Consider the following 263879-nt stretch of genomic DNA (forward strand, 5'->3'; position numbering starts at 1 on the left):
CAGATTGGATGTTCTTTATTCTGAAAAGATACAAAACCGCTGAAAACCATGTTTTTCTGGATCAATTCCTCAGAGCTACTGAGAGGTTGACTAAGGTCCCCTGCTGCTGCTAAGTCACTTCAGTCGTGTCCGACTCTGTGCCACCCCACAGATGTCAGCCCACCAGGCTCCGCCGTCCCTGGGATTCTCCAGGCAAGAACACTGGAGTGGGGTGCCATTGCCTTCTCTGACTAAAGTCCTCAGTTCTGCTCAAATAAAACTCTCTTCTAGTCTTACTACAGCTTGGTTATTGATTATTTCCTTTGACACTATTATAATCATGTCATAGTTTCTTGCAGTTTTCTAAGCTCCTATAGAGCAGAACTATGCAGGGCATTTTCGGTTTCTTCTCTGTGTCTGCCAAAGCACAGTGGCAAAGGCTGAGCTGTGAAGGAGCATCCTGCTAAGGGCCCTGGGGATGCGGTTCCGTAAACCTTTGACAGATGATGGTTATGAACGCGTGGAAAGCAAGACATGGAGAGATTGGACTGATGGTCCAATCTCCCAAATTATCTTTCACTATTCAAGTTAAAACCAAACTCTCCAGCATCGGATGCAGGCATCCAAGGACCTTTTGGGACCTTTTGGTTCAGACTGTAAAAAAAAAAAAAAAAAAAAAAAATCCGCCTGTAATGCGGGAGCCCTGAGTTCGATCCCTGGGTTGGGAAGATCCCCTGGAGGAGGCATGGCAACCCACTCTAGTATTCTTGCCTGGAGAATCCCCATGGACAGAGGAGCCCGGAGTCCATCCGGTCGCAAAGAATCGGATACGACTGAGCGACTAGGCACAGCACAGGTACACAAAACCTGGGGAGGCGGGCTCAGGCGGAACCTTCGTCCTCAGCTTCAAGTTTCCCAGGACTCCACTTCAACCGATACACTCCCAAATAAACGGCCTCCTTCCCCACCCCAGAAGGCCTAACCCGAGAATGGGTTCCGGTATTTTCAACGAAACGACTAACGGACACCGCAACGATTGAGGACAGTTTCTCCAAGCAGCGTTAGCCCAGCGCGGGCCCATAAGTCCCCCCACATTTTTACGGCCCAGAGCGGAACTAGCTGGAGTCCGGAACCCAGAGCGCGTGCTCGGAGTGGAGGGAGCCCAACGCTCGCCACGCCCCCGCTCCGCCCTACCCCTCCCTTGACACGCCCCCAGGCGCCTGTCGCCCGCCGCCCGCCCCCCGCCGCCCTTGTTCCGGGACCCCTGGCTGTGCTTCTCCCAGACCCCCATGCGGCGGAAGCGATCTGGGATAGCCCGAACTCACTGTTAGCCTGAGGAAGCCGGAAGAGACCGGGAAACGGGGGAGAGCAGCAGAGGGTGGCGGAGCCCTCCATGCACGCCCAGGGAGACCAGGAAGATAGAGGGAGCGAGGCTGAGTTAGCGAGGGAGCGCGGGTTAGGTGAGCTTGGGTGCGACTTGAGCTCGGGACTGGTGGGCCAGGCCCCCACGCCGGCGTCACACCCGGTCCGAAGAAGACAGGCGGACGCATGGCCTCGTCATTCCTGCCCTCGGGGGCCACCACGGGCGACAGTGGCGGAGAGCTGAGCTCGGGGGACGACTCCGGGGATGTGGAATCCCTCCAGAGCCCCGAGATCGAGGCATCCAGGAGCCTGGCAGAGCTGTTTGAGAAGGCTGCCGCGCACCTCCAAGGCCTGGTGCAAGTGGCCAGCAGGGAGCAGCTCTTGTACCTGTATGCCAGGTACAAGCAGGTAAAGTAGCAGGGAGGGGCTGGGTGAGGGAGCGTGACCGTAAGCCTTCTCTTTCCTCCAGAAACAGATGGTGAAAGTGCTTGTTTAATGGTCTGGTGTAATGAAGTTTGTGTGTGTGTGTGTGTGTGTTTTAATCATCTAAGGATTAGCTTCATTCTGGACAGGGAAAGGACCTGTCTGCTATCCTAGGAGCGATATTTAGCTGACACTGAGCGACAGTTTTTCTGGGTCTTTCCCGGCTTGTTTAGTGACCTTGCCCTTATGCCCTTCATCAGCTTCAGAACATTTACAAAATGGGTAAACAGTCAGAACTAGCTTGTAGCTCCTGAGTCTAAGGCTCTGAAATTACCTGGAGGTATGGAAATACAATAATGTCGTATGAGACACATTTTATTTATCCTCACAGAGTAATTGGTTTGGAAAAATTATTGCTTTATCATAATCAACAATACTTGTTTAGCATATTTTATAGCAAAACACTTGGGTGTTATGCCTGTGGGGGATTCAGAGAAGCAAAAACATCATGATACTTGCCATCAAGAGATTTACAAAAGTTACCTGAGGAGTTTAGATTTAAACATATGAAAAATTGCCAACAAGAGTTAAAAGTTGGGGAAGACGCCAGCTTTTGGAACACTGAAAGCAATGGAGTTCTGAATAATAGCCCATTTTATGCTTCTTGTTATCTATTTCTCCTTATATTCTTTAAAAAGAAAGCTGTGGGGGTCCCTCTGTATCATTAACTGAATATACTGACTTGAGATGCAGATTCTTTTGAAGATCGATGAATATCAGTTAAAGTGACCTGAGAGATGTAGTTGTCAGGACAAATGGTATAAATTATAGTGTTCAATGAAAACTGCCCCTGAATTGGCCTCAGAATTTTTTCTCTTGCAGAAGTTCTGGATATCTATTTTCTCACTACTCCTGTCCTAATAACATGAAAATGAGACTTTCAGTTATTTAACAAGAATTTATTGAGCATTGTGTTTGGACTAGTAACATGGCTGACTGATGATTCTGATAAGACTAATTTTCTCCATATTTCCAAGAAACATTGTTTTCCTCGCTATGACGTATCTTTATTGATATTAGCATCAGCATCGTTAAATATCTGATACCAAGTCATCAGTGAACTGTCATCAGCTGGTCACCATTCTGTCTCAGGTGTACTTCATCCAGATAGTCTGGAAGAGGTGTGCATTCCTCACCCTCTTGACATTAGAGTGTTTAGAGATATTCTGTATCTGGAAATAAAATTCCTCTTTATGAGAGAACAATTGCTAGAGAATTGGAGAATGAGAGTATGCTTACTTAGGCATGTTAGGACATACAGTGTTCATCAGTCTCTTCTAAATGTTTCTATCAATTTATTTTGTTTCTATCAGAATTCTGTGGTGGTATTAAAAATAGCAGTCTGTGATAGAATAACAGAGTTGAAAATTCACTATAATTCCTGCATGGTGGATCAAAATTTCTCATAAAATAATTACGTTTCTCATAAAATTGGCTTTTCTCATAATTTCACTTTGTATTCCAAATAACACTCTTATTTTGTCAGCAGGTGAAGGCTAAAAATAAACTGAGCTGTGAACCTTGTTTTCTCAGGCAGAGACCTAAACTTTCCTAACATAATAGTTCTCTTAGGCTCAGATAAGCCAATGGCTCCACTAGCATCTTTTAGTGGTTTCAAAAAGATCACAGCAGTTAACATTCATCAGCCTGCACTGTGCCAACCAAAGGTAACTGACTGACACCTGTGAAAACCCAAGGACAATGAAAATTTCAAACTCCTATTGAGATTTCAGCACCAGCACAAGTGGGGATACTCAACACATCTTCCTACTTTAACCTGGGTACACTTGACTCACTGGCATTTACCATTGGCTACCTTGATTGAAACAGTCTGTTTTAGGGGCCCTGAAAATATCATGTATATATCAGAGAGAGCAGAGTTTAGGTGATGCTCTGTTAAAGTGCTACATTTTATAACTCTGTTTCATAGCTTAGGACTCATTATCTAATGATTTGAAAAGTGTTACTAATGATGTCCTAGAATCCTGTAGTTTTATTTATCCAGTATTTTCTGGATCCAGAACTGTTCTTTGAATTTGGGAATACAAAAGCTTCTGTGTCAGGATACAGGATCAGCTGCTGAACTTTTAGTTTCCTCTCACATGATGGGCTGGAGGTGGGTGATCTCGGGCTGATAGGGTGCTCTGCTTCATGCTCTCATCCAGGGGCTCAGTCTTTTCCTGTCTTGTAGTTTAGCCCCTCTCTAGGGCAGCAGTTCTACAGACCCCCCTGAGAATCCCTCAGACTTCAGAGAATATAAAGTCAAAGCTATTTTCATAATAATACTAAGACACTACAGGCATACCTCAGAGATATGAGGCTTTGGTTCTAGACCACTGCAATGAAGCAAATATCACAATAAAGTGAGTCACATGAATTTTTTGGTTTCCCAATGCATATAAAAGTTGCAGTGTTCATCGCTCAGTCATGTCCAACTCTGCGACCCCATGGACTGTAGCCCACAAATCTCCTCTGTGGAATTCTCCAGGCAAGAATACTGGAGTGGGTTGCCATTTCCTTCTCCAATATAAAAGTTATGTCTACACTATACTGTAGTGTATTAAGTGTGCAGTAGCGTTATATCTAAAAAAATGTGCATACCTCAGTTAAAAAATAGTTTATTGCTTAAAGTGCTAACCATTGTCTGAGCCTTCAATGACTTGTCATATTCTTGCTAGTGGAGGGTTTGATATATTGGGAGAATTAGCAAAATGTGACCTAGAGACATGAGGTGAGCTAATGCTATTGGGAAAATGGTGCCAATAAACTTGCTTGATACAGGGTATCCACAAACCTTCAATTTGTGAAAAATGCAGTGTCTGCAAAGCACAATAAAGCAAAGTGCAATAAAACGAGGTATGTTTGTATTTGCCTTTTTTCTGTGCTGTCATGGTGGATAAAACTGCTGATGTGTTAGCATGAATCAAGGCAGTGGCAGCAGTAGTATTTTTTAACTTTTTTTTTTTTTTTTTTTACCACTGTGTGCTCTGAATTTAAGTTGGACCATAAAGAAAGCTGAGTGCTGAAGAATTGATGCTTTTGAACTGTGGTGTTGGAGAAGACTCTTGAGAGTCCCTTGGACTGCAAGGAGATCCAACCAGTCCATCCTAAAGGAGATCAGTCCTGGGTGTTCATTGGAAGGACTGATGTTGAAGCTGAAACTCCAATCCTTTGGCCACCTGATGCAAAGAGCTGAGTCATTTGAAAAGACCCTGATGTTGGGAAAGATTGAAGGCAGGAGGAGAAGGGGACAACAGAGGATGAGCTGCTTAGATGGTATTACCAACTCAATGGACATGAATTTGGGTGGACTCCGGGAGTTGGTGATGGACAGGGAGGCCTGGTGTGCTGCGGTTCATGGGGTTGCAAAGAATCAGACACAACTGAGCGACTGAACTGAACTGACTGACTCTGAATTTAAAAAGAAAAAGGCCAGTTTCACTTTAAAATGCCTTTGATAAAGCAGTAAAACTTACTGATTTTATTTAATTTTAACTCTTGAATACAAGTCTTTTTAATGTATGTGATGAAATAGGGGTACACACAAAATATGTCTCCTGCATACTGAGTTATTGTTGGCTGTTTTGAAGAAAAAAGCCTGTGTAAATTTTGAGTTGCAAGTTGAGCTACCCACTTTTCCCAACATACATGATTTTTACTTAATACAGCAACTTACAGATAAACTATGCTTATTCAAGCTTGAGTATTTGGCATACAGTTTCTTGAAAATGAGAGAAGTCAGACTGTCATTTAAAGGAAAACAACTGCTGGTATTTGTTGCCAGTGACAACATTTGAGTGAAAATTAGGTTTGGAAAATCTGTACCTGCCACCTGAACTTGACAGGTTCCTAATACTAAAAATTGTTTTTGATAGATTAGTGCTGGCTTTAGTGATTGTGAACTTTTAAATGTTGTGTGTATAATGAAATAGGTCAACATTTGGAAGATCTGCATAACTCAGTGAACTATTTTCAGATGTTGCAGGGAATGAAGTTACAGATTATGTGTGGATAGAAGATGCATTCAAAGTATGCGAGTCCGACCAATGGATTTTAATGTAACAGTATAAAAAATTTGTTGATATGGTTTCAGATTCCACATTGTGAAAAAAAGAAAAGGAAATGAAGTCACTCAGTTGTGTCTGAAACTTTGTGACCCCAAAGACTGTTGCCTGCCAGGCCCCTCCGTCCATGGGATTTCCCAGGCAAGAATACTGGAGTGGGTTGCCATTTCCTTCTCCAGGGGATCTTCCAGACCCAGGGATCGAACCCAGGTCTCCCACATTGCGGGCAGATGCTTTACCATCTGAGCCACCAGGGAAGAATCTTTAAGAAGCTATTCTTGAAGAAACTGCCACTTGTTGAGATTTGATGTGATATCAAAGAAGAATATCTACAGTTATCTCAAAATGCTACTAAAATTCTTCTGTCTTTTCTAATAATGTACCTGTGTGAAGTTGTTTTCTTCATCCAAAACAATGTATCACAATAGACTGAATGCAGAAGTAGAATACACCTGCCTTCTATTAAGGCAGATAGTAAAGAGATTTGCAAAATGTAAAACAGTGTCACTTTCCTCACTAAATATTTTTTGCCTTAAAATACATAGTCACTTTTCATAAAATTTTGTTATTTATGTTAACATGTAACAAGTTTATTATTTTTAAAATTAATGCAGATTTAAAAATATCTTTTCATTTCTAATCTGATAAATATTGATTGATATAATCCACATAAACAAAAACTCTTTGGGGGCTTAGTCTCTAAGAGTGTAAAGGGATTACAAGACTGAAAAGTTTTAGAACTGCTGCAGTAAGATCTTCTTTCCATGATCAGTTCTAGCCTGGGCAGAGGGAAAGGGAACAAGTCCCTCTTTTTAAGGAAGATATTTATATCACTTTTACATACATCCAGTTCCCTGGGCCTCGGCTGAAGTTGCATGGCCACAAAATGTTCAGCTCAATGATCTTGTGTCTGGCTGAGACTTCTATCACTGTAGGAGAAATGAAGGATAGGCATTGGCATTTGTTTCTGCCACTGGCTGTTGTCTGGATGAAAAAACACAAAGTAATAACTACTGTTTTTATGATGCCTAATAGTTATCTCATTTCCTATTTCTAACAATCCAGTAGTTCAAGTGATTTTATTTTATTTATTTATTTATTTTTTTTCAAGTGATTTTAGAGATGCCGGAATAGAAGCCTGGATTCTATGTAGCATATGAAAAAGACTGATGTATAGTAGAGGAGTACTGGACTTTGGTGTCAGTCCTGGAGTCAAGTTTTGACTCCTGATTCAAGATTTATAAATGTGTGAGCAGTGACAATCCTCAGCTTCTCTGTACTCATTTATAGAATAAGTATGTAACGACAAGCCTAACAGGATTGTTGTGTGGCTCCTTTGACTTATGTGAAGCCTTTGGTTTATGGTGATTGTCTAAGAAATGCAGCTCCTGCTCTTTCATCCTTTTTTCTCCCTGTCCCTTCCTTGCTGGACTGCCCCTGTGTCACTGTACATTTTAATAATGACCAGAGAGCCGTGCGTTAATTACTAAGCAGAAAATAGAGACAATAGTTGTTAGGAAATCAGAGCTGAATGAGATCATTGTAGACTGAAAGGGTTGCTTAGAATCTGAACCTTGAATGGTACTGAAAGGAGGTGTAGCACTTTAAAAAGTGGAGGGAAGAAGGTGAGGGCTTTTCATTTGAGAGAAATAGCATGAGAAAAATAGAATAAAAATGAAAATTCTTAAGGCAGTTGAGTAGACCAGTCTGGTTAATGAGCAGACCATCAGTTTGATTTTAGCAAAATGCATGTGTTAGGAGTATCAGGAGGTAGTGGGAAGGTCCCAGAGAAGTAGGTAGGGTTCAGATTGTGGTATTTAGCTTTAGGGAGATAGTGGGTAGGTATTTTGTTGAACACATGCCTAATGTATACATTCCACATGCAACAAACATTTCTTTTTTTTACTGCCTTCAGTTAGACACTGTGTTATGTGCAATGAGTGGCTTAAGAATAGTTTCTTAGAGTTTATTCTTATAGAAAGATGAGACTATACAAACCTCGCTAACACAAGGGAAATGTGAAAAGTGTCATCACAGAGAGGGAGAAAGTGTTGTGAGAGTTCATCAGAAAGGGAGATTACTTGTGGCAGGGGTACTCGAGGTGTGCAGTAAATTCTAACTTGTGTGAATTTCATTTATGCTTATTCATAATGCAAATAATCACTGTGTAGTTTAAGAAAAGATTATTGTGGAATAGATAGAATTTATAGAATTTGTTGTTGAGAACTTTGAAGTTTTTTCATGGCTTTTAGCATCTAAATTTATACTGACTAGTTTCATAAACTTGAAAATAGTGTGTTTTATTCTGGAGTTTGAGAGAGAGAAAATGCTGATAGTGTTGAGAATCAGCATAAACAGACTATGATGAATTCTGATAAACTGTACTTTAAAGCTTGTTTATTGCATATTTAAAAATTCTTCTACATTATAAATGGTAGCATGATTACAAAATCTGTCATTTGTCATATACATATATATACACACATATATATACAGTTTGTCTAATTTAGGAATGTAACTGTTTATCATTCATTTTTTAAATGTGTTATACTGTTAGTTAACAGTTGTTTAATGCAATAAGCCAAAGTAGCCTCTATTTAAAGTTCATTTTTTTAGTTTGCTTTTGCAAAGAATGTTACATTTTATTATTTTATATAGTTGTAGATATTTTCTAACCTATAGTTACAACATATATGTAATAGATTTAAAAATTAAAATTTTCTCAGGCAGTTCTTTGAAAAATAAGTTCTTGATTTTATCTCTGCCCACCCCCTTCATTTAGGTCAAAGTTGGAAATTGCAATACACCTAAACCAAGCTTCTTTGACTTTGAAGGAAAGCAAAAATGGTAAGAAATTCTTGGGATCTAATGTGGTTGTTGTAAAGGGTTTAGGTGTTTAGGAATTAGAAAGTAGTGAGCAGATTATAGAATTATTTTTATATTAATCTCTTTCTGCTGTAGGCAGTGCTAATGATAGGCCATTGGGAGAGAGATTAAAAGAAGCCGATTTTAGATAAGTCTTCTAAAGGATTCTTAATGCTTTGATGTTGGTATATAAGTAGTTCACAACCGATATACATTACTCACATATGAATCACTTCTTAGAGAGTGACCATAAAGGCTGTTGCTTGAAATTTTCCTTCCTTATCATACAGCCCCTAATGGGTCACTACTTCTGTCTGGAGGGATCTTGGAAGAAGGTCAGGAGGATGGGAAGGGAGAAGAGCAGAAAAAATCCCTATATTTTACTTTTTTTTCCCCTTCCCAATTTTTTCTCCTCATCTCAATGCTCTTCTGTTCCTTGCCTACCATGGTAAAGAAGTACTTCTAATAACCTCTTGAGCAGAGGGAGAAAGAAAGATAGATACTGAGCCTACTTCTTTCCTGAATACTTAGAAAGATTATGCCCTCTTAGAGTTTTTTTTTAAATTATAATTCAGAGATTACATCCAGTCATATGAGGCCTTATGTCCTCCTACCTTTAAGTGAAAAGAGAGAAGTCATATACAGTAGGGAAACTTACAGAAGAAAGGACTTTGGAGCATCCGCCTGAAATTAAAGTAGAGAGGGAAGGGTTTAAAAAGAAAAGGTTAAATATGGTTGTAGAGAGAAGAAACACTAAAACTGGATTCTCACCTTCTTTCTAGAGCAGTGCTCCTCAAAATGTGGTTCCCTGAACAAGTTGCCTGTCTGGGAACTCTTTGTCACCCAGCTGTGAGGAGATGTAGATCTTGAACCTGAAATGCAAATCAGTAATGACATTAAGCACAATTATTTGGTTCAGCTGACTTCTTTTGTGTAGAACATTCTCAGTGAAGGAAGATGTGCTTTGATTTTCTTTCTGGCTCAAGCTTCCTATGCTGATGATAACAAATAGTTCTCTGACTGGCATTTTATTACTGTTACAAGACTACCTGATATATATTTTGTGAGTTTTTAAATTTATGAATTATAACTTCACCATTACTTTCTCCCCTGCGTTTTCCTATTTTTTCATTGTTTTTAGTAGTTTTTAAAAGTTTAGACTTTACAATTATAATAATTCAGGCAAGAATTATCAATAGATGCTGAAACCATTAGATGAAAAACAACTTGGGGACAATATTCACACAATCTGATCCCGAGTTTACTTATTAATTACAAAGAGAAAACCTGGAGATACTGCTTGTACTAAATCCTGACTCTCATCACTAATGATGGGACAGACTGCTGTCATGTGCCCCCTGATGTGATGAATTGTAAATGACATTTCACCTATATGTTGCGCTTGCCAAATATTTCACCTGATTGTAATCATGATTAATCATTTTTGGCAAGAAAACTCTAGGTGAGGAAGCAATCAGACAAATGCAAATTGAAAGATATTTTATAAAACACCTGGTTCGAACTGTTAAAATGTCGGTATCATGGAAGACAAAAAGACTAAACACACTTGAAACTCAGTGTTAGGTGTGAATTTTGATTGGCCCCTCATCTGAAAAAAGAAAACTTTAATAAAGAACATTTTGGGGAAATCTAAATACAGTTCATATACATTTATTTAATAGTATTAAATAATGAAATTTCTTTACTTTGAAGAATGTATATTTGGGGTAAAGTGTTACCATGTATACAAGTAAATTTCAAGAGATTAAAAATAAATTTAGGAAACCTCAGAAAGATGTTATGTCCATGGTAAGAGCAGGAAGGTAATGGGAAAACTCTGAGACTGAGTTATCTCTTACAGTGGATCAGTGACTGTGCCTCCCAGTTGGAGGTAGAAAGAATTGGCCGGGAAAAGCCAAGGAGGAGGCCTGGTCTAGCAGCTGGCAGAAAAGAAGAAAAGGAACTTGCAGAAGGGGGCTCAGGACTAAAATATTGCTCTTGGTTATTGAACTGCAGGAAGCCCCTACCTTCTCATTCATTAGTACTCTTCTCTGTCTTCGCTGCCCCCTCAGTTTTGAAGTCCCTGCCCAAGGCCTCAGGATCTACTACTGGCAGCTTAGAGATGAGATAACAGCAGGAGGGAAAGGTGTACTTCTCAAACCTTAAAATAAGACGTTGGAAGCATTTCCCACAGAATATTGTTTCATGTGATGAATAGTGAACATATTATTGAAATGCCATAAACAGTTAATTCATTAGATGGGAACTACTCCCATTGTCTGTAGACCATATATTCTCAGCAGGGGTGAAATTTGGGTTTGAGGGAGTTTTAAAATCTTAGATATTACAGTAGTTTATGTCTTCTTAAATTCAACAAATATGCCATATATATTTTAAAATTTCATGGGAAGGGTGATTGGGGGGAAAAGTATCTGCAAGGGCTCCTTAGGTGGGCTGATAAGGTCTGTATTGCTATGGACCAATGTAAAGGCAAAAAGAGAAGGCTCTGTGTCTATGGCTTATTACATCTTGTGACCATTAAAAACATGTGCTTTTTTCTCAATAATAACAAGAAATATACTGTTTGTGTTTCTTACATCTTTAATGATAGGCCATTTTGTATATTGCTGCAGGGAAGCGTGGAAAGCGCTTGGTGATTCAAGCCCCAGCCAAGCAATGGAGGAATATATTGCTGTCGTTAAAAAATTGGATCCAAGTTGGAATCCTCAGGTAAGACTTAATGATTATAAATAACACTATCCAAAAAAACACCATCTTTCTCTCAAATAAATGTTAAAACTATGCTGTAGGCTTAAGTAACATCCTTTGAGTTTTATTTTCTCAAATAGAAAGATTATAAAGTTATTATAATATTTATCTATATAAAAATGCTATTGCTTACATGGTAATATAGCCAGCTACTGATATTGAGAACTCTGAATTATGGAGAATTTTTAAAAGCATAATTGTAAATCATGTAAAAGTTCCGTTCATTTTAGAATTTGAAAGAGTGTAACTTGCGCTCATATTATTATCTTCAGAAATGGTAGGATTCTCTTCTTTTTTTTTTTCTTTTTTGTGAGCACCTTCTATTCAAGTATAAAATGCTTATTGCTAGGGGTAAAATATGAATGACATACTTTCTGTTACTATGTAGTTTAAGGTACATTATAAGGCTTCCCTGATAGCTCAGCTGGTAAAGAATCTGCCTGCAATACGGGAGACCTGGGTTTGATCCCTTGGTTGGGAAGATCCCCTGGAGAAGGGAACAGCTACCCATCCAGTATTCTGGCCTGGAGAGTTCCATGGACTCTATAGGCCATGGAGTCTCAAAGAGTTGGACACAACGGAGCGACTTTCACTTTGACAAGGTATATTATAGAAGATAAAGCATATGAAAAATAGAGTAATAGTATAAAACAATAATAAGGTGAGTGCTAAATTATCCAGTGGAAGAAGAGATTACTTTGGACTTTGGGGGAACTTGTTTCATTGTTACATATTTATTACCAGTATGAAGGATGGAATCAGTGATGGAATCTTAAAATGTCAGAGTTATAAGGAACCTTAAAGATGTAAATGTTATGACATATAAAATATATATCTTAATTGTGAGTACAAAGTGGGAAAGATAACCAACTTAGGATATCTCTAATGATATGACTGCTATAAAACATCATTTGTATACAGATGTATACCATGAAGGTTGTGAAAGGAGTTAAAAATCTGAAATTCAGTGGTGAGAACAAGTGCCTCTCTGAACTGAACTCGGCCTGAATACAGATGGCACAATATTTAAAAGAAACAAAAACAAGACTTGAATTTGCGTGCCTCTAAGTGAGTCCTTACTCTTCAGGTCCAGCCGCTGTGGTCTCAGTTCTTCCCTATCGACTTATACGTGACTCTTTCTGATTGCCTGGCTTTATGTAGGCATTTGAGTTTATAACTTTTGATAAATGACAGAATTTTTGGCTTCTATTCTCAGTGCCTTAATTCTAAGTAAAATTCCATTAACTATGACTATTACAAATGCTTGCACAGTCCATGTAGTTAAGGTAGTTTTTCCTTATGGAAACCCAAATGGACATGAAGGATGTTTTAAAAAAATCTATATCTTACCTATTTAATTTGTGAAACTTGAGTAAACAGAGCCAAAGATACATACTTTTCAAGTAAAAATGACTCTTTAATGATTCTAAAAATATGTTAACATCATAATCTAGTTGTAAAGAGAACTTTTTTGTTTCATTTACATTGTAATTTTTAGTTTAAACACTCTGAGCTGGTACCTTTGACTCATAGCTCTTTTCCCCACATGTTTTTGATTGGTGTGGGCCGGTCCCTAATCTCGATCTCAAGAGATTTGATATTTAGTTCATTATGTTTTAGGTTAAAAGAATCATTTTCTTTTGATATTTGCTTCTAAAGATGATGAAATAATAACAGCTCTCATGCTGAATGTGTCCTTTGCATATATTGCCCTTTGAAACCTTCTTAAGAATTTTAAGACTTAGAAACTATTATTGTCTGCCTTTTAAAAAAGGAAATTCAGGCACAGAGGGGCTTAGTAACTTGCCCAGATTAGCCAGCTAATAAATGATATAGCTGGGATTTGGACCTATGCCTTTATAAGTCCACATCCCCACTCTCAACCACTCTGCTCTCTGTTCCATAGCTGACATAATGTGTATTAGAAAAGAGCATGTGGGGAGGGAGTGATGGGGAGTGGATGAATTGGGAGGTTGGGCTTGACATACAACACTACCTTTGTATGAAATAGATAATTTAGGGGAACCTACTTTATAGCACAGGGAACTCTGCTTGGCGCTCTGTGGTAAGCTAAATGGGAAGAAAATCCCCCCAAAATGGGATATACGTACGGCTGATTCACTTTGCTGTATGGCAGAAGCTGACATAGTGGTATAAAGCAACTATACCCCAGTAAAAGAAAACAACAACCCTAAACCTTATGAGAGATCCTGGGCTAGAACCATCTTGCTAAAAACTTCTTGCATTTGAGTTTATAACTTTTGATAAGTGACAGAATTTATGATTTCTTACCTTCAATATCTTATTCATCACCTCCCATATTGGTCATGTTTTTTTGTGTGTGTCTATAGTGAGAACACTTGAAATCTACTCTCTAAGCAAATTTCATGTACAGAATACATTGTTATTAATTAGTGTGTTTATTGGTAACTAATAATAGTACATTATACTGTCTTGATATAACTTTTTTAAAGTTTTAAGAGTAGCACAAGGAACTCTTGGATGGCGTTTGTCTAGTTATGCCAGTAGTTTACACTTGTTTTATCATTTTCTATCTACCTGTACATACATTTGAATAAGTTTTCTCTGAATTATTTTATTATTTTTGAGCCATTTTAGAGGAGTTATAGACATCATGTCCCTTTACTGCTTAATGCTTCAGTACATTACTATACTGCAGTTATCAAAATTGGTCATTGGTGGTTTTTTTGGTGTCAAGAGTACCTATAAGGCATGCATATGTGTGTGTGTACGTATGTGTAGATATGTGTTAAAATAAAAATTATAAATGTATATTTAAGGTATACAACATGATTTATGTGTACATACATGGTGAAATGATTACTATAGCTGAACTAACTAATATATCGTCTCTCACAGTCACCTTTTCTCTCTGTGTGTATGAGAAGAGCACCTGATATTTACTCTCTTAGCATATTTCCAATATTCAATACAGTATTATTAACTGTAGTCATTATGCCTGTAGTAGACTTACTCATCCTATAGAACTGCAACTTTGTATCCTTTGACCAGTATCTCCCCATTTTCCCTAGCCACTGGTAAACACCATTCTATTTTCTGTGTCTATGAATTTGACATTTTCATTTTTTTAGATTCTACATATAAGTGAGATCATATGATATTTGTCTTTCTCTGTCTGGCTTATTTTACTTAGCATGGTGTCCTCCCAGTTCATCTGTATTGTCATAAATGGCAGGATTTTCTTTTTTCTCATGGCTAAATATTGTTCCATTGTTTGTGTGTATACACACACACAACACATCTTGTTTATACATTCATCCATACATGGACACTCAGGTCTTTCCGTATATTGGCTATTGTGAATAATGCTCAATAAACAATGAGAGAGCAGATGTCTGAGGTTCTGATTTCATTTCCTTTAGATGTATACCCAGAGGTGAGATTGCTGGGAGTTCTATTTTTAATTTTTTGAAGAACCCATAATGTTTCCATCATGGCTATACCAATTTACATTCCTACTGACAAATAACAATGATTCTCTTTTCTCAAAATCAGGAATTTTAACATTCATTCAATATTATTTTCAAATTCATAGTCTGTATTCCAGTTTATCATTTATCTAAAATGTCTTTCACAGTTATGTTTTAAAATTCTGATCAATCTTCCAGTCCAGGTTCATGCATTGCATCTAGCTGCCATGTCTCTTTAGTCTCCTTTAATCTGAAGTGGTTTCTCAGCCTTTCCCTCTTGACTGTCATGTTTTTGAAGAACATAGGCCAGTTAGTTTGTAGAGTGGCTCTCAATTTGGATTTGTCTGATGCTTCCTCGTAATTAGATCTGGATCATTCCATTTTTGGCAGGAATACCACAGAATTGTGTTCTTCTCTATGCATTATACTGGAAGATACATGATGTCTGTTTGTCCTCAAATTGGTTATGTTAACTTTAATCACCTGCTAAGGTGGTGTCTGTCAGATTTCTCTACTGTAACATTTCTCCCTGCCCCCTTTGAAATTAATGAGTAATTTGTGGGGTGATACTCTGAGACTGTGTAAATATCCTTTTCCTAATCAGATTTCACTCACTAGTTTTAATATCCGTTAATGGTATTCTGACTCCATCATTCCTTCCGCATTTATCATTTGGCATTCCACTGTGAGGATGGGATTTCCCTTCTCCTCTATTTATTTATTTACTCATTTCCAAAAACTGTGAAAGGATTCTACCCTACTTGCAATTTAATAAGATAGCCCATTACTATTTCTTAGATACTGGCAGAGGTACAAGACTCCTGGGTCTGAGCCAAAGGACTTTATTATTCATGGCATGGCAAACAACATGAGCTTCGTTGGATTTGTGTCACATTCTTGTGTCCCCTAAGTCCCACAGGGATGACACAGGTGGGCCTAGATGGATTCCTGCATACACAGTGTGTTGTGCCATAGGGAAGGAGCACTGAGCTTTGGGGATTCATCACTTTCATAGCAGGTAGAAGCAAGCCTGCTATTTTTCAGGGGTGTGGAAGAAATTACCTCATCCCTGATGGTGGCTTACTGTACACACAACCCTGAGAAAAGGCCAAGATAGAAGTAATCAGAGCCTGGCATACTAAACATGAATGTGCAGGGGTGCTCAGGGCCCCTGATTGCCTCACCCATTATAGTCAAGAATATACTCATAGATTTGTGTTTTATTCAATAGTAATATCATTTACCATCATTGTTTGGCCACTGAAAGCCATTCACGATGGCTCCCATGTCCTTTTGATATGTCCCCATCATTCTTTGAACACTTTTCTTTCTGGCATGTTTCAGGCTGTTATCAGTCTCCTAGGGTTGCCATAGCAAAGTACCACAAACTAGTAGTTTAAAACAGCAGAAATTCTTTCACAGTATAGGAGGCCTGAAATTACGCTGGTAGCAGAGCCATGCTCTCTTCGAAAGCTTCAGGGAAGAGTCCTTCCTTGCCTCTCAGTATTTCTGGTGGTCTCAGAGAGTCCCTAGTTTGTGGCAGGATAGCTCCAGTTTCTATCTCTGCTCACATGGCCTTTCCCCACCCTGTGTCTCTATCCAGACTGCCCTTACTTTCTCTTATATAAACAACCTGTCATTGGATTTAGGGCTCGCCTTAAGCCTCATCTTAACTTTTCCCCCTAGCTTTATTGAGATGTAATTGACGTATAACATTTTATAAATTTAAGGTACACACACACATGTTGATTTGACACATATGTGTTGCAAAATGAGTACCACCACAGCTAACACATCTACCATGTCACATAATTGATGTTTATATTTTGTGGTGAGAGCATTGAAGATCTACTCCTTGAGTAACTTTCAAGTATGTAATACAGTGTTATTAACTATAATCACCATGCTGTACATTAGATCCCCAAAACTTATTCATCTTATAACTTGAAGTTTGTACCTTTGACCAACATTTTCCCCGTTCTCAACCCCACCTTCCAGGCCCTTGGTAAAAACCATTCTATTCTTTGTTTCTGTGAGTTTGGCTTTTTTAGGTTTCACATGTAAGTGATGTTATGTAGTATTTGTCTTTCTTTGACTTTTTTCACTTAGAATAGTACCTTCAAGGTCCATTCATTTTGTTGTAAATGGCAGGATTTCCTTCTTTCTTGTGGCTGAATAATATATATATGTGTCATGTTTTCTTTATTAATTCATCTGTTGATAAATTAATCTGTTTCTGTATCTTCTTTCTGTTTCTGTATGTTGGCTATTGTAAATAATGCAGTGGATATGGGAGGAAAGATATTTCTTCAGGATCCAGTTTTCCTTTCTTTTGAACATAAACACAGACATGAGATTGCTGGATCATATGGTAGCTCTGTTTTTAGTTTTTGAGAAACCTCCATACTGTTTTCCATAGTGGTTGTACCAATTTACATTTCTACCAGCAGTGCACATGGGCTTTTTTTTCCCTTCCACCCCATTGCCAGAACTTATCTCTTGTCTTTTTGATGATAGCCATTCTAACAGGTGTGATTTGCATTTCTCTGATGATTAGTGGTGCCAAGCACCTTTTCATGTACTTGTTGGCTATTTGAACATCTTTATGTTTATTCATTTTTTTCCATTTTTAAATTGGATTTTTTTTTTTTTTTGCTATTGAATTGTATGAGTTCTTTATATGTTTTGGATATTAACCCTTTATTAGAAATGTGATTTACAAATATTTTCTCCTGTTCAGTAAGTTAACTTTTCATTTTGTTGATGGTTTCCATTGCTGTTTGGAAGTTTTTAGTTTGATGTAGTTCCACTTATTAATTTTTACTATTGTTGCTTTTGCTTTTCATGTCAAATCCAAAAGATCATTGCTAAAACCATTGTCAAGGAGCTTTCCCACTATTTCTCTTCCAGGACCTTAGTGAATTTTTTTATGCTTAAGTTCTTAGTCCATTCCAGATTAATATTTCTAGGTAGTATGAGATAGGTGTCCAGTTTCATTCTCCTGCCTGTGCTTGTCCAGTTTTCCCAACACCATTTACTGAAGAGACTTTCCTTTCCATTGAGTATTCTGGGCTCCCTTGTCAAATATTAGGTGACTGTATGCCTCATCTTAACCTGATAACATCTGCAAAGACCTTGTTTCTAAATAAGGTCTCATTCTCAGATACCTGGGGTTAGACTTGGATGTGTCTTTGTGGGGGAGGGCACACAATTCAACTCACTACACAGGTTCATCTTTTGCCTTCTCTGTCCTCACCCTAGAATTGGCTTTTTCCCTATGGTTATTTTAGTAGAGGATGGTATTTAGAAAGCAAAGTCTTGGTGTTGGGTATATTCATTTCTGCTGGGGTGTCATTGCTTCTGTGACCTTTCAGCAGACATACCCAAATAATACATGTGTTTAAATGCACATATATATTAATAGACATTCATACTTACATCTGTGTGTACACACATACATATGTATGTGTTCAGTTATGAATGTGCACACAGATTCATTGTAGACACAGACGTGTGTGTGTATATATATACACACACCTACTTAACCCTCTCTAACATATGTGTCCTATATGTTTTTTTATATTTATTTACTTATGTATTTAAAAACCACAAGTTCATATTGGTACCTCTGATTCCAACCTTGCAGTATATCATACATTATAGTCTTCCCTCTTTCCATATTTTTAACTCCTTTCTACGTCAGAACCCTGGCTCCTAATATTCTCATTATATTTACTCATTTGCTCGAGCTAGAATACACAGGAAGCCATTTCAGAATTGCTGACCTACACTCCTTTGAAAAGCAAGTTTACTAACTGAAGTTCACTACTTGTTTACAGGTTGTTTATGTTTTTTACTTTTTAAAGTAAAATTTATATAAAGTGAGATGCTCAAACTTTTAAGTGTATAATTTGATGTTTTAACAAATATTCAAGGTAGTTTTGTAAAAACTTTGATAAAATTGGAAAATATTTGCATCTCAGTCACTTTGTTTTTTTCTGACTGCTTCCTAATTGACTGGTCATTTGGAAGATTAAGATTCTTTTTAATGTGAATGCCCTGTCTTCCTTGGTGGCTCAGTGGTAAAGATGCCTGGGTTGAGAAGATCCCCTAGAAAAGGAAATGGCAACCCACTCCAGTATTCTTGCCTATGAAAGCCCTTGGACAGAGGAACCTGGCGGGCTGCAGTCCATGGGATCACAAAAGACTCCCAACATAATTTAGCAACTAAACAACAACAACCCTGACCCATGAAGTAACTCTGTTCTGAAGTGGCTGCCTTGCTTTTAAAGAGATAACATGGACACAAAGATGTGGTTTTATAACCTGATAAATATATTAACAGTTCTCAAAGAGGGTATTTTCCAAATTAAATAATTATATGTTTTTCTGTAACTTCTAGCTAATAATTGATATTTTTCCATAGCTCTTTTGAGAAGATTCTTATTCTAAGGTGCACAGTGTGATGAGTAGCATTTCTTTTGAGTCCTGTATAAAGGCTTTTTGAGTACAAATAGCAAGATGATTTGAGTTTATTTGGTCTCTGTTGATTCTACAAGTTAAGGCCAAAAAGAAAAAAGTACATTAATGATCTCTCTGTAGTCTTAACTTATTAAAAGACCAATCACCTATATTTTGCATATGTAACTAAAATTTTACTCTAATCTATTGCAGATTACAGTTTCATATTGAACCATTTATAAAAGGACTTTTGTCCTTTTTTGTATGTCTGTTAAGGTATTATTGATAGTATTCATTCATTCAGCTCATTTAATGTACACTTATGGCGTGCATGTTATAGCTCTCAGTGCTGGAGATGACAGTGAACATGCCATCCCTGCTCTTAGAGAGCTTACAGTTTGGCTGGCATAAGTGATAGAATAAATATAGTGTATGAGAAGGTGATTAACACTATGGAGAGAAAGCAGGGGAAGAAAAAGAGGGTGTACAGGAGGTGGGGTTACAATTTTATTTATTTATTTATTTTGTTACTTTATTTTTGGGGGGGGGTTACAATTTTAAATGAGCTGATCAAGAAAGGCTCACTGAAGAGATGACTGTGAGCAGAGACGTGGAAGAGTGAACCACGCAGGTGTCTGGGGAAGAGCGTTCTATGTGGAGGGACAGCCAGCGCAGATCCCCAGGGCGGCATCGTGCCTGGTGTGCTCTGGAAATTGTTAGGAGGACTGAACGGGTAAATGGGAATGGGGTGCAGGGCAGAGAAATAGAGAATGAGGTGGCGTGGGGCACATGGGACAGTCTACTATAAGGATTATGGCTTTTACTCTAATGATCAGGGAAATACACTTAGAATATAAACTTGTAAAAAGATAAAGGTATTCTTTTATATTGTCCAGTAAATAATATTTTAATGAAGGTAATACAGGCATATGGAAATAAAAATTTAAACAGTATGGAAGGGTATTAAAATGAAACTTTATATGAAGTTCCTTGTCCCACACATGATATACTCCTTCTGTCATTTCCTAGTAGACTTAACCACTTGTGGCTGTTTCTGTAATTCTGCATTGTCCTCCAAAGCACTAAATTCCAAGTTTCTTCTTTTAAAAAAGTGTTCTTTGTAACTTGAATGTTTATTTGTCTGACAGACAGATAAAAGTTTATCTGGATAGTTCCTGCAGTTTCATTCCTCTTTGCCCATGTACCTGTCTCTCTTCACACCTAGTAAAGCTTCTTGTGACCGCCAGAGGGAGCAAAAGTTCCTGATAAGGCAATTTTGTTCTCAGCAATTTCTAGGGCTGTGTGTTTCAGTAGTATTGTTAGAATTTTGGCCATCTAGTCTTGCTTTTTTTAGAGAAACTCCTTAGAAATTTTCATGTTTACTCAGGATATTACTAGTTACTTTATTTTTGTTCACCATAACTTGTCTGATGACTCTTAAGTTAGCATTCATTGCATTATATTTGTGTATTGCTTATGAAGATAAGTAATACAGATAAGAGAACTGAGACTCTTTTGTTCTAAGCTGTCTAGTAGCCATCTAGGCTTTTGCAAAATGGCTACTATTCATCTATGGTTTTTACGGCATCATTGACTTATCTTTTACCTATAAAAATTCATTGAATATCAGAATAGATAATGGAACTTGAAGAAACAACAGAGGAGCCAGAACAGGGTCCTGTCCTGATAGTCCTCTTCCTGTGCCTGGAAGGGGGCATGACACCCGACTCCACTATTCTTGCCTGGAGAATTCCCATGGACAGAGGAGCCTGGTGGGCTATAGTCCGTGGGGTTGCGAAGAGTCAGACACATCTGAGCGACTAAGCACAGCACAGTAGTGCCAAAGAGATTGAAATACGCGTACTTGAGGAAAATTTTTAGCTAAGATTTGAATGTGAGGGACTTCCGGGAGTCTAGTAGATAAGCCACTGTGCTCTACTGCGGGGGCACAGGTTTAGTCCCTGGTTGGGGAACTAAGATCCCATGTGCTTCAAACTAGCCTAAATAAATAAATAAAGAGAATGTGGTAAAAGCCACTTTTAAGTTGATAGGAATATCATAAAGCATAAAGTCTGCATGATTAAATGTTGTTTTGCCCAAGACTATATTGCTGTTTCTCCCTACTATTCTTACAGTTTTAACTGTAGGCTGTATTGATTCTAAATCCATTTTTTAGCCCTGGTCTTTTCTGTGATCCTGATAAGGGGTCAGGGTTTTTAGAGCAGGATTATAAAAACTATTTTTTAAAAAGTGAATCGCCTGCAGAGTCCAGGCCATTAACATAAATGAATGAAGTGGGTTGGAATTTATACATAGTCATGAGAATTGCAGTTTACAGGGGGTGAAAGTGAAGTTGCTCAGTTGTGTCCGACTCTTTGCAACCCCATGAAGCCTACCAGGCTTCTCCATCCATGGGATTTTCTAGGCAAGAGTACCAGAGTGGGTTGCCATTTCCTTCTCCAGGGGATCTTCCTGACCCAGGGATCGAACCCCGGGTTTCCCACATTGCGGGCAGACATTTTACCCTCTGAGCACCTCGGAAGCCCTTACGGGGGAGTGCATGCCTGTATATACTAGGGAAATGGACCTTTGCTCCAGCCGGTTATTGCTATGAGGGCCAGTAGCGCCAGACCATATATAAAATCTTTGCATGAGTGTGATATCTCTTGATTTTTGAATGAAGCTTTAAAAGAGAAATTAAAGTTGGCTAGGCAGTTGCACTACAATGTGAGCTAAATTAAAAATAAATCTGCAGGTGCAGTCAGTCTTAAGGGTTCTACCTTCTGATTTTGTTTTAGGTTCATGTGTCAGAATAATTGCTGAGTATTTCTATTTTTATTGTTGCAGGGGCATTTCTACATGTTATTCCTATTTTAAATTTGATCCCACTTAACACTGTCCTCTAACTGCTTCTAAAATGGCTCATCTAAAATACATATCTGACCATGTTTTCCCAGTTTAAAAGTGATTCCCTTTTACTCATAGGCTAAATTAGTATGACATACAAATTCCACCACAATCTGATTCGTATTTACACTTCAATCCCACCTCCTACCCTTCCTCAACCTTTATTTTAAATTCCAGTACTATCAAACTTAAAATATTGTTTCAGCAATCTGACTGTGCACCAGAATCCCTTGCAGGGAGCTTTAAAAATAGAGATGCATAATCTTTACTCCAGATTTACTTAAAATTTACTGCTGGGATCCTGACCTCTCTGTTTGTTTGTCTTAGTTTTGTTTTAATGGCTCACAAGTCACTTTGAAGCAGTCTGGGGTTGTCAGTATCTACTGCCCTACATCTTACTGTTTTGCATCTTCTGATTTTAGTTCAAGTTTTTTTTTTCTTTTTTCTTTTTCTCTATTTGGAGAGCTCTCTCTGTTTACTGTATTAATTTATGCTCGTTCTTTAAGACTAGGTTCAGGGTATTTTCACCTCTAGGAATCTTCCCTATTCCTTGAACCATACAGAGGTAGACAAAGTGACGGCTCTCTGTACTCCTCTGCTTTCATGTTCTTACCATTGAATTGAAATTATGTTTCTCTTCTTCTATACTTTTTCAGAATTAAGATTATGTCTTAGTAATGTTTATAATTCCCTGTCCCAGCAGAGTATGTGAAACAGAAGATGACCAGTAACTGCTGGATTGGACTGGTCAGGCAGTTGTTTGGTATGTGGTACAGGGGGGGAAGGGCTGAAGAAGATTTTAAGCCCATATAGCTAAAGTTTGCATAGATTACTTGTGTGTGCTATACCTGCTATGTTATTTCGGCTGTGTATCGCTTTCCCAATTATTATAGTACCAAGTTAGTGGAAAATCAGTGTAAATTGAATTCTGAATTCAGTGTCTTTATTCCTTTTTTATATGTGTTGTGTCCGTGTTTTCTTAGATTTGCTTTATCCAGACTAATTTGGGTGAGATTAATTGGGTTAAATACTGTGTTCTTTATGCAAGAACATGAAAGTTAATGCCATATTTAACTGCAAATTGAGATTTGGGTGAATCAGAAGGGGAGCAGAGACTTTAAAAGAAGTTGAAGAACATTTGACACAGACATTTCTCTAGAATAAATATGAGTTTTTAAAAAAGTATAGAAGAATTTTGCTTCAGTAACAAAGAAAAATCCATTGGCTGGATTGAATTGTGATTTAGGTACACTGAATCGTTTTTTAGATCAGTGGACTGCAGAGGGCAGTGTTCTACAGCTTAAAGTGACTGATTTTCTGTGATGATACATTTTCCTGTATTATGCTTACTTTGTGTTTTTGTTTCTCTTATAGACACAAATTACAACTGCAAGGTTAGAAATTAATTTCTAGCTGTATTTAATAAATCAAAATATTTTTTAACGAAAGAATAAAATAGTTTAAATAAAGGACATATTTTATAATCTAAAAATGTTGGTGCCTTGGAATAATGAGAACTAACAATGGAAAAAGATTTTGTTGTCCTGTTCAATTCATATAAATGAAAAAAAAAAAAGCAGCATAAATTTTATTTGGTAATTAAATTTATTAGACAATTTGGAGAAATTCGTATCCTGTGTAACTAAAATTTTCTTTCACTAAAGAATGCTCAAGACTTTATTTGTGCAGTAGAACAGGATATATTTCCTTGTAAGTAAAGCAGTTACACATTTGAGTAGACTAACTGGATTATGACACTAAAGTCATAGCATGCATGCTTACTCAGTTGTGTCTGAATCTTTGCAATCCTGTGGACTTTTGCCCACCAGGCTCCTCTGACCATGGGATTCTCCAGGCAAGAGTACTGGAGTGGGTGGCCATGCCCTCTTCCAGGGGATCTTTCCCACCCAGTGACCAAACCCGTGTCTCCAGCGTCTCCTGGGTCTCCTGCATTGTTAGGCAGATTCTTAACCACTGTGACACCTGGAAAGCCAGTTAGAGCCATAGGCAGAAGAAATAATCCAAGAGTAGGACTTATGGAATGAATTGTTATTTCAGGTTTACTTTGATTAAAAAAACAACTTAAATATATTAATTCAGAGTTAGTAATTGAAATTGCATTTTGTCTAGTTTCAAAATTACAAGGAGATAATTTTTCCCTACTGAAAAACCATTTGTTCTAATAGTAGAATTCTATTATAACATGTTTTGTTATTGGGAACAAACGTTGAATATATTGATATTTGGGTCAAATTTGTTAGCCTCCGTGAACTGCTAATTTCTGATACAGAAAAAGCATGTTGTATTAGTAAAAAATAAAATGGTTTACCTTACTGACTTCATAAAGGGTTGGTTGCACAATATTTAGGAACTATTGAATGCTTAATGCTTGTATGTGTTTGTGTATGTTTGCCAGTTGAGTCCAGTGGTTCCTATTTGTGGTTAAAAAACATGTTTGGTTAGCTTTCAGTTCAGTTCAGTTGCTCAGTTGTGTCCAACTCTTTGCAACACCATGAACTTCAGGATGCCAGGCTTCCCTATCCATCATCAACTCCCGGAGCTTGCTCAAATTCATATCCATCGAGTCAGTGATGCCATCCAACCATCTCATCCTCTGTTGACCCTTTCTCCTACCTTCAATCTTTCCCAGCATCAGGGTCTTTTCTAATGAGACAGTTCTTCACATCAGGTGGCCAAAGTACTGGAGCTTCAGCATCAGTCCTTTCAATGATTAACTTTAGAGGAGAATTAACAAATAGATACTCGTCTGGCACACTATTTTCACCTTCATTCCGTACATTTACTTGTCTCTGAGTTTTTTAGTTTTTTCCTGTTTATATTTGCTGATTGAGGAAAGGAAGCAGTATGAATACCTGTGCACATATGTGTATGTATGTAAAAAGTTTGACAAATCATTCCTTATTAAAAAGACAGTTTAGTGGTATATTTTTTTAATTTTTATGTATTTATGACTGTGCTGGATCTTTATTGCTGTGTGCAGGCTTTTTCCAGTTGCAGTTGCTTCTCTTGCTGCAGAGCTGGAACTCTAGCGTGTGGTCTCAGTAGTGGTGGTGTACAGACTTTGTTGCCCCATGGCATGTGGGATCTTCCTGGATCAGGGGTCGAACCTGTTTCCCCTGCATTGGCAAGCAGGTTCTTAACAACTGAGCTACAAGGGAATTCCCTAGTGGTATAACTTAAAAGAAACCTTAAAGAAAATCATATAAAATTACTTTGGGATAGATAAACTCCTAGGGTTTCATTGATATTGGCAGGGTAGGGTTGCCCTGGAACCAGATTCTGATTTTAGTATATGGTGGGTGTTAGTTTTGATATTTCTTCAGGTAGCGTGTAGTCATAATAAATAAGTGTAGTCATATCAGTTTTCCAGTTTCTTCTTAGGTTGAATATTTTATTTATTTCCCCACCTGGGAAGTCATGAAAAAAATTTTAGTGAAACTCTTAGTAATCTATAATTTTAATTGAAGTAAAAGGGGAATATGCTTAGGAAAGATAAGTCATTTTTCTTATTTAAATGCCCCACTTTACTCTCTTTAGCATGTAATTAGGTTTTAAGATAGCATTTCCCATTCTCTAGCAGTCATGACACTGGCTCATTTTAAATGTGGGGCCAGAAAATCTGTTAATAGGATTTGAAATCCAGTGAAGGATAGATTTTTATTCACTGCTTACTTAAGGGGAAAAAAGAAAAAAACTGCTTGTACAATTTAGTATATTTCCTTTTTGAAAGGTTTTTAAAATTCTTAACATTTTGTGATATTAAAATTTAGTATTATAAACCTAAAGTGGTTAAGTTTTGAGATTGATTTCCCTTACTGTCTCCCCACGTTTGGCTCATATGAGAAAGCTTTATATATTGAGAGAGTGAATGTTTTAAATATCTAATATTTGTACTATAGTTGACTGACTTTTATTACTATTTTAATTGTAAAAATTTTTATAGTTTATGGGTCATTTCTCTTGTATATGTATTATTCCATGGAATTAGTCTATATTTTCATTCATTACTCTAGGATTGTACTAGATTTCTCTACTTCCAAGTCTTTGTTTTCTTTTCAGGTCTATTTATGTTGTAAAACTAGGGATGACTGTGTTAATTTGTCCTTTGAGATTTGGTTCAGCTAAGATTTATTGAGCTTTTTCAGGCTGCATTACTTAGCATAAACTAATGCTATAATCCTGCTGAAGTCTTATAATAATAATGATTAATTATATGTCATATTCTGAAATTTTTAAAGAACTGATGTACTTTGGAATGTGATTTTCCTAGTAAACTCATAATGCCAAATCACTTAGTTTTTACCTCTTTTTTGTAGCATTTCTGCTGACTAATGTAAAAATCATGAAATCATCCAGTTCAGTTACTATGTCATTGGGCTATGACTTAAAAAAAAAAATTAGAAGATTTCCTGATATATATATTATATACTTCTGTGTCTGTGGTATCTTCCAAGGAAATTTGCATTGGAGACATTTCCCTTTTGACCAATAGCTAACCTCCTTTGGCTTTATCTGGGGTTTCTGCCTAAGGGGTGTTTCAACTGGGTCATCCTAAATTGTGATGCTGTTATCTTATGATAATCTCAATCATTCTTGCCTGTCAGTAAGATGTGTAGCAATTTTTCATAGTCTAGTTTTTTGCCACATGTCACCTAATCATATAAATCAACTCTGAGTAATGAAGTAATGGAGGAGTTAACGTATTTGGTACCCAAATGAGCCCAGAAGTGTTTGACACTGTAGTTGGAACTCCCCTGATCAGGCCCTGCCAGGTGTATATATTGTTGTTGCTTAGTTGCTAAGTTGTGTCCGACTCTTTGCAACCCCATGGAGTGTGGCCTACTAGGTCTGTCTGTGGGATTTCCCAGGCAAAAATATTGGAATGGGTTGCTATTTTCCTTCTCCAGGGGACTTCCCAACCCAGGGATTGAGCTTGCGCCTCCTGCATGGCAGCAGATTCTTCTACCATGCAGCCACCTGGGAAACCATATGTATATAAAAGTTCCTAAAATTTCAGCACATCAGAAATAATATTATTAAATGCATACTGTGTGCTATTCTTAGTCACTCAGTCATGTCTGACTCTTTGCGATCCCATGGACTGTAGCCCACCAGGCTCCTCTGTCCTTGGGGATTCTTCGGGCAAGAATACTGAAATGAGTTGCCATGCCCTTCTCCAGGGGATCTTCCCTAAGATCGATCCCCAGGGATCAAACCCAGGTCTCCCACATTGCAGGCAGATTCTTTACCATCTGAGCCACCTGGGAAGCCCATGAATACTGGAGTGGGAAGCCTATATCTTTTCCAGGGCATCTTCCCGACCCAGGAATCAAATTGTGGTCTCTGCATTGCAGGTAAATTCTTTACCAGCTGAGCTACTAGGGAAGCCCATTAAATGATTAACCTTAGTAATTAGAGATGTAAACATTGTCTAGTGTTTACAACTGTGTATGTATGTTTGTGTGTGTGCAGTGTGAGAGTGATTTTTGAGAAAACAGATCAGTGTAAACCTCTGCTGAGACCAAGAAATATGCATCTTGAATAGTTTGTTGTATGAACCACACTTGTTTTTTATTTGATCATTTTTATGTTAGATAAAATCTGCAGTCTTCTGGTTGCCTTATGCCTTTTGGGAAAGAGTGAAGTGTCAATTATACCTTCTAAGATAATAGATTGAAGGCAGGAGGAGAAGGGGATGAAGGAGGATAACGTTGGATGGCATCACCAACTCAGTGGACATGAGTTTGAGCAAGCTCTGGGAGTTGGTGATGGACAGGGAAGCCTGGCATGCTGCAGTCCACGGGGTCACAAAAAGTCAGACACAACTGAGTGTCTAAACTGAAGATGACAGATTAGCTTTCAATTATTTGTATTATTTAGGAACAAGAAATAACACAATAATATTTTGTTTATTGCAAAATAGGACAATTCTTAAATTGCAAATTTCTATTAGAGTTATTTTCACAGGTTAATTCAAAAACTGCCGAAATTTTGGAAAACTTAGATACTTCTTTTCAAATAACACTATTAAGAAATGAGTTTAACAAAAAATTAACAGTTGAGTATTTTTACCAATCTCCACATTGATATTTGGTTTTAAGTGTTACTTCAATCTTGTATGTTACAAAGTCAGTTCAACTTATCTTTATATATTCTTTTCAAAAACTTTTTGTTTATTTACTTATTTTTGACAGCACTGGGTCTTTGTTGTTGCACTTGGGCTTTCTCTGGTTGTGTCCAGCAGAGGGGCGGGGGGCGCTAATACTTTTGTTGTGGTATGCAGGTTTCTCGTTGCAGAGGCTTCTCATTGTGGAGTTTGGGCTGGAGGCTCACGGGCTTCAGTAGCTGTGGTGCGCAGGCTCTAGAGCATGGGTTCAGTAGCTGTGGTGCGTGGGCTTGGTTGCTCTGCGGCATGTGGGATCTTCCCAGATTAGTGATCCAACCTGTGTCCCCTGCATTAGCAGGTGGATTCTTATCCACTGCACCACCAGGAGAGTCTTATATATTCTTTTAAAATGCATTTTATAGGGAGCACAAGCAAAGTGGTCTCTTAATCCCAAGATAGTAAGATGTGGATGTAGTATTTGTTTGTATGAAAATGTTAAAATATGTTGCTGTCTGTACTAGGCCCTTTAAAAAATTTTTTTATACTGGAGTTTCTCATCAGCTGTGTAAATATAGAATCATGGGAGACTTGAGATCTTTAGGTATTTGAAATGTTGTAATATATACACTAGTTTAAGTGTGTGCTGTTTTACATGTAGCTCTCATTTCATGCACAGTCCTGTGTTTAAATAACTCAAATCATTGCTATTCTAAGCAGTGCTTTTGCAGTCAGACATCTGAAAGGTGATTGACTCTTTTCCCATAGCTCCATAATTTATAAGAAAACATGAAATGAAAAGACTAGACCAAGATGATTTTGGTGCATGGTTATAATCTTAATATCAGTATTGAGAATGAAGACTAAGTCTGTTTGGAATAAACTGGTTAACTCACTGATCAAGTTGAATTTCACATAGTAATTCCTTTTCATTGTTTAGTTCGTGTGTTTTGCATTTAATTTGCAGGTGCAAGGTGTTTTTGATTTTATGTCTTTTGAGAAATTTATGATCTGGTGCTTTATTTATGACATCGTAGTCTGAGCTTCAGCAATTGATTGAAATACAATATAGGGAAATTTAGTATGTATTTTTTAAAAGCTTAAATTGGGGAAATGAACCAACAGTGTTAATGCAGAATTGTCTTAGAGCAAAGTGAGAAGGAATGGCAGGTTAATTTCTTTATACTTCTGTTGGTCTTTTATTGTTATAATCTTATTCACAATATTTGACATGATTTGCTTTTGGAGATTTGTAGTATACTGTCACATTTTAAAGTTGTGAAGGATGATTATAATTCATTGAGATTATATATGTATAATAGAAAAGAGTTTGTAAACTGTAGAGTATAATGCAAATATAAATTATTTTTATTGTTATACCAACTATATATTTAACAGAGGCAAGAATTTTATTAATATGCTACCAAAAAATGGGATGCAGTGTTAGTGTTGCTGGGAATATTAGTGAGTGAAAACATAGCACATGGTAGCTTATGTTGAATAAATAACAAGGTTGAAATTATAGAAGAATTATTCAGAGGGAAAAGTTAATACATTTCCTCTTTGTGGCTGAGCCATAGCATGCCTCGAATTAGATAGGGCTGATTCAGTTAAGTCTAAGTCATATTCCTATAATTTAGAGTTGGAAATTAGTTTTTCTCTATACATTTCGAATCTGTCAGCTGCATGAATTAGATTTTGTTAGCCAAGTTGAAAATACATTCATTTAAAAAAATATGTTATAAAGACCTGGGTTTAAAGCACTATATGAATACCACATTGTTTTCAGTCTCACTACAGAGTAACTCTCGTCTAGAGGCAGTATAGTTTTATTCCTATTACAGTGCACGTGAAGTAAGATTTCCAGCTGTTTGACACAATTTCTAATTTGAGGCCAAATGTATTACTAACTATAGCTTTAGAGTCAATAGCTACTGTATGTTTGTTGGTCGTCCAATTTTTAAAGTATGGCAAAGATGAAAAGGGTGAGAGAGACGGGTGATGGATTGACCCTTGGATACAGTGCAGAAATTGAATCAAAAAACCAATCAGGGTAATTCTTAAAAGGAAGAAAAACGTAAGAGGAAGAAAGACATGTCAGAAATTTGGGTCTGAATTTCTTGGTGCCTGTATTTGTATGAAAAAAGGTTTTACATTAAAGGTAGTTTATATTATGGTCAAAACTGACAGTGCTAAAAGAAAATATGAATTGGACATTGGCAATGAAGCTTGATTGGCTTAGAGACAGAGATGATGGCAGGCCAGAGTCATTGTTCTGACTGTCCTGGCATTCTGGCCAGAGCTTGAGGAAACATGAAAACTGTATGGAAATGTATAACTTGTTTTAACATGCTGAAATTTCCCTGACCAAGTGAAAAGTAATTATGGAAACTGGGATAAGGAAGTTGTCATGTTCTTGCTTGGTCCTTTTTTGTTATTTCAGTGGTCAAGATAACCAGCAAAGATTTTTATGTACTGTAGGTAAGCTGTTAGCCTTAAGTATCTGTTTCATAGGTAACCCGAAGTAGTTTTAGGAAACAGGGCAGAGCTGAGAGTAACAGAATTCAGTAGTTTAATTATAGACTCCTAATGGAAGGGTGAGAAATTACACTTGAAATGTATAAGGACAAGCCATCCCCAGAAGGAATATGAATGCCAATCAATAGTGAAAGATGCTCTGTCTCACTAATAATCAAGAAATGTAAGTAAGCTAAAGCAGCGTATACTACTTTTCATCTGAGAGATTGAATTAGAAGGCCTTGTTGGCAGAGCACAAGGAAGTCAGCACAGGCATGCCTTTTTAGTGGAGCATGGGTTGGCAGCCATCTCCTAGGAGATGACTTCTTCACCTCCTAAAGCCACCTGCCCACTTAGGTTTTGCTGTGAGGCTCAGCTGCAGCAGGACCTCCTACCCAACCAGACTCTTAGAAACTTTGACTCCTAGGCTCAGGCTGTGTGGCAGAAGCTCTGTCCCCAGCGGCTGTTTAGGGGGGTTGGGTAGCAGGACCAGAAACTCAGGGGGCAGACTTTGACCAGGGAGAGGCAAGAGATGGGAAGAAACTGGCAGTTCAATTGCTTTTCCTTTCTTTCCTTTCTTCGTTTCCCATTCTGAGACATACTGGTCCATTTTGCTTAACTGCAAGACAGCCTGTGTGACCACGGTCAGTGAAACCAGCTTGGTAACAGTATCACCTTTTATTTGCTTTTCCTCCTTACCCGCCTCACCTCTCTTTCCCTCTTGTTCTTCAGGTGCTAGGATTTTATATCTCAAGAACTGCCTAGCTTAAAAGCTTTGTCTCAGCTTTATACTCTATACTTTATACTACATTTTTAGGAAATGTAGGCTTGAGAAGCTAACATTTTGACTTTGAGACTCTACTCCACAAAAATATCTGCAAGTTCTGGAGACCTGTGCATATGGATGTACGCTGCAGTGTTGTTTGCTTTGCTGAGAAGTTGGAAACAATCTTAGTGGTCATCAATAGGGAAATGGTTAAGTAATGACATATAATAGAATGCTGTCCAGCAATAAAAAGAATGATATGGAAAGTTTTCCATGATACATTGTGTGAGATAGAGTGCAGATCAGTATGCTTAGTTTGATCTCGTTTTGGTATATTAAGCCACCAAACAAATCAAATATATGGGCATAGGTACAATATTGAAAGAAATGATATTGAATTGGGAATGTTGTTGAAATTAGGAGAGGGATTTTTACATTTTACCTTATACATTTTTATAAAACTGAATTTTTCTACATTGAATATGCAATAAAACAGTGGGAAAATTTTGCTATTAATATTTAACTCATATAAACAATGGAATAATTATTAATCATGGAGAACAAATAGTTTAGGAGATAGAAAACATATCAGAGTGCTTAATTTATCTAGTATTAATCTTGGGGGATCATGAAGAAAGTAACTTTTTAACTTTGTTTATTACATATGTGTGTGTGTATAGATATAGATATGCTTGATATAAGCTGGGGGATTATTCAAAGTGCTTTATATATGTTATTTACTGGTTACAATAGCTCTATCAAGTAGGTGCTTTTATTTCCTGTTTTACATATTAGGGGCCCACAGCATAGAAAACGTTTAAATAACACAAAAACAAAACTTTGTTTGATGTCATATAGATTTAACAGTGGCAGTCAGCAAATTAAACCTATTCTGCCTAACTCCTGAGGTTCTAATCACTGCCTGAGGTTGTAACCGTACTGTTTCTAATTCAGTCCCATAGCATTAGTTATCACAACCTGTATATGATCTGACTGTAAAGTTCCTTACATACTACTTGACAAAGATAACCATGTTGTATTATCTTTGATGGGTGGGAACAGGTTTTTAAAAAACTCAAAGTGAAAATTACTTTTTTTTTTTCTTAATTGTAGAAAAATTTACAGAAACTTTCAGGAAACAGAAGAGTTTTAGGTGAAAATAAGATCTGTCTTAAAAATAACCATTGTTAACATTTTGGTGTCTCGTTTGAGAATTTTCTACATGTATTCACTTACACATATAGTTAGAATTTTTAAAAAGTTTTCCTCCAAATGGGATTATACTACTCAGATGTGTTTTTAAAAATCTGCTTTACATGCCAGTTACTATAGTTATCTTTCCGTATATGTATGTATAAATTTCTAATGACTGCATAGTATGCTATTGCATGGGTGAACCCCATTTGATTTAGCCAATATTCTATGTTCAAATAGTCATGTTTTCTTTCTTTTCATTATTTTTTTAATTGAAGTATAGTTAATTTACAAATGATTCAGTATTTTTATAGATTATACTTCATTTCAAATTATTATAAAATATTGTCTGCATTCCTTGTGCTATACAGTATATTCTTGTAGTTTATTTTATACATAGCAGTTTATACCTCTTAATCCCCTGCCTCTATGTTGTCCCTCTCCTATTCCTTTTCACCTCTGGTAACCACTAATTTGTTTTCTATATTTGTCAGACTGTTTCTATTTTGTTATAGTCATTCATTTGTTTTATTTTTTTTTAGATTCCACATACAAGTGATACCATGCAGTGTTTGTCTGACTTATTTCATTAAGCATAATCCCCTCCAGGTCAATCCATACTGTTGCAAATGGCAAAATTTCATTTTTTATGGCTGAGTAATATTCCTTTGTATTTATATACCACATTGTCTTTATCAATTTATCTGTTTATGGACACTAAGGTTACTTCCATATCTTGGATGTTGTAAAAAAGCTACTGTGGACATTGGGATGCTTGTATCTTTTTGAATTAGTGTTTTCATTTTTTTCTGATATATGCCCAACAGTGAAATTGTTGTGTCATATGGTAATTCTATTTTTACTTTTTTGCAGAACCTCCATACTCTTTCTCATAGTGACTACAACAATTTACATTCCCACCAACAGTGTGTTAGGGTTCCCTATTCTCCACATCCTCATCAGTTCAGTTCATTTCAGTCGTTCAGTCATGTCTGACTCTTTGCATGAACCGCAGCACGCCAGGCCTCCCTGTCCATCACCATACTCATGTCCTTGAGTTGGGGATGCCATCCAACCATCTCATCCTCTCGTCCCCTTCTCCTTCCGCCCTCAATCTTCCCCGGCATCAGGGTCTTTTCCAGTCAGTCACCTCTTCGCATCAACAACATGAATGACTCGCATAAACATATTGGGCACCTACTGACATGGGGAGTTTATCTTTCAGTGTCATATCTTTTCACCTTTTCATACTGCTCGTGGGATTCTCAAGGGAAGAATATTGAAGTGGTTTGCCATTCCCTTCTCCAATGGGTCACATTTTGTCAGAACTCTCCACTATGACCCGTCCGTCTTGGGTGGCCCTACATGGCATGGCTCATAGTTTCATTGAGTTAGACAAGGCTGTGATTCATGTAGGATCTTTTGTAGTTCCATATACATGTTAGAATTATTTGTTCTAGTTATTTGAAAAACATCATAGGTATTTTGATAGGAATCGTATTAGATCTGGAGATTGCTTTGGGTAGTATGGATATCTTAATAATATTAATTCTTCCAATTCATGAACATGGTGTATCTTTCCATTTCTTTGTATCATCTTCAGTTTCCTTCATCTTTGCTTTATAGCTTTCAGTGTATAGGTCTTTCATCTCCTAGGTTAAGTTTATTTCTAGGTATTTTATTCTTTTTAATGCCTTATTTTACTCTTGCAAATAATGCTGCAGTAAACATTTTTCTACTTATATTTTTACACACTTATGTAATCATTTCTTCATAATGAATTCCTAGAGATCAGTAGCCAAGCTTTTTAGTTTCAGATTTTTATTTGTGATTTAGACTCTTCAAGCAATGCATTGTTTTTCTAGGAAGAAATAATACTGTCTTGTGTTTTAGTCACTTATGACTTTTCATTTTGGTTAATAATTATTAATAAATGGGACCTAATTAAGAAGCTTTGCACAGCAAAGAAAACCATAAACAAAAATACAGCCCACAGAATGGGAGAAAATATTTGCAAACAATGTGACTGACAAAGGATTAATCTCCAAAATATACAGATATCTCATGCAGCTCAATATCAAAGATATAAACAACCCAATCAAAAAATGGACAGAAGATCTAAATAGACATTTCCAAGAAAGACAAACATGAGAAGATGCTCAACATCATTAGTTATTAGGGAAATGCAAATCAAAAACCTCATTCTAGTCAGAATGGCCATCAGAAAGTCTACAGGCAATATAATGCTGGAGAAGGTAGGGAGAAAAATGAAACCACCTATACTATTAGTGGAAATGTAAATTGGTACAGCCACTATGAAGAATAGTATGGAGGTTCCTTAAAAACCTAAAAATAAAGCTACCGTATGATCCTGAAATCCCACTCCTGGGCATATATCTGGAGGAAAACATAATTGGAAAGAATACATGCAACCCAATGGAGATTGACAGAGGAATGGATAAAAAAGTTGTGGTACAAATATACAATGGAATATTACTCAGCTATAAAAATGAAAATTTGCCATTTGCCAGCAACACAAATGGACCTATATTAATATAGTAAGTGAAGTTAAGTCAGATGGAGAAAGACAAATATCATATGATATTGCTTATATGTGGAATCAAAAAAAAATGATAGAAATGAATTTATTTACAAACTAGAAATAGACTCACAGACTTAGAAAGCAAACATATGGTTAACAAAGAGGAAAGGTATGTGGGGGAGGAAAGGATAAATTAGGAGGTTGGGATACATATATTCACTGCTATATATAAAAATAGATAATCAACAAAGACCTACTGTGTAGCACAAAGAACTCTACTCAATATTCTGTAATAACCTATATAGAAAAGGAATCTGAAAAAAATAGATATATGTATAACTGAAGCACTTTGCTGTCCACTTGAAACACAACATTATAAATCAAAATACTCCAAAATAAAATTTTTAAAAATAAATTAAGGACAAAAGGAAAAGAAAAAATATTATTGAATATTCTCAGGGGCTATTGAGCACCCACTATGAACATGGTACCCTCTTACTAAGTGTTATTTTTAGAATTTTTCTCTGGGGCTACAGAGAAATCTGGGACTACAAATCATGAGCCAGAGTTGCTTCACAGTAAAGGATGGAAACAGGGCTTCCCTGGTGGCTCAGATGGTAAAGAATTTGCCTGCAGTGAGGGACAACTGGGTTCAATCCCTGGGTTGGGAAGATCCCCTGGAAGAGGGCATGGGAACCCACTGTCGAATTCTTTCCTGGAGAATCTCCATGGATGGAGGAGCCTGGTGACTGCAGTGTATGAGGTCGGAAGGAGTCAAACATGACTGAGCGACTAAGCACAGCACACGGCACAAAGGGTGGAAACAATATAGGAGAACAGTATTCCGTAAGATCTGGAAGATAAAGAGTAAAATATAACTTTAAAAAATATAGATGGTACTTTTCCTTATGTGGTATTTGTCTGTTTATATTGTAAGTGACTTAACACTTTTTTCTTCCCTCTAAACTTTAAGCTCCAAGAGGTCAAGAGAACATTATCTGTCTTGGTCACCATTGTACTCCCAGTGAGGAGGCAACTTAACTATAAATTGAATTAATGAATAGATGAGAGATAATATTTATACAGTGAAGTATGATAGCTATTTCTGAGGTTGTTTGTAGAACCACAGCTATTGAGTCTTTTGGATATTATATAATGACATCGCTAAAACTAATGTTTTAAAGCTGTGTAGATGAAACCAACATTCTCAGTTCAGTTCATTTAATTAAACCGTACCATTTTATATGTGCATACCATTTCATAAAGCAAGATAGTCAACCACCACATTCTGTTTTCATGTTATGCACCCTAAGTGTAAGCTCAGAGTCAGATCTATACTGGGAGGTAGCAGATCAATAAATCAGTATTACAAATGATATGCCCCAAAGGAGTCTTTACCAGTTACTTTAGCCAAACTTACAAATGAATAGCTTAACACCACAAGTAGTTAGACAGGATCCAGAGTAAAAAATAGGCTTTCCTGGTGGCTCAGATGGTAAAGAATCCCCCTGCAATGAAGAAGACCTGGGTTTGATCCCTGGGTCAGGAAGATCTCCCTGGAGAAGGGAATGGCTACCCACTCCAGTATTCTTGCCTGCAGAATCCCTTGGACAGAGTAGCTTGGTGGGTTACAGTCCATGGGGTTGCAAAGAGCCAGACACAACTGAGGGACTAACACTTTCACACTTTCAGAGTAAAGAATACCTATAAAATAGATAGCAAGTTTCTTGGTATTTGAGGGTTGTTACTTCTTTTATGTTGATTGTTGTCCTAAGTTATCATTGGTAATCTTTGAATAGGTGTTTCAAATTTCACTTTTCAATAGTAAAAGGTAAATACTCTTAGTTATAACTATGAAAAAATAGGAAAAAAATCACAAGCAGTAAGTTTTCTGAACCAATTAGAAAGTATTTCTTAAGCTTTTATGTATTTTTAAGCTATTTATGTTAAAGGATATTTAGAATAATTAGTTTGATCTACTTGATATTTTTTGTTATTTTACAAAATATGGTGATCTCTCATCTTTGAAAATGATTACATGTAAAGACTTGGTTTAAACTTGTATATTGATTATTGTTTCACTATTATTTTTTCTTACTCATTATGTTAATAGTTGTTCTCTAATGTTCTTCCCAATTATGAGATTCTCTAATTCAGAATATGTTTGGGTAATATACAAAATGTTCCTATAATTTGTATTATATTACTACACTGTAGCTACTCAGTTACAAAAAAGATTTAATAATATACTAATTTCTTTGTTCGTTTTCTTACCATTCAGTCAGCTTGTCTGGCCATAGTGCTGAATTCGGGGATACAGAAGTAAGTAAGGTATAATCCTTTTTCTCAGAGAGATCAAAATCTAGTGAAGGAAAAAAAAATTAACTGATCATTGTGGTAGAGTTTGAAAAATACTAGTAACATTATGAACAAAGGGCTGTGGACTCACAGGAATGACTTTCTGCTTGTTAACTATTGGAACGTCATGAAGGTAACCTGTAAGCTGTGTCTTATGATTTGAGTAGGCTTTTTAGGAAGGAAGGATGGAACAGCATTTTGGATAGAGGTAGCAGATGCAAAGGAGTAGACACATAGGAGAATTTGGGATACTCAGAAAATGGGAGAAGTTTAATGTGTATGGATCATTGGTTAGGAAAATATGAATGGATAGATTAATGATAGCAGCTAATATTTTAGTGCTAGATATTTAGTGATAGATATTTTAACAGCATTGTGAGATTTCTATTCCAAAAATACTATCTTTTACTTTTCTTTAAAATAAAAAACTATTTTGTTTTTATATTTTACAGTTCATTAATATATTAAAAATATTTAAATACTCACTGCTTGGGAGACCTTATATTCTTGCTTGAGAATTATTAATGTAATGATTTTAACTTAGGTAAGTAAGATTTTTAGATAGTGATCTAGAGGAATTCATATGTGGAAGAACTAGATTTTCTGACTTGATTTGAAAGGATATAAAGAGGTATGTTAGAGTAATGTGCATATATCTTCGGTGCTTAAATTTTCAATTTTTAATGCTTTAGATTGCTGTAGGAAAATTACACAGCAATATGTAGGTCTAATATCCATAAAGAAAACTTACATTGTTTTTCAAACTCTAAATGTGACAAGTTAATAACATTCTAATCTACACTCTTATAAAAAACAGTATAAATTAAACTATGCTCTAAAATAAAGTATAAAAATGTTATTTTTAATTGATTTTTAGTATACTTATCAAGGTATAAAAATAGAAACTATATATCAAGGATTTTTCTTTTTTAAACTTGTAATTTCAGTTGTGTTATGTCTGTTTCACCAATTTCTGAAGGATTCTCTCATAAACCGTTGGTTTCTAATACAGTCCACAGCTTCAAATCAGTTGTAAGATAGATCTTATTTACTAGATTCTGTCAGAACTCGTATTAGCCAGGATGAAGTGTCAGAAGGAACAGCTATCACTCTAGTCTATAAGAGAACAACTGTCAGCAAATTATGTGAAAGGGAACAAACACCTAATTAAGTGAAGATATTCTGGAGAAGTTGACAGTTTAGCCTACCACTTTTATTACTGTTGAGTATTGACAACACTGCACAAAATTCTTTTAGATAAGTGGGTTTTTCTCTTTTTAAAGTTTATAAAACTAACTTAGACATTATTTGATATATCCAGGAAGTATATCCTTCCTTCTGATGGTTTTGGAAGTGACAAAACAGACCCAGATTAGTCTGTGAGTTAATGATAACTTAAAAAAATAACCTTATGACTTTCCTTTGTTATTGTGATGTTTTGGCCAATGTAGTTTAAAAATCACTCTTAATGCTTATCATTTGTATTTAACGATATAATCTATGAAAACTTATTTTAAATCACAAAATATTATGAGTAATTTGAAAATAAATGACTCCAAATCTGTTAATTGCTGTGGAGATTACAGGGCTTCTTCCCTGGTGGCTTAGCAGTCAGGAATCCTCCTGCCAATGCAGGAGACACGGGTTTGATCCCTGGGTTGGGAAGATCCCCTTGAAGGAAACAGCAACCCACTCCAGTATTCTTGCCTTGGAAATCCCATGGACAGAAGGAGCCTGGTGGGGTAGCAAAGAGTCAGACACAACCTAGCAACTAAACAGCAGCAACAACAAATGGAGATTATAACCTCATTGCAGAGAAACTGTTTTCAAATCACACGTGTAGTAAATATTTTTATAAAAATATGGTCATAAATAGTCTCAGAAAATCCCTCTTGAATATACTGTGTTTATATTTCAATTTTATGTTGTTTGTTTGTTGCTTTAAATTGGAATATAATTAGAATAAATAACATGCTAATAGCTTCATTTTACATTTTGAATCAAAGTTTACTAAATGAAACCTTTACCCCCTATAGCATCTTGAGTAACCACGTGCAATTCACCAGGTTTCAATATTTGTGTGTTTGATTTTTCCTTTTGTAAAATTTTTAAGTGTTGTATAAATACAGCTAGATACATAATAATCCTTTCCTTGTGCAAGCATCCCTCATTTCATAGAATTCTCAATAAGAAGAGTTTATGAATTAAATCAAAATAGACTTGTTTTTTCCTCTTCCCCTTGGAACTTGAGGATCTTGGCATTGCACATATATTACCAGATGGAGTGCCAAACCCCTCTTACTCTGTGTGTTACAGTTAAACTAAAATGAATGTGTGAGAACACTTTTAACTTGTACTAATAGCTATTAGGGAGATCCCTAACAGAGCTTTCTACTGGGAATAGAATAGTCACAAAGGACCAGTCTTCTCATATCCCTGTTGTCATCCCGCTTTCATTAGCTGTTTGTGAGTTCTAGCTAATTTGAGCTGGATCTCCTTAGCTAAACTAGGATTGAACATTTCAGTCTCTGGCTTTATAAGTGATTTCCCCAATATCCAAGAATACCCTTAACAAACTGTACAGATAAAACTGGGGGAAATGTTAGGAAATAGAACAGTAATTATAGTTATGGAGAAAGTGCAAAAGTTAAGATTATTGACCATACATTCAAAATTAGAAATATTAAGGTGCTCTATAGCCAAATTATTAAAATATTAGAAATTTCTCTTGAATAACTGTAATATCTTAAGCTCTTTGTTACACTACTAGATTGCCTGATGAACTTTCACTCTCAGTGTATTAATGTCGCAAAACTATAATTACTTTTACTAGAGTGTTTGAAGCTATATGTTTTAAAATTTGGTACCTTCTAAATGTGATTGTATTACATATGAAGAACAATTTTATACATATGTTTCAAACATTTTAAAACATATATTTCTCTTTATAATGCAGGGTAACAGGAAAATGAGAAAAGCCAATTTTATTCCAAACTTCTTATAAACTATTAGCTCAAACAGCTCACTTGCATCTCTGTCCAGATTTATCTCTAACTTTACCTACTATAAACCTGACTTCCATCTGACATGCCTCCTCATCGTCCCTCAAATATAGTGAAGTTATTTTGCCTTTCTTTCCTATTGCCCTTCTTGACATGCCTCTTTTTAACCATTTCTACCTGTTTTTTTTTAAATCCTGATCAATTCCTGTTTATTTCATGAAGTTCAGTCCTTACTAATTTCCCTCTTTCTATAAACTTATCACATTTATTGTTTCTAGTGTACATTTTAATATTTGATCTTATTTGGTGTATATTGTTTCTTACCTTTTGTGTGGCAACATAGCCTAAATCCTTAATAATACTGTTTTGATAGCAGTTAATTAATATACCTTTCAGTGATAAGAGAGTAAGTGCTTAAAAGTAGTTACTGTGTTGAGTTGAACTCAACACAGAAGAAAGTTGGGGATATTTATTAACATAAATTATGCCTCAGATTTTGACATGTGTGCTTTTTTAAGATGGTTCTAACAATTGGGTGTATTTTTTCATTGTCTTTTTGAAAACATTTCAGTTGTGGATTCATGCTTATTCATTGAAGGGTTATTTTGAACCATGCTGCAGGAAAGATATATTAAACTAGCATGTTAGTAGACTTTTATGAAATAATACCTTTAGTGTTCATGTATGTCTGTTCCTTATATTTTATTGTATGAAAGCTCTCTTTTGTTCTTTCATCTAATTTTGCCTACCTCAAAAGAAGCCATTCATTCTGATTCATCTTAACTTCTCCCTCTCCTTAAATGCTTGTAATTTTTCTCTGACTACTGATTTTATGTTTCCTTAGCACTGATCTGATTATCAAGGTCTTTTGAGCAATAATAGACTGACAGGCAAAGCAGATGTAATCTTTTTTCTAGTCCAGTAGGCCAATGAGCTCTGATCTTTCTACTAAGACAAGGTGAGATGGAATGAGAGAGACCTTTCTTAGGAGACTTCTGGGAAATGGTAGGTCCCTGTCAAAGAGATATAGTCTACCAGGCTGGGTTAGGACTGCCAGAGTAAGCAGGATTCACCATGTATAGGCCTGTACAGCACATGGTGGGTGTGATCCCTCTCTTCTTGCTAAGGGAATCTTTCTTTCATCTTTATCAGGTGGTTGGGCCCCTGAATGTTTAGTTTTACTGCCAGGGTAGATTTCTGTTCCAGCCTTTGCGCCTGTGGCTCTCTTGCCCTGCACCTTCTCGCTTTAGGTGTACCATAATCTCTTCCATGTTTAATTGTTTCAGTGTGTTAAATGGAGAGAGAAGGAATCAAGGGTGTGTGTTTAGTCTACCAGCTTCCTATTACTGTTCTTAGGATAAGCTGGGTATTTTTGCTGTCTTTCTGATGTTTCCAGAGTTTCCAGGTTTTAAGGTTCTCTGTTTGATATAGTTTCCAAATACTGAGTAAGCTTTTGTTATCATGTGATATTATGAAAAATAATTTATTTGGACTCTTGCTGAAGATCAACATTTAGTCATATTCATTGTGTGAGTCTTTCTAATATTCATATTTAGTTGAAAGGTATAGTTGGAAATGAGGCTTCCTGGTGGTTCAGTGGTAAAGAATCTACCTGGAGACGTGGATTCAATCCCTGGGTTGTGAAGATCCCCTAGAGAAGGAAATGGCAACCCACTCTAGTATTCTTGCCTGGGAAATCCCATGGACAGAGCAGCCTGGTGGGCTACAGTTCATGGGGTCACAGAGAGTCAGACATGACTTGGTGACTAAACAACAACATAGGTGGAAATATCTTTTAGAATTACATATTAGTTTTTCCTGTATCATTCTTACCAGAAGAACGTCGTGCATGCCTGTTGCGACTATAACCAGTGTGCTCACTCTTCACCTGCTTTCTTAGGGCAGAATTCCTGGATCAAATGTATCCAAGGTAAGGTTCACCATGTCTTCTCTTCAAACTGACTCTCCATAGTAACGGAAAATACCAGAGCAATTATTGCATACACATTAATGGTCTTCTAATCTCCAACCTTGCATGTAATTGCTGCTGTCAAATACAATTACTGTCTGCCCAGGTTTCTTTCCCTGGGGGCAGTCAGGTCATGCCTTGATATAGAGTTAGAAAATGTGAAGAGTTTCTGAAACTTTTTGAAGGTTTTGCTCATATCTCGTTTTATGTTTTAGAAGACTGACCTGAGTAAGTCTTGATGGTAATCAAGACAAAAGAATAATAAAAAGATTTGAAGTTTCATTGATTGTAATTATAGTTCCAATTAATTATGAATACATTTCCTTTATGCATTGGCACCATATTGGCCACAGTTCAGGAAATATAACCCTAAATTGGTGTTACCTTTATTGAGAGTATGTGTACCAGTTAAATCTCTACACAATCTAGAATTACTTTGATTTTTGTGATTGTAGTAATAGGTTAAAATCGTAATCTAGTGGTTTTAGATTGGAGATTGCCTAGTCTATACCAACGCCTCTTTGATTTCAGATCTGGGCATGAGCTATTCTACCTGGGTGAATTTTTCAGCTAACCAAATGTATTCTTTAAAATAGCTAACCTTTAAACATTTTTAGGTAAAACTCTAATATAATCATGTTTCCTAGTCTCTTTAAACATAATGTACTAAACATTTTATCATTTTCCTCACCTCCCAAGATTGTCATTATATTTAATCATTGTGATAATTAATGTGATGAATTTAGAGGTTAATTACGGTATAGAGTGTTTATGTCTTCACTTACTATCTTGAAACTTTGTGCTATCTTGGGTGCCTTTTTAAAAAAAAAATTGACATACACCATAATTCATATATTATACAGTTTACCTATTTGAAGTGTTCAATGGTTTTTAGCATATTTATGAAGTTGTAAAACCATTACCATGATCAATTTTAGAACATTTTCATCACCTCAGAAAGAAACTCTATACCCTTTAGCTACCAGTCTCAATTTCCCAATTTCCTTTGGCCCTAAGCAACCAGTAATCTACTTTATGTCCCTATAGGTTTGCCTATTCTGGATATTTCAAGTAAATGGAATCATATTATATGTGGTCTTTTGTGACTGGCTTTTTTCATTTAGTTTAGCATGGAAGACCAAAGATTCTTCCAAGTTGTAGCATGTATTAGCACTTCATTCCTTTTTATGGCCAAATAATACTCAATTGTATGGATATACCACATTTTGTTTATCTTTTCATTTGTTGGTGGACATCTGGGTTGTTTCTGCTTTTTGGCTATTGTGAATAAGGCTGCTAAGAACAATTGTGTGCAAGTTTTTGTGTGGACATATGCCTTCATTACTCGTGGTTATGAGAAATTGCCAGGCTTTTTCCAAAGTGACTACATTTTGTATTCTCATCAACAGTTTATGAGGGTTCTGGTTTCCTCTACATCCTTGTCAACACTCATCATTTTCTGTCTTTTTGATTACAGGCATCCTAATTGTGAAGTTGTATCCCATTGTGGTTTTGAGTTGCATTTCCCTGATGATTAATGATGTTGAGTGTCTTTTCATGTGCTTTTTGGCCATTTGTATATTGTCTTTTTTATTATCATATTTATCTTTCTTCGCTTATATAAGGGCTGTAATCTTAGAATGTTAGTGGTTGTCTAGGCTAATCTTCTGGCTAATATTGTCTAGGCTAATATTCTAACACACAGTCTTTTAGATTCTTGGGCTTCTCTGATAACTCAATTGGTAAAGAATCCGCCTGCAATGCAGGGGACCCCGGTTCATTTCCTAGGTCGGGAAGATCCCCTGGAGAAGGGAAAGGCTATCCATTCCAGCATGCTTGGGCTTCCCTTGTGGCTCAGCAGGTAAAGAATCTGCCTGCAATGCAGGAGACCTGGGTTCGATCCCTAGGTTGGGAAGATCCCCTGGGGAAGGGAAAGGCTACCCACTCCAGTATTCTGGCCTGGAGAATTCCATGGCCTACAGTCCATGGGGTCTCAAAGAGTCGGACATGACTGAGCAACTTTCACTTTCAGAAGACTACTAGTGATAGAAATATACTATTTGTAAAAAAGTTGGCCCAGTTTTTTTAACAACTCTAATTATTAGGTGCTCCTTTCTGTATTGGGCCAAAATCTGTTTTTTGTTGTTGTTGTTGTTACTGTTGTTTTCTCATCTGTTCTATTTTTGCTTTCTAGCCCTACATGTAATAAGTCCAAATCTTCATCTACATAACAGTCCTTCATTATTTTAAGACAACTTTCAAGTCTCCTCTTTGTCAGGCTAGATATTACTAATTTCTAACATTCTTCTTCACTCCCACCACTATCAAGTTGCACCACCATCCCAGTCATTCTTGTGTGAACAAGTTTTAGTTTCTAATAACTTCCCTTTCAGTCTGGGTTTAGAATTGAACAGGCTGTTTCTATATGACTGTATTCTATTTGACTTCTATAGAATAGAACTTGTCTCTTATTTGAATACTTGTTTTTTATGGATGTAACTTAAAATTATTTAAACATTTTTGGCAGCCACATTACAATGTAAATTTTGTAACTTTCAGGAAACTAAAATCCCAAATCTTTTTTTTTTCACACATTCTGTTATGTAATATCTATTCTGTACTAAGTTTATTATGTTATGTGTACTCATATTCCATTTATTTGACTTATCAGATTATTCCAACATTAAGATACTCTTTTGGGTCATGAATGTGTCATCTAGGTTTGATGATCCTTTCATCAGGAAATTTGATTAGCATTCTTTTTTGTACCTTGAGTCAACTATTGATGAAGGTGGTATATAATATGGATAGGGTCAGAGACTGACTTTGCCGCTTTGGAGAGTATTGATCCATTTATATCTGCCTTTTGGTTAAGATACTCAATAATAATGAAAACAATTATTAGCATAAATGCTGGAGAGGTTGTGGAGAAAAGGAAACTCTCCTGTACTATTGATGGGAATGTAAATCGGTATGAATGTAATTTGGTGCAGCTACTATGGAGAGTAGTATGGAAGTTCCTTAAAAAAATGACAGTAGAGTTACCATATGATGCAGCCATCCCAGTCCTAGGCATGTATCCAGAAAAGATGAAAACTCTTAATTTGAAAAGGTACATTTGATCTTTCAATTTGAAAAGTGTTCATTACAGAACTATTTACAATAGTCAGGACATGGAAGCAACCTAAATGTCCATTGACAGAGGAATGGATAAAGAAGATAAGGTAAATATATACAGTGGAATACTACTCATCCATGAAGAAGAATAAAAGAATGCCATTTGTGCATCATAGGTGGACCTAGTGATTATTATACCAAGTGAAGTAAATCAGAGAAAGGAGATATTGTATGATATCACTTATATGTGGAATCTAAAAAAATTAATACAAATGAATTTATTTACAAAACAGAAACAGACTCATAGACATAGAAAACAAGCCTTTGGTTGCCAAAGGGGAGAGAAGGGGAGGGATAAATTTGGAGTATGAGATTATCAGATACACAGTACTATGTATAAAATAGAAAAACAACAAGGATTTACTGTGTAGCACAGGAAACTATATTCAGTATATATAATAACATATAATGGAGAAGAATCTGAAGAAATACATATGTAGATAACTGAATCACTTTGCCATACACCTGAAACTAACACAGTGCTATAAATTTTATTGTTTATTTAACTGAAGTAAGCTTAAGACAGGAAAAAAATTATTAGCTGTATTTCCTGAGATTTTACTATGAGCCATGCACTATGCTAAGTCCTTTAGATACATTATTCTATTTAGTCCTCACTGACTAAAACCCTATAAAGAAGACACTATTATTATCTGCATTTTCTAGACAAGAAAACTGAAGCTTAGGGAAATTAATAACCCATCTTGAAGTTACACAGCTAATAAGTGGTAAAGTAGGATTTGAATAGTCTGTCATTCTAAAATCTACACTTAGCTAAAATTCACTCATGTGAATATCTACCTTATTTGACTTCTTTTAAATCATTTATTCATACATTCAACAAATAAGTGCCTTCTATGGTAGCTCAATTGGTAAAGAATCTGCCTGCAATGCAAGAGACCTGGTTTCAATCCCTGGGTCAGGAAATCCTCTGGAAAAGGAAATGGCAACACCAGTATTCTTGCCTGGGAAATCCCATGGACAGAGGAGCCCAACAGGCTGCAGTCCACGGGATTGCAAAAAAATCAAACAAAACTTAGCAACTAAACAACAACCTGACAGGCACTATTCTAATTTCTTAGAATATATCAGTGAGCAAAAATAGACAAAAACCTTTGCCCTTGTGGAGGTTAAATTCTACCACAGGGAGACAAGGATAGGAGTATACGATGAAGAGGATATTGGGTTACAGTTTTAAATAGGGTAGTAAAAGTTTTGTGTATTGTGAAAGGAGACGTTTGGACTTTAAATTGGTAAAGGAGTGAATTACTTTGTTTGTTTATTCTTTTCCATTATGGTTTATTATAGGATACTGAACATAGTTCTCTGTGCCGTACAGTAGGATGCTGTTGTTTGTCCATTCTCTGTATAGTTTGCATCTGCTAAATCCTAAACTCTCAATCCAGTCCTCCCACCTCCCTCCTCTTGGCAACCACAAATTTGTTCTCTATCTGTGAGTCTGTTGTTAATGTATTTTTAAGAATTTTTTTTCAGCTGTGTTAAATGAGAACAATTATCTTGTATATTCCTTGTTTGTAGCACTCTTGCCAGGCTTAAGTGTCCAAGTTATTCTGTTTTATAAAAAGAAATGGGAAGTGTTCTCTCTTTTTCTGTTTTCCCGAAAAGTTTGTATAAGACGGGCATTATTTCTTACTTAAATGATTGAAAGAATGTAATAGTGAAGCTATCTGGGCCTGAGGTTTTCTTTGCAGTAAGATTTTTGATTAAAGATTCAATTTATTTAATAGACACACAACTATTCAGATGTTCTATCTCTTACTCACTTAGCTTTGGTAAACTGTATTCTTTTTCTGAGAAATTGGTCTGTTTTTTCCAAATAATTTATTTGGCTAAAGTTGTTCATAAGATTTACATGTTAATTTTTGATTCTTTAAGATGTGTACTGATGTCCCTTTTTCATTCCTAACATTGATCTTTTGTCTTTTATCATTTTTCATCATTCTTGCTAAAATTTTTCTAATCTTTTAAAAAACCCAGTTATGGGCTTTACTGATTTTTCTCCATGAACATCTGTTTTCTATTACATTGGCTTTTCCCCTTATTTTTGTATTTCTTTAGATATTCTTTAAATTTAATTTTCGTTCTTTTTGTAGCTTCTTGAAATGGGAACTTATATTAGTATGTCACTTGGGAATTAAAACAATCACTCAAGAAGAAACTTATTAAGGATAAATATCCAGAAATATTCTTAACTTTTAGTGGATTCTCTGGCTTTACACTTGAGGAAAGAAAAAGGAGGAATTTGTTCTTGTTTCATCAAGCAGCATGTTGATGAATGAAAAGAAAGACTCAAAATAAAAATTTCCTTGGCCTATATACCACTACTACTCTTATTAAGTAGAAGCTAAAAACAGGTAGACAGTTTATCTCAGGACTGCAGTACATAGAGCATAGAAAAATAAAGAAGAATTTCCTCAGAGAGTATATTTTAGATCCCCTATAATAATCACAGAGTATCTTAAGTAACAGTCTCTGACCCAAAATATATTGCAGAATAACATCAAGGAGAAATGAATAGGAATTTTTTCTTCCACTTATCTAAGTTGTTCACTCCTTTACCATCTATAAAGACCATATTCACTGAACTTGTCTTGCCTTATCAGTCTCTGTAGCTCTCCTTCATGAAATCATCCATCTTATTAAGATAGTTGGTTGAATGGAGGCAAAAGTAATGGAAAAGAGGATGGAATGGAAATACATTTAGTTTAGCCATACTAATCTATTCATTTGTATATTTCCATTTATACTTTCTGTCAAAAATCATTCAGGGTTATTGGAATTCTGGGCAGATGGCAGTGCTTGTAGCATAGTTTCTGAATTTTCCCCAATCCTTAGTAGAATAAGTAGGATAGCATAACCAAAAGCTCTTGGGTAACAAAACTAGTTGGTCAGAGACACTAGAGACAGACTATCAACAACTCCCTGATAGCTCAGCTGGTAAAGAATTCACCTGCAATGCAAGAGACCCTGGTTTGACACCTGGATCGGGAAGATCTCCTGGAGAAGCAATAGGCTACCCACTCCAGGATTCATGGGCTTCCCTTGTGGGGGCTCAGCTGGTCAAGAATCCACCTGCAATGCAGGAGACCTGGGTTCAATCCCTGGGTTGAGAAGATTCCTTGGGGAAGGGAAAGGCTACCCACTCCAGTATTCTGGCCTGGAGGATTTCTTGGACTATATAGTCCATGGGGTTGCAGAGAGTCAGACACGACTGAACGACTTTCACTTTCTTCTTCTATAAACAGCTCCAAGATTTGTATAGCATTGGCATCTCTGTAGGAGGAAGCAGAAGGAAACACTAGTGAGTCTGTCTGACCTGAGAATGGTAGAAGCCTAAAATTGCCCCCAGGTGAAGAGTATAGGGGGTTCATGGTAAGGTTCTCTAGAGCTGGTTGGAGCTCTTGAGTTCCAAAATGAACCAGCCAAAATTCTCTTTCCAGTACAAAACCTCACACTGAGAGAAATCTGCAGAAAATTTGATCAAAGTCAAGCAGGACAAGGACAATGAAGACACAAGGAAAGAGAAACCACATAAGAGTGGAAGAGGGGATCAGAACCAAGTGATCTTGAAAGTATCCTAGGGCCAGATTTTTAATTACTTCATGAAAATAACAGAAAAGGGAATTTTATACCCAAAACTCTATCCTGATTCACATTTCTTATCTTAAAAATTCAAGAACATTGATTTCATGTAAAGATGAGTAACAGGAAGGATTATGGTTGAAACCTATACAAAGTTACTATAATTTAGAATTTTATTTTTATCTTGTGATATCCAGAAGCTATATTAATGCTTAAAATAATAAAATCATTCTATTATTTTTATAGGTCTTGATAGGATTGCAGTATTGCTTTCCAAAAGATTAACATCATTTTACAAGAGCATTAGGGCCATTAACTTAGTATTAGTACTTGTTTCACTACAATTTTACCAATTTTGATAATTTTGTTATCCCAGGGGAATTAGCTTAAAATCTTTTGCTCATTGTTGTGTTAATGTGCATTTTTCTTAAATGATTATGAATGCCAAATTTTTTTTCAAGTAGTGATATGACATCACTAATATTTATGTGTATGTATGTAAATAAACTCCTAAACTTAACCTGTGTTATTTCAAATACTAATTGTTGTCTCTGCATAACAGTGGTCTGTCCATCCATTGGATCTTAATGTTTTTTAACATATGACGTCATATAAAGAAAGTTATAATTTCTATATAGCATGATAAATGTTGTATTCAGAATAATTTTCCAAAAAACATTTAAATCTTGACCACTGTTACATTTCTAGAAAGTTAGCTATAATATCCTGAAGGTAATTTTTTCATCATTACAAGAACCATTATTTTTTGTAATTTCTAAGACAGGAAACATAGCCAATTATAGTACACCATCAATTTTAAAACCTATCCATAATTTTATATATATTTATAATTTTAAGAGAAGCTAAGATGAAAAAACCTAGATTTATGGAGTTTATCTTTCCTGAGGAATTTTAAAGTATTACTGTTACAAAAAACAACCAGCAATATTTTCATGGTGAAGTTTTTTTTAAGGTGCTCTTAATGACAGGTAAGAGCTAAGGTGAGATTAATATTCTTACTTTTGTATGTGAAAATGAATAACTTCATGTTTCAGGTAAAAAATTACAGTGACTACCTTAAAAGGATTATTAGGAAAGTGTTCTTTTTAAGGGCTTAGAACTATCTTATTGGTCTACTTGATTAAATTGTGTGTAGTGTACATAATAAATCAGCCTCAGTGTTAAAGAGTTACATGTTTATTTAAATTTTAAAGTTTCCTTTTGAACTGATAAAGTATTTAAGAATCTTTTAAATATACACTTGAGATAGAATGAAGTTTTAATTCAGAATATTTGGTAAGAGTTTCCAAGGTAGCTTAGAGAGGTAGTATAGCGTGATAGAAAGAGCATAGTCTTTGGATACCACAGGATCTTGGTTTGGAACTCAGTTCTGCACTTACTATATAGCATTGGGTATTTCACTTCTCTTCAATTTTCTAATCTGTAAAATGGAAATATATTTTATCAAATATAAGGCAGTCATTTATTCAGTTTTTAACATTTGTAAATTATGGTTATGTTATAAAATGGATGGTGTACTATAATTGGCTGTATTTTCTGTCTTAGCATTACAGAAAATAATGGTTCTTATAATGATGATGTCTTAGATTAAATGAGATACAATAAAAATATCAGTTTTATAGAATTGTTTTGAATTTGGAATTAGATAATATATAAAAGTGTGAAGCACATGGAGGATACTCCTCAAGTCCTTGTTTCCTTTTTTCTTTTTCTTCATGACAGTGTTACTAGTTGGTTTGGGGATTTGTTGTTTTACAAGGAGAATCAGAATTTTAAAGCTATTAGATAAAGATTCATGGTTCCATGTTGTTTGTCACTATATCAAAATATCTTATATCTGTGTTGCTGAGACATTTTCACTTTGGGGAAATGGCCATTTTGTGACTAATGATAATAATGATTATATCAGTTAACACTTATATAGTGTCTGCTTTGTGCTGGACACTGTTCTGTTTTACATTTATATTTTAAATCTTGAAAACACCCAAATGAGATATATACTATTACTTTTATTTTTATAAATGAGGAAACTGAGGCAGAGAGATTGACACTCAAATTCTTATAGCTGGACTTATAAACAAAATAAGCAAACTGATAGAAACAGTTATAAACAAAATAAGCAAACTGATAGAAACAGAAACTAAGAAAGGTAGCACATGAAATCAGGAAACCCCCTTCTTATACAGATCAGCCTGATAATTTTTGGAATAGTTATTTTTCAGATAGCAAAGAAAGTTTCACAGGGTTTTAAATCTTCACCCAGTAACTGACTAAGGTAGAATCGAAACACGTGATAAAGATTCAGCCTACGACTTATCCTTTCCCCTTTGAGTGAAGGAGCATTTCAGTGTCTCAAATAATATAGTCTGAGGCAATAGAAGAATTGGCAAATTTTATCCTATTGGCTGCCAAATTGGAGTCTCTTTCTTTAACTGCTGATGCAACATAAAAATAACTTAATGGATTTTGAGTAGAGAGAAATGGAATAAACTTCTTAAGACTCTATGAGAAGCATTTCATTGGAGTGGAAATTAAGAGGGTAAAGTAGCCAGAGTTTAGCCCATCTTATAGATGAAGTGGCTGGAGAAGAAAACTAATACGTCTTTGGCAGCTTTATTCTGAGTTCAATCTGATAATGGCAGATTATTTTTAAAAAATTATTTTTGCCTAAAATATAATTTTCCACCCCACCCTCCAAAAATTGTCACCAGCATTCTATGTGCTTTGTGCAGTTGCATCAGAAAAAAGAATTAACCCCAGGAATAAACATATTTAGAATGTACTATAGTCAAATTTATGGAATCAGTTTTTTCCCCTAAAGATTTTAATTAAAACTATATTATGCTTTATGTACAAAGGTACTTATTATACCTTTGTTTATCAATGAAAAAGTGAAAATATCTAAATAGACAGTTGTCAGATAATGGTTAAGTAAATTATGGTACATTACTTCATGAAATAGTACGCTGTTTCTTTAATGTTTTGGGGACTTCTGCTCTTGGGCGTGGTGGTATCATAGGGACAAGATTTACCCTTTTGTCTAAAACAGGAAGAAAATGACACAATAGTCGAAATAATGATTTTCAGACATTGCACTGAAAGTAGTGTGAAACTTATAGAGGAGAGAAAGTAAGCCCTACAATTTCCTCTCCTTATTGTTTGGAAGCAATTTCATTGCAGGGAGCGGGGATCCAGAAGAGGTTGGCCACCTTGCAAACTTGAGCAGGAATGAATATACAGGGCCAAATACTAGAGAAGATGTTCTCACATGGAAAGGGAGAGTTCCAGAGATCTACAGAGGAGTCACTCTGGCTGAATACTAATCTGTGTATATGTGAGAGGAAACTAACAGGCTGGTGAGTGAAGTACAAGAAAGCAGCAAGCTGAAGAATTCCTGGAATTGACATATAACTGAGACTGTTCTGTTTCTTATTGGTCAGAGTAGAAAGAAAATGTAATATATGGGGCATATGATAGAGGTCTCCGAAGGATTTCATTTCAATACTGGGGCTAAATTAAGCTCTAGATTAAAGTTTGCTCTTCCCTTGCTTTAACGAAGCTTAAAAATGAGACTTGACAGGATCAAGTTGATTCCATGTAACTGAATTAATGCCCACACAAAGTCTAACAGAATTTAAAGGAACACAACAGAATCTAGCAAACAAGAGTGCAGAATTTACAATACCTATCTTACAGTAAAAGTCTTTCAAACATGCAAAAGTAGAAGGAAAATATCCATAAGCAGGAGAAAATCCTGTCAGTGAAAGCAGACACAGAAAAGATAGAGATGAAAAACAGCAGTTATAAATATATTCTATATATTCAAGAAAATAGAGGAAACATGAACACAATAGAGAGAGATATGGAAGACACAAAAAGACCCAACTGAATCTTCTCGAGATGAGGATTAATATTTGAATGAAAAATACATTGGAAAGACTTAATAGCCAATTAGACATTGCATAAGAACAGGTCAGTGGAGAAATGTCTGTTTAGTTCTTTGGCCCATTTTTTGATTGGGTCATTTATTTTTCTGGAGTTGAGCTGGAGGAGTTGCTTGTATATTTTTGAGATTAATCCTTTGTCTGTTGCTTCGTTTGCTATTATTTTCTCCCAATCTGAGGGCTGTCTTTTCACCTTGCTTATAGTTTCCTTTGTTGTGCAAAAGCTTTTAAGTTTCATTAGGTCCCATTTGTTTATTTTTGCTTTTGTTTCTAAAATTCTGGGATGTGGGTCATAGAGGATCCTGCTGTGATTTATGTTGGAGAGTGTTTTGCCTATGTTCTCCTCTAGGAGTTTTATAGTTTCTGGTCTTACATTTAGATCTTTAATCCATTTTGAGTTTATTTTTGTGTATGGTGTTAGAAAGTGTTCTAGTTTCATTCTTTTACAGGTGGTTGACCAGTTTTCCCAGCACCACTTGTTAAAGAGGTTGTCTTTTTTCCATTGTATATTCTTGCCTCCTTTGTCGAAGATAAGGTGACCATAGGTTTGTGGATTTATCTCTGGGCTTTCTATTCTGTTCCATTGATCTATATTTCTGTCTTTGTGCCAGTACCATACTGTCTTGATGACTGTGGCTTTGTAGTAGAGTCTGAAGTCAGGCAGGTTGATTCCTCCAGTTCCATTCTTCTTTCTCAAGGTTACTTTGGCTATTCGAGGTTTTTTTGTATTTCCATACAAATTGTGAAATTATTTGTTCTAGTTCTGTGAAAAATACCGTTGGTAGTTTGATAGGGATTGCGTTGAATCTATAGATTGCTTTGGGTAGTATAGCCATTTTGACAATATTGATTCTTCCAATCCATGAACACGGTATATTTCTCCATCTGTTTGTGTCCTCTTTGATTTCTTTCATCAGTGTTTTATAGTTTTCTATGTATAGGTCTTTTGTTTCTTTAGGTAGATATAATCCTAAGTATTTTATTCTTTTTGTTGCAATGGTGAATGGTATTGTTTCCTTAATTTCTTGCCATATGACCCAGCAATCCCACTTCTGGGCATACACACCGAGGAAACCAGATCTGAAAGAGACACGTGCACCCCAATGTTCATCGCAGCACTATTTATAATAGCCAGGACATGGAAGCAACCTAGATGCCCATCAGCAGACGAATGGATGAGGAAGCTGTGGTACATATACACCATGGAATATTACTCAGCCATTAAAAAGAATTCATTTGAATCAGTTCTAATGAGATGGATGAAACTGGAGCCCATTATACAGAGCGAAGTAAGCCAGAAAGATAAAGACCATTACAGTATACTAACACATATATATGGAATTTAGAAAGATGGTGATGATAACCCTATATGCAAAACAGAAAAAGAGACTCAGATGTACAGAACAGACTTGTGGACTCTGTGAGAGAAGGCGAGGGTGGGATGTTTCAAGAGAACAGCATCAAAATATGTATATTATCTAGGGTGAAACAGATCACCAGCCCAGGTTGGGTGCATGAGACAAGTGCTCGGGCCTGGTGCACTGGAAAGACCCAGAGGGATCGGGTGGAGAGGGAGGTGGGAGGGGGGACCGGGATGGGGAATACATGTAAATCCATGGCTAATTCATTTCAATGTATGACAATAACCACTGCAATGTTGTAAAGTAATTAGCCTCCAACTAATAAAAATAAATAGAAAAAACAAAACAAAACAAAAAAAGAACAGACCAGTGAACTTGAAGATGCAGCAAATGAAACATAAAAATGAACAGAGCATAAAAAGACTGAACAAATATAAATATAATTGGAATTCCATGAAGAAGAGAAAGAGTGAGAGAGAGAAGACAGGAAAAAAATATGTAATAAGTAATGGTTGAAAATTTTAAACATCTGATGAAATCATAAACCAGCGCTTTTTAGCCTTACTGACATTTGGGGCCAAGTAATTCTTTGCTATGAAGGACTCAGCAATTCTGCTCCTATGTATGAACCCAAAAGAATTGAAAACGGATACTGAAATAGTTGTACACAAATGTTCATAGCAGTATAATAGCCAAAAGATACAAGTAATCCAGATGTCCATCAACTGATAAATGGATATAGAATATGGAATATATACATATACATTAGAGTATTACTCAGCCATAGAAAGGAATAAAATATTGATACATGCTCTAATGAAGATGGGCATCAAAAACATTATGCTGAATTAAAGAAGCCAGACACAAAAGATCACATATTGTGTGATTCCATTGACATGAAGTATCCAGAATGGGTCGATGAAGGTGATTGGTGGTTGCCAGGGTTCAGAGGAAGATGAATGAAAGTGATTGCTTAATAGGCTCAATGTTTTCTTTTCATATGACGGAAATGTTTTGAAACTAAATAGAGGTGGTGTTGCACAACATGGTGAACGTATTATACTAAATGCCACTAAATTGTGTATATTTTAAAGATTGCATCTACTGTTGGCCACACTGGGTCCTTGTTGCTTTGTGTGGGCTTTCTCTGGTTGCAGCAAGTAGGGGCTGCTCTTAGTTGTGGTGCAGGGGCTTCGCACTGTGGTGGCTTCTCATTGCTCTCTAGTTGCTGAGCACAGGCTCTAGGCACATGGGCTTCAGTAGTTGAGGCACGCAGGCCCAGTAGTTGTGATGCACAGGTTTAGCTCTCCTGTGGCGTGTGGAATCTTCCTGGACCAGGGATCAAACCCGTGTCCCCTGCATTGGCAGGTGAATTCTTATCCACTGTACCACCAGGGAAGTCCTCAATTATATTTTTTAATGGTTTATTTTATGTTACGTGCATCTCATGTCAATACAAAAAAGAACAAAAAATAAAGACTTTTGAGACAAATAGAAGCAGAGATGATTCATTGCTGATTGACATGCACTGCAATAAAGGAACTTCCTCAGCAAAAGGAAAGCAGATCAGATAGAAACCTATTTTCATGTTAAAATTTCTTCAAAAGATAATTGAACTTCCAGTTTCAGCTCTGACATTTGAAGAGCTTGGAAATCAGCTCTCCTGTCTTCAACACCACCAAAAATATGACCAAACTACAAATTATGGACTTTCTTAGATTCATCTGAGATTTGAGCTCACAGGGCAAAGTTCCACTCCCCAAATGTTGACAGGTGAATACATAGTATCACACTCGAGACCTGCTTGTTAGGAACAAAAGCTGTTTGAACCATAAATTGGTATGAACCCTTAAATGGTAATTGATGAATTGTTGCAGGCCGAGTGTGGACTAGCTCAAAAGCTAAAATCTTCCAGGGCCTCAGGCTTAGGAGGTGCCAGCCCACCCCCCTCCAGCTTTCATGGGTTTTTGACCCCCAGGGCCTGCCACATTCTTATGGTGAAGATTGGAGAAAAATCTTGTGTTTTCACACAGAGGAGAATATAGTTAACACTAGTGAACTCTATAACTATGGTCATGTATGGATGTGGGAGTTGGACTGTAAAGAAAGCTGAGTGCAGAAGAACTGATGCTTTTGAACTGTGGTGTTGGAGAAGACTCTTTGAGAGTCCCTTGGACTGCAAGGAGATCCAACCAGTCCATCCTAAAGGAAATCAGTCCTGGGTGTTCATTGGAAGGACTGATGTTGAAGCTGAAACTCCAATACTTTGGTCACCTGATGTGAAGAGCTGACTCATTGGAAAAGACTCTGATGCTGGGAAAGATTGAGGGTAGGAGGAGAAGGGGACGACAGAGGATGAGATGGTTGGATGGCATCACTGACTCAATGGACATGTGTTTGGGTGAACTCCGGGAGTTGGTGATGGACAGGGAGGCCTGGCGTGCTGCAGTTCATGGGGTTGCAAAGAGTTGGACATGACTGAGCAACTGAACTGAGCTGGTTGAACTTTATACATAAAAATAAATAAAAGGGCAACTTTTATTTATTTTTTGCAAGAACTAGAATTGTTGATTTTTTTTAAAATGGGCTGTCAAACCATGAAAAGACATGAAAGAACTTAAAGTACATATTGCCAGGTGAAAGAAAAGATTACATACTATATGATTGCAACTATATGATGTTCTAGAAAAGGTAAAACTATGAGGGCAGTAAAAAGATCAGTAACTGCCAAGGCTTCAGAGGGACAACGGGATGAATAACTGAAGCATAGGAATTTTATGGCAATGAAACTATTCTGAATGATATTGTAATGTTGTTGCATATTATTATACATTTGTCAAACCCATATACAACAAAGAGTGAGCTCTAATGTAAGCTATGGATTTTAACTAATGAAGTGAAGTGAAAGTCTTTCTGTCATGTCCAACTGTTTGTGACCCCATAGACTATACAGTCCCTGGAATTCTCCAGGCCAGAATACTGGAGCAGGTTGTCATTTCCTCCTCCAGGGGATCTTCCCAGCCCAGGGATTGCACCCAGGTCTTCCACATTGCAGGCAAATTCTTTACCAGCTGAGCCACAAGGGGAAGCCCATTATTATTTTAACTTTTTATATATCTTATGTTTTTATTTTAACTGATAACAACATATTAAAATTGACCCATCTATCATAACAAATGTACTACACTAATGTAAGATGTTAACAATAGGGGAAAATTGGGGAAGAGAGGTATATGGGACTTCTTTGTACCTGCTGCTTATTTTTCTTTAAACCTAAAACTAATCTAAAAAAAGAAAGATACACATCCTTTTCCAATACCATGTAATTCCTAATTACTAGTATGTATTTTCACAGCAAATAATTGCCAAGTAAACCACGGGTATCTTTTCTAATTTGCCTGCATTAAGAGTTTCAATGAATGACACAGATAAAAGCTATGATTGTATTATGAACAACTGTGTGTTTTTGCTTCTAGTCTTGCCTCCTAAAATACATTTAATTACTTCTAGCAAAGAACATAAACACTTAAGTTCTCTAACATTTTAAGCATACCTTCACCACAGGGCCTTTGAAATGGCTGTTCCCTATTCCTGAAACAGTTTCCCCTAGATAACTGCAGGACTCACTTGTTTACTTCCTTTGTGTCTTTATTGAAATGACCTTCTCAGTGAGGCCTTCCCAGACCATCTTATTTAAAATTCCAACTACCTTCCCCATGCTAATTTTTTTTTCTATAGCACTCATCACTTTTTAATATTAGAAAACTTTTAAATTTTCATCTCACACAGACATGACATGCTTTTTGTGTGTTTATTTTGTACCCTGCAACTTTTTTGGATTCATTTATTACATCTAACAGGTTTATTGGGGGAGGGAGTATATGTTTAGGGTTTTCTGTAAACCCTGTAAGAGCATGTTATATATGAAAGGAGATAGTTTTACTTCTTCCTTTCTAATTTGGATGCTTTTTATTTCCTTTTCTTGCCTAAGTGCTTTGGCTAAGACATCTAATACAGTGTTGAATAAAAGTGGTAAGAATGAGCATCCTTGTCTTGTTCCTGATTTTAGAGGTAAAGCTTTCAGCTTTTTACTGTTGAGTATGATGTTAGTTGTAGGACTGTCCTATTAGACCTTTATTATATTAAGGTACATTTCCTCTGTACCCTCTTTGTTCAGTTTTTAGCATTAATGGATGTTGAATTTTTATTAAATGCTTTTTTGCATCTTTTGATCATATGATCTTTATCCTTAATTTTGTTAGTGTAGTATATATCACATTGATTGTGAGTGTTGGGTCATCTTTGCATTCCTAGGATAAATCCTACTTGATCATGGTGTTTACTCTGTTTAATGTTTTGTTGAATTCAGTTTGCTAATGTTTTCTTAAGGATTTTTACATCAATGTTCATCATCAATGTGGGCCTATAATTTTCTATTTTCTTATTGTTGAGTTTTAAGAATCTTTTAGAATATATTTTGAATACCCGTCCTTTGATAGATATGTATTTTGCAAATGTTTTTTCCCAGTTCATGGTTTGTTATTTCATTCTCTTAACAGTGTCTTTTACAGAACAGACATGTTAAATTACACTCTATACTTAATTCTATCTCTTTTTCCTTTGGTATCCAATTTTCTCATTTCCACTTTTGTTATTCATATAGCAAGCATTTAAGTATGTTTCAACTTCATTCTTCTAATGGAGTATGTATTTAGAATGTAATTGGATTAAATAAATTCTCCCTTTGGACTGTACTTTTTTAGTATAAGGGAAAACATTCTCTATCCTGAAAATTCTCTGCGGCATTTATTCTCCAAAAAATGATCCTCAGAGAAGAGAGGGAACTGGAATTTGCTTTGTGCTTCTTTTTTATTTGCCAGCATCAGGCTATTGAACTTTGTATACTTTATTATTTAATCATGATGGTAGTTGTTGTTTATGATACTATACTTTTGTTTCTGTCCTAAGTTGATAACTGACACTTCCATCTCAAAAATTTCTACCATTTCTTAAAACTTTAGTTCTCCTAATGATGTTAAGAACTGAGAGAATACACTGCCTCCAGATATTTTGCTCAATGCTGTGATTCACAGACCAAAAGAAGCAAACACAAAAAAGTAACAGCAATAAAGTAAAACCCCTTCTTTAAAGTAAGGAGGGGGAAAAAAAACATGTATAGGGTAAACTGTCTATATTTTTCAGAGGTGAAACTATTTTTATAGTCAAATTAAATAATAAAAGTATTTAATTTTAACTCTAAGATGATGCTTTTGTTCACAGTTTTAATTTTTGTTAGGTGTCCTGCCTAAAAACTGTAAATATTGCAAGAGATGCGGGCTTCTGAACAGGTTGCAGTTTGATCTTTCAGGCAATAATATTACAACATCCAAGTTCACTACTTCCACATACATGTTTTGGGAGAATCTTATTTTTAAGTTTATCTTAACTTTCTGCTTTTTGAGAACACAGAGGAACAGAGCCTACTAAAATTTGATTTTGGAAAGTGTTTCCATATGTTTCCTTTTTTTTTTTTAAGATCTCAACCTCCTTTCCTCTCTCCCTTCTTGCCACCTAAAAATATTTTCTTTATTTTTTATGGTTAAATTTTAACTTTTATTAAAGCTTAGTTTCTTATTTGGGAACTTTGATTTTGTTAATTTAGATATGATTTTCCTGATCACATTCAGGTCTGGTGTTTATATTTCATATTTGTTTTCATTTTTCCACACTGAATGCCTGTGTTTTCTATAGTGAAAATAGCCAATATAATCAGCTAGGGGAATGGCTTTTAGGTGGCTCCAGAAGGCAGTAGTGGAATAACCTTAGCTTGCTCTTTGTTCTGCTGGTGTAATGACCTAAGCATCCTCTTGCCTTTCTGATGCCCTCCTAAAATTCACTTAGGGCCTTGGAGAAATGGTGGATCAAATACTTAAGTGTTCCTTAGTTATTTAGTTAAGTTGCTCAGTCATGTCCGACTCTTTGTGGCCCCATGGACTGTAGCCCACCAGGCTTCTCCGTCCATGGGATTCTCCAGGCAAGAATACTGAAGTGGGTTGCCACTTAGCAGAGTATTATTTTGTAACTGCTGTAAATGTACACTGCTTCAATTCATGTGTCTTTTTTTCTACCTCTCTCCCCTTCTCCCCCCCTACAGTCACCAGAGAAGAAAGGAAAAGAAGCAAATACGGGTTTTGGTGGGCCAGTTGTTAGTTCTCTGTATCACGAAGAAATCATCAGGTAAATTCTCTTCTTGTCTTTAATAATAGGAGTATATGCATATATGTGTATGTGCATATATATGTGTGTGTTCATTTAATCCTTAAAACTTTCATTTGAAGAACTCTTTTTTAACGTGAAACTGATTTGGTGGTATCTCTAGAAGGATAATAAATGGCAGGAAATAAATTTTTATGTGTATAATTTAAAAAATCTGTGTCTGATTCAGTGTCAAAGAATAACCTTTCTCCCACATAAGTAGTTCATAGGGCAAGGTTTTGTGTCTCAGATCTAAAGCTATGGATTTTGGTTGTTGTTCTTACTAGTTTTCCTCAAAATATCATTATTTCTTTTGAATACTTTAATTTTTTTTTATAGGCAGGGTTTTTTTTTTATTGTTGTAAACACATAAAAATTTACCATTAATTTTTAAGCATAGTTTATTGGTATTAAATTCAAACATAACATTGTACAACCATTGCCACCACTGATTTACATAAATCTTTTTATCTTGTAAAATTGAAATTCTGTACCAATTCAACTCCCCATTCCTCCATCCTTGTGTCCAACTCTTTGTTACCCCATGCAGCATGTCAGGCTCCTCGGTCCTCCACTATCTCATGTAGTTTACTCAGATTCATGTCCATTGAGTTGGTGATGCTATCTAACCATCTCATACTCTGCAGTCACCTTCTCCTTTATTTTTTTTTCCATTTATTTTTATTACTTGGAGGCTAATTACTTTACATCATTGCAGTGGTTTTTGTCATACATTGAAATGAATTAGCCATGGAATACTTTAATTTTTGTAGTTTATTTACTATAGTTTCAAGTTAAAAATCATTTTGGAGTGTAAAATGGCACACTATGGAGAACAGTAGGGAGGTTCCTCAGAAAATTAAACAAAGAATTATCATATGATCCAGCAATTGTTTCTGGTTCTGTAGCCACAAGGATTGAAAGCTGAATTTCAAAGATATATTTGTATACCCATGTTCACAGCAGCACTGTTCACAATAGCAGAAGGAAGAAGGCACCTAAGTTAAGTGTCCATTGATGATGAATGTATACACAAAATGTGGTATTACATATAATGGAATATTATTCAGCCTTAAAAAGGAAGGAAAATCTGACACATGCTAGAACATGGATGAACCTTGAGGTCACTCTGCTAAGTGAAATAAGCCAGTCACAAAAGGATGAATACTGTATGATTCCACTATATGAGGTATCATGAGAGGTCAAATTCATAGAATCATGGTTGTCAGGAGTTGGAGGGTGTCAAAAATGTGGAGTTGTTTATTAAATGGGTGTAGAGTTTTAGTTTTACAAGATAAAAAAACTTCTGGACACTGGTTGCACAACCATGTGAATACACTTAACACTACTAAGCTGTACACTTAGAGATGGTAAAGATGATAAATTTATGCTATGTATTTTTTACCAAAATTTGAACATTTTTAAAGGTCATTTTGTATTATTTAACAAAGGTTTCGAATTTTATATGTTATATATGAAATTTCTTGGACAATCATTTTCTTTAAACACTGTGTAAATCAAGAAAAGGATTTGGTCCTGCTTTGAAGCAGGTGACATATTCTTCTAAGATCGTTGCTTTACTTGCAAAAACATGAAATTGAAACTTCTGATGCTCTTACCCTTTCTGCATTATCTGAACTTTACTTTTCTTACTTGTTAACATGAAATAAATGAGTTGAAATTTTCACATGGAAATTGAGTTCGCCTAAATTGAAGGGAAATATCTATCTTCAGAGAATGAAGAGGAAATTGTACCAAAATTTGATGCTTCACTCTTTCAAAAGAGTTGTTGACTTTACTCACCACATAAAGAAGTAACGATAAGAATTCCCAGGTAGCATACTAGAAGGAAAGCTATTGATACCCCTATGAATCAGAAACTTTAAATGCTCATCATTCTGGTTAATGACCAGATTCAAAACTAGCGGTCCTGTCTTGAATCTATTTGCATAGCAAGCATGTTGTTTTTACTTAGACTAAATGTTTGTTTGGGATGAGATAGTGGAAGCCTGATGGAGATTTGAGGGGGATAAAGAAAACCTTTTAAGAACGCTACTGACCTGAAGTCATTTGCCACCATGATTCCTTTAAGGTACTGTGAGGACACTGAGAAGCCCTACAGTTTTGAGGAAGCACAGCTGAAGAAAACATTTTCAGAGTTTAACTCCTTCTTCCCTTAACACTTATAGGTTCAGAACGTGTTTTGGGGGTTCTTAATTTGTATATTCTGTACTTAGAGCATATTAGAAGCTTAACCCTACTAATCAAAGTTTATTAAATGTTTAAATTAAGTCAGTAAATCCTTAAGAGTCATTTTTCTAGGAGGGATGGTTAGTCATTCTTTCTCTATGTGAGCATAGTCTTTTGTTCACACCTTTGTTGTAGCATTTGTGACATTATGCCGCACTGGATTATTATACTTTTTTTTTTTGGCTTTTTTTTTCCATTTATTTTTATTAGTTGGAAGCTAATTACTTTACAGTATTGTAGTGGTTTTTGTCATACATTGACATGAATCAGCCATGGATCCACATGTGTTCCCCATCCCGATCCCCCCTCCCACCTCCCTCTCTACCCGATCCCTCTGGGTTTTCCCAGTGCACCAGGCCCGAGCACTTGTCTCATGCATCCAACCTGGGCTGATGATCTGTTTCACCATAGATAATATACATGTTTCGATGCTGTTCTCTCGAAACATCCCACCATCACCTTCTCCACAGAGTCCAAATGTCTGTTCTGTACACCTGTGGATTATTATACTTTTTAAAAATTTATCCTTTCTGTTGGACTTTTAGTCTTTGGAGAGCACACATCATATTTTATCCATCTGGGTATTCTCAGTAACTGGGGAAGTTCCAAAAACTTAGTAGGTACAGAGTAAAAGTGTCCAGAGCTTGGGAAGTATCCACAGCTACTTCCCCTGTAGAGCTGAGAGTTTGGTGACTGTACTCGCACCCATCATAAAGTGCAGAGTTGCTGGTTTGGTTTCCTGTGACATGCCCATCCTCACCTCTTCTAAAGAAATGTACAGGCCACTTTCCTAGTTAGATAATTAAATGGATATCGTTTCTAAACTTTGGTTTTTTTTTTTGTTAAATCACTATATTTAACTTTCTAATACTATCAATCACTTATCTATAAATAGTGATTTTTATTTTGTATACGGATTTCCTTAAGGGCTCCCAGACGCTAGTATTTTTCAAAATGACGCATTGAACAGTTTCTTTCGTAATATCTAGTGACATGACTGATCACAGTAGCTCTGCAGAACAGGAAGCAAATCAAATGTACTCCAATTGATCTGAGAGTAGATATCTGGGTAATTAGAATATTCCTAAGATAGAGTTAAACTGAACTGGAAAAGTTAGCCTATCCTCTATCTAATTCCTACAGAAGTGACTCTTAGATTTAAGTCAGTATTTAGAATTTTGATCATGAGAAGCAATGATAAGATAGTGTAGCTTTATTTTCAAGAAGTAGAAACTTTAATTCAACTCAGCCCACATCTATTATATGAGTCTAAATGAGACAAAACATTGTGGGTATTTGTGCTGCTTAACTTCTTCATTTTTGAATAGTATGTTTTTGGTAATTTTGGCATCTACATGTGAATATGTTTAATAAACCTTATTGATTAATTGAGTGAAATGTGAACCTCTCTTATTGGCAAAACTTTTTACTCTGGCCTTATTTCATTGTTATCTAAGTATTAGTCTTTTTATGATAGGATCCTAAATCTTTGTATTCTGGAACATATTGTTAAGATAGGAAACAGTAAGGAATATGAGTGTGAGAGAGCCATCAAAAGCCTTCCTTTTAATTATAAACAGTAATTTTGTTACTACTACAGCAGATCCGAAATCACAGCAACTAGTCATATTCTTATTTTAGGGAATTTATCCTGTAATGTAACAGAAGTCCAGTATAACAAAATAGATTATGATAAAAACTACTGTGTACTAAAACGTTGGGTTACTCCATTAAAGGACTATAGAGTGGTCCCTATTGTTTCTTCAGTATAAGAATGCAGTTGCTTTCTTTGATTTCTTTCATCAGTGTTTTATAGTTTTCTATATGTAGGTCTTTTGTTTCTTTAGGTAGACTTATTCCTAAGTGTTTTATTCTTTTCATCACAATGGTGAATGGAATTGTCTCCTTGATTTTCTTTCTGTTTTCTCATTGTAAGTGTATAGGAATGCAAGGAATTTCTGTATATTAATGATATATCCTGTAACTTTATTCATTGATTAGCTATAGTAATTTTCTGGGTTCAGGGTTTTCTATGTAGAGGATCATGTCATCTGCAAACAGTGAGGGTTTTACATCTTTTCCAATCTGGATTCCTTTTCTTTCTTTTTCTCCTCTGGTTGCTGTTGCTAAAACTTCCAAAACTATGTTGAATAGTAGCGGTGAGAGTGGGCACCCACATCTTGTTCCTGACTTTAGGGGATATGCTTTCAATTTTTTGCCATTGAGGATAATGTTTGCTGTGGGTTTATCATATAGGGCTTTTATTATGTTGAGGTATGTTCCTTCTGTGCCTGCTTTCTGGAGGGTTTTTATCATAAATGGATGTTGAATTTTGTCAAAGGCTTTCTCTGCATCCATTGAGATAATCATATGGTTTTTATCTTTCAATTTGTTAATGTGGTGTATCCTTGTGTCCCTGGGATAATCTTTGCATCCCTGGGATAAAGCCCACTTGGTCATGATGTATGACCTTTTTAATATGTTGTTGGATTCTGTTTGCTAGAATTTTGTTGAGGATTTTTGCATCTATGTTCACCAGTGCTGATGACCTGTAGTTTTCTTTTTTTATGGCATCTTTGTCTTACACTGTTTGTGGGAATGCAAACTAGTACAGCCACTATGGAGAACAGTGTGGAGATTCCTTAAAAAACTGGAAACAGAACTGCCATATGACCCAGCAATCCCACTGTTGGGCATACACATCAAGGAAACCAGAATTGAAAGAGACACATGTACCCCAGTGTGCATCGCAGCACTGTTTACAATAGCTCGGCCATGGAAGCAACCTAGATGTCCATCAGCAGATGAATGGATAAGAAAGCTGTGGTACATATACACAGTGGAATATTACTCAGCTATTAAAAAGGACACATTTGAATCAGTTCTAATGAGGTGGATGAAACCGGAGCCTATTATACAGAGTGAAGTAAGTCAGAAAGAAAAACACCAATGCAGTATATTAACGCATATATATGGAATTTAGAAAGATGGTAATGATGACCCTATATGCGAGACAGCAAAAGAGACACAGATATAAGGAACAGACTTTTGGACTCTGTGGGAGAAGGCGAGGGTGGGATGATTTGAGAGAAAAGCATTGAAACATGTATATTACCATATTGAAATAGGTCACCAGTCCAAGTTCAATGCATGAAACAGGGCACTCAAAACCAGTGCCCTGGGACAACCCTGAGGAGTGGAATGGGGAGGGAGGTATGAGGGGGTTTCAGGATTGGGGACACATGTACACCCATGGCTGATTCATGGCAATGTATGGCAGAAACCACCACAATATTGTGAAGTAACTAGCCTCTAATTAAAATAAATAAATTAAAAAAAAAAGAATGCAGTTGCAACAATGAAAACAGGCTACTTGTTGAAGTTTATGGAGTCAAAATTTGCTTGTTATTTGGTGAAATTTATTATCTGGTGTTTTATTTTTCCAAGAAAAAATAGTTCTTTAATTGAGATTCATTGGTTTCTTGGCAGAATTATGTTCAACTGAGGTAAAAGTGATGGAGGAGTCCTTTTATAGTTTTAGAAACATCAAATGATAAACTTGGATGAAAGGAAAAGCTTTCTTCTATAGAACCATTGTTTTTTTTCTTTTGAACCATTGGTTTTTTAAAAGAACATTAAAATGTATTTTGAATATGTTTTTGAATACTTTAATATATAAACTTCTAATTTTTTCCCACATTTTTGAAGATTAGGAAAATCGTTATCTAATGAACCCATCTACTAACTAAGGCTTGGTCTCCAATGTTGTGGCAGTTTCCTGACACAAATGCATTGTAGGTGATAAGTTAAGGGCCCATTTTAGTTTTATTGTAAATGTTTCTGAACCAAGGGCCACTGGGGCCAGTTCTGAGCTTGCTCCCTGCCTGTTTTTTTTCTGACCTTTATTTCCACTCTGTCACAGAAAATGACAATATAATGTCATAGATACAGATCTCTGTGTTACTATTCCACAGCCCTGAAGCCAGTTTCTCATTCTGAAGCTAGTTCATTGTTCTGTAATATAATGGAGGGGATATAAGGTGAGGCTAAATAAGTACAAAAATTATGGAACCAAATTGCTGGAATTCAAATGCTGGTTCCATCTCTTTTTAGCTCTGTGACCTTGGACAAGTTATTTATCTCTAAAATGGGAATGATTATATTACCTTTTTCATATGACATTTTTGTGGATTGTATGAGCATTTATACAGGGCATCCTAGAATAACATGTGGCACAAAATAGGTTACTTTGTAACTATTAGTTTTATTAGTGTTGTTACTAACATAGAGTCCCCCCAGGAGAGAGCCAGGGCACAGGACTGATGGCAGGAGCCAAAAACACATGTCAGGACCTAACTATGGAGTTACGTACAGGTTGTTTGCTTTTGCAGAAGAAAATGACAAACCAGGAAGGGAGAAATCTGTGTTTGGAACTATAGCACCAAGAGAGTTACAGGTCTTGTGACTCACGGTTACTCTAGTCTTGAGATCAGTTGTGTTTCATTTAAACTGCAGACTGGCAGAAAAGGCTCTGGTTAATAAGTATAAGGCTTTGTAAAGAGTCAGATGCTTCTGCAATGCATATACTGACTCACTAACAAGTAATCACTTTCAGTGACTTGTATAACTGAGAGGGTTTTACCTAGAGGTTGGCACATAAAGTGAGAAATTAGGGCATGATTTTAAAATACAACAAATGAAATGTGTACAATATCCAATCTACCCTGCAATAAGATTTGATCTTCCTTGTTACATTCTGTAGTTTGATGCTACGTAATCTGTCAGAATTTTATTAATCCCACTTACACAGGCAGCCATCTGGACCTTCTCTAAGCAAGACCAGACCAGTATACAACTAAAATGATTGATGGGCTCTGGAATTGATTAGTTGTTCTGTGAGACAAATGAACTGTTTTGGCAGAAAATACCAGAGGTCACTGCCGTGGTCAGACACAAAAGCCTGTAGAATTATAAAGAGATGCTTTCATCATTGACTTATAAAGTTAAAATTTTTAAACTATAATAGATTCTGAAAATATTTTAGAAATATTTTTTCATTAGTTGCTCTAGACCTGATTCTAAAGTTGTAGACTGTAAGTATATATATATTAAAAAAAAAAAAAAAACTAGAATAAAGGTGCTAATTTTATGGTGTAATTTTGTGTTTCTGGTGAAAATATGAATGGAATAAAACTAATGTAAAAGCTAGTCACTTACACATAAATTGTACTCTTAAGATTTTCCTGAAAGAGATGTGATTGGAGAAAAAACTGCAGCATATATGGTTTTATTATAAGTGATTTTTAAACCAAATAGTATTAAATTCCATGTAATTATTTATTCAAAGCTTCACATTATTATCAGCTTTTAACAAATCTGTTTAAGACTTTGAAGCATCCAGAGTGTGCATTACACATATTTTGTACTTAAAAAGTTGAGTATTTGAATTTTTATGCTTTGAGTAGGCTACGTCACTCTGGGATAATACTGTCCCACTGATATCACTGCTGTTAGCACCAAAAAGATTCTCCTGGTAGTTAGTAGCGAAACTCTTCCCTATTTCACTGTGTTGCTTAGGATCAACATTGTGTTAACACTTTGGTGATAGGTGATAAATTGGATGACATATGTCTTGTTACATTCTGCTTATTCTTTGAGGACTGCACAAGTGTGTATAGGCAAGTGGGCAACTCTCCCCTGAGAATGTGATTGCTCAGAATGAACTTGAGTTATGGATTTATTCAGCCTGTAAAACCTCAGCTGGCATAAATAATTGAGAAAGCAAAGGTTTGTCTGTGGTGCATACCTCAGGGACTCATGGCTCCCTTCCTCCTCTCTACCTCCCTTTCTTATGAAAATGATCCCAGTTGCACTCCTGGATAATAACACACCAAGCAATTAAAAGCCATGGGTGGCTGGAGAGAGGAGAAAAGGTTTAGTTAATGAGCTTTTCCTCTTCCAGTGCCCATGAGAGCCTCAGGAATGACAAGGCGATTAAAGCGAAGAGATAATTATAGATTATGTGAAAATGGGCCCCTTGGGACGAGCAGGTCTTGACATAAACAGTAACTGTTGTGAGAGTCTCCTGGCTCTCATATTCACCCTTTTCTTACGTGCTTTATTTAGCTCCTGTGTACTCAGTGTCATGATGCCAGCCAAGCATATAGGCAAGTCCACCTGTTTGCAGATCAACAGCCCTTGCTGAACAAGAGGTCATTCATCAACTAAAACCATCATCTTCTCTTCCTCTTTCCCTCTCTTCTTTCTTTTTCCTTCCCCCTCATCCTTTCCCCAACTCCTTTTTCTGTCTCTTCTTCTTCTAATCTTTTCCTTCTCTCTCTCTTATATCCTTATCCACATGTAGTACCTTTGAAATGCTAGGCACTTAGTCTTGTTTAAGTCTTACAAAGTTTTGTGTGTGTGTGTGTGTGCACTCACAAGTATAAAGATACATTAGTTATGGATGTACTATGTCTATTATAAAAGCTAGTCATATGTATTATAGCTAATATAAATAAATGTTTTCTTCTGTTAAATGCTTTACAGATACATTAAAGAAAGATATCCTAAAAGTGTTAGCAAAGATGTCAGTTTTGTGTGATAGACAAAGTCATCCTCTCATTGAATTGTTATCAGCTGTTCTCTCAATGCTGAAAGCAAGCAATTTTGGTTCATTTCATTGCTTTGCAATTTGTGAAATCTTTGCTAATTGCATTGTATATATTAATAAATGCTGGTGTTTATTGAAGTTTGAATTCTGTATAAAAAAGACATTATTACATGATTTACATGGCTCTACTTTTAAAATTTTACATAATACAAAATTTTATATATTCATTAGATAAATATTTTTAACAGTATATCATGTAAAGTATGCCATTCCTAGGCCTAGACATTGGTCTACCCTATCTCTTTCTCATCTTCTAACACATCAGAAATTCTGTTTCTTCATATTCAAAATAATCCAAATTGATCTGCCTCTCATCATCACCACTATCCTACCTTTTGCATTAACATCACTACTCTACATCTCTTGGCTAGGACACTACAGAATGATTTGCAAAGTAGATTCCTCACTTCCCTTGCTGTCTCCTCCAGATTTATAAATCAAATCTCCAATCACTTTCCTGCTTAAAACCCTTTAATGATTTCCCATAACACTTAGGATAGAATTTTAAAATCCTTAGCCTGTCTTGCAGGGCCCCTCATCATCTCATCTAATGCCAATTTTCCCCTTCCCAGTTGTTCACTTTGCTCCAACCAACTGGCCTATTGTATTTCCTTGAAGGTTCAATTAATATTTGTTGGGTAAATTGATTGAGAGTATTATATAAGAATATGAAAAATGATTCTACCTTACAACATATGCTAAAATCTTAAGCTAGTAATAATGTCAGCCTACATATATTGATCACTTATTATATGTTAGTAACCATACTGCATGTGTTTTATATATATATTATTCCACTTAATCTTCAGAATGATCCTGTGAGATGTAGGTATTGTAAATATCCCTGTTTTACAGATGAGGAAACTGAGGCTCAAAGAGGTTAGGTTACTTGCCCAAGGTCACAGGGTTAGTAATTCTGCTCTTAAGTGCTACAGTGTATTGCTTCTGAGATGTTTGAGGAATCATTGTAATCTCCAATTACTGAAATTGAATTTGATAGTTGTTATTATATTAATATAGTGAGTATCTTCAGTTTACATTTTTTAATTAAATTTCTTTTCCATTTAGTGTTTTTAAAAATGTGCTTCACTGGTATAATTAGAGACTGTAGTCTTTCATTTATCAATATACTGATGATGATGTTTCCCTTAGATTAATTGTTTTTATTGATTTTAGACTTACCTTAATGGTTGAGAATGTAACTCATCTCTGTAGCCAAGAGATTCTATAGATTTTTCTGATGTGGGCACTGGTTTTAGAGGGATTGATCAGAACTGAACTACATTTTTCTTATGGACACTTAAACTATCAGAAATTTTCAATCAACTTTTTTAGAGTTAAGCAGGTTTTAACAGGTGAAAATGCATTTTTAGTAACTAATTTTTTTTAAAAAATATAATTTATGCCTAAATAACCTTTCCAGTATAACAAGTTATCTACAAGAAGTACCTGGGGCATTGATCTCTTCTTTGTTATTGTTTGCTTGAAAAAATATGAGAAAAATATGTTTAAAATGTAGTGGTTTCATTTGAAGGGACTCTTATCAACATATGTAAGATAGTAAATAGAACTTTTTATTTGAGGTTTTTAAGAATTTTATGACCCTAGAACTAAATACACTGCATATGTAATCCAGTCAGAAAATAGTTATTACTTGGTGAAAGTTATTACTTGGTGCAATTCAGGAGACCCAGGTTTGATCCCTGAATCGGGAAGATTCCTTGGAGAAGGAAATGGCAACCCACTCCAGTATTCTTGTCTGGAAAACCCCATGGGCAGAGGAGCCTGACAGGCTACAGTGCATGGAGTCGCAAAGAGTCGGACACGACTGAGTGACTTCACTTTCTTTCATATCCTTTTGTTCTGTTCTTCAAGGTCCTTTAGTCACGTAGCTGGTTTGTCAGTGTATTAGTCAAGCCTCGGTTGAAATGTCAACTCTTCTGTGATGCCCTCTTTGCTCATCTTTGGTTGAGTGGCCCACTCCTTGCGTTGGGCCTCTACTTTATAAAATACTGGGTTGGAGCAATGAGATTTGAAAAACCTCTGCTGCCGTAGTCCCTGTGAGAATTTTGGAAGACTGTTCCCTTTTATATTTTTATGATACCTTCTAAAATATTTTTTAATAACTTTTTTTAGCTGTGCTGTCTTCATTGCTGCGTGTGGGCTTTCTCTAGTTGCAGCGAGTGGGTTTACTGCCTGTTTGCCGTGTGCGGGCTTCTCACTGTAGTAGCTTCTCTTGTTGAGGAGCCTGGGCTCTAGGGGGTGTGGGCTTTAGCGATTGTGGCTTGAGGGTTCAGTAGTTGTGGCACACAAACATATTGCCCTTTGGCATGTGGGATTTTAGTTCCCCTACCGAGGATTGAATCCGTGTCCCCTGCATTGGCTGGCAGATTCTTAACCGCTATACCACCAGGCAAGTCCTAGCATCTAAAATTTTTATTTAAAAATTTAAATAATTGCAAAGGGCATAATTTCTGACATTTTGTAAATAATGGAATTTTAAAATAAACATTCTTTTAGATGTATCCAACAGAATCTAAATACTATAACGACAATCCTTTTTTTAAAATGTATTTTAATTGGAATATAATTGCTTTCCAATGTTGTGTTGGTCTCTGCTGCACAACAGCGTGACTCAACTATGAGTATACATACATCCCTTCTCTCTCGAGCCTCCTTCCCACCTGCCTCCCCCTCAGGTCATCCCAGAGCACCAGGCTGAGCTCCCTGTTCTACACAGCAGCCTCCCGCTAGCTGTCTATTTTATGCATGACAGTGTGTGTGTGTCAGTGCTAACTCTCTTCTTGCCTCCCTGTGCCCACATGTCCATTCTCCATGTCTGCATCTCTATTCCTGCACTGCAAATAGGTTCATCAGTACCATTTTTCTAGAAAAAATGGTGCTGATAATCCATTTTTTAAAAAACATATGCGCATGCTACCATTGAGGAAAATTGGGAAAACAGTACCAGGTCTCTGTATTATTTCTTACAGCTACATATGAATCTTCAGTTGTCTTGAAATAGAAAGTTTACTTAAAAATAAAATTCTGATCTTGATTTTAAAGTATTTGTTTAAGGTCTTCTTTGTGTTTTCGTTCATTCAATAAATTTTAATTATGTATTGGAATGCTGTTTTAATGTCTGATTGCTTGATAAATACAATGAGTTGAAATATTTACTGAATGTGTCTATTAAATAGATATCTGAGTTTATTCCATAAATGTGTTTTTTAATTGTATAAGGTCAGTGGAAAGTAAATAGACTTTAGATGGTTCACCATGAAACCTAACTATCTGAAATAGTCTTTTGATAGGAAAATGCAATCTTTGTAGAAAGTGATGCAGATAGCATTTTTAGGTGTGAGCAAGAATCTCATCTTCCTGTGACTGATATAAGACAGTCATACTTAAACATCATCCCTCTCTTCCATGAGTGTGTGCCCTTACATTTCAAAAGAATGTCAAAGAAAGCGTGTGTGTGTGTGTGTGTGTGTGTGTGTGTGTGTTTTCATTCAGCTAAATGTATTTCCTGTCAAATTTAGGAAATTTGGAGTAATCTCAAGAGAGTCTTGCTGTCTTGTGCTATGGATAATGTGGGACATTCTTGGGGGGTATTCATGAAAATAACTCATACTCATCTGTAGAGGATGGATACGATAATTTTATCACATTCAGCAGAGAAAAGGAGAAAGTAACTGGTAAGCATCAAAAGAGAAGATAAAGTGAGAAGATGTAGAAGGGCCCTAACATTTTTTAAGGCTCTGCTATATTTGGTTTGCACATGTCATTTCATTTAAGTACAGAGAAAAATTTCCTGTGGAAGACTGCATTAACTGGGAAATACAGAGGGAAAAAGAATTAGTTTTGTATATTGTACATTATCTTGTCGGGAGCAAGATACAAGATACACAAAGATGTTGCTTCTGATGTTTCTTCCTTTTGACCACTAGGTGGTGACATTGTATAAAGACAGCTTGGTTGCTGGCATGCCAGTCAAAACATGCATGACTTGGTGTTAGATAACTCTATTTAAAAACTAAGCCCAAGTGTATCACTTAATTTTTTTAATTATTAGTCACTCAGCTTTGTAACACATTCATGGTGATTTTATTGACTTTCCCATTTTATATTTAATTTACATTTTGTACTCTACCCTGAAGTATTTTATAAATACTTCTATGTACCTAACATACCTAGTAATGATAAACTACAGTTGATAAGCAGGTATACAGATGAAAAAAATGCCCTGACCTCCAAAAAATTCACATACCAAAACAAAATAATTTAAATAAAGGATGCATATTAAGAAACACAGAATATATTAAGCAATAGAAACATGTTAAATAAGTTTGTATTTTATTTACTCTCTTACTGCTTATGGCATAGGTGTACATGTCCATTTAGGATAAAGGAAGAAGGGGACACCCAGAAGGTCCTCTCATTTCTGAATAACCCTCCAATATTACTGGGTAAGGGTAACCTATATCCCAAGGATCCTCCATACTTTCCTTTCTGTGCCCCACCACCAACTCCCCATTATTTTCAATTCAAAACAGTTGGTGAGAAGTATATTTTTCATTATGACTTAAAATGGCATAGTAATTTATCTCACAGTTGAAGTTGCTGCCTATTGAATTAGAGGGGTCTCTGTTATTGTATTGAAGGAAACTAGGCCCCTCGTATCCCCAGGTCAGAATGCTAAATGAACTTTTTTCATAGAAAGTATTTTTTGTGATAGTTAAATATAGCTAAAATAGTATTATATGAAGCCTTAATTTAAAAAATCAGACTTGTCCTTTTAGGGGTTTTGGTCTCAGACTTCTCTATTTTTTTTCCCTCCAGAGTAAATGATCTAGAAAAGCATTTTCTCTTCTGCAAATGAACATTTTCAAGAGATTATCCTTTTTTTTTTTAAACATGATTTTTTTTCCTGGAGACTTAGCTCATTTTCTCTAGCTTGAGGTGGACTGTTTCTCCACTGTATTCTGATAGACCTTTTTAAAGATCCAGTTTCACATTATGCTAATAGTGTATGGACATGGGGAACTTCCCTGGTGGTCCAGCAGCTAAGGGCTCCCAATGCAGGGGGCCCAGGTTCAGTCCCTGGTGGGGAAACTAGATCCCACATGCTGCAGTGAAGAGTTCGCTTGCTGCAACTGGAAGGTCCTGCATGCCACAACTAAAGATCAGAAATCACATGTATTGCAACTAAGAAGCACAGCCAAATAAATAAATGAAAATAAATACAGTTTTAAACTGTATAGATTTTAATCATTTCAGCGATACTGTACGTGTACTGAACACAGTTTCTTGCTTATCCTTGTTATCTGTTATAAACAGAATGTTGCCCCATGCCTTGCATTTAGTAGATTCTCAAATACATCAAATGCATAAGGGAATCTTAGATGGTAAATGCCACAGGATTGTGAAGTGAGTTAATTACCACTGACTGGGAAATAACTTTTTATAGGGTAAAAGTTACTGGCTTTTAAGATAGGAAACCTCCTATGGCCAGTCACTTTAATTTCTGATAAATGGAAGCCATGGACTTACATTTATCAAAAATACTAGTTATAATTTTTGGAACTCAAATTGCATTCTCTTATGCCTGTTTGGAAAATTAAGCCCACATGTCGGACAGTTTCATTATTAATATTCCAAGTTACCGATCCTTTGAGGACCTCATTGAAACTACCCACCCGCCTGTTCCCCTTGCTCCTTGCCAACACATTCATAAAAATGTATTATGCATTGGCATACATAATTCTGTATACTGTTTTAGAGGACTCATAGACCTCATGTCAAGAACTTCTGCTTTAGATTCTGCAGTAGATTACAGCTTACTAGTTGAAGATGTGGCTTGATATAATAGAAAAGTAGAAAAATGGACTATCTACAAAATCAGTTCATCTGAGTGAGTTCTACCTCTTATTCTACCTTTGCTAAATGTGATGCTATTTGACAGGTCATATAATGTCTCCATACTTGTTTATCTGTGAAGTGAAGCTGTCGGATAAGAGTAAGTGAGTTAGTACACTGACATGCTTAGAGTAGTACTGGGTGTATAGTATGCTTCCCAGTCTTTATTTGTATTATCTCATGAAGGATTTCAGAATTTTGTGATGCTGTCATTATCATTCCCTTAAGAAAATTACTTTGGTGTGCATGTATGTGTGTGTGTGTGTGTGTGTGTGTGTGTGTTGTGTGTATTTGTGTATAATTTTAAAAACTTGGATAGCAACCAACTTATTCTGTTTTTCTGTAACAGAAGTAGTAAGTTTGTTCCGATCCTTTGCTACCTCTGTACTGGCAATGGAAAATGACCTTCTCACTGCAGTGCTACAATTGAACATTCTGAGTCAGAGGATATATGTGCCTGTCTGTGTAAAAGCAACTGGGGAGAAAAAGAGCATTGAGAAAATCTACTCAAGATGTTTTATTAGTGTACTGGTATAACTTGTTAAAGCAGATGAAGCTTTTCTCTATAGTTGCTAAGAACCTTAGTTTTTTCAGAGATTGGATGTATTGTCTTACTGAAAATCCACTATTGTTCATGGAAAATTCTTTATAAAAACAGATTCCATTAATGTTTACAGCAAACAGATTGTATTAAAAATATGTAACTTTTCTGTGTTACCTATTAAGACAAAAACTTTTTTTTAACTCCAATTAGGGAAGAAGACAAAGACATATTTGATTACTGCAGGGAAAACAACATTGACCATGTAACCAAAGTCATCAAAACAAAAAACATGGATGTGAATATGAAGGATGCAGAGGTATGAAACAAGTCTATTGTCCTTTGCCCAGTAACTATATTTCTAAAAAACTGTCAAAATCTTGGTCAATCCAATTATTTCAATGCAGGTCCACTATTTAAAGGGATCCTATACTAAATTATTTTGTAAAATATATTACTTATTGATTTGTTTTGTGAATAAAACTGTTCACATATTGAGCTTAAACTGTCCCTGAATTATAGTTGTTAAAAAAAGAGGCAAAATTTGGTGATCACTTTGAATCATTTTTCCTTTTTTTGAATCATTTTTCTCATTCTGTGATAATGCGGTAAAGATGATTGAAATGACCATCTTCAATCAAAGGTGGTACATGTTAGGAAGAGGACATGCGGTGATCATGGATAATGTGTAGAGTAGATAATTGACTTCTGTATTAATTGAGCACTCTCTGTACAGGTTAGCCTTTAATGTTATCTCACTTTTAAGCAACATCTTTTCCTGTAATATGTTTTTATGACATCTGGCACTGAAAATGTAAGACTCCAATTCTACAGTAAAGGAGGACCAGTGATACTGGTCCCATCTCTCTCTCCTCACTCTCTTCAGTTTAGTTCAGTTCAGTCGCGTCCGACTCTTTGCGACCCCATGAATTGCAGCACCTCAGGCCTCCCTGTCCATCACCAACTCCCCCAGTTTACTCAAACTCATGTCCATCGAGTTGGTGATGCCATCCAGCCATCTCATCCTCTGTCATCCCCTTTTTCTCCTGCACCCAATCCCTCCCAGCATCAGGGTCTTTTCCAATGAGTCAAATCTTTTTTTTTTCCCCATTTATTTTTATTAGTTGGAGGCTAATTACTTTACAACATTGCAGTGGTTTTTGTGATACATTGACATGAATCAGCCATGGATTTACGTGTATTTCCCATCCCGGTCCCCCCTCCCACCTCCCCTCCACCCAATCCCTCTGGGTCTTCCCAGTGCACCAGGCCCGAGCACTTGTCTCATGCATCCAACCTGGGCTGGTGATCTGTTTCACCCTAGATAATATACATGTTTCGATGCTGTTCTCTTGAAACATCCCACCCTCGCCTCCTCCCACAGAGTCCACAAGTCTGTTCTATACATCTGAGTCTCTTTTTCTGTTTTGCATATAGGGTTATCGTTACCTATCTTTCTAAATTCCATATATATGTGTTAGTATACTGTAATGGTCTTTATCTTTCTGGCTTACTTCACTCTGTATAATGGGCTCCAGTTTCATCCATCTCATTAGAACTGATTCAAATGAATTCTTTTTAATGGCTGAGTAATATTCCATGGTGTATATGTACCACAGCTTCCTCATCCATTCGTCTGCTGATGGGCATCTAGGTTGCTTCCATGTCCTGGCTATTATAAACAGTGCTGCGATGAACATTGGGGTGCACGTGTCTCTTTCAGATCTGGTTTCCTCGGTGTGTATGCCCAGAAGTGGGATTGCTGGGTCATATGGCAGTTCTATTTCCAGCTATTTAAGAAATCTCCACACTGTTTTCCATAGTGGCTGTACTAATTCGCATTCCCACCAACAGTGTAAGAGGGTTCCCTTTTCTCCACACCCTCTCCAGCATTTATTGCTTTGTAGACTTTTGGATAGCAGCCATCCTGACTGGCGTGTAATGGTACCTCATTGTGGTTTTGATTTGCATTTCTCTGATAATGAGTGATGTTGAGCATCTTTTCATGTGTTTTTTTGCCATCTGTATGTCTTCCTTGGAGAAATGTCTGTTTAGTTCTTTGGCCCATTTTTTGATTGGGTCATTTATTTTTCTGGAGTTGAGCTGGAGGAGTTGCTTGTATATTTTTGAGATTAATCCTTTGTCTGTTGCTTCATTTGCTATTATTTTCTCCCAATCTGAGGGCTGTCTTTTCACCTTGCTTATAGTTTCCTTTGTTGTGCAAAAGCTTTTAAGTTTCATTAGGTCCCATTTGTTTATTTTTGCTTTTGTTTCTAAAATTCTGGGATGTGGGTCATAGAGGATCCTGCTGTGATTTATGTCAGAGAGTGTTTTGCCTATGTTCTCCTCTAGGAGTTTTATAGTTTCTGGTCTTACATTTAGATCTTTAACCCATTTTGAGTTTATTTTTGTGTATGGTGTTAGAAAGTGTTCTAGTTTCATTCTTTTATAAGTGGTTGACCAGTTTTCCCAGCACCACTTGTTAAAGAGGTTGTCTTTTTTCCATTGTATATCCTTGCCTCCTTTGTCGAAGATAAGGTGACCATAGGTTCGTGGATTTATCTCTGGGCTTTCTATTCTGTTCCATTGATCTATATTTCTGTCTTTGTGCCAGTACCATACTGTCTTGATGACTGCGGCTTTGTAGTAGAGTCTGAAGTCAGGCAGGTTGATTCCTCCAGTTCCATTCTTCTTTCTCAAGGTTACTTTGGCTATTCGAGGTTTTTTGTATTTCCATACAATCCAATGAGTCAAATCTTTGCATGCGGTGGCCAAAGTATTGGAGTTTTAGCTTCAGCATCAGTCCTTCCAATGAACACCCAGGACTGATCTCCTTTAGGATGGACTGGTTGGATCTCCTTGCAGTCCAAGAGACTCTCAAGAGTCTTCTCCAACACCACAGTTCAAAAGCATCAATTTTTTGGCACTCAGCTTTCTTCACAGTCCAACTCTCACATCCATACATGACCACTGGAAAAACCATAGCCTTGACTAGACGGACCTTTGTTGGCAAAGTAGTGTCTCTGCTTTTTAATATGCTATCTAGGTTGGTAGGTTGGCCTCACTCTCAACAAAAGTTATTATCACAGCATTTAGTTTCAGTTTTCTTCTTGAATCTCTAGTGAATCAATGTTTTTATTATTGTTACAAATTATAGTATAATTATGTAATATAGTCAATTATAATATGGTTATAATGTAACTATATTATTATGACTGTAAATATTGTTTGCTCAGCTATGGACTGTGCTATATGTATTAGTCAATTTTTTGCTATAGCAAAAAAAGAAAAATTTCAGTAGCTAACAACATTTATTTATTGTTCATGTTTCAAAAGACTTGGAACCTGTTGAGACTCTGCTGGGTTCTACTAGCCTTGTCAGTGCTCAGTTCATCTTGATTTCACCTTTTCTCATTTGAGATCTAATCCCAATGGATAGACCCTAGGTGGGGCAGACAAAACCAGATCCCACAAATACATTTAAAGTTTTCCTTTACTCTAATGTGTGTCATATCTCCCTGTTTTCCTTTGTCTAAAACAAGTCACAAGGCCAAGACCCAGGTCAGTATAATAGGAAGTCTGCTCTGATTACAGGGATGCAAGGCAAGGGTAAAAAGTGAATGAATAAATTATGTAATCATGAATAATGCAATCTACATTCCATGGTACAACATTTTGTTTTTCTTAAAGTTAATAGTAGCCTCTCTATTTGCTTTTATACTTTTCTTGGTCTTCTATATTCCTATTAACTCTTCCCTCAATTTGCCCAAGAGGTCTTCTCATGCAGTCAATCCCATGTTTTTCCTTTTTTTTTTTCTTTAGGAGTATCCCTCTGGAACCTTCCTGCCTTAGTTCCTCCTTCTTCATCTCTAGTCTGGACTGGTTGCTCTCTCAGCCTCTCGCACAGATGTCATTCTAGCATTACGTTTTACCATTGTCCTCGGGATTCTCTTCCCCTTTCTTCTGGATTTTTCTGTTTTCTGGATCCTAGGTCTTCACCTTTTATTGTTTACTTCTGTTTTGTTGGAGTGTCTCCTCCTCTAGCTTCCTCTTTTATTTATTTCCTGGTTTTGAAGTAACATTTCCTTCAGTAGCTTCCTGGGAAAGGTAAATGTTTTGAGACCTTCCTTGTTGAAAATGTTTCTGTCAGAGCTCTTGACATATCCCACATGCTCAATAAAGATTTGATTAATTGTGAATTAATGAATGATAGAATGAATGAATAAGCAGAAGCAGTATAGTATAATGGTGATGAGCTGGACTGCCTGGGTTCAAGGGCTAGTACTGTCACTTCCTAGCTATATGACCTTTGTCAAGTTTATTCTGTCTCAGTTTCCTAATGTGTAAAATGAGAATAGTACCTGTGTCAGAAATATTGTGAGTATTAAATGAGTTAATGTATACAAAGGACTTAAATATTACCTGAAACACATACACCAAGACATCAATAAATGTCTTGATTATCCTTAGTGAATAATATGAATAAAGGATGATGATATAATGAAGAAATCACTTAATTCTTTTTTCTAAGACTTAAATTTTTTTTTAAGAGCAGAGCAGTTTTAGGTTTTATAATAAACTTGAGAGGAAGGTAGACATGGTACATTTTTTTTTAAAACCCAGGATGTACATTGATACATCATAATCACGCAAAGTCCATAATTTACTTTAGGGCTCACTCTTGGTGCTGTACATCCTACGTATCTGGATAGATGTATAATGACATATTCTTCATTACAGTATCATATAGAGTATTTTCATGACCCTAAAAATCCTATGTGCTTGCCTATTTGTACCTCCTGCTCCCCCGGCAACAACTGATCTTTTTCTTGTCTCCATAGTTTTGCCTTTCCCAAAATGCCATATAGTTGGAATCATATGATATGTAGTCTCTTCAGATTGGCTTCTTTCACTTAGTAATATACAGTTGAGTTTCCTCCATATCTTTTGATGCTTTGATAGCTCATTTTCTTTTTTGTTGTTATTCAGTTGCTCAGTCATGTCAGACTCTTTGTGGCCCCATGGACTGCAGCACTCCAGGCCCCCCTGTCCTTCACTATCCCCTGAGTTTGCTCAAACTCATGTCCATTGAGTCAGTGAGGCCATCCAACCATCTCATCCTGTGTTGCCCCCTTCTAGTGCCCTCAATCTTCCCCAGCATCGGGGTCTTTTCCAGTGAGTCGGCTCTTAGCATCAGGTAGCCTGAGTATTGTAGCTTCAGCTTCAGCATCAGTCCTTCCAATGAATATTCAGGGTTGGTTTCCTTTAGGATGGACTGGTTGGATCTTCTTGCAGTCCAAGGGACTCTCAAGAGTCTTCTCCAGCCCCACAGTTTGAAAGCATCAGTTCTTTGGTGCTCAGCCTTCTCTATGGTCCAACTCTCACATCCGTACATGACTACTGCAGAAACCATAGCTTTGCCTATATGGACCTTTGTCAGCAAAGTGAAGTCTCTGCTTTTTAATATACTGTCTAGATTTGTCATAGCTTTTCTTCCAAGAAGAATATCATGGTTGCAGTCTCTGTCTGCAGAGATTTTGGAACCCAAGAAAATGAAGTTTGTCACTGTTTCCATCTTTCCCCGTCTGTTTGCCATGAGGTGATGGGACCAGATGCCCTGATCTTCATTTTTTGAATGTTGAGTTTTAAGCCAGTTTTTTCACTCTCCTCTTTCACCTTCATTAAGAGGCTCTTTAGTTCTTCACTTTCTGTCATTAGAGTGGTGTCATCTGCATATCTGAGGTTATTGGTATGCCTCCTGGCAATCTTGATTCCAGCTTGAGCTTCTCCCAGCCTAGCATTTCGCATGATATACTCTGCATATAAGTTAAATAAACAGCAGGACAATGTATAACTTTGATGAACTCCTTTCCCAATTTTGAACCTGTTCATTGTTCCATCTCCGGTTCTAACTGTTGCTTCTTGACCCGCATACAGGTTTCTCAGGAGGTTGGTAGGTAAGTTAAGGTAGGTAATTCTCTTTAAGAATTTCCCACAGTATGTTGTGATCCACACAGTCAAAGGATTTAGCGTAGTGAATGAAGTAGAAGGAGAAGTTTTCTGGAATTCCCTTGCTTTTTCAGTGATCCAGTGGATGTTGAAAATTTGACCTCTGGTTCCTCTGCCTTTTCTAAATCCAGCTTGTTTATCTGGAAGTTCTGGATTCATCTACTGTTGAAGCCTAGCTTGAAGAATTTTGAGCATGACCTTGCTAGCATGTGAAATAAGTGCAGTTGTGCAGTAGTCTGAACATTATTTGTCATTGCCTTTCTTTGGGATTGAAGTGAAAACCGACCTTTTCCAGTCCTGTGGCCACTGCTGAGTTTTCCAAATTTGCTGGCATATTGAGTGCAGCACTTTCACAGCATCATCTTTTAGGATTTGAAATAGCCCAGCTGGAATTCCATCACCTCCACTAGCTTTGTCTGTAGTAATGCTTCTTAAGGCCCACTTGACTTCACACTCCATTGGCCCTAGGTGAGTGATCACACCATCATGATTATCTGGGTCATTAAGACCTTCTTTGTATAGTTCTTCTGTGTATTCTTGCCTCCTCTTCTTAATATATTCTGCCTCTGTTAGGTCCATACCATTTCTGTCCTTTATTGTGCATCATCTTTGCATGAAATGCTCCCCTGGTATCTCTAATTTTCTTGAAGGGATCTCTGGTCTTTCCAATTGTATTGTTTTCCTCTATTTCCTTACATTGTTCACTTAAGAAGACTTTCTTATCTCTCCTTGCTGTTCTTTGGAACTCTGCATTCAAATGAGTGTGTCTTTCCTTTTCTCCTTTGTCTTTTGGCTTCTCTTTTCAGCTATTTGTAAGGCCTCCTCAGACAACCATTTTGCCTTTTTGCATTTCTTTTTCTTGGGTATGGTCTTGATCACTGCCTCCTATAAAATGTTACTAACCTCTGTCTATAGATCTTCAGGCACTCTATCAGGTCTAATCCCTTGAATCTACTTGTCACTTCCACCTATATAATCCTGCAGGATTTGATTTAGGTCATATCTGAATGGTGTAGTGGTTTTCCCTACTTTCGTCAACTTAAGTCTGAATTTTGCAATAAAGAGTTATGATCTAAGCCACAGTCAGCTTCCTGTCTTGTTTTTACTGACTGTATAGAGCTTCTCCATCTTCAGTTGCAAAGAATATAATCAATCTGATTTCTGTATCGACATTTCCTTTTAGCATCCAAGAATATCCCATTGTCTAGATGTTCCACAATTTATTTATCCATTCACCTCCTGAAGGACAGTCCTTGGCTGCCTCTGAGTTTTGGCAGTTATGAATAAAGCTGCTATAAACATCCATGTGAAGATTTTGTGTGGACATAAGTTTTCAGTTCCTTTGGGTAAATAAGGAGAAGTATGAATTCTAGATCATACTGTGAAAGTGAAAGTGAAGTCGCTCAGTTGTGTCCGTCTCTTTATGACCCCGTGGACTGTAGCCCACCAGGCTCCTCTGTCCATGGGGTTCTCCAGGCAAGAATACTGTAGTGGGTTGCCATTTCCTTCTCCAGGGGATCTTCCCGACCTAGGAATCGAAACCAGATCTCCTGCATTGGAGGCAGACGCTTTAACCTCTGATTCCATTTTCTTTCCCCTCTTAGCATATCAGTTATGCTTTTTCTAACCTTTTATAGTGGTTGCCCTAGAGTTTGCAGTATACATTTATAACTAATCCAGGTCCACTTTCAAATAACATGATACCATTTCATGGGTAATGTGAGTGCCTTATAAAAAAAAAATATTCCTAATTCCTCCCTTCTGCCCCTTGTATCACTGCTGCCACTCATTTCACTTAAATAAAAGTGTACATAGGCATATGTACATGCATACAGTGTATGCTTGTGTATATATTTGTATGCATATAAGATATGAAACATAAGCTTGTATAATCAAATTCACTATATAAGATAAGATACATAAGTTTGTATAATCAAATACGCTGTTGCTATTATTTTGAACAAACTGTTAAGTCAATTAAGAATTTTTTATTGTATCTTCACTATTCTTTCTCTGATGCTCTTTCTTTATGTAGATCCAGTTTCTAACCTACATTGTTTTCATTCTCTCTAGTAAGTATCTCTCAGTATTTCTTGCAAGGCAGGTCTACTGGCAACAGATTTCTCCAATATTTGTTTGGGACAATCTTTATTTCTTCTTCACTTTTGAAGAATAATTTCTCAGGATACAGAATTCTTGGTTAGCAGGGGTTTTCCCTCAGCACTTTCAGTGTCACTCCAGTCTTCTTGCTTGCATGGTTTCAGAAGAGAAGTCTGATGTAATTGTTTTCTCTATAAGCAGTGTATTTTTTTCCTTTGGCTTCCTTCAGGATTTTTCTTTATCTTTGATTTTCTTTAATTTGAAAATGATACACATAGTGTAGTTTTTGAAGTATTTATCTTGCTTGGTGTTCTCTGAGCTTCCTGGATCTGTGGTTTAGCATCTGGCATTAATTTGAGGAAGTTCAGTTATTGTTTCAGGTATTTCTTGTGTTCCTTTCTCTGTTTCTTCTCCTTCCGGTATCCCCAACTATGCATATGTTACATCTTTTGCATTTGTCCCACAGCCCTTGGATATTCTGTTCTGTTTTTTGCTATTGTTGTTGTTTCCTGTCTTTGTTCTCTTTACTTTTCAGTTTTCAAGGATTCTGTTGATACATCTTCTAGCTCAGAGATTCTTTCTTCTGCCATTTCTGGTATACCAGTAAGCCTGTCACAGGCATTTTAAATTTCTATTGCAGTGGGTTTATTTTTTTAATCTCTAGCATTTCTTTATGGTTCTTTATTCAGATTTCCACTTCTCTGCTTACATTGTCCATCTGTTCTTTTTCTTTTTTAGATATTTATCTATTTGTTTGCCTTGGGTCGTAACTGTGGCACACAGGATCTTCACTGCATTATTCAGGGTCTTTTGTTGCAGTGCACGGACTCTCTAATTGTGGCAGAGGGGCTTAGTTGCTCCATAGCGAGTGGTATCTTAGTTTCCTGACCAGAGATCGGGAAGCCACGTTTTCTGAATTGCAAGGTGGATTCTTAACCACCGGACTGCCAGGGAAGTCCCTGTCCGTCTGTTCTTGCATGCTGCCAGCTTTATGTATTAGAGCCCTTAGCATATTAATCATTGTTGTTTTAAATTCTCCACCTGATAATACCAACATCTCTGCCCTGTTTCATTCTGATGCTTATTCTGTCTCTTCAAATGGTGAATTTTCTGCCTTGTGGTTTGCCATGTAATTTTTATTGATAGCTGGATGTGATATACCAGATAAAAGGAACTGCTGTAAATAGGCCCTGAGTAATGTGTTGGTGTGAAAAACTGACTTATTTGAAGAGACCCTGATGCTGGAAAAGATTGAAGACGGGAGGAGAAGGGGACGACAGAGGATGAGATGGCTGGATGGCATCACCAACTCAATGGACATGAGTCTGAGTAAGCTACAGGAGTTGGTGATGGACAGGGAAGCCTGGCATGCTGCAGTCCATGGGGTCACAAAGAGTCGGACATGACTGAGCGACTGAACTGAAATGACTGAATGTGTTGGTAAGGGGTTGGGGAGAGACAGTGTTCTGTGGTCCTACCATTAGGTCTCGGTTCTGTAGTGAGCCTGTGTCTCTGAGCTGGGACTCTCACAAATGTTTCTCTCTGTTCTTTTTTTAATCCCTCTTTGAATGGGACAGATGACTAGAGTGGACTGGAGGTGGCTATTTCCCTTCCCCCAGGTCAGTTAGACTCTGATAATACCCCAACAGGTTAGGTGCTGGTTAACCTTTTCTCTAAAGGCAGGCCTTTTCAGGGTAGTATATTTCAGAATGGATCATTTCCCTTTCCCCTACCCGAAGCATGAGGGGATGTTTCTCTGACATTTATTATCTGAGAACCTGGTCATGCTCCTGGAGGTAAATCTCACATCATTGGGAGGGTGTGTTTGGAGGAGTTGAGTAGATGCCTTTGGAGTTTTAACCCTCAGAGTTGTCTGCACTGAGCCTCCAGCAGTTTATCAATCATAGCCAGGTTTTCCTGCCTGGAACTGGTTCCCCGGGTGGTGTCCACTTGTAAGGCTGTGCTCCATGCTGTCAGGTTCACCTGTCTCTCTAGTCTCAGGGCCAGTGGTTTCCCCTGTGCACTCCTGTCTCTTCTGGACCCAAGAAGAATCGTTGATTTTTCAGTCTCTTCAGCTTTTTGTTTGTTAAGGTGGAGTGGCAACTTCCTAGCTTTTTATATGTGGAACTGGAAACCAGAAGCCCACTTAACTTTTCAAGGTCACTTTTTCACTGGAAATGATTGTGTGTGTACTATATGATCCCTATTAGAATTCTCCATCTTTCAAATAATACTGTTTTATACAATGTGAGTTATAGTTTACAGAGTACTTTCACCACATTCACAACTCTGTAAGGTACTTCCACTTTTTTTTTACCATGTTGTCTTCACGAGAGCTCTGAAAGGCTGTCCTTATTTTTCAGACAAGAACTGCTTCAGATATGTACATGTTACTTGTTCAGATACATACAACTGCTGAGTCTAAAAGAGTGAAATGTAGTTCTGAGAGAGTGTTCTTTTCACCACTGGATTTAAGAAGGATAATCAGTTTCCAGTCATCCCTGCTAGTGTTATGCTCTGACTTGCAACAATTTCTTTTATAAAATAGTTAAATTCACACGTGACCACTGCAGAGATCATTGGACAGCAGTAATAGGGATAAAATAAATGTCTAGAACACAAATGGCTTACACTAAACAGCACCGTTTTTTATGTGTGAAAATGAAAGAAAGCCTTGTAAAATGCCTTGCTTCCCTCATTCAGTGACTTTGATACAGTGCAGTTTCCCAGGTCTTCCAGTTTGTTACCCATGCAGCTTCCTTTACCCCCAGCCTGCCAGAACATTGTGTTTCCATGAACAGATGAAGTGCTTACACATTCATAGACTGAGACACCCTGAATTCAGTTGGGTTCTCTCATTGCTCCAAGCAGATTTCTGCCCTTTCAGCCATGACAACTCAGGCTGGGCTTTGAATACTGATGGCAAGCCCTTTTATTATTAATCAGGGATTTGTATGAATTAATTTAAGAACATGAGGGAAATGGGAGCTTAAAATTAGAATCAAACTTAACATCCTAAATGAAATAAAGGGTACTGCTTCATGACATTTAAAGCTCTAGCAAATGAAACAACTTTGTAAGCTTTGATGGTGGATTAAAAGTATATAATCTCAAAGTTAACTTTCTAGCTAAATATTTTTAACCTCTTTATCAGAAAAAAGACATTTTCCTACTATAATAAGTTGGGTAACAATTAAAATTTTGAAAGGACTTCTAGTTCTTGTGGTGTTTGTCTATCGAATATTTGAACTTGAGATATTTCACTACTGATTGCCTAAGATTCTGTGGGATGGTGTATGACTTCATTTAAAATGTCCACCCAGCAGATTCACCCCAATTTCAGTCTTTCCCTAAGATGATAAAAATTACATTTATTACACTTAAAATGTTCTGTGAGCACATAAAAACTTTAATAATAGTCATAATATGATAAGCTATATTTGCACCCCATATATTGAAATAAATATTATTATTATATTGCCTAAAATGCTTAGATTTGAATCTATAGATATCATAGCACATGAACATATATAAAAAATGCTTTTTAAGTAAAATATTCCTATTTTATAATGAAGTTATTTTATCATGCATAAGTATAGTTCCTGGTGTGTGTCATTTAGGTTGTAGTTGCTGCTAATATATTGATAGTAAGTTATACATTTCTAATTTGAGAAAATTATTCAATACATAGTATTTCCTACCGATACGTTAATTAGGACATTGTTTTTATTTTAGGTAAAAGAAAAAGTTTTGTAGTTATACTTACTTTTCAGGACACTATCTATATATCAGTTGTTTCATGTTCCAAGTTTATAGCATCATTGTGTTATGTGTACTCATTTTTTATTTATATTACAACTCTTATTAAAGTTTTTAATGATTTGCAGAAATGTTTGAAAACTGCAGTATAGGTAAATATGAAGAGAAATGTAAGAGCTTTTAAATTTTTTAAATGGTGCTTCAGTTTTTATTTTTGAGTCATATTAATATAACTCTTCACACATGCTACATATTTACAGGTTTTTCAGGAAAATATCTTGGCTGATTTAAATAATTTGTAAAGTATACTTGTTATGAACAGAATATTTCTTATCAATCATCAGGCACATTTTATGTCTGGACTATTCTTGTCATACACGTTGTTTCTTAGATCAGTGCCATATCCGCAGATGAAACACATGCTTATTAGTGTGTATTTTAAACTTTTGTATTAATTTAAATTTGTTACATGTAGCGATGTAATAATATTTGGACAAATTAGATGACATCATTCCAATGTATCTATCATCAGTGCCCCCGCCCCTCCCCCCCGGAAGCATTTATACAATTTATTAGTTTCCCGTAGGTTCTTATCCAATGCACTCCCCAAATTCCTCTTTTATTGAGCTGCTTCTTTAGTTCTTTCCTTTCTGTCATTTTGAAGGTATAATTTTATACCATTTTCCATATACTAATAGATTCTTTTAAATACTTTGAAGAAGGTCACCTCTCTCTCTCTCTTTTTTTTTTTTTTGGTCACCTCTCTCTTGACTGTTCCTTTCTTTACTTGCTTTGTTTTAAATTTGTGGCTCTTGTCAGACTACAATTTACTTGCGTTTGGCTTGAGAAACTGATGCAAAATCTGGCAAAATCTGACATTATTAACCTAACAAAGAAGCAAAAGGTCTAAAGAGGCAGAGTCAATGAACTGAGGATAAATTTATGCTTTTATTTAAGAAAGGAAGTAAAAATGTATCCTCTTAAATAACTTTCTACATTTGAATATATGTTATTTTGGTTGTATAGTTGATTAACATTAATTTGAAGGAACTCTGTTTATTCACACTAGTAATTGAGAAATGCATTCTAAACTCTCAAATTATGCTCATTTATATTAATACAGGCAGCACCATTTAAAAATCAAGCCTATATTAATACTTATTCAGAACTTTTTCCTCTTCCCCAACTGAAACTCTATATTCATTAAACACTAACTCCCTATTCCTCCCCTTCCCCCAGCCCCCTGGCAGCCACCATTTGACTTTCTGTCTTCATGAATTTGACCGCTCTAGATACTTCATGTAAATGGAATCATACAGTATGTACTGTCTTGTGACTGGCTTATTTCATTTAACATAATGTCTTCAAGACTCATCCATGTTAAAACATGTCAAAATTTTATTCCTCTTAAAAAAAAAATGAATGATATTTGTATGCATATACTTCATTTTGTGTATCTAAATATCTATGAACAGTTGGGTTGCTTTCATATTTTGGCTATTGTGAATCATGCTGCTGTGAATGTGGGTGTGCAAATTTTTGTTTGATTTTTTTTCCAACAATTTATTATGAAAAATTGTACATATACCAGAAAGTTGAAAGAATTTTACAGTGGACATATGTATTCCTATCACTAGATTCTTCCACTGATATTTTACTATGTATGTTTGCTCTATCAGTATTTAGCTATCTCTTTATCCATCTGCCAATCTATCTATCTTTTTTGGATGTGTTCCAGGGTATTTTATAGACAGTGCATTTTCTTCTAAATGCTTCAGCATATATATCATTAACCAGAGATCAGTATTAGTCTGGTTTTTCTCTTAATGTAAAATGTATATACAATGATAGCTCAGTTGGTAAAGAATCTGCCTGCAATGCAGAAGACCCTGGTTCAATTCCTAGTCGGGAAGATCCACTGGAAAAGAATAGGCTACCCACTCCAGTATTCTTGGGCTTCCCCTATGGCTTAGCTGGTAAAGAATCCGCCTGAAATGCAGGATACCTGGGTTCAAGTCTGTTTCATTAAGCCCCTTCAGTCCCTTACAAAAGTTCATCTTTATATGGCGTTCCCTGATGGCTCAGAGGGTAAAGAGTCTGCCTGCAGTGTGGGAGACCTGAGTTTGATCCCTGGGTCGGGAAGATCCCCTGGAGAAGAAAATGGCAACCCAATCCAGTATTCTTGCCTGGAAAATCCCATGGACAGAGAAGGAGCCTGGCGGGCTACAGCCCATAGGGTTGCAGAGTCAGACACAACTGAGAGACTTCACTTTCACTTTTTTGAATTAATATTGACAAATACATGTACCCGTGTAACCGAAACTCCTATCAAGATATAGAACATTACTGTCACCCTAGAAAATTCCCTCATGCCTCTTCTCAGCTGGTTCTTTCTCCTCATCACACAAAGGTAATCACTATTTTCTAATTCTTGTACCATACGTTGGTTTTGCCTATTCTAGAACTTTATAGATGAAATCATAAAATGTACTTTTTTGTGTGTGTGTAAGGCTTCTTTCATTTAACATAATATTTTTGGGTCATTGGTATTGTTGTATAGATCAGTATTTCCCTTCGTTTTTATTGTTGAGTAATATTCCATCATACGACCATGAGTATATTGTGTATTTATCCATTGTCTTATGATGGCACCTTATAATGATCACTGGATTACTTATTACTTTATACAGGATAAAGTAATATCTCCATTGCTTACTCCTTGACCCTTTAGTTACTAACATTATGGCTTAGTAAATGCTTATAAAGGGATCTTTTAAAGTAGTGTATTTCAAGTCCTTCTGAATTCCCTGATAGCTCAGCAACACCATTTCTTTTTACCTTAGATCCTAGCCAGTGAACAAAATAAAGTATTCACTTACTTTAAATGTGTATTAGCGTCCATGCTAGTCACATCTTGAGACTGTAAACTGCCTCCCAGTACTACTGCTGTCTGAGTTTTTGAAAGAACACTGTTGGTTTACTCTTGAGAGGCAGGTGGCAGGCAGTAGGAGGCTTTGTGTAGTTTCTGGTGGGGGAGTTGTCACTGTAGCCAGATACTTTACCAGCAGCAGCAAAAGGTAGACGATAAGGTTAGGAGAGAGGAGACAGACATTACAGGTTATTGGTAGCTGAAGTCAATCAATTGTAAATTGAAACCCAGTTTTTTGGGAGAGAGAAATTCAAGTTGACCTGTTTACAGTATTTCACTGAGTAATTAGACTGTATTACCCTATACAATGGCTTCCCTCGGAGCTCAGTCAGTAAAGAATCTGCCTGCAATGCAGGAGACCCAGGTTCAATTCCTAGGTCGGGATGATCCCCTGGAGAAGCAAATGGCAACCCAATCCAGTATTCTTGCCTGGAGAATCCCATGGAGAGAGGAGCCTGGCAGGCTACAGGCCATGGGGTTGCAGGAGCCAGACTTGGCTTAGCTACTAAACCACCACCGCCATCCTATACAATCTTTGATAGAATGGCAACTCTTACAAATTTAAACATACCACCTTTGCCATGTTTTCATCTACTGTATATATGGTGTACATGCTTTGTATCTATTCTCAAAATACCAGAAGAACATCAAGATTCACTTTATAATACTATCTCTTTTCATTTAATTTGTAATATCCAGGAGAAAATGTAATTTTAAAAATTCTTCATAGTTTAAGGACAAGTAACCAAGGATATCAAAGAGCATTTAAAATATTAAGACCCACTCTGTATTTTCCAGAAGGTATGAAAGTAATACTACTTAATAGGTTAGCTGCCACCCTGCACTTTCAAAGCACTTTAGTCATTCATCTGTCTGAGGTAAGACGGTATTTGCACCCTTGGTTAATAGATGGGAACTCTCTCCCCCCGACCCCATGTTTTACTGTATTTGAATTCCAGAATATATCCAGAGCTTTCCAAACAGTGCTTATTGTCTTCTGGTGGCCTAACAAAGATTCCTTTTAATAATGGCTTTCCCCACTTATATCCTAAATACTTCTGGGATATTTTTTCAGAAGTTATTAAAACCCAAAGCAAAGAAACAGTTGTCAGTTTTTGTGGTAACAGTAAAAATAAATTTTAACTGGAAAATTTGTAAGACATTATATCATTCATAGATGATAAAACAATTACACAAAAAAATAGGTAAAATATCTCATAAGTTTGTATAAAATCTTTAAACAAATATGATGTGTACCTAGTTGATGGTTTTCCTTCTGGAAGAGAAATTATGGAATCCAGTACCTCAATTTAATAAATTTAAAAACTGTATCTATTGGTCCATGTATATTTGTGGTTAACAAAGAGAAAGGACAGAACCACAGGTATTTATTTACTGATTTCTGCAGTAGGGGTTATGAGGATAGCATCTCTGCAAATTCCTGCTTATGTATTACTTGAGCCAATAATCTTAGAGTATGTTTACAGGAACTCTGTGATGTGAAGAAGTAAAGAGTTATCACATCCAGATACCTGGTTATGCTGGTCTTTTTAAGTGCAGGAACTTTTGAAGGCAAAAATTCCAAAGCCTGATTTATTTTATGTATGCTTATTTACAAGTATGTTTAATCCTGCTCTTGTTTCTGAGCTTAATACCGCATAAAAATATTAATCATTAGGTGGTCTTAATGTAGCTCTCTTCAGCACTTCTGTAGAAAGTCATTGTCAGAGAATTCATTCTAATTCAAGGTTAATTAGTGTACCATTAAAATAATGCGTTACAAAAATTAATTACATCGCAGGTCAAAAAACCTGTTAAAAAGCAGAGTGTAAATGTCTGAGAGCACATCGTCCTCCTTAAAACATTGCTATACGAGTGCCACCCTTCTGGAAAATATCTCCAATGTGAAAATCACTACTGAGGTCCAGTCATAGGTGTTTCCCTAAAGTAAATTTTTGGCACCACACATGGAAAATTTAAAATATAACTCCCCATTAACAGTAAAATGTGTTGCTTGTCTGCTTCCACACTGAAACAGCTAAGGATTTATATTTTAGCATTAATCAATGGGACCCTATTGGGTTAAACCTAAGAGAAGTCAGGAATCTTGTTGAGGAATAGAAATTATCTGTACATCTTACAGTAAAAATACTAGATATATTATGTTTTCTTAACTGTTAGGTAGTTCTGGTAGGTGCCCTGTGTAAGTCTGTCACACATCATTTTAACTATATGGTGATTCTTGTTAATAATTTGATAGCCATAAAATGTACCCTTAAAATTAGAACTAAAAATAATACAGACTTTGACATTTTACCTGATTATTTTACTGTAAAAGCTGTGAAACAGTTACATTGAATTATAAAATACTTCACACATTGGTATTTGTTCTGAGAATCAAATTAGAATATCTAATTATTCATAGGGAGGGTTTTAGAATGAGTGCCCCAGTAACAGTAAATCAGTACGCATTAGAGCTGGGGAACATTTAACACAGGCAACGCTGTTCTCTATCAACAATACATTTTTTATTTGGCTTTTAGAATTGTCTCCATTTTAAAAAATTATTATTGGGCTCTGAACTAATAATTAACTAAGTGGTTTTGCTGTTACAATAAAGTGTGACTGATTTGCCCACATTTAAAAATTTTCTGCTTCCCTTCTCCTTTGTATTTGCATACAAAACAGATATTCACAGATATGTAAAAATAAATTGATCAAATGAAAGAAAAAGGAAAGGACAATTTTTAAGGAAGAAGTTGTCTCACTTCGGGTTTTTGTTGTTGTTTGTTTTTTACAAGAATAGCTCCTGCTTAATTAGTTGAATGAAAAGGTATGTGAAGAGAGTCTGAAAGATGAAGAATGTAAGTGGGTTAAGAAAAGCTTTCTTCAAAGGTGTTTTTTACTTTTAAGTCCTCTTTGTCCTAGCTTATATCTGTTTAAATCTTTTCTAAAATGACATAAAGCAGGGATTTCGACTTAATGTGAAAAAACATTCCATTCTTTTAAAAATGACAACATCGCTGCCACCCTCAAAAAGTAGTGTTAAGCCATAATCACTCATTTCTTCAGAAAAGCCCTTAGCTTTGGGGGTTTTGTTAATTCTTTGGACCAATTAGGCTCCTTTTGTTAACTAAGCCAAGATTTTCTGACAGTAGAGAAAAGAATTAACACATCGATAGTAACCGTTTGTCTTTGGTAGACAATAGTTAAAATTGCTTAATATTTAGTATGCGGTCTCCTAACAGTTAATTGTCTATTCTGTTTTACAAGTGGCTTTCATAGTCAACATTTGAAGTTAAATACTAACGTTTGGGGGATGTTTCAGGGTGTAAATTTGGGCTATGAAGGGGAACTGCTTGTGATTACATTTTCTTACATTTTATGGAATAAACTTGAGTAAATTTAGATATGTTACATTTAGATTATGATCTCTACCTCGGTTTAAGTACCATTTTTTTTTTTAATTCATAAGAGTTGTTTCACCAAAAGTGAACATAATAATTTAAAATTAATCTCTTTCATTTCATCAAACTACTTTAAAATTTACAAAGTGTTATCGTGTAGTTCATACATCCAATAAATATTACTGGTATTATTGTTGTTAGTATTATCCTTATCCCCACTCTGTGGCTAAAGAAACTGATCAGGCTGAAGAAAGTCACTGGGCTAGTATCTAACAGATCCCCAAAGTAGAACTCAAGAATTCCTGTTGTTTTCGTTTACTGTTTTTCCTATAGAACATTTTATATTAATCATTCTTAGAATAGTTAACCTATATTTTTGCTTATTTTTGTATCTTTCTTAAGACCTTATGTCTTCTATATGGCCCACAGCTGGATTAACAACTTCATTTGTCTTTTTCTGTGTTTTTAGGGCAGAACTCTACTCCATTGGGCTTGTGATCGAGGACATAAGGAACTAGTCACAGTCTTGCTACAATATAGAGCTGATATTAACTGTCAGGTAAGAGTGATGAAAAGGGAACATTTTTTAAAAATGAGGTAAAATCTATATAAAGTAAAATTTACCATATTAACAGTTTTAAAGTGTACAATCGAATGGCATTAATATATTTAACAATGTGCAGCCATCGCTACTATCTTGTCCTAACATTTTCATCACCCAAGAAGGACAAGGACAGTTTTTTACCCGTTAAGTTGTCACTCCCTATTTCCCTTCCCTTCCAGATCTTAGCAACAACTAATCTTTCTGTTTCAATGGATTTGCCTCTCCTGGATATTTCATATAAATGGGATCATAAAATATGTGGCCTTTGTTTCTGTCTTCTTTCATTTGGCTTGTTTTCAGAGATTATCCATGTTGTAACAGGTAATTGCACTTCTTTCCTTTTTATGACTAAGTAATATTCTGTTGTATGTATAGAACACATTTTATCCTTCATCAACTGATGAGTAATTGAGTTGTTTTCACCTTTTGGCAATTGTGAATAATTGCTGTGAACAATTTGCACACATGTTTTTGTTCAAAACTTTTCAGTTCTATTGGTTCTGTAGTTAGGAGGAGAATTTCCTGTATGGTAATTTGATGTTTAACATTTTGAGGAAACTCCAAACTGTTTTCTACAAGGAGGCACACAATTTTACATTCCCACCAGCAATGCAATGCATGAGTGTTCCAGTATTTCCACTTCTTCACCAATACTCGTTATTTTCTTGTTTAATAGCCATTCTAGTGGGATGTAGTGATCTCATCATAGTATGATTTGGATTTGCATTTCCCTAGTGAGTATTTTTTCATGTACGTGTTAACAGCTTGTCTATCTTCTTTGGGAAAATGTCTATTCAAGTGTTTTGTCTGTTTTTAAACTGAGGGGTTTTTTTATACTTAAGAAGTAAAAGTTATTATATTCTGGACCTTAAAGCAGTATCAGATGTATGATTTGCAAATATCTTCTCTTTTTCTGTGGGTTGTCTTCTCACTTTCTCGATAGTGTCGTGTGGTACACACAAAGTTTTCAAATTTGATGAAGTTCAGCATATCTGTTTTCTTTTGTTGGTTGTGCTTTTGGTGTTATACCTAAGAAACAATTGCCAAATTCATGATTATTAAGATTTCATGCACCCCTAGAAACTCTGTACACATAACTAACTCCCCATTCCCCAAACCCCCCAAAACCCTAGCAACCACCATTCTACTCTCTCTCTTCATGAATTTGACTACTCTAGATACATTATATAAGTAGAATCATAGAGTACTTGTCCTTTTGTGACCGGCTTATTTCACTTAGCATAATGTCTTCAAGATTCATCCATGTTATACCATATGGCAGAATTTTTTTCCTTTTTAAAACTCAATAATGTTGCATCGTATGTATATACCATATTGTGTTCATCCAAATACCCATCTACAGACATTCAGGTTACTTTCACCTTTTGGCTATTGTGACTAATACCTCTGTGAATATGAGTAGCAAATATTTGTTTTGAGTCCTTTCTTTCACTTCTTTTGAGTATATACCCAGAAGTAGAATTGCTGGATCATATGGTAATTCTTTAATGTCTTGAGGATCACCATACCATTTCCACAGTGGCTGCACCATTTTACCTTCCCATCAGCAATGCACAGATATTCCAGTTTCTCCACACCCTTATCAACACTTGTTATTTTCTGTATTTTTGATATTAGCCATCCTGGTGGATGTGAAGTGATATCTCATTGTGGTTTTGATTTGCATTTTCCTAACGATTAATGATGTTGAACATTATTGATGTTGACCAGTTAATATTGGCCATACGTTCATCTTCTTTGGAGCAGTGTCTGTTCATGTCCTTTGCCCATTCTTTAATTGGGTTGTTTGGGGGTTTTTATTGTTAAGTTGTAAGGTGTGTTAGTCACTCAGTCATGTCCAACTCTTTGCGACCCCATGGACTGTAGCCTGCCAGGCTCCTCTGTCCATGGGATTTCCCAGACAAGAACACAGAAGTAGGTTGCCATTTCCTTCTCCAGGGGATCTTTCTGACTCAGATATTCTGATTATCAGACCCTTACCATATACACAGTTTACAAATATTTTCTCTTATTCTGTGGGTGGTCTTTTCATGCTGCTGATAATAGTGTCCTTTGATACACAGCAGCTTAAAATTTTGCGGAAGTTCACCTTATCTATTTTTCCTTTTGTTGCCTGTGTTTTTGGTGTCATGTCCAAGAAGTCGTTGCCAAATCCCATGTCATGAAGTTTTTTTCCCCATATTTTCTTTAAGAACTTTATAATTTTAGCTCTGTTTTTTGACCCGTTTTGAGTCAAAGGTAACATAAGGGTCCAGCTTCATTTTTTTTTTTTTTTTTTTTGCATGTGCACTTTCAGTTTTCCCAGTGCCATTCATAGGTTGAAAAGACTGTCCTTTCTTCACTGAAGGGTCCTGACACCTTTGTCAAAAATCATGTGACCATATATGCAAGAGTTTGGGATCTCTAGTCTATTCCATTTATCTATATGTTTGTCTTCTTGCCAGTACTACACTGGTTTAATTACTATATCTTTGTAGTAAATTTTGAAATTAGGAAATGTGAGACTTCCAACTTGTTTTTCTTTTTCAAGACTTTTGGCTGTTCTGAGTCCTTTGTGCTTCCATGTGAATTTTAGGATGGATTTTTCTCTTTATACAAAAAAGTCTTTGGGGTTTTGCTAGAGGTGGCATTGAATCTGTAGATCAATTTGGGAGTACAGTTTTCCCCTGTTCTCTGAAAGTAAAGCGAAGAATGAAACCTTTTGTAAGCCGAAATGATGTGAAGAAGCAGTTACCTTAGGGCACATTTTGCTAATGCGTGCACACAATAAACTGAGATAAAGCACTGATGCTGGCACAGTTAAAAGTTAAGGCGGCTTCATGCTGAGATGCAGGGTGTAGTTGCTGGAGGAGGAGAAGGAGCACTACTCCTGGTGCTGAGTGCACACTCCTCTATCGTGCCCAGCTGCAGAGCAAAGACTGAGTGCTCATTGCTTTTTGCCTTTTTTTTGTAAAAGCAAAAGTCTTCTAGATTTTTGTTTGTTTGTTTAGCAAAAACAGGTACTAAAGTAGGTCTTTAGTAAAGTGAAGTGGCATAAAGCAGACTTTTAAAAGCAGGGATACTCATATTATCATTTTAACAGTGGTTAAATCTTCCAGTCCATGGAATGACTTTTCTTTATTTGTGTCTCTAATTTATTTCAAAACTGTTTTATAATTTTAAGTGTACAGTTCTTTTGCCTCCTTGGTTCAGTTTATTCCTAAGTATTTCATTCTTTTTTGACACTACTGTAAATGAAACTGTTTTCTAAATTTCACTTTCTGATTATTCATTGTTAGTGTTTAGAAATGCAACCAATTTTTGTGTGTTGATTTTATATCCTGCAACTTTGCTGAATTTCCTTAATAGTTCTAACAGCTTTTTGTGGAAGCTTAAAGATTTTCTGCATATAAGATATGTTGTCTATGAACAGTTATTTTTACTTCTTCCTTTCCAGTTTGGATGTCTTTTATTTCATTTTCTTGCCTAATTGCTCTAGGTCTTCTAGTACTATGTTGAATAAAATAGTGAAAGTGGGCATCCATGTTTTATTCAGGAGTTTGCTTTTTAATTTAGTATGTCAGATAAAAAATGCTTTTCCTTTTCATAATATTTGTCATATACATCCATTCCACTTTAGCCCATGACCTCACCCTGAACTTTTAATCAAGTCTGAAATGTTTGGTTCTAACTATACTCTCCAGTTCATTTCACTCTAAATGTCTTATTTGACCTTATGGAAATCCCTAGTGCCTTGACTGATTACTTCTTCCATTTTAGCTCATTTGTCCACTCTCATGCTATTATTATGTTCAACTTCATTCCCATTCCCTATTTTTCAGCTATGGTAACCATCTGGCAAAACTTTAATTCTGATTAATCCAGTTGCCTGCCTTATATACATCTACACTTTGGCTCTAGGCAAAGCTAGGAAAACAAAGTCAAACATCCCTGATATTATAAAAAATCATGGTATCAATCTTTAATTTTGGCTGGCATGTCTTAATGGTCTTTCTTATTCTCACATTTTCTCCTATTTCACAGACAAAATAGAAGAAATATTTATCAACAATATATCTCAGCCAGTAGTTGCACCAACGTATATTTCTTCTTGTCTTCTCAGACAGTTAAAAGTTGCACTATCTAACATTGAACTTGCAGTGCGTGCTCAGTTGTGTCTGACTCTTTGCAACCCTATGGACTGTAGCCCACCAAGCTCCTCTGTCCGTAAAATTTTCCAGGAAAGACTACTGGAGTGGATTGCCATTTCCTCCTCGAGGGGATCTTCCCAACCCAATGATCAAACCCACATCTTGTGCATCTCCTGCATTGGCAGGCATTCTTTACCACTAGCACCACCACTGAACTTACTCTCAACTACCACCCCCATCCTCACCCAATAACTGGCACCAACATCCACCCAGTGTTCTCAGAATCAGCCTTGATTTTTCTCTCATTTTCACATCCACTGAAGTCCTCTAGGTTCTGTCTCCTAAGTATATCTTAAATCTACCCGCTTCTCTATTTCAACATTGCCAGCACCTACCATATCCTTGCTTCTAATCTTGATGTCCTTAGATGTATTTTCCACTTTTCATCTGGAGAGACTTTTAAAGATGCTAATTTGCAAATATTTCTCTTGTTTTCTTTTATTGTTCTAAAATTAAATCTAAATGTAATTTGTCCTGTGAAGCCCTTCATGATTTGGGCTTTGCTTACCTCTCCACTTATTTCTCAACACACTCCTAGCTCATGCACCATCCCTGCTGCAATAAGTTTCACTGATTCTGAAGAACTTGACATATTGCTCACCTGTTGGGCTTTTTAGATACTGTTTTCTCTCTTCTTCATTCTCCCTCCTAGGCCTAATTTTACATATCATTTCCTCTAGGAAGCCTTCCTTCACTCTGACCAGATAGACACCTCCACTGTCTCTCATAGCTCCCTGTTCTTAAGCTCATCAAAGAGCTATCACAATGCAGTCACCGTGTATTGCAGTTCATCATGTACATGTCTATATCCTCAACACCACCATGTAAAAGTACTAGAGTATGGTTGTCACCAGTACCCTGGATGTCTGACATAGATGTTGCTCAGTAAATATTGAACAAAGTAATATCAGCTTACAAAGAAGCTGACAGAATGTTAAAAAAATAAGTCATGAGAACCAGAAAAGCCCTAAGCATTTACCAGAACCTTTGGGTTTCCTTGTTATTTTATTAGAATAAATGTTTTTTTCCCATTAGATTTGTGTGCATTCTTCTCAGGCTAGTTCCCTAGCTTTGAGTCATAGATCAATGTCATAACCTTAGGCCATGTATATTTCACTTTTTTTCTTTGTAGGTTGTATATGTACAAAGGGAAAAACTCAAAAAATGCAAACAACTAATTTTTTAAAAATTCTTTCTCTTTTGTTTCAGAACTTTTATGTATTAAGGAAAATTAGCTCTTTCTTTGTGATATAATAATTATTAAGATGTTTCTTCTAATACTTATTATCACTTCATGATTTCTGTGATCCATCTAGAATTAGGATCACATGTATGTAATAGGAATTTTATTTTTGTCTAGATGATTAGCCAGTTCCAATAATGCTTATTGAATAATCTTTTCCTCTGCTGATTTAAAGTGTCATCTTTTCATATTCTCACTTATCTATGAATTTCACTGTGTTTCTAGCTATTCTTCTGTTGCTCTTTCTGCTCACATACTTGCACTATGCTGCTTTAAATATTGTAGCTTCAAAATATGTTTTAATACCTGGCAGGATAGATTACTTAATTACTTATTCAGAATATTTCCTGTTATTTTTGCTTGTCTGTTTCTCTGTGTGAGCTTTGAAATTGTCTTTCTAACCCTTGATTCCCCCAGTCACCACCAAAACAAGAACTTATTGGTATACTCATGTCTTTAATTTGGTTTAGATTGTCAGGGGTAGTATTTTAGATGGAAGTGTCCCCAGTTCAGGCTTAGGCTGAGGGTTTTTGCATGTGGGTTTTTTGTATTCTATTTGTTTGAGTATTATAAGACAAACAATATAAAAAACTGCCATATGTGGTTTTGTAGAATACTCTACCTAACACTAAACTTCAGTGCAAAGTAAAAGTTCCGTGTAGCTTTTTAGGGTGATTAAGTTAGGACTATATGCCTTTTCTTGCCCTCTTTGTCATTATATGCCACTTTATGTTGTTCCTAGCCTTGGTTTTCCTTTGTTATTGACATTCCTAATCCATATGATCTAGCTTCAGTTAAGGGAATGCTTCTGGCTTTGTCAACTTGGGTTGCTAACATGCTTCCAAATCAGAGGGCTTTTGGAGATTTGCTCTCAAAATAGCTTTCCTCTTGTAATTTCTTCTTTGGTTTCCTTATTGAAAAATCTTTTCAAATATAGACAATACAAACATAGTAAATGGAAGGAAATGTTCATCTCCCTCATGACTCAATCTTTCTGAAACAACATTATTATTGACTGGTCTATTGGTTGCCAAAAAGGAAAATCAATTTTATTAGAAGTATTTGCTTGGCTACAGATCTTGGTACTAACCCAGCAGAGACAGGCTGATGTTATCAAGTATCTAAAGACATTTTTACCATTAGCCTGAAACGGAGTAGTAATTAAAGATATGTCAGCGTCTACTCTATGTTTTCCTGTCATTTTTACCTTTCAGTATATCTCATATATACTTTTATTGCACTGTAGTTTCTACATTCTATGACTCTGATGGAATTGAATCTTTTAATTTTATTTCTGAGAAAGATCCTTATAGATTTCATTTGTTATCTGGCAGTATTATGTACACAGTTTTGTCTTTTCCACTGCTTAGTATTGATTTTTAGTTCAGCTCTGGAAGTTGAGTTCATAACCACATTTGAGATTAGGATATGGGTTAAATACACACACACGTACCCCTCAGACCTCTTGAGTAAATTTGATCTTTAAGTACTGAAGAAAGATTAAAACTACTCTAAAAGCACATTTGAAAGTATCTGAATGCTAAAGATTTATTGCTAGACTGCTCAGATTTATTGTCAAGTAACATGAAAGAAGTAAGTGGGCTTGGGAGAGGAGGAGTACCTATGGTGTTGAATATCTACACTCTCTACTGGATATTAAGCAATTCAAGTATTTTGAGTGTTACTAAAATGTTTGAGGACTTTGTGGTGTATAAATTACATGAACTTACAGTTTATATAATGGCATGGAGCAAGATGCCCTCCCACAGAATACCTTGGTAACTGTGTTAGAGAAAATTTTGAAAATATGAGATTCAACTAAATTTATTGTGGTAACCATTTTGTAATAGATACAAAAATTGAATCATTGCTGTATACCTAAAACAAATGTTATATGTCAGTTATATCTCAATTTTTAAAAAGAATACTTGTGAAATGAAAGAATGAGTAAACCTGAAAAAAAGAAATTCTATATGCCTGTGTGGTTTTATGAAATAAATGGGAAATATATACTTTCATATATATGTGTGTGTGTGTGTGTGTGTGTGTATGTTATCCCCATTATATATATATATATATATATATATATATCCCCGTGTGTATATATATATTATCCCCATATATATAATTATCCCCATTCTTTAATATATATATTATATAAATTATTTATATATATATAATTTATATAAATTATATATATTATATAAATTATTTATATATAATTTATATAAATTTAATATATATATATATTAAAGAATGGGGATAATGACCATTCTAGATTTATCCAGGTGTTATAGGGCTTAAAATGATGAAGTAGCCCCACTACCTCAGGGCTATCCTCCTGGTTCTTGGCCAAGTTTGCTCTTTCCCAAGTTCACCAAGCAGCAGTTTCCAAGCAGCACCATATTGCTGCTAACACAGACCTTCTAAGGCTACTATCTTTTATGTCACTGACCTCCTCAAAACTCTCTAATGACTGCATTGCTTATAGGATAAATTCCAAACTCTATAGATTTGAATTCAGGAGGGGAGGGTGAGGGGGCACAAAAGTATATAAATAAAACCATCTGTGATTTTATTATGTGTGGGGGTGAAGGGGTAAGATATAAAACAGCTTTTTAGTATTTACTGTGTACCAGACATTTTATGTATAGTCATCACATCAATCCTATAATGTAGGAGTATTATTATCTGCATTTTAGTGATAAAGAAACAGAAGTCGTAGAGCTAGTAAATGATAAAGCCCAGGCTTGAAAATGTCATTTCGGTTCTAAAGCCCAAGCCCTTATCCTCTCCTCTGTAAATTTTGACTGCATTTCCTTCTCATCTTTATTTGCTCTACTTACACAATACGTTTTACACAATACGTTTGTGTACGTATTTTTAAAGATATTTAGTACATTATTGCACATAAATATTTTCTTCCATTCGGTGAATTGTCATTTCACTTGCTTGATAATATCCTTTGAAAACACAAAATTTTTAATTTTGATGAGCCTAATTTATCTATTTTTTTAATTTTGTTGTGTTTTTGGTGTTATTCCTAAGAAACAATTGACTTGTTAGAGAGCATAGTGATTAAGCCTTTTCCTTCTAATAGTTTTATAGTGTTATCTCTTACATTTAGGTCTTTGATTCACTTTGAATTAATTGTATATGATGTAAGATAGGAGGCTGACTTCATTCTTTTACATATGGATATCCAGATGTTTCATTTGACACCAGAAGATGAGCCCCACAGGTCAGAAGGTGTCCAATACGTTACTGAAGAAGAGTGGGGGCAATTACTAATTGCTCCAGAAAGAATGAAGCAGTTGGGCCAAAGTGGAAAAACACACAGTTGTGGATGTGTCTGCTGATGAAAATAAAGTCCGATGCTGTAAAGGAAAATATTGCATAGGAACCTGGAATGTTAGGTCCATGAATTAAGGTAAATTGGATGTGGTCAAGCAGAAGATGGCAAGGGTGAACATTGACATCTTGGGAATCAGTGAACTGAAATGGATGGGAATGGGTGAATTTAATTAAGATGACCATTATATTTACTTCTGTGGACAAGAATCCCTTAGAAGAAATGGAGTAGCCCTCCATTCATAGTCAACAAGAGTCCAAAATGCAGTACATGGGTGCAGTCTCAAAAATGACAAAATGACCTTGGTTCATTTCCAAGGCAAACCATTTGACATCATAATAACCCAGGTCCATGCCCCAACCACTAATGTCAGAGAAGCTGAAGTTGATGAGTTCTATGAAGACCTACAAGATCTCTAGAATGACACCAAAAGATGTCCTTTTCATCATAGGAGATTGGAATGCAAAAATAGGAAGTCATGAGATACCTGGAGGAACAGGCAAGTTTGGCCTTGGAGTACAAAATGAAGCAGGGCAAAGGCTAACAGAGTTTTGCCAAGAGAACACACTGGTCATAGAAAACACCCTCTTCCTACAACACAAAAGATGACTCTACACATAGGCATCACCAGATGGTCAACACTGAAATCAGATTGATTATATTGTTTGCAGCTGAAGATAGAGAAGCTCTATACAGTCAGCAAAAACAAGACCTAGAGGTGACTGTGGCTCAGATCATGAGCTCCTCATTTTGAAATTCAGGCTTAAATTGAAGAAAGTAGGGAAAACCACTAGACCATCCAGTTATAACCTAAATCAAATCCCTTGTAACCATACAGTGGCAGTCATGAGTAGATTCAAGGAATTGGATCTGGTAGTCAGAGTACATGAACAACTATGGATGGAGGTTCATAACATTGTATGGGAGGCAGTGACCAAAACCATCCCAAAGAAAAAGAAATGCAAGAAGGCAAAGTGGTTGTCTGAGGACACTTTACAAATAGCTGAGGAAAGAAGAGAAGTGAAAAGCAAGGGAGAAAGGGAAAGATATACCCATCTGAATGCAGGTTCCAGAGAACAGCAAGGAGAGATAAGAGGCCTTCTTCAATGAACAATGCAAAGAATTAAAAAACAGAATGAGATAGACTAGAGATCTTTTTCTGCTAGGCTCTTCAGTAGACTGTAAACAACTGAGGAAAGAATCAGTGAACCTGAATATATGTTAGTGAAAACTTACAAAACTGACATGCACAGAGAAAAAGGAATGAAAGAAAAATAAAAACATTTCTGAGACCTTTTGAACAATTTTATAAGGTGTAACAATTTTATAAGGTGTAAGTGGAATATCAGAAGAAGAGCCAATAGAGCAGAAAAAATATTGGAATGACTGACAATTTTCCAAATTAATGATACATACCAAATCACAAATCTAGGTTTGCTCAGCAAACACCAAACAGGATGAATACTATTATAGAAGGAGGAAAATAAAAGGAGTTAAATGGAATAAGGTTTCTACATTTCATCCAAGTGGTAAAATGTCAGTAGGTAATAAGTAAATTAAGTAGTAAAATGAATAGGGAAAGGAGTACAGCAGGGCTGTCTGCTGTCACCCTGTTTGTTTAATCTGTATGCTGAGCACATCATGAGAAATGCCAGGCTGGATGAGTTACAAGCTGGAATCAAGGTAGGCAGGAGAAACATCAACAACCTCAGATATGTGGATGATACCACTCTAATAGCAGAAAGCAAAGAGGAACTAAAGAGCCTCTTGATGAAGGCGAAGGAGGAGAGTGAAAGGCCTGACTTAAAACTAAATATTAAAGTAACTACGATCATGGCATCAGGCCCCATCATTTCATGGCAAGTAGAGGGGGTAAAGGTAGAAGTAGTGACAGATTTCCCGTTCTTGGGCTCTAAAATCATTGCGGATGGTGACTGCAGGCATGAAATCAGAACACGTTTGCATCTTTGCAGGAAAGCTATGACAAACCTAAACAGCGTATTGAAAAGCAGAGACATTACTCTGCCAGGAAAGGTTCATATAGTCAAGGCTATAGTCTTCCCAGTGGTCACGTACAATTATGAGAGCTGGACCTTAAAGAAGGCAGAACACCAAAGAATTGATACCTTCGAACTGTGATGCTGGAGAAGACTCTGAAAGTCCCTTGGACAGCAAGATCAAACCAGTCAATCTTAAGGGAGATCAACCCTGAATATTCACTGAAAGGACTGATGCTGAAGTTGAAACTCCAGTATTTTGGTCATCTGATGGAGACAGCTGACTCACTGGAAGAGTCCCTGTTGCTGGGCAAGATTGAAGGCAGAAGGAGAAGAGGGCATCAGTGGATGAGATAGTTGGATGCCACCACCGTGAACTTGGGCAAACGTCAGGAGATGGTGAGGGACAGAGAGGCCTAATGTGCTATAGTCCATTGGGGTCACAAAGAGTTGGACAAAGCTGGGCAACTGAACAACAACAACAAGAAGTAAATAATAATAAGTTATACATACACACACACACGTACATATACAGATACACACACATACTACATCCAAGTGGTAAAATGTCAATACCAGTAAATAGTAATAAGTTATACAAACACACACAGGAAAAATAATACCTTTAGAATAATGATTTTTAAAACTATAAAATATAACACTGTAATTGATACATAGGTAGATTTTCTAATGAGGCCTTCTGAACCCAGAGGCTTTAAATTAATAGGCTCAGTTTCTTTTAGTGATCCAAGACTGTTCACATTTTATATAGAGGTCAGTTTTAATAAGTCAGGGTTTTTCATGGAATTTGTCCATTTCATCTTAAGTTATAAAAGACTGACCTAAAATTATTCATAATATCCTCTTGGTATCATTATAGTATCTCTAGAGTGTATAGTGATCTCTTTGTAAAAATTTTCTGATACTGATCATTTATTTATTTATTTATTTTTTTTACTGATTATTCTTGCTAAGGGTTTATCAATTTTATTGATGATTTCAAAGAATGAACTTTTAGCTTTGTTGATTGTCTCCATTTTATATTTGGTGTCTGCATTGATTTTTGCTCCTTATTCTTTCCTTCTACTTTCTTTGGATCTAATATGCTCTTCTTTTTCTGGCTTCTTGACATGGAAGCTTAGATAATTTATTTCCAGCTATTCTAATAAGTGTACTTAGAAGTGTAAATTTCTCTTATGCATTATTTTAAATGCATGTAGCAAATTGTTATGTTCTAGTCAAAATTTTTTTTTAATTTCCACTGAAGTTTCTTCAAATACAGTCACATTGATGGTTAGGGCCTAAATATATGCATGGCGGGGGGTGGGGTGGTTTATACAATTCAATCTATTAACATTATGTCTTTATATTTTAAGTGTGTTTGTTATAAATAGCATGTAGCTGGGTCCTGGTTTTTATCCAGTGTGATCATCTTTACCTTTTAATATTTAATTTATTTACATTTACTGTAATTACTGATATAGTTCTGTTTAATTTTACCATTTTTTGTGTTTTTTTTTTTAGTTTGTCTCACCTGCTTTTTGTCTTTCTGTTTTTCCTTTCCCATCTTCTTTGGTATTTGTCAAGCATTTTTTATTGTATCATTTTACCTTTTTTATTGTGTATTTGTTATTCTTTAATAGAATCACTTTTAGTGGCCATGATAGAAATTACAAAACAGTCCCTTAACTTATTATAGTCTACCTTAAATTAATACTTTTGCCATGCCCTGAACACTGTGAAAAATCTTAAAATGGTTTAATTCTGTTTATTTTTTTCTAGCTTGTGTTGCTGTGATTGTATTATATTAGACATGATATATTTTTGCTTCTCTATTTTCTACATTCCTAACAAGATACTGTTTTAGCATTAGTCAGTAATCTTTATCATTATTCACATATCTACCCTTTCTAATGCTCTTTCACTTCTTGTGATTTCCTGATTCTATCTGGTATCATTTTTCTTTTGCCTGGAGAACTTTAATATTTCTTGCAGTATTGACTTCTAGTGATGAATCATCTCAGCTTCAGTTGTCTGAGTATGTCTTTTCCACTTATAGTTTAGAAAGGTAATTTTGCTTGATAGAGAATTCTGCGTTGGCCCAGTTTATTTTTTCTGCCCTTTAGAGCTGTCATTCTGTTATCTTCTAGCTCACATTTTGATTTGAGAAGTTGGCTGGAGTTCTTTTTGTTGTTCCTCTGAAGGTAGTGTCTTTTTTCTCTGACTGCATTTAAGAGGAGAGTGAAAAAGTTGGCTTAAAATTCAACATTCAGAAAAGTAAGATCATGGCATTTGGTCCCATCACTTCATGGCAAATAGATGGGGAAACAATGGAAACAGTGACAGAATTTATTTTGGGGGGCTCCAAAATCATTGCAGATGGTGGCTGAAGCCATGAAATTAAAAGATGCTTGCTCCTTGGAAGAAAAGTTATTACCAACCTAGACAGCATATTAAAAAGCAGAGACATTACTTTGCTTACAAAGTAAGCTATGGCTTTTCCAGTAGTCATGTGTGAATGTGAGAGTTGGACTATAAGAAAGCTGAGCACTGAAGAATTGATGCTTTTGAACTGTGGTGCTGGAGAAGACTCTTGAGAGTCCCTTGGACAGCATGGAGATCCAACCAGTCCATGCTGAAAGAAATCAGTCCTGAATATTCATTGGAAGGACTGATGCTGAAGCTGAAACTCCCAATTCTTTGGCCACCTGATGAGAAGAACTGACTCATTTTAAAAGACTCTGATGCTGGGAGAGATTGAAGGAAGGAGGAGAAGGGGATGACAGAGAACGAGATGGTTAGATGGCATCACCAACTCAATGGACATGAGTTTAGGTAAACTTCAGGAATTGGTGATGGACAGGAAGGCCTGGTGTGCTGCAGTCCATGGGCGTCACAAAGAGTCAGACACGACTGAGCAACTGAACTGAACTGAAATTTCATGTCATTCAGATGTGACCAGTTGGCCCTAGAATATGTTTTATAATAACAGGATTCAGTTTAGAATCACACATTGCATTTATTTATTATGTCTAAAATAGCCTAAGGAAACTAAGGATTTCCTTCAGTCCACAACAGTTACAGAGCTTCTCCTTGACATTTACAACTTTGATACCTTTAAAGATTACAGACCAATTATTTTTACAGAATGTTTCTCTGCTGGAGTTTGTCTAATGTTTCCACCTGATCACATTGTGCATCTTTATCAGAGATATCATAAAAGTGATACCGCATTCTCATTGGAACGTGTATCCAGTGGCACATACTTGCAATTTGCTTCATTACTGATGTTGTTTATTTTGATCACTATTTTGATCTTATTTTGGCTAAGATCATTCCTGGCCAGATTCTTCATAGCAAAATTATTTTTGTCCCTTTGTAATTCATTTCTGTTTTGTGGGATGATATTTGGAAATATTTGTCCTCATCAAAATTTCAGTTTATTTACACTTTTATTTACATCAGTTTGGATTCATGGTTTCCTTGTTATAATGTAACAAGGTCCAACTCTTTGCAACCCCATGGACAATACAGTCCATGGAATTCTTCAGGCCAAAATACTGGAGTGGGTAGCTGTTCCCTTCTCCAAGGGATCCTCCCAACCCAGGAATCAAACTGGGGTCTCCTGCATTGCAGGCGGATTCTTTACCAACTGAGTTATCAGGGAAGCTGTTATAATGCAATGTTATTTAATGTTATGCTCCTGTGGCATCACCAACTCAATGGACATGAGTTTTGAGCAAACTCAGGGAGACAGTGAAGGAAGGGAAAGCCTGGTGTGCTGCAGTTCATGGGGGTCACAAAGAGTCAGACACAACTTAGTGAACAACAACAATAATAATGCTCAGATTACTACAGATTTGGCCAGTGGAAGTCATTTCAGTCTGGCCTTTGTGTTCTATTGATATGTGTGCAAAATTCTTTGAGAATTTTTTCACTCTCTGGTATAATAAGAACTCCCAGGTTCATCTTGAACTTTCCTTTTTTTCAGGCCTGGAAATAGCTATTTCTCCAGAGAGGTCTGGTTCAGCTCAATAGAGAATGGTATTTAGAAACCAAGGTCTGAGCATTAGATGTTCTCATTCCTGTTGGCTATCATTCTTCCCAGATTAGCTCATTATTATACACAGACATTTAAAAATCTGTATTCATTTTTCCTGTGTGTGTAGTTTACACCAGTACCTCTTCTTCTAGTTTTATGCCACAAGAGGCATTGTTTTCTTTTTCTGTATTTGTAACTCTCTTGTCTGACAGTGAGAACCCTGGCTTCCATTATCATATTTGCTTATTTGATCAATCTCTCATTCTGCTGCCACCCCCCTCCTGCATGGATACACTCATCATACGGAAGCTCTGACAATTTGCTCAGACCACTTTTCTAGAGGATGCCCTACTCATTCCTCTTGGTCTCTGACACCCTGAGCCAGATCACACTCCCATGTGAGTGCCTTCCTCGCTCAGCTTAGGCTTCAACACCCATGTCAACCTTTTGTGGGAGTATCTTCTTCACTCTTCTTGGTCTCTGAAACTTTGTACTGAACTGTCTTCCTATGTGGACCTCCTCCTCATCCTACACTACACACTACGCTGCTGCCACTCCAGTTGGACACCCTTCTCATCCCAGTTAGGTTCTGGATCACTTTGCTCTGGACAACTACTGCTCCCCTCTTGCCTCTTTCCACTCCACAAAGACACCTACCTCACTCACTCTTAACTTATGGCTTCAAAACTGAACTGTTCAAGAAAGGAAAAGGAGGAGCTGTATCTCATGTTGTATGCTATATTGTACATTATAAAGAACTATAGACTGAAGTTGGTGTTGTTTTCCTCGAGAGATCACTCCTTAGCCTTTATCAGATATATAATTTGAGGGGCTGATCATGTCACATCAATGAGGAATTGAGCTTTGTTGGGGCTGGGTAGCAGCTATGGTTGGACTTGGTCCTGTTTTCCTGCATATTTGGGGGGTGATTCTTTACGGATTTTGCTTATGAGCCTATGAGCCTCTGCCTCCCTGTCTTTAAAGACTGGTCAAGATTCAGTCTGATGTTTTTCCCTCTTTGAGCTTTCTTTTCCCACTTCCTGCCTCCCACTGCTTCCAAATTTTGGCATAAGGTTCAGGCTGAGATCTTTTGTGTGAGGCAGGCCCCCTTCTTCAAGCAGAACTTTGTCTCAAATATTGCAATGTCTTGCACACAGATTCCTGTGTGCTTTTTGAGAAACTCTGGCTTCCCACACATCCCCTGAATTCAGAAAATAGACCATGTGGGAGAACAGCATTTTGTGTTTGGGACTTCTAAAATTTTTGAATTGTTGAGCCAGCCTCACACAGCCTCCGAAAGCTTTGCTGATTTTATTTTCCCGGGTGTCATTATTTCATTTGAGCCAGGCTCATCCTCAGCTCAGCCTATGCAGAGAATCAGTAAGTGCCCGCCAGGTAAGAAAGCAGCAGGAGACAGCCTATTCTCCTCTAAATAGCTTTTTGATTAATTTTATTCAGTCTTTTTTGCTTCCATGACTCTTAAATAGCTCTAGAAATATAATTTTCTCAGTTTACCCAACTTCTTTTTCTTTTTTTGGCTTTTGGGTAGAGAAAGTTACTTTATTGTATCTTCTTCTATCCTCCCTGGAACTAGAAAACAGATTTTGGTTTTTGTACTTCTTTTTCGCTTAATGTTATATAGTGACCATTTTTTTTGTGCCATTCAGTATTTTTCAAAATGTTTTTTATTGTTTTTTTTTTTTAATAGTTCATCAAATAGAGGGCCTTATATCCCTGGCAGCAGTAGAACACATGATATATGCAAGAATATATGACAAACTGTAAGATAACTGTGATGCATCTTTACAGAGCATTCATCTTCAAAAGTTTGGGGAATGTAGACAATTTAACTTAGACGTAGCTCCAAACATCATTTGATACAGAAACAAACACAGGTATATAATTGTGGAATAGGATATAAAATGCACAGAAATTATTTAGATAAAATAGGACCTTAAGGAAATTTCATGTTTTCACTTCTCTTCTTTTTTTTTAAGTATGTAAATATCACAAAGTATTTCTATTTTCTAATTTTAGGAGACATGTACTGATCTTCCCTTCTTTTGTCTGCTTTTTAAAAAAATTGTCCTGAGGAAATACAGGAGGTTTGCCTTCTTTTTACTATCTTTCCTTTATTGTGTGCATAGACACTATTATTATTTGCAGAGTTGAACAAAATAAATAGTGAAGGTGAGAGTTTTTTATTGTAGAAAAAAGTTACAAGTAAGAAAAGGGTAAACAAAACTCTATAGTGTTGAATTATAATTGAAGGTATCAGTAAATATATATTCAGTATGCTCACAGATTGATACAGAAACATAATGTATTATTCTTTTTATGGCTGAGTAATATTCCATTGTGTATATATACATATCACATCTTTATCTGTTCTGTTGATGTATTTAGGTTGTTCCCATGTCTTCACTATTGTATAGTATTACTATGAACATTAGGGTGCATGTGTCTTTTCAGATTAGTTTTCTTTGGATATATGTCCAGGAGTGGGATTGTTGGATCATATCGTAGTTCTATTTTTAGTTTTTTAAGGAACCTTCATATTGTTCTCCATAGTGGCTGTATCAATTTACATTCCCACCAGCAGTGTAAGAGGATTCCCTTTTCTCTACACCCTCTCTAGCATTTATTATTTGTAGACTTTTTGATGTTGGCCATTCTGACTGGTGTGAGGTGATACCTTATTGTAGTTTTGATTTGCATTTCTCTAATAATTAGTAATGCTGAGCATCTTTTCATGTACCTGTTGGTCATCTGTATGCCTTTAGAGAAATGTCTGTTTAGGTCTTCTGCACATTTTTCAATTGGGTAGTTTGCTGTTCATTGAGTTACATGAGCTGTTTTATATTTTGAAAATTAAGCCTTTGTTGGTTGTCATCACTTACAAATATTTTCTCCCATTCTGTAGGTTGTCTTTTCATTTTTTTGTTTGTTTTTAATGATTTCCTTTGCTATGCAAAAGCTTGTAAGTTTGTGACCCCATGGACGGTAGCCCACCAGGCTTTTCTGTTCATGGAATTCTCCATGAACATTGGAATGGGTAGCCATTCCCTTCTCCAGGGGATCTTCCTGACCCAGGGATCAAACCCTGCAATCTCCTGCATTCCAGGCAGATTCTTTACCTTCTGAGCCACCAAAGAAGCCCCACAAGTTTGATTAGTTCCCATTTTCTTTTTATTTCTATTGCTTTGGGAGACTGACCTTAGGAGACATTGTTACAATTTATGTCAGAGAATGTTCTATGCTCTCTTCTAGGAGTTTTATGATGTCATGTCTTATAAGTCTTGTTAAGCCATTTGAGTTTTTGTGCATAGTGTGAAGATGTATTCTAACTTCATTGATTTACATGCAGCTGTCCCACTTTCCTAGCACCATTTGCTGAAGAGGCTGTCTTCCTATCTTGTATTCTTGCCTCCTTTGTCAAAGATAATTGAGTATAGGTGTGTGGGTTTATTTCTGGGCTATCTGTTTTATTCATTTGATTCATATCATCTGTTTTTGTGCCAATACCACACTGTTTTGATTACTGTAGCTTTGTAGTATTATCTGAAGTCTGGGAGGGTTGTGTCTCCTGGTTTGTTCTCTTTTCTCAAGACTGCTTTGGCAATTCTGTGTCTTTTATGGTTCCATATAAATTTCTGGATTATTTTTCTTCTAGTTTTGTGGAAATTGTCATGGATAATTTGATAGGGATCTCGTTAAGTCTGTTGATTGCTTTGGGTAATATTGCCATTCTAACAATATTAATTCTTCCAATCCAAGAGCATGGACTATCTTTCCATTTCTTTGAATCCTCTTTAATTTCTTCTATTAATGTCTTATGGTTCTCAGCATAGGTCTTTCATTTCCACTACTTTCTTATCCATTCTCTTATAGATAACCTGTCTCTCTTGTTTCTGTCTTATCTTTCCCATATCTCTTTTGCACTAATAGGCAAGTACATGGCCATTTTCATTTATCCTCTTCTAATTTACATGAAAGATAACATTCTATATATTATCTCTTGCACTTCATTTCTTTCATTTAACGATAGGTCCTGAAAGTTACTTCATATCATTTCATAAAAATCTTTATCCTTTTTTCACAGCTGCATAGTACTCTTTATGTGGATATGTCATAGTTTATTCAACCACTCTTCTGTGTATGAGCATTTAGATAACTTCCAGTATTTTGCACTTCTAATGCTATAACTAATAGCACTGTACATATGTATTTTCATATCATTGGACGTGTACTTTCAGGACATATTCAGGATAGATTCCTATAAGTGGAATTACTGGGTCAAAAGATAAGTGTTTAAAAGATTCTTTGCTCCTTGGAAGAAAAGCTATGACAAACCTAGACAGCACATTAAAAAGCAGAGACATTACTTTGCTGACAAAGGTCTGGTTTTTCCAGTAATCATGTATGGATGTGAGAGTTGGACTATAAAGAAAGCTGTTCAGTTCAGTCTCTCAGTAGTGTCCAACTCTTTGCGGCCCCATGAACTGCAGCATGCCAGGCCTCCCTGTCCATCAGAGAAAGCTGAGTGCCAAACAATTGATGCTTTTGAGCTGTGGTGTTGGAGAAGACTCTTGGGAGTCCCTTGAACTGCAAGGAGATCAAACCAGTCAATCCTGAATATTCATTGGAAGGACTGATACTGAAGCTGAAACTCCAATATTTTGGCCACCTGATGCAAAGAACTGACTCATTCGAGAAGACCCTAATGTTGGGAAAGATTGAAGGCAGGAGGAAAAGGGGACAACAGAGGATGACATGGTTGGATGGCATCACCGACTTGATGGACATGAATTTGAATAAGCTCCGGGAGTTGGTGATGGACAGGGAGGCCTGGCATGTTGCAGTCCATGGGGTCGCAAAGAGTCGGACACGACTGAATGACTGAAGTGAATTGATAGTATTTTTAGGTATTGCCAAGTTTCTTTCCAGAACAGTTGTACCAGATTGCATTCACACTAGCAATTTATGTGAGTGCTTTTTTCCTTACAGTCTTGTCATATTGTATTCATATTTTTACATTTTTGCCATCTTATATAGAATTGGTTTCTCGGTGTTGTCAGTGTTGTTTTAGTTTGCGTATGTGGGTTATGTCTTTTCATATGTTAGAGGGCCATTTTTATATCTTGTGTGTGTGTTGTCTATTCACATTTTTCTATCAGGTTTTTGACCTAGTATACCTCCATTTTTAAGAATTCTTTATATATTAGTGGTATTAGCCCTTTGTGACATATGTTGGCAGATATTTCCCCCCAGGTTTTTCAGTTGTCTTTCGGCTTTGTTTATGGTATCTTTTGTCACATGAAAAATATTTATTTTAATGTAGTTAGATTTACCAGCTTTTCTTTTTATTGCCTCTGGATTTTAAGTCATGGTTAAAATTTTCTTATACCAAGATTAAAGCTTAATTCATCCATGTTTTCTTTTAGTACTTGTATGGTTTTATAGTCTACATTTAGGTCCCTAAATGTATGGTATGGGAAATGGACCTAATTTTGTCTCCTTCCAAATGGCTTCCTAGTTGTCCCAGTATCGTTCATTTAGAAGTCAATTCCCCAGTGATCTGAGATGCCAGCTTTGTCATATGCTGAATTGCCATATATATTTCGGTCTAATTCTGGATTTTGTAGTGTATTAAACTGGTCTATTTGTCTAAAAGAATCAATACAACAATAATAACAAGGATTCATAGTAGGTATTAAAATCTGGAATGGCTCTTTCTCCCTCATAGTTTTTCTTTTTAAACGTTTTCCTGGCCATTTTTGCATGTTTGTTTGTTTTATATGAACTTTAATTTCAATTTGTGTTAAATCCATAAAATAGCTTATTGGTATTTTATTGGGATTGCATTGAACTTATAAATTAGGGAGAATTGACATAGACATAATCATGTTGATTCATCCTATCCAAATACAGGGGATGTCTTTCCATTTGATCAAGTCTACTTTTGCATCTTTGAGGAGTATTTAGTTTTTTTCCTCTTAGAAGTTTTGCCATTTCTAGTTAAATCTGTTCTTAAATATTTATCTTCTTTGTTGCTACAAACTGTTTACTGTTAGTAAGTTTTCTAAATAATGTTTGAGACTTTTAGCCTTCTAATTTGTTTACTTTAATACAGTTTCCATACAACTTATATGGCATTAAGTCATTATCTACATTTCAGCATTTCAACTGTTAAGTGAAGGCATGAGAATGCTAAATTTTCCTGTTTTCCCTCACATGAGGTGGCCCTAATTAACTGGTCATTTGAAAAGTCTAGGCTAATGTGTTAAATTGCCTGTATGATTTGCTAGAGAATTGCTTTTTAATTCCACTTAAGAATATACTGCAACTTAATGAAAGTCAGGTGTGAAAACAGAAGCTGTTTGTAAAAACACATTTGTTCTTTGATCTTTTCCTGCTGAAGAGATCATTATGAAAATAGCCTTAGTCTTCAAATTTTTCTTTAATCCTTGATTATTGCACACATCGTAAACAGTCTAGTTCTTATACCAGTTTTACTTTCTTCCTAGATTACTGATATATTTTGGGCGCTGAGGAAGAAATGTTTACTAGTAGTTGAACTTAGAACTTTTCTCTGGGAAAGTATAACATTCCTCTCTAAAATGAATGAAATTTTACGTAATCTACAGAAACCAAGTGAATGTGTATGTGATAGTGAGGGGGGAGAAGGGAGATGGAGATTAAACCCAGTAGCTATACTTTTCAAATATATAATTTTTCATTACAAGGATCATTTTCATGTGTGCCTATTTCTTTCCTGCAATACTATTTGATAAGAACATTTCCCTTCTTAAAGACTTGATAAATCACTGATTTATAATGTTAGGGCCTAACCTTCTATGGGCTTCCCAGGTGGCTCAGTGGTAAAGGATCAGTGTCAGGCAGAGGGCGTGGGTTTTTATCCCTGGGTTGGGAAGATCCCCTGGAGAAGGAACTAGCAACCCACTCCAGTAACCTTGTAGGGAAATCCCATGGACAGAGGAGCCTGGCAGGCTGCAGTCCATGGTGGTCACAAGGAGTCAAACGACTCAGGGACTCAGCACAATCACACACATGACATTTGATACTCAGAATGTATCTTCCAAATATGCGTGGGATTCTTGGCATTTTGAGGACAGAGTTTGTGCTTTACTTTTGCATTGCTTTTAATATTGAAGTCACTATCAAACTTAGCATTCTAATTAAATCTTTTTTATGTACTCGAGTCAGTGAAAACTCAAAATTTCAATAATCCATAAATAAAAGCATTTTTACTTGTCAGAACCTCAGTGGATAATGTATATCCTTTTTAGGATTCTCTTTATACTTTCTAAAAATCTTATAATTTCAGTATCAAATGCTAAGTACAACATTCCAAAATACAAACATTTTTATATAATATTTTTTACATTTTTAAATAATCTTTTATATTTAGGGGGTAAGTAATGAGCAAATCCTGATCCCACTGATTATTGTTGAAATCAACACGGTTTAGATTTCTCAGTAGCCAATATCTAATCTGTTCCAATGGGTTATGGATTAAAAATAATTTGTACATTCTTATTTTTTGCAAGAGTGGCTACTGCCTTCTCAGTGGCATTCTGATTTGTCTGCTTTTAATGCACTAATTAGCAATAGAGAAACTCTAGCTAAAAACTAGTATTTTTCATAGATAATGGTATGTTTTTTTCTTCATGTTCTGAGATTATTCACTGTTTTAAGTTACATTTTTTTAGTTACACTTTTGCAAATAGTTTCTTTGATGAGTTACTGTCTAATGAATCTCTAGAATAACAGTAAAGTGATAAAATGAAAGTACTTTTCTCTATGCAAAGAACATGTTTAGAAAGCTGAAATAAAAGGGGGAATTCCGAAGGATGAAAAGAAATGAAAAGTAAATGAGGGAATCAAAGTCAGAGAAATTGATATTGGCAGGTTCTGAATGATGTTCCTAGATGAGCAATCTTTCAAAATACTTCTTGTACATTGCTGCTATTCCTTTATTTATTATTAAAATAACATGATCCATGAGGAGCTTGGGGTGACTCTCGGCCTAGCTAATTCTAATTAATCCAGTCAGGGAGAGCAGTAGGGTAAGTGGAGCAGTCTATCGGATTGAAATTCATAACTTAATTGAGGTCAAAGTCCCGGTCTGGGAGAACAAAAGTCTTTTGCTAGGACCAGGCAGATCAATAGCAATAAATATCTGGCTTGGATACAAGTAGCTTATAGTGACAGATTATCTGACACTGGCCAAAGTTCCTCTTCTGTTAAGGGCAAAGTCTTGAGCATGTCAGAGTTCTTTCTGGTCAGTCCATACCCATGACACTTAGAAAGAAGTAAATAATACTTTCAAGAACTCTTGCATGTCTTGTGGAAGCACTGTATACAAAATTTACTTCTATTTGTGGTCATCCAAAGTACATTCTCTAATGATACTTTTTATTAATGAGAGAGGGACTTCTATCACATTGCCAGTAAGATCCAAATGATTTGCAAAGTTGGTTAATTGTGAGAGCTAACTTTCCCATTAATAATTCAAAAAGAGTATATATTAATAGGATTTCTTTGGGGGATGAACATAATACAAGCCTGTGTTGTCTTAATTTGTACATAACTGTGAAGAGGCCATGCTACATTAAGGAGATAGCATTAACTCTTAAATGTGATCATGGTATTGTGATTGTGTAGGAATTTTCCTTGTTATTAGGTGCACAGTAAATATTTAGGGATAAGATGTCATGCTGTTTATAATTTAACTGCTTCAACAAAAAAGAACAAAAAAGAAAAATATGGTAAAATGTTAAGGATTATTAAGTAGTGAGTCTGTACTTTTCTATATATGCAAATATTTTCATAATAAAAAGCAATAAAGAAGAACCATGCACAATAAAACTATTAGACTAGTAAGTTACTAGCAAAGGTTTCCCTCTGTCGCATTCTACTCAAACTTTCAGGTTCTTCTTAGTTGTCAAAAGCTGGGCAATTTTATGCATTATATTATTGTTTAACCATAATAATAATTACTTAATTAGCACAGAACTTTGTCATTTCATTCATCAGTTAATAACATTATTGCCACTCAGGCTCAGCTACTATCTTAACTGTGAAAAAGGGACTCCTAAGGTCTGCAAGTGCTGTCCGTGTAAGGTAGAGAGAACTTCATAGTATATATTCCATTTCCACTGACACTTTTCTAGTCCAAATTATCATTCCTTCATGTGTATGTTATTGTGGCAACTTATTAACAGGACTTTATCCTACATAATTGACAGATTAGTCTTCTTTAAGCGTCATTATCTAAATGTTACTTCAGTATCTTATTCTATGATAAAAAAGCTTCTAGTGGTCTCTTACCTGTGAATCAGTTCTCAACTTTTATGGTTACTTTCAAAGTCCCACCTCTTTGACCAAACTGTTTTATCTAGTGCTCCTTATTTTATGAAGTTAATGAGCTCACTTTTATATCTCAGAGGTTTCCAAACCTGGGTCATCACAATCAACTATGAATCTGTTAAAAAATAAGCTTCAGCTCTAGAAACTATGGTTACTCTATAAGTCAGTCAGGGATAAGGGGCATTGGGAAGATAATTTCAAAATTATAAATATCTACACCTAGTTCTATAGTGCCAGATTTGTAATTCTAAACCCTTTATTCACCTGCCAGTTCTTCGGTGTTTCCTAATCTTAAATAGGAGTTAGGATAAAAACAATCAGATTAAACAAATTCATTCCTGTGATGAGTTATTAATAACTGGTTAGAGTTCCCAGACATAGTTGCATTTTTAAAGGAGGGATGCAAATTTAGATATCCTCTTACTGGCTGAGCAGTTGCTGTTTTTCAAATAGTTGTGCATCAGATACGTCTACATATTTGGTCTCTTTTTTCTTTTAATACTCCCTGGTCAGGAAATTAGATGCCACATGCCCCAACTAAAAATCCCACATGCTGCAACTAAGACCTGGCACAGCCACATAAATATTTTTTTTTAAAAAGCAAGCATGGTGGAAAAATTCCTAACTTAAGAAGGTGAAATTAAAAAGGAATCTCAATTCTCAAGAGAACACACATATAAATAGAATATTCTCCAACAGTTTTATCAAACTCGTGTTTCTGTATTAATTGTGTTTACCATACTGTCCACCTTGTGTTGTCTTTTCAGTTGGTTGTGAGTTCTCTGGGGTCAGGGATCAGTTTCCTGTTTCCCAAATATTCCTAGTGGTCTCTTGCATAATGTTTGACATATAGTATACATTCAGTAAATATAAAACATTGAAAAATGATTGTCTCTTTGTAGATGCACTCTCCCAGCCTGAAACACATATACATATTTGTGAGTGTGCACAGACATGCACACACAAAATCCTTTTTCCTATCTTTTTTCATCAAAGCATCACCTTTTTTGGGAAGACCCTGACCTAGCCCCACCCCCTTTTCCTCCCACCATAACCTCCCTTTAGACCCTCCTCTTTTGTACTTGTGTAATAAACTTTTTTTTACATCTGTCATAGAATGTATCGCTTTTATTATAATTATCTCCATTCATAAGACTCTAGGCTCTCTGAGAGTAGGAACTTTGTTATTTTTCAGTTCCCAACTCCTAACATAGTACCTGACATGTCACTTGGTGTGTTTTTGAGAAGCCAAGAATAAAAATTTAGAATAGAAATAACAACGCCTCAAAGAAACAATGTCTTCTAGAAATTTATGGAAAGAATAAAGGAAAAAAATTAGGGAAACTTGATTTAACAAAGTTATATGCATACTTCATGATCTTCTCAACAAATCTGGCCAATGTGCTTTGTTCTGTGAGAATTGTCTGTGTGTGGCAGGCTTAAACAAATATGCTGTAACACATGTCAGATAGACATTCTTGAGCAGTTAAAACAGAGTTTGTTCTAAAGATAAGTAAGATTTACTCTTAAGTGCAGGTTATGCATCATGAAACCACAGTGCCCATGTTAAAGTCACTTATTGCTCTTGACAATCTTGGCAGTGGACTGGTTCATTGAGCTGTTATCTTTTTCAGACTGTTCACTTTTTACAAATGCAATTTCTTATTCCAACTAACTTTAATACCGAGTGGGTTGAAAGAAATATAGACAATCTCTTAAAACTATGGTAGAAGGTATTTATGACTGCAGTAGTAAGAAAAAAGAGTTGAGTTGTAAGATACTCATGTCTCTCTTTTGTTTTCCTCTTGCACATGTAAGATTTACACCTACTTTGTACTTTTAAACCACATCTTCCACCAGCCGTGCAACTAGCTTCTGTGGAGATCAGTCCAAATGGTCCAGTTTACTTCCAGGATTCAACTCAAGGGCAGATCTTGCTACGCCTAAAGGGTGGTCAAGGGGCAAGTGAATGGAAGGTGGGGGAATGGATTGGGCTTGGATGTGGGAGCTGCGTCTGTGCTCACGTCTGTGAGGCCTGTTGTGATACAGGATGGAACCAGGGTGAGGTGAGGAAAGGGGTCCTGGAGATCTCAGCTTGTGCTCTTGCCCTGGGCACAGAATGTTAGGGAGAGGCCTCCCTACCAGTTTGGTGGTTTTCAGAATGCTTTGTGAATCTCCCCAAAGGTACCTCAGCTAGAAATTTCCTTCCCCACTTCAACTTTTACCTATTTTACCTTAACATTTTAAGATTAGGCTTCTGAAAAAAGGTTTTGTTATAAAAAAAAAAAGAGTTCCCCTATAACAGATTATGAAGGTAGAGACTAAGTCTAGTCAGTCCTCACTATTTACCAAGGCTGTAGTATTATTTAAGCCCCTGGAGCTTTGGAGGCATTTTGTGGATATTTTTTAACTAATAAAACAAGTGTATGTAGGCAGAGTTTTCTGGGTTAACAGAGAGAGACAAGTCAATAGAGAAGAAGTCTGTGAACAGGATAGAGAAGAAAATTGTGAACAGGATAATTAAACCTGTATTTAAAGACCAATTTTGTTTATTATTATTCTACAAAATAATTTTATACGTTTTAGGTCACTTTATCCTTACAGGAGTCCTGTGTGGCATTCTCCTCATTTTGCTAAACTGAAAGCTCAGAGAGGTTACGGGCATAGCTTAAGGGCACAAAGCTAGTAGGTAGGACAGCCAGAGTTCACACTTGGGTATTTTGACTGCAGATTCGTTCATGCTATTCCCCTGCATTAAGCTGCTGTCATACTCTTATCACAGTAACTCAGTGCTTTAGAGTTCATAGGCATCCGGTGCATTTTATGAGGATTATAAGTTCTGTGTGTCCTTAATATTTTCTTATTCATAATGAAATTCTTTTATGTGGATATCATTTTGTTCAACGGGTTTTCTTTTTCAGTGTGATTTTTAATTTGTGTTTTCTATGCTCACAGATCCTGATTTTCTTTAATAAGCTATTTTTTTCTGTCATTTTTATATCGAATAGTCACTTCTTTTGCTGAGTTTGTATCTGATAATGAACAACTGGCTCACAGTACAGTGTGAATCAAGTTCAGATTACTTTGAGTTGAGAGAACACCCAGTGTCATCTTATTTTTACATCTAACTGAATTATAGAACACTGTCAAAGTGTTATGACCTGGTAGAGTAAATTGCTCCTTCTTAATGGTCCCCTGGCTACAATCTTTCTTGCTGTTGCTATAAACCAGAAATTGTTGACATCTTATGTTATCATAAGCTTGAAAACAAAAGAACTGTTTTTCTTTATCCCCAGGTCATCTACTTTATGATAAAGGTTTCTGAACACCTCAGCTACTACCTACAGCTGAATCTTAACCTTTTGTACACTTTCAAGTTCATTGTGCCCTCAGATATGGATTAATTCTGTAACTTTTTAAAAAGTCAGGGAACTTCATTGAACTCAAGATGGATCTGTCATTTGCCTTAAAAGAACTAACTTGTTCAAATGTTGAAATAGTGACTTAATGATGATTTCTGAGATTTATTGATGATTTCCAAAATTTATTATTTAAATGTATACATTCTATAAAATATATTTATTTTTCTTAAAAAATGTTCTACATTTTATTCTATTACTTTTTTAGTTTCATTTTACATTACATTTAAATCCCTGATCCATTTGGAGTTTATCTTGACCTATATTTAGGACAGATTCAAATTTGTTACAATGTCATTTAAATCTCAAATGCCATTTCAACTCTGTTTCCCACAATTTTAAATGCCACCTTCTATCATAACCTAAGTATTTTATGCATTAGTACCCATTTGTGGACTTATATTAAGCTTTAATCATTGGTCTATATATATAAAACACACTTTTAAAATTAGTGAGTCTTCATAGTGTATATTTATCATATTGTTGCCCAAGTCTCTTATTGCTCTCCTGTTTTTCTTTATGAACCTCACTTTTTTACTCTTTCCTTTTTATAATTTTTATTTTATATTGAGGTGTAGCTGGTTAACAGTATTATGTTAGTTTCAGGTGTATAGCAAAATGATTCAGTAATACATACACATTCATCTATTCTTTTTTACATTGTTTTCCCATTTAGGTTATTACAGAATATTTAGCAGAGTTCCCTGTGCTGTATAGTAGGTCCTTGTTAGGGTCTTTTTGGTGTATATTGCCTGTCTCCCCTTCACTTCACTAGTTGTTCTTCTGGGGTTTTATCTTGTTCCTTCATCTGGGACATAGTCTTCTGCTGTCTCACTTTTGTCAAACTTTCTATGATTGTGGTCTGTTTTCCACGGGCTACAGGGCTGTAGTTCTTTCTTGCTTCTGCTGTCTGCCTCCAGGTGGATGATACTGTCTGAGAGACTTGTGCAGGCATCCTGGTGGAAGGGAATGGGCCTTGTCCCTCTGGTGGGCAGTGCTTTGTAAGGGAGTGTGTTCAGCAGGCAGCTGTGTGCTCAGGAAGACTTTAAGCTGCCTGTCTGCTGACGCCAGGGCTGTTTTCCTGCTCTGTTGATTGTTTGACCTAAGGCATCCCAGCACTGGAGTCTACAAGCTGTTGGGTAGGGTCAGGTCTTGGTTAGAAAATGGCAGCCCCCAAGAGGGCTCACACCAATGTGTAGTCCCCAAAATTCCACTGCCAGTGTCTTTGTCCCTGGAACGAGCCACTGCCATCTTCTGTCTCCACAGGAGATCCATAAATTCCAGCAGGTCTGGCCCAGGCTTTTACGAGGGTACTATAGGGGCTCTTCTTCCCATTGCCAGACCCCCAGGCTGGGGAACCTGATGTGGACTCAGAACTTCACTCCAATGGGAGAGCTACTGTGGTATAATTATATTCCAGTCTGTGGGGTCACCCACAATACTGGTTTTGGGATTTGATTTTATCTTGATTGTGCCCCTCCTGCCATCTCATTGTGGCTTCTTCTCTGGATGTAGAATATCTTTTCTGGTAGCTTCCAGCATTTTTTGGTCAAGTGTTGTTCAGCAGTTAGTTGTGATTTTGATGTTTACATAAGAGTTGAGCTCACATCTTCTACTCTGCCATCTTATCTCTGTCTGTATAAAATATATCTCACTGTACTTAATGTTGCTGAGTCTAAAATATTCTTCTAAATGTCATATTATGAGGATGAATTAAGGGTGAAGGTGTTACACAAATTAACAAAATTCTTCCAAGTGAGTCAACAGAATAAGGTCTGGAAATGGTAATCTTGCTATTTTAATGATCAAACTGATACACTCATGTTGTTAGGTCACTAAGTTGTGTCTGACTCTTTGCGACCCCATGGACTGTAGCATGCCAGGCTTCCCTATCCTTCACCATCTCCCAGAGTTTGTTCAAACTCATGTCCATTGTATTGGTGATACCATCTAACCATCTCATTCTCTGTCGTCCCCTTCTCCTCCTGCCTTCAATCTTTCCCAGCGTCAAGGTCTTTTCCAGTGAGTCAGCTCTTCGTATCAGGTGCCAGAGTACTGGAGCTTCAGCCTCGGTCTTTCCAGTGAATATTCAGGGTTGATTTCCTATGAGATTAACTGGTTTGATATCATAGAGTAGTTAATAATGCCTAAAAGATGGGAATAAGAATTCTGGGGGGGGGGGGGGAGAATTCAGGGGGAAAAGTGGCTCTTTAAAGGAAAGGTGATTTTTCTATAAATTAAGTGCTATATAATATTTATAGGCTAATTCATATGCTCAGGTTTAGAGATTGATTATACACAAATATTATCTGTAGAAAATTTGAGTTATTGTGGACAGTTGGTGAACAATGAGACAGCAATGTAGTGTTAATCTTACAAAAGCCAACATACCACCACTGTAGTAACCAGAGCAAAATAGTATTATATCCATAGAGGACCATAGTTAATATAAAGCATAAAGTTTAGACATTTGTTTTGCACAAAGGATGTTGATAAATTTGAAGAATGTAGAGAAGAGTTTACAAAATCAACAGTTTGGAAATGGAGTTTTTGTGGAAAGTCTCATAGTGACGAACTGGCATGGGTCATATGCAGCCCAAATATCTATTTTTGTTTGGCAGCTACAGTGTCACAACAGTTTATTTATAATTAACTGCCAATTAATTTCACATAAAAGTGTAACTATTAGGATTCTCTTGAAAAATCTGAACATATGATGCGTGCATGCTCAGTCATGTCTGACTTTTTGCGACCCTTTGGACTGTAGCCCTCCAGGCTTCTCTGTCCATGGAATTTTGATAATGCTGGGCAAGTTCCCGTAGGTCAGCAATCAGCTGGAGCTAAGTAGCTGCTGCCCTCTGTTGACATGCCTTGAGCTCTCTGACTCCCATCAGTCCACCATTGCTTGTATGAATGTGCTATGCTCAGTTGTGTCCGACACTTTGTGACTTCATGGACTATAGCCAGCCAGGCCCCTCTGTCCAAAGGATTTCCCAGACCAGATGGCTGGAGTAGGTTGCCATTTCCTTCTCTAGGGGATCTTCCTGACCCAGGGATCGAACCTATGTCTTCTGCATCTCCTGCATTGGCAGGCAGATTATCACTGTGCCACCTGGGAAGCCCCCACTATTGCTTCCATGACCCAATTAACCTCACTCTGTTTACTGCCTGAGGACATTTGAGGGGGTCTAGAACCTCTTGAGAGTCCCTTGGACTGCAAGGAGATCCAACCAGTCCATCCGGAATACTCATTGGAAGGACTGATGCTGAAGCTGAAACTCCCAATACTTTGGCCACCTCATGCGAAAAGTTGACTCATTTGAAAAGACCCTGATGCTGAGAGGTAGGGGGCAGGAAGAGAAGGAGACGACAGAGGATGAGATGGCTGGCTAGCATCACCGACTCGATGGGCATGAGTTTGAGTAAACTCCGGGAATTTGTGATGGACAGGGAGGCCTGGCGTGCTGCGATTCATTGGGTCACAAAGAGTCGGACACGACTAAGTGACTGAACTGAACTGATAGCCTTGTGTTTAGAAAAACTGGATTTGAGTCAAGTTACCTAGATTCCAGTTTCTATTCTGCCACTGATTGTGTTACCTTGAATAAACCATAATTGTAAAATTGTAAAGGTAGAAAGGAAATTTTAGGATCATCTGGTTCAACTTCCCACCTACTGCAGTAATTTTCTCTGCTCAATTTCCAGAAAGTAGTTAAGCCAGCTAGCCTTGGTTTGAACATTTCTGTTCACTTCACAAAGTAGTCTATTCCATTTTGGAAGGTTTTCATTATTAGAAATTTCTCCTACAGCTTGAGTCTGAGCCTGCCTACATGTAGTACTAAAACTGTACATTGTATATTTTCATTATACAGAACAGTAGAACTATAATAACAGATGTGATGTGAAAGACAAGTTGTATCTACCTTCATATTTCCTTTTATTTAAAAGTATAGTTTGTGTATAAAATTTACTAGGTCATCACATGGGTGAATGATTTTATAGCAAAGCATGATACGGAGGTAAATATTATAATCGTAATGACTATAACCAGACCAGCTATAGCATTTAATTGTAGACTTAGTAAGCAGTCTTTATGGTATCATTTTAAATATTTGCCATATCTTTAAGAAAAAAAGGGAAGAGGACTTAAAGATATCTTACTGATATAATGGCATCTGTCAGTGTGTTCATACCTTTTAATTTTCCAGGACTTGCAGACTTAATCCCATGAGCTCACTTCTAATATTAGTAAAGGGTATGAGCTCTCTGTGGTTCAAGCTGCCACTTGAGGGTTTCTCCTTCCTGTAGAGCTTTCTAATGGAATTCAAGGTTCTCTCTAAGGGTGAGCATTACGAAGTCTTCCCAGGCTGCTTGAGAGGAGGCAGTGCACCATGGGTTCAAGGACACAGGCTAAGTTTAATGTGCGCAAACATGCTTCTACTCCTGCTTCCTCTGATTGGCAAGGTTAACTCTGAGAGGCTGCAGCTTTTCAAAGTGATTTGATTAAGCCCACCGCTTTATTCCTTTCAGTTTCCCCCCTCCCCTGCAAGCACCAGACCACCACCTCCTTTGTCTTTGCAGTCTTTGCTTTACCAGTTACCCTTTCTCTCTCATTTGTTGTGATTTTGTGTCAAATTTTGACATTTTGTGAAACAGAATAATGATTTCAAAAGTAAAGGAACTTGCATCATTGAAAGTTTTGCCATAAAAGATTTTTACACTTACGTTTTATAAAACTCCAAATCCTTTACCTTCATTTGACTTACTTTATGATGTAATGAAAGTGAAAGTCACTCAGTCTTGTCCGACTCTTTACAACCCCAGGGACTACACAGTCCGTGGAATTCTCCAGGCCAGAATACTGGAGTGGGTAGCCTTTCCCTTCTCCAGGGGATCTTCCCAAACCAGGGATCGAACCTATGTGTAAGGAAAGATAGAATTATCACTTATCTTAGCAGTTTGCTTAGATTTACCACAGCCCTTTATCAAGAACTGATTTGTATGCACAGTGAGTTTCTTTCACAGTTTTTTAAAATAATCACAAAAATTTTAAATGATGTGCAAAATTAGGTAGAATAGTATAACAAACTTCTGTATATTCATCCAGTTTCAGCAATTGCCAATTCATGGTGAGTCTTTTAGTGTATACTGCTACCCTACAACAGTGGTCTTTAATTTTTATAGGAAGAATATGAGGAAAGCTGTGAACACCAGAGAGAAAGGGTATGGATATAGAATTTTCACTAACAATTTTAATAGGTTCATACACTTGCTGAAGCTCTTCCTTAGATGTTCTGGGAATCTAAGAATCCAGAATTAAGAATTCCTGTATTCTAGCAAAGAAAACAAAACTAAATTTTCTCAACTTTGCTATTCTCATGAATGTCAGGGTTTGGGATTAGCAAAGGTCTTCCTATGAAAGCAACAGTAAAGTTAAGCCAATAACAGGATCTTTTAATTATTAAATATTCATTATAGAATCTTAATACATTCCTTTACTTCCATTTTCAGTCTTTCAGTTGCTTGTTTAGTTTGTCTTTTGATAATTGATGGTTCTTTTATGAATGTTGACAGACTTGGGAGATTTTCAGTGACTCAACTTTCATGGCCTAACAACACAGAATTTCATGTAAAGCTTCTGAGTTATTGCTAATACCTAAAAAAAGAAAGAAATGGCAACCCACTGCAGTACTCTTGCCTGGAAAATCCCATGGACGGAGGAGCCTGGTGCAGGCTGCTGTCCATGGGGTCGCAAAGAGTCGGACACGACTGAGCGACCTCACTCACTCAAAAAAAAGAAAAGCTGTATATAAAGGATAGAATAACTAATAATGAAATACATTAAGTTGTTAGGAACTTAAGTAATAAAGCTGGAGTTTCCATTAAAGAGAATACTAGCTTTTAAGTACAAATTTTAATGAATAATTAAAGCATATTTATCAAAAGTATAGAAATAGCAGATTAGACATGGCAAAAGGGTAATTTTTCTTTTTCCCAGCCACTTCACATTCTTCTTTCATCAGCTGATACTTCACTAAGCCTCCCTCTGAAGTAGCTGTAGTCATAGGGTATAGCTGGTCACAGGGTAGATTTAAAACACAGAGTTTGTCAAGCCTGCAGGATTCCCCCTACAGAACTACTTTGTTGTTGGACCCCATGCCATCTGACCCTGATGTGAGCTAAAATTATTGTTTAAAAGCAGGTAATAAAAGAAGAATACTTGACATAATTTAATTATTAATTGCTCTATTTTGAAATATTAGATATCTTTTCTCTTTGGCATGATTTCTCCTCTTTTTCTTCTTCATCTGGGGAGCTAGGGAACAGAGCAAGCTGTATGATTCTCATTTGAGTATGGTTAACAATATTTCTAATAAAGTGAGATTCAGAAAGGAACCACTCTTACTTATAGATTAAGTGATACCTCCTCCTCCCCCAATTAAAGTCCTCCATTCTGGCATTCCCTCTATATTATGATTGGAAATACTTTTAATATTTTGTTGAAGATGGAAAAAAATCGACCAAAATAAACATAAGGTCATAGAAGGTATAAATGTGTAATCCATGCTACATAAGTCAACTTGTCTTTATTAATAGATGTTCCCATGGTATTTTGAAGTTGTATACTAGGAGGTTTTACCCTATTACAGGTTAGGAATACAGTCTTTGCTCTGCAATACCTCTTTCTGTTGAGAAAAAGTTACATACCTAATCTCTGTGTTCTCCTTGGGCTTTGTTCAAAGCCAGATTCTTCAAGAAATTTTTCAAGAAGTTCAATTACAAAAATGTCACATATAGAAAGATTAACCATCACTTTAAATACATTTAAAAATAGTCATTTTATAAGTGTTCTAAAAATTTGTCTCAGATTATACAGATTCCACCATGGTTCTTTTTTGTTGCTGTTATTTGGACCGAAGTTGAGTTCTCTGCTGTTTGAGGTAGTGCCCTAACCTCTCTCAACAGAGAGAAGCCTAAAGCATGTCTAAGCACCTGTTTAAAAAGAATAAAGTTGCCTGTTGCCTGTAACAAAAACTATCCCCACCTACAACTTATTAAACCTTGACATACTGCATTACTTAAGAGTTCTCAGAGAAAATTAAAACCCTTTTGACTAGGTTTTGCCATGCAGGGAAATTTTTAGTGACATTTAAAAGGTTTCTCTTGTGTTCCTCTAATGGGATAAATAAAAAAGGCTTGTTTTAGCCCAGCAAATGGGGGGACAATCCAATTTCCTTGATTCCATCAAGACACTTTTAAAGCATTAGCCTGTGCAGTAAAAAAAATTCAACTGACCCCCTTTGCCTGATGGCTTTGAAAAGTATCCTGATGTGTAGGTATTTGCCCAACACAGCACACTTGGTTATTGCTCTTCCAACACATCCGTTGATGGAAAAATCTTATGTGAAGCTCCAATAAATGTCAGTTTATGTTACAGAACTATAAAAACAGTGCACCAGATTATAGTGATCTCTCTGATGGGCAGCATTTCCCTAGAAGATGAAAAGAAATCCTGCCAAGTATGCTTAAATTTAAAAATTAAGGAAAAGATAAATTGTTTAAAATTTAGTAAACTTTGTAGCATGTAATTTGTTCACTGCTGTCCAAAAGATGGTGCTCATTTACAGAGAATAAAGGTGGCCCTAGTGGTAAAGAATCCGCCTGCCAATGCAGGAGCTATAAGAGACATGGGTTTGATCCCTGGGTTAGGAAGATCCCCTGGAAAAGGAAATAGCAACCCACTCCAGTATTCTGGCCTGGAAAACTCCATGGACAGTGGAGCCTGGCAGACTACAGTCCATAGGATTGCAGACTTGACAAGACTGAAGTGACTGAGCACAGCACAGCATGCTAGCATTTGAATCACCTGCACTTGGTTAAAACAAATTTCTGGGCCCAACTACCAGAGTTTCTGGTTCAACAGGTCTAGGGTGGAGCCTAATTTGCATTTTTAACAAGTTCCTAGGTGGAACTGATACCACTGTCCCAGGGCCCACACTGGGTGAATCAGTGACCCAAGGGATCTGTGAAAAGATACCTCTGGATCAGTGGTTCAAAATTTGAATCTAATCATTTAGCCTGAAAGTTGTTAACATCTGAGAGCACTCTGATGTGTGAAAAATGTATTGATGGACATCAGTAGTCTTGAGTGGACAGACACGTATTTGACATTTGGCCTTCACTTTGGCAGTCTTTAAAACCCATTCTGAAGGGAGGGAAAACATAAGATGAAGCTTTCATATAAGACAGTGCAGAACAGTAAAGAAGTGTGGGAGTTCTATGTTGTTGAATAAAACTAGAAACTGAACATAAGTTTTCTATGTTCCATTGCATAATAGTAGAATGAAGCTTTGTTGATAGTGAAGTTGCTCAGTCGTGTCCGACTCTTTGCAACCCCATGGACTAAAGTAGCCTACTAGGCTTCTCCGTCCATGGGATTTTCCAGGCAAGAGTACTGGAGTGGGTTGCCATTTCCTTCTCCAGAGTATCTTCCCGACCCAGGGATCGAACCCAGGTCTCCCACATTGTAAGCAAGACGCTTTACTGTCTGAGCCACCTGGGAAGTCTTGTTGATAGTATCCTGATATTCAACTTTCTTTTTAACAAGAACTTCTGCCCGTTTTATGTAAAAACTCAAAGCACCTTCTATTTTTTTAAGTAAATTACACTTGATATTCTGATTCCTTGAAACTTGATTATTTTTTTTGTGTAAGAAATATGGTAATTGTGTTATCCAGAATATTTCATTCTAGCTGTGTCAGCAGTATTTCCTTTAAAATACTTAGAATTGATCTAATAGCCTGCTTTAACTTCCGAGTGTCTGTAGAGTTAGATACTATTTATTTGTCCTTAAAGTGTACCTGTGAAGTAAATAGGAGACAAAAAAAAAAAAAAAATCACCTTTTTGACAAGAATTATAGCAGAGAGATTTGGTGTCTGAAAATCATAGACACAAAACTGGAAAGAATGACTTAAGAACCTCAAATAGACACTTTCAAAGAAGACAGTCCAGCACTTAGCCTCATTTTCTCCTGGTGGAGGAGTATGTATGAAAATGCATACATGTATATCTGTTCTTACCGTGGTATATAACATTGATTTCATGTCATTCAAGAAGCTATTGTTTGGATTTTTTAATGGTTTCCTTTTAGAATTATGGAAATACCATATAACAGAAATAGAGGAGCCCCCCAAATCTATCTGACTTGTTTAATTCATTGAACTGTCACCTTAAAATATTTGTTGAATTTGTGGCTAAGTTTGAAGCAAAACAAATGCTACTGTTTTTAAAGAGTTATCAGCTGCTTTATGCTTCCTTTGGGAGTAAGGGTACTATCTACATTACTTAAAATGCAGTTTGAAAATAATTAAAGGTGACTTTGAAATTTCCCTGGGTTAAATGAATGGAATCAGGTAATCAGCACTTTTCCGGAGCCCTCCTTCATTTCCCTAGAGGCCTCTGAGCCTATATCTCGTGACTCCTTTCCAGCACCAACTTTCTTTTTGTGTTTTATTTTTTCTCCTCAATCAAGTCAAATGAGAATGCTCCACATGGCCACAGATATTACTCTGCTGGCCTTTCCCTGTGGTGAAGGGAGCTATGAAGATGGGGTCCAGAGAAGACCGCACAGAGGGGGCAGTGCAGAAGTGGGAGCAGTTCGTCTCTGCCACTCTGATATTCGACAGCTGGTCTCACATAGGCCTGGTGCCAGCAGTGTCTTTACAGGCTTTGTGGCAGAGATTATTTAAAGGAGATTAATCCCGCTAAACCCCTTATATTTTAATTATTTCTGTATGTATTTATAAAACCTGCAGTCTGCTTGTTTCAGGGCACAACTGTCCAAGCCCTTGTCTTTAACCTGGTTTCCACAATCAGACAAGTCTCTCTCTGTTACCAAAAGGATACACCGTTGATTTGACTTTTCTTGTTATTAAAACTGTTGGGGTTTTTTTTTGTTCGTTTGTTTTTTGGTTGATTTTGGTTTCTGTTTGATATTATTAACATTACTATTTGAGAGGAAAGTTAATATGACTTATTTTAAAATATCTGCCAAAATGCTGTTTTTATATTACAGGATAGGAATTTAAAGTTGTAGACTTGTAGAATGTGAAAACCTCTAGGTATTACTCACAGTAGACCTTACTTTAAAGATGGGTTAGTGGACGTGCCTACCAGGACATCTAGAACACAGGTTTCTGCCACAAATTTATGCTCTTGAGGACTATCAAAATTTCCTTTGAATTTAAGCAAGTGAGTGGAGTGAAAGTCTCTCAGTCATCTCTGACTCTTTGCAACACCATGGACTATACAGTCCATGGAAGTCTCCAGGGGATCCTCCCGACCCAGTAATCGAACCGGGGTCTCCTGCATTGCAGGCAGATTCTTTGCCAGCTGAGCTACCAGGGAAGCCCTTGAATTTAAGAGTCCGCGCCATATGAAAGAAAAATATTCATCATTAAAAAAAAAAAAGAGCTTATGAACTATCCTTTGTGGCATGGGAACGTCACGTCTCTAGGCACCATTGAAATGCATCTGTCTCTAATATGCAAGGAAGCATTTCTACTTCTTCATGCTCTCTATCGCCCCTTCTTTCCCATACTGAAGAAAGGGATTTCTTGGGAATCATCCTCCTGAAGATCTTTCACCTTTTAGGGAATCTCTAAAAGGGCCTGTCTTGATTTAGAATGTGTTCATGATATTTGTATTAATATCTTCTAGCTACTTCTTTCAGTTTTATTTTAGTGTAAAGATAAAATTTTTAGTTAGACTGTCCTTTTTTCCCAATTGAATTTTTGGATGCTTAAATGAATGAACATTCAACATGTTCATGGATGGAGGCAGGATCTTTATAAAGATTATTTAGTAGCTAATGTTTTATCCAAATTCAATGATAACTGTTGCTTTTGCTCTAGAAGTGAAAATTAGACATTAAAATTGCAAAGCTTATTTCTATATAAATGGAATATGTAAAGTCCTAATTCTGTTGTTTGGCTTAATAGATCACTTTGGATAAGTCATTTTAACTCTACTGAGCTTGAATTTCCTTATTTATAAAATGGAGCTGTGAATACCTCCTAATACCTTACTTCAGACTGTTGGTTTCAAATATTAATAAAGTTGGTATATGTGAAAGTGTTCTGTAAAGTTCAGTGTAAGTTTATTTAAAATAAGTGTTATTTTCTATTCTTTACCATCTGAGCCACCAGGGATGCCCAAAAAGAAAAGCATGTCTGAGATACATTATCGAAAAATAAATAAGATCTTTTACACTGTACATATTTTATGAATGAGTCTTGGTGTTAGTTGAGCTTTTTCCTTGTCTCTTTTCAAAACATGTATTCTCTTTCCTTTAATTGTTGTTTTTCAATAATAGGTATTATGGAAACATAATACCATACAGAATCAGATTATAATGTAATAGTATAGTACTTAGTAACATACACAATCTATTCTATATAATAGGTTCTCATATTTGAACTGATCTAAACTTCCTTTATGCACAATGTTAATGTTTAAAACCATAACAATATTAAAAGTTACAGAAATCCTTAGTTAGGAATTCTTATCTGACTTGAAGACAATTAGAATATGCTTCAACGTTTCAAGTAGAATGGCATGCTAAGGACAATGCTTGCCAAAGAGATGGGAGACCAGATAAATTATTAGGGAGGCTCTTGTAGGGATTAGTGGATTAGAAGGTTAGGACCTGGATAAGGTCCATTACTGTAGAGAAAGAAAGAATCAGATACGGTATAGAAGAATTCAATCAACTTCACTTGATGAAAGGTAGTATAAGAGGTAAAGAAAACGGATAGAAGTTGACTGTGACTCCAAAGCCACAAGCAAAAAAAAAAAAAAGTTTTACTGGTTTTTGACGTGGCTGATTTTAGGGGGCTATCATGAAATTCATTTTAAAATGTCCTAAAGAAAAAGAAGAGCCAAAAGAGGACATTTGTACATGCAGGGGTTTTTTTACAAGAGTAATAACAGATTTTAAGAGAAGGCTGAATCTTAATTTTAATACCTTGATAGTGAAAAATATAAATATTAGATATGTAGAGAAACCCGTAAAATCCCAGTTTAAGAGCATAAGCTTTGGAGCCAGAAACCTCAGTTCTGGCTCCACATCTTATAAATCCTGTGACCTCAAAGTTCCTTAACATAACTAAGCTTCAGTTTCTTCATTTGTGAAATGAGATAACTTAATACTTACTTCATAAGGTTGTTGGGCAGATTACATAAAAGGACATGTGTAAATTGCCTAGCGTAGTAGACAAGCTTCGCCACTACCATCATTGTTTTTACTCACAACTGACTAAAATCATCTTTTTTACTATATTGGCTGGCTATAGGCAGAAAGATACACAAAATGAACTGTCATTAAATTTGCCCAGAATACTCTGTTTTGCTACTCATACAAGACATGTATATGTTTATTATAGAATTCCAATTCATAGATGACTTGAATTAAGTCTTTTGGTCTTATTTTTAAACCTATACCACTGAGACCTTTTTATTTGACTCTTAGTTGTACAACCATACATAAAAGTTATTAAATTATAGATGGAAGGTAGAGGTGTAGTAGGGGAATAAAATAAAGCTAACGTTTATTGAGACTCTATTCCCCTTAATACAATCATTCATTCCCTTCAATAAAATCAGTTGCTTATGCAAGAAAAACAGCTCAAAATAATTTTATATTTGAATGTATGGATTTTACTACCTTTTTTCCCAGAGGTTGTGTTCTTTTTTATTGGGTTCCCCTGAGGAAACAGCTTATATAATATTTCTTGAGGAAACTGGAAAAGAATTTAGGCAGCAGGACTAATGTGGATACTAAAAACTAAAATAAAAAATCTTTCCATGTTTTTAAAGATTTAAAAAATTACTCTAAAAGAGGACGAACACATGTGGATGCTGATTAAAAAATCACCATTTCATTATATTTATGGGCAAATAGTCCTGAAGAAATTACAGTATGAAAAACTGAAATTCTAGCCTCAGGGTAAATAGAGGGTTAAATCTCTGAGCTGTAGAAGCAGATTGTGTTTTCCTTTTGTGATCTGGGCTGACAAGACATCAGTATTCTATTCATCTGTTGGGAATTAGGCTGTTAATCCAATCAATGACTCTTGAGTGAGCTGTGGCCTACGTCCCCCACTGGGGAACAATCGGATCAAACTGCAGATTGTTTAAGAGCACAGTGCTGTCCTCATGTCAGGTGGAATTCTCAAACGCTCCCTGGTGAATTGGGATAGGGAACGCTGTCTTGACCCATTTATCCTGCTCCTTAAATAACCAGGTATCTGCCTCATCCATAGGAAAGCATTAGCAATAGTGACAACAGGAGTGCAATAGAAATCCATTAACTTAAACTCACAAAAGTGTGGCTGAAAGGAAGGAATGCTTCCAAACACCCCACAAAATAGCTTATATAAAAGTTTTTTCACTTTATTCATATTTTTCCCTACTCCTCAAACCCTAAATCTTTTTTCTGTTGGGTTGTTGGTTTTTTTTTTTTTTGGTTGTCGTTAACTATATTATTAAAGATATCATTGAATTTTGTTAACCACCATGAGCTCTTTCTGTGTATTTATACTGCCCTGCCTATATTTTTATAAGTCATCTGGGTACAAATAAATTTTAATATAGATTATGGGAACACTAATTAAATAAAATTTTAATTTTAAAATATCTTTCTCTGAGGAATGCTAATTAAATAAAATTTTAATTTTAAAATATCTTGGTCTGAGCATACATAATTTTGACATCTTTTGCAGCATAGCAAGATTTGATTTCTAATTACTGATTTAATAGTCCATTAAGTACATTTGGAAATTATTATTGAACTGATGAGATAGATGTTCAGGGTTGCAGTTTTCATCTATGAAATGCTATCTCAAATTTTTCCTTTTAAACAGTAAGGTGAAATGAGATATCATAAAGCAAAATATCCAAAATGCAAAAAGAAGTTCTCAAAGAAGGTATTTGCTACCTCAATCTTAATGAAGACAGTCTTAGAGGATGATTTTATTGCTTCCTAGCTACAGCTTCCCAGGTGGCTCAGTGGTAAAGAATCTGACTGCCAGTACAGGAGACTCGGGTTCAGTCCCTGAGTTGGGAAGATCCCCTGGAGAAGGAGATGGTAACCCACTCCAGTATTCTTGCCTGGGAAATGCCGCAGACAGAGGAAACTGGCGGGATACAGTCCATAGCGTCACAGAGTTGGGCACAACTTAGTAAATAAACAACAACAATCTACATTATGTAAGACTGTTCTAAAAATAATTTCCTAAATATGTCAAATTTATCCATTCATCCTAAGTATTTAGCACACACCTTTCATATACCCAGGATTCTTCCTGAGCATTGGAATTCCCACCATGAACAAGACAAACAAGGTCCACACTCTTTGAGAACATACATCCTAGTGAGGAAAACATACCAAAAACAAGTAAATAAATAAGACTACCAGATAAGCACTGAGAAATAAGGTGAAGGATGATTGTTTACTTTGAACAGAGTGATCAAGTAAGACTCTACTGAGGGGAAGTAATAGTTAAACAGAGACTTCAGTGGAGAGAAGATGCTAGAAGTCATGCCCTAAATCCCTGAAACAGGGATGAGCTTGACATACCAAGAGCAGACTACTTATATGTACACTATTCCCCAGACCAGAGGGTTTCAGGAGCAGCAAAGCATCTGAATCTCCTTAGGAACTTTGTAAAGATAAAGATATCCAGGACTTCCCTGGTTGCTCAGTGGTAAAGAATCCACCTGCCAATGGATTTGGGACATGGGTTTGATCCCTGCTCCAGGAAGATCCACATGCCTCGCAGCTTCTAAGCTTGTGTACAGCTACTGAGCCCACACTCCCTAGAGGCTGTGATCCGAAACAAGAGAGGCCACCCCAATGAGAAGCCCATGCACTGCAACTAGAGAGTAGCCCCTACTCGCCACAACTAGAGAAAGCCCACATATAGCAACAAAGTAGTGCTAGCCAAAAGTAAGAATAAAATCACTTTTAAAAATGTATATCTGAGCCTCTAGCCCTAGACATGCTGGTTTAGCAGGACTGGATAGGATGAAACCTGTGCATCCAGTGCCGTGAATGGAATGGAAGGCCTGCTCTAGCCAGTTCACACTCTTACCTGTGTCCATCTGTGTGTGCATGCTTTTCCTTTGCCTGTAATGTTCACCCTTATCCTCTCACACAGAAGTCCACCTCACCCTTTCAAATACTAATACCATGTGCTTTTCAACACCCTGTCTCAGTAGGAAACACAGCACTATTTTTGAAGTATTCTTATAAAAAAAAAAATTGAACCCAAATTTAATAAAACCTGTTAAAAAAATATATGTGATGATGTAAATGACATCAGAAGGTAGTAAGCTGGCAAATCTGGACTATGGGACATTCTACTGAAAAACTGACTCAATGATTAGTCAGTGGCATTTTTTTAAAAGTGAGACAACATGAAACTCAGTCTCTAAAAAGAACAATGAGGAGCCAGAATGTAATCAGGTGCTATAGTGAGATTCTGAAATGTTTTGGGAGAGGTTGTGGGGGAGAAAATGGAGAGACTGGTATAAGCCATGCAGTCAGAGACATCGTCAAGAGGGAACTGTGGCCAGCCCTAAACAGTAAAAACTCAGGTGCTATGTGATGGTCACCAAGGGAGAACAGGGACAGGTCGCAGAATCAGATCAATCTAGATATGTGTTGGTCTTGAAGAATAATTGGATAATGTGGATCCAGACCATGGATGCTTTGATGCTTAAAGACTATTGTGTGTGTGTGTGTGTTTAAAAGGAGTCACATATGGATTATTTTCGAGTAATTAATCTAGTGATAGTGTACTCCTACTAGGGAGAAGGGCAGGCAAGAGTGAGGAATAGCAGTGAAGACACCATCCTGTCCATTCAGATAGGAATTGATAAAGGATTTGTGTTTGAGGAACAACAGCAGAAGGTATTAACTAATTTCCCAGATACCAAAAGGAAAGTGCCCATTTCATAGCATCCTCTGTGGGTGGGGAACTATTTTGTGAACCTACCAGACTATGAAAATTTTCATTGTGACACCAGTCTGAATGGCCATCGTTTAAAAGTCTACAAATAACAAATGCTGGAGAGGGTGTAGTGAAGAGGGAACCCTCTTACACTATTGGTACGATTGTAAGTTGGTGCATCCACCATAGAAAGCAGTGTGGAGAGTCCTCAGAAAGCTGAAAATAGAATTGTTCTACTCCTGGGCATATATCTGGACAAAACTGTTAAGTCAAAAAGACAGATGCACCCATATGTTCATAGAAGTACTGTTCACAATAGCCAAGACGGGGAAACAACCTAAACGTCTGTTAATACATGAGCTGATAAAAGTAAAATACACATATACAGTGGAATACCACTCAGCCATAGAACGGAATGAAATAATGCCATTTGCAACAACATGGATGCAACTAGAGATTATCATACTAATTAAATCATAAAGAGAAAGAAGTACCATATCACTTACATGTGGAATCTGAAATATGACAGAATTGAACCTATCTATGAAGCTGAAACAGATTCACAGACATAGAGAACAGACTTGTGATTCTCAAGGGGTGGGTGAGGGAAGGATACATTGGGAGTTTGGGATTAGTGGATGCAAACTATTACATACAGATTGGTTGGACAACAAGGTTCTTACATTATAGCACAGGGAAATATATTCAGTGTCTTGGGATAGCCATAATGGAAAAATACGAAAATAAAAATGTACCTATACATGTGAACTTAGTCACTTTGCTGTGTAGCAGAAATTAACATTGTAAATCAACTATACCGCAATTAAAATTTTTTTCGTAGTGGAAGGAGTAGGAAAGTAGTAAAATGAGTAGGAAAGAATCATTTCTTAGATTTCTCCACTATACATCTGATTATTTACATAGGAAGCTAATTAGAATCAAGTAGATTGACATATGTTGAGCTTTCACTGTATAGAATTATAGAACAGTAAGCAAAACAGCCTTCAGAAGAGCCAGTGGTTTGGTCCTGTTCCCTCATGTACCTAACTTTAGATGCTTGACCAGCTTGGTAATTTTTTAAAATATATAGACTAAGCGGAAGCTCATCAAAATATGCATACTTGAAAAAGTTCAGATGTCCAGGAGAAGTAAAAATGAATATGTCGTCCTGAAGAGTAAGGTCATTCACTCTGTGTTATGTCAGTTTTGAAATTATAGTTAATAGGAATTATATAAGCATACTAGATACGAGACTGTAGTTTAGGCTACCTGTCTTTAACCTGCAAAAAGAAAAATTTTCACTACATTTCTTTTGTGCATTATATTTATTTGTGTTGACTCCCCTTGCTCCATCTCAGTAGCATGGTACAGTTGAGAAGACATGGACTTTGATGCTGAAGAGCCTGGGATCTTGGCCAAGTTATATATAATCTCTCTGAGCCTCACTTTACCTAGCTTGAAAATGGGAATCATGTTTATGTAAAGGGTTGTTGTGAGGATTAAAAGAAATGATGTTCATAAAACTTACAGCACACAAAAAGTATTCAGCCAAAGTTTATCCCTTTTTCTTTCCTTATTTTAATGTCTTGAACAATGTAGCACACTTCACAAAGTTAAACCTTCTAGATTAGTGTTGGTTTTGAAATGCTGCTCTTTAGTTTTTAACTTTTTCTATGAAATTTTTTTTTTATCTTAAATAGTTTCTACACTTCATTACCTCCTTCTTAAATCACAGGTCTTATAGATGGTGAAGCACAGGGCCAAATCTTTTCTTTCCCTCTTGAGATTGCTAAAATCTATTGGTTGGCATGCAGCCAACCAGCCCTCTTTATGGCCGGCTGTTCTCTATGGTCTTCTGCAACTTGCCACCTCTGTCACAGCTTCTAATTTCTGCTGGCTGCTACTGTCGCTGCCCCCATTCTTTCTTCTAATTCCCACTAGGCTCTGCTGGCCCTCTTACCATCTCTGCTCCCTAATCCTTATTTCCTTCACTTTCTGTGTCTCTTCTACCTCCTGTTGCATCTCATATTTCATAGGTAAAAGCTGGCCTTTCATTGCTTTCTCAAGCCAGCTAGAAGAATCCTTCTATACAGGAGTCAGCTGGTCATAACATGTTTAGTATGGTTGTTATCAGCATCTTCTCTTGGGCTGTGGGCCCTATTTCAAGTACTTGAGAATGCCAAAAACCAAGCCCCTGATTAGTGAGGTATAACTATATTTGATTTTTCTGCAAGTAGTTTATGTTTGTCTCATTTAACTTTTATTTGATGCCAAGTTTTGTGCTAGATTGAAGTGATAAAGGAAACAGGGGTCTATAAAGTTCAACTATGCCAGAGGTCCGTCCTTTGAAAAAAAACAGGAAGACACAGACATGTTCATAGATAATAGAAGGTAAAAGATGAGGGAGCGGTGAGGGAAAGAAAGTTTTAAGCAAGGATTGTGAAGGCTCAAGGTCCTACTTCAAGTTATAAAGAAGAATGGCTGCTTATGAATGGAATCTGAGTAGTGGGTAATAGCTTAGAGTCTAGCAAGAGCCAGACACAGAACCCGGTCAGAGCAAGGGGAAGCTTTCATGATCCCTACCATTTAAAGATAATGGCAGGGCTTCTGTGGTGGTCCAGTGGTTAGGAATTCACCTGCTGATGCAAGAGACACAGGTTCAATCCCTGGATCTAGGAAGATCCCATGTCCGTGGAGCAACTAAGTCTGTGCACCACAACCATTGAGCCTGTGCTCTAGAGCTCAGAGGCCACAACTACATGTGCCCCACAACTAGAGAGTGGCCCCCGTTCATCGCAACTAGAGAAAGCCAGCACACAGCAATGAGGACCCAGAGCAGCCAAGAAATAAATAAGAAATAAGATATAATTATTTTAAAAATAGCATCCTTATTAAAAAAGTAAAGATAATGGTCAAGAATCACTCAGGTGATGGTACGTTTTTTCTTTTCATATTTAGGAGTCTGGGTCTTTAAGTTCCCTATGATACTTTGTCATTATTTTGTGTTTCTTACGGATTTTTATTTATTTAGAAACAGTATATGAGAGTATAGTGAAGGGGTTATACATTTCTAGAGGTTTCCCCGGTGGCTCAGTGGTAAGGAAGTCACCTGGCAATGCAGGAGATGCAAGTTCGATCCCTGGGTCAGGAAGATCCCCTCGAGGAGGAAATGGCAGCCCACTCCAGTATTCTTGCTGGGAAATCCATGGACAGAGGAGCCTGGTAGGCTACAGTCCACGGGGTTGCAAAGAGTCAGACACGACTGAGCACACACTGAGCTATACATTTCTATGCTTTCATAGTGTGAATTTTTCTACACTTTAAGTTTATTATGTGAATTTTTTAATTCACCTGAGTATTTTTATTTTATCCTAATATATAACCCCTTACAAAGATTTTAAATGTATGACCAATGTTAATTTATTAGAATTGTTTTTCTCCTGTTTATAACAACTCCATATTTATTAAATTTGAACATTTCTCTTAAGCTAAAACAGAAAGGAAAAGCATAAATAACTATGACAAACAACCCTCTTCTGGTGTGGTCATTTGAAATGAAACAACCAAAAAATTTAATCAACTTAAATTTAGAAAAATTAGCTGATATAAGTTGTAAACCAGATGAGTAAAAGCTTTCACTTACTCATTCTTGACATTCAATTCCATTTATTCTTTGTAATATATTTTAAAACAGAAATGTTTATAAAGACTAAGGTTTGGGTTCCTATATCCTATTTTGAGGTTATGAAGAAAAAACTAGAGTCATATTTATGCTTTAATATAAACTCCCCTTTAACATACACAAAGGAATAACAGAGATAAAGATTTTGCAGATACAAGATGATGTGTTTTATTAAAACATCATAATCATAAGAGTATTTTAAGATATATTAGATTTAAAATAATTATTAATAATGAATAAAACCTGAACAGATTGTATTTAAGTGAGTCATAATCATCAAGTTTGATCAAATATTTCTTGAGTACTTATTATGTGCAAGGCATACAAAAGATGAATAAAAGAAGAATTTACATTTGGCCCCCTAAAGACTACAGTTTGGCTAGAGAGTAATTATAAATAATTATCTTTTGTTTCACCCAAATACCTATTCTTTAGACATGTCACGGTACTTAGACATATAAACAATTCAGAGTTGAGGAAAACTTATGTCTTTTTAAAGCCTGCTCCTTTTCTCTAGTACTCTTGGAAGACAGAAAAGTTAATAGAATTAGAAGACAGTCTGGTTGTCCTCTGTCTTTCCATTCCCCAGTTGCCAATCAATTCCGTAATTGCAGTCATGGTTCTCATATTTATGCCCCTGCTCTAATTGATTTCTAGGTGGACATGCTCTAAGTTGAAAGATCAAAAATCCCAATATTTCACATTAAACACAAGAACACTTCAGCCCACAGCATCTGAACTCAAAAGCCTCAAATTAGTCCTGGTGATCTGAGGAGCACAGTAAACAAGAAATGGATTGGGGTTGGGGGGCAGCAGGCAGGTAACCCTGTCATGCTTGTACCTGTAAATAAACATTTATGCCTAACCATAATTTTAATTGGTTTAATCAGTTTTTACTGGTACAGCCAAGTAATAATCACTGAAAAATGTTTGTAAATATATAGATGGTATTTAAATTCAAAGAATACAAATCAACAGTACCTTTTTCTTATTGTAAAAGTGATAACAATGTATTATTGAAATTTTTACAAAATATTTACAAATAATAAGTATAAAGAAAAAGGTTTCAGTCATCTGCAATCTTACCCCTGAGATAATCCCTTTTATCACTTTGGATGCTTTCCTTCTTTTGTTCTATAGGTAGAGAATACATTTTAAAAACAAAAATGTGATCATAATGTATATAGTTTTATATCCTACTTTATTTACTTGTGATCATCTTCTCATATGCATATCAGATATTCTTCAGCACAGTTTCTAGAATGTTTGCCTAATATTCTGTCCTACAAGTATATTATGCTGTAGCCATTTCTCTGTTTAGGTTGCTCTCTTTCACAGTACATAAACTAAACTGTAAGCTCCACTAAGGCATGGACTATAACTGGTTTATTTATCACTGTGTCCCTGTTAGGCTTTCAGAAAATAGATGTTTAAATTAATTCTTCTACTCTTCCATGTCTGTACCTATGCAGCCACACATGCCAGAAGAAACGTATCTATCTATGTCCACTTCGGGTTTATAACTACTGATCTCAAGTGGGCCCTCACTGCTTCCCAGCAGTGCCTCTACATTTCCCTAATCCGCGATCTCTTCCCTCTCTTAGATAACTCTTTCATATGTTCTCTTCTCTGCTCAAAATTCAAACACCTCCTTCCTCATCCTCATTCTCTCCCAATGACCTTCATTCCCATTAAACTGAGGTGAAACAAGAGTCAGTGAAAAAAAGAACTTCCACAAGTTCTACCATCACATCCGTCTACCTGCCTGCATCTGTACCTACATAGCCCACTTCCCCCGCATTAGTACGTATGAACCATCTGTGCGCCCAAGGCCAGCCCTTCCGTTAACGCACTAGGTGCCATCCCACTCAAGCTCTTACTGTGTCTATGCTTTTTTGCATTATCAGTTTTCCCTCTCTTCTGTATAGGTTCCAGCAGATATAAATATACTGCTGTCTATTTACCCCACTTAACTGCCCAACTCCTGCCCCATTTCATTCTTCCTCAGAATTCCATGAAAGAGTTGTTTATACTCTAATTTCTCCTCCCATGTTATCTCTTGAAGCCACTTGAATTAGGTGTTTACTTCTATCATTCTTTCTGTTTTTCACTTCAGTTCTGCTACATCCAGTGAGCACTCTTTGGTCCCTGCTGTTCTTGACCTATCAGCAGCATTTGAATGACTTTCTTTAAATGCTTTATTCTCTCGTGCTCCAGGGCAGTGATTTTGGTTACTCCATTACTGGCCTTGGGAGGCCCCTTTTGCTCAGTCTTCAGTAGCTCTTCCTCTGTCCCTTTTGCTCCTTTTCCTGTCCTCAGGCTGCCCTGGTGGTTCAGTGGTGAAAAACCCGTCTACCAACGCAGGCTACACAGATTTATCACTGGGTCGGGAAGATCCCCTGGAGGAGGAAATGGCAACACACTCCAGCATTCTTGCCAGGAAAAATCCCACAGACAGAGGAGCCTGGTGGGCTACAGTCCATGAAGTTGCAAGAGTCGGACACTAGTTAGTGATGAAATTATTTCCTATCCTCTTTGTCTTGAAATGCCCCAGACAGAGCTCAATTGTCTGATCTGTTTTCTCTATACTCATTCCTTTGGTGATCTCATCCAGTCTCTGGGCTTTATATATCTGCCTTTCAGATCTCAAGTTTATATCTCCCGTGACATATAGTTTCAAGGGATTGGATCTGATAGACAGAGTGCCTGAAGAACTAGGGACGGAAGTCCATAACATTGTATAGGAGGCAATGACAAAAACCATCCCCAAGAAAAAGAAATGCAATAAAGCAAAATGGTTGTCTGAGGAGGCCTTACAAATAACTGAGAAAAGAAGAGAAGCAAAAGGCAAAGGAGAAAAGAAAAGATATACCTATCTAAACGCAGAGTTACAAAGAATAACAAGGAGAGATAAGAAAGCCTTCTCAAGTGAACAAGGCAAAGAAATAGAGGAAAACAATATAAAGGGAAGGACTAGAGATCTCTTCAAGATATTTAGATACCAAGCGAACATTTCATGCAAAGATGGGTACAATCGAGGGCAGAAACGGTATGGACCTAAGAGAAGCAGAAGATAGTAAGAAGAGTTGGCAGGAATACACAGAACTGTATAAAAAAGGTCTTAATGACCTGGATAACCATGATGGTGTGATCAGTCACCCAGAGCCAGACATCTTGGAATGCAAAGTCAAGTGGGCCTTAGGAAGCACCACTGCAAACAAAGCTAGTGGAGGTGATGGAATTCCAGTTGAGCTATTTCAAATCTTTAAAGATGATGCTGTGAAGTGCTGCACTCAATATGTCATCAAATTTGGAAAACTCAACAGTGGCCACAGGACTGGAAAAGGTCAGTTTTCATTCCAGTCCCAAAGAAAGGCAATGCCAAAGAATGTCCAGTACTGTACAATTGTGCTCATTTCACATGCTAGCAAAGCAATGCTCAAAATCCTTCAAGCTAGGCTTCAACAGTATATGAACTGAGAACTTCCAGATGTACAAGCTGGATTTAGAAAAGGCAGAGGAACCAGAGATCAAATTGTCAACGTCCCCTGGATCATAAAAGAACAAGGGAATTCCAAAAAAAATCTACTCTGCTTCATTGACTACGCTAAAGCCTTTGCCTGTGTGGATCACAACAAACTGTAGAAAATTCTTCAAGAGATGGGAATCCCAGGCCACCTGACCTGCCTCCTGAGAAATCAGTATGCAGGACAAGAAGCAACAGGACAAGACATGGAACAACGGACTGGTTCAAAATTGTGAAAGGAATATGTCAAGGCTGTATATTGCCATCCTGCTTATTTAACTTATATGTAGAGTACATCATGCAAAATGCTGGGCTTAATAAATCACAAGGTGGAATCAAGACTGCCAGGAGAAATATCAATAACCTCAGATATGCAGATGACACCACCCTAATGGCAGAAAGCAAAGAGGAACTAAAGAGCCTCTTGATGAGGGTGAAAAAGGAGAGTGAAAAAGCTGGCTTAAAACAACGTTCAAAAAACTAAGATCATGGCATCTGATCCCATCACTTCCTGGCAAATAGATGGGGAAAAAAATGGAAACAGTGACAGACTATTTTCTTGGGCTCCAAAATCACTGAGGATGGTGACTGCAGCCATGAAATTAAAAGACGCTTACTCCTTGGAAGGAAAGTTATGACAAATCTAAACAGCGTATTGCAAAGCAGAGCTATCACTTCACCGACAAAGGTCTGTCTAGTCAAAGCTTTGGTTTTTCCAGTGGTCACAGACAGATGTGAGAGGTGGGACCATAAAGAAGGCTGGGTGTCGAAGAACTGATGCTTTGAAACAGGTGCTGGAAAAGTCTCTTGAGAGTCCCTTAGACATCAAGGAGATCAAACCAGTCCATCCTAAAGAAAATCAGTCCTGAATATTCATTGGAAGGACTGAGGCTGAAGCTCCAACACTTTGGCCACCTGATGCTAAGAGCCGATTCTTTGGAAAAGACCCTGATACTGAGAAAGACTGAGGACAGGCGGAGGAGAAGGGAGCAACAGAAGATGAGATGGTTGGATGGCACTCTGCGAGATAGTGAAGGATAAAGAAGCCTGGTGTGCTGCAGTCCATGGAGTCACAAAGAGTGGGGCACGACTTAGCGACTGATCAACAAAGATAATCCTTGACCCCTCTCTTATCTATCTGATAAATATCCCAAACTAATATATCCAAAACCTTTCTAGTAAGACCTACACTAACCCCTTAAAGTTGAAACTCATTCTACCCTCTTCCAGCATTCCTCATTCTTTCCTGTTTTATTTTTCTCTACAGCATTTATCATCATCTAACATATCTTTGACTGACTTGGTTTATTTTCTATATCCCCCTCCTCCAAAACTAAAGATTTTTGTCTATTTTTATTTATTGCATTTTAACAGTACCTGCCACATAGTAGATACTCAGGAAATATCTGTTAACGAGTGGATGTAAGCAGTGAACGTCCTTGGCAGATAATATTTGCACAAATCCATGATTCTTTTTTCCATTCAGTAAAATGTTTGAGTGCTTACTATATACCAGACTCGATGCCAGCTGCTGGGAATGTAACAGTCCAAAGTTATGCATGGTTCCTAACTTTACAGAGCTCACACTCAAATGAAAATAACAGATAAATACATCCTTTGAATATAAATTGTAATAAATGCTATTGAAGAAACAACAAGGAGATTGAACTGAAAAATAACAATAGGAGGTGACTCTTTGAAGCAAATATAGAGAACTTTGTCTAAATAGGTGACAAGACTGGCACTTGAAGGAAGAGGAAGGAGACAGTCATCTAAAGAGTAGACATTTTATGAGCTCGTATTAGAAAGTTAGGCAGGGCTAAATGATGCAGGATTTCCTGGCCTAGTGGTTCGCAAAGTATGGAACGGGAGCCCCTGGGGGCTCTTTGATCTCTGTGATCTTTTTGGGTCCATAAAGTCAGAACTATTTTCATAACAGTTTTAAGACATTATTTTCCCTTTTCACACTTTACTGTCTCACGAGCCTTCAGTGGCATTTTCCAGAGGCCACATGACATGGTGTGACAGTAGATGAATGCAGAACTAGAAATGGATATCTAGTTATTTCCTGTCCAGATTTTAAAGAGATTTGCAAAAAAGCAAAGCAATGCCACTGTGTTTTATCTTTTAGAAAATACATTTATTTTTGAAATTGAGTTACTTACAGTAACATGTAATGGTTTTTAAATGTCTGAACTTTAATTTCTAATATAGTAAGTACTGATCGATTTAAACTACATAAACCAAAACTCTTTGGGGTCCTCAGTAATTTTGAAGACTTACTATAAAAGGGTGCCGAGACCAAAAAGGTAAAGAACTGTTGTCCTAGGCCATGATGGTAAGAGTTTTGAACTTTATTCTAAGAGCAATAGGAAGTCACTAAAAGGCATTAAACCAAAGTAATGAATGATCTAGTTTAACTTTTGAAAAGGCTGCTCTCACTGCCATGTGAAGAATAGACTGAGCAGGCTGACAGTGGGAGAAGGGGTGGGAACAAGTGTGAAGTCACTGCCTATGTCTAGGTAAGAAATGGTGGAGGTTTGTACTGCGGGGGTGTATGTTTCCTAGAACTGGCGTAACTAAGTGCCACAAACTGAGTGGCCTAGAACAGTAGAAATGTGTTGTCAGTAGGGTCACTCTCCCTCTGAAACCTATAGGGGAGAATCCGTCCTTGTCTCTTGAAGCTTCTAGTGTTTGCCAGCAATTCTTGGCATTCCTTGACCTGTGGATGCATCATTCCAGTATGTTTCTACATAAGGCCATATTCTGAGGTGCCAGGAATTAGGATTTCAACATGTCTTTTTTTGGGGGGACGCTGTTTGTAACAGGTGGTAACAATGATGGTGAAGAGAAATGACATATACATATTTTAGAAGTAGAACCAGTAGGATTGCTTATGGATTATCTATAAAGGATGAAACAAGTCAAGGATGGGACTCACATTTCTGACTTTAGAAGCTAGATAAATTGTAGAGCCAACTTAACAGACATTTCTCCAAAGAAGACAAATGGATGGCTAATAAACACATGAAGAGATTCTCAACATCACTCATTGTTAGAGAAATGAAAATCAAAACTACCTCATACTGGTCAGAAAGGCCATCATCAAAAAATCCACAAACAACAAGTGCTGGATAGGGTGTGGAGAAGAGGGAACCCTCTTACACTGTTGGTAGGAATGTAAGTTGAAATAGCCACTATGGAAAACAGTATGGAGATTTCCTTTAAAACCTAGGAATAAAACCACCATATGACCCAGCAATGCCACTTCTGGGCATATATCCTGAGGAAACCAAAACTGAAAAAGACACATGTACCCCAGTGTTCATTGTAGCACTATTTACAATAGCTAGGAGATGGAAGCAACCTCGATGTCCATCAACAGATGGATAAAGAAGTTGTGGTACATATATACAATGGAATACTATTTAGCCATCAAAAGGAACACATTTGAGTCAGTTCTAATGAGGTAGATGAACCTAGAGCCTATTATACAGAGTGAAGTAAGTCAGAAAGGGAAAAGCAAATATTGTATATTAACACATATATATGAAATCTAGAAAGATGGTTCAGATGAACCAATTTGCAAGCCAGCAATGGAGATGCAGACATATAGAATATACTTGTGGACAAGGGCGGGGGAGAGGAAGGAGAGGGTGAAGTGAATGGAGAGAGTAGCATAGAAGCATATACACTAACATATGTAAAATAGATAGCCAGTGGAAATTTGGTGTATGACTCAGGGAATTCAGCCAGGGCTCTGTAATAATCCAGAGGGGTGCGAGGGAGGTTCAAGAGGGAGGGAACATTTGTACACCTATGGTCAATTCATGTTGATGTATGACAATCAATTAAAAATAAATATTAAAAATACTTTTAAAAAGTTGTAGAGCCAAATGACATGCAGTTTTTTAACATCAACACTTGGGAATAGGACCATGTTTCCTGGGGCATAAAATCCCAGAAGTGAAATTGCTAGGTCTCCATTTCCTTAAGTATCTCCATCCATTTATTTTAGATATGTTTTAGCTTTATTCATATTGTTTTAATATTATTTAGGTTTATTCTATTAGAGCCTCCTGATTTAAACAATCAGATATAGTAAAATCTTGTAGATCAATTCAAAGACCTTATGCAAAAAGAAAATAAAAATAGAAAGAGAGAACATTTGCCATAAAAGAACTTCTCGTAATTAAAGTGGGGCAAACAGTAAGTGTTGGCAAAGTTCAATGAGATCCTGAAGTATTTCAAATTAAACTTCTAGATAAGAAATCTGGCTATTTGGGTTTAATACCATTTTATGGGATTGACTACAATTTCTCCCACTGGATGAAAAGCAGGCCTCAGGTAAAATTGTAAGTTCCCTGGTAACATGATAAGGTTAAGGATGTCAATTACATTATTAAGCAACTTATGATAAAAATGACTTCCTGCCTGATTGTTATATTGTATCTGAATGGAAGGAACTGCAAAGTTATGATAAATTCCTGATGGGGATGCTGTACTTTGGACTGTCCTGACTTTCTTATAATTGGCATATCTATTATGTGGCCCTTGAAGCTATTGTTACAAGATACAATGGCTCCTATAAAGCAGCAGGGCCTCTAAACCAAGATATACCTTCACACACACCAAAATGGAATTTCTCCTCACAATTGAGCTACATCTCCTAGAGAGAAGATAGCACCTGGATGGCTGGACAAGCTGTCACATGAATTAGTACAGAACTCCAGGCTGACACTGCTCTGATGGCAGCTTCTGAATGGCTTCTGTCTGAAATCCTCCTGAATAAACGGATGCCAGGTGTATTCAGTAGTAGTCTTATGAATCTCAATGATTAGATGAGCCAAAGATGACCACCTTGTGGGCATAGTACATACATTATTGATCCTTTAGTTCCAGCTGCTCACTTATTCTGTGCCTACTCTATCCCTCTTGCCAGCCATTTTAGTAACATGTCAATGCAGTCATCGTGTCTTCAGTTCCCAAAGCGAACTTGTTCTTGAGAACATCTGTATAGACGTGAATCTGCTTGGCTGCCTTAAAAGGGATGAATAATCCATGGTGGTTTAGTCGCTAAGTTGTGTCCGACTTGTTCAACCCACCACGAAATAAGGAAACATGATTAAGAAAATAACTGAAAGGAAAACAATCAAAGGCAGCACTCATAGCTCAGCTGGTAAAGAATCTGCCTACAATGCAGGAGACCCGAGTTCGATCCCTGGGTCAGGAAGATCCCTTGGAGAAGGGAATGGCAACCCATTCCAGTATTCTTGCCTGGGGAATTCCATGGACAGAGGAGCCTGGTAGGCTATAGTCCATGGGGTCACAGGGTCAGACATCACTGAGTGACTAACACTGATAAAACAAATGATTTTTTGTTCACGTATATGCCCAGACATTTACTTGATGCAAGACACTGAGGGACATAATTAGTTTATGATAACTGAATCATCAGGAAAAGATTAAATCATCTCCCGTGAAGTAAGATACCTTAGAGAGTTTATAAGGGTGGTTTTTAATGGTTGCATATTCAAAGAGTAATGTGCCAATTATTTTTAAAATGTGCTGACAGGTTTTTTGCTCTCTAACAGGCACTTTGTTGTTATTTAGCTGCTCAGTTGTGTCCCACTCTTTGCAACGCCATGGACTGTAGCCCACCAGGCTCCTCTATCCATGGGATTTTCCTAACAGATGCTATTAACAGTTGAATGAGGTGTTACTATACCTGCCTTTTTTTCCCCTAGAAAGAAAGGAGTGTGCCTATAACCAACTGAAGACTTAACTCATGTAACAGAAAAATTCTTAGAAAAATAATTATAAAATATGTTTGCCAACACCTAACATATGGCAAATTGTCCGATTAGTTTAATCATATTCTGTAATAGTCACAGAAGATCTCACAGGTTAGGAGAGGCAAAACACTCCAAGCTTAGAAATAATATTGAAAATTACCCAAAATTATATTACTAACTCATAATTTTTATCACTACTTCTAATTCCTCACAACTAATTTTCTTGAGTGCTTCCCTTATCTATTCACTTGAAATACTAAAACAGAATTTTTATTTCAGATGTCAAATTACTGGATAAGAACTAAATCTCTCATTACCCATATGGGAAAATGCATCCCATCTATGCAGCTCGCTTATTACTCTTTTAATGATTCATGCTGTGTACAGTATCTTTAGAACTAACGTTGGTAGAAATGGTAGATCAAATCTGAATTAGAGTATCAGTATCACTGTGGTCACACAAAAAAAGAAATCCAGTGACACTCAGGAGAATTTTCTGCTCACACAGAACATCTTGGAAACATGTTATTTCCATGACTTAAACATCACACACTAGTAAAGTAATTCTCCAAGCCAGGCTTCAACACTACATGAACCATGAACTTCCAGATGCTCAAGCTGGATTTAGAAAAGGCAGAGGAACCAGAGATCAAATTGCCAACATCCATTGGTTCATTGAAAAAGCAAGAGAGTTCCAGAAAAACACCTACTTCTGCTTTATTGACTATACCAAAGCCTTTGACTGTGTGGATCACAACAAACTGTGGAAAATTCTTCAAGAGATGGGAATACCAGACCACCTGACCTGCCTCTTGAGAAATCTGTATGCAGGTCAGGAAGCAACAGTTAAGAACTGGACATGGAACAACAGACTGGTTCCAAATCGGGAAAGGAGTACGTCAAGGCTATATATTGTCACCCTGCTTATTTAACTTATATGCAGAGTACATCATAAGAAATGCTGACCTGGATGAAGCACAAGCTGGAATCAAGATTGCCAGGAGAAATATCAATAACCTCAGATATGCAGATGACACCATCCTTAAGAGAAGAACTAAAGAGCCTCTTGATGAAAGTAAAAGAAGAGAGTGAAAAAGTTGGCTTAAAACTTAACATTCAGAAAACTAAGATCATGGCATTTGGTCCCATTGCTTCATGGAAAATAGATGGGGAAACTATGGAAACAGTGACAGACTTCCTTTTTGGGGGGCTCCAAAAACTGCACATGATGACTGCAGCCATGAAAATAAAAGTTGCTTACTCCTTGGAAGGAAAGTTATGACCAACCTAGACAGCATATTAAAAAGCAGAGACATTATTTTGCTGACAAAGTCTGTCTAGTCAAGGCTGTGATTTTTCCAGGAGTCTTGTATGGATGTGAGAGTTGGACTATAAAGAAGGCTGAGCACTGAAGAATTGATGCTTTTGAACTGTGGTGTTGGAGAAGACTCTTGAGAGTCCCTTGGACTGTAAGGAGCTCCAACCAGTCCATCCTAAAGGAAATCAGTCCTGAATATTCATGAGAAGGACTGATGCTGAGGCAGAAACTCCAATACTTTGGCCACCTGATGTGAAGAACTGACTCATTTGAAAAGACCCTGATGCTGGGAAAGATTGAAGGCAGGAGGAGAAGGGGACAACAGAGGATGAGATGGTTGAATGGCACCACCAACTCAATGGACATGAGTTTGAGTTAACTCCGGGAGTTGGTGATGGACAGGGAGGCCTGGCATGCTGCAGTCCATGGGGTCTCAAACAGTCAGACACGACTGATGACTGAACTGACTGAAACATGTGTGTGTGTAGACAGACAGGTAGATAGATCTGGACTTGGAAATGGGGCTCTTGATTCAGTTTGATAAAATGCATTTAGCAGTAGAAAAATATCACCGCCTGGCTACAGAGTTTTATGTGTAAAAAACAGCAGTATCACCAATGACTTAATGTTAATATTTTCATCAATACTTCATTTGGTAAATTTTTTAAAAAATACTTCTAATTAATATTGTTTAAATGGCCATACTACCCAAAGCAATCTACAGATTTAATGAGATCCCTACTCCCAGGTGGCACAGTGGTAAAGAATCCACCTGCTAATGCAAGAAATACAAGAGATGCAGGTTTGACCCCTGGGTTGGAAAGAGCCCCTTGAATAGGAAGTGGCAACCCACACCAGTGTACTTGCCTGAAAAATTCTATGGACAGAGGATACTGGTGGGCTACAGTCTATGGCATCTCAAAGAGTTGGACATGAGTGAGCATACAACACTACCAAAGTACCCATGACATTTTTCACAGAACTAAAACAAATAATCCTAAAATTCTTATGGAACCATAAAAGACCCAGCATTGCCAAAGCAATCCTGAAGAAAAAGAACAAATCAGGAGGCATAACCCTCCCAAACTTCAGACAACACTACAAAGCTAGAGTAATCAAAGCAGCATGGTTATTGACACAAAAACAGACATGGATCAATGGAACAGATCAGACAGCCCAGAAATAAACCCACACACCTACAGTCAATTAATCTTCAGCAAGGGAGGCGAGGGTATACAATGGGGCAAAGTCTTTTCAGCAAATGGTATTGGGAAAGCTGGGCAGCATATGTAAATCAATGAGGATAGAACATACTCTCACACCATACACAAAAATAAACTCAAAATGGCTTAAAGACTTAAACATAAGACATGACACCATAAAATGCCTTTAAGAGATCATAGGCAAAACATTTTGATATAAATTTTACCAATGTTTTCTTAGGTCAGTCCCCAAGAAAAGAATGGAGAAGGAAGTGGCAACCCACCCCAGTATTCTTGCCTGGAGAATGCTGTGGACAGAGGAGCCTGGTGGGCTGTCGTCTATGGGGTTGCACAGAGTCGGACACAACTGAAGTGACTTAACATGCACGCATGCATTGGAGAAGGACATGGCAACCCACTCCAGTATTCTTGCCTGGAGAATCCCAGGGACAGAGGAGCACAGAGTTGGACACGACTGAAGCAGCAAGGCAATAGAAATAAAAATAAATGAATGGGACCTAGCCAAACCTACAAACTTTAGCATAGAAAAGGAAGTCATAAGCAAAACAAAAAGATAGCATACAGAATGGGAGGAAATACTTGCAAGTGATGTGACCAACAAGGATTTCATTTCCAAAATATACAAACAGCTCCTAAAACTCAACAACAAAAAACAAACAATCCAGTTGAAAAATAGGCAGAAGACCTTAACAGAGATTTCTCCAAAGAAGAAATACAAATGGCCAACAGGCACATGAAAAGATTGCTAATTATTAGAGAAAGGCAAATCAGTATTATGAAGAAGTGCCACCTCACACCATTCAGAATGGCCATCATTAAGAAATCTATAAATAACAAATGCTGGAGAGGGTGTAGAGAAAAAGAACTCTCCTACCATTGATGGGAATGTAGGTTGGTGCAGTCACTGTGGAAGACAGTATAGAGGTTCCTCAGAAAACTAAAGATAGAAGTACCATATGATCCAGCAATCCCATTCCTGGGCATGTCTAGACAAAACTATAATTCAGGACGATACATGTACCCCTATGTTCACAGCAGAACCATTCACAATAGCCAAGACATAGAACAACTTAAATGTCCATCGACAGAGGAATGGATAAAGAAGATGTGGTACATACATACAGTGGAATATTACTCAGCCATAAAAACAAAATAATGCCATCTGCAGCAACATTGATGCAACTGAAGATTATCATGCTAAGTGAAATCAGTCAGAAAGACAAACACTGTATGATATCACTTAAATATGGAATCTAAAATGTGACACAAATGAACCTATCTATGAAGCAGAAACAGACTCACAGACATAGAGGATAGACTTGTGGCTGCCAATGGGGAAGGAAAGGGATGGACTCAGAGTTTGAGGCTAGTAGATGCACACTATTATGTTTAGAATGGATAAACAACAAGGTCCTACTGTATAGCACAGGGAACTGTATCCAGTCTCCTGGGATCAACCATAATGGAAAAGAACATAAAAAAAGAATGCATATGTATGTAAAACTGAATCACTTGGTGTACAGCAGAAATTAACACAACGCTGTAAATCAGTTATACTTCAATAAATAAATACAATTTTAAATACACACACACATACTTCTTACATTTGACAGGGTGCCCCATCTCAGGAGAGAAGAAAGTCTAGTCCTTAAAGGAAATAATTACTAATAAAATGAAAATAATGATCAAAAATTATAAAGAAAGAATTAGTGTAGAATACATGGGGGGAAAGAAATAATCTATATAAATTCAACAGAGACCAGCTTCTCCTCCGCACACACAGGAGAAAAAAGCATCTGGAAGTCAAACTGAAAGAGTTATTTTTCACTTGAGTTAACTGTGAACTAAGTTCATGATTGTTTGGGCTCTTATAGAATAATTGCATCTGGCATTTATGCTCCACAACATAGGAAATATGTCAGGACTTTTTTTTTTTTAAGTTCAGGTAAAAGAAAAAAGGTTGGTTAAGAGATTAAAGAATAAACCAATAAGGAAAGGATACAGTAATATATTCATTCTCTCATTTCATGAACATTTATTGAGTGCACACTTTATTCAGGACACTGTGATAGGCACTAAATGAAAGACATAGTACTTACATACGAGAAGTTTACTGTCTTAGTTTACAGTTTTAGATAAGCGCATACAGTGTAAGCTATGTTGCTGTGGTAGAGAAGAGGGACCCTTGAAGAAAATGAGCTGAGTCTTAACGATTGAGGGGATTTCTTTTTCTTACAGGATTCCAGACTCATCTGAAAATTCTCCCACCACAAAATACCCAGGAATGCAGAATAAAATCCCTTCCCTGACTTAATAGACATGAGTTTGCGCAAACTCCGGGAGACAGTGAAGGACAGGGAAGCTTGGCATGCCGCAGTCCATGGGGTCACAAAGAGTCGGACATGACTGAGCGAATGAATAACAACAAAAATGCACAGCAGAGCTTACAAAAAAGTAAAGTTGTTCTCCAACAACTTTACTTTTTTGTAAGCTCTGCTGTGCATTAGCTAAGAAACAAAATAGTAAGCCTTAATTCTTTAATAAGCCCAAAGCTTTAAAAAGAAAGTCGTAGGTTTAAACCAACAGCTGACTGTCCTGAAAGCAAGGATCTGACAGTCCCAGTACCTATGAGGTAGAAATCTCTCAAAAAACAGCAGCCACCATCAGGGAAAAGTAGACATTAAAAATCTACCCTCCAACAAAGAGCTGACATGAGAATTTTTCTTAGCCTGCACTCCAAGCCCAGGAGGGGAGGTGGGATGAGAAATAGGTTTGCCCTTTTAAAATTTACACTAAGTAAGTATTCAAAAATCCCCAAGCTAAGAACTAAACATAGGGCTCTCAGACTGATAATATTTCTGTGGTGTCTGTCAGAAACAAAAGCAAAATCTTTCTAGAGGGGCAGAATCTCAGTTCAGGGTACAGAGCACAGAATTTTTCCCAGATAAAACCCCACTTAAAATGAATTCACAGTCCAGAATTTATAAAGCACACAGGTAGTAATCAACGGTACATGGATCTCAGGCAGCACAACAAGTATCACATGTGCCACCACCTGTCCCTCTCCCTGAGCTCAAATAAAAGAACTGCAGGGACCATACATCTGCTTAAAAGGCTCAAATATATCAAAGATGGATATTAAAGCATGAGAAAAGAGTAGGACCCTGTAAGGTTGGAGGACAGATTTCAAGCAGAGTGAAGCGCATTTATAGCTGTGAGTGTCCAGATAGGTATTCTTACTGGGAATCAGAGGTCACAAAATTGGGAGGAAGATGACCAAGGCTTGGATCATAAACAACCTTGTGTTCTGTGTTACTCAGGACTCCGCTTGCAAGTGACAAGAAGATCACTTTTGCCTCAAGAGTATTTTGTTGTTGGCTCACCTAACCAAGAAGGACAAGGACAGGCTTGGGATGATAAGAATCAGAGACTCATTTTTCCTGGACCTCTCATTGCTATTCTTTTCTTTGTGAATACTTCATTCTCACCTACCACACACCAGTTTTCTCCAAAAAGTGGAGAACAATGCCACTTTAGTTTTTGATCCACGTCTTTTACTTTTTACTTTCTTTTAAAAAAAAAAAAATTGTGCTAAGCTCTTTACAATAGCCAGGACATAGAAGCAACCTAGATGCCCATCATCAGACAAATGGATAAGAAAGCTGTAGTACATATATACAATGGAATATTACTCAGCAATTAAAAAGAATGCATTTGAATCAGTTCTAATGAGGTGGATGAAACTGGAGCCTATTATACAGAGTGAAGTAAGTCAGAAAGAAAAACACCAATACAGTATATTAACATATATATGGAATTTAGAAAGATGGTAACAATGACCCTATATGCAAGACAGCAAAAGAGACACAGATGTAAAGAACAGTCTTTTGGACTCTGTGGGAGAAGGCAAGGATGGGATGATTTGAGAGGGTAGCATTGAAACGTGTATATTATCATATGTGAAGCAGATCGCTGGTCCAGATTCATGCATGAGACAGGGTGGTCAGGGCTGGTGCACTGGGATGACCCTGGGGGATGGGATGGGGAGGGAGGTGAGAGGGGGGTTCTAGAAGGGGAACACATGTACACCTGTGGCTGATTCATGTCGATGTATGGCAAAAACCACTACAATATTGTAAAGTAATTAGCCTCCAATTAAAATAAATTAATTTAAAAAAATTGTGCTAAGATATGCATGATACAATTAACTAAGCATTTTTAAGTGTAAAGTCAGTGTATAAGTACATTCACATTGTGCAACTGTCACTACTATCCATCTGCAGAATGTTTTCATCTGCTGCTGTTGCTAAGTCGCTTCAGTCGTGTCAGATTCTGTGGGACCCCATAGACGGTAGCCCCCCCTGCTGAAACTCTGTATCCACTAGACAATGACTCCTCATTCCTCTCTCTCTGCAGCCCCTGGTAACCACTGTTCTATTTCTGTCTGTCTGAATTTTAACTACTCCTAAGTAGTTCATACAACTGGAATAATACAATATTTACCCTTTTGTATCTGTCTTTATTCACTACACCACTTTCTTTTGACCAGGAAGAAAAAGACTTTCTCAGTACACATGCTTCTATCTCCTTGCTCTATTTTGAAAATCCTGAGAGAAGACTCAAATTAGTTTGGCTTGAGTGACATGCTTACTTCTAGACCAGGAGGATAATGGGTTGCTATGATGTGCTCAGGTCAGGAGGTTGCATGACCACCCTAGAATCTTCCCCAATTCTGTGTGTACATACCCTCTCAAAGAGCCCTTCCTTGTTCTTTTGATCTAAAATAGCATCTCACATCATCTAGACACTTTATTATGCTTTTTTTTTGGGGGGGGGGACACTTATTACTGTCTATTACAGAAAAGATTTATTTGCTTATTACTTCCCCTACCACTAGAATGTAAGAGTTATAACATGAGGGACCTTCTCTCTCTTGCTCACCTCTGTGCTCCCAATACCTGGAACAATGCCTGGATCATAGTAGGAGCTCAATAAACATTTTAAATTAATTCATTAGTTAGAGATTGAAGTGGAGATATGGATTTAGCACTCATTGGTAAAAGTGATTAAAAGAAATTAATTATGCTTCTACCTCTCTTATGAAGATAAGCAATTACAAATTGAATGAAATTGAACTCTGCATATATATTTATATGAACACAGTAGCTAAACAAGGAACTTACACACAAATAGCAAGAAAGTTACACTTTTTAAAAATGGATAATTGTAGAACATATAACCTTCCATGATGGATGCATAGGTTAGAGTCTGGAAGTTTCAAAAGATTAAACCCTTTCTGAAATTGTTTTCTGTTGGCAAGCATTTAAACTGTAAATGTGAATGTATAAACCCATCAGGTGTGTGTACACAAACACACACACACATTTTTACTGGTTAACTTCGGAAACTAGCAGATACAAGTTTAAAGCCATAGTGGGCAATGCAGTTCTTTCAAAATTGCCCTTGGCTGTAGCCAGGTGAATCCAGATACTCAGGAACACAACTTCACACTGTCGTGCCACCCCTCGTTATCATCTCTCGGATCTTGTTTACTGTAGCTGCCTCAGCTCTCTTCCCCTACCTGTCATTAATCTCAAGGGCAGGGCAAGGCAAAGAGGAACTAGGAGCAAAGTAGGGGCTTTGCTTGTATATTGTATATTGAAATTTTGTATTGTATATTGAAATATTGTATATTTCTTGTATATTGAAAAATACAAGAAAGAAAGTAGGCAAAAATAATCTCATTCTTCTGACTTCATGGTACTGCTGTCCATCTTTTACTCTTAGAGTTTATTATCCTTATGATACATAATGAACATCCCAAATATAAGCAGTGCTGCACCTCAGCTGAATCTACCTTACTCATAAGGTTCCTAAAAATTACATCTTTCATATCTCCTCCAACCTATCCACCCACATGTTACTGCCAAATCCAGTGAGAACTCCAATTTCTGGTGAGAAAACAGTTTAATCAAACTATATTGCCTCAAAGTTGTCTTCTTCCCATCAGCTGTTATCCCTGCTGAACTTCTCTAGGTGTTAAGGAATTACTTTTTTCTAACTACCCATCTGAACCAGAAAATAAGCTCTCTGTGGCAGCTTTTTGCCTTTCTTCTTAGGAGATTAAATAGAACCACACCCAAAATCTTCTGGGAACCAACCCCATATTCAGTTTTTAGGAAATGGGAAAGATAGATATGGTTTGTCTAAGAGTAGTTGATTTAAATCATAATACCACTCTGTCTCATTTGCAATAATGGTTAATCATTTATTCTTAATTACCAGGGGCTCAAGAATGGCCATCCACATACTAAATGCCTATCAAATTAATCTAAATCCTACTTTCCACCTGTATATCATCCTGATTATGTGTTGCTCATGTAATGTGATCATGTGCCCTCAGCTTAAGAAATAGCGCTGCTCAGATGGAAAGATATACCATGTTCTTGGATTGGAAGAATCAATATAGTCAAAATGATTATACTACTCAAGGCAATGTACAGATTCAGTGCAATCCCTATCAAATTTTCAATGGCATATTTCACAAAATTTTTAGAACAAAATTTTTTTAATTTGCATGGAAACACAAAGGCCCCGAATAGCCAAAGCAATTCTGAGAAAGGAAAATGGAACTGGAAGAATCAGGCTCCCTGACTTTATACTACAAAGCTACAGTCATCAAGACAGAGGGATCGGGTAGAGAGGGAGGTGGGAGGGGGGACCGGGATGGGGAATACATGTAAATCCATGGCTAATTCATTTCAATGTATGACAAAAACCACTGCAATGATGTAAAGTAATTAGCCTGCAACTAATAAAAATAAATGGTAAAAAAAAAAACAGACAGTATAATATTGGCACAAAAACAAATGTAGATCAATGGAACAGGATACAAAGTTCATAACTAAACCCACACAGGTATGGTCAATCTATGACAAAGGAGGCAAGACTATACAACAGCACAGACACATTCTCTTCAATAAATGATGCTGGGGAAACTGGAAAGCTACATGTAAAACAATTAAATTAGAATATTCTCTAACACCACACACAAAAATAAACTCACAATGGATTAAAGACCTAAATATAAGACCAGATACTATAAAACTCTGAGAAGAAAACATAGGAAGAACACTCTTTGACATAAATCACAGCAATACCTTTATAGGTCCACCTCCCAGAGTAATGAAAATAAAAGCAAAAATAAACAAATGGGACCTAATTAAACTCAAAAGCTTCTGCACAGGAAAGGAAACCATAAAGAAAACAAAAAAGACAACCCACAGGATGGGAGAAAATATTTGTAAATGAAGCAACTTATAAAGGATCAATCTCCAAAATATACAAGCAGTTCATGCAACTCAGTATCAAAAACAAAACCAAAAACAACCAATCAAAAAATGGGCAAATGATCTAAATAGACATTTCTCTAAGAAAGAGCTATGGGTGGCTAAAAACATGTGAAGAAATACTGAACGTTGCTAATTATTAGAGAAAATCAAAACTAGAGAGGTATCACCTCATACAGGTCAGAATGCATATGTGTGTGCTCAGTTATGTCCAATTCTGTGACTCTCTGGATTGTAATCCACCAGGCTCGTCTATTCATAGGACTCTCCAGGCAGGAATACTGGAGTGAGTTGCTGTTTCCTCCTCCAAGGGGTCTTCCTGACCAGGGATTGAACCTGTGTCTCCTGCGTCTCCTGAATTGGCAGGCTGATTCTTTACCACTGAGCCACCTGGGAAGCCCACGGGTCAGAATGGCCACCATCAAAAAAATCTACAAATAATAAATGCTGGAGAGGATGCAGAGGAAAAGAGAACATTCCTACACTGTTGGTGAGAATGTACATTGATACAACTATTATTTGGAGAACGAAGCTTCCTAGGTGGCCCTGGTGGTAGAGAGGCTGCCAGCCAATGCAGGAAACACAAGAGACATGGGTTCAATCCCTGGGTCAAGAAGATCTCCTGGAGTAGGAAGTGGTGGACAGAGGAGCCTGGCAGGCTACAACCATGGGGCCCCTAAGTCAGACATAACTGAGCACACAATATCGAGAAGAGCATGGAGCTTCCTTTCAATACTTAAAAGGGAGCAACCATATGATCTAGCAATTCCACTCCTGACCATATATCCAGAGAAAACCACAATTCAAAAAGATACATGCACCCCAATGTTCATTGCAGTACTACTCACAATAGCTAAGACATGGAAGCAAATTAAATGTCCATTGACAGAGGAATGGATAAAGAAGATGTGATATATATGTACAGTGGAATATTACTGAGACATAAAAAAAGAATGAAATAATGCCATTTGCAGCAGCATGGATGGACCTAGATATTATCATACTAGATGAAGTCAGAAACAAAAATCATATGATATCACTTATATGTGGAATCTAGAAAACTTATACAAATGAATTTATTTATAAAACAGAACAGACTCAGACTTTGAAAACAAACTTAATGGTTACCACAGAGAAGAGATTGGAGGAGGGATCAAGTAGGAGTTTGGGGATTAACATATACATCCTACTATATATAAAACAGATAACCAACAAGGACCTGTTGTGTGTACAGAGAACTGCTCAATGTTCTATAATAACCTATGGGAAAAGAATCTGAAAAATAGACATATGTGTAACTGAATCACTTTGCTGTACAGCTGAAACTAACATTGTAAACAACTGTACTCCAATGTAAAATAAAAATTGAATTAAAAAGAAATAGCATCGTGAAAAAATACTCATCGATAATTAGTTTATATAGTTAAAATATTTTGATTTTAAAGGAATAAAAATTTAACTGAACAGTTGGATTTTCCTGAGTCTGTGTGGGAATTTTTGACTTAACAACTTGTAGAGACTTTGTGTGCCTTGAAATCACATTTCTGTATGATATTTGATATGATTAGGAAACTTTATGTTATAAGCCTGGAATCTGAATCTTTGAAAATGGGTTTAAAAAGCTACTAATCCTTACTATAAATCATAGACTTCTTAGATAGATTTTGGGAATGTACTTTAAAAAAAAAATCATAATACTGGCCATGATAAATGGCCGTTTTTCTGCCACTAATTGGGTAATCAAACTGTCACATTTTAAAGGATTCCCTTTGGTTTAATATCTGCAGATCTAGTCATCCTGTCACTCTGTGGCTGCTGCAGTGCACAAGTTACCATTCAACCCTCTCCTTTTCTCCGAGATGGAGAGTTTGGTCAGAGGTTACTGTGAGGCTCAAAGAACTGGCTTCTTTTCCTGTAGCCAGTAAACCTGTGGAACTTTGGTATATCAGATATTTGCTATAGCTTATATACTTTCATACTTTTGCAATAACTTAGATTCTTTGTTTCTTTTATAGGACAATGAAGGTCAAACAGCTCTACATTATGGTAAGATGTTTTTAAATTATTACTAATTATATTTGACTTTATTTGCTTATCTCAGCTTTGTCCAACCCTACATAGTGCTTGGAAAAATGCCAACCACTAGCAGAGCTACAATAACTTTATGTTTAAAAAACAGATTAATAACCTCTAAAGTTGATTGTATGTTAAAATTCTTATGGACACATTCATAGTGAATTGAGCATTTCTACACAGTCAACAGAAATGAAGGTTCCTCCAATCCCCTTTTGAAACTTCATTATTTCATTCCTGTTATTATCAGTGAAAACTAAGATTCTAATCATTGTTACTTAGGAGCTAGAATCTCTCCTGTAAGAAATACTTTCTTGACGTGATTGAAGTGAAGAAAAATAGACTTGATTTTTAAATTTATTTCTTCTATTAACTGATTAGCCTCGTGAAGTAATTTTCACTTAATCTGTAAAATAGAGGATAATCTGTAAAATGGAAGTAATATGGCTCTTAAGGGGCTACTGGGTAATTTCAGTGAGGTAAGAGATAATAAAGTACTTTGAAAACTGTGATGTACTAGAAAAAGTGTTGTTACTTTTATTCTATTTGGATATGAACATGGTTGAATAAGGGCTTCCCAGGTGGGTCAGTGGGTAAAGAATCCTCCTGCAATGCAGGAAATGTGGGTTTGATCCCTGGGTCGGGAAGATCATCTAGAGGAGGGAATGGGAACCCACTCCAGTATTCTTGCCTGGAGAATCTCATGAACAGAGGAGCCTGGCGGGCTACAGTCTGTAGGGTCGCAAAGAGTTGGATGTGACTGAGCGTGCGCGTGCACACACACACACACACACACACACACACAAATACATACACACACACACAAATATATACACAGTTGGATAAAAGACAGTCATCAATATTTAAACTAGAATATATCAGGAACATCTCCCAGTCAATAAGAAACAATCAAATGGAAAAAATAGACCCCAAAAAACAGATAGCTCACAAATGAGAAGAGCCAAATAACCAATAAACGAGATACTCACCCTCACCAATAACTTCCAAGAACTATGAATAGTATGAGATTATACACAACTTGAACCCTTACCAGTTAGCCTGATGCAGTTTTATGGATGCTGGCAAAAGACACAAAACTCATGGATCAGAGACAAAAAGACTATTGTTCACAGCACAGTAAGCAGCATGAGGTTCATGTTTGTGTCATTTCCCCTTGAATCCCATGGGAGCTACAAAGAGAAGCCCCAGCAGATCTTGGACACATAGTGTCATAGCTTAGAAATCCTAAGCTTAGGGAACTCCAGTCTTTTATAATAAGCTGCCAGCAGACCTGCCCAACCTTTACCCTGGAGAACACATGTCTTTCTTATACTGGACAATAAACAAACCTGCCTTCTATTCTAGAAGGAAGCAGTACCTCCGTTGACAAAGGTCATTCACTATATTAACATCTTTTGAAAGATAGTCTAGCATAAAAGCTATCTTTACCTCTGGTCACACGATGTACAGAAAAATGAGAATCCCTTGGAGAAATGTCTCCCAACAATAATTAGGGGATGCAGATTAAAATATTTAGATATAACTTCTGGGTTTGATCCCTGGGTCGGGAAGATCCCCTGGAGAAGGAAATGGCAACCTACTCCAGTACTCTTGCCTGGAAAATTCCATGGATGGAGGAGCCTGGTAGGCTACAGTCCATGGGATCGCAAAGAGTCAAACATGACTGAGCAACTTGACTGGTTCACACAGATTGTCAACATGTAAATATGTGCACCAGGGCTTCCCCAGTGGCTCAGCAGTAAAGAACCTGCCTGCAATTCAGGAGCCACAAGAGATGCAGGTTCGATCCCTGGGTCGGGAAGATCCCCTGGAGGAGGATATGGCAACCCACTCCAGTATCCTTGCCTGGAGAACCCCATGGACAGAGGAGCCTGGTGGGCTACAGTCCATGGGGTCACAAAGAGTCGAACACAACTAAAGTGACTTAGCATACACATAGCATGCACACAACATGTGCAAAGAATAGAGCTGGGATGTGGAGGAACAAGAACTCTCATATACTGTCATTGGGAACATCAACTATTGCATCACTTTGGAGGTGAATTTGACAAAAATCCAGTGAAGTTGAAGCTACCGGTACACATACCCTACAACCTGGCAATTTCACTTCTAGTATATTCCCTGGAAATACTCCCCAACATGTGTATAATGAAACATAATTAAGAACATGTACTGCAGCGTTACTTGTAATAGCCCAAAACTTGTTTTATTAGCCATTATATTCTTTTTCTGTACTTAAAATAGTTAAGTTGCATATACACACACACACACACACATATCCATACATGTACATTATGTTACCAAATACCTCTGGAAGGTGTGCCCATCATAGTATTCAAGAAATCTCAAGGCTCCTTTCTATAAACAGCCCTCTGAAATTGTTTTCTCCAATTTATAAATGAGGACATCAAAACTCAAAGAGTTAGTAAACTTACCTAACGGAGCCAGAAATTCAAACCCATTATCTCTAAATTTACCAGGAAAGGAGAGAAAAACAAATGCCTTCCCCACCCACTTTCCACAGTGCTCACATCTCTCACTCTGCAAACATGTTCATATAAGTCTGTCATATAGCTCCTCTGACATCACCAAATCCTAGCTACTCTGAACTCTGATTTTCAATCTAGGAAAAAATTTTTCTCAGCTTTCTCCTTACCTGTTTGAACCAGGCATTACGTCAGACACTCCCAACAGTAGTTGTGAGGCCTTCAGCAAAAAAATTCGGAGCTGTGCCTTATTCCTGATGTCTGGCTTCAAGAAGCAAACTGACTTTTATTTCAAAAATATGTGCCATAATGTCCAGAGTGCACCACTCTGCTTAAAAAGACAACTCCACGAATGCAACCTCCTTTGAAAAGGAGGGAGTTCCACACACTAAAATTCTTTTAAAAGTCTGTTGCATAAGCAGTGTCAGTGGATTCGTGGGACTTCATTGGAACTGTTATGAATATGCTTGAGGTTCATCAGCTTTCAGTGAGCCATTCAAGGGCTGCATTAGGGTCTGGGGACCATGGTGACTGACAACTCAAAGTGCAGGTGTGAAGGGACCACTCAGCTTCCTAGTGAAGCGAAACAGAACTGCTTAGAACGCAAGATCTGCTTATCAGGAGCAGAAGGAAGGAAACACTTCATCTAAGAAGAAAAAGATATTGTGTTAATTTTATTGGAGATTGATCGTATTGTTAAATGCTCATATCATTAGTGTTAGTCTCTCAGTCGTGTCCAACTCGTTGCAGCCCAATGGACTGTAGCCTGCCAGGCTCCTCTGTCCATGGGATTCTCCAGGCAAGAACACTGGAATGGATTGCCATTCCCTTCTCCAGAGGAACTTCCTGATCCAGAGATTGAACCCAGCTCTTCTGCATTGCAGGCAGATTCTTTACCCTCTGAGACAGGGAAGTGCCGTTAAATGCTCTGTTAATCCTCAGCTGGAAACAAAACTGTCCTTGAAATAATATCCTAGTCCTTCTAAACTCCTCATATGTGGAAAATGTGTTTTAGTTTCTCTCTTCTTAAACAAGTTTCATTGGATCAAAAATTTAAAGTGAGAGATTGAATCAGATGCAGGGAACTCAAATCCAATGCTCGACTACTTAGAGGGGTGGGATGGGGTGGGAGGTGGGAGGGAGGCTCAGGTGGGAAGGGACATACATATACCTATAGCTGATTTATGTTGAAATAGGGCAGAAACCAACACAATATTGTAAAACAGTTGTCCTCTAATTCAAAATAATTAACAAAAACCTTTTTAAAAAACTACTCTTTAGTTTATACATACACAAGTTTAGGAAATGTGTGGCATGCCTGAAAAGAAAGCAGATTATTAGCTCTTATTTCCATCCCCTCAATCCTTCTTTCATTCAGTAGACATTTTTTAATGCCTTCTCTGTGGCATGTGTTGTGTTTTCCTTTCATTTCTCCATCCAGAAACTGTGGAAACAGTTACACCAGACTAAATATGCCCTTGAGAATGTAGCTGAGTCATTCTGTCATCCATAGTTAACCATTAGGGGTAAATGCCTTTACCGATGTGGGAATGTGTCCATTTAATTTGATATGTGTAAACTTCATTTCTGAATAGTAAAAGGGTTGACATTATTCGAAGGTCTTTCTGACTGGCTTCAAAATAAGCTATATTTTCTTTTTGTTCTGATATGAAAAAAATCTCTAAGATATATTATTAAGTGGAAGGAGTAAAGTGAAGAACAGTATATATACTGTGCTGCCATGAATATATCTTTACATATTTGCTAGTAAATGAAAGATACACAAAAGTGAATGTTGATTGCCTAAGGGAGGAAGTGTGGAGCTCGCGTACAAGCACAGAATAGAAGTATTTTCCTATAAACCCTTTAATGACTTCTATATTTGGAACCATGTACATATATTACCTATTTGAAAATTAAATTTAAATGATTTAAAATCTAAATATTATATAGGCTCTATTAGTATTGTAAACACCACTTCTTAGTTGTAATTGATTCATTCAGATATTTAATGAGCATCAACTATTTGCTGGATAAATATATGAAACATGTTTTTTTAAGCTAACAGATGTCCCTGGACATTGGGTGTCCTTCACCTCTCACCCTAAATAAATAAGGACCTGGTAACCATAGTGGTAGTGTGTGAGTCAATACTGTATCTAGTCTGGGGAAACTGTGGGCTTGGATTTCAGTGCCAGCAAACCCTGGAAATGATCTTTCATGAGGAATGGGAAGTTGGAACTGAGACCCTGCACATAAACCAAGACCCTCTAAGGACTGCATCCCCAGTAGGAAAAAAAAAAAAAAGTTAGCTTAGAAAAAGTTGACCTTCTAGTAAGGAAGGACAACAAGGTTATCTGCCACAGACCAGAATCTGGGTGGGAAAAAAAAGGAAAGCCCCATCTCAAGCAAGTTTGGGGTTTAAATTTATATTGATTGTTTCAGAAGTTCTCATGTTGAGAAATTAACATAGTAAGTGCACTCAGCTGGTTACCCCTAAAGGGCCTGGCAGAAGCAAATGGTAAACTTCTCTCCCTTAACTAATACAGCACAAAATTCCTACAGAAAGAAGTTCTGCTGAAAATGAGCTCACAGTCCAAACTTACCGAATACACTTGAGTGAATGTCAGCAGACACAGTAAACCACAGGATTAGACTTTAAGGAATTTAAGTAAAACTACTGGATAGAAATTATCAGAAAAAAATTTGTGTAAAATCAAAGATTCAAAAACACAAGAACAAGACTCTACAAAAGAAGAACAAGGGAATTTCAAAATAGAATCAAATAAATAAGTGAAAAGTTACAGAAATCTTACAATATGAATAGGTTAAAGTGCAAAATTGGCACAAATTAAAAAAAACAACTATGGTGAACTGAAAGGTAGTTCTAAAAGGCACTGCAGAAAGAGAATGAAATGGAATTGCAAAAGAAACACTGAGTGTAAAATGATGAATCTCACAAACATCCTGAGTTCAGGATGCCAGACACAAAAGAAGTGTGTACTGTATGCTTCCATTTATATGAAGATCAAAAACAGGAAGAACTCATCTCCAGCATTAGCACACAGGATATTGGTCACCTTGGGGAACTGAGTAGGTAGCATTTGAAAGGGTTGAACAGGGTGAGAGTGCTTCTGAGATTCTAATAATGATCTGACTCTTGATCTGTGTGCCAGTTAGTTACATGGATAAATTCATCTTAAAGTTTTTGATTTTGGTACTCTTTTGTATGTGTTTTATACTCAAAGTTTACACACACACACACATTCAAACCTTGACAGATAAGATGGTGGTGTTACTGTTTTCATACATACAGCCTCTTAATGTTTCCAACAGATGCCTTAGCTGGGCCCTGGTTTCCTACATTTGCAGATGAAAAACTGAAGTCCAGAGAGGTGAAGTGACCTTGACAGGGTAACATGTTGTAGGTGGTAGGGCCAAAATACTTGTCCAGATCTTCTAATTCTACTTCCAGTCTTCTTTTCATAACTCCATAAATAATTATAGTCCTAGTATCCTTTTAAAGCACACATAATTTTTTGGAAGATAATCTCTTATAGAAATAAATGAAAATCTTTTATCGTTGGTCAACCTGATCAGTGGGTCAGGCTGTTTTTCAAGACTGTACTTGTGAGTAAACACACACATATATATTCATTTATGTGCCTTTATATTCCTGTTTCTGTTCACTAAGAGTTTAGATAATCATAAAAATTATTATTCCTTGATTTAGGAATCCTGCCCAAGATTGATCTAGTAAAATGATCTTTTTCTCGCATATTATTGTAGAAATAACAAGACAAATACCATATATGTTATAATCAAGATAATTAAACACTCAAATAGTATTAGAGGTTTTGGCATTACAAATATATAAAACTAAAATATTCTGATAATTCAGGAATATTTCATGAAATTAGTACTTTAAAGGTGCAATTTAATTTTTAATTTAGATTTTCTTACTAGGTCACTAGACTTTTGCCCAATATTAAGACTGTCAAAACAGAGTTTTGCTTGTAATAATAATGTTAATACTTAGAATTTATTAAGCACCTACTATATGCCAGGGAATCTGCTGAGCATATTTTATCCATTTAGTCACTTAATATTATTGAATTTTTTTATTTAATAGACATTCAGTAGCTATTTGTTAATTTTATTTTATTTTAGGACCCTTAACCTGTTCTTAAACTTTCATAACACTCTAAGTATGGTTAAATCCAGTGATTGCACACAATGTTAGGGATGTCTTGGGGGCTTAGCTATTATTTTTTATGAATTACAGTTTGGCTTGACAGCTGTCCTTGTGTTGACAGCTCTTCTGATTATAGCAGTTGTCAAACTCCATCCTTAAGCAGGTTGTAAATCCTGCCTTCTTCCGATTAAAACTGGGTCAGAGCCAATGGCGGGTTAACTAGAGGCCAATGTTCTACTACTGTGTCCTTACTGGTTTGTTCAAAATGCATTTTGCATAGTGGCATACTAAACCTTCATTTGCCTTCGTTTTATTTTGGTGTTTTTGAACTTTCAGGTATCTGTCCTCCTGTTATTTTGTGATTAAATATGGTCTTTGCTAAGAAGTGTATAAGTGTGGTCTTGCTTGTAAATGGCCTGTTGGTCCTCTCCTCCTCCCGCTCCACTGGGAATACTAACATCATTGCATCTGTGTCTCCCAGGGGAAATCAAGGCTTTTCCTAGCATGTGCAGTCATGTGATTTCAGAGTGGGCAGGCTTTGTATCCTCATGAGCCCTCGATCTTCCACGTAAAGCACCATCTGTTCTGTTCCTTGCACGCTGTTACAGGGCAGTGGGAGGAGGCATTAGAGTGAAAATAAATAAAATAAAAAAAGAAAGAAATTCATCATCAAAACCCTGAGGATTAATGGAGTCAGAAGGCTCACTGCTCTGAATGAAAATTCATCTTCACCTGTGCCAGTGTCAGGGCTGCCTCCATGGCACTTGACAAATAGAGGTTCCCAGGGTACCATAAATCCAGCAGCTATTCTAATCCCTATAGACTAGCTCAAGCCTTTCTGAGATGAGCTTACAACTGTTTTTGTATTTTGCAGCATACTGTAGGCACTAGTATCCCCTCATTAATTTGGTAAAACATTAGCACCCCTTCCTTCTCATCTCCCTCTCATCTTCTTTGTCTTTGTCCATTTTGAGACGGTGAGCAGCTCACATGTTTCTGAAAGACGACTCTGCCTTGTGAATTGTGCTTCACCAAAGATGCCAAAGGCAGAGAAGTCAATTAACTAATGAATTTTGAACAAATACTAATCCCCAATACTGTGCTAGATGAAGAGGAGAATATAGAAATCATACAATCAAGTAGCTCACCATCTAATTGGGAGCACAGAGCATTTAATTTCAAAAGCTGTTTGTTGGGCACCTCTACATGCAGGAGGTTGTGTGCTAAATGTAAACATTATTGATGCCTATCAACAGTGACTCTCCAAGAGGTACTACAAGTGCCTTCTTCATTCCAGGGTAAGATTCACTTGTGTGTTTTCTTCTTGTCCTTTAAATCAATCTTTCTCCTCTTGTCCTTTATTTTTTTCTTCCTACTGCAACTTCCTGACTGCTTATGCTTTTTTTTTTTTCGTTGCTTATGCTTTTGTACCAGTCTTTGCATAAACCCCAGGAATTTGTTAATAAAACTCCTTTCCTTGCGGGTAACATATCCCTTACTCTGAAGTTACAGTTTTGTAACCCTTAAATTCCAAATTTAAATCTCACTTCATAGCTACAGTTGAGCTAAAATTTCATTTACGTATGTTGGGTTAGAAGATTGTTATACAGACCAGTTAAGCCTTTTTTTCTCAGGTAGTTAGCTGTAGTTCTCTGTATGTAAAACAGTTTTAAGCTCCATTTCTGGGTTGGTACTCATAACTTGTGTCATACTGCTGGAAAAGTCACATCATCATACAGGTTGTGTGAAATTAATGCCCCTTTGCCTGACATAGCCAGCTTAGTGTCTTCAGCCATGGTCCACATCTACTGAGCCTTGATCTTTATGCTTAGCAGTCTCAAGTGTTGGGTTAGATTTGAGCTCAAGCGTGATCTGACAGACCGTGGTAGTTACTACCCTGTATTACAGATTTATACACTGGGAAATTTATTCCTCTGATACTGCTTTAAAAGTTCCAATTTTAAAACCTAACCAAGTATTTCTCACAATGAGTTGAGAGTGATAGCTGCAGCAAAAAGGTTAAATGATTATTCCTTAAAATATAAATGTCATGTAGCTACTTCTGTGCAGGATAAATATCCTCTTTCACAGCTCCCTGATATTAGGCAATGTGTCTTTAACTTTGTTTTATTTTCTAAGAGACTGTCTTCCATTGGAATCTAACTTGGTATATACAGTGTTTCATGGTAAAAAAAAAAACCTTTCAAAAATGTAAAATGAAAATGTTCATTTGGGGAGATAATTTTAAACTCTCAAAGGAGTATTATAATCCTGAACACTTTATTGGTAAAGATATTCTGTCTCTGCCTTCCTCCCTGTCTGAGGCATATCCCCAAAGATGATCTCAACCCCTTAACACGTGTCCCAGGATTAGAATAGGCAAATTGGCCTTTCTGTACCTTTTTCTCCTGGACCTCCCAAGTTGCACAGTGGTAAAAAATCCACCTGCCAATGGTTCAGTCACTGGGTCAGGAAATGGCATCCTGCTCCAGTATCCTTGCCTGGAAAATTCCATGGACAGAAGAGCGTAGCAGGCTACAATCCATAGGGTCGCAAAGTTGGACATGACTTAGTACACACACACCTTTTTCTCCTACTCTCTATTCATTTATTCAAGTATTAATTTAATATTTGTAATTCTAATAGTCATCTAAAAATTCCCATTAAAGGCAGAGAGATAGGGTTCCCAAGTGGTCTGACTTTAGCTTAGAAAAATTTCTGTCTTCCATTTCTATTCCCTTGGAACCATCCCTGAGTCTGTGCTATTATGGATTAGAGTTTGGTACCTAAGTTTTCAGGATGGATAATACAAAGAATCACCAAAGCTCTCCCAGACTTATAACAACCTGGTTTCAGCTGTTGGCTCTGTGCCCACTTCCACCGGTTCCTTAAAACCAAGGAACCCTGAGGCACCCACCAGGGGGAGAGAAGACACCATCAAGGGAGCCATGCAAACCTCTTTATCTGAGTACCAACAAAGTGCGAAAGAAGAAATGTCCCTAGTAAATCATTTAAAACCAAACTCGCGGAAAGTTCTGCTTCCACTTAAGATAAAGAAAATAGCAACGGAATATTGCTCCCACACTAACAAAAATAAAATGCTAAATAATCTGCAAAATTGTACTTTTTAAAAAACCATCAGATAGCAGAAGTTGCACGTCGGCAAAGCAAGCCAGATTCCAAAGAATGGCAAGCCCCTGTAAGACACAGCAACTGGGTTGCCTTTGATAGAGCAACCCAGGAAGAGGCAGCCACCATAAGTGCAGATGAGAAGAAACAGCTAAAAGTAACAAATTCTAAAAGTGAGCTGGTCTGACAGTTGAGCATCAGACCCAAGAATGCGTTTCCCTCACGTGCTCGTTCATTGACTGGGAACTGTAGACAAATTGAGAACAGAGCTCCCTCCTCAGTGGTACACAGGAACGAGACTGCCACTTCCCCAGACCCTTATTTCATGCAAAGAAGAATCCTTAAGCCTCCAGGGGAAGAGCAGAAAGCTTTTCTGTTCTCGCCTCCTGTCCTGGGCCTAGGGAGATGCCCATTGCCTTTGGGGGAGGAGTGGCAGTGAAACCGGTCTGCCCCTGGGGAAGGACAGGGAACCCCTGAGCTTAGGACCTTGCGCTGTCACAGCCAGAGGCCTCTTGCACCTTGAGGGCAGCACAGGAGTTCCCACTCAGGACGTCTTTCCTCTCACACGAGGCAGGGTTTGGCTGACATCTGGGGGAGCTGGGAGGATGCAGGAACATTGAGAAATTTCTGCCTCTGAGAGCCTGCCTAAGACAGAGTAACCCAAAAGCATGAAGAGCTCTATCCCACTCTCACCATGAGCCTCACTCTGAGAAATAAGTAGTAGCAGTCTTATTGATAGGGAGGAGAAAGAATACAGAGAGTAGATATGCAGCTGACTAGATATTTCAGACTACTGAAAGCTGTGGAGTGAGAATACTGAAAACACCCTCTGGCACCCAAACCTTATAACTAAGCATAAGGTAGCAGCAGCCCACAGCTGGAGGAATTTAAAGTCTTCGATGCACTGAAGTTATCCATAGCAACAACAAAATCAAACCCAGTCCAATGGCTGACTAGACGGACTCAACACCCATACTAATGGCATGATGAAAGAAAAAATATGCCCATTTCTGTTTTGTAAATAGTGTTGTTTACTGCAGCCTCCACTGTCCTCCTGCACACAATTTCTGCACTCAAAAATTGCGAAGCATAAAAAAAAGCAAGGAAAAAATAACCCATTGTCATGCAATAAATGAGTAATGATAGAACAAGTAGATAAAAATTCAGCAAGGATATGAAAGACCTGAACCATAGCATCAACCAACTTGACCTAATTGACATCTAAAGGATGTTAACACCTAATGTACATTTTTTCAATATAAATATGGAATATTTACCAAGGTAGACCATACTCTAGGCCATAAAACAAACTTTTAAGAAATATAAAAGAAATCATACAAAGTTTGCTCTGTGACCACCATGGAATTAAATTAGAAATCAACAGACACATATCTGGAAAATCCCTAATTGTGAGAAACTTAAACACACTTGTAAATAATTCATAGGTCAAAGAGGAAATTCCAAGAGAATTAAGAAAATATTTTGAACTGAATGAAATAGAAATACCCTATCAAAAGTTGTGAGATGCAACTAAAGCAGTGCTTAGAGGGAAACTGAATGCTTTTATTTAAAAAAAGAAAGGTTTCTTTTTTTTTTTTTTCCATTTATTTTTATTAGTTGGAGGCTAATTACTTTACATCATTACAGTAGTTTTTGTCATACATTGAAATGAATTAGCCATGGATTTACATGTATTCCCCATCCCAGTCCCCCCTCCCACCTCCCTCTCCACCCGATCCCTCTGGGTCTTCCCAGTCCACCGGGCCCAAGCACTTGTCTCATGCACCCAACCTGGGCTGGTGATCTGTTTCACCATAGATAATATACATGTTTCAATGCTGTTCTCTTGAAACATCCCACCCTCGCCTTCTCCCAGAGTCCACAAGTCTGTTCTGTACATCTGAGTCTCTTTTTCTGTTTTGCATATAGGGTTCTCGTTACCATCTTTCTAAAGTCCATATATATGTGTTAGTATACTGTAATGGTCTTTATCTTTCTGGCTGGCTTCGCTCTGTATAATGGGCTCCAGTTTCACCCATCTCATTACAACTGATTCAAATGAATTCTTTTTAATGGCTGAGTAATATTCCATGGTGTAGATGTACCACAGCTTCCTCATCCATTCGTCTGCTGATGGGCATCTGGGTTGCTTCCATGTCCTGGCTATTATAAACAGTGCTGCGATGAACATTGGGGTGCACGTGTCTCTTTCAGATCTGGTTTCCTCGGTGTGAATGCCCAGAAGTGGGATTGCTGGGTCATATGGCAGTTCTATTTCCAGCTTTTTAAGAAATCTCCACACTGTTTTCCATAGTGGCTGTACTAATTTGCATTCCCACCAACAGTGTAAGAGGGTTCCCTTTTCTCCACACCCTGTCCAGCATTTATTGCTTGTAGACTTTTGGATAGCAGCCATCCTGACTGGCGTGTAATGGTACCTCATTGTGGTTTTGATTTGCATTTCTCTGATAATGAGTGATGTTGAGCATCTTTTCATGTGTTTGTTAGCCATCTGTATGTCTTCCTTGGAGAAATGTCTGTTTAGTTCTTTGGCCCGTTTTTTGATTGGGTCATTTATTTTTCTGGAGTTGAGCTGGAGGAGTTGCTTGTATATTTTTGAGATTAATCCTTTGTCTGTTGCTTCGTTTGCTATTATTTTCTCCCAATCTGAGGGCTGGCCAGACCAGTTTAGAAGAGGAAAAACAAATTACCAACTTCAGAAATGAAGGGGAGGCATCAACACAGATCCTGCAGATATTATGAAGCAAATAAGGGAACACTATTTGCAATTTTTACCAGTAAATTAGATAACTTAGAGTAAATAGACAAACTTCCAAAAGACACAGATAAAAAAGTTTTCTCAAAAAGAAACTTAAAAGCTAGATACCCCTATTGAAGAGATTGAATCTTCCACTGAAAACTTTCCCACAACAAAATCCCCAGGCCCTGATCGCTTCACTCTGAATTCTACTAAATATTTAAGGGAGAAATAATACCAATTCTACACACAAACTCTTCCAGAAAATGAGGAGAGAACCCTGCCCAACGAATTCTATGAGGCCAACATTACACCAAAACCAGAAAAAGACCCTACAGGAAAAGAAAACTATAGGCTAATATGTCTCATGAATATGATGCAAAAATATTTTATTAAAATGTTAGCAAATTGAACCTAGCAATATACAGAAAGGATAAGTTATAACCAAATGTGTTTATCCCAGGAATGTAAGGTTGGTTCAGAAGTTGAAAATCATTGTATTTCACCCTATCAGACAAATCAAAACCAAAACTAAAACATGATCATCTCCATATGTGTAGAAGAAGCTATTGAAAAACTGAAACTCCTTCATGATTTGGTGAGAAAAAAAGAAAAAAAAAAAACAGAGAAAAATAGAAATAGAAGGGAACTTCAACCTGAAGAAATCACTAGCTGATATTATCCTTAATGGTAAAATGCTGAATGCTTTCCTTCTGAATGGGAACAAAGCAAAGATGTCCACTCTCTCCACTTTGATTCAGCATTGTACTGGAAGTTTTAGCCAGTGCATTAGGCAAAGGAAAGGTTCCAACACCCTTTACTGCCCTCCTAGAGAGAATTACTCCATGATCTTTATATTGAATATTTCTGTTGGTCTGTTTCTGGGCCCTCTATTCTGTTCCATTGACCTGTTTTTCTATTTTTTTGCCAATACCACACTGTCTTAATTATTATCTTTATATTTATTTGCTTTATCATAAGTCTTAAAGTGAGATAGTGTCTGTCCTCCAGCTTTCTTCTTCTACTTCAATACTGTGTTGGCTTCTCTGGGTCTCTTGCCTCTCCATATACACTGTACAGTTTGTTCATATCCACAGCCTGACTTGCTGGGATTTTGGTTGGGAAGAACTGACGTCTTGACAATATTGAATCTTCCTATCCATAAACATAGACTATCTCTCCAATTATTTATTTTGTTGATTTTGTTTAGAGATTTATAGTTTTCCTCATATAAATCTTGTACATATCATGTTAGAATTATACTCAAGTATTGCATTTGGGGGATACTAATGTAAATGGTATTATGTTTTTAATTTCAAATTCCACTTGTCCATTGCTGGTGTATAGGAAAACAATTGACTTTTGTACATTAGTGTTATATCCTGCAACCTTGTTATAATTGCTTATTTGTCCCAGGAGGTTTTTTTGTCAGTTCTTTTGGATTTTCTATGATCATGTCATCTGCAAAGACATTTTTCTTTCTTTCTTCCTAATCTGTATATCTTTTATTTCCTTTTCATGTCTTATTGCATTACCTAGAACTTTCCAGTGCAGTGTTCAAAAGGAGTGGTGGGAAGGAATATCCTTGCCTTATACCCAATCTTAGTGTGAATGCTTTTAGTTTCTCAACATTAAGTATGATTTTAGCTATAGGTTTTTTGTAGAAGTTCTTTATCTAGTTGAGGAAGTTCCTGAGGAGTGATGTCAGCAACATGGTGGAGTGAAAAGCTACCTTTCTCTCTCCCTTTCAATCTATAACCAGTAAAATATTCATAATTCAGCAAAGGTCCCCCTGCTCAATACACCAGGATGCCAGAGGATTCCTATTATCTGTCCATCTAAAGGTCAGTGGAATGGAATATAGGAGGCAGAGTCGAGCAAATAGCAGAGGTGGTACCTCCAGTCCTGGCCTTCCCACCACAGCAGCTGAGCTCACAGCCTCAGAGAAGCCACAGCAGCAGGGGAAGCCGTGCACATAACTGCAGTGCACATGTGGCCACAGGTACCTGGGCAACAGCAGGAGTCGGGCCTAGGGCCCCACCCCTCCAGCTGCTGATGCGCCCACAACTCTGGCCACCTGCCCCCCAGACTGCAGTGGCAGAGCCCACTAACCTTATGATATTGGACACAGAGAAGTGCCCTCACAACCGCTGCATTCCAGCTTCCCTAACTCCCCCTCCAGTGGCTAAGTCTGTGGCTCAGGGAATCCCAGACACAAGGGAAGAGCCTACCATCCTGGTGCACCAGGCGGTGATCCCAGGAGCAGTGGTAGAAGCAAGGCACCAGCGACCCCAGAGACACAAGGACTTATAATATGGGCAGGGGTCCACGGCTCAGAGGCAGTAGAAGGTAGAAAGTGCTAACTCAAATTTAACAAGAGGCAGCTCAGGTGAAAGAAACCAAAAACTTACGCTATAGTGCCACCTGTTGGGAAACAGAGAGCCTCTAACTTCTAACCTGTTGCTACAAATACTTCAGATTTGCTGGCAGAGAACCATCTCATCCAGCACCATGAAGAACTGGAGTAACACTGTATCACAGAAAGAAAGTGGCAATTCTCCAGAAATCAAGATTAAAGTCATGGAATACTGCAATCTAACTGGTAGAGAATTCAAAATAGTGGTCATGAAGAAACTCAGCAAACAACAAAAAAATTCAGAAAAGTCGGTTCAGTAAGCTCAGAAATAAAATGAATGAACAGAAGGAATACTTTGTCAAAGAGATTTAAACTCTAAAAAAAACCAAACAAGTTTTGGAGCTGAAGAATTCAATAATGAAATAAAGAATGTATTAGAAAGCATTGGAAACAGAGCATATCACATAGAATAGAGAATTAGAGTGCTCAAAAATAGAAATCTAAAAATGTTATAAGTAGAAAAGAGAAACAGCATTAAAAAATGAGGAAATTCTGTCTCACTCTTTTAGGAGGAGCACCATTAGGATAATAGGTATCCCAGAAGTAAATAGAGGAAAAAGGGAGAAAAACGTTTAAAGAAATCAGGAACTTCTCAAGTTGAAGAAGTTCCCCTCTATTTCCAGTTACCTGAGTTTTTGGGGGGTTTTTTAGATCACAAGTTATTTTTCTGCGTCTATTGATATGATCATGTGATTTTTATTTTTTGCCTATTGATATGATAGATTACATTAATTGATTTTCAAGTGTTGAACTAGCCTTGCCCACCTGCGATTAATCCCATTTGGTTATGGTGTATAATTCTTTTCATACACTGTTCAGTTCAATCTCTTAATATATTGTTGAGGATTTTGCATTTATGTTCATGAGAGATAGCAGTCTGTAGTTTCCCCTTCCCCTTTCTTATGATGTCATTGTCTAGGTTTTGTTATTAGAGTAATAGTGGCCTCATAGAATGGTTTAGGAAGTATTCTCTCTGCTTCTATCTTCTGAAACAGATTGTAGAGAACTGGTATAATTTTTTCCTTAAATGTTTGGTAGAATTCACCAGTGAACCCATATGAGCCTTGTACTTTCTAGTATAAAAGGTTATTAATCATTTATTAAATTTCTTTAATAGGTAACAGGCCTATTCAGATTGTATGCTTTTTCTTTAGTAGATTTTGGCAAATTGTCTCTTTCAAGGAATTCGTCTAAGATGATCATATTTGTAGGCAGTGAATTGTTTGTAGTATTCCTTTATTATCCTTTTTATGTCTATGGAACAACAGACTGGTTCCAAATAGGAAAAGGAGTACATCAAGGCTGTATATTGTCACCCTACTTATTTAACTTATATGCAGAGTACATCATGAGAAATGCTGGGCTGGAGGAAGCACAAGCTGAAATCAAGATTGCCAGGAGAAATATCGATAACCTCAGATGTGCAGATGACACCACCCTTATGGCAGAAAGTGAAGAAGAACTGAAGAGCCTCTTGATGAAAGTAAAAGAGGAGAGTGAAAAGGTTGGCTTAAAGCTCAACATTCAGAAAACTAAGATCATGGCATCCGGTCCCATCACTTCATGGCAAATAGGTGGGGAAACAGTGGAAACAGTGACAGACGTTTTTGGGAGGGGTGGGGCTCCAAAATCACTGCAGATGGTGACTGCAGCTATGAAATTAAAAGATGCTTGCTCCTTGGAAGAAAAGCTATGACCAACCTAGACAGCATATTAAAAAGCAGAAACATTACTTTGCCAACAAAGGTCCATCTAGTCAAGGCTATGGTTTTTCCAGCGGTCATGTATGGATGTGAGAGTTGGACTATAAAGAAAGCTGAGCACCGAAGAATTGATGCTTTTGAACTGTGGTGTTGGAGAAGACTCTTGAGAGTCCCCTGGACTGCAAGAAGATCCAACCAGTCCATCCTAAAGGAGATCAGTCCTGGGTGTTCATTGGAAGGACTGATGTTGAAGCTGAAACTCCAATACTTTGGCCACCTGATGTGAAGAGCTGACTCATTGGAAAAGACCCTGAAGCTGGGAAAGATTGAGGGCAGGAGAAGAAGGGAACGACAGAGGATGAGATGATTAGATGGTATCACTGACTCAATGGACATGGGTTTGGGTGGACTCTAGGAGTTGGTGATGTACAGGGAGGCCTGGCATGCTGCAGTTCATGGGATCACAAAGAGTTGGACACGACTGAGCGGCTGAACTGATATCTATTGGACCTGTAGTAATGCCGCCTCTTTGATTTCTGATATTGGTAATTTGTGTCCTGTCTTTTTTCTTATTTAACTTGACTAGAGGCACAGTGCCAGAGAATGTTCAAACTGCCGTACAGTTGCACTCATTTCACATGCTAGCAAGGTAATGCTCAATCCTTCAAGCTAGGCTTCAACAGTATATGAATGAAGAACTTTGAGATATACAAGCTATATTTAGAAAAGGTAGAGGAACCAGAGATCAAATAGCCAACATCCACTGGATCATAGAAAAAGCAAGGAAATTTTTTAAAAAAAATCTACTTCTGCTTCATTGACTACACTAAAGCCTTTGACTGTGTAGATCACAACAAACTATGGAAAATTCTTAAAGAGATGGGAATACCAGACCACCTGACCTGCCTCCTGAGAAACCTGAATGTAGGACAAGAAGCACCAGTTAGAACCTTATGTGGAATAATAGACTGGTTCAAATTGAGAAAGGAGTATCTCAAGGCCGTATATTGTCATCCTGCTTATTTAACTTATATGCGGAGTACATCATGCAAATTCTGGGCTGGATGAATCACAAACTGGAATCAAGATTGCCGGGAGAAATATCAACAATCTCAGGTATGCAGATGACACCACCCCAAAGGCAGAAAGCAAAGAGGAACAAAAGAGCCTCTCAATGAAGGTGAAAGAGGAGAGTGAAAAAGTTGGCTTGAAACTCAACATTCAAAAAAAATAAAACTCAGCATTCAAAAAACTAAGATCATGGCATCTGGTTCCATCACCTCATGGCAAATAGATGGGGAAAAAGTGGAAACAGTGACAGATTTTATTTTCTCAGGCTCCAAAATCACTGTGGATAGTGACTGCAGCCATGAAATTAAAAGACACTTGCTCCTTGGAAGAAAGCTATGACAAGCCTAATTGGCATATTAAAAAGCAGAGACATCATTTTGCCAACAAAGGTCCGTATAGTCAAAGCTCTGGTTTTTCCAGTAGTCATGTACAGATGTGAAAGTTCGACCATAAAAAAGGCTGAGTGCCGAAGAATCGATGCTTTCCAATTGTGGTGCTGGAGAAGACTCGAGAGTCCCTTGAACAGCCAGAAGATCAAACCAGTCAATCCTAAAGGAAATCAACCCTGAATATTCACTGGAAGGACTGATGCTGAAGCTCCAATACTTGAGCTACCTGATGCAAAGAGCCAACTCACTGGAAAAGACCCTGACGCTGGGAAAGATTAAGGGCAAGAGGAGAAGAAAGCAGCAGAGGATGAGATGGTTAGATAGCATCACTGAGTCAATAAAGTTTAAGCAAACTCTGGGAGATAATGAAGGACAGGGAAGCCTGGCATGCTGCAGACCATGGGGCTGCAAAAAGTCAGACACAACTTAGTGACTGAACAATAACAAGAGTCATATTGCTTTTATTGGTCTTTTTCAAAGAACTATTATTTGATTGTATTAATTTTCTCTATTGATTTGTTTTCAATTTCACTGACTTCTGGTATAATTCTTTTCTTTCTTATGCTTACTTTGGATTTAATTTGCTGTTGATTTTTTCCAGTTTGCTAAGGTGGGAATTTAGATTACTGATTTTATATCTTTCTTTTTATCTAATACCTGCATTCAGTGCTGTAAATTTCCCTCTAAGCACTAAGCACTGCTTTTGATGTATCCCTCATACTTTAATAAGTTGTGTTTTCATTTTCATTAGTTCAAAATATTTTTAATTTCTTTGATTTTTTTGTTTGAAAAATGTATTATTATTTACTACAAGTTTCACTTTAAAGATATAGAAATTGAAGCAGTATAATATTGGTGTAAACAAGGTATATAGGTCAATGAAACATGATAAATAACCTAGGAATAGACCAGCCTGCTGCTGCTACTGCTAAGTCGCTTCAATCGTGTCCGACTCTGTGTGACCCCATAGAGGCAGCCCACTAGGCTCCTCTATCCCTGGGATTCTCCAGGCAAGAATACTGGAATGGGTTGCCATTTCCTTCTCCAATGCATGCACGCATGCATGCTAAGTTGCTTCAGTTGTGTCCAACTCTGTGCGACCCTATGAACAGCAGCCCACCAGGCTCCTCTGTCGAGAGGATTCTCTAGGCAAGAATACTGGAGTGGGTTGCCATTTCCTTCTCCAATAGACCAGCCTATACATGGGTAAATTGATTTGTGACAGAAGTGTCAGGGTAAGTCAGTGGAGGGAAGGATTGGCTGTATAACAAATGGTGCTGTAACAGTTGGACATACACATACATGCTGGGGTGAAAACAAGCCTCAACTGTTCTTCATACCCTTCACAAAAATTACCTTGAAATGGATCGGAGACCAATATATAAGAGCCAAAATATGAAGGACTAGAAGAAAATGTGGAAGGACATCTTTGTGATCTTGAGATAGAGAAAGACTTCTTATATAGGACACAAAAAGCATAAAACATAAAAGAAAAAACTTAATCGGACTTCATTCAAAATAAAAAATTCTTACTCTTCAAAAGATACTCTTAATAGAAGACAAGTCACGGAGTGGGAAATCTATTTATGAAACATTTGGGGGAAAACTTTATATCCAAGAATTTAAAAAGAATAATTCTAAATTTATAAAAAGAAACTCCAATTAATAAATGAATGAAAGATTTGAAGAGATAAATCACCAAAGGTAGGTGATTGGCAAATAAGCATATAAAAAGATGTTCATCATTAGGTTTTAGGGAAACAGAAATTAAAAACCACAAGAAGCCCTGACTATACTACATAGTATCTATACTATAGGTACTATAAACCTGACTAGAATGGCTAAAAAGAATTTCAGTAATAGTAACAAATGCTGACAAGGATACAGAGCAATTGGTGGAAATACAAACTTTGGAAGTTTAGTAGTTTCTTATTCAAGTTAGATAGTCATTTGCCACGTGACTCAGCAATCCCACTCCTGATATTTACCCAAAAGATGTGAAAACAAAGATCCACACAAAGACATGTATCCAAGTGTTCACAGGATCTTTATTTGCAATGGCCAAAAACTGGACACAACCCACATGCCTACATATATTTATACAATGGAATGCAGCAGTAAAAAGGAGAGTACTACTTACACATGCAGCAACATACATGAATCTCCAGAGCATCACATTCAGTGGAAGCAGCCAGACACAAAAGACGATATGCTCTATGATTTCTGAATTTCTCGAGAAGGCAAAACCTAAAGACAGGAATCAGGTCAGTGGTTGCCAGGGGCTATGGGTGGGATAAGAGGACTGACTTCAGAGAGGCAGGAGGGAACTTTCACGGGTTATGAACAGGTCTTCTGTCTCTCTTGATCAGTAGCTACACAAGTAGACACATTTGCCAGAATTTACCCAATTCTTATGAAGAATATTAACTTCAATAAAACAAAAAGATGGGGGGTGGGGCAGGGAATCTTGCTCTATATGTTAACTGGCACAATCCAAAACAGATGAAGAATCTGGGAGGGACAAGATGGCAGAGTAGAAGGACCTTGAGTTCACCTCTTCTCATGAGCACACAAAAATCACAACTGTGGAAGAGCTATTGGTAAAAGAGATTAGAACCTACCAAAAAAGATATTCTACATCCAAAGACAAATAAGAAACCCCAACAAAACTGTAGGAGGGGCATACTTGAAATACAATCAATTCCAATACCACCCAGGTGGGTGACCCACAAGCTGGAGAACAATTATATCACAGAAATTCTCCCACAGGAGAGTTCTAAGCCTCATGTCAGACTCCCCAGCCTAGAGGTCCAGCATAAGGAGGAGGAGCCCCCAGAATACTTTGGCTTTGAAGGCCAGCAGGGTTTGACTGCAGGAGCTCCACAGGACTGGGGAAACAGACTCCACTTCTGTAGGGCACAACACAAGGTCTCACACACCAGGACCCAGGGCCAAAACAGTGACATTGTAGGAGCCTAGGCCAGACCTATCTTGATGGGTCTCCTGAGGAGGTAGGGGGAGGGAAGGGCAGCTGTAGCTCACCCTGGGGATGTGGCCACTGGTGGTGGTGGCAGAGATATTGGAGAATGTCATCTACATGAATGCTCATGAAAGGCAGACATCTTGCCTGGGTCATAAGCACCAAGGCCTGGCCCCACCCAGCAGCCCGTAGGCACCAGTGCTGGGATGTCTCAAGCCAAGCAGACAGGCTGCCTCAAGGCTTCCTGAGCTCACAGCCACCTTGGCACAGCCCCACCCACCAGACCCAGCTCCACCCACCAGTGGGCAGGCACCAGAAACAAAACTATGATTCTGCAGTCTGCAGAACTGAGTCTGTAAACTCAGGTCAGAACTGACCCTGGGAACAGCTGGTCCCTGCCCTTGCGTGATGAGAGGGGAATGCACTGCTGGGACACTTCTCCAAGGTCAAGAAATGTAACCTACCACAGATAGAAAAGGAATATGTTCCAGACGAAGTAATAAGATAAAATCTCTCAAAAAAAGAAGAAGAAAACAACTAAGAATTGGAGTGGAAATAGAAAAATCTACCCAAGAAACAGTTCCAAGTGATAATCATAAAGATGATCCAAGAACTCAGGAAAAGAATGGATGCACAGATTGAGAAGTTACAAGAAGTTTTCAGCAAAGAGAAAATATAAAGAACAACTGAAGAGTTGATGAATACAATAACTGAAATGAAAAATACATTAGAGGCAATCAGTAGCAGAATAAATGAGGCAGAAGAACAAATCGTGTACGACTCTTTGCGATCCCATGAACTGTAGCCTACCAGGCTGCTCAGTCCATGGAATTTTCCAGGCAAGTACTGGAATGGGTTGCCATTTCCTTCTCCAGGGGAATCTTCCCAACCTAGGGATCGAACCCAGGTCTCCTGCATTGCAGGCAGACACTTTACCATCTGAGCCACCAGGGAAGCCCTCGTGAGCTGAAGCCAGTGGTGGAAACCATTGCCATAGACCAGAGTGAAGAAAAAAGAAATGAAGACAGTTTAAGAGACCTCTGGAACATCACACATAATAACGGTCAACTACAGGGGCCCGAGAAGGAGCCTGACAGAATATTTCAAGAGGTAATCACTGAAAACTTCCCTGTCGTGGGAAGGGAAACTCACCCAAGTCCAGGAAGCACAGAGGGTCCCATACAGGATTAACTCAAGAAGAAACAAGACATAAAGGGACACAGTAATCAAGCTGACAAAAATTAAAGAGAAAATATTAAAATCAACCAGGGAAAAGCAGCAAATAACACAAGGGAACTCCCATAAGGCTAGCAGCAGATTTTTAAGCAGAACTTTGCAGTCCAGAAGGGAGTGGGGTAACACAGTGATGAAAGGGGCAAACCTACAATCAGGAATATTCTTCCCAGCAAGGCTCGCATCTAGATTTGATGGAGAAATCAAAGGCTTTACAGACAAGCAAAAGCTAAGAGAATTCAGCACCACCAGTCTAGCTTTGCAACAAATGCTTAAGAAACTTCTCTAGGAGAAAAAGATCACAACTAGAAACAAAATTATGAGGGGGAAAGCTCACTAGTAAAGGCAAACTTAGTAAAGGTAGGAAATCATCTACACATAAACATGGTATCAAAACCAGCAATCTTGAGGAGAGCACAAATGCGGGATGTTGGAAGTGCATTTGAAATGGGAGACCAGCAACTTAAAACAATCTTTTTATGCATAGACTGCTATATTGAACCTCATGGTAACTGCAAACCATAAGTCCACCAGATACATACACAAAAAGGAATCCAAACAACTCTGAAGTTGGTTATCAAATCACAAGAGAAAAGAGGAAAGGAAGGAAAACAGTCCTTCAGTACACCTAGCTAAGCACTTCTGCTTTTGAGCACTCATGCTTCCTTCTGCTCAGATCCTGAACAAGGTACTCCACTAGCTACCCAACCCTCCAACCAATCGGAGCAGAATCCAAAGAACCTGGAGCAGCCCTGAGGTCCATAAGCTCACATGTGGGACACAGTCCCGCCTAATTTGGGGAATGGACACAGACTGGAAATAATCAGATACTGTGCTTCATATCAGTATTTTGTACTATGAACACATTATTTCTGTGTTTGATTACTTTTTCACAGTGCCTGGACAAACATTTGAAAATTACTAGACATATTACAATGAGGATAGTAATCAAAATGCATCTTTTTATTATTCTCTGGATGTATTTTTTTTCCCAATGGTTAAAGCAGATGTACTATGTATATTTAATAGGCCACAAATAGGCTGTTTTGGTTAACTTAAAGTTCAAATTAAATCATGTATAAACCAGAATATCCCCATACCTCAATATGTAGAAACTTCTTAGATCATTTTCCCCTTTTAGCTGTAAATCTTTCCATATTAGGCATTGATAAGCTGTATATTTTTCCAACATTCCCAGAATGGCTCACTTACCTGCTCTTGGTCCATCCATGTCCCTCAGTGATAGGCCTCCTTCTTGTTTATGTATTTGCCTAATTGTCCACATTGGGGGAACACTAATCATGAAGAGGCTCAGAGGTATGTTAATGAGGAAACGCTTTATCGGCCTATGTTTTATCCTTTATACCCCACTGTCACACAAACATTGTACATATGCTTTAAGCAGTCAACTTAAAGGCAGCAGTGCTACACATCATGAGTAGTTTAACTCTGTGACAACTTCACTGCACAATTTTTTTCCATCCTGAACATTGGGGTCAAAAGTATGGTTAACACTGGGAAGATTCAGAGGGATGGGATGGAGAGGGAGGCAGGAGGGCAGATCGGGATGGGGAACACATGTAAATCCATAGCTGATTCATGTCAATCAATGTATGGCAAAAACCACTACAATATTGTAAAGTAATTAGCCTCCAACTAATAAAAATAAATTAAAAAAAAAAAAGTATGGTTAGAAGCAAAACAATAACTTTCCACTAGAAGTCACTGTTACCAAAATCAGTTCAATATTCCAGGAGAACTTTGTTTTCTTAACAAAAAAAAACAAATTTAGTCTTGCATCAGTTTACTGTTAAGAGTAACAAAATTCATTTACCCAATTAAATTCAGTCTAATCTTAATCCTGATAGCATACAAAAGTCATTTCTCAAAGTTCCTTTTTCACAAACCTTTTATTATTTTCTGGGTCCAAACAGATTTTTCCCTTTTTCCCCAACAACCAACTATAGGACAAAATCATCATTTTTCCTTAACAACAATATATCCAGTCTTTATTCCTTCTCTTCACCAACAACATATATCCTACTTGCTTTACACATTGAAATGCTTCCCTAATCATTTTTATGTATCGCAATTTTTAACCCTTGAAAACCTTGACAAAACCAAGAAACAAGTGATTGAAATATTATACCAGCATTTTCTGATTGGCAAACTTGAGAACATATTCCATAACCTGTAAAGACATAGATTTTTCATAGCACAATTTCCAAGCACTTTTAGTTTCCCTCTTGGTCTTGCAAGAAGGCAAAAGTAGATAAATTTAGGTTTGTTGATTTGTAAACACTTACCTTTTTTAAACCAATTAAATAGAGCTCCTTTACAAGTTAATCTCAGCAATATTATCCAAAAACACATCTTGAGACAAACATCCAGAGATCTCATTGTTTCATCTTTTTATATTTCACGAATTAGCCTTTGCAATTAAACTTATCAGTTTATGAATAACAGAACAGTCAAATTTATACAGCCAATTTAAAAAACCTGCTTTTTCTTTTTCCTCCTTCTCCCCCTCCCCACTTTGGCTTGAAGTTTTCGGATTAACCCTGGGCTGAAGTCCCAGGCAAAGTGGGTTGTGTTTGTATTTCAAGGGCATGATGAAAACTTCAAGTTTTCTCCTAGGCATATTTTTGTTTTCTCAGGATCAGAGTTCTGGAGGGGAAAAAAAAAATCTAACTTTCTCTAACTGCATATACAAAAAGAACCAGGTTTTAGAATTTGAAAAGAGTTTCATCTTAACCAGTTTTTTCCAGAATCTAAAGAACACAATTGCCATACATTAGTTTAAAAAAAAAAACCTTTAGTCATAGTTTCATAGCTTGAATTTTTCTTAATGAATTGAACCTGAATTTCTCATTTTACAAAAGACAAAGATACCAGTCACACAGATGGAATACATATTCACACAGCAAAAAAACAGATGTGTCACAAACCATCTCTGAGAGTGACCAGTACAGAATCCCAAAAAAACACTTCCCCGATACAAATGGTCCTCAATGGTAGTTGGACATCAGAACCAATTGGCAAAATGCCCAAATGACGCTCAGTGCCCACAAGCAGTCCTCAACAGTAGACAGATGTCAGAACTAGTTGGCAAAATGCCCAAATAGCTCTTGGTGCCCACACACAGTTCTCAATGTCACGCACATGTCAGATCCAAATGGCAAGAATGCCCAAATAGCACTTCATACTCACAAGTGGGAAGGTTGCGCGGTGCACAGCAATGGGCTTATCCCATCTTGGAGCTCGTCACCTCATCCTCAATGCATGTTTCCATTCCACTAAGGAGAAGTGTAGGCTGGCAGCTAGTGCCAACAGGGGAGAAACAGGGAGGATCCTCAAAACAAATGGTTTTGACAGCTGCTAGGCACATCCCCGAAACCCCCTTCTCGAAGCCAGCTAGTCACGAGCAACAGGCTCATACGTTGTTGTCATGGCCATGGGAAACCCAGGAGAGCCAGGTGTCATCAAAGCACAAGAGCTGCAACAGTCAGCCCCACGATGGGTGACAGAAAACTGTTACTGGAAGTAGGGGTCCCGCTGCTCACTCTCAAAAGCCTATAAAGCGACCAGATTGGTAGAAAGGAAAGTTTGCTTGAGTTTGGATGCCAGCAACCTGGAGAGGGTGGAGAGCAGACATCTGTCCAAAGGCCGGCTCCCCTCCACCCCTCGCCACAGTGCAATTAGGGGGCAAGAGCTTTTATAGAGAGAGGGAGGGCCAGTACTCTTGCCTGGAGAATCCCTTGGACAGAGGAACCTGGCAGGCTACAGCCCACAGGGTCACAACGAGTTGGCCAGAACTGAAGGGTCTGAGCACGCATACAGGCACACCTGTCATGGCTACAATCTGATCATCATGTAATTAACTTCTTCCACCTTGGGGGGGGGGTTCAGTATCTATAACATAACTCACAGGATGTGGCTCAGAATATTATCTATAGCTCTTGAAAAGGAACCGAAGGTCCCTGATTGTGTTTCATGAGTACATTATTATTATTTGGTCTCCTTTGATTGTTTCCTTTTGTTTTCACATGTTCACATTTCTCTGATTAAACGTATTCTTTGACTAAAATTTTCCACAGGTAAAAGGCAAGCAGAGGACAAGGCGGGGAGGGGCTGCACATGTCACAGGGTCCTGCTCTGTTTCAATGAGAGATATTTGGATGGTCATCTACTGTGGGCCAGAATTACATTAAGCACTTAAACTTTATTGTTGAATTTGAGTGGTACTCATCCAGCCTGGACCCTCATCAGATCATGGCCAATAACATGAACAAACATTCCTTTGATATCTTGACATAGTTGAAAAGGGCTTGGTCAAAAGATACACTAAGAAACAACAAATGTGAGATGTATACAGATTCTGGGTTCCTAGAGAATCATAGATTATAGGTTATAGTTCATACTGTCATCAGGAAACTCACCCAACATAGGTTTGTAAAATTACATCAGTGGTGAGATAAGGAAGTTGGAAAAAGTAGTGATTGGTAAGGTTGAGTCACAATTAGTCTCAGGTGGGAGCAATTCATCTGATTCTAACAAGCTCCCCTAGTATGCTAAAAGCCCACTGATCCTCAGACTACACTTTGCATGGCAAACTCATAGACCTCCTTGACACCAGTTTAAAAAGGAAAAAATAGAGTTGGCTAACTTGGATCTAAGCCATACATGTAGTTGGCATTAAAACCTGCCAGCCAAGGTGCATGATCTTACCAGAGAAGTAATCATTTACAGAGGGAAAAGACCAAGCCAGTCCTGAGGCTCAGAACATGAGGAAGATGGAGCCTGGAGTTGAGGGGTCGGGAAACACGTGTGTTGTGTTAGTTGCTCAGTCGTGTCTGGCTCTTTGCAACTCCAGACTGTAGCCCTCCAGGCTCCTCTATAGAAATGAAAATAGAGAAAGAATGGGCAGCAGTCATAGAAAGAGCAACAACATTGTTCAACCGAATAAATAACCCTTGTTTGAAAAGCAGAGAGGGTAGTAGCCTGGATATTTGAAGTCAGTCCCAGGAACGCCAGACTCAAGACACTAGACTCAGGCACAGAAAAAGGCAAACTTCAAAGTCTTAACAATAAGCAACAGAAAGAAACCAGCGCAGGCAAACCAACACTGTAAAGCAAATGTCCAGAAGGCAACCAGGTAGATTCCCAGAAGTAGGAAGTGAACTTACCTGCTCATCTTCATCTTCCAGAAGGAACTGAGCAAGCAAAATCAGTGTCCTAGTCCCAGAGGAAATAGCATGTCCAGCAAGGAATCCAAAAAGAAATGAGGTGTGGGAGCCGGAAAACTCAGTAAAGGCAGACAGAGTTATGTCTGCTACCCGCATCAAATCCGACGTAAAGTTATGTCATATGGAACCAATGAGAGGCCTATATTCCTTCCTACATGTGTGAGTTAAGTGGCTGTAGCTGTGAAAATTGGCAAATAGCATGAGGGAGGAGGCACGCTGGTAGAGCCCTGAGTCTGAAAGTGAGGTCCCAGATCTGCAGTATCAGCATTACCTGGGAACCTGTTAGGAAATGTAAATTCTCGGTCCTGCTCCAAACCTACCAGTCAGAAACTTTAGGGTAGTGTCTCCAGGTAATTCTGATACAAGCTCACTGCAGTAGTCTGTAGAAAGCATGGTGGAGAGATAAGGCCAGGTGTGGTAAAGGACAATCATTGTAAGTAGGTTTGCTAATGGTGCTTTTAAAGAGCTAGTGAAGAGTAAAGTCTGTTTACAGGAAGAAGAAAACCCAGTAAAGATAATGTAGAATAATAATAAAATATGTTCAGTGATTCACAACAACAAAAACCAAAGTGGATGAATGTAAATTGTAGTAAAAAAAAAAAAATACAGGTGAAAATGTAATAACTGGCATTAACAATCTTTGCCTTTAAAGCTTTTTATTTCCCAGACACATAAATGTGTCTATTGGTAAGAACACTGTCTCTTTCAAAAGTATTTCTCTAGCATGGTAACGGAAGCCACCTTAGGTAGGTAACTCTTTGGCCAGTCAAGTCATGTAATATAAACATGTAACAGGGTATTCAGAAAAATTGCTAAAAATCCTGATCCAAAAACATGCATCTTCAGAAAGTCACACAGTACGATGAAAGTGGAGGTTGTTGTTCAGTCAGTAAGTCGTGTCCGACTCTTTGCAACTCCATGGACTGCAGTATGCCAGGTTTCCCTGTCCTTCACTCTCTCCCAGTTTGTGCAAACTCATGTCCATTGAATCAGTGATGCCATCCAACCTTGTCATCCTCTGTCGCCCCCTTCTCCTCCCGCCCTCAGTCTTTTCCAGCACCAGGGTCTTTTCCAAATTCCAAAAAATGGAGGTAGCAGTGTGTATGGGGTGGGTGGGCTATTGATTTCTTTTTTCATATTCAAATTTTACCTTCTTGTCTGACTTTATCAATATAGACATCCCCCAACACCACATATTTATCATGTCCCAAACCAATATTATTTCTCCCCCTCAATAATTTTCTGCTTCTGTTTCTCTCGAAAAACGGCTCCTCTTCCTTCTTTTGATGCCTTGTTTTAGAGATGTCAGCTACATCTATGTGTTCTCCCAGACTAGAAACATAGGTGTCTTCTTGATTCTTCTAATTCTTCTGCCCATTGTTCTTTTGGATTGATTTTTTTAAAGTTGTTTTTTTTTTAAATATTAAGGACATTAGCTCTTGTCTGTGTTGTATAGGTGAATGTTTCCCAGTTTATGGTTTATTTTTGTATATCAAATTTTCATGTGTGTGTGGTATAGCTGTTTTAAATTTTTATGTGTTCAAATTTATCAGTTTTTGGTTTCTATATAATCAAATTTATCAGTAATTTTTCTTTATCTATCAGACTGTTTCATTCAGTAAACATTATTATTGACAGGTCTTGGGCCTAAGAACTTTTCAAAGTCTATAAAAATACTTGAAATCTGAAACAAAATATTTTCGCTCCAGAAAAAAAAATGCAAAATATAGTTAAATGTTTAACTAGGTATCTACATATATTATATCAACCTCATTAATTATTAAATTTATCGTTCACAAACTTTTTTTTTAAATACATTTGTATTTTGCTGTGTCCTACCTGAATTTCAGTGGCTCTCATATTCAGTACTTTATTTATACTCCTGCCAACACTAGCTAACTTCAAGCACCCTAAAGCACTACCACAGTCTCCTTAACTGTTCTGCCTGCCACAGATATTTAGGTCCCCCAGGTCACTCCAGAATTATCATCCTAACTCAGAGCTGAGATAATGCTACTCCTCTCCTCCTTCAAAGCTTTGTATAGGTTGACTTAATCCAGACTCTTTGCTTTTAACTCTCTGTATTGCTCTCTGGGCCAGCAGACAGTTTCCTCAGCATTCCCCATCCTCTGCTCCTTCCGTTAATGTTGTTTTCTCACTCTGCAATGCCTTTCCTTCTCAGTTTACCTGGAATTTTACTCCGTCCTCAAAGCTCAGCTTACATACCACCTACTTGTGTGTTTTTCCTGATCCTTCAACTTCCTTCTCCTCTCCTCCACCCACCTCACCTGTCACCTCTGCCTGCCACAGTGTTTATTATATTCATCCTTCTAAGTTCCTCAGAGCTGGAGTCTTACCTGTATCTTTTATAGAACTGGTATAGTATGTATTCAATAAAATACTCATTGAATCAAACCCCTTACCCTTCTTGCTCTCCCCTTGTTTTAAAACCTTTTGTTGTTGCCATTGTGTAATATGTCACACTACAGAATTTTATATAAAATAGATAGGAAAATTTTAAAGTAGAGCTTTGAAAAATTGTACCTACCACATAGTTTAAGAAAGTGGAAAAAAAAGTGAACACTGCCAATATCTTTGAAACCCCGTGTATGCCTATCCAATTACATGGACTTCCCTACAGGGTCCCCAGATTAACACTCAAATTTTATGTGACTGTGTTCCCTTATAGTTTCACTACCTATTTGTGTCTCTGAACAATGGTGTTTAGCTTTGTCTGCTTTTAAAATTTTAAGTGGAAGCATACTGTGTATGTTCTTCTGACTTGCTTTTTTTCCTTCAACATTAAGATCTGGAGATGAACTCATGTCATGTGAAACTGTAGTTCATTAGTTTTTCTTGTTGTATGGGGATTTCACTGTATATGTAAACAGTATTTTATTTTTATATGTTATTCTCAATGTGTATTTGAGTTGTTTACATTTGGGGTCTTTTACAGATAGGGCTACTGTATGTCCTTTCTTATAGGTATGTCCTGGAGAACACACACAAAGGTTTCTGAAGAGTATATAACTAGGAGTAGAATTGCTGGGTCCAGTGGTGGGCACATGTTTAGGTTCAATGTGTAATGCCAACTGGATGTCCAAAGTGAGGCACAGTGTATGCTCCCCACGGTCCAGAGGGGAGTTCCCCTTGCTCCAGGCCTCCTCCATGCTTGTATTGTCTCAGGTTTTGATTTTCAGCTGTCTAGTGGGTATGAAATTTTTTATTTCCATGATTACTAGTGTGGTTGCTCATCTTTTCATATGTTTATTGCCACTTACATTTGATCCTCTGTGAAATGCCGTTTCTGCCGTTAGCCTCGCTGTCTCGGGGCCGTCTGATTTAATGGAGCTTCGTTTACTCACTGATCTTTGATGCCAGCATTGTCATAAGTCAAGTTTCTCTACATGTGCACAAGAGGATGGCTCTTTTCTAGCCTTTTGGTCTGGGGGGCAATACTGTACCATCTTCATGATAAGCTTTGATGTCTGTGGGTCCTTTTCCTCTTCACACACCTTGTTTTATTGGTGCCTTTTTTTTTGGTTTGTTTTCTTTAGAGGGATAGTCTGATTACTAGGCCACTGTTTTTGTTTTTGTTTAACTAATTTTAAAGTTCAGTTAGTTACCCACTTACTCCCTCTTCAAAGACAAAAGTTTTTTCTTCTACATTTACAGTATTTTTAGCCTTTTGACTTAGCTTACAAACATATCATTATTTTGATCAAAGTAAAAGAAATACTTCAACTAGTTTTTGTTCCTTCCTTTCATTCCCATCCTGAAGAATAGAGTCTAAAAGCCTCACAATTTTAAAAAATGTCTTTGTCTGTCTATTGGCTTCTGGGAAAACACAGAGGTAAATTTGGTTTTCTTAACACTAGCAAATCCACTGTCACAGCACTGTTTCGTTCCAAGGCCTGATCACCCCCAGTCTGTCACATTGCTCATTTTTCAGGATTTCTTATTGCTCAGCACTTGCCTTTCCTGCTGAAGTCTAGTGGTTTCTCTTTGTCTCACAGTAACCTGGTTTCCATATTTGTCAATTTCCCCATCAGCTGCTGCCTGTGAGTTTTTGGACATTGTGGAGCTGCTGCTCCAGTCCGGGGCCGACCCCACCCTCCGGGACCAGGACGGCTGCCTGCCAGAGGAGGTGACAGGGTGCAAAGCAGTTACTTTGATGTTACAGCAGCACACGACAGGCAAGGCTTAATCAAAAGACCGGAAAACTACAGTCGCCAACAGCACAGGGCTCCAGTGGGGAAAGAAAACTGCAAAAGTGGCACGTCTTTTGCCGTCCACCTTTGGTATATGTTGGCTAATAAAATCAGTTGTGAGGAACTGAAATTTTGAAGTCTCAGCAATTCATTCTACTTGCACACATTCTGGCGAGTTCCGTTCTGGTGATGAACATGTGTACTGTGCATAATACAATCCAATTCCGCTGAGCGTGCTCTGAAATTTATCACTGTTCTAGAGGCTGGGAGAGGAGGAGATGTGTCATATTTCACAATATTAAACATGGCTTCTCTTTAAAAAAAAAACATACAGAAGGGAAATAGACCCAGCAGTACTACACTGACAATTAGAGAAAGTTCCATGAAATCACAATATTGGCATGCAGCCTCAGACAGTTCCTGGCATTTGGTACAGCTGGTCTGAATAAGTAGTTAAAGTGTCTTTTCTTTGGTTAGACAGAATTGGAAAGCTAAAACAACCAGATTCACTGAAAACCTAAGAATCGTGGGCATTTTGGGATGGAAACACAGATTCTGAACAATTCACAGGTTGGGTCAGGATTCCTTAAATTCACCTTCACTAAACAGGGAGGAACACCCCTCAAGCCCTTTTCGTTGGCTGTAATGTTCCTGTTGCATATGGCAGCAATCTCTGTAACTAGCTCAGGCCTCAACTATTAGGCCTGCTGGGGTCTAGCATGAAATAGCCATAATGCTCCAGTACTTAGGTGTGATTGAAGTTATTTCTGGAAAGCTTCTATTTTTTATTAAAAACATAAACAACTACACCACAGATTTTATTTAAAGGACAGACAAGTGTGCCACTGTTGAAACTGGCTCCCCTTTAAGCCTCAAGAACTCCATCTGGGGAGCTCCTTAACATTTCTTATTATGTAAGGAAAGTATAGATAGTTGTCAGAGGAAGAGAAATGAAGAAACAAGTTGAGACGCAGAGATGACCATTTAAAAGATCATTTTTCTAACATATCACTCCTAAGATAACAAGGAATAAACTTGCTTAGTGGTGCCCTCAGCAATGGACAAGAGTTGCATTAGCTCAACCAGCCCCTCCAGAGCAGAAATGAGGCATATTAAATAAGGCTGCTTATTTTGTGATTTTTCTGATCTCTCATTTTCTTAGATGTAAACCAAAAAACCATTCACCAAGATTATTCATTTTTAAAATGACTTCTTAATTATCTGTGGAAGAGATATGCACGTTAGTACATCCTGAAATGTTACTGTAATGCTAGCAGAGCATTCTCTTTGTTATCTCTTCTTTTCCCACAATCCCAGCTACATGGCAACCTCCTGTTCAGCTAACCTCATGTTCCACATTAATTGAATGTGTTTTAAGAAACATTATTCATTATTTACAGTAAAAGCGACCAAGACGTTGCATACAGCTTTTAACTGATAGCACTTTGTGCATTTTTAGGACATTAGCAAATCAAAAAGTGTTCATTCATTTCCGATTTACAGAGTAGTTATCTGAGCAAGAGGCTATCAAGAAACTCCTTTTTTCATCTCTTTTTTGTAATTCAACCTTGATATTTCTTAGACAAGTGTTTAACAAGCTATTTTGCCACATCTAAAACTATATAGTTGTTTTTAAATAAAGAATGTAATTTGGCTTTTATTACTTTGATTTTACAGGTTTCAAATTTGCACTGAAAGCTATCACTAAAAACAGTCATCAACTTAACATTTTCAAGTACATTCTAAAATCAGTTTCCAGATGGGGAACACATGTAAATCCATGGTTGATTCATGTCAATGTATGGCAAAAACAACTACAATATTGTAAAGTAATTAGCCTCCAACTAATAAAAATAACTGGGAAAAGAAAATAAAATAAAATCAGTTTCCAAAATCTCTATGCTTTTGTCACCAGTATCTAAATTTTCAAAAACCTTGCTGTCATATATAACAATCTATGGATCATCTCCCTGTGCCTTATTAAGGGGAAGGTTTAACCCATAAATGTCAGAGAAAACTGGATCTTGATTTGTTTTCATGTCCCTTAAATTACTGTACAATTATTTAGTGCATCACACATCAGCTTTCATGGGTGGCTCAGGGTTTCCCTGGTGGTTCAGATGGTAAAGAGTCTGCCCACAGTGTGAGAGACCCAAGTTCGATCCCTGGGTTGGAAAGATCCCCTGGAGAAAGAAATGGCAACCCATTCCAGTATTCTTGCCTGGAAAATCCCATGGACAAAGGAACCTTGTGGGATACAGTCCACAGGGTTGTAAAGAGTCGGACACAACTGAGCGATTAAAACACACACACACGTCAGCCAGATCATGAGTTCCATTGCCAAAGCTGCAATGCTTACTATCAAAGAACACAAATTTACTGGACCAGAAAGCTGGTTAACTTCCTCAGATATGTGGTGAACCATTTTTTCATATAGTTCAGCAGGATAAAACTAGGACATACTTTATTTTAGTGTAAGTTTGGTTTTGTTTTGCACATTTTTTTTTCCTGGACAGATTAGTGATGTTCAAGCCAATTAGCATTTGAAAATATTCTAGAAAAACATTTTCTGAAGGTTCATTTCCTCTTTCTTTCTTGGCCATACCAAGCAGCTTGTGGGATCTTAGTTCCCCTACCAGGAATGGAACCCATGTCCTCAGCAGTGAAAGCAAGGAGTCCTAACCACTCAACCACCAGGGAATTCCCTAAAAGTTCAATTCTAATCATGGTTCAACAAAAACTTCAGAGTAATTGTTCAATCTTTTTTTTTTTTCTCAATGTTTACTGGGATTTGGATTTCATTTACCTTATCCTTGGTTTGAGCTCTCTGATTTATTATTTTTAGGGTACATGAGTATTTTTTTTTAAGTTTTTATCTTATATTGGAGTATAGCTATTAACAATGTTATAGTTTCAGATGAACAGCAAAGGGATTCAGCCACATATGCATATATCCATTTGCCCCCAAATTCCCCTCCCATTTAGTCTGCCACATAACATTGAGCAGAGTTCCCTGTGCTATACAGTAGGTCCTTGTTGGTTATCTATTTTAAATATAGCAGTGTGTACATGAGTATTTTAAAAATTGAGTTTCCACTGTGTTCCCAAACTGGAAGCCAGTTGGCTTGGAGGCCTCATAAAGTAGTGGGTAACTAGAGACATTCGTCAGAGTTATGAATAGTTGCTTTTTGCTACTTTACCACTATCATTTTCTAGACTATTTACAGTTTGCCATTCTACTTTCACCTCATTCTCAATTCCACATTTATTCTATTGTCTTGTCCCCTAGCCACCTCTGTAGATGTGTGTCTAAACATAAAAGCATGCCCAGCCCCATTTTCATATGTCCTTAATACAGTGAAAAAGGAAATGTATTGCTTTTTGTTCTTTTTCTTTTCTGAAGATATTGTGATCAGAACAATGTTAATAACTCTGTATTTAATATTTATTCAACACTGTCATTTACTTTGCCCTCAACCAACTCACGTAAAAGCCCCTGAATGCCATTACAGTAGTCTTGATACACACTAAGGAAAAACAAGGAATGAAGAGAGAATCATGTAAACAAACATTATAGAAGAGGCAAAAGAAAGCATGTGAATCACTGTTACCTTCAGAACTCTAGCTTGAGTCAACTCTTAACTCTTGTGGAGTTCCGGCTCATTCTTCCTCTAGAACACAGTGTTGTACATGAAATCTTGAGGTCTCCTGAAGCCCATCTCTGAACTCCGTGGGGTCTGTGAATCCCATTTAGAACCCCTTCTTTTCTGTCTTCTTGTTACCATATACTTCAAGAATGAGAAATCTTTTGTTGAACCAATTTTCATAGTTTTTAAAGTGCTTCTACTGGATGATGTATGAGGTCTTGCTGTGTCTTTTTTTATTATTAAAAAAAAGTTCACGATTTCAACAATATACCTAGACTACAGGTATATCACCGATCACACAGTCAGAAATTTTTGAAGAAGTCTGAGCCAAAAAGTTGGACCCTAAACTTTGTTTGACATCTGATTCTGCTGCAGGGTAGAAATGAGCCCATGTGTCCAATTCTATGTGACTAATGATGGCTTTTTATATGCATTAGATCTTTTGACTTTTCAGAATGCTTTCTTGGGCATCATCTAATCATCCCTCCACAGTAACTCTGTAGAGTACAAAGGCTCTTAAGGCCACTTAAAGGAGAATGAATCTGAGATATTAACAGGTTACTTAAATTGCCCAAGATTACAGAGCAGTAGCAGACTAAATCTGCTGAATCTCAGCCCTTTATTGGTCCTCAAAATTCATGTGAAGTTTTAAAGTTCCTCCTCCATTCAATCCATAAATGTTTCTTGAGAGCCTTCTAAATGACAGGCATTGTTCTAGGCCACTGTCATTCCCTTTTCCCATTATTGTGGATATTTAAAAGTGCTTATATGATGTTATCTCAAAATGCTGGCATTGGCAGGTGGGTTCTTTACCACTGCACCACCTGGGAAGCCCCACAGAGATCTCAGAAGCTGTCTTATTTTAGAGCTTCCCTGATGGCTTACGCAGTAAAGAATCCGCCTGTAATGTAGGAGATGCAGGTTCAGTTCCTGATTGGGAAGATCCCCTGGAGGAGGAAATAGCAACCCACTGCAGTATCCTTGCCTGGAAAACTCCACGGACAGAGGAGCCTGGCAGGCTGCAGTCCATGCGGTTGCAGAGAGTTGGACATGACTGAGCACACGCATTCAAAGATATTGCATGGACTATCTTGAAAAGTTTCATAGAAATTCACAAGTTAATAATCAAAAACTAAATCATTTAAACCTACTATAACTATGTTTCTAATAGAGAGGCAAGAAGTCAGCCAACAGGACACATACTGTTATCTCTGATGCTTGTTAGGTAGAAGGGTAACAACCAAAGTATTGTATCTAGAATTGTTTCTATCTTTTTTAAAAATGTTTCAGCATTTTCTGGATGAAAGGTTGTCATAATCCAGTGAACCTTTCTATTAAATAGGTATTTCTTCGCTTTCTGCCAGGTTTAACTACTTGGCTATGGGTTATTGTTCCATGTACAATATGACATCTTTGAGGATTAATGAACAAGGTGTGTTACTGGAGCAGAGCTGAGCCTGGGTTGCAGATGGGTTAGGGCCCAGGCTAACATATGCTTCAGGTGAACACGAAGACTTTCAAATGTTTATTTAGCATTTAACAGCTGAAACATGAAGGCTTTCATCAAACTTCAGGTCCCTAAAAGATCACCTTCATAAGTAGATGTTTATCACAAAAAGTTTTGTAACCCACCAGTAATGAAAATGTCAAGTTTAAATATATTACTGAGTGAATTTTAAATCCTAATCCCTAAGGCATTTGGGGTCAAATGTTTTAATAGTAGTCATAATATTATAATTGATGAATTTTAAGATGCACATTTTTTTCACATTTTAATGTATCCAAAATTGGATATCTTTTACAAACAATGTCATAGTTGCATTGGCAGCATTTTTTCTTAGTAACACATAAACTACTGTATCTTAAAGTCAATACATTTTAACATTAATGATGTAACAGTAATTACACCTTACCTTGTATAGGACTCTATACACAAGCATCTTAAATAAGACTCAGAATTATAAAAGTAGAAATAACTGGTATTTTCTCTGCTTTACAAATGAGCAAATTGAACTCAGAATTGTTAGGGAAATTGTCCGAGGTTATACAAGTATAAACGTGGAAATGCCCATCTTTATGTAGGCTTTATTATATATCAAGCACTTCAGTATACACGATTTTATTTTTCCAGAATCAGGGTGGTTATCCAAGCCTGTGATCCCAAGTCTCCGTGTACCACCTTATCAGGATAAGCTAAAGCAAAACCAAAAGTAACCACAGTCAGAGGCTGAGGATTTAATATCTTCTTCATGGATTTTATATACACATGTTGGACTTTCTCCTTGTAGCATAGAAAGACTTCAGTACAGTCTTTTGTAATCATGTGATTTGAAAAATTATTATGATCATTACTGAAGCTTTACCTTGAGCATCTTTAATTATTTCAGAAACTATTCACAGTTCCTTCATCAGAGGGATTTAGGTCAAAGTGCAGTGATTATTAGAATGAAGGGGAAAAAAGCTTCCTTGTTATACTTATCATCTAACGTTTATTATGCACCAAGTATGATCAATTTTTCAAATATGCATTAATTGGCATTACACTAAAGGATTGAACAGGAAAGGCTATTTAATCTCATCTTTATTCACTTACCCTTGAAATATTCTTGTCATGCTCCTACCTGAAAAGCAGAACTTAATGGCTTAATCCTTGTATGGATCATCATAGTTATTGGGAGTTCATGGCTTTTTATTTATTACTATTTTTACTTTTATATGTAAATCATTAAAATTTTTCCATGTTTTGTTATATCACTTCTCCTTTGCACAGTTATAAAATAAATGTCATTATTGTACATTTTTACTTTCTCTTCTCTTGGAAATTCATGAATTGGAGTCATTTCTGAGAGCAGTATGCCTTCCTCTAGCAATAGAAAGCTTCCTAGCCCTAAAAACAAGATTAAAATGGTCACAAGGTACAAGCTAGTTTACACTCAGAACAGATTCCTTCTCACTTTCTTCCTACATATCTTAGAAGAAATGAACATGAGTCCTGCCTGGAACACCGAAGTTCATGCATCTGCCTCAAGGCGGGACTCTAAGCACCCGGTGTGGGTTTCTCTTGGAAAAGACTAAAAGTGTTAAGTCACTCAGTCGTGTCTGATTCTTTGTGACTCCATGGACCATAGCCCACCAGGCTCCTCTGTCCATGGAATTCTCCAGGACTGGAGTGGGTTGCCATTTCCTTCTGCAGGGGATCTTCCTGAGCCAGGGATTGAACCCAGGTCTCCCGCATTGCGGTCAGACTCTTTACCAACTGAGCCACCAGGGGGGGAAGCAAAAGCAGACCATTTGAACCTAAGTTTACTAGATGCAGTGGCTGAACCTCAGAGACTGAGGGCATTAAGGAATGAATAGAGAGGTGCCTTTCCACGGCCACCCTAGGCAGCAGCAGCAGCAGCAGCAAATTCATCATCCACACTGCAGCCAGGATTTATTTTTCCTCTCACTTGTGTAGCAATCCCGGTTTCCATTTCAATATTTAGAAGGTGAGTTCAGTTGATGGACACTTTGTGTAATAAAAAGCTCTTTTAAAGTACGTGCACACGTACACACACAGGATAAAAAGTGGCACCATCAGTGACCATGGCTTTCATGGAGTACATTTGCAGAGCCCAAGCTTACTCCTGGATATGTTTACAGCACTTTAGCTCTGTTTGTGAGTTTGGAAACCTTCCAAAAAAAGAAGAGAAAGACATATATTATTGTTTATAATCTGCTTTATTCCGCCAAACCTTGACTGAACAGACTTGTGGATTGCTGTTTAAATCCCTCAGTGCCTTTAACTACCGATACAGAAAGTGGTTAATGCGCATTCTAAACGAAGCTTGGCATCCACTCCAGGAAATCACTTTAATTGAGAAGCATTAAATGTTAAAATGATTCTGAAAAAAAAATAAAGCCAGCACACATATTGAGTATAAAAGTCCTGGCCCATCCACGATATAGGTTCTTGGTTATCATATTCCTGTAGACTGGGGGAGCTGTAAGTGTGACAGGTGTCAAAAAGAGTGACATTCAATTCCCTAGGTCACAGGCAGCCCCCATCAGCTGGCCAGGGAGCAGGCAACCTTCACCATCTCTACTTAGAGATGAGGAGAGAGCTGTCAACTTTATAAATGTTTGTCCCAGGTGACTAAAATATGAGATTTAACCCCAAAGTCCTTGCCTGGGCTTTCCACTGCTGTGCTGAAGCCATCTGTTGAAACCTATTCACCATTTTTATGGCCTTTAAAAAAAAAAAAACCTGCTTATTTCCAACTCCAAATGTGTGCCAAGACCATTTTGGGGGGTTTATATTTTATCTTTCAGGAAGCAATTCCCAGCCTTTCCAAAACCTCCAAGCCCCTCTCAACCAACAGGAGATCCTGGTCCAGGGTTGGCACACAAGTGAGAGAAACATAAATCTTAAAAAACAAACTAAATAAAAACAAAAAGAAAAAACTCTCAACACACACATACATATTAACCGAATCACTTTGCTATACAGCAGAGACTGGCACAACATTTAAATCAACTATACTTCAGTTAAATGAATAGATAGGTGATGATAGACAGGTAGATGGTAAATTCTCCCCCAACTCTAGAGAAAGCCTAACCTGTATCAACCTTGAAAGTTCTGCCCATTTCAGTGATCTGCTAAACAACCTGAAGGATGAATAAGTCCCATGGAAACCTTTTCCTCCTAGGAGTCCCTTCCATGGGAAGGGAAGACATGCATTCTGTCAGGGACATCTGTGCCTTGTTAGTTTAGTTACAAAATAACCTATTACTTAATAACATACCTAAGTTCAGTTTTTTGTGTTTTAACAGGAGAGATGACCAAAGGAAAGAATTCTAAAGAAAAATCCTGATGTCATATTAGACAAAAGTGAGAAAAGAAAATGAATGAAAGAATGACAAAGGGAAAAATGTTCTGTGGAGAAGCCACGCCCGCTTTCTCTGACAGGATGCCTAGGGCAGCAGCTGATCATTTAGAAGACCTTAATAGTTTGGATGGGCTGCTTTTATTATTTCTTTTAGAATTACAGTAATAAAAAGTTCCCTCTTCCGAGTGATTTGGCCCCATTTTATACCCTCCCTCCTAACTCAGTGTCTCCCCAGCGGCAGAGGCTGAGCTGACAGTGCTCATTTCCCTGAGGCAGGCAAGACCCATACAAGCACCCAGACCAGTTACATGGCTCCCCACTCACTGCACCGCCTGCAAAGGAGGAGATTCATCAGGAGTTCCAAATGATGAAACTGAAATAGCCTTCTAGGAGACTTGGCACAGGGAGGCAACAATTTTCCACTTAGACTGTACAGGCCAATTTTTAAACTAGGTCTCAAATATCAAATTTAAGAAGAGACATTCAGTGACGTTGAGGATCACCTACCTTTCTTATGATTTTACTTCTAGTTTGGCAACTGGTTAAAATTTACAACATACTGACTTGCCTTTGATGGCTTTTTACCCTTTTCTGATTTTAGCTGGATAGCTTGGAAAGAGGTGGAAAGCACTGACTGCTAAGTCTTTGACCTCCTGAGTTCATGTCTTATTTCATTCTATCTAGCCTGTGATTTCTTTTCTTTATAATTATTTTCTTTATTCTTCTTTAGACAACTCTCCTTTTGAAAGGCCACTGTCAGAAAGAGAATCATGCTGCTCAGGAGCTGGTCTGTAGGGACCAAACCAAAGGAAAAAAAAGTAAAAAAAAAAAAAGTTGGTGCTACCACTGTCTACAGAGGCTGAGAATACAAAGTAGTCCAGGATAACTAGTAGCTAAACAGCTGATGAATAAGCTACCTCTGCCCATTCTTCTTACCAGACTCCCCCTGTACTGTCTAACAAAACTTTCTGCAATGATAGAAACATATCTGTGTGTACAAATACAGTAACCACTAGACACTTAAAATAGCTATTGAGCACTTAAAACATGGCTGGTGTGAGGAACTAAACTTTCAATTTTATTTAATCGATTTAAACTGAAATAGCCACAAGTGACCAATGGTTACCATATAGTTCAGTGCACCTCTGTTTGGATCTTCTCTTCAAACAAACAAATCTAATCACTAATGCAAAAAGCACTGGTTTTTCCTAGATGGAACCCCAGCTCTAAAGAAATGTCATGACTTCAAACTTTTTTATTAAGGAATGTCTGTTGCTCTTTCCACTCTAGCAAAACTTCAGGTCCTGCACACTAATAAAGTCTCCAGCAGATTAAAAAAAAAAAAAAAAACTGGAGATTTTCCTGGAAAAGTTTCTCCAGGAGCCCTGATGAGGTGTTTCTATCCCTCTGTTCACCTCTCACCCAAATACAGACATTTGTACATCCTTCAGGAGAAAACGTATACATGTGAAGGACTTTAAAAACACAACAGGACAGCTCTTTTCTCTTCTCTACCATCACCATGTGCGGCTGAATTTGCTCCTCTTGTTTTCTCACAAGACTTTCAGGATCATGCAATTCCTGGCCAAGAAACAATAGCAGAATCATCCCATTTCCCCAACAGATTCGAATGAAAACTGGCAATAAAATTGGGTATAACTCCAAAAGAAGACACTGGAGAAGAACCAAGCTGGGTCTATAAGGGCCTCACATATGAAGTGGCACACATTCATGCTATGTCAAGGTCACCTGCATCCTCAACCAACCAAATCACAGTAGTAAGAACATGACTGCTGTCTGAAGAGCTCATGCAAGAGACAGAGCTTGACTCCTAAGGTTTCCTGTTTCCTCACTAGTGCCCTGTGTGGCTCAGTAATAAATATGTGAAATCTTTTTTTAAAAAATGCAACAGGACAAATGGTAACTAAAATGTATGTAATCAGCTAGTTTTCTCTGCCCATTCCTTAAGCCTTGAAACAGAGGACTGGGCCCCAGAAAACTGAAAAAAGAAAAATTATTAGAAAAATCAGAGAACTTCCTCTACCCAACCCTTTATTGCATAGTACAGGTATTCGCAATTGTAAGTATCTCCGCATTCAGAGTTGTACCTTGGGTTCCCTTCTGGCGATGAAAGGGATCTATGTCAGCACAGCTTTGTGTTCTATTATGTAAAGAGAAAAACATTCCAGAAAGCCAAATGAAAAGCAAGACACATGGGCTTCTAAAGAATTTCCATATTTATTTGACATAGTTTTACCATACACATCTCATCATGCCAACACACAGGAGGCACATACAAACAAACGCACCAGCTTCTGTGTTCCAAAGTCACATGGCCATAAATAAGGATGGGTGGGTCCTTTTTTTTTCTTCTTTTTCTTTTTTTCCCAGGAAATGAGACTCCATTTCTTTTTAACTGTACAAAATTTACACTGCGAAGGGTGAGGGCGACAATCCAGAGCTCAGGGGATCTGGGGCTTTGAGGTCTGAATGCAAGTCCAGAGCAGCTTCTGAGATGCTGCGGCACTGAACCTGCGTGTTTGGCTAAACACAGTCCTCAAGTGGGGAACTTACAAATCGTTCTTGTCTCTAGGTGGGCAGCGGGTGAGCGTGGGGGGTCCGGCTCTGTCCACCTGTGCTCTGCCTCCCGAAGCAAAGGGATGCTTGGCGCGCCTCCCAGACCTGCAGCTGACTCCTCACCAGAGCTCGCAGCTGAAACTGTGCTTTCCGTGTGGTCCTACCAAGCAGTGGGGATGGGGTGACTTTGCTGCACTCTCTCTTTTTGGCTCCAGTCACCGTGTTAGAGCAGTTGGAGCAATGACTGCAAAAAGGGCCCATCGACCAATCCAAGAAAGAGAGAGGCAGTGATGTGCTTTTTATTTAGCTTTCAGCATGCCCAGCGCCCTTCAGCAGCAGGCAATAAAACAAAACTCATTTCCGCTTAATTGAATTTTTCTTCATCTCACGGTTTCCAATTTTTAAAGTGCAATGTTTAAAAATGAGCCTCCTCGGTCCTTCCAGACCCTGCTGGCTGAGGAGGTACGGTCATTATTTCCATGGTTATAACCAAGTGGTCAGAGGGAGGGGGCGAGCGGGGGTGCGGGTGGCGGATAGTGGCCTGTCACACAGCGCACAGCTGTTGCTAAGCTGAAGCCTTCAACCCCTCCGGCCAGGAGGCAGTTGTATCAGAATAACCAGCTCGAGCTTCAGAGACGCTAACATCTTTTGTCTTGTCAGATTTCTTATACTTCTTGCAAAGTGAACTTCACTGCAAAGATCTAACGGCCCCCAGGGATCTTTATCAGATTTCATATTTTACACTGGCCCCCCCCAAAAAAAACCAAAAACACCTTATTGAACGACACTGCCAAATGCTTTTCTTCTGTCTTAATTTTGTCCTCTTTCCCTGCTGTTTCATGGTATTAGTTTGCATGAATAATGTGATCAATCTGGTAGTTGGTTTTCATTTATAACTGTCAGATGAGGCAAGAAAGAAAAAGCGCAAGGACAGGAAGGAGTTGGCTTCGGGGGGCACTGGCAGTTCCTGAAGGACTGGGGTCCAGACTTCCCCACGGTGTGGTTTACCCAGTGGCCAGTTTAGCCCTTGCATTTGGGATTTCCTCCCTGGTCTTACTACTTTTCAGCAAATGCAGATTCTTCCATTGCCTTGCAGATTCCATTTTTGCTTTTATCAGTTACCACCAGAAATTTGGGTGTTTTTTTTTTTCATTGTATTAATTTGCTCCTGGATTCAGAAGCCTCCTACCCTCAGGTCTATCAGCCAGGCACCACAGATAACAGTTGTTAGTTAATTGCTCTCCTAGAGCCAAAGACAGGTCCAAGCAGTGTAAGTGCCTCTAGAAGGTGTCATCTCATTTTAAAAGTCATCCGTGTCATTTCGCAATGGGGAGAAAAGCTCCCATGTAGCATATGTCCATAACAGACTACTGAGCAATAGAGGAGTGCCTGGACCATAATCTCAGGATAGTTTCATTCTTCTCCATCCCTGAGCCTCAGAAGAGCCAAGGAACTGTCTTGGCCTATGGGCTTATGGGTGGCACTAGCCCCATAATGCTAACCCCACTTGCACAGAGACCCACGAAAAATCTGAGACCGATCGTGACTGTGTTTCTAGATGGCAGCACCAGTGATTGCTGCTTTCTGGCAAGGTGGCCCTGGGAACTTACACTCAGCTCCCCTGGCTCTCTGATCAGGGCTTGCTCAAGAGCCCTCCTGGCTAGTCAACCCCACCAAACCAAAAGAGCTCCTCCCAACACAGTGTCACCTGCACTCCTCACTGGATTGCATGAATGAGGGAGGCCTTCCATTCTCTTATGAATGAATAGAGTGAGCCTGATGAACCCACCTACAGAAACAAAAACTGGTCAATTTCATCTAGGCACCAAAAGCAGGGCTACACAGAGGGGGATGCAACAACCACCACCCCCCCCATCTTAAAGAGCTTGCTCTCCCAGTACTGCACTCAGCGAAAATACAAAGGGTCTCCGAGATCCCATGAGATACTCCAAGTAATCAGGCCGAGACAGTGGTCTAAGTGGGGCAGTTCTTAACTGGTTTTAATCCAGCAGTCTTTCTCCTGTGTTTTGTAAGCAGCCTGCTAAGAACAGTATGCCTAAGAATCTGTCCTCCAAAAAGACAGTTGCATTTTCCTTTCCTTCACATGGCTTGTTATCTTGCATTTGTGTCTCCATCCCCACCCTGAATATTCACATTACTGGGGAATTCCCAATAGCACATAGAATTGGCCAGGCTTAACACACCGTCATCCTGACACCTGGAATCATGGGCAGAGAGTCTACATTTGCAGACTCCCCAAGCAAAAAATCACAACAATCAAGCACATCAAAAAATAAGGGTACACTACAAAATTGATCAGAAAAAAGATGGCCTGAAGGCTGATCCAGGAATTTACTATCTATTTTAAAGAAGCTTCACTGACCTTAGTTTAGTCCTGGAAAGTAGTTTACGAAAGATGCAGCATCCAGAAAGGAAGTACTGATTTCTTCCTTTAGTCTGCCTACTGTATACCTAAACTTTTGTGGTCCTCAAAACCATTCCTGGAAGGAAGGGTCCTCAGGTGCTCTGGCCCCATCACTTGCTGTGAAAGAAAGGCAATGCCTTCTTACCCTTTCCCACTCTGCTGATCTTGTTCAAGAGAATGGGAGGCCAGCAGAAGCAAACCACCGTCTCCCAAGGGGACTGGAATCGATTCTACCTGGCTAAGTTCCATATGCACATGGAAAGCTTCTGGATGGACAGATGTGTGACAAAAGGTGGGACTTGCAGCACCATCACAACGGCATTTCCTCTGGAAGCACAGTCTGTTGCAGAGACAGCAGCTCATAAAGCAGGGGTGGCCCTGCCCTTGTCCCAGGCTTAGTGACCTGCTATTGCAAACCTGCAAGCTGAGAGCCTCTGCACTGCCAGGGGCCAGAGAGCTCTGCCTTTTTGAGCACAGGACTGGAGCCCACAGGGCCTGGCATGAGCCCAGCCAACAACCCAGAGGGATGCAGCCCAAGGGCCATCTGGAACCCTGTGGACAACTTAAGGGCCGCTCCCTAAATGATTCCTCCCAACCAAGATGGGCCAAGAAGCATGGCCAGTACTCGGAAGAGGCCAGGACTGCCCTCCTACTGAGTCAACTAGTGCGACAGAGAAAGCGCTCATTTTTAAAGGGCTGAGGACGGTTGGCTGCAGGTGGGCAGTGGGCTTACAGTCTCATCTAAACCAACTTCCTCCAAACAGATCCAATGTCATTTCGCCCTACCGGATGAGAACTCTGGGAGACTAGCATCTGCTGATTTGGCTAAACCGACTGCATGTTTGGAATCCAAACGTCTACAAATGTGTTCACTGATTGTCGTTCTGTTCTCTCCATATTTTAGCTTTGATCATTTTGGAACCCATAGCCTGTCTTGTGGAATAAATAATACAAGCAAATTAAAAAGGCACATTGTGCACCAGGGGGACTTGTCAGGCAGTCGCTGGGATGGTCCAGGGCCACTCGGCTCCAGCCTCAGAGTCACCTGCAATGAAAACCACTTCTTGCCATCAGGGATTCAGTGATTGGGATGGAATTTCATAAAAACCAAAACTGACAAAATTGTCTCTGGCATGTAGTTCTGGGTAGGGAAAAAGTCATATTTTTTCATAGCAAAACAAAAACAAAAAAGAGGAGGGAGCATGTTTTCAACATCAAACTGTGGTCATCAAAGCTTTCCACTGATCTTTAATAAGTGACTTTTTTTTAATTTTGAAAATTGGGGTTAAGTAAGGGTGGTCCAGAAATCACTTTTCTCGATACTCAAGGGCCATGAGGCCTCCACCTCGGGAAGCTCGGTTCTGGCGAGAGCAGTGGTTCGGGAGACATCTCATGAGACTCTCCAGTTGGAGCAGAGTTCCCGAAGGCCTAGGTGGCCTGACACAGTCACCCCATCAACCAAGCACTGAGCAGCCAAAGCCTGTAAGCAGGATGGGGGCAGGGGAGGACCGACCAGCCTGCACCCTAGCGCTCTGGGCTCTGCGTCCCTGTGCTGTGTTCTGAGAGGCGGCTGGTCTCCCACCGCCTCCCAGGAAAGCCAGCCCCAGTGGGGTCCTGCCGCGACCTCCCTGGGATCGGCAGAGGACTTCCATTGAAAATAATGGAAATTCACATTGATGCACTTTCGATCCTTAAAAGGCAAGTGTCTTTCGATCCTTGAAGATATTCTCTCAAGCCAGAAGGACAGGTAGGGTGGGGAGGAGAGATGTTTAAAAAGGAGGATGATCCATTTCATCGAGCCAAGAGGCCGGGCTAGTCGGAAAGTCGGGGTAGCCTACACTGCTTCCTGTGGAGATGTCAGAGGTGGGTCCCCCAGCCATGGCTCTCAGCGTCTGGCTTCCTCCCTGCCCTGCGTGCGCAATGATGCCCAAGTTACTGTCCACCGTGTAATCCAGCCCATTGAGCAAAGGAGCGTGGGATGGCAGGGACGAGATGGAGGATGGAGACTGGGGGATTCCATAGGGGCTCCCATCCCTCAAGTCCTGATAGGATTGTCCTGTCCCGTCCATGGAGAAGCTCCCATTCATTAACTGTCCGCCTGAAACGTCCCCCACGTTGCCATAAATCCTATTGGTGTGGCCAAGTTCTGAGAGAATCTGATCCTCTGTGGACAAAAGAACGGAGATTTATTGTCAGCCGCCAGGACTCCAGTGGTCCCCTGTTCTTCACGACCTAGGAATACACATGACCAGGAAAGAAGCCCGAGCACAAACCAGACACCAACATGCCATCCTGGCATCCAGACCCTGACCCGCGTCAAGGGGGAAAACAGAACAAACACCTCCAGAGACCACATGCCCAGGCCCCAGAGGGCTGGACAAATGTTTCGTGAGCTTGTTGGTCTCAGGTAGCTCATGTAGGAAGACGGCCACACTGCCGGCTATGGAATACGAATGCCTGAGGTTTGCTGCGTCACATGTCATCCACAGCACAAATGGAAGAAACTCTGTGCTAACGAGATTCAATCGGAAAGCTTTCGAGCTAAAAAAAAGTGCTTGATTCAGTTGTAGGGAAACAAGCAGGGCTATAGGGTGAAGGGAGCTGAGGACTCAAGACATGTCCACAAAAGCTTTCTGCTCTACCTGGGAAAGAGGTTCAGTGTCAAAGGACTTGGTTTCTCTATCAATAAGTTCTTCACTGGGGACAAAGCATTGGATTGATTAAGGCAAATGGACCTTCTTGTTTCTTGGGGAATTTCTTTAAGGGGATCTCGTGGAATCTTTGCCACCTGGAAGAATTCATCTCTCCAATGGAGGTGAACAATTTTAGTCTTAAGAAAAATAAGATTATATAGTTACATGGAGAGACCAGTGATATGTCAACCTGGGGGCCCACCTGCACCCAATGGAAAGGAGCTACAAAACAAGACTTAACAATCCTGTATGCTCCAGATGTTGATTTCAGCAGCTGAGAGGAGACTGAGTGGCTTTCCACCCCCACGTCCCCAGCCAAGAGGCCTGGAAGGTGAGCATAAGGCCCCTGAACATGCCCCAGGGCCTCATGGGCAGACCTTTGGGCTGACCTACGGTCCTCTCAGGAAATCATGGTCCTCGCAGGCAGATCTTGCCATCTGCTGCCCCACAGACTTCCTTTCTATTCCCACTGGGCCTGTGTGTCCATTCCTACCAAGGCCAGAGTGGACTTCAACACCTATCCCTTCTGACAACCTGCCTTAGGTCGTCCCGCATCCCATCCATGAAAATGGAAAGGGGGAGATGAGTCGTGCCCTTTAGAGGGGGCAGGAGATGAAGGCTCAGCTCTGCTGTAAAATGGCCATTCACTGGCGTTTTGCCTACACCTGTCATCCCAAGTGCCAGCGCCCTCTGTGGGAACCACAAGCTGCCTAAGAATGGTTGTGTCTTCCCAAGCGCAAAAACGTGCTGAGCTCTCTCCAAACGCATCCACAGTCAGTCGTATTTACGGATTCCCACAATACCCCTGGGAGATGGGCAAGGATACGGTTATACCCATTTAGAGATGGGTAAACTGAGGCTCAAGAAAAGTAAATCAATTTGACAGAGCCACGACTGGAAACCAGATTTCTGATTCCCCCAACTCAGGCCTCTTCCCTTCTCCTGCCACAACAGAAGACCTTCCACATTTGAGGACTTGATACAAGAGAATGGCTATTTGCAAACAACCAAAGTATCCAAAACATGCAGCCATTTGCAATTCTGCTGACGCACAAAATTTGAATGTAGCACATGCAGCAAAGCATATGTGCTGGGGACAGGATGAAGTGAGCAGTGGGGAAAGGGGTTTCAGAATGAGGCCGGTCTCCACCTCACATGCACTCACAGTACTGACTCCCCAGGGCCAAGGGCTGTGACGCACATCCTCCCACCACCAGCAGAGGAGGGGGCGCACTCTAGGGGGTCACGGGAGGAAGGCCACTGCCCCCACTGAGGGGAGAAATGCAGGAGAGGGGCTTGGGGCACAGACTGAGACACAGGGGTCCTTTGCAGCTGTGTGGGCTGATGAGGGAGCCCCGGGCAGCGGGCAAGGAGGGGAGGCCTTCGGGCCCACAGGCCTGGGAGCCCAGCTTCCATGGATCAGCCGCAGAGCTCTGGTTTCCTCTGCCCTGTCCCCTCTGGAAGGGCCATGACCATTCCCCCCACCCTTCACCCCAAGCCACAGGGTGGGGCCTGTGTTCAGGAGAGAGCTGGCAAGGCCTCCAGAAAGACCCCGGCTGCCTGTCGGGGGTCACTGTTCCCCAGGGGCCTCTCCTAGGGCCTCGGCCTCGCCCCTCCAGCCCTGCTCACCTCGGAAGCTCAGCTCACTGTCACTAACCCCACAGTCCTCCGCAGAGCTCTCCTTCTCCTGCTTGCTGCCTCCCCGGCTCCTCTTGACGCTCTTGTAGAACTGCCCCCAGCGGTGCCGCCCTGCGTCCTTCTTCAGTCGCTTCTCCTTGGCCCTTCTGTTCTGAAACCAAACCTGCCACAAGCAAACAGACACGCTCGGGGCTGTCCGCCACGAGCCCAAAGCCCCCGGGGTCCCCGAGACCAGAGACAAAGCCTGAAGCCGCAGCAGATGGGCGAGGAATGGGCTGTGCCCATCGCTCCCCTGGCCTGGGCCTCAGACATCTCTCTGGTTCAGCAGATTTGCTGGGGCCGTAGCCCTGAGCCCAGCACCCCGAGGGGATCAGGGACCACACTGATGAGGTGGCATGGTTACCTGGAGCCGTCCTCCTGTGGACGGCGCAGATGTGGGGACCCACAGGACACCCGCCACCCCCACGCCAGGCCCGGCACCGCGTGGTGCCCGGCCTGGGATCCCTGGTCAGCAAAGGAGCCCCAGGAGTCGGGTGGCTGGGGCCTCACCTGTACAACCCTCATGTCCAGGCCTGTCTCTGAGGACAGCTGCTCCCTCACATGCCGGGCGGGCTTAGGGGAGTTCTTATAGGCGTTCTTCAACGTCTCCAGTTGCTTCGCTGTGATGGTAGTCCGGGGCCGCTTAGCTCCAGCCTCTGAGTCATCTGCAATGAAAACCACTTCTTACTGTGTCCAGCCCATCTGAAGCAGCTGGGTCTCATCCCTCCTTCCTCCTCTCCTCATGTAATCTTGCCTGCTATGGGCAAGACGGAGGGAGGATGGGGAACGTCAGGGGAGAGTACTCTTGACCCACATGGAGCCCACTCCCACACTACAGGCCTTCCCAGGTCACCGAAAACGTAGGACAATGTGCTGTTCCCTCAACTCCCTGCCTCTCCCCATCCCCTCCCAGCCCAGCCACACGGGGCTCTCATCAGACTGAAGGCGTACCATTCTACATGTTTCCCCATCATGGCAAATACTCCACTGACCAACCTGTGAGTTACCGCCCAAGGCTGCGGAGGGGAAGGAGACAGAAGAAAGCCTTTGCCCTGGGCTGCCCCAGATGCCTGTCCCCACTCCCATCAGAAGCCTCCACTCCCCCAGGTCCCACCCATGACCTCACTCCCTTTCCACAGCCCTGGGCTCATAGCAAAGGGGACCTGTCCATTCACTGTTCACCTAAGCAAAGTTCATAAACTATGGGTCAGAACCCAAAAGTGGGTTGTAAAGTCAACTTACTTGATCAAAAACTAAAAGAGGAAATAAGATGGATGAGATGAGATGAGATGAGATGAGATGAGATGAGATGAGATGAGATGAGATGAGATGAGATGGGATGAGATGGGATGGGATGGGATGGGATGGGATGGGGTGGGATGGGGTGGGATGGGGTGGGATAGGATGGGGTGGGGTGGCCTGGGGTGGGATGGATGGGAGGGGATGGGATGGGATGAGGTAGGGTGGGTGGATGGGATGGGGTGGGTGGGACAGGGTGGGTGGGTGGAATGGGTTGGATGGGATGGGGTGAGGTGGGATGGCCTGGGGTGGGATGGGATGGGATGGGATGGGGTGGATGGGATGGGGTGGGGTAGGGGTGGATGGGATGGGGTGGGGTGGGATGGATGGGATGGGATGGGATGGGATGGGATGGGATGGGATGGGATGGGGTGGGGTGGGTGGGATGGGGTGAGATGGGATGGGGTAGGGGGTGGGGTGGGGTGGGGTGGATGGGGTGGGGTGGGGTAGGTGGGATGGGGTGGGTTGGAGTGGGCTGGGGTGGGGTGGAGTGGGCTGGGGTGGGAAGGATGAGGCAGATGAGGGCAAGTGTTGCTTCATGAAACTTGATCAGTGTCAGGTGTATGAATATGTGTGCTGAGTTGAAACAAAACAAGTTTCTCACTGTGGTTTATATTCAAACAAATTGAAAGAGTGTTCAGGACAACAAGCTGACTAATCAACTGTCCTCAAAGGATTTTGAGCCTCATGTGCCTGTAAGTCAAAGGCTCTTCTCAGCCAGAGTCAAGCACAGAAGAAGCACTGAGTGTAAATGGTTTGTTCCTCTCCCAGCACTTAGGCTTATCCATTCTCTGCCTAGCACCCCTGCCCAGAGTCGCAGAAGAGGGAATGGGCAGCTGCATCCAGCCCCCTGAGTTCTCTGCACCCCTTCACACTGGTGTCCTTTGAGGGTCTGCTCCATGTCTATCTTCTTCCCTTTCTTCCCTTCCATCCAAGGATGTCCTCTCTTAAAACAACAATAATAGCTGATGTTTATCAAGAGCTTTATGTGCCTGTGATCCTCATGACCATTCTAAAAGGCTTTTCTCAGGGTCAGAAGACCTGGGTTCACCATTCTCACTGAGTCAGTGATGTGGGCAAGTCCCCTCACCATTCAGAAGCCTGGGTGTGGGCAGCACGGTGTAGCAGTAAGCAGTCATGCAGCCCAGCTACACTCACACGTGGGTGGGAGACAAGGCCCCCAGTCCTCCCTCGTCCTTGGGCTGTTTTCCTCCCCAGCAGAGCCACCGCCATCCTCAAAGCCCCGCCACTCAAGTCCCTCCCTGGGGTCCTGAACCCAATGAGGAAGGGCTCCAGAGTCCCCGAGGCAGACACTGAGGAAAACCTTCAAAACTCGTTGTTAGGAATCACTTCCTTCTTCCCATATTATAGAGATAACAACACAACAGCACTTGATGTAAATACAAAATAGTGCATTTTAAAAATATTCACATGCTCTTCAGAGTTCCTGCCAATGGGGAGTAAGTGGTGCAGTGGATAGGAATCTGCCCGCCAGTGCAGGGGACACGGGTTCAATCCCGGATCCGGGAAGACTCTGCATGACGAGAAGTTGCTAAGCCCGTGGGCCACAACTACTGAGCATGCACTCTAGAGTCCAAGATCCGAAACTATTGAAGCCCGCGTGCCAAGAAGCCCATGCTCCATAACAAGAGCAGTCACCACAGTGAGAAACCTGTACACTGCAAGGAAGAGCAGCCTCTGCCCGATGCAGCTAGAGAAAGCCCGTGTAAAGCAATGAAGACCCAGTGCAGCCAAAAATAGATAAAAAAATTTTTTAAACCTAAAAAAAAATCCATATTCTCTTTATACACAAAACTTGAAATAATGGAAACACTCCAAATTTTTAATTCATCAAGAATCACTTAATTTCAAAATAGGTTGCCCTAGTGAATTAGAAATTGTCCTCACCATGGCCATGGGGCAGTGCATCGGGACAAACCCCTATTGTCCTGGGTTGGTGGCTCCTTGGTTCTGTACTGCTGGCTACGTGCACAGAACTTTCTTCTTGCGATTACAGGGACTATTATGCTGTTATTTTAACATTCACGGTTATTATAATTTAAAATCTTTTTTATATCCTATAACAATGTCATCCAAGTATTCATTAAGTAGCGGTGGCAGTGCTCATGCTGAAAAATGTACCCAAAAATCAATAACTTTGGTGCGGAAGTTAAATGTGATAAAACGCTATGAGGAAGGCCAAGCAAGACCATGATACCCTAGGCTGTTAATTTAGGAGAGAGCATCTGGGAGGGACTGAGATAGTGCTGAGAAAATAAAAAGTAGCATTAAGGCAAAGATACATTTCACTCGTTATGGATTTATGTGCTCCCAGAATACATCCCACCCCAATTTTTCACATTAATTCCTATGGGAAAATTAGCCTTAAAACATGTTAGTTTTGAATTATGCAGGGTCTCCTAGCACTTGTCCCTGGCATAAAAGGCAACCTCATTATATTGAAAATGCAAATATTCAAGGAAATGTAACAAATGAACAAAATCATTCACACCAAGGTACAAATAACTGATACTCAATCCTTTGTGTAGCACAACCTAGGTCAGAAAGAGGGTTTGAATTAGCAAGGAGGGATCAAAACATAAAGAGACAGCCCGAAGTCCCACAGCAGACCAAGGCCCCTGCTGCACTAAGAATCACCCAGATTCCACGGGATGCAGTGTTTTCAGCCTCGTGGACAGCCAGAGGCTGGAAGAACACACCAGAAATACTGTGTAACGCCCAGCTGTTGGCAAACCTACAGCACATCTTACTGTTTGCATTTCTCTTCCGCACTGGTCTCTCCCTCATGTGACAGACATCCCATTCCACAAGCTGCAGCCTCTCTGAACCCCAGGACACAGCCCCATGTGGCTGGTGCTCTGACCCCCCACGTGGAGCTGAGATGCCAAGGCTCAACCAGGTACACAATTGCCAGGGGACACCCAAGTTAGTGGGTGACCCAGCAGGGATGCCCCCCAGCCTCTGAGGCCAGATCCAGTGTCTTTCCACTGTCCTACAGAGGTTCTGCCATGACTCAAACAATCCTGGATACAAGTGTGAGCTCCACTGGGTCATTCTTGCCTCCCCAGCTGGTCTCCCCTTTCTCTTGACCCATCCACCGCAGCAGCGGAGGCCAGGCTGTGACTTCTCAGGGTCTAAACGAGGCCTCTGATGGCGAGAAGCAGCCACCAGCCTGGGGGGCCCTGCATCCTTAATGTCTCTGATGAAGGGCATCAGAGTTCCGAAGACAGCTTGAGCTCTCTGAGTCCCTCTGCGTTGATGGTTTATCCCTGACAAGATGCCCTAATCTTCTGTGACACCGTAATTGACTCCAAAGCAACAGCACCGAGTGAGTTTTAAGGAGCCAGAGCAGATTAATACATTAAAGCAAAGAGCCCGGGAACAGGCTTGCAGAGGCCCGGGAAAGAGAAAAGATGGAAGGGCTGTCCATGCTGAAGGCCAGAGCTGGGGGAGAGGGGTGAAGTGGGGGGCAGGTGATGGAAGAGAGAGGTGCCATCCCTCCCACCTCTGCCAGAGCCAAGCTGAGTTCCAGCAGCCTCACTGAAAGGGCCTCCCCATCACCATCCTTGAACTGCATTTATTAAGCAAAAAACAAATTTCTCCATGTATTGATCATAACTATATAATCTATAGGTGGGAACTCAAGAAAGACCTGGAAGGATATACACGAAATTGTCGTTGCTTTGTTTTTTGTATTTTTTCATCAATCCCAGAGCTGTCAACAAGAGCATTCTGCAGTAACACCCTGAGTTCATAAAAATTCTAGTCAAGGGCAAATGACCTTGATGTTTCATGAGTTCATGCATCTAAAATGCCCAAGGTGAGTTTGGCCAAATGCCAAAATCTGAGCCAGGCTGAAGGGTACAGCTGTGAGTGAGGAGCCTGAGGTGAGGTGGTAGGAGGTGGGAAATCAGATTTGGTCTTTCAGAGGGGAGCCAGGGAATGGGGGTCCAAGAGCTCCCCAAGCCCTGAAAAGTCCCAGGAAAGACCCAGGGCTGCCCAAGAGCACTACTTTAGGCAGCAGGAGCAGCTGCTGCCCTGCCGCCCCTGTGAAGGCAGGTTTTCTGGGGTGGCTGCTCAATGCTGGGACCCAACAGCAGCCTCGGTCTGTGCCGTCAGCTTCTGTGCAGACCACAGACGTGGCCCAGAGGTGGTTGGGGAGGGTGGCCAGGTGCACGGGAGCAGATGGTCGAGATGGATGAGTCTCCATGAGCGAGGAGACCGGCTGAGCATCTGCTCCCACATGAGGGCCTTTGGGAGATACAAGAGTCATCTGATACCCCCATGTCCCTGTCCTCAAGGAGTCTGCAGTCTGAGAGGAGAAACAGCACGTTTAACTGAAGCACAAGCTGACCTGTTCCAAGGGGGACTTAGGCCAATGCAAGGGCTCTTGCTGACTGAAGCCTTTGAGGTGTGGAGGTGCAGAGGTAAATGTGCACCCTGATATACAAAGCTAAGGGTAGTGCAGTCCCAGGGATCTGTCTCTTGCTTCAACAATGCTCGAAGCGAACAGACCCAAGGACGCCCCTTGCTCCAGCCTCCTACCGCCCTCCAACCTTTTCACCAGTCGCGACCTTTGGAATCTGCCACTCAGCTGTCCACGAGCACTAGGACCAGCCAACACCGTTTTTTGAGCTTGGCTCTTTTACCCATCAACCATGAGCTCCCAGATGCATCAGAATTATTCCACCAAGGGGAGGCCGCCATCAACCGCCTGGTCAACATGCGTCTGCGGGTCTCCTATACCTACCTCTCTCTGGGCTTCTATCTCAACCACGACAATATGGCTCTGGAGGGTGTGGGCCACTTTTCCTGCGAATTGGCCAAGGAGGAGTGCAAGGGCATGGAGTGTGTCTTAAACATGCAAAACCAGCGCAGCGGCTGCGCCCTCTTCCTGGACATGCAAGAGCCACCTCGAGATGAGTGGGGTAAGACCCAGGATACTATGGAAGCCACCCTTCTCATGCAGAAGAACCCAAAGCAGACCCTTTCAGATCTGCATGGCCTGGGTTCTCCCCACACAGACCCTGCATCTGTGACTTCCTGGAGAACCACTCCTAGGGCAGGAGGTGAAACTTATCTAGAAGCTGGGTGACCACCTGGCCCACCTCTGCAGACTCGCTGGTCCCTGGCCGGGGTTGGGAGAATATCTCTTCAAAAGTCTCATCCTCAAGCACAACTAGGAGTCTCTGAAGCCCAGCGGCCTTTGAGGAGCCCTCTAGTGTCAGGGTTTCTGCCTGAAGTCCCTTTCTACAACCACTGGGCAGCTTGTTAATACCTTAGAGCGCTCTCTCAAGCCTTGGACCAAATGGAAACAATAAAGATTTGCAGGAAAAAAAAAAAAAAACTAAGGAGCATGGAACTTCCCTGGGGATCCAGTGGCTAAGTCCCAATATGGGGAGACGAAGTGATGATGAGCACAAGGTCCCCGGCTACTCCTGAGCCAAAGTACTGCCTTGTCCCAAGACAAGCAGCTGCTCAGCAACCATAACTTGATTGATGCTTCAATGGGGCAGCCAGTGCCAAGGACTGGGGGTGGGGGGTGGGGGGGAGATCTCTCTCCCTTCAGGCATCTGGGAAGGTTCTAGAAGAGGCAGGATGCCTGCGGGGCTCCGAGGGGTGGGCAGCCTGGACTCTGGCAGGACAGAGGTTGGCCATGCAGGGCCCAGCTGATTACCGTTCTGCTTGGCTGTCTCGTAGTCCTCCTTGCACACCAGTCGCCCGTCCTCCATGAGGTAGAACTCGTCCCCCGTGGCCAGCTGCCGGTTGCAGATGATGCAGGCGAAGCAGTGCAGATGGTAGACGAAGTCCTGTGCCTTGCGGACCACCTGGGTCGGGGGGATGCCCTGCTGGCAGGCTGTGCATTTTGTGCCGAAGCGCCTAACAGGGAACAAGAGTGGATTAGAGCACAGGGGTGGGGAGAGGGGTATGGCTTCCTCCCACTTTTCATCGGCCCCTTGCCCACCCCACTATTCTGGGGTGTCCATGGGCCTCCACCTCTGGGCCATCCAGTTGCCCAGTTAACAGGTCAGCAATTCACCCAGGGCCACAGGATTTTCCAAGCCCCACTGAGCAGACAGTTTCACACTCTGTCTCCTGATCTCTTCAGCCTTATGGTGAAGCCTAGAGGACCAGTCCCACAGGGCAATTTGCAAGTGCCCATGTGCATAAAGCATCAGGCAGAACACCTCTTCACGTGCTTCCCACAGGAGGAGCCGTGTGGCCAGGACACCCCTCATGTCAGGATCCACACGAGCGCTCCAGAGAAATCGCACTTCCGCAGCAGAGCAGGGCTCTGGCGATGGTTCCTCTCTTCTGCCTCTCCCCTCCACCCTGCACATGTCAAACCATCCTTACCAGCCTCCTCCCCCCTCCCACACACAGCTCCAGAGATGTGACCCAGGAATCTGCATTTCTAGCCCTGCCACCATTCCAGGCAGGGAGTCTGCAGACCCGACTTTAAAGGATGCTGCCTCAGACCTCTCTCCGTCTGCACCTTTCTGGAGCAGCACTGAGGTAAGAGGAAGGTGCCCACCACCAGCCTGGCCCAAGGCTGGGAAGGAAAGAGAAGTAGACCCACTGAAAATATAGTCCAGTTGGGTCATTTAAGCCCTGTTCCCCATTCTGGCCACACACATAGAGCCACGCCAGTGGTCCCAGAGGTCAGAGGGAAATTTGGGGCCAGTGTAGAGGTGGCGATGAAAGGGGGGGCGGCGGTGGGGAGCCACTGCAGGTGAGCCTTCCCTGCTTCAGGAGGGGAGCAGGAGGGGCTGGGGAGGAAGGGGCAGAGTTTAAAACAGCAATCAACCTAATTATTCATGACATTTCACACAGCAGAACTTTATCTTCTTCAGGATGAAAGACTTCGCCTAATGGATCTGGGGAAGGTTTGATTTTAATGGTCCTTTTAACTAATGCTTATAGGCAGCCTGATTTCCCCTGAAAGGACAGTACATATTTCATCCACATTAATACCAAATAAATTAATTATGGTCATGGCTATCATGATGAATCCCAGATTAATGCAGAATGATGGGTCTCTTGTGCAGTAATGATACCTGCTGGGGGGCTGCAGGAGCCTGGAGCAGGCGTGGCCAGCTGTGGCTTCAGCCCCCTCCCAGGAACACAGTCACAGAGAAGTGGGAGTCTAGATGGGTAACCCCCAAAGAGCCAGGAGTGTGGTCCCAAGGACTGCTCCACTGAGACAAGATATGAGGAGCGTGTCAGGGGGTGAGGGGCTGAGACGTTTGTGTTGAAAGAACCCCAGACTTCTGAACTCCTGGAATGCCTCTGGGCTTTGTGAGGAGGGTGGCGTGCATGGAGCAGGCCTCTTGAGAGCAGGGGTTCTCAGACAGGAGCTCAGGACAGGCTCCGTCAGCCACCCCCGAGTTGTTCAAAATTGTGCATCAAGAGGTAGGGTCTGGACTTTCAACCAATTTTCAAAAGGTTTCAAAGCTTTCATCAGATTTCAACTCCAGGACCCAGAAAAGTAGAGATCACATTTGTTGAATAAGTCAGTGAATAAAGAGCCATGCTTTTAGAGGTTGCGCATGGAGATGGCTAAATCTGAGAATGGAGAACAAAGTCTACTGTCAGTTCTAGGTGGTTCTGTGGCTCAGTACCTCCCAGGGCACAGGTGAGAACAGGTTTCTTCCACAACTGCTGTCTAATCACGTCATTGTATTAGAGAGGAAGGCAGGCAGGCACCCAGCTCCACTGCGTGTGTGTGCATGTGTGCGCGTGTGTGTGTGCGTGCGTGTGTGTGTGTGTGTTTTTCAGGGACAAAGAGAAAGAAAGCCTGCATATATGTTACTAGAGTCTGTTTTCAAATTGCCTATAGTTTTTCTATCTAGTCCAAGGCAATGCACAAAGCAGGTGTTTGAAATGAAACAATGCCTTCATCCTGCTCACTGCAAACCCTCTCAAGTAAACCACCAAAACCCGAGTGTTCAAATCTTTTACTGCAAAGGATAGAGCAGAAGCAGCTCCAGAGAAGAACTAGAGTTTTCCCAAAAGCAAGTCCTGTGGCTGAATCGAGGGTGGAGACCAGAGAAGGAGGAAGGCAGAGCAGAGACCTCAAAACAAAGCAGAGACTCCAAAACACAGTGGAGACCCCACCGTGCACCTACCCACAGGGAGGGCCACATCCTCTCCCCACTAAAAAGCAGGCAGTGGTTTTCAGTAACCAGAAGCCCAGTTGACACCAGAGCCCCAGAGACATGAAAGATAACGGGGGTATAAATTTAATCTACATACCGACAGTGATTCATGCATGAGGGTGGCAAGTGCACAAGAAAAATGAAAAATAAATGGACTTTCCCACCAACGTTTTTTAGCAATTGAAGCAATTTTCCTGATTGTGGGATTTATACCGATGTTAAGTGGAAGTTGCTTCTCGTTACCTTTCTCCCCTGGAGCACTGCCAATGGGACCCTTTGTTGAGGGGATTGTGAGCATCCCCAGGGCCCACAGGGTTCCCCCCGTGTGGCCGAGGCCCAAGGGGTGCCCAGCCCCCACTCCTGGTCAGAGCCAGTGAGCCCAGAATACGGTGCCGTCATCCTGTGGGTTGCGGATACGATGACGACACTGTCGTGTTTCCAGATCTTAGACTAGCCAGGGCTGCAGGTGCGACAGCCACGGCCTTGAAAGGCTATGCAGCTTATTCTGCAGCAGGCAGTAATGAGATGGCCATGGTTAAAACTCCCTGGACGGAAACAAGGTAAAACTGTGAACTTGCCCTGAAGGATGATGGCGATGGGGGCAGAGCAGCACCCTGGCCAAGGAAGAGGCCTCCGAGGAACTTGCCAGTCAGCACCCCCTTCATCCTATCACTGAGCCCCTACTGTGTGAGGGCCCTGCCCACTCAGGTGCAAACAGCACTGGCCTCGCTCATCAGAAGGACAACCTCTCTGGTGAGTGCTGCCCTGCCAGACCTCCATGGACAGGGAAAGCAGTTGGAACTGATCCAAATGACAAAGAAAATGCAAGGAAGAATTCTAACAGCTCACGTGACGTTCCTCCACAGAGCAACATCACTGGCGATACTCTTATCCCTGCCCAGTGAGAACCTCTGAAGGAGTGGATGAACGCATGCCGGGAGGGATGAGTGTACCAACTGCGTCTTCAAGCACGGGTCAGAGCAAGCCAGGGAGAATCAGCACGTGCCATAACCGGCTCTCTGCGACCCCGTGGACTGTAGTCCACAGGCTCCTCTGCCCACGGAATTCTCCAGGCAAGAATACTAGAGTGGGTGGCCATTCCCTTCTCCAGGGGATCTTCCTGACACAGGAATTAAACCTAGGTCTCTTGCATTGCAGGAAGATTCTTTATCATCTGAGCTACCAGGGAAGCCCATAATAGCTGCAGGTCCTGGCAAAGGCTTTTCAAAGAAGGAACTTGAACTCCCTGTAAAATGAGGCTTGAAGTTTATTAAAACATAAACTTTCCACCCCACGTTGCTCTCAACACCACACTCAGTTCATAAATGTCTTCCAGCCTGAAATGTAGGGACTCTGATACCTACTACAAATGAGAAACTGAGGCTCAGATGGGTGAGGTGCTGGTCCCAGCTCACACAGGCACAGAGTAGAAAGACCAGGATTTGAACTCGGTGCTTCTGACAGCACAACTGGCATACAGTGGGTGTCAGAGACAGCAAATGCCAGAGAGAAGCCAGCCATGGTGCACCTACTCGGAACTGGAACCGGGGCTCAGGGGCCCTGTCCCACTCTGAGCCACTGGGGCTCCCGACCCTGCAATGTGGGGATTGCCCCAGGAGCCATCCCCCAACAGTCAGTGTCACCCCAACACACCGACTGATCCTGTCGACACTCCCCTGCCCCTACAGGTCAGGCATGAGGGGCCTGGGTTGCTGTCTGTGGAAATGCACTAGATGTCACGGCTGACATTCACGGGCTGCCCCTAACCCCAGTAAGGAGACAAAACCTGGGTCCTTGGTCTCACCCTTCCCTCCATGCTCAACTCGAGTTCCCTCGGCCCATTTATCTGTCCACTCCCACCCCTCCCAACAGGCCTGGCTGGCCCACTCTCTAGCGTAGGGTCTCCGGATACTGCAAAAAGGATGACCGGCAGACCTGGAAGGTGCCACATCTTTTAGAAACAGGTGCATGTAAACCCCATACCACAGGTGTTCCAGCACATTCCTCATTTTATGTTCTCACCTACGATCAGACCAGGTACCATATTCTGGTCAGCAATACGATTAAAAAGCAGCTCCCAGTTACCAAGCACCTGCTGTGTGCCCATGTCCATAACCTCACTTAACCTCACCACCACTCTCAGGGCACAACCCGCTACCTCCCTGGGGTGTCATCGCCACCCCCAGCCCACCCTCTCCCTCCTGGGTGGATTTTGCTCCTGGCTCACCCTCACCTTCACCACCCCTGTTGCCAGAATTCTTGGTGACATCGATGTCCCCTCAGCAAGTCCCTCCTGACCCTGTCCACTGAATCCTTTGACCTCTTCTCCTGAAGGTCATGGGCTTCCTGGGTGGCTCAGTGGCAAAGAATTCACCTGCCAATGCAGGAGACGCAGAAGATCCGGGTTCTAAGCCCAGGTCAGGAAGATCCCCTGGAGGAGGAAATGGCAACTCACTCCAGTATTCTTGCCTGGGAAATCCCATGGACAGAGGAGCCTGGCGGGCTACAGCCCATGGAGTCACAGAGAGACAGACAGGACTGAGTGACTAGGTCATATCCTCAGACACTCACTCTCATGCTCCACCCCAGACAGTGCCATCAGGAACTAGAGCGCCTCCAGGAATAACTTCAAGCGTCGCAGTGTCTTGCCTTTCCGCTCAGTGCCCACAGCAGCCTGACTCCCACAACCCTGCCTCCCGGCCCATTCTCACTGCCCCTCACTCTCTTCATGGCCTCACTTCCCCCCAACCCAGCAAAGACTCTGTGGTCCATCTTAGGAAGCCCTCTCCTGCCCATACCCTCAACTCCCCACCCTGCTCTCAACCCCCGACCTCCTCCACGCAGCACAGGTGTCAGAACAGGGCTGAGGGAAACATACCTCCTCGCTGACTGGACAACCTTTAAATTCAGGAGGGCCTGGGAAAGCACAGAGCTCCCTCTTGTCTATTAACCTTCCCACCCTCCCATCCCTTCTCTCTCCCAATCCCCTCATCCTTGGTCTCAGCTGGTGGCCCTGTTTCCAGGACAAAAGAGGAGCTCTCACAAAGGCCTGCTAGGCACTCCACCTCTCCCGTCCACCCACCACGTGCCCAGTCGCTCACTCCCTACAGCTGACCCATCTATGCTCCCGGTCAAGGCTGACGGCCCGTCTGGGCAGAGTCCACTCCTTCCTAGTAAGATCATTCAGCAAGCAACTAGACCCCTTGCCGCCCACATCATCAATGTCCCCTCTCTGTCACAGGTACCCAGCAGCATACAGCGCGCTGTTACTTCTGCCACTTCAAGACAAAAAAACTTCTCTTGACCCTACGCCTCCTTACATCTCTACTCTCCTTGGGGCAAAATCCCCCAAAAAAGGGGTCTATACAGTCTCTAATGCCCCTGTTCTCGTTCGACCTTGAGTCCCCTCCAGTTCCCATGTGCCAACTTGACTGGGCCACAAAGTTCCCAGATATTTGGCTAAACGTCTTCCTGTGTGTGTCTGGAAGTGCTTTTGGACAGATTAACATTTCAATCAGTCGACTGAGTAAAGCAGATTGCCTTCCTCAATGTGATGGGCCTCTTTCCATCAGGTGAAGGCCCAAAGAGATCACAAAGGCCTGTCTTCCCAGCAGTGCTTGACTGCCTGGATGTGGGACATTAGTCTTTTCCTGCCTTTAGACTTGAACTGAAATGCTGGTTTTTCCTGGGTCTCAAGCCTACCGACTTGTATACACCATCAACTCTTCTGGGTCCATTAGCTGGCTGACTGCAGGTCTTGGGGCTTCTCAGACTCCAAAATCATGTGAGCCAATCCTTAAATTAAATCTCTTTACACACACACACACACACACACACATGGCCTGTTGGTTGCATTTCTGTGGAAAACCCTGACTAATACAGTGCTCCAGTCAGGTGGTCGCCCATGAATCAACCCCAACTTCACTTAACCAGGTGGCCCCAACACTGCTGAGTCCACTGGTCAGGTCTCATCATCCCTCACCTTGCACCACATCGGCCGTCCCTCTTCCTTAGAACACGTCACTCACTGGGCCTCAGGATCTGGCTTTCCAGGTTCTGCTTCTTTCTCTGGCAGCCCCTGTTCCACCTCCCTCCACCTCTTCTTATCCATCCCACACCTCTAGGGACTCAACTTCCATCTCCAGCTGGGACCTCCTCCCAACTCCAGATGGTACATCCCACGGCCGCCCCCTCGGCATCTCAACTTGGACGCCCAAGACCAGACTCCTACTCTTCCCTCAGCATCTGCTCCTTCCCCATCTCAGAGAAGGGTGACTCCTCTCTTCCAGGTGCTCAGGCCCACAGCCTTGGACACCCTCATGTGATCTGTCGGCAAATCTCATTGGCTCCACCCCAAATTATATCAAGGGCCACTCCCTCATTTGTAGGGGAAGAAATAAGTTCAGAGAGGGTAAGAAACATGCCAGAGACATCACAGCAATAGATGGTGGAGCTGGAATTTGAACCCAGTCCTCTTCCTTTCTCTGGGCCGTTGGGAGCAGTCCAACCCAGGCCCGCGCCAGCCCCCATGTGTGGGAGCCGCCACAGTGCGGTGCACCATCCCAAGGAAACAAAATATCACACAACTTAATTTTATGCTTTAATTGCTTGGCGGTGATTTACTGCCGGCCGTATATTTTTTCCCCAGTTGACACTTTCCTCCATGTATTTCTTTTATCTATCACCATGCTTGACAGGTAAGTCGCTGATATTTACTGTTACTGTATGTACCAATATTTCCAACATATATCACCACCACAGCCATGTCACAGCACACAGGGTCCTGCCCTAGAACAGTCAGCCTTCTCCAGATGTAGAAGGTGCCATATTTGGAGAAGGCCTGACACTACAGAACATTAGAGCCTTAGAGAATGGGGACACAGCTACGCCATATGCATATTCACACATAAACCTCCCAGGCCCACCAGGACTCTGCTCAGGCTCCACTTTTTATTTGCAGCTTCTAATACAATGTTTTTCTTTTCAACGAGCATTCAATACTACTTTGAGATCAATGCAACTGGAAAAGCTTTAGAATCAGTCACCTAGTCCAACCTCCTCATTTAACACAGAAGAAAACGGCCAGGAGAGGGTCAGAGATTTGCTCAAGATCACACAGCCCAGTGAGTGGCAGAAAAAAATAATCTACAGCCCAACTCTCCCTTCCCCCAGTCATACATCCCTGCTTTCCCTGCTCGGGGGAGATTTGCTTCCCAAGAGGCAATGGGACATGTAAGATCTGACCCTCTTCTCCCAGAGTCCAGCCCTTTCCACAGGCGGGACAGGCTGACAACTGGCCCAACAACATTGTCCCTCCTTTCCACCCCTTTCCTCGGGTACCTAATCAGCCCTCTGATCCCAGGCTAATTCTTTTCTGCCAAGGTGTTAGTTGAGCTGTTACCAAATTACCCTGTGTAGAAGTGCCACCTGGGATGTTTGCTTGAAAGCAGAAGAGTCATCCCTGACTCCTGACCCTGGCCCCAGAATGCACACTTTTAACAAGCTCATGAGTGACCCTGGTGCAGCTGTGGCATGGACTGTGCTTTGAGAAACCCTGTGTAATTGGTGCTCTAGGCCCTCTTGCAGCATGTGCAGACTGCCTGTTGATTCTTGAGCCCTTCAAGGCCTGAGAACTCATTCTCATGGAGGTGCAGCAGGCACTGGGATGGGAGAGGCATAGGGCCCCCTGCCAAGCCACTCTTACCCCATCCCGGGCCAGCCAGCCACAAGGACCCACGATGCCCATCACGGGGTCTAAGGCTGGTTCGTGGCTCCTCCTCAGGTGGGGCTTCCAGGGGCACTGACAGACCCCAGGAGCCACAGCCACAAGCCAGAGACTGGCTCTCACTAGACGCTCACATGATCTTGGCCAGAGGATCAGCAAGCAACGTGGTGGAGCCAGGTAATGGACCCCTGAGCGCTGGGTTCAGGAGATTCAGGAGCCAGGGGAGTAAGGTGACCAAAGACGGGCCTGCGGCAGGAAGGCATGAGGGGAACAAGATGAGTAGGATAGCTGACTGGAAAGCTTCCAGTGGTGCAGAGGCGTGTGACAGGGGCCCAAGAGAAGGCAGAGGCGATGGGAAGGGAAAGAGAAGGCCTCTTAGAGGCGGGACCCTGTGTCTCGGTACCTGAATGAAGTGGGGTGGGAGGGGTGGAGTCCCAGTGATTAAGAGAACGGGGCTGCTGATGCCGGCTGGTGTGTTGTAAGGTGCCCCCATCTCCCATTCCCATGTCACTCCAATCCCTCTTTGTCTGGGGACTGTGTTTCCACAGCCCAGATGCCACTCGACTCCCAGACTGATCTGCAACTACTTGGTTCCAAACAGACGCCCCAGGCCATCAAGGTCTCCAGTATGCAGGTACCACAGATGTCAGGAGGCCTTCGGGCAGCAAGCCTGGGCTCCTGGAAGGTGGGCAGGCGCAGCCGAACAGGAGGGCTCCAGGGCGGGCAGACAGATAATCTGTGGACTCATCACCGCCTGATATATGGCCTCAGGTCCCAGGAGGAGCTGCTCGGCTAAGTAATTGCTTCTGCCTTGATTACAGGCCTTTGCAAATGACAGTGGGCCTGGTCCCACCAGTGTGTTTGAATCTTACAAATGTCCACACGCACAGCTACTATCTGAACCATCTGATCGTTACCTTAAAAGGTTTAATTTGCTTAGTGAGGGGATTAGACTATAAACTATTCAGAAATTATGGAAAGTCAAAAAGACCCTCCCCTTGTGAGTTCTTTAAGAACATTTTTCAAGAAAGGTGTGTGTTATGTGTTGTAGTAGGTGTGCAGTTATCAAAAATAATAAGTGGCTCAGCAAGAACCTGGCCCCAGACTGGACCCACAACCAACCGCAGAACTGAAGTGTCCTCTTTCAGTGGCAGCAAGGTACCAGCTAGCTAGAGGCACCCATGCAAGCACTGGCTGGACCCTCCAGCCAGAGCTGGGAACTCCACATTGGGAAGTGAAGGCTGAGGGCTGCAGTCACCACCACAGGGCTCTGGATCACACAGGGAGGGACGGCGTCCTGCGGACAAAACCCATGGCATCTCCACACACCACCCCCACGCCAAGAGGCGGACAGTTGTTCCAGCCACCTGACCCACATTGCCCTGGACAGGCCCCACCTCCCTCCCCGGGACCCCTGCCTGGCTCAAGGCTTTTTGTAGCCTCTCCCCCCAGGACCCTCCTTTTCTCTTTTTCTCTCCTCCCTACATAGATATGCTGTCATGGTCTTAATAAAAGTAGCCAGAGACTTCCCTGGTGGTCTAGTGGTTAAGATCCCACTTTCCAATGCAGAGGGTATGGGTTCAATCCCTGGTCAGGGAGCTAAGATCCAAAATGCTTCATAGCCAAAAAACCAGAACATAAACAACAGAGTCAGTCAATGTATGTCAAAAACCACTACAATATTGTAAAGTAATTAGCCTCCAACTAATAAAAATAAATAGAAAAAAATAAGTAAGTAAATGCAGTTACATAAAAAATAAAAATAAATAAAAGAGTAGTTACCACTAGTGATGGATACTAAGTACTTCATTTCACTCTGTCCCCGGAGTAACTTAGAAAAGTAGACATTTTTATTTTCATCTCTTTTTTCAAGATGAGAGTGAGGCTCCACGAGGTCTAATGCCCCAAATTCACACTGAGCCTGGTTTCAAACCCAATGCCTGCTCCCTCTCCAATGTCCAACTCGGGGTGCGGGCCTTACCCCATGTCCCCCAGGTTGCCCGATGTCCCATGGGCATCTGCCCAGCTGAGGGATGGAGGATTTGGTTACAAGAGTGATTGGCCCAAGGTCACTAATGAAGACCTCCCAGGAGCCAGCAAAACCACCCTGTGGCCGGGCCAAATGCAGAGCTTGCCGGAGCTGAGACAGGCTGTTCTGAACGGCGGGGATAAATCAGCAGCTCCAGGGCTCCCAAGGACGCCTCTTACCTGCCCTTGGCTGACAGCTCGTTACTGCCTAAGAGATTGACTGGCTGGGGGAGGGGCGCAGCTCCCCACTGACAGTGGTCCAGCAGCCCTCCATCTCGCTGGGTCCCCGCAGTGCCAGCCAGGGGAGGGCCTCAGGTGCAGGGAGACACCCCCAAAGGAGCATGAAGTTTTAGACAAGACTCCCCCTGGGGTGGCAATCACCCCCGAACGTCTCCGACCCTTCCCCATGGCCCCCTCTGGTAGGCAGGTGTGAGGATGGAGACCTGGCAGCCGGGATACAGCTTGAAGCTCCCCGACAAGACTAGAGTGTTCTTAAGGGCTGTGATTTACCTTAAAAATGTATGTGACTCTTGCCCTTCCTTTGATTCTATAGCTCTCTGTTTTCATATTATTACATGATCACTGGTTTGCTTCTCAAGTTTTTGTGTAAATCAGCACAGGATCTCTATGCCATGGTTTATGCCCAGCATACTGCCGTGAGCCAGACTACCCTGACCTCCATGTGAGGAGTTCTAGGCTTTTAAAATCATCTCAGTGGGAAGGTTGCAAAGCTGGAGGGAGCAGGGCGGGCAGGAGAAGCCAGCACAGCCCAGCCCTGGGGAAGAATTCTGACAGCTAGTCCTCTGAGGCCAGACACCCAACACCCAGAGATTCTAGCACCTAGCAAGAAGGACCCAGCAGGGCTGGACAGTTTATACACCACCATCTTCCCATTTCACGGCAACTCAGTGGGTTAGAACATCACCTCTTAACAGATAAGGGGATGAGGTTTTCAGGAAGGCCTGGTCACTTGTTTGCTAATGAACAGCTGATTAAACACAGAACAGTAATTCAATCAAGCTCTATTTGGGTTCACCAAACCAGTCTGCTCATAAAATGACTCCCTTTTGTAAAACGCTCCTGTGTCTTGGGGCACTGGAGCTGAGAGACGTTAAGGAACTTGCCTAAGGACCTCCAGCACTTGAACCAGTTCCTGGAGCAGAAAACCTGTTTTCACCATGCTTCAAAGTAACGGAGCTGCCAGGACCCAGACAGTAAGAGCAGGGGACCCAGAAGCCCAAATCCCAGACCCCTGCCCTCCCCAAGCTCCAGCCCTTTTGCAAGGAGCCAGGAGCCCTCCACACACTGGATGCAAAGTCCAGACAGAACCTGCTCAGCAAACGCAACCCACGTTGTTGGCTTCCTGGCTTGCAATTTTGTAACAGTCTCAGAAGCACACTGCATACCTCACCGCTTCTCCTCTCTGGCCTCGGAATTTTATTTCCTTTGGAGAAGGGAAGCCAAGGATCCAAGAGGCAAAACAACAAACAGCAAAAACCAGCCAATGTTACTGAGCAGGACAGTGTTTAACAGCGCCCCCAAAAGCACAACCCAAAAGCACAACCACCCAGAGTGCAACCTTCCAACAGTACTTCTTTCTCTGTCCGTGCACACGCCAACATCGCCCTCTGCTGCCAGGCACCAGTACTGCCATGTTCCACAGGCTGGAGGCTCGTGGATGCTAATCTCCATCTTTCACCTCCATCCTCCCCCCCACTTCTGGGGTGCTCACCCCTCCAGCTCCTCACAGTACTGTCTTGATTCACAAAACTTCACACAGAATAAAAGATGCCCCTGGAGTTGTGCAAAGCAGTGGCCCTACCCCTTGTTATAGGCAAAGAGATTTAAAGTATTGATCCTGGAACTTAGAACCACAGTGCTGATCAGTAAGGTCAATGAATCCTGCCCTGTCTCTGAGTCAGGCTTTGGGGCAGATATCATAAAAGAATAGTACTTTTTCTTTTTTCTTTTTCTCTTTTGCTTCAAGGTGCATAGAGAAGATGCCTCTGACCAGGCAACTTCCAAGTGCCACAGCCGCAAGCATTCTGAGGTCTGGTGGGCACATTTGAGTGCATGGCACCTGCTGGGCTCTCTTGAGGCCGCCAGAGGTGACTCCTGCAGCCTGGTGCCCAGGACTGCCCTTCCCTCCTGCCCTGTCTCCTGTTCCCTCTGTTCCTAGTGTCCCTCTGCATGTATGTCAGCTGAAAGCATCCCTTTAATGAGCCGCAATGAGGAGCAGATCCCCAGTTCTGCAGCCAGATCACTGTCTGAGCCCCAGGTGGGCAGCAGGTCCCAAGCCCTGAGGATGGGAGGTGAAGCTGCTCTGACTGTAGACAGTACTCCCTCCCTGTCCTCACCAAGGACTTGCTAGACCAAACTGTGCCACACCTGTGCCATCCTGGACCAAATAGCCATGATCGCAAATGCTGGGTGAGTCCTGACTGCCTATAAATCCAAGGGTCCTCCCTGGGGCTTTGTATCTGATTGTCCCTCTGTGGGCAGTGGGGGGAATCACTTCCGCTTTCCATTTCTCTCCACACAGCATCCCCAGCACAGAATTAATGACCTGTGGATTCAGCACTGAGTGTGTGGCCAGCTCCCCTTAACAAGGGGCTCCAGCCCTGCTACCTTACAAAGCAGAATGATCTCAGGAGAGGACAGTAACTGTGGCTAAATAAGGAAGGCAGCCTGGGCCTCTGTGATTTGCAGGATGCCAAAGCTGGGTCCAGAAGAAACCGGTCCCACAGCACACTGTAAATTCGCTGTGTAATCTCCTCTTTGTTGCATCAAACCCAGCAATGGCTCATGTGTATGGGACAGACAGAAAACTGAATGGCTAATCAGCCTTTCCTCAGGCCAACAGGTGCATGAGGAACCAGCCGAGCAGGGCAGCTTGTGCTGAGTCATCGGCAGAGACGAGGGGTAAGGTGGCCAGGCCTCCACCAGGCTCCCTGCACCAAGGAGCTGCACTCACCACCATGGGAAGACGGGGAGACCTTGAGAGGATGGACATCATCCCCTGGACAGTGTGGAGGTGGGGAAAGGCTGAGCATGCCTGGAAAAGGGGGCATCCTGCTAGGGGGCATCGGGTACCCAAGGAAAGCCGTGAGCTAGGACTGAATGGGAGGCTGGGCATCGGGCAGAAGGCTCTGGTGGCACAGTGTTTCTGGAATATTCTGTAGGCAGAGGGGGCCTGCCAAAGGAGCTGGGGATGGCAGGTCAGGACCTGAGCTGTGATGGAGGATGCTGGTCTGGTGGGGAGGTGGTGTGGGCAGCAGCCAGGGGGAGATCACAAGAGACCCTAGTCATGAGTCTCCAAGGTCATGGAGGCAGGGATTGGGGCAACAGCCTGGGTGAGTAATTGTCATTGTTATTTCTGGTCTCGGGCTTATGGCTCGTAGGCTTGTGCTAATCCCTCCGTACCCCGCTCCCTGGCCCCTCCTGGGTCTAAAGTGATCCTCTTTCCTTATCACTACTTCTCCCAAAGCCAAAGCTACATGCCAGCTGCTGCCATCTCCTGTTGCCAAACCTGGAGCTAGCCAGTCAAGGTCCAAACATCAGACAGGGCCCCAGGGCAATGCCGGGGCTCAAAAGGCCTTCTCTGATTACCAAGCTCTAGGTCTCTGGTCCTGACAGGCCTGCACCTGGCCAGAGTTCTGACCAAGGGACCCCTCAGCACCTCCCCTGTCCCCAGATGGGCAAGAAGGCAATGTGGCCTCTTGCTCACCCTGGAGTTCACTGAGGATTTCCAAAGGTCCAGGGACAAACGGTAGGATGAGGCACTGGCCCTGGAAGCATGGACAGCTCACCAAAGCTCCAAGGCCAGGCCCGCCCACCTACTTCCTCCTGCCCTCTTCCCCACCCTCCAACACAGAGGATGACAACTGTCCTATCCAGGGCCCAAAGAACTGCCATGGTACTTGACCAGGGCATCTGTGAGCGAGGAGGGTTGAGGCAAATTCTTGTTGCAGAGAAAAGATGTGAGTGGAGGGGATGGAACTACTTAAAAGCCAGAATACAGGCAACATGGTGAGTGTCAGTGATATGCAAAGTAAGAGGAAGATGGGGAGAAAAGTGGGAGGGACAGTCCACAGAAAAGAACCAGAGGCCCACCCCTCAACTGGGAACCATACGGATTTGTTGGGTGTCCCGGTGCTAGCCACTGCCCCACTCTCAGGGAGCTCCAGCATAGATGTGTGTGTGCGCGCGCACACACACACACACACACACACTTTCAAGGAGAGAGCAGAGCTTATTTGACCGAAGTGTAATAGTAACAATGAGTCCTGCCTTCTGAGCACAAGCCATGGAGGCAGCCCCCGTGGTTATCAACATCATCTTTAAAGTGCTTTTCAGCTCCTATTGGACTGACAAAATTGGAGAATCCTCAGAAATTCAAATCACTTATTCCCTGCAGTTAAACCCTGGGAAGGATTTGGGAGAAATCAAGTTCCGTATCCAGGACTGGTGCTTCTTCTCCCCATTTCTTCTCCCTGTCTCCAGAATACATATCCCCTGAAGGAGGCACACCATCTCTCCAGGGCGTGCTCATTTTTGTCCAGTGTTTCCCGGTGTTGGTGAGCCAGCTGGCAGTGCCACCACACTCCACACCCCCAAGGGCCACCCACACTGGGCTCTGTGTCACTGACAGACACCCCCACCCCCTGTCCTACTAGCCCGTCCATTTCATTTGAGGCACCAGCCTAGGTGCCTAGGTGCCTAGGTAATACATTCTGGAAGAGAAGTCCCAGACCAAATGCCATGGAAAATAAAATTTAGGAGATCCCCTCACTCTGACCTAAAGTTCCAACAGGATTTTTCTTTCTGATGAACCCAATCCCAGAATAAAAGACCAAGGACAGTCTTAAGAGCTAGTTCTCATGTATCAGGCACTGTCCGAAGGAACTTAACACATGCTGACTCATTCAAAGCTAACAACAACCCTGTTATCATCAGCCCCATTTTACAGATGAGCAGACTGAGCACAGAGACGTTCAATAAATTGCTCAAGAGCACATAGCTAATAAGGAAGTTCAAACCCAGGCAGGGTCTGGGCTCTAAACCATCACACAAAACTGCCTCTTCACCATATTTCCACTGAAGTCGATGACACTGTGTGAGCCTGGCTCAACCCCTACCGGGAGCAACTCTTCTCTGAGACCCTTGAAGCAGCCAAGGAGATGCCTCTAGATCTAAATTTTGAAGGACCACTCTGAAAGTCACAGGAATGATACAGCCAAGTGCCCTGAGGCACCAACTCACAAAGATAGAAAGAGGAACTCCTTTTAGGATTTTCTGGGATCCTTTGTCAGTCGCCCTGGAGAAGTCTGGCTCCTGCCTTCTGCTGGCTCCTCACCCCTGCCCCTTGCAGAACTCACGTGAGGCTGAGACTCTGGGCATCAAGGAATGATGGGGCCGGTGATCAGAAGGGGGGAACTCAGTGAGGAACAGCCTCTTAGTATCAGGGTTCACCCGTCCCACACAGGATGGACCCCTGTCCTTCCCACCCTGTCTTACTGCAAGCTTCCCCCTCACTGCATGGGGGAGGCAGTTAGATTAGGGCAGGGAGAGCAAGTTGCAGCCCCCCACCCAGTTCTGACTTACTTGAAGAAATCCTCCTTGCAGTAGACGCTGCCAGCCCTGGAGAAGCACCGGTCAGCCAGCTGCATCTGGCAGTCTGCACACTTGAGACAGGAGCTGTGCCAGTGTCTGTCCAGGACCTTGAGGATAAACTTGTCCAGGATATGCTGGTTGCAGCCAGCACACTGGGGGATCTCTGTGGAGAGAGGTGAGAGAGGCCATGTGAACCGTCTGCACAGCACTGCTAACTGGACCAGGTGCTGTGTGGATGACTTCTCATTCTGCCTGATCTGGGAAAGAACATAAGCCAATCTCCCAGAGCTGCCACATACAGTTGTGCAGGTTGCACACTGTGCAAAGGTGCCTGGTCAAAGGAGAAGGTTGGGACTGAAATCCAATCCATGTTTTGCTGGCCTGGCTTTGTGTGGCTTTGGCCCAAGGGGCCTGTTTCTGAGAGCACCACAAGGCTAGCAGCATCAGCCTACCCCACTTACGCCCGCTGCAATTCAGCAGCCAGTGGCCAGGAAGACCCAATAACATTCACCTTTATTTCTATGACATGTTCACTGTGCTGTGTTTAGTCACTCAGCCATGTCTGACTCTTTGAGATCCCACAGACCACAGCCCGCCAGGTTCCTCTCTCCATGAATTCTCCAGGCAAGACTACTGGAGTGGGTTGCATGCCCTCCTCCAGGGGATCTTCTCAACCCAGGGATTGAACCCAGGTCTCATGCATTGCAGGCAGATTCTCTACCATCTGAGCCACCAGAGAAGCCCATGACACTTTCACTACTGGGTAGAATCTGTGCTAAAAGCCTCTAAAGTGAGCCTTGCCTAGGCATGGACTAAGAGGTCACCTGACCTAAAAAGAAAATGATATGTGGGGGAGAGGGGCAGTGACCAAGGTCCAGGCCTAAAGGTCCAAGAGGAGAAAGAATCTCAGTATTTTAATGAACTACAAAAGATACCATCAATTAATATCCCCAACTAATATGACTTCATGTAGTACTGCATACAGGAAAACTAGAAACTGCTTTTCCAGACTCCCTTGCAGCTCGGGTTCCAAATGTGATTTAGAGTCTGCCAATCAGATGCACTTAAGAGAGACCCGAACTCAGAACTGGGTAGAATGAAGGCGCAGCCAAGAGGCAGGCCCCCGTTACGCTCGTGTGGAGCATGGCAGAGGCCACAGGATTCTCTGGTTTTAATGTCCTAATCAATCATGGCAGAAGCAAGAACATTCTGGGGACTGGGAGTTATTCCCAGAAGCTTGGTCCAGGACTGGCTCCACTAAGCTGAAAGTCATCTAATACATGCCTTGTAATTGACCACTTTCCATTTAAATAGTGAAAATGGACTTTGTAGTCGGCAACTGAATCCTAACCACTGCCCCATCTTGTTCCTGATTTGGGTGACTTCCTAGCCAAGGTCTATTTCTCTGCCATCCCATCTCTACCAAGGGATTGTTCAGAGGATGGACAGTATTTTTGAGTCATTGAATTAGTTTCGAAATGTATAAAATGGTCAGGCTTTCACAGTTGGATGAACAAATAGTGTAAACATCTCTAGCCATTTTCCCTTGTCCTTTTCCTCAAAAAAAGGACTGTAACAAATGTTAAGAACAAAAACATAAAAGTGCAAGCATTTGGCCTCCCATGGTAGTCTCGTAATACAGCATGTCACAAGGCTGGTAAATCCTGGTGTTTATCACCTCTATTATAGCATTTTTGCTACTTGTCTTTTTACACACTGTCTTTCCCATTAGCAGGTGGAATCCTTAAAGAGCAGGAGCAATATTTCTTTCTCAGTTGTGTCATCTCTGTGCCTAGCACAGTGCCTGGCACACAAGAGTACCTCCACAGATATTTATCACCAAATACATTACTGATCAAACCCTAAGTCATCACAGAATGCCAGGCTGGGCTCCCTGTGTTATACAGCAACTCCTCACCAGTTATCCATCTTACACAGAATAATGTATATATGTTGATATTACTTTCTCCAATTGTACCACTCTCTCTTTCCCCCACTGTGTCCACAAGTGCATTCTCTATATCTGTGTCTCCAACAGGTTCATCAAAACCATTTTTCTAGATTCCATATATGTGCATTAATACATGGTATTTGCTTTTCTCTGACTTATTTCACTCTGTGTAACAGGCTCGAGGTTCATCCACCTCACTAGAACTGACTCAAATTCATTTTTTATGGCTGAGTAATATTCCATAGTATATATGCATCACAGGGAGGGAGGCTAAGGAGGGTGTGTATGTATAATTATGGCTGGTTTGCGTGGTTGTATGGCAGAAACCAACAGAACAATGTAAAAATTTTTATATATATGTTTAAATTTACAAAAAGAAAAAGTTCCTAAGAAGTTCACCTGGAGACAGTGCTTCACTACTTTTCCCTGCACATCCCAAAATGTCAACAAAAGTAGTAAAACTAAATCTCTTGTGATTTTAAAGTGTTCACATAAGAGCATTAGCCTCAAAGCATTAAGGGGAAAAGCTGAACACATCTAAACCTATGTGAAGAGAAAGCTTTCCCAAGTATTAAGTCATTTATATCTAAAACATAGACAGGCTATCGAGACTTGTGATTTTAAAGTGTTCACATAAGAGCATTAGCCTCAAAGCATTAAGGGGGAAAACTGAACACATCTAAACCTATGTAAAGAGAAAGCTTTCTCAAGTATTAAGTCATTTATATCTAAAACAGACAGGCTATTGAGACATTCACTAACCATCATTGTTAGCCCTATACACACACAGTTGATCTTGAACCCAACTGAACCCCGACACAGCCTGTTCCCTTCATGGCCCCAGCAGGCACCACCATTGCCTGAAGGTCAGACTCACTAGATACCTTGCCCTTTGAGCTGATTCTCAGACCAAAATGAGAACTCCCCATACATGGAGGCTTGGATACTCACTACCAGTCCCAGTTCAGATGGGATTTTCTTTTTATCTCAAAAGGTTTCCTCCTTGACAAAGAAATTGTTTAACCAGTAAGTATTTACCAAGAAGTCCCGGCAAAGGGCTAAGCACATGATAGCTACAGGAATTTCCATTGAATAAGAGCGGTAAGGTGGGACACAGGTTAAGACATGGATTCTGGAGCCAGACTGCCTAATTTTGATTCTGCTTTCTAAGCTTTAACAAATTATTGGGTTGGTCAGAAAGTTCATTTGGATTTTTCCAAACCATCCTACAGAAAAAGCCAAATGAACTTTTATGGCCAACCCAATACTTTGCCTCTGCCTCAGTTTCCTCACCTGTAAAATGGAGTGATGATGACAACTGTATCTGGTAGAAGTGTTTTGAAGATAAATTAATCATCTTCATAACACTTTGGCTGGAGGCCAAACAACAGGACTCAGTACACAGGACAAGGACTTGGTATACAGTAGGTGTTCAGTAAAGCTTTCTGTTCTTAGGAGATAAGATAACTGCACTAACCAGGTGCTTGCAGTGGTGCCACTGGGCTGAGTAAGGAAAGTTAGGGGCCCAGGTTCCTGAGCTTGATCTCACTGAACTCCCACCAAGAAGTCCGCAGAGATGTCAAGCCCCTCGTGCGGAGGTCCAGAGAGGACCCACAGCACACAGCAGCTGTGCCGTGGCTTGGGGACTCATCGGGCACCTCCCAGCAGGTTCCTGTTCAACCACACACTTGACTCTCCAGGGACCACCAGGGGCCACGTCCCTGGAGCTGCCAGGGAGGGTTCCGAGGGCGGGGCCTTACCAGTTGGGAGGTTGGGAAAGAAGAGGTGAAGCTATAGTGAGTAAACCTGGAGCTCCGTTGGTGTGACAAATCCAGCCTGGGCAGCGGATGGGGACAGGCAGGTTAATGGAGCCGTTAAGAGGAAAAGGGTGTGGATCTCCCTTGCAGGCACTCTGGTGACAGCTGCTGAGCCTTAAGGAAGAACTGTGAAGGAAGTCTGCTCAGGCATCTTTATGCAAAGGATGGGAAGGACGCCCTAGAGGAGAAGCCCTCGGCTCAGGGAGGAGGTGTGCGGGATGCGCAGTGCAGAGCCAAAGGAACCCGTGCTCCCCTGACCGGGTGCCCGGTCCGACCTGTGGGTCTTTGTGGATCATCAGCCCAGGGGAAAAGACCAACTAGGGATGTCTTTGTCCCAGGAGCCAGGTCGCAGCCTGGCGGAGGCAAATTAACCCCGGGAGAGACGGATGGGAGCGATGGATGGGGGAACGGAGCGCAAGCCCGCTCCCTCCCCACACCCTGCCCTGCACCCGGGCCAGAGGGCCACCCATTCCCACCTAATTGTTGTTTGGCCTCCAAGAAAAGATACGCCTATATTTCTCCTCCAGGCCACAAATGCATGGAGATGAGGGCGAGGATGCATGCCCATAAAATTTATTTCAAGCAAGGTATCTACCGGGAGACTTAATATGATGAGTATTCAAGGGAGAATACATTAAGGCTAATGTATGCGGGAAGGGTGGGCAGGGGGGTTTAGAGGATTGGAAGCCGAGACAACATCACGTTTAGGAACAACACTAAAAGCAGGCAGACGAGCCATTTCTCTGGACCCCCAGCCCACAGGGAGTGCTTCCGGAGGGGTCAGGCTGGGCTTCCCAAACTTGGGATTGAGGACTTGGCAACCCAACTGGCATCCACTTGGGTGGATGGAACCCACCGATCCTCAACTTTGGCAAAAAGGTAAAGGACATACTAAGAGTGCTTTTTAAGTTAAAAGAAAACAAAACCTTTCCTACTGTATTCCAGTGCAGATTTTGAGAGAAAGAGCACTTAAAAAACAAAGATAATGCAGAAATGGTTTTAAGAGATCCACAGTATATCAATAATAAAGGTAAAACCAGGCAACAAGAACCTGTTATAAACTATGCCAGGCCCTGCACGTAGGTCTCCTCAATCCACACAACTTGGTGAGGGAGTATTATTAGTCCCAGTTTACAGATGAGGAAACTGAGTCTGGGAGAGGTCAAGCAAAGTGTCAGAGGTCCCCCAATGGGGGAACCAGGATTTGAACTAAGTCTGTCCTGGGGTAGGTTCACTCAACACCAGAGCTAGAGGGTCAGACATCACCTCACCCAGCTAGTTCTAGCATATCACATGTCACATTATGGCAGGAAGATGGAAGTGCAGGAATAGTCTCCAAGCTGCTCTGTGTTCAGGGACAAGAAGTTGATGAGCCACTGGCCTCTGGTGCTCCCTATTCTGAGGGACAGATTTCCCTCTTTCGGACAGGGCATGCAGGTGTTTTAGGGGACTAATGCCCAGGCAGGGCTGGGAGTCGGAACCCCTGTTCGGTTGATTCATCCCCGCCTTTGATGGGGGTGAGGACCTGTGACCTCAGACTCCACACTTCAGGAGACAGCGCTCCAGGCAATTATTTAGATGCATGTGAAATGTTTATCTAGAAAATTTCAAAGAGCAATAACACAAATCTTTTTTTAACCTACAATAAACTATGATTTTTTTTCCCATAATTTGAAGAGTCTGAACAGGACAGAGGATATATAGGTCTCCTACAAGAAATAAAGTTGTAACCAAAATTTCCAAGGTGTGAGAGGATTTCCAAGTCCCTAGTAAACTTGACTTATCCATGCAGTATTTGATATGGCAAGATTTTACCTTGAAAACCAGAGTTTAAACAGACTTCTGCAGTCACTAAGACAGAATTTGATCTATAAACTCAGTTCCTGATCTGAGGAGTCATTTCATTTAAAATGAAAATTTTTATCTTATCTGCAGGAAAGTGTTCTGTGGTGATGCTCTCTGCTGGGGTTCTGCAGAGGGTAAACCCAGGCATGAAAAGACAGCAACACTCCTGGAGCAGCCAAGGAATCTGTGGAGATGCTGGACCACACGGGACAATACCCTCCCATCATGGGGCCGTCCACCACAGTCCAGCAGAGAGACACGACCCAAGGCACAGACCTAAGTCTGCAGGGAGAATAGCTGCATGTACACAACTACCCAAGCAGACATCCTCACACACACTCACACAGTCACATACACATAGTCAGATGTACGCACATAGTCACACTTGCAGGATATACAAAGACATACTTAACACAGACACACTCACATATATACTCAGACACATAGAGAAACACAATTGCTAATGTTCATTGAGCACACACACTCATACATAGACAAAGGCACCCACACATACTACATTCACTCTGACACACACACACACATTCATATATATTCAGACAAACATTTAGCACACACAAATACACGTACTCATAGGTACACACACATGCCACAGATACTAACACACACTCCTAAAGGCACATAAACACATGCACACGCATATCTGGATACAACAACTAAGGCATGGTGACTCTGGGAAAAAAAGCCAATTCTTCTGAAGTCAAGCTATATCTACAGAAAGGAAGCCATCTCAGGATGAGGGAGCTGTCCAACCCTGGAGAGGTGGGGAGAGTGGATAGTGAGTGAAATGGAAAGCTAGGGGGAAGTATAAAATTTTGCTCAAAGATCTTTTTGGAAAACTATTCAGGGAATTTGAAATTTTTCAGTTCTGGTTAGAGTTCAGATCTTCAAATCTTTAGGTCTGCCAAATTGTTTATGATAAAACCCAGACCAGAGTCTGAGATGCTGATTCTACCATGTGTGTGATTTGGGGCAAGTTGTTCAATCTCTTTTAGCCTCAATTTTCTTATCTGTAAAATGAAGACAATAACATCATTTTTTCATGGTTGCTACGTGACTGCATCAGTTAATGAGTATAAAACACTTACTTCCATAATACCTTTGTCCAAGCTCAGTGGTCAGCTTCCTTCTCCCTTCTCATAGCCAGTCACCAACAAGATCGATTTATACATTTAAAGTGTATCAAAATTATTTCACGCTTCATTATTTCCCAATATACTTTCCCTACCCTCACCACCAAAACACTCAAAACTCTCCTTCATCCCCCTTGTTCTAAAGCATCTGGAAAATGTACAACCCTTTCTAATCAACATAATCCCAGAGTATGAACAGCAGATAATGCAGCATTACAAGATTCAGTCTTTTTGGAATAAAGAAATCTGTCAGATTCTTTCCTGTACAGAATGAGGACAAATTTGCCAGACCTTGGTCCCCCTCCTCATATGTGAATGCTGAAAGTGGGGTGTTTGGGACCACAAACTGCCTGAGCTTTTGCTGTAATGTATCCAGGTAAGAGTGGATTGAGTTCAAATTAACATTTGAGGCTTCTCCTATTTTCTTGGAGGCATCTAAATACCCAACACTGAAGTGACTATTTCTTGTTTGGTAAGAAATAACTAAAAACCCTTTGCCTATAGCCGGAACCTACTTCTTCATCAAGGAAGCTGAAGCCACAACGTGATGCTCAGGCCTCAAATCACCTGAAGTGCCACAGTGGGGACACATGTGGCTTATTTTTCAGAGTGGCCCATCAGGCAACGGATTCTGTTTTAAATCCCCAAATTCCTCCATTTGTGAAGTTTCAGAAAGGTGGGAAGTGGAAGAGATCAAAGGTCTAATATGGTCTGCAGCAGATCAAATTGCCCACACCCCTCTGGTGATGTATAATAAGTACTGTGTATTTTTATTTCCCACTCACGTTTCTTCATTTCCAAGAAACTGCTCTCAAGGAACCTGGAGCCACCATGAAACATTTCAAAGATCGTTTGTGTTTGTTTAATCGATTTTAATTCTTTGAAAAATTGTGCTTTCTATCTCTTTGGTCACAGAAGATCAACAAGGTGAGGAAAAACAATTTTTTTTCCACTAAGGAGACTAAAACTAGAACCAACACACTTGACAAGGATTTCTAAAGTGTATTTGAGAAAGTGTATCTTTCAGGGAAAATGATTTAGAATTTCAGATATTTCCATTGGACCCATAATGCTGGTGAATACTTTAATAGTTCAAAGACAGGTATTTTGTACTGGTTGAAATAATGTTTGTTTAACCACAGTCTCAGAACAGATTAGTATTTTGTAAAATTTGGACTTTCATAGGCCACTTTGGAATCCTGCAAGACATTGCTTTATCACTGCCTTTTGGACAATAAAATTGTTTTTGTTTCACAAACCATTTGACTTGACAGCCTTATGCCCAGAAAAAGGTTTTCCTTGCTTCTTTCTGGATAGGAGGCCAACTGGGACCTGCTTCCAGGGTCTCTTTCCTGTTTGGAGACCCCTCCAGCGCTCCCTACTGTCTTGGCCATCCTCTCGGGAAACTCAGGAGCCCTCCAGCTGCTTAGGGAAACTCCATCCCCAAAACCCAGGAACCATAGTCTTTAAGTTTGCCCACACTATGAATTTTGTCAAGAACTTGCAAATCTGCAAGCTCATTTACTCTTCCTTGAGATCTTGGGAAAAGTGAACCTCTACATTTAAAAGCGCTTCCCTAAGGGTACAGAATTGGGGAGCAAACCAGGGCTAAAATCTTCTTTTTCTCTGTGATGGATTCTGAGACTGATTGAAGACCAAGGCTTCCAACAATGCTCACCAAAGCCACCTCTATCTGGTGGGTTTCACCTCAAATCCTTTTGCTGGTAAGTAGTTTTTGTTTTGAACTCTGTCTTAAATAACATTTGGCTACTGTATGTTTCCCAAAATACTTAATTTTATTTGCTTTTTTTTTTTTTTTTTTTACTGACTACAAACTGAAAGGAGAAAAGCCAAATGGGGCTTTAAGGAAACACGTATATAATTGAAATATTATGCAAATGTTTTTCTTGGAATTCTCCGTCCCTTCCCAACATAGAAGAAGGAGAAAACAACACTTAAAGGAAGACAATGTTGCTCTGTTAGCTAAAGTTCTTTACGTAAGAAAGAAGGAGGTTTTGAAAAGGCAGGTTGGGGAAATAGTCTCAGTGGGGGCTTATTCGTTTCATCTGGGAATGATTAATTCTGAAGTGTTGCTAACATAAGGCCACAGGACATAGCAAGTATGGTACCAGGCCTGCCTAAACGCAAACCTAAGTTCTTGAATATCCAAGTCTAAGAATTATAACAGAGGTACAGTTAAATTAATTAAAAGTTCTGTTATTCAATACGTATTTCTTAAATAAAACTTTCCAAGTCGCTGCCATCCCTACTGACAATAAAACCTTGTTTTCTGGTCATAACTCCCCTTTCAAATCACCCGATAACTGTGACCAAAGGAACAGAGGACTGAGACCCAGGATGCAGTTTATATGACAAATCAGAACTAGATGTGTCTGTTTTCTTCCCCCTCCTGGCTCTTTCCTTATTATTTCCCTTTTAAAGACAATTCACTTTTATTGAACAGTTTAGAGCATCCTTATTTATATATTCCTTTATTCTATGGCAATAAGGAGTTCATGATTCTCAGCAAGAACACTGAAATAGTTTGCCAGACATGACTGAGCGACTAAACTGAACTTACAGCATCCTTATTTATATGTTCCCTTATTCTAAACCAAAGCATCTTGAAGGGACCAAACATAATTTTCAAAAATGTTTTTATAAACTTTCTCTTAATGACCTAGTAACAATAATCTTAAACAGCACAGTAAAAGCACAAAATTCCAATATTAGTTCTTTAAAATTTAAGAATAAAAAGTTTATTGAACATTGTGTTATTATGTGATGACAGCATTGTCTATAATGATCTGGGCCAGCCACAAAAATATTGAGATAAGTAAAAAACAAAACAAAACCTGGCATCACATTTAAAGTAAATTATATTCTCTAATATAATCCTATTCGCTTATGTACTTTAAAAATACAGCAATCTACACATCTTATCTAATTTCTAGTTTGTCTTGACGAATGACTAACAACTAGAAAAGAGTCAGAGAATCAGAAACGATCACACTTAACGTCGTCTTCTCCTCTGTTCTTCTCTAGAATCCTTCCCACCACGGGTCCTATTTGTTTCAAATGGTGGCTTGAGGCCCCTTTGAAAATCTCTTTTGTTCTTCTGCTTAGCTCAAAAATAGTAACCTCTTCGATGAAAGATCAAATTCAAAAGTAGCCTTGAGACAATTTTGATGTTACCATTTAAGGCTTAATCTGGACAACCATTTAATAGAAGGCATCCCATAGTAAATAAAATAAGAAATGCAGACATATATTTGCAGGTAAAGAATTATCTCCTAGGTTATACATTGACACAGAATTAGTAATCTTCAATTGAGTATCGACTATTCTCAATAATTGCAAATAAAACCAAAAAATCATATTAAACGAATCCATGACAGTCTATGGAACTGCCACAGACATCTCTATTTCTATTCCATTCTTCACATTTAATCATTGCTGAATCTCCACAATGCATTTTTCTGATGTCTCATTCTGTGGCAATATTCCATATGTTTGGCAACTGCTCCCTCATAAGAAGAAACTTTCAATTAATTTGGCTGTAAGTTTTATCTCTATTAAGCTGTTCCCAGAACCAATCCCTTAACCCCCTAACATTATAATTAAAGCAAATTATACTTTAAAGGCATTTGGGTGTGAGATACCACAGTAAAACATCTGTGACTAGACCTAGATCAGCAGAGGGAAGGGGAGTGGGGATAAGAGAAAAGAAATCCGCCAAAATAACAACAGGAGTTACTAATTGCCTCCCAAGACAATTTCTCCAACCCGCCAACTAACCCAAAGTACAGTTAACCCAAAGTACATTTTCTAAGGAAGAATTCATTTCAATTTTGCCAGTTAAACCTGTCCTCCTACCCCCAGCTGCAGCGCCTCAAAATGGCTCATTTGTGCTCTATTTTGATGGAGGTTCCTATAAAATTGAGACCTTAAAAGTTAAAGACCTCACAGGGGGCATGTGAATTTTTCTTCCTACCACAAACAACAGTAGCCCCGCTCCGGGACCGCTTCTGTTCCAGACCCAGAAATTGCTCTTCCCTCCCAAGCCTCCTGGAAACTGATGGATGGATCTACCTCCCCACAGGCTGCTGGGTTCTCAACCCCTAATAAGACCCCGCTGGTCAGAAATCCTGTGCAAACTCATGCTCCTCCCGCAAAGATCTCACAAAAGAAGGAAGGAAGGGACTGAGGAAGGAAAGGAGAAAGGAAAAAGAGAGAGACAAGGAAGACAGACATTCAAACCACAATGACATTTTCCTAGAAGCGGTAGACCCTGTTGGCTCACAGCTGTGTTACGGGCATTGTTAACACTCATTCCAGAAAGGGGCGAAAGGCAGAAAACCATTACAAAATGAACCCCCTGCACACACCATCCATCTCCAAACCCAGCCATCTATACAGTAAGGCATCTGGTGCGCCATAGCAAATGGCTGTTTCAGTCTGTCTCCAGCCTTGGGTTTCCCAAAGAGGGTAAGATTACTCCTTTCCGCCAGCTGCTCAGCAGCTAAACTGTTTCCAAGTCTCTCTGCATTCCAAAGCTTCTCAGCCCCAATCCTGATCTGTTTCCCTGATTGAAAGAAATGGCACAAGGTCCCTCCATCCAACTCCACCCACCTCCCCCCTCCACAACTCTTTAATTAGGAGAAGACTAGTTTCCCTGAGAAACCCACAAGATACCCACCGGTACAGACTAAATCAAGAGGCTCAAAGGAGCCCTCTTAACAATGTGATAGAAAGAAAGGTGAGCGCCTGTTAACTAATTTCCCATCCCTGGATGACTGCAGGTGTGGCTGTCTCCCTCCCCTTCCTCCACCGCAGCCCTCCCAGCACCTGCGTCTCTCTGGGTTCTGCCTGCTAATGCGGTGCTAAAGTAATCACTAATTGACTGGAGCCTAGAGTGAAAGGACTCTCAAATGTGAGGCAAAAGGGAAGTGTTAGGACAATGGAAATATTTAGGACTTGAGGCTGTCTACACCTGGTCAGCGGGGTCATCAGGTCACTGTTCAAAATCCAAGATGCCCCCGTGGGCTGTGTTCTGTCTATTCAATGGAAATCCATTGCTACGCCGGTTTCCCGCTTGCCTCGACCCCACCCCCCCCCCACCCCGCCCCACATCCAGGAGGACTCGATTTTGAAAAATCGACCCCGGTATTTGGTCGCGTAGGTTGATTCCTAGACGTCTTGAAGACTCATGGTGCTCTAATCCCCAGCTCGTTCAGCCTACATTCTTGCCTTAGCCCCGCTTTGTTTTTGGCGTGTCGGGAGGGAGGTACCCCTCGCTTTGGTATTCCTTCATTTAACTTCATCTCACCCGGGCTTTACTAGTAATTCTTCTTCCTGACCAGTTTCATCATTCAGATTCCTTTAAAAGACATTCACCCTGCCTTCTAAACAAACAAACCCATCCTTGATGGAGCCAACCTCTGAGCCCCAACGGGTGAGCGCAGGCTGCGCTGAGTGCCAGCCGCGCCTTCCCCTGTAGGACAGTGGGTACAACCCGCTGCCCGCTCCATTTCTCTCTCGGGCGCACAGAGTTACTAAGTCCCTCCCCAGGTCGAATTTAATTAACAACAGCCGTCCAGGTACAGACCTCGTCTCTCTTGAGCCTGCCACGTTTCAAGCGCTCTTCCAGGTCCGCTGAGCGCGGGGAGCAGGGCCAAGAGCCCAGAGGGGAACGCGGGAAGGGGGCACGCGGCGCAGGGACCCGCCGGCTGCCTCCAGGCTCTGTGCCGGAGGAGCCGCTCCCAAAACGTGAGAATCGCTGAGAGTTAAAAATTCACAGAAAGACTTGTGCCGCCCGCGTGGGAGTGAGGGTGGGGTTAACACGGTCTTCCCAAATTCTTGGTGGGAAATGGGTATGCGGAAGAAGAGGATTTATAGTCTCCGGGCTCCGTCTGCGCTCCCGGCGAAAAAAGTCTGCCCGGCTCCAAACAAGTAGGAAACTGGCTCCAGGCTTGGCCAATCCCAGACCAATCGGGATAATAAACTAGGAAGACGAAGGTGGACTGGCAAGGTGGACGGAGGGAAAGGGCTAAGGCACAGGAATGCCGAATGCGCCGCATGGTGCCGAATGCGCCCCTCTTTTGCCCTCTTCGCAGCTGCGACCTGCACTTGGAGCGGGTGGACGCGGTGCAGGCGAAGCTGGCTCCCCGGGGAAGGGCCGCCCTGTCTGCACCTGCCCCCCCACCCCCGGGCGAGCCCTCAAAAACCCAGGGCACGCGGCGGGCTCGCCCCGGACGGTGCGCCGCCCGCAGGTGCGAGGCAAACGCTTTTGGAAGCAATTCGTCTTCGGTTCTCCCGGGCCACCCAGGCCGGCGCCTGCCCTGGGGGCGGAGGAGCTCTGCCCCGGTGGCGGCGAGGTCACCCAGGTCGCGCTCCCAGACCCGAGGACGCCGCTCCCGCCTGGCCCCTCCTGGCTCTGCTTTTCCGCGAGGATGGATCGCGGCCAAGTGAGGAAACCACTCGAGTAGGTCCTGCCTCCTCTTCTCAGCCCCGATTTCTCTTCTCCCCTGGACGCGGACATGGGGCCGCTCAGTGCAGAACTTCGCCCCTCACTCGCTCCACCTGCCTGCTCTTTGTCTGGGTTACATCGTTAATCCATCTCCCTGAGCGCCCCGAGACTGCGGCTTTCCAGGCGGGCTCCCCTCCGCCCTCTCCGATGTAGGCATGGGAACCGAGGAGGCCCGAGCAGCGAGCCCCTCGGGCGCCACGGCCCCCGCCGCCCCGAACGAGGCACGGCCGCGCTCACCAGGGTTTCCCCAAATTACCTCTGACTGGTGCGCAGCTCGGGCCGGATGGTGGGACAGGATCCTCGCGGAGGGAGGGTCCGAAGCCCCAACGGGCGAGGCCCAAATCTGCCAGCGGGACCAACCAGTCTGACCTGTAAAAGTTGGCCCGCGCCGGACTACATTTTTATGACTCAGGGAAAGAGGCTTGCGGTGTTGGAGGCTGCTGTTTGAATATCTGTATCGGAATCTGATGAAATTTCAATCTCTCTGTATATTTTCCCCCCTTTTAACCTCCCCTGGAACCACAAGAAAAGGCAAGAATGGTTAAGAAGAGCAAATCGCAGTTCCAGAGTTGAAGAGAACTCCCGGCTGGGAAATGGGTTTACTCCATCCTTAAGATACAGCCTGCAAGAGTTTAAGGTTGGGGGCGAGGAGTCGGGGCGACCAGGGCAGGGAGAACTCACCCCACGCAGGAGCACCCGGAAGGGAAGAAGGCTAGTGAGGCGTCCTGAGACGTCCTTTGCCCAGATCCTACCAAATACAAAACCAAACAGCCTTGCCCACAGCTTCGGGGTCCACTAGAGCTGCAAGATAGATTTTTCTTAGGACACAAGTAAGAGATGGATGACCTTCGCCCCCGGCCTGCTTCCCATTCACCATCCCTAGTCTGGACCGGGCCAATCAGTCCTTCCTCCCGCGGGATTGGGCCGCTCTCCAGCCAACATTCTCGGATGTCCGTTTTCCTTTCCTCGGTGCCCCGGGATAAGTCTACTTGTGAGATGGGCCAAAACCGAAAGCAAGGGGCAGATAAAACGCCGCACCCCCACAATGTCCCTCATTGTTCCTAAACATCTTGGCCAGCAAGAGGGGCCAACAGGACTGGAACCGCTGGATTCAGGGAGAAGAGAGGTTCAGAGGAGGAAGCTGAGAGGTCACCGCACCCAGCGCTGCCCAGGGTCAGGCGCTGTGGGGACTCCGGCCTTGGCAGCCCTGAGGGACACAGCGAGCACCACCCAGACAAAGACAGGCTGTGTGGGGAACAAGAGAAACCAGCTACCCTAAATCGTGGGCCAAGTAGCTGGGACCCATCAACTTAGAACAAGGTCGTTTCCTGAACCCGTCTGCCCACACCCACAAAACAATGACCTCCTCTGGTGCTGGATGTGACTGAGGAGCAAGGAGCCAGGGTTTGAGTTCCTTAGAAAACACTGACCTGAAGCAGGAGGGGGCGCTGCCCAGGCGACCAGTCCAAGCTTTAAGTGGGGTGGGGGTGGGGGATGTTTTATTTCTCTACCATAAATTGCTCTTGGATTGCTCCCAGCCTCCTCCTTCCAGATTCTTCCAAGCTTCTTGCTCAGGCCAATGCCCCTCAAAGGGATGAAGACTCCCAGCTTGTCCCAAGAGAGCCTGAACCCAGCGCATCCTGATCAGGTGACCCAGGGGCTGTGGGAGAGAGGCCGGGACCTGCTCTGCAACCTCCAAGCGGTGAAGCAGGGGGACAGGGAGCGCCCTAGACCAGGCCGCCCAGGAGCAAGCATTGTGTGTGTGGTGGAGGTGGGGGAGGGCTGGGGAGTATGGGAGCGGATAGGGTGTAAGGAAGAGGACTGCCGAGAGAGAAATGATTACATAACTTAGTGATGTTTTCCTGAAGGGAATGCGCCTAAACCAAGCGCTCAAAGCAGAAGACCAAACTGGATTCCAACCCCTACAATGCCCCTAGAGGCCAGGGCACCAGAGGCACTGAAGTAGGGGGATCTCTAGACCTGTGCTCCATCTGTGGTGGCTCAGGGTGAAGAAGCAGAAGGTGGCCGTGGTGGGGATGGGGGGATGGGTAAGCCTTCCAGTTGGTGGTGTGGAGGGACCCGTGTTGAAGAGCTTTTCTCTTCTCCAACCCCCCCCCCCCAGGTTTAAACACCCACATCCCAGGATTACCCTGCTCCCTCCCTGAGGCCCAGGGGCATGTCCACTTCTGCATGGAATTTTTAGTTTACTGGGTCCTACATCCCAAGAAAGAGAATGCTTGAATATATATGCCAGAGGGGACTAGCCCCCCTCCTTCCCTCCACCCCCAGTTCCCAGCACCAGCAGCTTAATAGCCAGAAGCCAGATCTGCTGCAATGGGTGAGAGAACAATCCACATACATCCCCAAAAGAAAAAAAAAAAAAAAGCTGATCCCAATCTCCAAGGGGATTGGTGCCCTCAATTTTGGCCAGTGCCGCCTCCAACCTAGGCCACAGAACCCGGGCAAGACAAAAGGAAGGACAGACCACCCCCTCCTAGTTCAGCCTTGCCTTGCTGGACCACCCTGGAATGAGAGTCCCCTTCTCTACCTCCTTAAGTTTTCCACACTTCGAACCCAGATGCTGAGCCCTGGCGAACTGTCACTCTGAGGGTGAGTTCTAGGCATTTTAGGAAATCGAGTTCCTGATTATGGAATCAAAGTTGTCTCTGAGTAAGAAAAACAAAAAGTGAGACCATCTGAGAGTGTGTGTGAGGCATCCAAAGAAAGGCTGTCAGAGCAAAACCCTCTGTATTATGTTGCAGTCCTAACACAGGTTACCTATGGACCACGGCTATTAAATCACAGCTGCACCCAGTAAAAGGACTCAGGAAACACACACCGTCGTCCACTCTCACACTCCCCTCACTTGCACAGTGAGTGACAATCAGCTTAAGTTGGAGCACATTTGACAGGGTTTGTGTGTGTTCGAGGAGTCTGACAACCCCCTCCATCCCTGCCCTTGGTGGATGAGGGGAGTAAGGAGTCAGGAAGCCCCCAACACCTTCTACAGACACATCTTAGCAGTAAACTCCAGAAGGCACAGCGCAGACTTAGAATTGTCAACAATTGACCGAAAAAGACACAAAAGATAACTGTAGGATATAGTCAAGGAACAACCTAAATAGATTTGAGTGAAGCTATCCTCTTCTAATCCCTTCTCACAAACTTCTTAGGAAGTCGCGGAGTCGGGGCACACTCGCCAGCCCACCTTTGAGGTATTGCTGGGGCAGAACCTTGTCATGGAGAGCCGGGGCGCAGGAGGGCGCGCTCGCGCACCGTAGTTCGTAGGTAGGTACCATCCGTGGGTGAGCCGGCTCTGACTTAAACCTCAAGGATGTAGCTACCGCTCCACGTAAGTAGTCGCAGGCGGAAACCCCTCGGCGAGTAGAGGGAGGAAGCCCTTCTTCTCTCTACCATGCCCAGGGGCGTTCTGCGGAACCCTAGAGCCTGCGGAGCAGGGCTCGCGCGGCGCCCGCCACGCGCGCGCGACGCCACGGGACCTGCTCTGGCCTCTGCACAGATTTTCCACCGAAGACTCACCCTTTGCGAGTGAGAGACAGAAACAGATTCCCACCTGGAAAATCCCTGCGCGCGCACGCACACACGTACTCACACACACACACACCTGAAGATTAACAGGCTCTGAGCTCCGGCCACCTTCCTAATTTCGGGCGCAGGAAAGACAAGCGAGCGGGCGAGCAAAGCGCCGTTACGCTCTAATCTCTTCCCTTCCGAGTCCAAGCCATCCCGAAACCTGCCCTCTCGTGCGCCAAGGATGTACCCCGAGTTCAGAACTTCGTCCTGGTGCTCCCCCCTCCCTTCAGTCCTCGGCTTGCTAGAATATGGCGAGTGGATTTCCTCACTAGGAGCTGGCAGTTCCCGGCGGCGCAGGCGGCGGGCGCTGCGGACAGCATTGGCTGGGGACGCACCAGGCGCGCACACCCTGCGCGCGGGGACAGAGAGTGTGGCCTGGGCTTCTGTGCCGCCAGCCCCGGGGGCGGGGGACGCGCTCTCCAACTTTTCGCCAGCTGGGGTGAAGTTGCACTAGCGGTACTGCGAGCTTTGACTGTAGCCCTCCCCGCCCCCCCCCCCAGGGGGGGCGACCACCCCAGGACTCTGGCCTGGCCTGGCCTGCAGCCTTTTCCCCTAGCGTCCCCAAACAGCACTCTCCCCCACGCTCCTAGAAAAGCCACGGGCTGGGGATGCGGGGTTCGGTATCCCTCGGTTCGCCTCAAGCACCATCCCGGAGGCGTTCACTTTCGGCCCCCAAAGCCAAGGGCCAGGCCCTTCAAACGCACTCTGGCTGGTGCCCCTGCCCTGTGACCGCCTCTGCGCCCCGGCCGTCGGCCCCTCGCCCCGCCCGTCCCCTCCGGTCCAAGCTACGCGCAGCGTTCGGCCCGCCCCAAACCGGCCAAAGCTGCTGGCTGTCTGGCTATCAAATTAAATCAGCGAGAAAGGGGGGTGTCTTACGTTGCATCGGCACACCAAGCATCTCCGGGAGCCCCTTGACAGCCCCCTCCGCGGGGACAGCTGCGCTCTGCATCATCTCCGAGCGAGAGCCAGCGAGTCGCAGTCTACGGAGATCTCTCGCTCAAGCTGGATTCAGAAATTGGAAAATAATAATAATAATAATAATAATAAAAACACCCAACCAGACCGCCGAAGTCACGGTGGAAGCGGACCCTCCGCTTCTCCAGCAAGATTCCACAGGCTGCCTGGCCCCCTCCCCCTGCCAGTCCCCGGTCTGTTTCAAATCCCTTTGATCTCCCTCTCCCGGGTTGGTGCACATCCCGGGTTGAGGAGACGCTGTTGCTGCAGCTCTGGCTTTTTTTCCCCCTCCTCCCTCCCCCGCCCGCTTCCCTCCCCCTCCCGCTCCACCCTTGGCTTGCCGGCCGCCGGGGAGGCCGCGGTCACCCAGGCATTTTGATTCATTCACACTGCAGGAACGGCCGTGACGTCGCTTTCCGCAGGCAGGCCCGCCCTTCAGCCAAGCCCCCCACCGGGCAGCAGGCGGCGGACCCAGGCCGGAGTGAGGGTCCCAGCGCCCCAAGGGAGGCCGGCCAGGCAGGAGGGCGGGACCGCATGGAGTGGGGCGGGGCCTCGCGGGCCTTCCCCCTCCCGCTGCCCGCGGTGCGCGCTCGCGCCCTGGGTATAAATACTGCGGCTAGCTCGGCCGCGGCAGCAGGTGTCCCGGACGGCGGTGTCCGGGTCTTCGAGGGTTCCGTGGGTTCCCCCGAGGAAGGGGGGGGGGGGGGTCCCGGCCCCAGCGGGCGGCTCTTGTCCTCTCCGCTTCTCCGTTCGAACCAAAGGGCGGGGCAGGCGCCCCGAGGCCGGGCCGCTCGGCGGGGGTCTTCCCGTCGCGCGCTCTCGGTCCCGGGCTTCTCCTGGCCTGATGATTGAGCGCGCTCCGTAACTAGATGACTCCATCCTCCTCGTCCTCGGCCTCCTTCTCTTCTCCTCCAGCCAACTCCTTTCCCGCCGGCGCTTCCCAGTCCTTGCTCTCTCTCCCCCGCGTCTGGCTGAGGCCGGGCCAGGGACAGCCGGTACTCTGCCCGGAGCGCGCGAGTCACGCAGCGGGCGGCGGCCGTTAGTGGAGGGCCGCCAGGGACTGCGCGCGGAGGTAGCGGGGCGCGGACCCCCGGGTGCGCGCCCCCGCACACCTCGGCCTGCGGCTCCCAGCGGACTCTTCGGTCCTCCTCCGCCCCGTCCCGGCCGCTCTGCCTGCGTCCGCCTCGCTCGTCCTGCCCTCAGCCCTTCGAGACCGCCCTGCCTCACCCGCTGTTACCGCGGGTGTTTTGAACAATTCCCCACCTCGTGCGTGCAGGGCGGCAGCGCGCACACCCACCCTGGGGCTAACGAGCGAAGGCGCGCGTGTTATGGTATTTACATACAATAACACTTTACATACCATAACGCTTATGGTATTTACAAGACACACACAAACACCAATTCTCCGCGCGAGGTCCTGGAGGAAATAAAACAGAAGGCCCATCGATGGGACGGGTCTCCTCCAAGTGCTTCATCAGCTTCTCGACGCCGCCTGACTGAAGGCGCGAGAAGCCCATCCCCCTGCATTAGGACCCTCTCCGGATCCTAGGATCCTATCCTAATAGGCGACTCTCCGGATCCCAGCCCTCGCAACACCGCCACTCTGAATTTCGTTCCAGAGACATGGACAGACGTATGATCCCAGCTTAGTGGGGTTTGGCTCGAGTGGGAAGGGGAACTGGGTGCTCTCTCTCCAACCATCCAGCTTTTTCTCCTGGTGTTGCCCACGAAGAGGGGATAGCAGGACTGGTGAGGGACAAGCGTGACAGTGGGCGAGCATGGCATGGCTGTCAGCGCTTAGCATTTGTCTTCAATGAAGTCGCACTGACTTCTGTGTGTCCTGGAGCTCGGTTGGCATCGTCTCTTGCCCTGCCTACCTGCGAGGCAATTCCAGTGCACAAGATGCCAAGAACCAGGTAACATTTTCAGAGTTTACCAGAATGTTTTCTACGAAAACTTTTGCTAGCAATCACGAGGAAATGCCAGCCTCGTTAAGAAGCAAAGAAAAGCAAAACAAAACATCTTGTACATAAACCTCTTTCTGTCTGTTCAGTGAAGAGGGGGGGAGGAGGAATCGTAGAATTCACTGCTGTTGCAGGTGCTTGGAGACTGTTTCTCTCACAAACATTGCTAATGTGTTTATAAGCTCTTAAATTCGTTTGAAAAGCAATTGGGCAATATGTATCAAGTCCAGAAACTATTCATACTCTTTAGCTCATGTCATTCCACTTTTGAGTGTCTATTCTACTGAAATAATAAAATTCGAAAAAAGTTTCAGACAAGAAGATGCTTAAACAACCCAAATATTCAATAAAAGAAAAATAATGTTATACAATTATTGAAACTAATTATGAAACCTAGCAACATGGAAATGCTTGTGAAATACTAAAAATTTTTAAAGCAGGATGCAATATTGTATGATTGTAAGTATGTAAAAATGTTAGTCAAAGATAAAAGCAGTGGTAATCCCATTGTTGGCTAGGGTGTGAGGGAAAATTAGAAAACAGTTTCTTGGTAGGTATGCAAAGAGGAACAATGTCTTCTGAGGGCATTTTGGCAATATCTTTTATAACCTAACAGTGTGATGGATTTGACCTCATTCATATAAAAATTTGTCCACACAAAATAATCAAGAATAATATCTATAATGATATATGTTTATAACATTTAAAGAGGATAATCTATATATCCAACAATAGGGGATTATTAGAGTATATAATGGAATATTATAGTCATTTGAAAATACAACAGGATATTTAATAATGTAGAAAAGTGTTCCAGATTTATAAGGAGGTGAGGGAAAAATGAGAATGTGAAGCAGTATGGACTTTAGGATATTTTTTAAACAAGCGTAGATAGAAATATATGCTAAAATACGAAAGTGGTTATCTGTACATTACAATTTTTATTTTCTTCTTTTTGCTCTTTTCAGTTTCCTCGATGAGCACATTATTTTATAAAGCAGAAAAAAAACTAATATAAGTTGTTTTTCAAAAACTTTGGGGAAAAACTGGAAGAAAATATATTAGAATGCTATTTAGATGTGTATTACGGAAAAAAGTATATTAGGGAAATGTATTTTAAGGAATTTTTTCTTTTCCAAATTTCCTGTAAAGTTGATATATGTTTTCAGTAATATTAATGAAAGATAAAATATTTATATGCAGTGAAATGTGAGGCATATGCATAATTACTTCTATGATTTAATATTATAATTTTTAAATGCTCTCTGCAGCTCCTGCTCCCCTTGAATGAACCTGCCTGGGTCCTGCCCTCTTCTCACTGCATGTCATTAGCCTGTCACTGGATTGGGGGCAGCATTACTGCGGTGGGGACTCTTCTGTGCCCAGGGCTGTTCAGGGGATGCCACTTTCAACTCTACCCAATGGCACAAGAGCCCTGGGAGACCCATTCTGCTGTCACTTCTTGACTTGTGAGCAGCAGTTCCCCCAACATCCCTCTGTGTCCCCATAGGTACCCACAAAGCAGCTCCACCAATAAATACCCTTTTTGCATTCCTATAGTTCTCTAGAGGTATTTGTCTCCTGGTATGAGCTGAATCCCACTCCCAAGGTCTTTCACTAACACCTACATCTGCCAAGGTATTTCAGTTTCCTCCTGGGCCCTTACCTGTCCCATCTAATAATGAATCTCCAGTTTAAAAAAGAAATAGCTTCCCTTAAATGTACCTTTTAGTGCCTGCCACTACAGATAGCAATAATAATAACATCAACATAATAACCTGTGGTGGTAATAATAACAACCAATATTTACTGAAAGTATAAAACTGTGCCCGGCACCAAGGTAAGAGCTTCTACCTGTGTAATTCCATCTATTATTCACAACAATTTCATAAGTGGCATTGGAGGGTGAAAACACTGAGGATAATGGGCTAAGCTAGTCTCCCTGCCCCAACCCCCCACAGAATGGAAGAAGGACTAGTTCCCACAGAGAGCAGACAGTCTACTGGAATAGCTCAGGAAAACTATCGAGGTGTTTGGACTTAAACCTCTGAGCTAACTCAGGGCTTTTCCCACTGAAGGCTGTACACAGCTTGCAGATGACATCCCAGGAGCAATGGTCCTCAGAGCCTCCTCAGACCTGTGCCTTTTAGCTACACCCCAGCAGGAGGGCAGGTACCAGCCACCACTCATGGCTGGTGGCCATGTGGCTTTCCCAGATCTAAAGTTCTGTCAGGGCAATCGGTCAATAGTCAGGAAGAGTATCCAGTACTTTCTGGACATTTACATATTACATTTCTGGGAACCAAACCCAACATGTCAGTGGATCCAATTCTGAGGGAAGACTCTCCAGAAACTCAATTTAAGAAAATGATTAAAGCTTGCATTTGTCTAGCACTTTACATTTTACAAAGTTTCTCCACATATTTTATCTCATTTGATCTTCATCATCATGCCAGGGCTTGGGTATGACTATCAGGAAACGGAGAAGTTAAGTGGTTTGCCTAAGGTCACACTGCTAATAAGTTACAGAGTCAACTGGAAATTAAATCCAGCCTTTGACTCCCAATCTGGTGCTCTTTCCACTGGGCACAGCAGACTTGTGTGTCTTCTAACCCTTGCATTTTAGGAACTTCACAGAGTGGGAGAGTTCACCCTCAGACGCCAGGAATCCTGAAGCCCCGTCTCTTTTCCCGCTGAGGGACAAATTCACTGCCTCTGCTCCTTGTCACCCCATCTCCAGTGATCTCCTCCTTGTCCTTATTCCTCTCAAACCCTCTTTTATCATTTGCATTTCGAAACTGTTTCCTTAATTATTCTCCTGCTGTTGGAAACCTGCTCTCCCTGTCTCTATGGCATCCTTTGATTTATCTCTGTCTGGATAACAGCTCCCCAATTCTCCTTGGGGAATTCAATTTTCATTCATTTTTCTGCTGGGCTAGATTGATATAGACCCTCTGCCCTGGTCCATATTACTCATCCCAGCAGAGAAAACCAGGGAGACCAACCCTTAGCCCAGCCCCTAGGGAGCCACTGTCTTGTTCAGGGAGCCACAAGGAGTTCTCCAATAAAAGGACAGGGGCCTTTGCTCTTCTCCATCTGTCCACCCAGTCCTCCCAGTCATTTGTCACAGGCCTCTTTTGTGAGCCCACCACTTTGTCATTTGTCTCTTTCTCTTCCCAGAATCTTCCAGGGATCTCTCCCCCCAGGGATGCTGATCAGTTGTTGCTCATCTTAAACCTGCCCTGTGTCCTTGACACAGGAATTTAAGGGACATGGAAAAGAGATGGTCCTGTTCTTGGACATCTAACTCTCAAAACGAGATTATGAGTCAGTAAGTAGCTGAGAAACAAAAGTAAAGGGCACTGGGATCCTTAGAGGAAGAAGGAAACTGACAATAGCTAACACTCATATCACCTGCACTACTCTAAGTGTTCGGTATACATTAAGTCATTTAACCCTCACAAATCCACTGAGGCAGGAACTATCATTATCCCCATTTTATAGATGAGAAAACTGAGTCAGCACAGAGCGGTCAAGTGATGTGCCCAAGGTTGCACAGATAGTAAGCAGTGGGGCCAGGTTATGGTCATAGGTAGTCTGGCTCTATTGCTAGCACCATGAAGTAACTTTTATTTGAAGGCCCCTGGGCATAGTCTGGTGGTAGAACAGGATATATCACCGAGCGAGGCCAAGTCTTCTGAGATCCATCTGTGCAGCCATAACACCCCATGGCCTATGTGTATGGGAAGCAGGGGAATGAATTGAGGAATTTGGTTTCATTCTAATCTCAGAGTTTTTTCTTTTTATTTCCTATACAAAATCTAGGATATTTTAGATTATTTCTTAATTTATGTATTCACTAAATACCCATTGAATGCCAGCTTCTTGCTGGGCCCTGGCAGACAATGACCCAGAGTGCCAAGTGCAGATTACCTTGCTTCACGATTCCCAGCACACCTGTGGAATAGAGTCAGCTAAGTTCCTCAGGGACATCTGCCTTCCTTGTACTGGGAGGGAGCAGAGCCTGGGTTAGCAGACATTTGGGTTCTGGGCTCAGAGTACCTAAATTCAAATCCCAACTGTGTACATCCTAACTTGGGTAACCTTTGGCAAGTCCCTTACTTTGCCTTCTCAGTGGCTAAATAATGGTAGTATTGTCACAGATGGTCACCTGAAGCAACTAGGAACCTGCATCATTATTGTATCCCCTCTATAGTATTTTGCCTGTTTTACTTTTTATTCTTTGGCATTTATGGGAGAAACCAAGAGACAAGAAATTCTTCAGAATGCTTTCAAGTAAAGACTGGAACTTAGGAGCTCTTCTTTCCTGAAAATGTTAGTTGGGAGGGAGAGACCCATGATCATGGGTTTTTGTTTTCTTTCCCCTTTGGAGGTGGAAATCTACTCTTACCCAAGAGTAGGTCACAAGCTGAGGTAAAGAGGTCTAAATTACTCCTTGGGTGAAATTTTAACTATATTATGATAAGTTGTCACTCCATTAAGGAAACAGGCAGCTTTTGTACCGAGCAAAGGGGGCAGGAAGGCACAGCTGGGTGGTGGCTGGGAGAAGGGATCCCTGAAAAGAGCCTCTGGTGCAATGGGACAGACCATCAGGGCTCACCTGACACCTAGGGAAAGTTACTTAACCTTGCTAGCTTCCCTTCTCATCTGTAAAATGGGGAGATGGCCCCTCTACATTATAGGGTACTTGTTGGACTAGAGATGATGCATATAAACTCCAGAACCGAGCGCTCAACGCACAGAAGGCCCTCAAGTGTCATTGTGGTGGTTGTTAAGAAGGTGACTCACGGTCATCACCAATAACTGGGCTGTGTTCCTTCTGCCTGCTTTCCCAAACAGCCTCTCCATGGCACGCTGAGATACCCGATTCTGTATCTTCTCTTCGGAAGCTGCTCTGCCCACACAACCTGCAATCCTGCTCTCTTTACCTTTGTTTTGAATGTTCACCTAATACTCAAGATCATTTGCAAAAAGAACTTGGACTCACAGCCGACACTCGCTCTCCCTTCCCCATGTCCCTCTTCAGTCTCCAGGACCCAGAGGCATCCTGAATCTGAGAATGATCCAGTGACCCCTATCTCTCAGTGCTTTATGGTTGGTTAGGGGCCTTTCCACACCTCTTCTCACATAAGCATCACAAGGTAGGTAGGGCCCTTCGTAATCCGACCACTCTACCAATGAGGAAACAGCGCAGAAAGGTGGGGCTGCCTGCTCTAGGGTACCAGGGCCCAGCCCCAGAGCCTCTAACCTGATGCTCCGTTGTCTCAGCTTCTAGGGAGGAGGTTGTAAATGGGGAGCAGGAGGGGGAGGGGTGGAAGTCCTGCCTGGCTCCATTTGGAAATAGCTGCAGGTGTCAAGGCTAATCTATAAAACAACTCCGTCATCATCTTGGCCAAAGGTTTTTACTGGAGGAGCTTAACTCAGCAGTTTCCTCTCAGGAACTGACTTACAACCAAAAAAAATGTGAATGTGCTAGATGTGGGCAGAGGCGACAGGAGAAAGGTTGGGGTGGGGGTGGGGATCGTGTGAGGTCATTGGGGGGCGGTGGTCAGACACCACCCACCCTAGAACCACATGAACTTCAATGCTGCTGCCTGCTACAGGGGGACCCCCTCTGAGCTTCCACTCACTGCCTGGTATGTGGACAGTGCTTGTTCTTGCCTGGCCGTGTTGTCGCAGAAGGGCTCCACTGTCAGCGCAGGGGCTGGCACACGGAAAGTCCCCCACAAATGCCAGTGTGAGTGTTAGGAGGACTAAGAACACGGCGCTGATTACTTCTCTCACCACTTGATCATCTCTTCCTTTCACGGCCCAAGTTCACTGGGATGAGGCCTGTTTGCTCATATGCCTCAGTGGAGGGAGCAAGATATACTGTGACTATGGCCACTTTTTGAAAAAATATTTGCTTTTTATTTATTTGTCAGCTAAGGGTCTTAGTTGTGGCATATGGGATCTAGTTCCTGCACAGAGATCGAACCGGGCCCCCTGCTCAGGGAGCACGGAGTCTTAGCCACTGGACCACCAGGAAAGTCCCACTGAAGCCATTTTTGATGGTCAAGGAAGATATACTGAGAACTCTGCGGGGTAAAGGATTTCCCCCAGACCTCACCAAGGAAGCATTTCACAGAAGACATAAACCCTGGGTCTACTCTACATCCGAGCTCTGTGGCTGTGAGCTTTCCCAGCCTCTGTTTTCCTGTGTTAGCAGGGGTGGTAATACTCAGGTCATTCCCCCTAAGAAGGGGTTGAGATCCAATATGAAAAGCCCCTAAAGCAAATGCTCTGTAAAATTCATTCTACCCTGCTGCCCCTACACACCCAGGGTCCTCGGATTTACAATGAGCATCAATCACCTGGGCATTTTGTTTGAATACAGATTCTGATTCAGCAAGTCTGGGACAAGAGACTCTGCATTTTCAACAAGTTGCCAAGAGATGCCAGTGCTGCTGGCCCCTGGACCGCACGGTGTGCATGAGTGCTTTAGGGCAGTGCTGCCCAAGACAGAAGCCACTAGCACATGTGGCTGCTGAAAGATGTGGCCAGCTGGAAACATAACACACTGTAAATGTCAATTACATGTTGCATTTCTAAGATTTCATACCAAAAAGACTGTAAAGTATCTCATTAGGATTTTAGAAACTTTTATTACATGTAGAAATGATGAGTCTTTTAGATGTGTGTTGTGTTTAGTTGCTCAGGCGTGTCTGACTCTGTGTAACCCCCTGGACTGCAGCTCACCAGGTTCCTCTGTCCATGGGAGTCTTCAGGCAAGAATACTGGAGTGGGTTGCCATTTCCTTCTCCATGGGATCTTCCCGAACCAGGGATCAAACCTGCATCTCCTGCATTGCAGGCAGGCAGAATCTTTACCCATTGAGGCATTAGGGAAGCCCAGTCGTTTGGTTATCTGGGGTTAAATAAAATCGAGTATTCATTTCACTTCTTTCTCCTATTAGCATCGCTATCAGAAAACTTAAAATTACTCAAATGGCTGGCTTTTATATTGCTGTTGGACAGTGCTGTTCCTGGGCATTTTGACTTGCCTGTGCTGCAGTCACACGCGCACATACACACACACACACACACACACACACACACACACACACCCCAGAACAGTCCCTTCTTTCCCACCCAGCACAGTTTCTGGCACCGAATAGGGGTCTTATAAGCATTTGCTGGTGAATGAGCAGAGAGGATGCCCACAAGTAAAGCCCCATGGGAGCTGGCCCCGCACTCTGGTGAGGTGACCCCAGCTGCACAAGGGAGCCAGCGGGCCTGAGCAGGTGGCTGTGCCTGAAGAATGGCCATCTCCCCCTTGCAGTTGACCCTGACCTGCCACCCATCCATTCTCCCTCATCCTCGGCCCCACCCTTTGCTCTTTTCAAGGCTTTGATGGCAACGAAAAAGGAATTCTAGTGTTCCCTTCCCAGGGCTTGCCAGATAAAAAAGGAGAGTCACAGGATTGCCTGAATCCAGGGACCTGT

The 263879-nt window shown here is 40.0% G+C and overlaps 2 protein-coding genes and 1 pseudogene across 3 annotated transcripts; 2 read left to right on the top strand and 1 right to left on the bottom strand.

Annotated features, from left to right (window-relative positions):
- The first annotated feature begins 968 nt into the window (after positions 1 to 968).
- On the top strand, positions 969 to 195968 carry ACBD6 (acyl-CoA binding domain containing 6). 2 transcript variants are annotated; one of them, XM_020868795.2, is made up of 8 exons: positions 1170 to 1749; positions 8671 to 8735; positions 11387 to 11483; positions 61075 to 61157; positions 76769 to 76874; positions 95229 to 95318; positions 163943 to 163973; positions 195680 to 195968. In XM_020868795.2, the coding sequence occupies exons 1-8, from the start codon at positions 1528 to 1530 to the stop codon at positions 195832 to 195834; spliced, it is 849 nt and encodes a 282-aa protein (XP_020724454.2). In that variant the 5' UTR covers positions 1170 to 1527; the 3' UTR covers positions 195835 to 195968. The 2 variants fall into 2 exon arrangements, with proteins under 2 accessions (XP_070330082.1, XP_020724454.2); XM_070473981.1 differs by lacking the exons at positions 8671 to 8735; positions 11387 to 11483 and having other exon boundaries at positions 969 to 1749.
- Positions 195969 to 205400: 9432 nt separating this feature from the next.
- Positions 205401 to 206055, top strand: LOC139037343 (large ribosomal subunit protein eL39-like; annotated as a pseudogene).
- Positions 206056 to 210560: 4505 nt separating this feature from the next.
- Positions 210561 to 254528, bottom strand: LHX4 (LIM homeobox 4). The gene is made up of 6 exons (XM_020868834.2): positions 254334 to 254528; positions 236562 to 236733; positions 220723 to 220925; positions 214236 to 214390; positions 213678 to 213849; positions 210561 to 211519 (listed from the first exon to the last, which is right to left on the bottom strand). The coding sequence occupies exons 1-6, from the start codon at positions 254407 to 254409 to the stop codon at positions 211125 to 211127; spliced, it is 1173 nt and encodes a 390-aa protein (XP_020724493.1). The 5' UTR covers positions 254410 to 254528; the 3' UTR covers positions 210561 to 211124.
- Between the last annotated feature and the right edge of the window lie 9351 nt (positions 254529 to 263879).

This window comes from Odocoileus virginianus, chromosome 11 (assembly GCF_023699985.2).
Source record: "Odocoileus virginianus isolate 20LAN1187 ecotype Illinois chromosome 11, Ovbor_1.2, whole genome shotgun sequence".
In the NCBI taxonomy this organism is placed as follows: domain Eukaryota; kingdom Metazoa; phylum Chordata; class Mammalia; order Artiodactyla; family Cervidae; genus Odocoileus; species Odocoileus virginianus.

Bases quoted from the DNA above. Each gene is read 5' to 3' on its own strand.
- ACBD6 (XM_020868795.2), top strand. From the start codon at position 1,528: ATGGCCTCGTCATTCCTGCCCTCGGGGGCCACCACGGGCGACAGTGGC. The intron at 8,736-11,386 runs GTAAGAAATTCT...ATATTGCTGCAG, and splicing joins TTTGAAGGAAAGCAAAAATG to GGAAGCGTGGAAAGCGCTTG. The intron at 11,484-61,074 runs GTAAGACTTAAT...CCCCCCCTACAG, and splicing joins ATCCAAGTTGGAATCCTCAG to TCACCAGAGAAGAAAGGAAA.
- LHX4 (XM_020868834.2), bottom strand. From the start codon at position 254,409: ATGATGCAGAGCGCAGCTGTCCCCGCGGAGGGGGCTGTCAAGGGGCTC. The intron at 220,926-236,561 runs GTAAGTCAGAAC...GTTCCCTGTTAG, and splicing joins TGCAAGGAGGATTTCTTCAA to GCGCTTCGGCACAAAATGCA. The intron at 214,391-220,722 runs GTAATCAGCTGG...TTTTCATTGCAG, and splicing joins CGAGACAGCCAAGCAGAACG to ATGACTCAGAGGCTGGAGCT.